Below are 288,358 nucleotides of genomic sequence, written 5' to 3'. Positions count from 1 at the left end.
TTATTAAGTTTCACAACAAGACCTGCCACCCTCTCGTTAATGCTATAGAATTCCTGTATGTTTCCAGCTATGTTCTTATTAATCAGGAATCCGACTCCTAGTTCTCGTCTCTCCGCTAAGCCCCGGTAGCACAGGACGTGCCCGCTTTTTAGCACTGTATATGCTTCTTTTGGCCTCCTAACTTCACTGAGCCCTATCAAATCCCATTTACTGCCCTCTAATTCCTCCAATAGCACTGCTAGACTCGCCTCCCTAGATAACGTTCTAGCGTTAAACGTTGCCAGGTTCATATTCCAAACACTCCCCATACGTGGGCCGATCTCGAAGGTAGTACAATGCTGGGCCGACCCACGGCGGAGGTGAAGTAGGTGTTAAGTACTCCTCAGACGTGGCCCGTTCCCAAAGTTAGAGCAATACCGGACCGACCCGCGGCGGGGGTGAAGCAGGCATTAAGCTCTCCCCGTACGTGGCCCGATATCGAAGCTGGCGCAATACTGGGCCGACCCGTGGCGAAGGTGAAGCAGGAGTTGAGCACTCCCCATACTTGGGCTGATCCCGAAGATAGTGCAATGCTGGGCCGACCAGCCGCGGAGGCGAAGCAGGTGTTAAGCACTCCCCATACGTGGGCCGAACCCTAGGATAGTGCAATGCTGGGCCGACCAGCGGCGGAGGTGAAGCAGGCGTTAAGCACTCCCCATACGTGGGCCGATCACGAAGATAGTGCAATGCTGAGCCGACCCGCGGTGGAGTTGAAGCGGGCGGTAAGAACATTCCATGCGTGGGCCGATCCCGAAGATAGTGCAATACCGGACCGATCTTCGGCGGAGGTGAAGCAGGTGTTAAGCACTCCCCTACGTGGGCCGGTACCTAAGATAGTGCAATGATGCGCTGACCCGCGGCGGAGGTGAAGCAGGTGTTAAGTACTTCCCATACGTGGGCCGAACCCGAAGATAGTGCAATGCTTAGCCGACCAGCGGCGGAAGTGAAGCAGGCGTTAAACACTCCCCATACGTGGGCCGATCTCGAAGATCGTGCTATTCTGGACCAACCCGCGGTGGAGTTGAAGCGGGTGTTAAGAACATTCCATACGTGGGCCGATCCCGAAGATAGTGCAATACCGGACCGATCTTCGGCGGAGGTGAAGCAGGTGTTAAGCACTCCTCATATGTGGGCCGATCCCCAAGATAGTACAATGCTGGGCCGACCCGCGGCGGGGCGAAGCAGGTGTTAAAGGGACACTAAAGGTTAATATTAAGTCAACGTGAAGTGTTGAAATACCATCCCAGAAACCTCGAAACGCTTGTTTCGTGCGAAGAAGAGACTTATTTTAAGAGAAAATGCGTTCTGAAGCGTGCGCGTACCTCTAGCGCAGTTCAAATCACCCGCCCTCCGATCGAGGAGTATTGATGTCATGGTCTCATAGTAACGTTGCGCCTTCGGTGAGTAAAACGGTCCCGCAGACGGCGCTACGGCTTTTCTGCACAAAACGCAAACGCGCGGCCAGAAACAGAGCCAAGACAGAGCCGACAGCAGCGCGAAAGCGGAACTATGGTGGCTAGCGGAATGGAAAGTGCACGACGATAAGCTGGTTCTTTATTTTATGACGCCAACTTCGATGCTCGTTGCAATGGATGACCCTGACAACGACACATTAGCTCTCGATGCTGGGCTCGAGTTTAGCGATTTAAGCACTGATGAAGGTGACCTGCTGTTGAGGGCTCGCGCTGCCGGTGTCGTTGCGTACTACTAAGACGACGGCCTGCTTTGAAAGGCAGTTCACGCGACTTCAATAAGTTGGCGTTGAACTCGTAATCCTCTGGACGAAAGTGCAGCGAGCACACTACGTGATTTTTCGGCTCTTTGCCAGCGCGCTGTGGCAGAGGTACGGCACTTAACCGCTTCGAACGGAGAGGTTCACTCGTTCGCACACAGTGATAAGTAACGTTGGATTCGCCGCTGCATCTGCCCTTGGCCAAGTTCCGCGGACCGTTCGCGCATCCCACGGCATCGTATGGACGTGGCATTCTCGCTGCTTGTTCCAAATGCAAGTTTCGCGAGCCAGCAGGACCACCGCGGCACGACGCGCTAAAGAAACAACTGAAACTCCAAAGCGCGCGCGGCGCAAAGTCGAGCGCGCAGAGTCGAGCGAAAACGAAACCTTCCGATCACCCATACTACTCAAGGGTAACGTCAAAATGTTATTTTTTTCTTAGAATCGAATAGAAGTAGTCAAGTAGCATTTTCTATCGTCTTATAATCTAATGAAATAATCTTTTTAATTCGAGTAGTTGAGCACTAGTGACATAAATTATGATGAGTGCTTTCGTCATCGGGCTAGTACCGGAATGTCACTGGGGGGTCTCAAATCGTGTCACGTATTTACCTCAATTTCTCGGTTACTAAAGCTGTGTTCGCGATTATATTGACGCCTTAGACGTTCTAGAACATTGCTTTATCACCTTAACTTGACTTTCTGGTAACCTTTAGTGTCCCTTTAAAGCACTCCCCTACGTGGACCGATCCCTAAGATAGTGCAATGCTGCGCTTAGCCGCCGCGGAGGTGGAGCAGGTGTCAAGCACTCCCCATACGTGGGCTGATCCCGAGGATAGTGCAATGCTGTGCTGACCCGCGGCGGAGGTGAAACAAGTGGTAAAGGTACACTAAAGTGAAAAATGATTTCTTCTGCATCAGTAAATTACCGTTCTACAACACCAAAAACACCACTCTTACAACGATAAGACGTTTCGTAAGCCAGAAAAAGCGCAAGAACAAAATACGGGTGGCGACGCCTACTTGTGTTCCCGCACCTGGGGGCTGTGACGTCTTGAATTTTGATGGCATCTTCTAGGGCCTGCTAATTATATATAGTGGTACAGATTGACTACAATGTGTTCTAAAGGAACGAAATAGTAAACATGGCAAGTTTCGGGAACCTTTATTCAGCCAACGCGGCCCAAACGCGAAAACATACTTTGGAATCCCTGGCGTCACGCTGACGTACCGGCGCTGGGGTTTCGGCGCGAAATTCAAGTACTGATACTTAGACCTTCATTTTCTCATCTAATAATCAAACTATTTTTTAATGACTGCCTGCAGGGTTCTCAAACAATGCTTTATTAGTCTAAACTGATTTATTGTTTCGCTTTAGTGTCCCTTTAAGCACTCCCCATACGTGGTCCGATCCCGAAGGTAGTGCAATGCTGAGCCGAACCGCGGCGGGGGTGAAGCAGGCGTTAAGTACTCCCCATACGTGGGCCGACCCCTAGGATAGTGCATTGCTGGGCCGACCAGCGACGGAGGTGAAGCAGGTGTTAAGCACTCCTCATACGTGGGTTGATCCCTAAGATAGTGCAATGCTGGGTCGACCCGCGCCGGGGCGAAGCAGATGTTAAGCACTCCTCATACGTGGGCCGAACCCGAAGTTAGTGCAATATCGGACCGACTTGCTGCGGAGGCGAACCAGGTGTTAATCACTCCCCTACGTGGGCCGATCCCTAAGATAGTGCAATGCTGGGCCGAGCCGCCGCGGAGGTGGAGCAGGTGTTAAGCACTCCCCATACGTGGGCCAATCCCAAAGATAGAGCAATACTGGACTGACCGGCGGCGGAGGTGAAGCAGGCGTTAAGCATTACCCATACGTGGGCCGATTTCGAAGATAGTGCAATGCTGGGCCGAGCCGCCGCGGAGGCGAACCAGGTGTTAATCACTCCCCTACGTGGGCCAATCCCAAAGATAGAGCAATGCTGAGCCGACCCGCGGCGAGGGTGAAGCAGGCGTTAAGCGCTCCCCATACGTGGACAGATCGCGAAGATAGTGCAATGCTGAGCCGACCCGCGGCGGAGGTGAAGCAGGCGTTAAGAACACTCCATACGTGGGCCGAGCCCGAGGATAGTGCAATGTTGCGCTGACCCGCGGTGGAGGTCAAGCAGGTGTTAAGCACTCCGCATACGTGGGCCGATCCCTAGGATAGTGCAATGCTGGGCCGACCCGCGGCGGGGCGAAGCAGGTGTTAAGCACTCCCCTACGTGGGCCGATCCTTAAGATAGCGCAATGCTGGGCCGAGCCACCGCGGAGGTGAAGCAGGTGTTAAGCACTCCCCATGCGTGGGCCGATCCCGAAGGAAGTACAATGCTGGGCCGACCCGCGGCTGAGGTGAAGTAGGTGTTAAGTACTTTCCATACGTGGGCCGAATCCGAAGCTGGTGCAATGCTGAGCCGACCCGCGGCGGAAGTGAAGCAGGCGTTAAACACTCCCCATACGTGGGCCGATCTCGAAGATCGTGCTATGCTGGACCAACCCGCGGCTGAGGTGAAGCAGGTGTTATGCACTCATACGTGGGCCGATACCCAAGGTATGGCAATGCTGGGCTGACCCGCGGCGGCGGGGAACCAGGCGTTAGGCACTCCTCATACGTGGCCTGATCCCTAAGATAGTGCAATGCTGGGCCGAGTCGCCGCGGAGGTGGAGCAGGTGTTAAGCACTCCCCATACGTGGGCCGATACCGAAGATAGTGCTATACTGAGCCGACCCGCGGCGGAGGTGAAGCAGGCGTTAAGTACTTCCCATACGTGGGCTGATCCCCAAGATAGTGGAATGCTGGGCCGACCAGCGGCGGAGGCGAATCAGGTGTTAAGCACTCCCCATACGTGGGCCGATCTCGAAGGAAGTACAATGCTGGGCCGACCCGCGGCTGAGGTGAAGTAGGTGTTAAGCGCTCCCCATCCTTGGGCCGATCCCGAAGATCGTGCTTTTCTGGACCAACCCGCGGCGGAGGTGAAGCAGGCGTTAAGCACTCCCCATATGTGGGCCGATCGCCAAGATAGTACAATTTTGGGACGAGCAGCGGCGGAGGCGAAGCAGGTTTTAAGCACTCCCCATACGTGGGCCGATCTCGAAGGTAGTAGAATGCTGGGCCGACCCGCGGCGGAGGTGAAGTAGGTGTTAAGCGCTCCCCATCCTTGGGCCGATCCCGAAGATAGTGCAATGCTGGACCGAGCCGCGGCGGAGGCGAAGCAGGAGTTGAGCACTCCACATACGTGGGCCGATCCCGAAGATAGTGCAATGCTTAGCCTACCAGCGGCGGAAGTGAAGCAGGCGTTAAGCACTCCCCATACGTGGGCCGATCCCTAAGATAGTGCAATGCTGGGCCGAGCCGCCGCGGAGGTGGAGCAGGTGTTATGCACTCCGCATACGTGGGCTGATACCGAAGATAGTGCAATGCTGCGCTGACCCGCGGCGGAGGTGAAGCAAGTGGTAAAGGTACACTAAAGTGAAAAATGATTTCTTCTGCATCAGTAAAAACCGTTCTACAACACCAAAAACACCACTCTTGCAACGATAAGGCGTTTCGTAAGCCAGAAAAAGCACAAGAACGAAATACGGGTGGCGACGCCTACTTGTGTTCCCGCACCTGGAGGCTGTGACGTCTTGGATTTTGATGGCATCTTCTAGGGCCTGCTACTTATATATATATAGCGGTACAGATTGATTACAATGTGTTCTAAAGGAACGAAATATTAAACATGGCAAGTTTCGGGAACCTTTATTCAGCCAACGCGGCCCAAGTGCGAAAACATACTTTGGAATCCCTGGCGTCACGCTGACGTACCGGCGCTGGGGTTTCGGCGCGAAATTCAAATACTGATACTTGGACCTTCATTTTCTCATCTAATAATCAAACTATTTTTTTAAATGACTGCCTGCAGGGTTGTCAAACAATGCTTCATTAGTCTAAACTGATTTATTGTTTCCCTTTAGTGTCCCTTTAAGCACTGTCCATACGTGGGCCGATACCGAAGATAGTGCAATGCTCAGCCGACCCGCGGCGGGGGTGAAGCAGGCGTTAAGTACTCCCCATACGTGGGCCGCTCCCCAAGATTGTGCAATGCTGGGCCGACCAGCGGCGGAGGCGAAGCAGGCGTTAAACACTCCCCATGCGGGGGCCGATCCCTAGGATAGTGCATTTCTGGGCCGACCAGCGACGGAGGTGAAGCAGCCGTCAAGCACTTCTCATACGTGGGCCGATCCCCAAGATAGGGCAATGCTGGGCCGACCCGCGGCGGCGGTGAAGCAGCCGTCATGCACTCCTTATCAGCACTCCCATATGAGCGCACATTCCCGCCGCGGAAGTGCAGTGAACTCATTCTTCTAGCCCTTCCGTTAAGAACAGGTGGCATATTGATCTAGCTCATGTCTTCAAAGCAAACTGCGTCAGAAAATTCGCTTAGTACGATGTACGTATGAGCTGCAGGTATGACAGCTTAGGACGTTATTTCGAACATATCATAAAACATTATTCATGTAACGAGGAAAGCGAAATACAAAGCATCTAGGAGGGCAATTCATATGTGGGCCAAAAAAAGGTTCATATGTCATATCCCTCGGACATCCTTGGACGTCCGGCGAATGTTCTATTTGTCTCCAATACAGTCCACGGATAATGAGACACGATTTGGATGCCTCGGTAGTCGAAGCGTTTTAAATAGAAGTTGCAGTTTCGCACTAAAGCCGTACCATTGATTGCGACACCAAATTATAAGGCAGCTATACAAAGTAATGTTAGTGATTTTATCAGTTGAATAAGCTGCTATAAACATTCTCTTATTAACTAAATGAACAAGCACACTGGCACGCGCGCATAGGCAAACACGAACACATCTCGCTCGATGATCGCGGACACTCGCTGTCAGAACGCTGGCGTAATGAAGAGCGGCAGCAGCGGCGAGCGAATTCGCCTTCATGCTCCTTCTCGCTCTTATGCGAACCGTGCGCACGAGAACACAGCGCACACGAAGCCATAAGCTATCTCAGGTCGCCTAGACTTCAAACCCATCTCATGTTGATAGAAAGATAGAATGATATTGAATGATAGAATTATATAGAATGATATTGATGAAAGATAGAAGAGGAGATGGTGAAGGTGTCACCAAGGCAGGGACAACGCAAACTGGCAGGCAAGAGCCCAGTGGGACCGACTGGGATGTCAAGCCTAGTCCGCGGGTGTCATGTCAGCCAGACAGCCCGGCAAAGGCCGAATTGTTGAGGCAGGGCTGGGAAGACGTCTCCGAATCAAATCACCAACCTTCTCTGCTCACCCTCGCACCTGCAGCATACGGCGCGGCTGCGATTTTATCACACTTGCACTTTAAACATGACGTCACGGAGACGCCCACGGCGGAAATTCGCCTTGAGTGTCCGTATAGTTACTGTCGCAATGTAAAATAATCACAAATTTGCATTCAAATGCTATTCACTGCATTCTTAGAAGAAGTATTCAAGCTGTTAGACTGGGAAGAAATAGGTGTGAGGATTGACATTGAACATTTGAGCAACAAGCTGCGGTTTGCAGATGACTTTGTCTTATTCCGCAACACTTGCTATGACTTGCAACAAATGATTGATTGAGGACTTTAGTAGGCGAAGTGTAAGAGTAGGTCTGAAGATTATTATGCGGAAGACTAAGGTAATGTTGAATAGCCTAGCAGGAGAACGAGGATTCTTGATTGGCAGTTAGCCTCTAGAATCGGTGCAACAATATGTTTCTCTAGGCCAATTGCTCGTAGAGGACATTAATTATGAGAAGGAAATTTACAAAAGAAAGAAAAGAAATAGGTTCGAGAGTATATGGCAGGCATTACCCTGTAATGACTGGCAGTTTTACCGCTATCCTTTAAAAGAAGAGTGTACAATCATTGTATTCTATCGTTGCCAGCATATGATACAGAAACTTGGAGGTTAACTAAAAGCTTGACAAGAAGCTGAGGACCGCGCAATGAGATAGGGAACGAAAAAGGATAGGCGGAACTTTAAGAGAACCTTAAGAGATAGCAGTGTGGATTTGAGAGCGAACGGGGTTAGGGGATATATTCTAGTTGACAAGAGGAAGAGATGGAGCTGGGCAGGCCATGTGACGCGTAATTAAGGCATATAACCGGAGGTCTATCAGAGTTACAGAATGGGTGCCAAGAGAAGGGAAGCACAGTCGAGAGCGGCATATAACTATAGGCTGTGGAGTGAAGTTAGGAAGCTTGCAGGGCATAAGATAGGTCACCTAGCGTAAGACTGGGTCAAATGAGATCGCTGGGAGAGGCACGGTGAACGCGCGTTTTCGCATTTATCCGCGGCCGGGATCAAACCCGCGACCTCGTGCTCAGCAGCGTAAGCCACTAAGCTACCGTGGCGAGTAGAGCTTTCACTGCGTTATTTATTAGCCTGTTGTAAGTCGGCGTTGTGTGCTGTCTATTGCTGTCCGTTTTGTCTTCCTCGCACTGTGCCTATAGTCGTGAACCACCAACAAGCCAAACCTTCCACCCCGTCGACCGACAGCTTACCACTTCCAGGAGGTTTCCGAGTCGGCCAGTGAGCGGAGATAGTTTCAAATCGCGTTCCGCACCGCTGGTGTCGCGACGCGTGGGCGCGTAGCCATGCGGCAAAAAACGACTGAATGAGCTTTCCCATCGGAAGGCGCGCTCGTTGTTAAAAAATCAAAAACTTGTTTGATGAACCTGCTCTTATTAGCCAGGTAATTAGTACACTAAAGTTATCCCGGTGACGGAAGAGGACTGATGACCGAACACCTAAGTCACATACTCGTATATTGTACTTTGTTTTGGTTAGCGTTAGCTGAGACACCCTGTAGATTCGTGAATTCAACAAGATGCTGTAGGTGTTCGTGGAGTTGTGCTGATTGCGACCACTCACTTTTGCAAAATATTACGTGTTCCCTTAAAACCAGGTGCCTCTTTTCATTTTTGCAAATGTGAACACATAGTTAAGCGCTAGATGAAATGCCTTACTTCCTACTGTATTGACAACAAGCGAGCGGCTAAGAATGCAAGAGTGGATATATTTTTTTTTTTATTTTTAGTTTCTTTAGGTACAGAGTGGGTTAACACGGTGGATAGCTGCGCAGGACGCCACTATAGCCCAGTGGATGTACAAATTCGGATGCATGTGTGTTTGTGTGCTTCAAGTTAATGCGCGGGTAAAAGAAAACGGTTCGCAGTACTTCTACAACAAGACCCAAGCGAACTAGTGTATGTACAGTCAACAACAAAAGTTTACGGGGTGTGGTTTCCCCTTCAAATGTGAATTCCTGAACTGTTAAGGCATGACACTTCGTATTTCATGAATCACTGTGTAGGTGGCGAAGGCTACTACATGCTGGAACATTTAATTCGAGGCTGTGTGACCACACTTCGCGAGAATTCAGCTTCTTGGCGATCCTGAGTCCTGTAAACTTTTGCGCTTGACTATACATCGCGTTTTCCCAGAAACCGGAGGCATGCGAATGTTTTTCTTTTCTTCATCTCTTTTTTTTTTTTTTTTCGCACCTGCTTGAATCCGTGTGAACCGGCTCCGAAAGCTCCGAAATGGTTCGAACTGTCATGGTTTTTTTCTCTAGAGCAGAAGCTCTGAACACAAACCGAACCCGAAAAATATATTCGTGCAGCGTGTACGAGCCATTCCGCGTGGCCAAATTTCCGTGCGGCGTATAGCTGCATAGAGCACCCATCGGAAACGAGGCGTATACGCGCAACCAAGTGCAGGCCAAAAGTCGTTACATCGATTGGTTAGCGAAAGGTAACGTTGTAATCAATGTCAACAACCGGCCTTTCATCGTTTACCCTCTATGTTTTAGCCAATTTCAGCTATTTTCCATGAAGTGTGGGAAATGTAACCTATTACAAATTGCATTTTTTATTAGAACAACATATTTACGATATAGTTCTTTTACGGAATACTCCGCTTGCTTTGGGCTATATTAGAACAACCCGTGTTGCTTATTGGGACTCGTTTTCAGAAAGCTGTCCGACTACGTGCACCCGAATTCATCTGGTCACACTACTGTCATTTGTCGCGCTTAATCTTAAACCCACTGGGGTTTTCTTTTGTGCTGTTATGAAACAAAAATATCATAGTTTTCAAACATTTCTGGAGCAGTTGGTGCCACATGGGCACGCAGTACGTAGGAATTATAGCCAGTCATGTTGCTCGGGAAAAAAAAATAGCAGACTTCACCGATTCGTTCCATGCTCTTAAATCTTAAACCTCCTGAGTTGGCATGGTGAAATGAAGTCGTCATCAACGCTGACCGTTCGTCTTCCTTTTGTAATCCGGGCATTTCTTCTTGGCGGAGCGTTTGCGAGTTCTAATGGCCTACCTCAGCCTCTTCTATGCCTGGATCCCGCCTCGTCATGATATCCTTTCCCGGCCCGTTTTGCTGGTTCTTCTGTTCATCTGCCCGTCCGTATCAACGTGGCGCAGTGATCTGAGACGTCGCAACTTCTAGAAGCTATAAAGCCATAGTTTCAACGCTTCCGTCTCAGTGGGCATGGTGAAATGAAGTCGACATCAACGCTGACCGATCGCCTTCCTTTTGTAATCTAGGTTAGCTACTCATATTGTTCCGTAAAATCTAGTAAAATATTTCTTGTCGTTGTGCCACGCACACACACTCTCCTGTGTATCACGAACGAATGTTTTCTTCTGTGCAAGCTCCTTGTTTGCGGAGATGTTGAGTCAAATATTGGCCCTGCCATCGAAAACACGTTAAATGATATCGCAACAGGCCAGAATGCAATAATTCATGCTATTGTAGAGCTGAAATCTCAGTTGACGGCATCGCAGGCTGCTTTAATCGCAGTCAGTGCAAGGGTATAGTGGAACTCGACAAACTTCTGCAAGACATCAAACACTTCTACAGGCCAAATTGGCGATATTAATACTGCTCTAGAATCGCTTCGCTGTTCTGTCACTCAGCAATCCGATATGATGGTTGAACTTGAAGACCGCAGCTGTCGCTCTAACTTGGTTGTTCGCGGTGTACCTGAAGCGCCCGATGAAACTCCAGTTACCCGCCGTGGTTGCTTAGTGATTATATGGTGTTGAGCTGCTAAGCACGAGGTCGCGAGGTCGAATCCCAGCCATGGCGGCCGCATTTCGACTGAAGCGAATAGCGAAAACACCCGTGTACTTAGATTTAGGTGCAAGTTAAAGAACTCCAGGTGGTGCAAATTTTCGGAGTCCCCCTCTACGGCGTGCCTTATAGTCATATCGTGGTTTTAGCACGTAAAACCCCATAATTTAATTTAATTAATTTAAACTCCAGTTCAACTAAAAATACAACCGTAAATGAGATATTCGAACAGAAACTTGGAGTGAAATCTTCGTCCGTCGGTAGAATTCATAGGTTCGGTCGCAGTAGTAGGAAAAATTGTCCGGCTGTATTTTATCATGGAGGATTACAATGAAAAGCAGTCCATTCTAAAAAAAAAAACGCTAAGTAACTGAAAGGCACACGCATTTCCATTGAGAATGATTAACCTTTGCGAACACTGCGCAGGCGGAGGCTGCTGTATAAGATCGCAAGTGGAAATAGGGCAAACGGAAAAAAGTTTATCTTTTCAATTATAAACTACGCATTGACGGCGACACGTTAAAGCGCACGCTGTTGCATCTGGGTCGCAAGCCCCAAGGGTAGCGTTGGCCTGGCGGCCTGGGGCACAACTGGAAGCATTAGAAGGTCCTGGCAAAGGATGAGTCGATTGCTAACAGAACAACTGGTTTATTATAGCATCGCAAAAGAGCGGCCGGTCAGGTCGACCGAAGTGGAGAGACGGGAGAGCACGTTACTCGACGGAAGAAATCGGAGCCTCCCTCGGCGTCCGTGGGCTGCTGCTTTTATACTCTTGGAGTCGAGGGCAAGAAGGAACGGCTCGGGATGAGGAGCACGTGACGGCGCCGCACGGACACGTTGAGAGGAGAAGTGACGCATCCGCCGGGCCGGCGCCGGTCAGACCTCCTCGCTTCACAGTTGGGGAGCTCCTCTCAACGGCTGCCGCGCTTTGACAAGCGTGGGCACCAACATGTACACACACACACACACACACACACACACACACACGCACACGAAGACACGTGGCATTGAAACATGCCTGGACGCGCTTGGGAGGAAGCGTTGCGGCAGCGCTGGAAGGGCCAAAATGTCCGCCGCTTTGAACGAAGCCCCGGCGTCCGTTGCATCCGCGCCGGCTATACCGCGCGTCGGAGGCGAAACGTAACAGACCGCCCCGCCGGGAGAAGGAGATCCCGATGGTCAGGGGACTGCATCCGCTGTCCGGAGGGATGTCGCTCGATGATGCTCATAACCGAAGTCGGTCGTCCCTCGGCGTTTCTTGAGCGCAGCGCACAGAGAAGGCCTCGTTCTCACGTTCAGGTTCACACAGGACACTGCAAAGTGACTTCGGGAGAGTTGCCATTTTTGTTCTCGTTCCCAGCAAGCGTTAGAACTACGCCGAAACTCAACCGCTCAGTCAGCAAGCACGACACAACCCTCACTAAGCCATACCAGGCTCTTTCCCCTTTTATACTACTGCCTAGTTCCTTACAGTAGTCTAGCAGCACTCAGAACGCGTCCACAAATTGGAAAATTGCACTAGAAAGCACGTCATGACTTTGAAACACTAAACAAAAGTAATATGTTAAAAATCCTGCCTCAGGAAGAAAAGCATCAGTAACAAATAACTTTGAGGCTGATTCCTACGTTAGGGGCCTCGACGTAAGCCATCGGCGTTACCGTTGAGACTCCCCTTTTTGTAACGCACCTCAAAGGAATATTGTTGCAAAGCGAGGCTCCAGCGCAGGAGGCGGCCATTTTTGGAAGAGATGGTCTGCAGCCATTGGAGAGGGCCGTGATCCGTCTCGAAGCATGCGAAGCGGAGACCACAGCGAGCGACCGTACACCAGCTCAGCTGGCGAAAACCCCGTAGCCACATGCGGCGCGGTCCTTAATGCAAACATCACCCCAGGCAGACACAGCTCCCAGTCAGTTTGTTGTTCAAACCACAATGCTCTCAACACGCGCTTCATGACGGAGTGGAGCTTCTCAACGGAATTCGACTGTGGGTGGTACACTGAGCTATGTAACAGCTTTACCCCACACCTTTCGAGAGAGGCTGTCGTCAAAGCGCTAGTAAACACTGTGCCCTGATCTGACTGCATTTCCGCAGGAAAACCAACTCGCGCAAATATGGACAGTAGTGCATTGACTATCTCAACTGAACTCAGTTCTTTAAGCGGCACTGCTTCAGGGAACTTTGTCGCTGGGCAAATCACAGTCAAAATGTGTCTGTACCCCGTGGTTGTTACCGGCAGAGGTCCCACTGTATCAATAACGAGCCGTCTAAAATGCTCCGTAATGATAGGTACCAACTTCAACGGCGCCCTAGATTTGTCCCCTGGTTTGCCCACCCGCTGACAGGTGTCACATGTCCTCACAAAGTGTTCTGCGTCACGAAAACACCCTGGCCAATAGTACTCTTGCAAGAGACGGTCCTTAGTCTTCTTAACTCCTAGGTGTCCGGACCACGAACCTCCATGCGACAAGCGCAACAGATCCTGACGGTAGCGCTGAGGCACGATCAGCTGATCGAACTCCACTCCCCTGCGGTCTAGATACTTCCGGTACAGGACCCCACCTCTTTCCACAAAACGAGCATTTTTCTTGGCGATACCTTCCTTGACATTGCAGCGCATGTTTTCTAGGCTGCCATCCTTTTTATGCTCGGCTATCAAAGCCGATCGGCTGACCTTTAGCAACTTACTGAGTCCATCTTACGTAGGCGCGATGAGCAAATCTGCAGATAGCTCTTCTAACTTTCCCGTGTCGAGCATGTCCTCTCCAGTATCTGGTGCCTTCAACGCTACAGGCTCAATTTTATTCAGTTCGGACGTGCTCTGAATATCAGCTTGCTGCGCCTCCGACCCTTTCTCATTGTTCGACAACGTCGGCCCCGCAACTACCGCCTTTGCAGCGAGCTCCCGAACTCTCGATCTGGTTAAGGCCTGAACGCTAGCCTCACCAAACAAAAGCCCCTTCTCGCGCAGGAGGTGATCGGACCTGTTCGAAAATAGGTACGGGTACTGGGGGGCAGCATAGATGACACTGCGGCCTCCGTCTCAAGTGCTCCGAAAAGTCCTTCAATAAGCACTTTTGCTACGGGCAGACACACGCTATGAGCTTCCACGGCTTGCTTGATCCATGCGCACTCGCCCGTGAACATATCGGGTTCTACGTAAGAGGGGTGAACTACATCCATTGTAGCTGCGGAATCACGAAGCACTCGGCACTCTTTCCCGTTCACGAGGAGGTCTCGCATGTAAGGCTCGAGAAGCTTCATGTTCTCGTCAGTGCTGCATAATGACAAAAACACGACTTTTGTTTTTGTTTCTGGACACTGCGCCGAAAAGTGACCCGGCTTCTGGCACGTATAACACACGCGCGCTTGCCTCGTCTCGAACCGCTTTCTGCGTTCGGCTTCGGCTGCCGCCGTCTCCTTACGTTCGGTCGGACACTGCGCCGAAAAGTGACCCGGCTTCTGGCACGTATAACACACGCGCGCTTGCCTCGTCTCGAACCGCTTTCTGCGTTCGGCTTCGGCTGCCGCCGTCTCCTTACGTTCGGTCGGACACTGCGCCGAAAAGTGAGCCGGCTTCTGGCACGTATAACACACGCGCGCTTGCCTCGTCTCGAACCGCTTTCTGCGTTCGGCTTCGGCTGCCGCCGTCTCCTTACGTTCGGTCGGACTGCTTTGACTCGCATCCGCACTACGTGTGTCCCCCCTTGCTCTGATGGGTGTGAACTTCGGCCTCTCAAACTTGGAGCCAAATTCATTCTTTTGACCGTCCTTAGCTCCGCGAGCCCGACGCGTCACAAACTCCTCGGCTAGCTCGGCGGCTTTAGCCGCCGTACTAACGTCTGGCCTATCCAAGACCCAGTACCGCACGTTCTCAGGTAACCGACTATAAAACTGTTCCAGCCCGAAACACTGCAGAACTTTCTCGTGGTCACCAAACGCTTTCTCTTCTTTGAGCCACTCCTGCATGTTTGACATAAGCCTGTAGGCAAACTCTGTATATGACTCACTTCTGCCTTTCTCATTTTCACGAAACTTCCAACGGAACGCCTCCGCTGACAGCCTGTACTTTTTTAGCAGACTCGATTTCACTTGGTCGAAATCCTCTGCCTCCTCTCTCTTCAAGCGAGCGACTACGTCGGCCGCCTCGCCGGGTAACCAAGTGAGCAAGCGCTGTGGCCACGTTTCCCGAGAGAACCCCTGCTTCTCGCACGTTCGCTCAAAGTTAACCAGGAACAAACCAATGTCCTCTCCAAGCTTAAACGGCCGCATCAGGTCAGTCATTTTGAACAATACTCGTTCTCCTGCACCGTGTGCCTGACTTCCATTACGAGCGCGTTCCATCTCTATCTCGAGACGCTTCATTTCCAAAGCGTGTTGACGGTCGCGCTCTTCTTTACGCTCGCGCTCGTCTTTCTCTTTTTGCTCTTTACGTTCGCGCTCCTGTCTTTTTGCCGTCTCCCTCTCCTCAATGGTCTCAAGGCATTCCGACAGCTCGTCATCCTCAGCTTCTAACTCAGGAATAGCCCTTAGCAGTTCTGGTTTTCTGAGTTTGTCTGAGACATCCAGACCCAACTCTCTTGCAAGCTTCAGCAATTTCGGTTTGCGCAACGACTTCCAATCCATGGCTGCTCTGTATGCTACTTTCGCTACTGCCTACTATTGTCTTGCCGCAAACTAACCCGGCAGCAACGACAACCACAATTACCAGCTCTGTTTCTGACACTAACAAAAGCCTGGCAAAACTCAGAAGAAGAAAGTCCCGCACTCACCAAACCTCGCAGCCAAGAATTCAGCGCAGTCGTTCCGCTGCAGGCAACCAGTCATCACACAGGGCTCGTTGCACTGCTCCCGGATGGTCATTGTGCTGCTCAGCATACAGTCGACCGCATATCTTCGCTGCTGGCCTCCGTTGTCGCGATCTCACCGCTGGCAGCCAGTTGTTGCATCTGGGTCGCAAGCCCCAAGGGTAGCGTTGGCCTGGCGGCCTGGGGCACAGCTGGAAGCATCCGAAGGTCCTGGCAAAGGATGAGTCGATTGCTAACAGAACAACTGGTTTATTATAGCATCGCAAAAGAGCGGCCGGTCAGGTCGACCGAAGTGGAGAGACGGGAGAGCACGTTACTCGACGGAAGAAATCGGAGCCTCTGTCGGCGTCCGTGGGCTGCTGCTTTTATACTCTCGGAGTCGAGGGCAAGAAGGAACGGCTCGTGATGAGGAGCACGTGACGGCGCCGCACGGACACGTTGAGAGGAGAAGTGACGCATCCGCCGGGCCGGCGCCGGTCAGACCTCCTAGCTTCACAGTTGGGGAGCTCCTCTTCCCGGCTGCCGCGCTTTGACAAGCGTGGGCACCAACATGTACACACACACACACGAAGACACGTGGCATTGAAACATGCCTGGACGCGCTTGGGAGGAAGCGTTGCGGCAGCGCTGAACGGGCCAAAATGTCCGCCGCTTTGAACGAAGCCCCGGCGTCCGTTGCATCCGCGCCGGCTATACCGCGCGTCGGAGGCGAAACGTAACAACGCGTTAAACTTCCTGCTAGACGCGACAGTGCCAGGTAGCGATTGACAACCACGTATTTCTTCGCCACAGCATCTGAGCCAAGCTTAAACGTGAACGTACGGAGTATAATTAACAAAACTGCAGAGCTAGAAACTCCACTCCTCTGTCATGACCTCATATAGCAGCATTAACAGAAAATGGTTCCATGAAGAAATTAAAGACGATGACTTGGTTCCTTAATCCTACAGTATATACAGAAGGGACCGACCTTCTCGTAGCGGTGGTGTAGCCGTTATTGTGAGCAAGAACGTGTCTGTTTCGTTATTAGAACAACATTGATAATCATGAAAGTTTGTTTCTACGAGTCAACTTGGATGGATTCTTGTTTAACGTTGCAGCAGTATACCACCCGCCACGTGTCACGTCGGATTTCTTTTCCAAGCTTCGTGAACATAAATATTCGAGGACGACCGTAATAATAGCTGGCGATTTTAACCTACCCAATATTAACTGAGAAAAAAAGTGTCATCTTCTACTCTCGCGGACCGAGTAATCTTCGATACAATGTTAGCTTGCGACCTCGACCAAGCAGTTCACGTTCCAGCGCGGGTGCAGGAATATTCGTCCTCTATTTTAGATATAGTCTTCCGCAGCAGATCTCTTCGGTACATGGACATAAGCGTTGAAGAGGGGATATCTGATCATCAACTTGTGTGTTTCACATGTCGAACAGATCGTTCAAAGGGCTCGCTTGAAGAATGTAAATCTTTCAAAAAATTATTCTAAAGCAAGCGGCGAGTCCGTTCCCTATTACCTTGAACTAGCGCTGGATGACTTCTCTGGTGATGACGTTAACTATCTCTGGGCAAGTTCAAATCAATTTGCCACTTCTGCATTGATAATTTCATTTCAAACAAAAGCAAGAAAGTTCACCGAAAAAATCATTGGATCAATCGGGTTACAATTCATTTCGTTTGAAAAGTAAAAATATTACTAAAGCATACAACATTTGGTCGAATATTCGAAGAGCTAAAACAAACACTCACGGAGAAAAATTAGAGCAGGTAGGCAGTTTTATTGCTCCCACACCCTCACTAAAGTTCTTAAAACTGACCCTGAAAAAATTTTGGCGCCACTTGAACTCTAAGAAGAGCCAAGCTATTGACCACTTAAAGATTGATGGACTAGTAATTCAGGATACGCAACAGGCATCCAAATTTAATTATTACTTTCATTCTATCTTTTCCCAGTCTAATCAGTGCTCTCAGGTTGTTCCTGACCATGTGGAAAATGTGAGTTATGAATTTATAACACACGAGGATTTATTTTATATGCTCTTAAATCTAAAACAAAAACAAAAAGGCATGCGGTACTGACGGCATTCCTAATGCTTCTCTTCGTCGCTATGCCGAGTGGCTTTCACATTTTGTAAATTTCTGCTCTTCTTTATCTTCTGGCATTGCTCCATCAGACTGGCAGGCTGCTCGTGTTGTGCCCGTATATTTAATAAAGGTGTCCCGGTATTACTATCAAACTTTCGTCCCATATCACTGACGGTTACATCATGCAAGCTTCTAGAGCATATTATCTCAAACTTTATGGTGAAATTTCGTGAAAAACGTGGCATTCTGTCCTCTTCCCAACACGGCTTTAGCAAGGGGCTGTCTACTACTACTCAGCTTCTCTCCATTGTTCACACTCTAGCCTCCGTTCTTGGTAAAGCCGCCCAGGTTGATGTTATATTCCTCGATTTCAGCGAAGCATTTGCTCTAAGTTTTCCTTTTTTCCAAGAACAATCAATGAATTAAACTCCCTGCCAGCCGATGTATTCCTGTTTAAGAATTTACCATATACCATAGAAAAAACTGAATTCGTAATAAACGTGCTTGCGTATGCGTGCTTTAATGCCTGTTAGCTTGCGCGTAGAAAGAGAGAGAGAGAGAGAGAAGGAAAGGCAGGGAGGTTAACCAGACTGAGTCCAGTTTGCTACCCTACACGTGAGGAGGGGAATGGGGAGTGAAAGAGAGAGAGAGAAAAAAAACATGAGTCTAACCGCACTTTCACATGCACTAAGTTAGGTGTAGGATGTCTGTAGTCGGGCACTCAAGTCTCTTGCCTTTCAGGTAGCGAAAAAGCGCTCGAACTGCTTTCTGAGCGTAAAAAAAAAGATGTGGTGTCTATACACACTGCGTTAAGCCTGATAAGACTGGATTACTCGTATCGCAAATCTTTCTTCACACTTCTTTCCACAAAAAATTATCATTGCTTTGAGTGCACCTTACACAATCTCTTGCATTGTACATCATTCTCTTTTTTATTGTGACGCTTTTTCTTTGTTTTTTTTTCGTTCTTCTCCTTCGAATGTTTGTATTTCGTATCAATACCATATAAACAAAGCCACTGCCTGGGCCACTTGTTGGCCTGCAGTATTCTATATATAAAAAAAATAAACAACTCATTTATTTCTCAGCGCGCTCTCTCACTGAACATGTACCGCCACCTTCTGTTCTATTATAGATATGTTGCTGTGGGGAGATAGAAGTAAAGAGTACTCCGACTACTCCATTTATCTATGTTATGCTGCAAAGAGAAAATAAATAAATAATTGTTAGTACTAAAATAAACAAAATAGTGAAAGAACAATTAATTACCTTTACAATGCACACAATGTCGTCGTCAATCTCTACATTACTGCCTGCTGTGCTCTCTGAAATGGATGTACAGACACCACGTCAAGAATGAGTGGCGAACAAAACCCCGCACAAAGTGCTATGGGTGATATTTACAATAAATGTCATCTAATAAAAAAAAAGTTATGCAGGGTGTGCGCGGTGTAAGAATCTGTGCATGCGCGAAGCTTTCATGAGCCACCAAGGCAAAGTGGCGCATTACAAGAGAGGCGCTGTAGATGGTGGCTGAGTGACGAACGCGTCCCTCAGCAACCATGGTGGACCCTTCAGAGAAAACGTAACATTTATTCCGCAGTAAAACGCGTTGAATCACTAGACTCGACATGCTCGACCTTGTAGAAACGCGCCCTGGTACAACTAGAGACGCGCAGTGAATTTCGGCGATGAACGCGTCCAGTATAACTATTTCGACATAGGTTTACTATGTGATAACAGTCGCCGGGACACCTCTGATGTATTTCTGTACTCTCTACTGGCTGCTCGAACGCATTTAAAGAGCCTCCTCGCGTCACTTCGCAGTTAGACACATTGATAGATATCTAAACAACAAATATTGACACATAGCTAATCAGGGCGGGTGTAGTTTGCTGTGACATTAGCGATCACTCGGAAATAAATTTTTTGCTTGCGCAAGTATCCCGTAGCGCGATCAGCAACTCGAAGCTTTTACTATCAATAACATACGAAAACTTACAGCACTTCCGCGCTCTATAGAAATCGATACATGGGAAGACGTGTGCTCCGTGCTTGACGCAACCGCTGCATGTGACAATTTTGTCAGAAAGGTTACCGTGATATACAGACAAGAGAGAGAGAGAGAGAAAGAAAGGCAAAGGAAAGACAGAGAGGTCAACCATAGATTATCTCCGGTTGGCTACCCTGTACTGGGGGAGGGGCAAAGGGATGCGATAGGTGAGAGAGAGAGATAGAAAAGGATAAAAAAATGAAAAAGAAAGAATAAAAAAACACACACACGTACAAACGATACTGCTGTGGGAACTGTCACGCAGCCTGCTAAGGCATTCCGAACTAGTGTTACGCAGTGTCACCATACAATCGTACGTTACACAGTGTACTGTCACAATTTGTAATAAAGTCCCGTGTCTTTTAAGTACCGCAACAGCGCCTTCATAGCGGATCGTGCTGATGTTCGCGTAGGCCAGTTTCCAAGAGTGTTGTTTTCTGTCATTGGGCGCTTGTGCAGTTTGTGTAGAGTGGCTGAGAAGACTGCTTTTTGCGGGTTGAAACGAGGGCACTCACAAAGAAGGTGCGCGATTGTTTCATTGCACCTGCAGAAGTCCCAAAGTGAGCTGTTGGCCATTCCGATAAGAAAGGAGTATACGCATTTGAAAATGCTACTCCTAGCCATAGACGGACTAGAAGGGTGCAGTTACGTCGTGGAAGGTCGGGCGCAATACGGAGCTGTAAATTAGGGTCGAGGGTATGAAGGCGTGCACTTGTGAACTCGAATGAATTCCACTGAGCTAATGTTAGGTCACGCGCAAGTGCGGAAATTTTGCGCTGCGTCGGCTCTCGAAAGAGGAATGGCAACGCAGTTGACGCCGTCATGGGCAGATCGGGCAGCTGCGTCTACTCGATCATTGCCATGTATGCCACAGTGACTAGGCAACCACTGATATATTATATAGCGTCCTTCGTCAAATATGCGATGGTGGAGTTCTCTAATCTCTGCGACGAGCTGCTCGTGTGATCCATGACGCAGTGCTGAGAGTACACTTTGTAGGGCTGCCTTCGAATCACAGAAGGTTTACCATGCATGGGGTGGTTCCTCCTGAATGAAATGAAGAGCCGAACACAGGGCTACCAGTTCAGCAGCTGTTGTTGATGATACATGTGACGTTCTTAGCTGTATTTTGACGGATCTTGTTGATATCACCACAGCGGCAGCTGAACTTGCAAGTGTGACTGAGCCATCGATGTAAACGAATACGCAGCCACTGTGCACCTAATGTAAAAGTCCTACTGTAGCCTGCTTCAGGGCAAATGACGGCGTGTTACGTTTCTTCGTGATTCCTGGGATGTTGAGGCGTATATCAGGTCTGTGCAGGCACCATAAAGGTGAGGATGGTCTTGCTAAAGGCGTGAAGTTCGACGGCAACGAGATACAATTGGCAACAATTATACGACTGAAAGTTGTGTGTGGCCTTTCTGCGGGTAAAGCGGCAAGATGGTGAGGAGGTAGTCGGGCAACGTGCCGAATATGCGCCCTGAGAGCGTCGGTTGCCAAGTACGTTGATATTGGGTGATCTCGAGCTATGACAATCGTAACCGCTGTAGACGCACACCTCGGGAGACCGAGACACGTCCTTAGGGCTTGAGCTTGTAGCCCCTGGAGTACATGCAGGTGTGTTTTGCAGGTGTTACCAAGCACAGGGAGGCTGTCTCTAAAGAAGAGAATAGTCACAATGATACAACTCCTCAAATTTCTCGGTGGAAAGTCATGGGGCACATCGGTCCGGTCAATGCTGCAGCTTTATAACGCCTTGTTCCTCGGTTTTGCAAAATATACAGACAAACTTTTTTCCGCACATAAGGCGGACAACGTGGAAAAGATTTAGAAAGCCGTGGATTTCGCCATCACCCTTTCGTCGTATTCATGTAAAGAACAAATGTGCAGGTATTTTATACAAACGAACGATGCCAATTTATGAATGCAGTACAAGGCGTACCGTAACAAACTACCCGCCACGGTAGCTTAGTGGCTATACTCTGTCGCGCTGCTGAGCGCGAGGTGGTGGGTTCGGAGTCGGCCGCAGCGGCCGCATTCTGATGGGGGCGAAATGAAAATGCAGCAACTCTCGTGAGCTTAGATTTAGGCAGATGTTAAAGAACCCCAGATGGCCAAAATTAAACCGGAGTCCTCCACTACGGCGAGCCTCATAATCATGTCGTGGTTTTGCCTCGTAAAACCCCAGAATCTAATTTTAATTCTAACCGCAATAAACTGAATGCCGACATCAGAGCGGCTGAGGACAGCTATTACTTTCACATTTTTGAGCGCTGCAATGGTTGCAATGTGGAAGCAGCTCTCCGGTGTTTCGAATTCTGCGACTGTCGCTGCAATGCCTGATGATTTTGCCGATGCCTTAATGGCATCGACAAAAGATGGCAACGATTTGTCTAATGAATTTAACGACCTTTCTTTTCCTCGAAAACACCCTGTCGAAAACATCCTTCACAATATCCGTCTTTCGCTTCGCTACAAGCATAAACTCCGACACAACATTTCGATTATTTTGAATATACCCGAATTTTCCCTCCGCATACCATCCTACCTATTATGCGGTGTAAGGTATTTTTGCACTAGCGCACTACGTACTAACTACGGATAACAAATGTTGAAACATTTACCTAAGCTGCTCAACAACATAATCTTTGCGGGCTTTGATATAAGCACATATAGGGATGCTGAACTCCGTTGTCATCTCGCAAAATGACTGCTATTCTGCAATATTTACTCGCTTCTCGTGAATGCAAATATGTGGTTTGCTGGTTTTCATTTGACTATTTTATTACGTGTTTCCTTTGTCTTAGTAAGTTGGAAATACGTTCTGTATTTTGCCACATTATGCAAGTTTTTAGTCTTTTCTTTAGAAACAAGTTGTCTTGGTGCTAAGTGATTTCATTATGCATAAAGTTGTTGCAAACCTGTATGTAATTTTAATTGTTGTCAGTTTTCGTGTCTCTCGTGCCTTGATCACACCACTGCAAAGCTCGTCAAGCTACAGCTTTTTCTCCTGTAGCCCTCCACTGATCGTAGTGTAAATATACCGGGTGTTTCAGCGAACACTTTCAAAAATTTGTAACAGTTGCCTGTGGCAGATAGCACAATTATAGGTCATGAGCGGGTCTACTCGAAGAGGCGGACATTACTTGCGCAAAAAATGGAAACGCATAATTGACTAATTACCAAAATTCACTGATTAAGTTTTTAACTAATTACCTTATGGCCGATACTGCGATTTACAAATTGTAACAGTGGAGTTCGCAAGGCGGATCCACTTGAAACGAATTCCCAGGATGACACCAGTTTCGATATTAATTCCCGAATTTTGCGGAGAAATGCATTGGCATTCCAGTTACTTTCTTAACAAAACGTCGTTTTCTGCACTGAAGCACAAAAGCCTGGGTCCCCTTGTACCACCAAGACATTGGCTTCTTTCGGATGAGTCATGCGACAAGTGGATTCAATTAAACACGTTAGGGAGATATATTTACTTTGTGCGTATTAAGTCACACAAATGTACGTACATCAATGAAAAAAGCCATGCAGTGCGTTGTGAAACCTTTACTACACAAAGATGGAATCAAGAAATATTTTCCTCGCACCGAATGCGATTGCTTCTCGGTTGTATTTTTCTTAATATTGGCTGTCAAATTGGGGGTGCGGCCCTTACACAGGTGCGGTCTTTACACGGATTTATACGGTAAGAATCTGCCTTTGCGTAACTGTCTGTACTTCGCTATCACTATAACCCGGCTTCGCCTTTCCGGCGAAACTGCAGTCCTTCTCTCTCTCTCTCTCTCTCTCGCTCTCTTCTTTTTTTGTTTTTTACTGTGAGTTTGAGTATAAGCGTTGCTGCGCATGACAGCTATTCATTCTGATTTCGAGTGAGTCCGCCTTGGACTCATTTCGGTCACCGGTTGAATGATATATCTTTATAACCTCTGCAAGCAAGTGGCGATGTTTCCATCCCTAATAAATGTTATAAATTATTAAAAGAGTTTTCTTTTTCATGAGTCCTTAGCAGTGCCTACTGGAAACAGAAACAACACTGAGACACATATTATTCACATGTATTTCACGCGCCGTTGATAAATTCAATCGTGCTTATGCCGCCGTTGTCACGCCATCGTTGTGATGGCGTCGTCTTCAGACAGTCGCTATCATGCATCCGTTCATGGAGGAAGGAAAAATATAGGAGGAAGAATTACGTCACGCAGCCAGCCTTGACAAGGGAATGCTCTGTGAAGCCACAGTGGTGGCCCAACACGTGACCTCCTTCGTCGAGATCACAGCAAGAATCGAGATTTGCTGAGACGTTTGGTTCCCAGTAGCTATGCCAGTAGTTTTTATTCGGTGCGCATTTGTTCGGCTGCCCTGCCGTGGCTCTGCCTGCAGAGCGGGAACACTAAAATCAACCGCGCACTTTGACGTGCGATCATGTGTTTGGCCACAAGGTTGGCTTCAATCGCGTTGCGGTATGCTCCCTCCTTTTTCTTCCTCCATGCATCCGTTGTCATTTCGCCATCGCCACGATGTCCTTGTGATGCCATCGTCGTCATTCCAGCTTCGTCATCCGGTTGTTGTCATACCGTCGTCGTTCCGCGATCGTCGTCACACACTTATCGTCATTCAATTGTCCTCATTTTTGAGTCATCACGCTGTCGTTGTTATACCAACGTCATAATCTAAGAATCGCCATATAATTACCATCATCCCGTTGTCGACATACCACCTTTGTAATCCCATTGAAGTAGCCATAGCCAGTGAACTAACGCGGCGAGTTCTTTTCAAATATATCGGTAAGTTTCCGGTCATGACCTGGCAGCGCCTGTTTTCACCTGTTTTCATTTGTCTAGAATATTCATTCTCATGATCCGGGTACCTATATGGCTTCTTGGCTTAGATAAGCATATTCGTGCGCACCTTGAAGAGGTTGACTGCCAATCACGAGCTCTTTTGTCCCCTTGTCAGGCTATTGAACATTACCTTAGTATTTGCGAATGATTCAAACCTATCTGTAGCATTTGCTGGTTCGATCTCTCACTCATTGGTTGCAAGCCACCTCCAGCGTTGTTGAACTACACTGGAGGCTTGCAAACCGCAGGTTACTCAGAAATCCCCCATTGATCCTCACACCTAATCCTTCCTCATCAAACATTTTGAATATTTTTTTTTCTGGAGAGATTGTGTTTTGGAGAGATTGCTCCTTCTTGCCTAACATCCTGCGCAATATGAAGGAGAAGAAAGAGAACCGAGAGGCCCGATTTTTATTAATCATACCATACGAAGCCAACAAACAGACACCAAGGACAACATAGGCGAGATTACTTGCAATTAATGACTGAATTAAAGAAATGATAATCAATGGAAATGAAAATGGATGAAAAATAATTGGCAGTGGCTTAGCTCGGCTATGCCAGGATATACATAGCGAAAGCTAAGACACAGCATGGTTAGCCTTAGTTAATCTTGATTGCAAGTCCAGGTTAGTCTGGTTGTCTAGCTATGTTGCGGCGTTTAGCCAGTCGTTCGGCGCGCTGTTCGTCTGTTTCCTGGGCGATTCGTTTCCTCTTCATCTCGTTCCGATGTCGATTCCAGGCCTCTTCCTGCTTATCAGAATTGTCGCCGTCCATACTGCCGCCTCAACTGTGGTTGCGGCGCACGCGAGCTCTCCTTTTCAATCCTCCAACATTTTATCAGGCATGCGACGCAGCTGGCGAAGCGAGCGGAGGCGAGCGCAACGACGAGAAACGCGGCGTGACGTCATACCAATTGGCGGCGGCAGCAAGGCGCGGCGCTGCGCAGCGGCGGAACACCTGTGGCTCGGTGCTACTAGTGGCGCATGCGCAGTAGTGACTAGGGAGCGAGAGAGACAGAGAGAGAAATATCCGCGGTGAGGCGCGCGTTGTGATGTCATGTGCCTCCTCGGAGCACCGCCACGGCGAAATCGCAAGTTCGCGGCCAGTAAAGCTTTCGCTTTAAAATCATGAGCCATTCCACTCTGTGAAGATGGTTGACCAGCGAAGCTGTTTAGCACACGATACGGAGGTGACATAATTTTGAACGAAGGTAAGAACTCATTTATTGTCTTGATGCTTGGTTATCGTCACGAAAGGCACGCACACTCATTTATTGCCTTGATCGGTGGTCATTGTTTCCCTCGCAACTGCAATCACATTCTTTGATATTGTCAAATTGATGCATGTACCACGTTGGGTGGTGCCACGCCGGATTGGTGCGGCATCGCAAGGGATATGTCTGCAACACGGAACGCGTAAGCCGCTCCCTTTTCGATATCGACACATCCACATTGAAATCACCGACAACAACAGGGGTAGTTTCATCGCAGCTAATTCACGCAAAGTGAGTAGCCATGAACCTTACGGGACTATGAGTCATTGCATTTTTTGCTTGCTTACGGGGGTATGAGCCATTGATGATAATTTTGGACATGCTGTTCTGTATGTTGTATGCATGATTAGAAAGAATTTAAGCACTATTCGCTTCACTTTGCTGAGTGCTTGTAGCCTCTGCCTTACGGCGCTATGAGCCATTGCATTTTTTGCTTGTTTATAGGGGTATGTGCCATTGATGATGATAGTTTTTGTTCACGGAGAACAAAACACACGGAACCCTAGCCATATACAGCTCCGCTGTAAAAACAACTTGCCGCAGGTGGGGAAGGATCCCACGTCTTCCCATTAAGCGTGCGATGCTCTTACCAATTGAGCTACTGCGGCCAAGAGTCGGATTCTTGGCCAATCCCCCAGATTGGGTACCTGTCAGTAGATCACAAGGATCTACGTCTACATCTACCGCGGCACTCTTTTCACATCCACTTTCTGGGGTACTTATGTCGGGAAGACGACGATGTGTGTCTCTAGTTGAGCGGTGCTTTCCCGTCTCCTGCTGATTTTCGATTTTTCGGACGTTTATCTGCGGGACATCGGTCCCCCGCCGGCAGTGATGGAAGTGGATACTGCCCGGCTTTCTCCAGACCTGGCTTCGCGTTCCGCGGTGCCATCGCGGAAGCGTAACAGTGAACTGAACGATACCGCGAGCGACAGCATGGAACTCTGCTCGGCCAGCGGAGAAGGCTCCGAAGACGGCTTCGAATCCGTGCGAAGCCGCAAGGTGAAGCGTAGGAGCATCAGGACACCTTCGCCTTCAAGTACGTCTACAGTACAGAACACGAGCCGTCCTCGAGCACCCGCCATACTCTTCATGCCGGTGGTTCCCTCGGACAATCTACGGCATCTGAATAGGCAAACTGTCTCCACCTTCTTTGAAAGATTAGTGCCAAATGAGTTAACCGATATAAGAACACTTGCATGAACATTCTCGCCGTATATGTCGTGCATTCAACCGCTTTTGACATCTTGCGTACAGTAACCGTTTTGAACGGGATCAGAGTGCGCTCCCACATTCCAGTCGACAAGGATACAGCAACAGGCGTCATCTATGACGTAGATATTGCAATACCGTGTTATATACAGGTTATATACAGCAGCAGCTAGCGCCCTCTATCTAACGAAGTCATGGATGTGACTAGCCTGGCTACACCTGGGGGGGGGGGAGCTTTTGAACCTAGTAGAAAAAAAACATGTCTGCCTGTAGTGCGTTCTGTATGTGTGTTCATCAGTGGTAATGCCATCCAACGCGTCCCGGAGTGCGTATCACGGTGGTAATTCGGATTGGCAATTCACGGTGTGTCAAGATAGTCTTCAAGGGCGACACCATACCATCTAAGGTCAAAGTGGGCCATTTTCGCTACCCCGTAAAACCGTTCATTCCGAAACCTCTGAGGTGCTACAAGTGCCTTCGGTTAGATCACATCAGAGGTGTTCGTAATAACGCGGCAGTATGAGCACACTGCGCTGAGTCCCACACCACGGAATCCTGCCCAAGCAACTGCATTTAAGTGCAGAAACTGCAAAGGATCGCATGAAGCCATGTTGAGAAATTGCTCCTGAATCAAGGAGTGGAGTATACTTAAGGAGATGGCAAGGAGAGGCTCTGCGCACCTGGAAGGAGCCGATACTGTGAAAAAACGACGCTCCAGCCGCCACCGCCGACGTTCCCCAATGGGTTGTACGGTAGCGCGATTAAAAGGCCGGACAAAAGAAGACACACAGGGACACACACAGCGCTAACTTCCAACAATGTTTATTATCGAAAATCAGGTCGTACTTATACACTCAGCCAACATGAGTCACAGCCACGTGAACAGATAAACATTCAGAGCGAAACATTTTTATAAGTGATATGTTAAGCCATGCGCAAAAATTTCAGTTCTTTTTCAAAGAGAGCCAATGACGGTTTGCTGATACAGGAATCTCCTAGGGCATCAATCTGCTCGGCTTCTATTATAAGCCTAGTCAGTTCGCACTTATTTCTACCAGTAATGGTTGTTGATTCGAAGAGAGGGGAGCACTTATGTTGCTTACAATGAAGGGAGAGAAACCCATCTGATGCAACTTTGTCGACTTTATTTTTGTGTTCGCGCAGTCTATCATTAATGCATCTGCCCGACTGTCCGATGTAATACTTTCCACACGATAAGGGTATACGATATATAACTGATGTCTCACAATCTCTAAATTCTTCCTGTGTTTAACTTGGCAGCTAGGAGCACTTTCCTTTCTGGTCTTGTTTTCCTGCACAAGCTTAGTTAGTTCGTTAGGTGCAGAAAAAACCACACCAGTGTTACCTCGGTGGGCAATTTTCTTTAGGTTGTGCGACAACCGGTGGATATAAGGTATCACTGTTAGACTTTTTTTCTCACGGTTAATATTTCCTTTCGCACGTTCAGAAGTCCAGATTGCTGCACTTGCCTGCGCACCCCTTGAAGATGCATTACCAACAAGCCCACATTGCAACCCTCGTGTTCCGCAAAGAACACGACGTGGCCGTTCGTCGGCCGACAACGTCATTGATCTTGTGTCTTCAATTCAACAACAAAAATCATCCAAACGTCTCTCTGTAGCGCTATTTTTAGATGTGAGGGGTGCTTACGATAATGTTTCCCACTAAGCCATTCTTGACACGCTCGTGGCTGCTTCAGTCGGCGGCCACACTTTTCGGTGGATTCGCAGATACCTGACCAAAAGGAGCTTCTTTGTATTCGCCGAGGATGGTCAAACTACCGACCACTACGCCAGCCGCGAGGTTCCACAAGGTGGCGTTTTGAGCCCGGTTTTGTTCAACCTGGCGCTGACTGGGCTGGAGAAATTGCTGCCACAGTCGGTCAGTATATCAATTTACGCAGATGACATCTGTATCTGGGCTTCAGGAGTAACTCGCCCGCAGGTTCGCGCAAGGTTACAAAAGGCTGCAACAATGACGTCTACTTATCTTCAGAGACAAGGCCTCGGAGTTTCAACAGAAAAATGCGCATTAGTTGCCTACACGCGAAAATCGATGAATGGATACTCGGTGTCTAATATTGGCCAGCCTATCTTGTACAACAATTTTTAGGAATCATAGTCGACCGCGACCTCTCCTGGAGCCCCCATGTATCCTACCTATGGAAGAAACTCCACTCTATAAGTCCCCTTTTCAAATCCATATATCGTTGGAAAAGCATGGGGACAGTCGGTGCGTTCTATGCTTCAACTGTACAAAGCGCTCTTCATGGGTTTCTTGCGTTACAGCACTCCAGTGCTGTCAAGCACCCGGAGGACAATTCTCAAGAGTGCTTGAGAGCATGCAAGCTCAAGCGCTTAGAACCTGTCTGAGTCTACCGCAATGCGCTTCAATAGCCGCAACAATTGCCATCGCCAGGGAACATCCCACCAGTACCTATATCGCTACATACACCCTTAGAAATAACCTTCGTCACCTTTCCCGACTTCAGTCTCAACGCCTTGCTTCTCTCTCGTAAAGTACACCAGCGGCAACTTTTTCGGGCATCGTAGCCTCGTACTGATCCTCTCTTCCATGCGATTTCACGTCTGCAGCAAGATCACCTTGCCCTTTGTGGTGTCTCCGGCAGCTACGAGTGTGGCTTTCCATTCCAGGTGTTGGAAAGAAGTCCGGCTTGTCAACTTGTGCCCTGAATCAACCCATTCTACATTTACCGCATGATTCATACTCCAATCGAATTCACATTTATACAGATGGCTCTTCGACTATAACCGGCTCTACTAGTGCGGTTGTCATTCCGTCGATGACAATCTACAAGAAGTTCAAGATCAGCCACGTCACAACATCGAAAGGGACCGAACTTTCCGCCCTCCGTAGCGCAGTGTTTTTGTGCCGCAACAGTCACCAAATTTCTTCCTCTCTACGTCACACTTGTTATCCGTCTCTCAAGGCCGACTGATCCCATTGACAACAAAAACCTATGGATAACGCGGCCGAAGCGCCACTCTGACCAAGCGGGAAACGCGAAAAGCAATGTAACAGGCATAGCATGTTTCAAAATCCCGGATTTGCTCGTGCACACCGCATCGACAAAGTGCGCGCGCAGCTATATTTCGCGCCAGAAATTTGCTTCGGACCAAGGCCAAATTAAAGTTACGGTTTTATTTTTCATGAGAGTGTATACCTGCTTCAAGAACAAGGTCATGGGAAAGAATGAAAGCGAAATAAACACACTCGGGGAGCGACCCACGTATAGGGAAAAGGCAAAATCGACGCGTTCAAGAAAGTAAATAAAGCATTTCTTAATGAGCCGAATTGGCAAAAGGAACACCTGCACAAAATCAAACAAGCAAAAATACATCAGATTTCAGGGTGCCCTTATTATCTATAAATACGTAAATGCCGTTGAACACCAGCTGCTGCCTAGAGGACATGTTAGAATAGGTCTCATTCAACAGCTACGCAGTTTTGAGTTCACTTTATCACGTCTTCAGTGGCTTTCTCGATGACCGACGCTGGAATTCAACAGCAGACATCCATTATCTTTGCCTTGAAGTAACCTGACGTCCGTCTCGATCATGTAAGCACGATCTTTCACATAACATCAAAGAAATAAATCGAGTGGAGAGGGGTCAGGTGACCTAGCTATCCGGCCAAATTACAGGCCCGTGCCTTCCGACCTGTTGCGCATGAAAAGTCGCATCGTGCCAGTTTCGTGCTCGGATGCTGCTGTGTGCTGGTGCCCCACCTTGCCGATGCCACGGAAGTGGAAGACGTGATAGTGCGACTTCGCTGAGAAACTCATCCACCACTCCAAGTATTTCGTCCATCCAATGCTGTCCGGTCAGTGTGTGATCGGAGATGGGACCGATCATAGCACCGGCGTAAATTTAAAGAAAGACATGGTGACTGGGACGAAACAAAACGCACCTTTTAACATTTGCACTGACGTTGTCAATTCGCTTTGTGGTGATAGGTTTTGTGGCAAAAAAAGAAAATAACCAACCGTGCACTCTATCTACGCTAAGACAACAGCTACTACAGGTTGTTTCCAACTAACACCCAACGCGACGTGTTACTTCGGCCGAGGCGCGGCAGATAAGGTCACGATGTCGCGAGGCTCGATCACGATGTTTTACAGCTAAGCTCTATATGGCTAGCTGATTCGTCTATCCGTCCGTCTGTCGCCTGCACGCCGAAAACTCTTCCGGTACAACCCCATTAGAATGCACGAAAAAAAAACGAAAGAGAGGCACGCAATTGACTGCGCCAGTAGTGACGTCGTTGCTCTCCGTGGCAGCCGAGAGTTTCTCTCCGGCTCCGACACGGGTAGGCGACGCGTCATACGTACTCCTGAGGAGCAGGCAGCTATCGATCAGCAACGCCGCGAGCAGAACCGGGAACTATAACTCATCTACGCCGTCCCGATGCTGCAGCCAGGCACAAGAACAGGCTCGTGCAGGCGAGCGCAAGCAGCAACTGCCTACCGAGGATCCCGCCGCCTACCAAGCCGTCGTTTAATGAACCGTCGGGAATAACCCAGTGATAAACACCGGGGCCGCACGTTTCAGCTTCGCTGGTTAACCATCTGTACGGAGTGCTTGGGCGGTGATTTTTTTCGTTCTTTCCTTCATTTCGTTCTACCTAACTCAGAAAGCGCTTGTTCGAGGGCGCTGCTTTTGATGCGGGTTAGAGCGCAGTCACGTGGTGTTCGCCATGTTTCGTAGGGTTTATTTATCAGTAAAGAAAATAGTAGGCAATCAGTATGTCGCTGAATCTACCGCAGTTAGATGTCCCTTGACTGTGCCTACAAATGCCTCATTGGCACTTTGATAATTATGATAGTACGTCTTGACTTAGATGATTAATTACACTTACCTAATTAAACCTCAGTAACGAAAAAATTACTGGCCGCTCTCCAGTGTACTGGAAACAATATGGACTTGGTTTTCTTCGAGTAACGCATTACTTTTTTTAATATTGGTGCATGATAGTTACTTGGAACACCCTGTATATATTTGAGCTCTGCATGCAAGTGACAATGTTTCCATCCCTAATAAACGTTGTAAATTATTAGAAGTGTTTTTTGTAATGAGTCGTTAGCTTTGCTTACTGGAAAGAGAAGCGAGACTGGGACACATATGATTCCCGTGCATTTCACACGCCGTTGATAAAACACTCTACCGAAAGGGTCACTAAACTCTACAGGTTTTTTCAGAGTCAGAAAAGCACGCAAAGCATTTTGAAGCGAGGTGAAAATGCAGCAACATATTCATTCTTTAGGCATAAGCTATCCATACCTTTAGAAATAATTGTTAATTCGCTACCTCCTTCTCTTCAAAAATATAAACTTTATCGTGTGTACATATTTAAATATATTGTATATGTGCATGGCGTTTACAGTGGAAACTTAAAACACTGTTGAAGTGAGAAAATAAGGACGAGGCAACCGCCGATGGAAGTTCTAATGCGCTTGTTCTATTTTCAAGATTTGCAGAAATAAAGCAAAGTATGAATTAAAATATGTGTACGTCCGCGCCAACAATGATTCGTTAAGGTATTATTAGCCACAATAAACTTTCAAGTGAAAAGGTCGAGGCAAGTCAAGAGAAACCTCACATGATGTGTTGACAAAACTGTGGCAATGACACGTTAGGTAGAGGGGAGGGGGGTAGGCTTCGGCATCGCCGGAGTGGGCTCAGCCTCCCCGCCCCCGAAAAAATCCGGAGGGGGCTCGAGCCCCGGAGTGCCCCCTGTAGTCGGCGCCTATGGTACGAACCAATGGAAAATGAAAACAATCCGCTACGAAACACGTCCCCAGGAGACCATCAAGCACCTTGCTGTGCATCTGTCCCATGACGCCCAACGCTTCTCTCTACAGAGCGCCTTAAACCTGCTGGACTCCAAAACGTTTAAAGAGGCGAAGATTCGAAACCTTGTCCACATCCGGTCGCTGGCGCAAAAAAAAAAAAGAACAATACGCGCTAATGCGCACGCTACTGCAGCTTTTCATGTGCACCTGCCCGAGTGACCGTCACTCAGGCAGGCGTCACTCAAAATAGTTATGCATCCTTCTGTCAGCGCAATGTTCACTCTCTCCGTATTTTCCTCTTTCTATTCCCTTAGCACTCAGTGACTGCAACAAACATAAATGTTTCAACGGGAGCTCTCGAATCTATTCGGCATTCTAGTGACAAGAATATACACCGGACGTTCGTCTGGTTGACTTTCCTATAACTCTCCTTTTTTTTTTTTTTTTTTGCTTATTCCCTCTCTCTCCCGCGTGCCAATACAGAAATGCATTGGAATAAGGTAAATATTTCTTGGCGCTGCTATCCTATTCCTTTCAGTTACAGAATGAGCCTACTTACCATTACAATTTTCTGATTACCGGCCTTGCGTACATGTGTTTACCATAAGGAGAAGGTCATGCACCAGATCACGCGGACCACGCAACACTGCGCGCATAAACGTCTTCTTACCTTGATTATGCAGAAACACGATGCGCCTATCGGGAAAAGGTCACACCATCCATACGACGGGCATCGAGCATCCATGTCGACTGCAGCGCAACCGCAGCAGCGTAGTACATGCCCCGTATCTGCCTTCCTAGCCGTGGTTGCTGTATAACTTACTCCAAAGCGATCAACAGTGGTCGAACAAGAGAGCGACGCTGCAGCCAACGTTTCGGCAAGGAGACTTGTCTTCGTCAGGGCAACGACTGCTTTTCCTGACAACGTTTATAGTTGTAGCTAGTCTGTAGTAAAACATTTGTTCTCTCAGGAACAGAAAAAATTACTTGTCCACAAATTCAACGCGCTGCAACCGAGAGTCTTCGATGTTTCAGAGGGAGCTCTCGCAAGAATATAAATACCAGCGCTTTTGCGATCGTACGTCAGGTCAGGACAGAGCTAACCAAATTCCCCAGCCCAATTAGTATTTTTTTTCACTCCTACTTGTTGTAAGCACCAGCAGCGTACCTGACGCCACCCCCTCCCCGCCCCCGGTTCCCGACTAAATGACCAAAACATTGTTTGTTTGTTTGTTTGTTTGTTTGTTTGTTTGTTTGTTTGTTTGTTTGCTTGTTTGCTTACTTACGTTTCGAGCCCCCCACCCTTCTCTACGCGTCCCCTTATTCTCCTCTGCCCGTGGGAGTGGAGGAGAGGGGCTATATAAACGCTAGCAAGGAAAGCAGTTGTTGGCCTGGCAAAGACATGTAGGTCTCCTTGTCGAAACGGTGGCTCCAGCAAAATCTTTTGTTTGGCCACTGTTGTTCATTTCAAGGCTCCATCTTCCGGGGAATTTTTCTCTTGTTTGTAACTTGCTCCAGAAACACTACAAATTTTATCATGAAATTTCACGTATACAGACCTCGCCTCCTATGACAACAGTCAATTCGTGGTCAACTAGTGCACAGGTATACTCAGCCTCCAGAGTGTTGAAGCGCCCAGAGTATCACTGGAGCCTCGCTAAACGGTCTAGAAGCATCCCTCGTCTTATACAGTCCCCCACAAGAGTTCGCGAGACACACGTCCCACAACGAATATGATTTCATGCTCTGTTAAGGCATGGCGTTCCTAATTTAGTAAATTACCGCGTACATCACAAAAACTTCTACATAACTTTTAATTCGATCCTATGTGTCCAGGATCCGAGGGAATTCAGTTTCTTTCGGAAATCCTGTGTCCCGTAACCCTTTTGAGACCGACTGTACATTGCTCTGTATTCTTGTTATACTGCAGGCGTATGCATCGTCAGCTTAAACAAACCGCAAACAGGAAACGGTAAACTAGCACACGTCTGACGCAGAATTACATGAACGTCCTTGTTTTCATGTCCTTTCGCTCAAGGTTCTACGGACCCTTAACTACATTCTAGTGAATAAATCGGTGTCAGCTCCCGGACGCAGAAATGAAAAAAAACGCGGTTCAGTCTGTTCAGACATGTTCGGGTTTGAATCCGATTTGATAACACATGGTGATGGTGATATCCCTTAGCAGGGAGGTGAAAAATCTGTAAGTATAAATGCCTGTTAGCCAGCCGCTACATGTCATTTGAGAAGGACTTGTGTGAACAATGAAGATGGACATCGGGAACGGATGATCAGTGAGTGATGGGCATGAGGGTATACGTGACAGCGAAGACGAAGAATCAATAATAGCAAGAGAGAAAAAAACGAATAAAAAAACGACCTGAAAGCAGAAAACTCGAAAATATCTGTTAGATTTCCAGCGGCTCTTCAAATAAATTTAAAATGAGTTTTACGAGCTGACCCACTTAACTGATAGCGGAGATAATTATTCCGTTGTAACTAAGGTTACGTCCGTCGTCACTCAGGGGCGGATGCTCGGCCCTCTAGTCCTTCTAATTTTCATGGATGACCTGTCATCCGGGATATTACCATCGGCTTGTCTATCACTGACCTCCCCAGTGGCATCCTCTAACAAAGAATATCTTACAATGACGACCACGAAATACTGAAGAGTGTCCGCTTTTTAATTGGTGCTCGCGCAGTGTGGTAGAGAAAAAATGTTACGAAATGCCAAGTTATGTCTCGCAGGTGCACTAACTCTACCTATCACTACAACTAGGCGGATTTAACATATGTTGACAAATACCGTTATCTCGCCATCCTGATTTCTAGCAGTCCGATTTGCTTCCGAACATATGGTATACTATAAAAATTGCGGTAGATGCCTCGAAGAAAGCCGATTACATCATGAAAACTTTGTGCTTGTCTCCCCTTGAATTCCGGAAAACGTAACCTTCGTTCGCACTGAACTTGCGCGTCAATTTCGTGCCCTCTCAAGAACTACTTAATCAAATGTTTGACTGCTCAAAATTAGGGCTTCCCGACTCAACACATCCAGTTTGACAGCATATCCAGCATTAGTAGCATTATGGTGTCTCTCGATCTCCAGACACTAGCTGACAGACGTGAACTATCACAACTCATTATGGCACATTTCCATTCACAAACGCGTTAATTTCACGTCATGGTCTCCAGTACAAATGTATAATTTCATTTTTCTATTCTTCTCCTTTATCGTAATTTGCAGCTATTCCTCGTAACGCGGTTCTATATTGTGTTTATAACATAATTTGAGGTCGTGTGTGGCTTCTTCTCGTGAAAATATTGTCACATTATTCTTGATTTATCAAGTGACAATTTCTTTATTTTTTATGCTTCCTTCTTACTGACCTGGGCTCATATTCACAAAATGTTCTTGCGTTAGAACTGTTCTTAAGATCAAGCGCCAGGCAATCGCGATATTGGCGGTTGGCCGATGGCAAACAGCACTTGTGAACGAAACGCTGAGTGAATTCGTCTCCTGATACTTATGTAATGGCAGGGCCCCTAAATGGTGGAAAATTTAGCTCAGGCGCGGCATTCACAAATTTTAGCCGCACTTAAGCAAACCTTGCCGCTGCTACAGCTCTCGCCGACATTTAGTTCGTCATCAGGAGTTGACCGGCTCTTGGAACAGTTCTTGCGGACGAACGGTTTTGCGAAGCCGAGACCAGTTAACTGCGCAATCAGCATCGTTAATACAATTGGCGGAGGGGCTGGTGTATCCCCCGGCAACTTCGGTAAGCAGCCTGGACTTGACCGAGAGATTGATTGCAGAGCGCACGAGTGTACCTCCTAATTGTTGACAAACTTTCCTCCTTCACAGACAGCGCACAACGAAAGCATCGTGTTTGCCCACCGAGGAGCCGGTGCGTCCGGGCGTTCCCGCAACCAGCGAGGCGCGCTCGCGAGTGGTTGCGCAAGCGCCGCGACGCCTGCCGCACATGCGTCGTCGGCCCCGCCGTGCGCGGCCCGTCGCGGCGGCGACGCCGCTGACCTCGGCGGCGGCAGGCGGGGGGCGACCCCCGTTCCCAGCTCCTCGGGCAGCGGCGCGCCGCTGTCTCCGGGCGAAACTCGTCCGTCCACTTATTTCCGGCTACGCCGGACAGGATTAGTGGTGTACAGGCAGCAGCGGGGCTCCTCTCTCGGGGCCCGCTTGCGAAAGCCCGCCGGGCACAGCGATGGCGCGCACAATGCACCTGAATAGCGGGCCCTTGCGCAACGTTTAAAGGGCGCGGGGACCTGGCGAACCCCTTCGCCGCTTCCTTATGGACCCAGTTCGGGTGTGCCTCGCGCTTTCACACGGGCCAGCCGCGCGCGCACGCTGCCCAGTGCCTTTCTCTCTCCCGCTACGCCTTTTCTTTTCCCGGATCCTATAGAAAGTTTTATTGGAGGGTATCAGTAACATAATATCGGCGCTCCCCATACTGCGATGCTAATTTCGAGGAGATCATTTTGGATCGGCCTCTTTCATCATGTTCTCTTTTCCCATCCCATCGCGCTTTTTGCTGCCGCGGCACTATGGTGTTTCCTGTCGCCTGAATGGCGACAAGACCCAGTGCTTCGCCGTGGCCCGCCCGAGCAAGCAGCGCTCGTCCATTACGGAGGTGAGCGCATGACCTGTCGGTGCAATGACCTTCCTGACCTACAAAGGAAATGGTAATTAGGACCAAACTCTACTGTCGTTCAAGTGCGTCGCACCGGAATTGGGCATGCACCGTCAGCCGGTCGTTATCGGCTTGAACCAGTTGTGACAGGCCGGCCTATACGGCGCCACGGACAGTGCGCGACGCGATGCAATAAAAATATACCAGACAGGAGATTTACGAATCTCCCTGTATTCGTGAAAAGCTGTTTATTTTGTAAGCTGCAGGTAATTAAAAAAATACAATCGAGCAGCCATACATCACTCACACCGCAGATCACGTATATACTCTTTGCAACATTGAGAAACGTAAGTAGTGCACGGCAAATGCATACAGTGCCTGTACAAGTATAGACTCAAGAAAGAAAGAAATACAAAAGAAAAAAAGTGGCAGAAACAGTCGCTGCGTGTGTGGTATGTGTAAAGAAAATAACACAATAGAGGCGTAACCACCAGACAAGAGTCTATGTACAGCATATGAATATGTGTGTATATATATACAGTGATATTTCACGCTTTTCAAACTCGGGGACAAAATAAAATGAACACCAGTGATAGAAAAAATGACACTGTACCGCTTGTATACAGGCTGTTTCAATGTAAATGGAAGAAAATATTTTCCTTCAATATGGAAAATATTCTGTAGACACTTTACTATATTTACTGACTGCCTCCTTTTAAGAAATAAAGAAATAAAAGAACACATGCATTTTATAAGTATATCCAAAATAACTATAGGGGCGCTATGCAGGAAGGCCCAAGACAAGTCCACTCCTGAGTTCGCATTACTGTCGTTCGCGAAAATAGTGCGGACAACAAGAAACCAGCCCTACCCTTAAAATGGTAGCGCGGCACTAAACCACAGCGCTCCCTGCCCACTGAAGCAGGGCAAACAGTCATGAATATAGTAAACTAGCACGTCACGAAGGATTTGGCGCTGCCAGTGTCGTTCAGATTACCTGTTACGCGCGCACCGCAATTCACCCCCCCCCTCCCGCCCCACCCTTCTCAATGGTGACTCGTGAACGATATGGGTTCGATTCTGTCGACCGCCCACGAGGTGACGTACCATCGGTGTTTAGCCAATGAAACTAAAGCCGCGCTGGGAGTCGGGTTCATACCATCAATTCATTCGTTCATCTAAGAGCGTTCTCAAAGCTCCGGAGATCCGGAGATACGCCTTCCAGCATAGCGCCCCTGCTTTCTTTTTTTGTTTTACTTTCTTTTTTTGCGGATGAAGGAAAAAAAAAGAGAAAGAGCTTAGCAGCTGCATTGAAACATTCTGTATAGACTAACGCAAGCAGTGTGTGAGATCGCCAAAACGGAACACTTCGGCATAGTTCAATTGCACTACTTCATTAAAGGGTACAGCGACGTACACAGCTATGTGTGCACATTTCGCATACTCAAAGATGCCCAAGTTGTGTTTTAAAAAAAATTGAAAACATCGAATGCGTAAACCTCGACTTTTGCATACATGAGGCTGATAACTAAAACAAATGATTGTGGTTGACGAAAGACTCGTAGCTCATTTCCAGAACACTCCTAAGCACCACGGCTTATTGCTAAAGCTGGTGTATTTAGCAACATACAGCACAAATATCACAGCTACCCGGCTGCCAAGAGGGCAGAATAAAAGCGTGTAAAAAAAAGAATGAGAAAAAAATCCGTATGATGAGCTCAACATTCGTGTAAAAGGTCGCAACGATTCAATGGAATCTTAAAACATAAGCGGTATATATGGTGCTTGGTTCAATACTATAATTGGTGGCCTTAGTACAGTTCTGGAAACTAGCATCGTTTAGCAGATAGGCGGATAGATGGAAGGGCGCGAAAACAACCTGTACAATTACTGTTCCCCATGTACCGCGCGTAGTGCATGCAGATTTATCTCTTAACTACGTGAGCGCCTTCGGGCGTTTAATAGCGTACGAGTCTTCTCATTTGTTTCCTAGCAGCTTCTGCAAGCGACACTTGACTTTGCGTCAGTTCAGTCTTTCTCGAGATCTGCGACAAAAGTATGTACTTCCGTATCGAACAGCGGAGCAAAGAAGAAATGTCGTATTGGCCTCAGTTTCCTTGAAGCTTCCGTTCGGCGTTAACTGACGCCTATTGTGTATGCTTTACATGTGCACAGGGGTTCGAGAGCTCGAATGAACCTTTGCTGCACGGGTTGACTGCAAGGGTCGAGCAGTAAAAGCTAGGTTGATAAAGTTAAGTTGTACCATTTAGCTTAAACGAAGTTTGGCAGACGCTGCACCGGACATGTTCAAGCATCCCGGGCTTTGCCCGGACACATGTAGGTGTAGAAAACCGTTGGCACATTGCATTCGTCTGGCTCGACCTGCATCAAGCCTTATACTTGCATAGCACAAATCATGGCCTTTCTCTCTCTCTCTCTCTCTCTCTCTCTCGCAACAAGAGCAATCCATGAGCAACGTGTGGCCAAGGCGGCCGAAGAGGCGCTGCAGCCGCAAGCATGCCATCAAAGTACGCACCGATTTGCCTCATCGAAATTAATTGTGGTCAAAGGTGCGAGCGCAATCATTGGTTTTGCCCCTTCGCTCTTACAGTTTCTACATATTCGCAAGAAGGATATAGTGACCGCGCTTCGCATGCAAAAATGATAAGAGAAGACGAATGGCCCTTCGTTTACATGGCTCCTTAAGTATGTGCTTGAGATCGAGCCACGTCAGGCACGTGGTTAGGTACTCGTCGTTCAAATGCGTTAGTTAAGATTACGGTTGATGCTGTATCGTAAGAATGCGCTTTGGCAGTGTTACAAGATATGAGTAGAAGCCTGCTGACTCCACCCAGGGCAGGCAAAGCATTCCGCCTTTTGACAACCGCGAAGAGTTAGTCAACAAAGTTTTGTGGCGTTCGTCTGGTGCACGGCACATGACAAGAATGGGAGGGGAAATGAAAATGAGGAGTATTATAGCCGTTTTGCCAGCACTCAGAAGGGCGATTTCGTGCTTTCGTAATAACTCTTGCCATTTTTCTTTTCGTTTCTTTGGTGCTCGAGATAATGCTTCACAGAAGAGAATGCCAACTTTCGAGATCGTTTCAAGGCGCGAACACACACGACACCTATATCCAGCGCCCACTGGAAAGGTTCATCTGGCCAGATAGTCGACGACAACGGTGAACACCCTATTTAAGATGTGCCTCGCGTAGTCGGTTCCTCGGCGAATGCTGGCCGGTCCAACGAGTCTCGTGGTCAGTGAGAAGAGCCAGTCAGAGGCACGGACCACGGCCCATCTTGTCCTTTGTTGTCGCTTCTGCGCAGGGAAGCGTCAAAGGGCCACCGTCAGTGCTCGACTAACTTCATTACACTGCGATACATATGCGTCACAAGGCTGCCTCTTGGCGACCACCACTCGCGCACAGCGGTGGCCCCCACGCGGACAGGTGACCTCACCTGGCCAGTCGCCCTCCAGTACGTCTCGAAGGCGTCCGACATCTTTCGTAGGTCCTTGCCAGTTTTTGACCAGGAGCGGTCCCGATGCGTCAGAGCCGTGCTGCGAAAAGAGAAAGAGAGAGACCAGTGCTGAGTCAGACCACCTGAGAGGCGTGGGGGCAGATGCGATGCCGCTACCTGGCGCGTTCCGCCCGAGCGCTACACATCGTGGGGGTCGAGTTGGCATCGGGGAGACCCGGGGCGTCGGAAGTGCATGACGGGTGCGGAGAAGGTGTAGAAGAGGGAAGGGGGGCGATGGTAACTTGTCCGGCTCTAAACTGCCTCGTCGAAATATTGGCAGGGGCATTCACCCTGCCGCAAACAAGTGGGGAAGGGAGCGGCGACCGCTTTCTCTGTCCTACTTCCGACGCCACTGCGGGAACACGAACTTTGCATACGAACATACTTTCAGGGGAGTGCGGTCTGCAGTGCGCACGTGTTCAGGGTCGTCTAATGAACCGATGATGTCTCGACCTCCACAGACGAGAGCGCATAGATACAGCTTTTGCCACAGAAAATAAGGGCCCGGACTGTGCATGTTGAGGAAGCTAGCCGAATGAATAAGCGACGATAGTTCGCGGCCAATTTCTAAATTTGAGGACTCAAATGGCTAGTTGTCGATTAGAAACATATTTCTGCACAGTTCGCTTCGCAGAACTGTGAAATACGATCTTCAGATGAAAAATACATACGCTTTAAAGTATAGTGCATACTTTAAGTGCAAGATGTGAGTGCGAGTTAAGGCCTGTTCTCGCTGATTAATGTTACACGCAGTGAGTTCCTATATATATAAAAAATAAAAATAAATTTCAGCAAGAACAAACATGTTGCGTGATGGTTACTGTATATATTGATATACAATGACTCTAGGCTTCACAAAATTCAGAAACATTTGGCGAAAGATATGAATATATGTGTGTAATATATAGCGTCCTCGACAGTCTAGCTCCAACATGTGGCATTGGAGCTAGACTGTCGAGGATAACGAAGCGAGGACATGGGTAGCACCCACTGTTCTTCGGAATACGAGTCGACGCCCCAGCTCCCAAATTATACAATTGGTCTTTGTCGCACCGAGGTTCTGTCTCCTGTTTTATCGCGTTGCGACAATATGTTAACAGCATTTTGCAAATACTTTTCACTTAGATTTTTTATTTATCTGGGTGGCGCGAATTTTCGATTTTAATACACATCAATTGGTAGCACAATAATATCAATTAATAGCATAAGCATCAGGAAATGGCTCAATATGAGGCGAACAATTTCGAAAATGGTGCATGCCTGCAGAAAGGATCTACACCCATGTGTACGTGGTAGCTGTCTACAGACGTCGCTTAAAATTTTAGCTAAGTCAACAGATGCCAACCTTACTTTTTTTACGAAAACGATTATTCCTGTCTTGGCAGGCTGACTTGGCATGTGAAAACTTTTTTCAGTATAAATAGCAAGGACCCACCCTTCCCCCCCCTCCCCCCCCCCCAAAAAAAATAACGCTTAGTTTTCGACCCCATTCGACATTTTACCTTCACGAAAGCTTACTCAGCACTAATTGCAATAGCTGATAGTCCTGCATAGGATGTTTGCGGATGCGAGGAAAACATTGACCACTTATTGTGCCACTGTCCTAAATTTCAAGCACAAAGACAATCTCTGTCCAACGCATTCAGGAAACTAGATGATCGTCCTCTGAGTGAACAGACGGTACTAGAGCACTGTCCCCACCGCTCATCGTCTCAGAAGGCAGTGAAGGGACTTTTGTGCTTTCTGAGAACGTCTGGTTTGCACGAGTGGCTTTGACTCAATGCCTGTCTGTGCACGTCTCTATACCCCCTCTCTCTCCTTCTCTCTGTCTCCCCTTCTCCCTTCCCCCAGCGTAGGGTAGCCAACCACACTCTTGACTGGTTAACATCCCTGCCTTCCATATATATATATATCGAATGATGCGAAGCTTGCCTTTCATGCAAGTCACCATGCTTGCATAGCTAAACGTGATGTACGGTGTTGAAGTCACTTTCGATCTTACAATCACGTAATATTCCTTTTTTCTATCGCCGGCTATAATGGCGATCAGACAAACTGTTGTGATCGACCTTTCCGTTTTTGCTCGCTTACACAAGCTCCTGAGTTAGACAGACTACAGTTACTGTACAATCTCCTATACAGTAACTCTAAAACGGTCTTTCCAGGAGCATCGCGTGTGTTGAAAGACAAATGCCAAAGGGCCGAATTCGCGGAGTTTTTCGTTCCTGTAAACTGCGTATCATCGGCAGGCCACCTTCACTAATAATATGCTCACGATTAATACGATTAATTGGCTCCTGTTCCTAAGGACCGCTTTCTGTACGAACTATTTTGTCAATACCGGCGCAGGGGGAGACAATTCAAAAACAGTTAATACGCTAAAGCGACTCATTAAAATAACATGATCTGGTCAGTCATGAAAGCCAACATATTATTAGTAGAAGTAGCTGGCCAATGACACGCATTTCAAACGAACGAAAGACTGTGAATGGCGGCCCCGACCAATTTTGTTTAATCCTTCTTTACTCTCCCCCCTTATTTTAAGAAAATGTTACAATTAGAACGCGATTGTCAGGACCGATATTCAAGCATGGTAACCTGGACAACCCAAAGCTACAAAGTTTGCCAAACTGCTCACGCTTCACCACGAATAATTATAAAATAGTCGGTCTCCGAGAATAAAAGGCGTAAATGAGACTAAAGTTTTCTCAGAACTGGCTCCCAGGTGGAGAGAAATATGAAGCCAACGAATAGTCAGAGCGTATAAGTTTCCTCACAGTCAACAAAAATAGCAAAAAGCGATCTTGAAGGGCTTCTGCAGACATGGTAAGGAGGCTGTTTCTGTGCTCCTAAACCTTCATAAAGTTTACTTCTTTTTTCCTCTCTCTCTCTCTCTTTCCTGAAAAGCCACCATATTAGGTCTCCCGTACACTTACATACAAATAGTGATGACAACAGGTATATTCTCAGCTCGCGGGCACGGCATGCACTTATTGAGTCTAAAGCGAGCGCGCCTTATGGTCTTCGGGCAGCAAAGTGCCTTGGCGATGTTACTAAGCGTTGAGACGCACTTTCCGCGCGCAACGACCATATTCGAGTGGAGCAGGCGGCAGTGCAGCGATCCGCAAAGTGTTATATGTCGTGCCCCAATCCTCCTCGGCGCCAGCTTCCTCCTTCCTTCCCGGTGAACACACTGTCATCAGTGGCGGCTGTAGCGATCGTCTCGCGGCCCCCGCCGCCGCGTGGCAGAATAAACACGACGAGCGGACCGACGGCAGCGAAGGGCGCGCGCGCCATTAGCGGCCGTGAAGCGGCGGCGACGACCCGATAGTTGTTGCCCCTGCATCGATGGAGGCGGCCGTCGTCCATTACGCAACGCGTTTCTTCCTCGAGAGGGAAGAAGCGGGGCCACGGTCAGGCCTCGTGCGGAGCCCCCGTGAACCGAAAGGGGCAGGTCTGCGGGCCGCGTAATCGCCGCCGCGCTGCTAGTCACCCCTCGCCGTGTCACTGGCCGTCCGCTCGAAGGAGGGGGGCGGCCTCACCCCGCAAACACCATCGCCGGGGGGCGCGGGGCACACAATGCAAGGTGCATCGACACCACCGCACGCGGTAGCCCAGCGGGGTTGCGATAACGGTGGCGGTCCGCGGCGCCCGCTCTTCGTCTGCCGCCACGCGGGTCGTGGCGCACTCGCTGTTCCCCTCCCAACCACGGGCTCGCTACACACGTTCGGACCGATCCAACAGGTTCTACGCCCCCTCCCACTTGGCGCGTCGGACGCGCGACGAAATCTGCGCTGTCGCGCAGAGAACGTTCGCGCGCTCATTTGCAATGTTTTCTTACCGTGCGCGCGAATTACCCTAAGTGCGGTTTGCGTAAGCCGACCTTGACACATAGATCCGATGCTGCTATATTTGGCCAAGTCACTACTAAGCGCGTTAGGCAACGTCTCCTCTGATGTTTTCTTCTCTCTTCATTTGAAAAAAAAATGTATATAAGAAGGGGCGGGGGAATAGGGATATGCATTCGTTGTTATGGCTGACTGTCCCTAATTTGCCCTAATTTCGATCCTATTTTGTACAAGCAAATTTAACGATTTTGGCACTGTATAGAGCACGGATCTCAAAAAGATGGCCCGCGCCGCTTTTGGCCGCTCGTGCGGCACTATAGCCTTTCAAGTGCCGTCCTGCTAGTAGCCTTAAACGCGGCTGGTGCCAGCCGCTTCTGAACTGAACACAAGGCGTCCGAATTCGGACAGAACTATTTCGCTGTATCAGTTGATTTTGCAAGTCCCAAACAAAAACATTCGGAATACCCGCGTTCAATGTATACGCTGTTATATTTAGTCGAACCACGAAGAACACGAACAGTTTTCTCTAAATATACCGCCAAAACTTCTCGATCGGCAGTATCCTTGTCGATAGCCTGCGCTCTTCCTCGCTTCATCGGTCTCTTCTTTTGCCTGCTGGCATGATGAAGTCATGGCTATTACAGGGCACCTTTTCACACGAGTAGACGGTTTATTGAGCGACGTAAGAAGAGCTGCCTTAAATCTGCACCTTGGCTCTGGATAATGACAGCAGTGGCATGCTCCAGAGTGATCTTGGTACGTTTGGTTCTTGAATACGTGGGTGTTTTTTGGGTTATTGCCCCATAGCTTAGGACTTTCCAGACTGTATTCACGGCGTCGCCGTTGACCACCGCCACTATCTCGTTACCAGAAGAAGGCGGTTTTCCTTTTTCTTGCTTTTTTTTTCCTTATAATTTTTCTTTTGCGCCGTGCGTCCATGGGCTCCGCGCTTGCTTCAAAGAGTAACCTGCATCAACCGACTGGGGGAATCATCAATTTACCGATCTCCAGTGGCTGTGGAGTTGCGGTCGCTGGCATTTTTGCAGCACTATAATAGTTTAATATTGCATGCTCATTCTCTTTGCGCGCTAGCGTCATCCCACTTGTTCTTTTCTCGTTCTTTGTTCCTACGCATTATGCAGCGCTAGTTATCGCCGTCAATGTTTCGCACACCGGAACGAAACGGAAAATTTCCTTTAAAGCTTGTTTTTGAAGAGAGCGAGATCGCGTTATAACGGGGTCCGCTACGGCGTCGCTTCGTACTGGCAGGATTTATATTAAAAAGAAGAAGAAGAAAAAGTGAAGTGAAGCGACGTTCTAACCGGAGTACATTTGCCAAAAACATGTCCTTCGGGCACTTTTTCTTTGCTGCTCTCCCTCTCTCCCAAAGGTATACGACGGCTTCTAACATGCTTGTTTTGAAAAAGCTGCGAAGCACGTTCTTCTCCATTGGCGGCGCTTTTAGCGGTATTCAGCACGGTGTCTTTCCCCGAGATCAAAAGTGTCTGGCGCGTGTACTCCCGCGATGATGGCGTTGCACTTCAACATGCCGCGGCATCTCTTGGCGTGCGAGGGATGCCGCTCGCTCCTCGAGAGCCACTTGAAATGCGCCGCTACTTTTCCTTTCCGCACCTTTCGGAAATGCTCGCACCAACTTTTTGTCCGCGCGAAGCGCTTTCCTTTGGGGCGCAATAACAACCTCGCAACAGACGATATATGTTGTGGCGGCGCACGCGCAGACGCGCATCGAAAGAAACGTGAGGTGCGGCGGTGTTTGTGCCGGGCACGCTGCCAAAGCATGCCTAATGGACGTCCCGGCCGCATGGTTCGCGGCCTCAAGGAAGGCGGAGAGGAACGAAACGGGCTGTGCGCCCGCAAGGGTAAACGAAAAAGCAAAGCTGAGCACGATGCACATGAAGAGTATCGTGCCCAGCGCTGTCGCCACCAAACATTTGCACGCGCATGGCTTTTCGAATTATGGCAGTCCTTATGTTTAACAAGGTTTGGCTGGTTAAGTTAGCGATACTAAGGAGTGAACTGCGTTGTTAGTACAGAAGGAGATATTTCTGGCTTAGTTTTGTCCTTCAGACTTAGCATGAGCATTCACAAGGCGTTGAGCGATGGAGAGGTTTGCGCAGGAATGAGGGACCAATTTCGGCCCATGAACAGTACCCATTCTCAGCTATACACTGCTGCTATTTGGTGAACGCGCATGTGTTCGGACCCGTAAATCTTCGTAGCATCGCATCCTCAAATAAGTAAAGAAGGCCAAGCTTAATGCACAACAGTCTACAGCCAGATAACTGCAAACTTCTACGTTTCATTAAAACAAATAATAAGTAATTGTGGCAGCGAAGCAGCTGCACGACAGTAAAGATGCTTTAAACACTCGCGGTAGCACTTGATTCTCTTGAGTGTCTTAAACGTTGAACGTGCAAGGTAAATAAAGCTTGTAGTTTCTGGCGAGATAAATTTTGTCAAACCGAAAAACTAAGACAAGGATAGTTGCTTATGGCAAGAAATAACTGGTGACAAACCTTGCGAGCGCTAACAAACAAAACAAAAAGGCGCTGGTTCAGTTTCATCATTAAAGAGACGGCGCGAGCAGGTGCCGCGGCAGTGGAAAGGACCGCGCGGACGCTTGTACCTACATGGCTTGAAATCGGATCGTCGTACCAACTCGTCCCGTTGCCAATATAGTTTGTTCTGCTAAGCAACTGAGTCCCCTGTCCAACTATCTCTCAAGGAAGGACATATATACTATGCGAGCTATAAAAATATGCATCCACAATGCGAAGAGCGGAAAGGCATACAACGCAATCCGCGATATAATACCGTTTGTGATCCTAACATTGTCATTTCACAAGTGCAGTACTATGTACTTGCGTATTAAGAAGCGATCCGCTATTTCCTAACTTAAGCATCTAGTTCTCCAAATTTTTTACACCTCTCAAAATACTGTTCGATCGCAATTACAAATGCAAATTACATTACATTTATACTCTTGCAGAACTACAGGGTGTCAAAAGGTACGCAAGGGCATGTATGGTGTTTCACAAAGTGTCATGTGTTTACTCGGACTTCAGCAGAACTGATGCGACTGAGCACCTTGTCAGGGGACTGTATTTCTCTTCCTCTGTAAGCGTACAAGCGGTTTAATCTGCTTCAGTAATCTCCTCCTCTACGATGCAAACGGGTGATACGCAAAGGACAACCGCTCAGCAGCGCAATGCAATTCAGCGCACGCAACCGATCATTTATGCAATGCGCTGCGCGGCTTGCCACGCAGATTCCCATCTTTTATAGCAGACATGCCGTAAACAAGCTATCGTTGCGAACTAATGAGCAAATGTACTCTTGCTAACGACATATCGCACATCATGACAACTCCAAGTGCATCGGCTATGACAGACACTGCGTACAAACGATCGAGCTCACATAAATATGCCTGCAGTAGTAGATTCGCAACATTCACTATTAAAGGCACGGAGTGCTAGGGAACCACATATGGCGCCGAACTGTCAATGACGCGTCATAGAATATTCAGTTGTGGCACTGATTTCTTATTCGTTTGTAACGAGGCATGTGTGGTTCTGTTGCTAAGCGAAGGGCAAGATATCATCAGTCTTTTGTCGCCACCTGATGAATCCAGTGTACCGAACCTCCCCATGCACGGGATTCGTAACAGATGTAACGACACTCACATGCATAATGATCGGAATGGAAGCACTTTTCTTTCTGCAGATAAGAGAAGTTCAGAAGAAAGTGCACGCCGTCTGCAGTAATGCATCTTCTAGCTAATATATGAACATGCAGCACTTGATACGCAACCGTATACTCTTTTCTATAGGGCCACGTCGATGATGCAAAGGTCGCGTCGGGTAGCTGTCAGCGCTAATAAACAAAACAATGCGAACAGCGCGCACTACAAACCCTGTTTGCTTCATAAATCAACTTTACTTGTGTATCGTTCATCAGCTGTGTATGTCGCTCGTTTTGAGAGTGCGGTGTACGAACCCAACAGAAAAGGCAGACATCTCTGTTTTCGTTGACAAAACTGAAATTTCGGTGGAAGATACAATTGGCAGTACTGATGCAAAATACCGTATTGTACACATTCGTCACAATTATTGTACCGTTCAATCTGCACAGGTGGGTTTTCGCCACTTCAAGATCTTCGTAACTAGCTGCAGCAATAACAAACCAGTACTGATGCAATTACGAAGCTCTTGGAACTTGGTTGTTGTATGCATTAGGACTCAGACATGTATACATTATGACAGCCGTGCACTCGCTATCAAACGCAACGAAGAAAAAGCGCCCCCGACAAGTGCACGAACGACGCGGCCAATAATGCACGCTAAAACAAAACGACACAACAGTGGCAGGCATGGCAACAGAGCTCGACGACCGGAGAAACGCCTCCACTGCACCTGCAAGCGCAGGGGTGCAAAACGGCCGCGTTCAAGCGGGCCCGTCCGAAGGCACACGTGTGCCCGAAGGCACGCGCGACCAGGGCGCTGGCACTTTGCTGCGTGCGCACGCAAGCCGCGGGCGCGCGAGCAAACGCCCGGGCGCCGGCACGGATAATTGGACACCGCCGCGACGCAGCCGCTTCAAGGAAGAAGTCGCCCGGGGGCGCGCGCGCAAGGGCGGGGGCCTCACCTGGCGAAGGAGCAGGGCTCACGGCGGCACATGGCAACAGCGGGCTTGGGGCGCGCTCCTCGGCCTGCGGTGGCGCGCGCGCTCGTGGGCCGGCGTGGAACTCGGGCCCGTGGCTTAGGCGACTTGACTGCTGCCGCGGCTGCTCGAGTCCGCTAGCGTGCTCTCGGGGCTCCCCTGTCGACAGATGACACCATTGTGTTGCATCACAAAGCGAGGGCGAGCGCAGGACTGCGGCGGCGAGGGAGCGCGCTCCTCTCCACGGCTTCCTCCTCCTCCTCGGCCAGACACGTGCGCGCGGCTGCGAGGAGGACGAGCGGGACTTTCTTCCCCCGCGGGCGTGCGAGGCTCGCTTTTGGCGATGATGCGCGCTCGCGCTATCTCGCGGCGGCGAGGGGCTGCGGCGAAGCGCGCTCTTTGGCTCCTCCTAATCCCACCCACCGAAGGAAGGAGCCGCTTGGGGTGCCACTTTTGGGGAACCCCGGCAGGCCTGCTGTTTGGAAAAGTGGCATCCGAATGCGCCCTTCTGTTTGCCACTGGACCCGGCCAGTGGCTCGCTCGGGTCGCGCGATACACGTTAAACATTTTGCACTAATTGATGCGGCTGGGCCCGAGCTAGAAAAATGGTTTTTTGCGACTACGAGCGCGAAGCAAACGAACAGATAGGCGCGCGCGCGTATAAACAGACGGAGAAAAGGAAAAACAGAGCGGACGGGGCACTTATCCGGCGGAAGATCAATCTCTGTCAGCAGGGGACGCATCCCGCGACTCTGCTGTTTGGCCCGTTCTGCGTCCAACACATTTCTATAAAGCACTAGGGCATGCTCCCTCGTCCCGCGCCTGCTGAACGGATCGTCAGGGCGGCGACACCAGCTTGAAAGGAAACGTCGGCGCGGATTTCCATAGACCCCTCGCTGGTGCGTGTGTATACGCGCGCGGAGGCAGCGATGCACAAATTTATGCGCCACTCTGTGGGCTTGAAGGATCGATTGCGGCCGCATATTTGCACTTCCAAAATGCACCAAGCGTCGATCGCAAGTGCGACTCGGGTGCACATACACTCCTGCAGAACCAATAGACGAGGGTGCGTTATGTACATTCCTGTCTAATTCAAGTTATTACTTCGAGCCCCTTTCATGTGTTTGTTCGGAATGCAGTGGTGTTGATGTTGTTTCCTTGAACGCTATAATCAATTATCGTCGCTTTCCATGGTCAGAAGATACGACAGAATTTACTGTTGGAATTTTTCTGTGCGGGATGTGAACATAAAAAGCTGGTAGAATACACACAGCGAAAGCTACTGCTCTTGTAGGCGGTAAGTGCTCCGTTTGAGCCTGCGTTACAGAGACCTTCAAGGCACACTAAAAAGAAAGAGAGAGAAAACCAGAGACCGTATTGACTAAGATTTTCATTAGTAAGCGTTGCTCATAAATTCTGACCGCTCGCTAATGATACGTCTGACATCGCAATTAACAGGCATCTGCTCTTACGAACAGTTCTCAAGAAAGAACTTTTTTGGGGAATACGGGCACAGATACTATGCAGATAATCTTAAGGTTTATCTTAGAATTTTCGAAGTGGAGACTGAACTTTCTTTCTCTCACACAGTAAACGGGGCGAGGATACCCCGGACAAAAAAGCTGATTAATGCAGCTAATGATATGTCTAACTTAATCGAATTAATATCTAAATTACATTATATAAATCCGCGACCACTCTCCAGCGGACTGACCGATCCACGCGCAGCGGCTTCTGATAAAATGTGACCGCGACTTCCCATTTCGGTGATAACGAGGAAGCCTGCTCAAAATTTAATTAAATTATGGGCTTTTACGTGCCAGAACCACGATCTGATTCTGAGGCACGTCGTAGTGGGGGACTTCGGAAATTTTTACCACCTGGGACTCTTTACCGTGCACCTAAATCTAAGTACACGGGTGTTTTCTAATTTCGCCCCCATCGAAACGCGGCCGCCGTGGCCGGGATTCGACCCCGCGACCTCGTACTTAGCAGCCCAAAAACCATAACTAAGCAACCACGGCGGGTTAAAAGCCTGCTCAACATGTTTTAAGCCGCGCTCCACTTTGCAGTTTGCACGTGCCTTGAACTTGGTTGCATTAAAGAAGAAAAAAAAGATAATTAGTTCTTCGTTGCGCGTTCGACGAAATGAAGCCCCATGACGCAAATACGAAGTATGCAGCTATCTTATAAAGCAAAGTGAGAGAGCAAGACAACAATTCTGGGTGAGTGCTGCTTTACTGCTTTAATTAACGAGCGACGATATTAGATCACGCGAGCATTTCGCGTTCCGCCGCAACCAGAATACAGCCGTCGCGTACGGGACTCGTTTCCACGACCTCGTGTTCACCAGGAGAACGCGCGACGGGGGGTCAGGATGTTTTTTCCTTCTCTCTTTTTTTTTTTTTTTTTGAATGCAGCTACTGAACGGTGCTGCGTTTCGTATAACTTCATTTATCCCTTGGCGCTTTTCTTCAATAAGTGTGCGCGGAAGATATTGTACTGTGGCCGTATTTTGTGAGGATTCTTCCGATTCTACATCATCCGTCCCACCGAGTGGTCGATCTGGCCGATAATGGGGAAGCTGATTCGAGTGGGCCTATAAACAATGGCAGAAATAATGAAAAACGGGGGAGTGTGTGGGGGTAGGCGCAACTTTGGAGCCGCAAGCGTACCTGGAGTTGCGCATGCAGTTTAACGCTGTAGAACGATCACAACGTCAGGTAATTAATAACCACCACTTTACGATCACGACAGCCCCAGCAAGGCAACTGTGTACCTGATAACTTCGACCACCGCGGCCTCGGCGCTGTACGTCGTTTCTCAAATAATGATGGCGTGAACAAAAATTCTCATTGATGACTGAACCCCGTATTCTGCCTGCAGCCGCATTAACCTACCTCGCCAGTTTAATGTGAAGACAAAACGAAGAGAAGAAGACTAGTGAAAGCAAAAATTAATATTGATTATAAAAAAAAGAAAGAAGAACATGGTAGTTTCATGGTCATCTCGTACAGCCGAGTACACATACTATTATATCCAAACTAGACAAAGGTGTCAAAGGAAGAGGGTGACGATGAATTGATCGGCAGTTGGCGAGAAAGCTAGGAAAGCCTCTGCCCAAAGTGACGCTTAGGTTTCACGGCCTGGGGCTTACGTCGATTGTTCACCCGCTGTTAATGATGGTGTTTTAGCGAACGCTTTCAAAATTAAAAAAAAAAAAACATTCCTGTGGCAGATAGCACAATTCTAGTCCATGTGCTGGTTACTCGAAGAGGCGGACATTACTTGCTCAAAAAATTGAAATGCATAATCGACTAATGAATAAAAAACACTAATAAAGTTTTACAGTATAAAAAAACAGCGGCCATGAATTGTTTTTTTTTTCCTAATAACAATCGGTAAGGACCCTTTAACAAATTTGTTGGGTCCCAAAAGTGTGTACATTGCAAATGTATAAGTTATTTATGTTAAATAAACTTTCAAACTTTCAAACAAATTGCCTTATGGCACATATCGCAATTCACGAATTCTCGCCGGGGAGTTCGCAAGGCGGATCCACTTGGAACGAATTCTCAGGATGACACCAGTTTCGAGATATGAATTCCCGAGGTTTGCGGAAAAATGCATTGGCGTTCTGGTTACGTTCGTGCTTCAATGCAAAAAAACTACGTTTTGTTAAGAATGTAAGTGGAACGACAGTTCATTTTCACCGCCAGTTTGACGGCGAATGGTGTCATCCACATAATTCCTTTCAAGTGGATATGTCTTGAAGTCTCACCCGCTAGGATTTTTACAAATTCTAGCGGCCACGGCGGCCGCATTTCGATGGGGGCGAAATGCGAAAACACCCGTGTACTTAGATTTAGGTGCACGTTAAAGAACCCCAGGTGGTCGAAATTTTCGGAGTGCCTCATAATTAGACCGTGGTTTTGGAACGTAAAACCCCATAATTTATTTTTTGTTAATTAGTCGATTATGCATTTCAATTTTCTGTGCAAGTAAAGTCCGCCTCTTCGAGTATAGACCAACCAGCTCATGGACTAAAATTGTGCGATCCGCTACAGGCAATTTAAAGAAGCTTTTGAAATTGTTCTCTGAAACACCTTGCTTGTCCTTTATTTTTTTTTTCTTTCAATAAATGTTTTTCCTCCTCCCCCTCCATGTATACTGCAGTACATCTCATCAACTCTGGCAACAAACGGTACACTTGAAGTGAGTGGGAGTACCTGTTCTGGGGGGGGGGGGGCAAAAGCGTGCTAGCGTTTGACACCTATCTCTGCATGAACCTCTGTTTATCTAACGATAATCTGGCGCCCAATTTGGGCTTTAGAAACCCTGTTTCTTCCTTCCCTCTACGGCCTGACGTCATCGATCGTGCGGCAGTTCAAAGGCTGCGAAAATTTGCGACGTTAATTAGTGCGATGACAAAGAGCTTGCACTATCGTTTACTGACCAAGCTTTTCGCTTGTCTCTGGTGGTTCACTAGCGCTCTCCCGCGGCTGACAACATGAACTCTATTGAGTTGCTCTTATTCTATCCTTTGACGCCCGTGATTCTAAATCAAGAGCGGATAATCTGCAAAGTATCGGTGTTTCTTGGTAGGATCTGCCCGTTTCTCTCCTGACGGCATGTTAATGAATAATAGAAGCAGCATTCGTGCTTGCGTTACACAATCGTAATTTAAAGCTGGCCGATGTAACGCGCATTATATCACTTTATGCCACGCGGTAGCTTGCATCGATGAGATGTCTCCATGAGTTATTTCTGCGTTGCACCCTGTCTCAGAATAAAAACATTGCGCTGGGAAAGCCTTGCTATGACAGAGGCAGTGAAGCTGGACAAAGCAAGCTAAGAGGTAACAAAACGTTTTCATTATTAAAACCTACTCACATGTGATGGACATAAGAGTTGGAGTACACATAGATATGTTTATGTGTACACCGCCTATAGGTACTGCATCGCTTTTGTCGTTCCGCAGTGGACCACGAAGTAAAACAAAACCTTTTAATAGTATACGTAAGCATAACTGCTTCCTGACTGCGGCTCACGTCGACCAATTGGCCCTGGTCCGCATAGCGGAGGAGCACCTTTAAGGCTCTAATCTGACTTTTAATATAAAGTAATTTCTCTCTTTCATGGCAAAAAAGAACATAAATAATGGTAATGTAGAGGCAGTGATGAAATGGCTAGGAAACCAAACACTGTTACATAAACATCGCACATGTGATGTCTCATGAATCATGATAAAACGCGTACAGGTGCGTGTCCTGAATGTAAAAGAAAAAAGAAGTCGTAAATGATAAGAGATTTCTGGCAGCTAATACGCTTATTACGTGATTCACCGGATTACTACGTGACGAGGGTGATTCTATTTAGTACAACTGATCGGACTCCTGCGAGAATCTTGAGTTCCCGAAAACTTTTCTCTCAAATAATGTAAAGTGCCCTGTTTTGGTGAAAAGAAAACCAAAAGAGAAGTTGCGGAATAGGTGATACGGCGAGAACAACTTTGTCTCCACTGCATCAGATTCAACGCGGCCAACACGAACCGCTTTTAAATGCAATAGTTAATGGAAAGATTCGCCAGTGTGCGCGTGTGTAACGTACCTGAGAATTTACAAAATATTCTACGTGAATGCTGTCCTTACTTTTCAGAGCAGCAATCTCTGAACGGCCGTATTGCACTTGCAGCGCGACTCGAGCTTAGCTGCCGGACATTCTTGGCCCGCAGGGAAGCAGCACTCACGCGCTGCGCGCTACGAAAGCGCTGAGGGTTCTTCTAAGGTCTTCTAAGGTCTTCTACAGCATCAGCATATCATCCTTAAAAGCAAATTCCGGTTTACCAACTCTTGCGTATCGTCATCGTATTAGCACTTTATCATTATTTCACCAATTATTTTACAGCCTTCTCGACCACGCCCCTTACATTTCACCACCGGCACGGATATCACTTCGCACAGGTCATTCATTAAGTGTCACTCGCTCCAAAGCACGTATTGTCACATCTTCGTCGTCTTTTTCCCTAGCGTAGTTGTAGACTGGAGCGGCCTTACCTATAATATCGCTTCCATCATCATGTTCATCTGCATTCGCGGAACAAATATCTGCGTGTCATGCACCTTAACTAATATTGATTCGTTAAACAAATGTTGTAATATACCACCTCTTGTGCAATAGTCCCGTGTGGGGTCTGTAACAACAAAAAAAAAAGAATGAAAGTGAAAGCATATGTTGAAGCTCTCTCAAGTATTCTGGTGAATGCTTTGGCAGTTTTGCTTATGATGGCGATTTTTTTCTTTGTTAGGATCTGAGGCAGTCAGATTCAGAGCCGGTCTCTTAATGACGCTATCATTCGTGTCAGTTGTACGTTTTCTTTGATCGATCTAACTTGCTGACTGCTTTCGGGGAGAGTGGAGCTCTTACGTCGAATTCTTACTTTGTTCGTTGTGCCATGATGACACGCGTCATGAGTTCAACAGTGTCTGGCTACTCTAAGCCAGCTTTTAGAGCGTGGACGCTGTCTTTTTTGCATAAAGTGCGCAGCGTGCCGGTTTCCGCGAAAAGGAAAGTGACCCAGAAGGTTTATATAACTTGTTTATTACAAGTGTACTGAACTAGGCAAGGAAGCAGCCTGATTATTCGTCGATAATATCGTTTTGTCGTACCTTGCTGTCAAAGCAATGGACAGCAGAACTGAAGTGGCTACACTGAAGATTACGGTGGTTCTGCGTTACGGTTTGTCTCGGGTAATTGATTTGCGATTACTCTGACCTCGCGCGAATGAGGCCTATCTATATACGCTTGCCAAGGAGTCAGCGATTGTTCGCGACCTGTACCGACAGCATTTGGCTCGCTTCACTAGAGCTTACTTCGCCTTGTAGTTTCCCTACTCTCTCTCTCTCTCTCTCTCTCTCTCTATTCTTTTTTTTCTTTGCTCGTGTGTGTTTGTTCGTTCGAGTTTGTCGGCTGCACCCTCATCGTCATTCAGTGTACAGGACGACTGCCATATCTACGATGCCTTTTTCTTTATATTTATTCCCCCCCCCCCTCAATTTCCTTGCCCTGCGCCGTGTATGCGTCCTGTCTCGGCTGAGGCGAAACGCCGTTTCCGCGCAGAGAGGCGCGACTCTTTCCTCGAGGTGAATATTTACGCACAGCGTAAAACCAAGCGCCTGGCGAGCACATACTCGCGCAAAGTGCGGCAGAACGCCTTCCCTATTGTTAGGCGCCCGCCGACCACTCCAAGAGCTGTCCACTGCGCCGGCGGGATCTCGCGTCGACGACATGTTTGGACCCGCAATGCGTATCTATCCACACACGCGGCGCTCGGCGGGGGAGATCCACGCAGCCTCGGGGGGCCATCGGCGAGGCTGAGCTCGGGCCGCCGGTCGCTGTAAAGACGCCCGTCTGCATGACATTTTCAATATCCTGCCTGAAAATACGATCGCGCGATTTGAAAATGCCGAGAGGACGCAACATTGTATCGTACGTATATACTTGAATAGCTCGGAGCAACGGTTTTCCGGAAATGCGCGGGGCAGTCTTGACCGCGCGCGGTCGATGTGACCTGTTGTGGATCAGAGGTAGCGCGGAGATTTAGTTGCTCGTCTCTCTCCCTCCCTCTTTTACAAGCGCAGGGTATCTTCCTTTTATTTTATTTTTAGCGAGCGATGTAACCCGGTGAAAATTCGATACTAAAAGCAAAGATATCGTCGCAAAAATGCGCTTCACTGAAGCACGAGGATTCGAAATCGCCTAGCGGCCGGCATAACATGAGAAGAATATCGAGCCTTGTACTCTGCACATGCATTTCACCAGGAAGGCTGATGCGAGGGTCATCTGCTCTGTTTTCTCGATTTCTCTAAAACGTTGAAAGTTGCCTTAAATTTGGCCGTAACTGCGTGTGCCTCCGTGAAAGCCATAGCCACTGACTTTAACGAGGTCTTCTTACTTGAATATACATCATCGAGGAAAATAGCAAAGTTTACCATAAATAGATCATTTGAGAAAACTGGGAGTAATATATACGTGCCATAACAGGGCCGGGCAAGATATATTAAAGTTGTGTCTCGTATATAAATACAAGATACCCGCCAAAAAAATATTTCAGATAGCGATGCTGATTCAAGATTTGTATCCAATAAAGATGCTCGCCTTACATAAGCGCTATATCACCCAAAGTTTAATTGAAGGTTTATTTTCTTCGGCCATATCGTTGGTCACTGGGCAAGAAAATCCTATATGTAATTACCATGATCATTACTTTCGGTGTCCCTAAAAACTACTGCTGCCAAATTGGGTCTTAAGCTTATTGAAAACTGATTACCACGTGAAGCCTTACTTATTTTACAAGTAAAACAGAATTTTTTTGATGATTTAAGCAAATATTTTCCTTTTTTTAAATTTTGCCGGCATGTATCCCCTTATTTGAGAGCCAGCAAAAACTTACCACTGGAGCTCTGTCAATCATGAACTGCGGAGATCCCGGATAAATAGATTAGGCATCAAAGTTTACATTTATTTTTATTTAGCGCTACAATCAGCAGATCGAGCGAGTTCCATGATCGGTGACCGAGAACAAACACTCGGTAATGCACAAATACTCATTTTCTTAAATAGCATGCATGTTAGAGGACAAAAATTAACTTGCAGCACTCCACAACGACACTCCTCATATCCATTTAAATGTGTTAAACAGCGTCAACTACACATTTACTATAGCATATAGGGCCGTTTCAAATGTAGTCCCGATCAGCGTTGTTGTTTTTCCGTGGTGACGCAAACAGAGCGCGTAAGTACGAGATACACCGAGCATTGATATATAGGTAATACCGGCTGAAGGTTTCGTTCTGCATATGGCGAAATTACAAACTGAAGAGCGAGAGAATAAACCTACCATATAATAAAACCCGCTCTACGTAGAATTACAGGTCTGGTGTGCGTATCAAGGAGGCGGCGGCACAAGTTGTGACACGAAATGTACCAGGTTCAACGTTCTTCATCAAGGTGGCCTAAAGCACACCCGTTGATTATCCTGTGGATATATCTACTGGATACCTCCAGATACAAGATACAAAAAAAATACATTGTATGGTAGATACATAACCCAACATACCCGCCTTCTGTCTATGTTTAGATACAGAAACAAGATACCGAAATGGTGCGTTAAGATAGTATTTAGGATACCCGTAATTCGATACTGCACAGCTAAGTACCTTAAGCGAATGTTTGCCTTAGACATTACAAGTGAAGTGAAACCTCGTTTCAACGTCGTCTTTTCTTGTTCTTCTTCTTCTTTTGTTTTATACAGGGTGTCACAACTAAGACGCACCAATAATTAAAAATGTGCAAATGCCACGTAACTGGACCGAACCAAGGTAATGTGGTTTGCCGTCGCTTGGAGATACTAAGATTATTTTTTTATTTTATTTTTTTGCATTCCGCCTAGCTATACAATTAGTCTTAATAGCTCAAATTCTCAATTACTATATTAGATGAAAAGTGTCAATGAGAAAATTGTGGAGCAACATGGAAAACTCCCGATACAGCTTCCTGTTGCTCAATACGTGCTACATAAATGTGTTTTACCGAGCGTGAAAGAAGCCCGCGAATACGCGCAAGATTGCCGCGCGACTGGCCGCTCGAGGCACTTTGCGTGTATTCGCGGGCTTCTTTCACACTCGGAAAAGCACATTTATCTAGCACGTATTGAGCAGCAGAAGGCTGTAGCAAGAGTTTTACAGCGGAGCTGTATATGGCTAGGTATACCACAATGTTTTCGTGTCCGCATACAAAAAACTATCATCATCACTAGCTCATACCACCGTAAGCACTCGTACCCCCATAAGCCATCAAAATATGCAATGGCTCATAGCCCCGTAAGGCAGAGGCTACAAGCACTCAGCAAAGTGAAGCGAACAGTGCTTACATTCTTTCGTATCACACATACAACACACACAACAGCATGTCGAAAACTGTCATCATCAATGGCTCATAGCCCCGTAAGGTTCATGGCTACTCACTTTGCGTTGGTAAGTTGCGATGACACAGCCCCAGTGGTCATCGTCGGTGATTTCAATGTGGATTTGTCGGGACCGAAAAGGGGGTGGTTTACGCGTTTCGTGTTGCAGGCATATTGCTTGCGATGCCACATCGATCCGGCCCAACGGGTCACTAAGCGGCGTACACTTTCGGGCTTTCCAGCACTCGCTGCCAAATAGAGTACAGGTGCGACATACAATGAGTTATTCTTGAGAAATTACGGCTATGGCATGCATGCTTAAGCATGCATGCTTGTCAACGCGTGCATGTCTTGGCTACCGCTTAAGAGGAGGCCGGTTCGGACGTCACTCATCACTTTGAAAAATATATATAGAGAAAAAAAAATACTCACAAATCAAACTTATAGAGAATGGCTCACCTGCATAACGCTTTACTCTAGGTGTGCGCGCTCCCAGCGGATCGGGAGAGAGAGAGATGAAGCAAGGAAAGGTTAAACAGACGTACGTCAGTTGGGTAGACTGTACAGGGTAATGATGGGGGATTAAAATGTAGAAGAATGAGGCAAGAGAACATATTAAGAAGGAAGCGAATAGATAGATAGTTATTAGGCAAGTCAACTTCGCTAAGCAAGTGCAAAGTGGCGAACTTCCTGTACGCGAGACTTTGCACGCGCTAACCCGTCCGCAAAACTCGTGTAAATGCCAGGCTGCTCATTATTAAGATTTCATTTCAGACGTTTGCTTACTTTAGTGTACTATAAATTTAGGCCCCTATGTCAACTTGTTTCAAATGGGGACCTCTACTGGACGCTCTTCGAATCCAAAATTTGAGATGTTCCGCAAGTCTGAACGTAACATTTGTTGATAAAAAATTCGTCACAAGTGCCCTGTATGTTCTGAGTTCCAAGAAAACATAAATAAATAAAAACAGTGAAGCTCTACAACGACCACTGTCGCAGATGACACCAAAGCCTCCTCGCTTAATTAAAAAGGAAAGAAAGAAGAGCTAAGAGAAACACGAACTTCCAAGGAACCATAATAGCGCGATTAAACAAAGCTCATTTCGCTCCAGTATGGTGTTAAAGCAAAGAGCTACAGGTCAAGCAGCTGCTCCTCCATGGCCAGGGCCAAGAAGGCGTAAATTTTCAACGTAATGTGCCTGTCCTCTCTATTCTCCTGGCGGAGATGTGACACTCATCAGAAACAGCCGACATGCTCCGCAGTTCTCAGCGAAAAAAAGAACAAAAAAAAGAGAGACAACATCCATCGAAACCAGCGCTGTTGTCAGAGTATTTAAGCCTTTACCTAAATGGGGATATTCTCCGAATTTTTTTGTCAGTCGAGCGGGAACCAAAGAAACAAAGAAACGAAGGCGGCGTCGCGTGTGGCGTGCCCACCACATTCGCAACTCATGAGCGGGAGTGGCTGCGCGCGCAGGAGGGGGGGGGGGCTCTAAGAGAGGCTGGGGGAGGTGTGATCCCAGCACACGTGCGCTAGAATGCCAATCGGCGCAGCACTTTGGAATCGCCGTTAGATTCGAGGTGAGCGCGCTTAAAAAAACGCGTCCGCCGCGCGGCGCGGTCCATCTGCTGCCGCACCATTAGCGCGCGGAGAACCCTTCGGCGCCAGCGTAGCCACACGCAGCAGTGGCCATCCGCGGCACCATACACGAGGGGCACATTTGCATGATGTACGGGGGCCGAGCTCCTCGCGGGGCCTGCGGTTGACAAGGCGCGGATCTCCGCAGCCGGAAATGGGCCGTCGATGCGCTCGGATGATCGGCCGGTCCGGCGCGCGCCCTAATCCCGCGCCTTTCCATCAGCGTCGCGCGAGGGAGCCGGCCTAATTGATCCTCGCCGAGTGGCGCGCCCGCTGCACGCGGCATGAAACTGCGGCGCTGCCGTGACGGCTCCTCGAGGCGCCGACGGCCAAGACGCGACCTGGCAACTGCGCAGGTGTACGACGAAGCGCCTGCTCCATTAGCTCGATCGTCGTGGATCTTCAACCGTGGCTGTGCACCGCCACGGAGCGGAGTGCGCCGCTGAAAGGGCGAGACAAAGCTGCAGTGCTCTTGAAGCAGGAGCGGCAAGCGACGTTCGTTCGCTCGGTAATCCGATTTGTAGGACTGTAACGAAGAGCGCTGTGCGCACTTAGGCAGTACGGAAGAGTGTGGGTCACAAGGAGGCAGGTACGGCGGAGAAATTGCGCGCTCGCGAATGGTACAAAATTAATAGGCCCTGCGTGCGCGCGCATGCCGGCATCGGCGTACGCGCACGCCATCGATTCATTGCAATAGCGAGTTTTGTCTACATCGAGTATCATGCGTAATAACGTTATAGTGGGAAATTCGGGGATACGCAGGAGTAAGTTAACTAAATTTCTATGGCAGCAAAAAGAAATAAAAGTGGGAGGGCAACAGAATGACGTTCTCAGCTACAGTGATATTATCGAAAGAGCTTCTTGGAAAAGCACGAGTAAGCTCAGCTGAATACGTTAAAACTCGGCGCGAGTGTGGCTTGCTGGGCGATTGCTGATCGCCCAGCAAGATTGTGTTGCTGAAGAGGAATATGTTATCCTCGGCCAGTCGGTATTACATTTTGCCAGATCGTAAATAAGGTGAACGAAATAAACGAGTGCTATACCCCAAGTGAGTAAAGAAGAAAACGCACGTCTGCAAACAAAGTTCGCACATGCGCCACATTTGCACACAAGGTGAGGAGAGACAAACAAACAAGCAAAATAAGTAGCATCACTATATGAGGTCAAATTCTTGCAAAGTCCTCTCAGAAAGACAAAAAAAAAAAAAATCCAAGCCTGCATGTTTCATGATTATGGCGTTCTGCTGGTGAGGGTGAGGTCACGGGTTCGTTTCGCGGCCGCAGCGACCGTATTCCGATGGGAACGGAATCCAAAAAAAGGGTCGTGTGCTGATTGAGTGCACGTTAAAGGAAAACCCGAGTTAATGAAAGAAAACTCGACATTAATGCGGACCTTTTACTACGGCATCACACAACGCCCTGGTGTTGCTTTAGGACGTTAAAACAAATAAATCCGACAGAAGGTTGAAATCGCAGCATAAAGGAATAAGGAAAGCGGCGTTGCGCGAAGGCAATAAAAGAATCGCTCTGTGTACACATGCGCGAAACCCTGACAGACAATAAATACAGACGCGGAGCGTAGAACATAATAAAAAGAAGAGTTTTCTGCACAAAAAAATGCGTGTGTGCTGCACAAAACACAGGTCCTTGTTCCTTGTCACCAAGCTGCACAGAAGGGTATATGAGCGGCCCAATATGATCTGCTTCTATAGTGTCTCCCTGTGCAGTCTTCCACATTCACGGTGAACAAGTCTAGTTCCTTTGGAATCGGGTTCGCACCCGTGGGCCGGATAATGCATTAAAAGGCCTGCAGCATGTGCCAACAGAGCCGTACGTCAGCGTCCTTCATGTGTCGCTCGGCGGCGCGACAAATGCTGCCTTTTCATTGCATTTGTGAGCAGCCCTCTTCCCACGCAAAAACGCAGTGATTACATCCTTTTTAGTCTACTTCTGTTACTTGCACATTTTTATTGCCTCTAAACATGCAAACATTAACGGTTTTAATGTATTTAGCTTAATACGGCATTTCATTAATTTTTTTTATTGGATGTGTTTTATGAGACGCGGAGAAAAATTGTTTTTTTTAATCATTATTTTGTGCACCCCTTGTTCAAGTGCTTTTAAAAAACGTGTTTTCGTGGTCTGGTTGTTTAGTGTTAGGTTTTATAACTATTCTCTTTTCTTACCAGCGCCTTTTTTTTTCAGTTCCAGATTTCAAACACATTTTCATTTTTTTACACGCCACATTTGCCTTTCTTTACACAGTTATTCACGTGCTTAAACGTGTGTCTGTACAAAGCAGCTCCTGCCAGCAATTGCAGCATTCAGAAACTTCTTTTTTTTTTCTGCTTGGTCGTTACAAGACTTTCTCCTCAGTGACATTGCCTACCTTCTTTTTGTTTCATGCAGGTGGACCAGTAACTTTCAAAGCAGAAGAAGAAGAAGAAGAAGAACAACAACAACAACAATAACAACAACAACGACGACGACGACGATGACGACGACGACGACAACGTCAAAGTAGGTTTCATTCGACGACTTGTCCACGCAACGCCACTGTAACAAAGGCAGTACATAACACTTCTACCTCTCCTCCGCAGCGGGAACCACGACTGCCTTTCCGCCGCCTTCATTTTCCTGTTTACCCCTCGGCCACTCCAAGCCCCATCAGGAAAATCTCCGCGTGCCGAGAGGAGTGCGCACCGATGTACTACCACAGCCCCACCTGTTACCAACGCCCCTTACACGCAGGCAGCGCGCTCCGGAGGCAAAACCGCGCGCCCCCACGAAACCCGCGGAGTGTGTCTATTTTGTGGCGCACGCGTTGTTGACCTAGGCGCCTTCGCGACAACGACAGCGCGCGCGACGTTTCCACCACTGGCGCGCGCTTTCACTAGCGACGGCCTAGATAATGAAGAACCGGAGCAAGTGGAAAAAAGAGGGAGTGGGAGGGAGCCAGGGGACGAGGTGTGCGCGCACGACACTGTCGGACAGTTTCTGTTTACGCCGTCGCCAGAGCGGAAGCGCAGGCGCGTCCCCGCGGAGAGCCCTGCAGAGAACGAGTTGAGCAGCCGCGGCAATTTGCCGCACTCGGGAAGTGGAGCTCTTAACCGACGCCGCCGCCGCCTCTTCTCCCTCGGCGACGTTGTAGCGGGCGGCGCGGATTAACGCGAGCGCGGCGAACGTGATGTATTCGCCGCTCGCCGGCGCCTCGCCGAGTGATGAAGGATGCAGCGCGTCGCTCGTTCAGGCCGTGTCTCCTGCGATGCGCCCTTTAAGCAGGGTGACGCCGCCGTTTAAAGTCTTTGAGCCGTCCTTGTAAGGCGCCCCGCGGTTGCGTAAAGCCTCGAGCTTGATGGAAATTTGAGGGCAAAGAAGTAACAACGAAGTTCTTTTTTTTTTATTTTTCTATAAAAGTTTTCGTCCAAAGAACGGCCGTTTGCGCCTGCGAAACATCTGAAGCTGTGAGAAAAGCAGGAAACAGAAATGAACGAATAAAAAAGCACTCGGAGGAAAACACGAAAGAAAAGTAACAGGGGAATACGCACATACAGAGGCGCAAAGTCGGGCGTGCCAGATTGTGAAGCGCTTCCTATTTATTCATAAACATTAATTTCTTACTCGCATTCTCGCAGATGACAGAGCGAGAAGAGGTTATAACGGTGCTCCGTCGTGGTCTAAAACTAAACCTCACCGACCCGTTTCCGCCTGAAGTTATTTCTGTATGCGAATTGTTCCTTCTATTATTCTTCCAGTTTCGCGAACGAAGATGGCATAATTGTGCGATCTTCATTTGGAGTTCTTCAGAGACTGTGTACAAGCCTGAAAAGGGTCGACCGCGGACTGCGTCGCCAACGTTCTTTGTGCAGATAGCGCAAGGATGAAAGCAGTCGTGGGAGCGAGCGCCAGAACAATCGAGCTGCGGTGCAGTGAGCCGAGCCGGCCGTAATTGACCCATTAAAGCATGACCCAATCCTTGCGCGCTCATCCCCGCTCCTATCGAGACAAAACCGGACCTTTCTTCCGGATGGAGCCCAGAGCAGTGGCCACGGTGCGACCCTTCAGCGCGCCATTCCCGCGCCTTATTACGTTCTCGGATTAGGCGGCCATAACAGTTCCGCGCTCCTAATCCGTCGATACGTCAGCCTTACTGCGCCGGCGTCTCGGGGACCCCGGCGGTCTATCGGGCGCCGGCAGTTCGGGACCGCTGCTGCAAATTGTTTGCGCCGCGGCAGTCGCCAAAGGGGTGGCTCGCAGATACGCCGCGGACCCTAAATTTGGGCCCGGTGGACCGCGAGACGCAGCACACCTCGAGACTGCCACTTACTCACGCGCGCCTTATCGACGACCGGCGTCGTCTCGATGTATGGGCGCGATATGCAAAGTTGCCTCCCTGAGAGCAACAACTGAGCAGAGAGAGAGAGAGAAATAAAACAAAATGAGACAGGCTCGCATACGCGGCTTCATGCCGCGCGCGCGTGCCTTTCTTTTCGGACTGCTGCGGTGGCTCGTAAAGAGGAATTAGGAACGCGAGCCGAGAACGATTTTTATGGCGCCGAGCGCGTGCTCGAGGAACGATCGCTGGTGCATCGGTCTGCACGCGCGTACAAAATCGCCTTGCAGCCGAATATGTCCTTTTAAAGCGGTGATTTACGCTGTTTAAGCAACGTCGAGGGAGGGTTCGCACCATGAAAACCCTTCCGCGATGCGCTCTCGCAGCGCTGTATGCTCCGTAGTCGACGTGGCTGGGAACGGCCCCGGCGCGGTGTCCCTGTCCTATCGTCGGGGAGGATTCAGGTCCGCGCTGGGGTGACGAACGCCGCTTACTGCTATTTTCTTTCTCTCTCTTTCTTTTGTGCGACGATATCGCTGTACAGTATTCGCATACAATGTTTGCGATATCACCAGAACTTTCCACTGGTCCCGATGACCTTCAGCAACGGCACCAGCTTTGTGGCCAGTTATATGCTCACGATGAAGGGAGGTTTGAACGCGAGTGTGCACGCTAAGTACGTCCAGGGTCCGCCATAGCGTCAACGCAGGGGCGCGCTGCCGATTCCACGGCCTGCTGCGCTGTTTCACGAGAGTGACCATCTTATCAGGCGAGACCGCGAACGAGAAACGTGCTCGAAACTCTCATGCGGTTATCAGCTCCTGAAGTAAACAGCAGAGATAAGCGTTGCTTGTATACGGTAAGCCTGGTTGGCAAGGGCTTGTACGGCTTTTTTTTTTTTTTCGGGTGCACCAGACACGCGTTACCGCTTTGAATCAGCTCATTGAGCCTTACAGAAAGCTATGTTCGAGCCTGGCCTCATTCAATATCACAAAGGTTGAGCGCCCCGCATATTTCGCAACCGAGTGCACATGGCGGCTTACTCTCACTGTGCGTCGAAAATCTGGACGCACTGGTTTGTCATCGACATGAATTGCCCAGGCTTCAAAGAGCAGGGACTATATTCACGAAACTCACTTACGAGCAAATTTTCGCGTAAGAGAAGTTTAGCCGCATTAGAGAGTGAGAGCGAGTGCGAGAGATGCGTACTTTAAGGTCAAGCTGAAGCCTGTTTCATCGCCTAGCATGCTACTGCAGGTGCTGGGTTAGAAATATGATGCACACAGAGCTCTATGACAAACGGTACACACGTGCTCAACATACGGGGAAAAAAAGAAAAAAAAAAGAAAATAAAAATACGTCGTAAGAGCTCCTTCTGTATCACATCAGGCGCGCTGCCGTTGCCGGGCAATGCAAGAGCAATAGTGACAAAGCTATCTTTTTTTTTTTTTTCGTAGTGAGAAAGTTCGTGTAAGTTGTTTCACAACGGCAAAATGGGCGTATAGAAGCGGCGGCCTACGAGACAATTCCAATATATGCCCATATCCCTCTTACAGACAACATTTGGCTGGGCTGCGGGACGACACCATAATCGAGCCGTCAGCAGCGCATTTGATGCACGCGGCAGAATGCAGAGAGCAGACCACACAGGCCAAGCCGGCAGCTATAAGACAGCACTGAATTGCTTGACAAAGGTAGCTCTGGTCGACATCGAACACCAGCCCAGATACGTCACTCGCAGTGTCCTGATTTTCTGATCGTCGCTGTATATTTTTGATCCTCGTACGCAAGAACATTGCTAGCGCTTCGTAAATACGCCTTTCGTTGTTGTTGTTTTTTTCTTTTTCTTTCTTTACCCACTAAGCCAGTCAAGCGCGCCTATACCCTGCCACTGTTATGGCGCCGCGTGGGATCCACAGTTGCATATTCGCTTCAGATGGTTTTCAAATATTCGACAGCGGCTGCTTACAACGACTAGCAAAATTATTTAGAGTTTAGCTGAATGTATTGTTCCTTTAATGTTGGGCATTCAGCATGCTCACGCTGTGCCAAGAGTGTAATAGTTCAATTATGTTCTGTTAACGATCCAGTAGGCAGCTGCAGTTTACCTGTTCCTTAATTTGCTAGTTTTGGTTCATATTGTGGGGAATATAGCCGCTATGTTTTTATTTATGGCCGGCTAATGGTAAACAACTTTTTTACTCGCTTTTCTTTCTTCTTTTTTTTCCTCTCGTAAGGCTTGCTCGACTTTCCCCATTGATTGATTGATTGAAAACTTTATTGTTCCACCGAGCTGGGGTGCCCGCCTCTTAACCTACACGTAGGTAGGGGGGGAGGACGAAGCAGTCCCCGCGCGTTGAGGACGGTGAGTCTTCACGGCCTCAACGGCCAGGCGGATTGCTCGACGCTGGTCGTCTTCAGCCTCGCTCTGGAGCAAGGCCTCCCAGGCTTCTCTACTGTCAATGTTTTCCTTGGCCCCTGGGGAGCCAGCACACTCCCATATTATATGGTCTAGCGTACCTTTTTGCTTACAAATTTTGCAGAGGGCGTCGTTATAGTCCCTCGTCTGTGTTAAGTAGATCCAATGTGGTGATGTATAATTGTTTCCCTGGAGGCGTCGCCAAATGCGAGCGTCCTCCAGAGAGAGAGACCGATGCGGAGGCGGAAAGATTCTTCTTTCGGCTTTGTAGTGATCGACAATTTCCCTGTACGTGATCATGCTATCTTTTATCCCTGGAACTGACTGCTCTAGAGTTGCCCGGTGGTAGAGTGCTCGGGCGAGCTCGTGAGCGGCTTCGTTGCCTGGGACTTCTTCATGGGCCGGTACCCAAATAAAAGTGATGTCCCTCCTTGGAGGGTTTTTGAGTAGAATGTGGAGGGCTTCTTCCGAGATTCTCCCTTTGTTAAAATTTCGGATAGCTAATTTGTTATCGCATAATATTAGTCCCGCTTTTGTACCCGCACAAGCGAGCGCTACTGCAACCTCCTCGGCTGTACAGGCGTCCCTCGTGCACGTGAAGCACGCTATCTTAACGCACCCGTCGCCATCAACCACCGTCGATACCGCAGCCCCGTCTCTGCCGCAAGCGGCGTCCACGTACGCTACGTTATGCGCCGGTGTGTCTTTAAGTTTATTTACTAGAGCCTTAGCCCTGTGAGCTCTCCTCTCTTTGTTGTAGATAGGATGCATATTTTTAGGTAGGGGGGCGATTCGGAAGCGCTTACGCACGTCCAACGGAATGTCTTTCTTGTCAGTCGGGGCACCCCTGTCACATTGAATTCCTACCCATTCCATGATTTTTCTCCCTGTTTTAGACTGGCCTAATCTTTCCAACTGAGACACTCGTACTGCCTCAGTGAGTTCAACTAGCGTGTTGTGAACCCCCATTTTGAGGAGGAGGTCTGTCGAGGTCGAGTCTGGGAGCCCTAGGGCTCTCTTAACGCTCTTCCTAATGATGGCATCTATTTTATCCTTTTCTTCTCGTCTAAACACAAGATACGGTGTGGCATACGCTATACGGCTGGTAATGAAGGCTTGCATGAGTCTGAGGAGGCTGTTCTCTTTGAGGCCCCTGCCTTTGAGTGAAATTCTCCTAAAGATACCCGTAACCTGCGCCGCGTATCCTTCTAGCTTTTTGATTGTCGTGAGGTTGCATCCATTTCTCTGGATATACATGCCCAGAATTCTTATTTCCTCCACCTTGGGAACCTCATTTCCGTTTACGAAAACAGTGATGGGTCTGCTGCTTCCAGCGTGTCTCCTTTGATGTTTTGGCTCAATGATTAACAGCTCCGATTTCTGTGGCGAGCACGCCAAGCCTCTGCTGGCCGCATACTCTTCCACCATATTCGCCACTATCTGTAGTTTAAGTTCGATGGCTGCGTCACTCCCACTGTTAACCCAGATGTTGATATCATCCGCGTACATGCTAAATTTAATCGATTTAATCTTATTGAGTTCCGCCGGGAGACCCCTCATCGCTACGTTGAATAGGAAGGGTGAGAGCACTGACCCTTGCGGGGTTCCCTTGCTCCCAAGTGTGATGGGAGGGGATTTTACATCCAGAAATATTATATTCGCCTCCCTCTGTGACAGAAAGTCTTTGACGTATGCATATACCCTGTGTCCCACACCTACCTCTTCGAGGCCTACCAAGATAGCCTTATGGCTAACGTTGTCAAATGCTTTGGTGAGGTCGAGACCTAGGATCGCCCTGGTGTCAGTTGAGTCGTATCGGTCTAGGATATCATGCTTAAGTCTGAGCATGACATCTTGTGTACCGAGCCCTGGCCTGAATCCAACCATTTCATGCGGCCAGAGATCATTCTCCTCCATGTACCTGGTCAGTCTCGTTTGAACAACATGCTCCATCAATTTCCCTACACACGAGGTGAGGGAGATTGGTCGCATGTTGTTCAAGCCGGGTACTTTGCCTGGCTTGGGAATAAAGACTACGTCCGCCTGTTTCCATGTTTTTGGGAGTTCTCCTTTCTCCCACACCTGGTTCATGAATTTGGTTAATGCAATGATGGACTCATCGTCTAGATTCCTAAGAGCTGTGTTTGTTATCCCGTCCGGGATAACTCTTTCTGAGGTTATTAATCTCTGCTCTAACCTCTGTCGTGGTGATGGGAGCATCGAGATCTGGATTGGGAGGTCCCTCGTAGTCCCTAAACACCTCGCTCTCTGCTTTTCCAAGATACATCTCTTGGAGCTCGCTAATGAGCTCGTCATCTGTGCCAACAAAGCCATGCCTCGCTCTCACCTGGTTTGTACTAGCTTGCATTTTTGATTTACTAGGGTCGATTAGATGTCTGAGAAGGCTCCATGTTTTGGAGAGACTCATATTGGCTTCCATCTCATCGCACTTGCTGTACCAATTTTGCTCTTTGAGCTTAATCGCATATGTTTCGATTTCTTTGTTGAGTCTGGCTAGTTCGCGCCGGATATTCCTGTTCCATCTTTGTGCCTTGAATCTTTTCTCCAGATTACTCTTTCTACTCCACATGTTCAGCAGTTTGCTGTCTAGTGCTGGGGGTGCGTCCTTATCCTCTATAGTTGTAGTCGCTCCCCCTATATGCGTTTTAAGGAGGTGTGTCCACTCGTCGATATTGTAGATATCTCTGGGCGGTGGAGGAGAATTGACCATGAATTTTTCTATGCAAAGTGTTGATTGTCTCTAGCAATAGCAAAGTACATATAAGTAAATCGCTTCGATGGCATTTGAATATATCGTTGACGTATTGAATACCTAAAACGTTTGTCACGTGGCTACTTACAGTCGAGTTCTTTTATTGCATAAACCAGCAGCCGTGCACGCCACTCCATTAAGGTTCAAGACTTTCAAATTCAGGTTAATTCTTTCCACGTTGCTGATAGAACTTATGTTTGTCGGCATTCGAAGAAGTTGCTGCTTTAATTCACGTTGAACCTGCTTGAAAAAAAGGCTCATGATTGACGTTAATTTTATTAAGTTTAATTGGCCTGGTGGAAGCTGCCAGCTAGCTCTCTTTCTCCTCTCTCTAATTGTTTTATGTATGCAAACCTAATAGCAACAACAATGATTTCCAGCTTGATATAAAATTGCAGCTATATAACATGTATAAAGAATAAATAATAGCTGATTTAACCAACCTAGGACTAAGAGTAGGTAAGGCGAGATTTTGGATGCGTCCATAGGGGCATTTTTTTCTTTAACCTAGCCAATAGTAAAGAAGAAAAAAAAATGTCCAGGAAATTTTTCTGTACACGTTCGATGATCACGGCTAAAATTACTTTTGCATGTTCTGTCCCGGGCAACGGAGCTGTACTTTAGCAAATGAATGCAGACATTTATACAGTGCGTTAGAATTGTTCAGGATGCTATAAGCCTCTCGATGCCCGGCACACAGTACCGACAGTGTGAGGTGCGCTTCACGTTATGCGCTGAATGTGGGTGGCGAAACCCTGTGGGCTGTCGAAGTACGTGCTAGGGTCGTTTGTCCTTTGCACTCTTGGTAGGCGTACGCCGTCAACACTGTATGGAAAAAGAACGAGTTCAATTTTTCGTGCTTACTTGCTTTTTGACGCGTTTAAGACCAGTTTGCTCTCAACGCACAAATGCCCAAATGAGGCAACGTCGTACTGAAGAACGACAGTGACAGGCATTTCGAAACGACTTCAAATAATTTCACGTCGTCAGCATATGCAATGAAAATGACGAGAGTTACGTTGCTGATGCAGCGTCATGCATATAAAGACAAAGAAGCTCGTTCAAGACAGAACCTATAAAGGAACCCCACTCTGTGGCCTCGTAGAATCAATGTGATTGCCTATTGACTCTAACATATCAATGTTTAATACGCGAGTACCTACTTAGATGTGCCGTGACAGACTGAGAGAGAACGAAAGAACGAAAGACCTTAACGAGAGCTGTAGATCTTAGCCTAGCGAAATGCCTGACATGCTACTACAGAGTGACGTAACTCGAACTGTGACAGCTAGTAAATAAGCAGCGTATGGCACACGACGTTGAAAGTCTTGCCGAAGTTGAGCTATACGACATCTAGTTGCCACTTCCCGTGCACTGCTTTGAAGGCACGTAACACGAAATTTCAGTTTATTGGAACGTCCCGGGCAAAACAGAAACGTATTGTTGACAGATACAGATGCTTTAGTTTTGTTGTTGCTGAAACAAGATGTTGCTGAAACATGCTGTACAAAGAGAGATGGGCCTAAGTCAACAAAAACAACAACACAACAAGAGAAGTTCGCAAGAACTTCTAATCACGTTGAATGTGCGAGACATGTATCATGCATCACATATACGCACTGCATATCTTTACAAACGATTCTGTATTCGGCGTTCAAATCCTTTCACTGACCTCACATTGGCATTCCTTTCTAAAGCTGGCACACTGGTTGGGCAATCCTTTTATAAAAAATGATAAAGAAACAACAACAATAGCGCGCTAATACGCTGGATAAATTAGCAGCTTGGTAGTACTGAGTATCGCGGTAATTTAATTGAAAATGACGAATACACTGTTGCTGCAGTATTGATGTCCACAATCGCGCAATAATAAGTTCCAGCAGAAACCATTCAAGAAGGTTGTCAAAGTCAGCGATAGCTTTCCGGTTATCCTGCAGTGTTTCTCATATGTTTTTCCTTGGACCATGGCGTACCCCTTCTCCTATGTGCCGACCAATCACGCGCCTCCTTCCATCTCCACTCTTTACTTTCCCACTCCTCACTGTTGTTGCCCTCTACCATGCTTGATTGCCATCCACCAACCACGAAAACCCCGGGAAGTAGCTAAAGAAAGTTATCGCTTTAAGACATAACCAATTCAATTTTGCGAACTACTCGGTACATAGCTGCTTCCGCGGTCCATTGCCTTCTTGGTTTATGGGCTTTCTGACAGCGGACATATCCGTGCACGTCAGCGCTGTAGCAGACGCCTCGGAAGAGAAAGACGCCAAACTACAGCAAAAGGTGATTCGCTGCATGGCGTAGTTCCAGGCAAGTTCAGGCTCATCCAGACACCAGACGTGTACAGCGTGATACCACGTGACCACACTTCTTTCTTTCCTTACCGTTCTGTCCACATTTGTGTTTTCCCATCGCTAATAAACGCAGATCCTAAGCAAACGCGCACCATTGCTGCCGCACCATCCTGTTGGCATGCATGAGGAAGTGGTAGTTCAAGAGAAAGCTTCGTGAATACGATCCATGTTCTTTGTCGTCACACATTATTCTGACGAGCTGACTGCCGGAGAAAATAAAGGGCAGAACGCGTAAGGACAATTTTTACGCACTCGACTGCGGATTGATTGACCAATACTTACCTATGACTACGCTTGTCATATAAATACAAATGTGTTTTACCTTCACGGATACGCTAAGAAGTGGACGCTGATTCTTTGATGACTCAAGAAAAAATAAATAAAACGGTGCGTTCAAGCATAGAACCGCCCTGCTATCCACCGATCCCACTTAAGGACCATTTTGCTGACTCTGACGTTACACAAGCACCATATGTTTTTTTTTCTTTGTTTTTATTCCTGCTGAGAGGCCGTAGCGCGATTACTCTGTTGTTGTCCCTACTGCTCGCGTGTGCGTCGTGTAAAGTATTTTGTTTAAATTTTATAGTGCGGGTGATTGGGGCATGCATCCAAATGGGGCCTGCCGCTTTACATTACTGGTGAGCCCAAGCAACGTTGAACTGATTACACTTGGACAAGGTCGGAACCGGGAGGAAGTGGCGTCCACATTGCCCGGGCGCTGCCAGCTTCAGCCCGAACATTATACGAGGCCGGCCTCGACGACCCGCGCCGACAAGAAATTTATGACGCAGCGAGCTTCGCCTGTCTGGCCATGGCGCGCTATTTTTTGCCAGATCGTCAAGACGGCTGCCGGCGCAGGATTGTCTCCGCGACGAGGACCACCCAGACGCCCGCCGGACGTCCATCTTGCATCGGGGACACACCGCGAAAGATTATGCGCCCGCATGGACACGCGGCGCCCCGCGGAATTCGAGGCGCCATGCGCGAGGCGCGGCGACCGTAAGCCTTCCCGCGTTGTGTACGCGACTTCAACGGATGGCGACTTCAGCCATTCGGTGTCTTTATTTTCCGGTTGTTGGTTCATAAATCGCGCGTACATGGAATAAGCCACAGGTCATGCACGCTCAATTCTACGTGGACGAGAAGGTGAACCGAAACAAAACAAAATCGCGGACAAAGGAGTCACTGTCAGGACACTGTTTGAAATACGCTTTAGAAAGAAAGAAAGAAAGAAAGAAAGAAAGAAAGAAAGAAAGAAAGGAAGAAAGAAAGAAAGAAAGAAAGAAAGAAAGAAAGAAAGAAAGAAAGAAAGAAAGAAAGAAAGAAACGTCCGCTATGAGAGCCGCTGTACCCATGTTTCATGAATGCGCTGGCTCGCTTGTTGCCATCGGTCACGCGGGTCTTCAAAACTTGACTCCTGCTCCGAAGGTCCTCAGGGACACACGATCGGTGGCGATTTGCTGTGCTTTTCTCAATGCGAGAGCTTTCACTTCGCAGAAATTGATCAAGGAATGCCACCAATAAAGAGGGAGAATAAGAGAATGGAGGCTATCGCTCGGGAGCGAAGCTTCCTTACATATGTTTGCTGTCGTCGCAATTCCTCAGGGAACCATCACGCACGGGGCTCGTGGAATGGGGGCCGCGCGACGACGACATCCCGCCTTCGTGTCCTATGCTCCGTGGTGAACGTCGATGCTATTTCGGGGAGGCGCGCTCTGTGGCACAAGCAGCTCCTTTGTAAGCGATGAATTACCCAGGAATTTTCGTTTGGCGTTCTCGGATGGTCTCAAGGGTGCGCAGCCAACCCGGATCGGCGCTGAAAATTTGTTACACTGAGTTTGCACAGGCTGACGCGCTGAGAAGTGGAGCAATCCGAGCCCCGGCGGACTCCGAAGCCAGGGACCCGGCGGCCCAGCGCTCCCTGGAGATCCCAGCGCTGGAATTCCAAACAGGCGCGGTTCCAGGCTGAAACGATCGTTACGCGGGGGTCGGCCCGCCGTAATGAAAGGACTTTGTTAGCGCGCCCTGCGCGAATGCTCGCCAGCAATGTGTGACAGTGTGTGGCCGCGGCCCGGCGCACGAGGGACTCGCAGCATTCGCGTGTTAGTTAAGCTGTGGACGCCCGCTGCGTGTATTGCTTCGAACAACACGCCTGCGTGATCTTCTTCGTGCTTCCTTTTTCTTTCCCCTTTTTTCGAGAGAGTGAACACGGTGCACTGAACAGAGCCGTTAAGTGGTTCGATATTTCGGAAAGACTCGTTTTTACTTACAGCCAACTCGCCGATCACACCGTGATAATTATCGTTTCTAGGGATTAATATTAAAGCAAGCATCGCTATACAAGCCGTAGCTGCGGCTTATTCTGCTATATACCCTTCGAACCAACGGCACTTGCATCTATAGCTGCTGCACTTGTCGCGCGTTCTTACTGCACAGTTGTAATCGGCGTGAATTTCGCATCGCATTTCGACAGCCCGTTCCATTGCGTTCTTCTGTAGCGCCGCATGCGGCAGAGAAACGGAACATTTTCAGCTGCCGGCTCGGCCCAGCCATTCCCGTACTGCACCAAGAGGTATGGCAGTTATTCCTTTTCGCTAACATCGCCGTCGAATCATCCCCACGTGAAGTTCCCGAACGTTTTCGTGGCAAGCGCCTGTGCCCAAATACAAGCGCTGTTCGTTTACTTTCAGGCAGGTGGTGCCTGTCAGGTATAGTGCGCTGACGCGTCCGTCCGGCGCGCGAGCCACCTACGCGGCCGCGGCAACCAGCCATTGTGGCGAGCGCACACTCGCAAGTGCGCGGGCGCAGCGCGTTCCGCTCGGCTGCCGAGCCCAAAGTCAAACCTATTAGGTGCGCGAGGGACCCTGGGCGTCGCTCGCGGGCGCCGCGGGGGCCGCCTGCGCCGCCGACGCGTGACGCGACACGCGCAAAACCGCCCGCCGACAAAACCGCGGCCGCCGCACGTGCGTCGTTTCCACTGTCAGCCGATAATGACCGGTTCACGCCTTTGTTGCGGGCCTGCTGGACTGCTCCCGTTGAAGCATCGGCTTTGTTTACGGGCGTCCGGGCGCGCGCGCGCGGACCTTGATTGGAGCTTGCGAAATTCTGCAGGGGTGCGCCGCTGCGGTTGGGTTTGCTTGACAGGTCGCGCTCCTTGTGCCCTGCGGCGGACCGCTCTTCGAGTCGCCTCTTGGACTTTCCTCTCGCGGAAGGAAAACAGCTGAGGGAATGACGAAAAACAAAAAAAAGGAGCAACACTGCCAAGACTGTTTGGCTATAGCCCAAGGAGTACTTAATGGGACAGCGTTTTTAGACGTCGCCTTCGACTTCGCTTTTGCGAGACTGATTTTGATATCAGCTTGGACTTTTTTTTTTTGCGTGCTCCGCTCATGGCTTCGATGCAACCTTTGGCTTTGCTTTTAAAAAGCTATACGATGACAAGAATATGGTTAGATTATCAGAATGAAAATCTCTGTATAGCCACACAAACTTAACTATACGCAATGTTCCGCCGTCGCCTAGATGCTACAATCCGTTGATTCTCACGACGGTAGCTCGAATTGCGATGGAACACGTTCTTATTGTGAGGCTAAAATATGAATTTTATTTTTCTGTAGACGGCGCCGAATGACGAAATGTCTAGCACACAGGGAGACGCACTCATTTTTCGGGCGTCGCAAGGAAACTGAAGGAAGACACAGATGTAGAGCCTATAATTTAGAATGCTGCGAACACGCTCGACTCTGCCACTTGCGTATTTGCTTATTCTGCTTCCTCAAACTGAGCGCGCGGGCACACACTTGTATGGGAAGGTGTTGGGGGCGTGGATCTGGCAATGCCCGCGCTCGCTCGCACGTGTGCACGCGTTTGCATGCGCACGCAAGACTTTGCAACCGAAGCGACTAAGAGAACTTTGATTAGCCGCATAGAGCCACTGCAATAGGGATAGCCTTCTGCAAACAAGACTTTTGAATAAACATGCAGGGATCGTACGCAACAGCCGTGGTTACTTAGTGGCTACGGCGTTGCGCTGCTATCGCGAGGTCGCGGGATCAAATCCCGGCCGCGGCGGCTGCATTTCGATGGGAGCGAAATGCAAACACGCCCGTGACCGTGCATTGGGTGCGCGCTAAAGAACCCCAGGGGGTTAAAATTAATCCGGAGTCCCCCACTACGGCGTGCCTCATAACCAGAGCGCGGTTTTGGCACGTAAAACCCCAGAATTTAATTCTGAATCGCACGCCATCTCGGTGTTCCTCGCCAATTCTTTCAATAACTTAGCCATTCAGTCCTCCGCTGTAGCCATTCAGTCCTCCGCAGTTTAGGCTGTAGAGCTGGACTGGCATATGCTCCACTTGAACGACTTTGATGCGAACACACAGAGACGGTATACAAAGTGTCTAGCAAATCGGAGTCGTGAAAGAACGCGAGCAGAAGACATGCGTAGGCCTCCCGTTCGAATCTCTCGTGAATTAGCAATGTCTTGTGAAACACTCGAGACTGCCATTACAACGCGCAATATGTGATATGAAATTTAAAAGCGAAGTCTGAAAACTGTTGTGGGAAGCAAACAAAAACAAAATATGAACAGAGCTGTCTTGCACTAGAATATGTAAGAACGGAAAGACGCTCTACAGCGCATATAAGAGACATTCCTCCCTGCCTTTCTCATCTCAGTTCTTTCTTTCACACTCTTTTTATGTCACGCTATGGAAAAAACCTGGAAGCCGCAAATGAGAGCCAGAAGAGGGGAAATACGAATGCTAATAGACGGAGGAAATAAGAGCCAAAGGTCAAAGATGTATAGGGGCCACGGGTATACGACAACGATGAATAATTGGTATATTGCTACGCTCTTAAACAATATTACACCCTTTGGGTCGTATCTTGCCACGCAGCAATAATCGTCATCTGTCTTGCCCACATTTCCTTTCTTTAACGCTGCGAGCCCGGTACTTCCAATTGAGTCACGAACGGCATGCGCGTCATCAGCATGGCAGAGCATTTTCGACAGAAAAGTAACGAGCGCAGCGTTTTTAAGAAAGGAAATGCGGGCAAGACAGATGACGATTATCGTTGTGTGGGAAATATACACCCCAAAGGGCGTACATTTGTTTAAGAGCGTACACATTAAAATTTACGCCTTTATGGGTGTATAAAGGGTGTTCGGTTGTCCCATGGCTAACACGTACCTTCATGTTTAAGGGATAAGATCTAATTGTTAGTGGGAGCTAATGACGACGACTTTTCCTGGCAAGTAAAAATGATAGCTGTGACAAACGACACAAAACGTGCATTAAATGAATTTTCAACGCTATCGCGGTCGAATATTTCTGTGCGCCCAAGGCTCTCAGCATTATTACATAGTTTTCAACCACGCTTTCTTCTCATCGCACACCTAGTTAGAGGTCGTTGTCATGCTCGATAAAATTTGTTAAAACCCTAACAGTAGGGACGTTACCCTTGGGACAAGCAAACACCCTTAACGGTGCAAACAATTTTAGAGTGTGCATCTGCATGTACACTCTAAAACTGAATGACATGCATGTATAGTACAAAGTAAAAAAAAAATCTCGTTGCAATATTGTGGAGCAAGTAAAAAAAAATTATAGCCTGTTTCACCTGATTCTGTAGCTTGACTATTTTGCCTCCTTACAGATTTACCCTTTATCCGCTGAGGTTGTTCACTGCATGTTCAAGGCATTCTGCTGATCAGCGCGGTGTCGAGGGTTTGTTCCAGTGACCACAGATTGCTAAAACGGCCGTATACTGTGATGAGTGCTTAAGAACCCATGGTTAGTTGAAATTAAACCAGAACCCTTCACAGCAGCGTCTCTCAGATTTCCACGTGTACCTTTGTGATGTGTAACATGACTTGTTGCTTTATTGTCCTTTGCTTAAATGGAAACACGCACTCAATAAAAAAAAATGAAACGTAACACGGTCTATAAACAATCGATAAACACAGATCATCAGTAATTCGAGGAGGGAATGATATTCGATGAATCCCCAAAATCGTGAATTCGAGCAAAAGTAATTCAAGCCGGACCCGTTGAATCCTCTATTCACATTTCCTTGAATAGGGCAATAAAAACAATATAAGATGGTAGGAAACAATAAGAATAAGAATAACTCATATCGACGGATTATACTCGTTGAATAATAAATATCCGCAGCGCACTACAATTAACAAGAAATGACACAGTAACCAAAGACGACTGGCGACGCCGCCTTGGCGTTACCAGAGCAGTTCCCTGTGACGTCATGCGTTTTGACGCACCTTAATCCAGGCAAGCAATAAACGATTGCGTACAAAATTACGTAGACTCAACATAGCATCTTTTGAAAACTGAGCCTGCACGAAAACGGACGAAAAGCTAAAAAATGGAATCAAATTCATGACGTCAAGCCGACGTCATCGGCGCCGCGTTTGGAGCACGAAATCCAAATATGGAAGTATGGTCTTCCTGCTCCCTGCTAATGAGCAGTATTTCTGCGCCAAGGCAATATAAATATAGATTCGGAAGGATACCTTAACGGGAGAGGGGGGGGAGTTTATTGTGACGTATTGTCTCGCTGCAGTTGCCCCTTTAACATAACTAGTGCTTTGCATCGGAGTCGGAGTGCTAGTTTGACATGCGGATATTTGGCAGCTACGCAGTATTACATAACACTGCAACATTGCATTATGCAAAAAAAAAGTGGCAGGAAACGCAGAATAAAAAGACAGAACCAAAAAGCAGGAACAAAGAATAGAAGCAAAGATCCTACTATAGGCAAAAGCAAAGATTCGTTAGCGTGGGAATCACTGGAAGATTTTTACACAAGAAAAAAGAGAAACTACATTAGCGACATTAGCGATACGCCTCTTTCACTTGTCAGTAGGGAGTTCAAGTTGTTGTTGTTGTTGTTGTTGTTGTTTCATGTTTCGTATTCCGCGCAAGGTCACCAGAGAATGTAGACCTTTCCATGTTCCTGCCTGTCATCACCAACACTCAGCCGTCCACAGAATACGGATTCTTTATAACGCTTATTTTCATGACCTCGTTATTTTTCATAACTCGCTGTCATTGTTATTTTCCGAGATGTGCGTTGTTGCGTCATAGTTTTACATATATTTTTAACTGCCCTTCTCCTCCTTTTGCTTTTGTATACACCTTGCGCCTTGTTGTATGTACTCTCTCCTTTTCAAGTTTGTTCTTTTTATTAATTTTTGTACTTATATTTCCCTGCCGTATTTTTTAAATGTATGTGTGCGGCTGCACTTACACCTCATGGCTGTTTCTGGGCACAGTAGAAAATTGATTGATTGATTGATTGATTGATTGATTGATTGATTGATTGATTGATTGATTGATTGATTGATTGATTGATTGATTGATTGATTGATTGATTGATTGATTGATTGATTGATTGATTGATTGATTGATTGCTGTGGGGACTCCTTGTCAAGGCGCGTCTGCAACCTGTGCGCAGGTGCATGCACACCTATAATCTGGGCTTCGGGCAGTGGTAGTAGTAGTAGAAAACTTTATTGACAAGGAAAATAAAAGACTCTAGGAGAAATATACAATGGGTGGTGTCTTCATTTCAAGACTCCACTGGCCTTGGCCGCCGTTCTAGCCTGCGCAACGAGTGTGCGCTGCTGATCAAGCTCCGAGCGGAGCAGAGGGGTCTCCCATTGCTCCTTCGTTCTATGTGTTGTAATGTCCGGGGGTTTCGGGCCCTTACATCCCCATGTAATGTGGTATGCATCGGGCCGGACTTCGCACCACGTGCATTCGCCTTTGTAGCGCTCGGGGAAAATGATGTATTTGTAAAGATTGGGGAATGTATCGGTCTGGAGCTGCCTCCAGTCCCGAGCTTCCTGAGCGTTAAGCTTCTTATTTGGAGGGGGAAAGTGCTGTCGTTGTGTTCTCAGGAAGTGGAGTCGTGTGTTGTAGGTGACGGGAACTTCGGGAAGAAAGCTTGAGTCGGGGTTGGAGCCCGCTCGGTTGGTATGTCCTCGAGCTAGTGCGTCCGCGACCTCGTTGCCCTCTAATCCCGCGTGACCAGGCACCCACGTTATCTGATGTTTTAGGGAGGAATTGGCGCTCATAGAGTTGGTTACTATGCCCAACAGCTTTTTAGGTATTCTGCCTGCAAGTAGGAGCCGACAGGCTGCTTGGGAGTCTGTCATCACGTGTACACACTGGTTACGGGCGTCGCTGTACTAGATCGCCAGCAGGATTGCTGCCACCTCTGCTTCCGTGATCGTCGTGTGTTTCAAGGAGGCGCTGAAAACCTCGTTGTGGGAGGAGTTCACCGCAACTGCCGTTGCCCGCGTGACCTCGCTATGTGTTGCTGCGTCGACGTACACCGTGTGCGGGCTGCGTGCCGCCGTCCGCTTCAAGTAGTCTATTCTGGCCGAGCGTCTGCCCGACCCGGCTCCGCTTGACATGTTTTTGGGAATCGGGGAGACGTGCACCCGCTTGCGATATGTTGTTGGGAGGTTGGCCGTGCTTTGTATTCTCTGGACGTCTGCCGGGTAGCCTACCCGCTCCAGAGTTTGCCTACCGGTGTCCGTGCGAAGGAGGCGTGCTCGTTGCGAGAGGAGAACAGCCTCTTGGATCTCCTCGAATGAGTTCGAGAGGCCGAGGGCCTCTAGTTTGGCGTTTGAAGTGTAGTGGAGAGCGTAGCGCTCGTCCTTGTTCTTTCTATTTGATTGCTAGCGCCATTATGTTTTCCCCATACGTCAACAAGCTAGCCCAGCGAAAGGGTAGTTTTTTAAGCGATTCTCAAGCTGTCCCTATAAGATAGCATGTCGAGGCATCTCTCCTTTATGCCTCTCTCACTTTCTGTCCTTATAAGATGGTGCAGGTCGAGGCATCTCTCATTTATGCCTCTCTCACTTTTTGTCCCTATAAGAAACATCGGCTAAATCACAGCGAATGATGCTTTAGTATACGAGATACAAAAACTTACACCGTTGCAAAGGAGAACCAGCATGACATAGTACTGCAGTGTGTATACCAAGTCATTGTGGAATTGCAGGGAATGATGCTGTAGATGCTTTAGCAAGCGGGGTACATAAAAAGAATGAGATTTCGCTTCTGCCTTTGTCAAAAATGGATGCGCGTTGCGCTATTAACAAAAACCTGCGTCCGAATTACGAGAGAGACTTGATTTAATAATGGAGGCTCAATGTTCAACATTATCCAGGATAGATACACTTATGAGGTTCACCATACCGATGATGATCATTATGATGATGATTTTTTGGCATCTCTTTTGAAGCGGCGCGGTTGGCAAATGGTCACCTAGCCTAAGCAGGTATGCTATACATGCTTATCGTTTTAGCATTTCGCTTACATCTCCTTAATCTGTGTCTACCTTGTACAGTTACTATATGCCTGTAACGGATCCGGTCCTCTCAATCTCTTCCCTACTTTTGTTCCACAAATGCTCTAATTGTCTCTTGCTTATCTCGATTGCTGACCGGTTAAATTGCTTCCATCCGCTTTAAATCCCAGCGCTTCTGGAAGGTGGACGTTACCTACGGCTCTCACTGGGTGAACACCTTCGCATTATGTTAGGGTATGCTGAGTGGTCTCCGGAGTTTTGCTGCAGCATACACATGCCTCATCCTGTTGCAAATGTTTGCTCCAAAATGCTTTTGTCACTTCAAATAGCAGAGCACTGCCCTTTGTGTTATTGTACGGAGCTTGCTATTAATTTTTTTCCGGCCATTGTTATAAATCTCCATGGTCTTTTTTGTTTCCATCCTTTGCATCTAATTCGCTTTCTCTGTTCCTCTCACTTTCTTTTGGATGGCCCCCTGTTGTCTGCTTACACTTTCAATTGCCCTGTACTTTGTTGCCAACTTTCTTGATATCTTTCTTCATTTTGTGTCCACGCTTTTGAGGTACATATATTTATGCGCTTCATCCGCCCATTTATTTTCATCCATGTTCCTGAGTTTTTCTTCAAAGCAAATTTAGCTCTGCACTTCTCCGACTTCAAAGAGGCCTATCCCATGTCACCCTGCGCTGCCTCATTTATGGTTTTACCGTGGGAACACAAAGTCAACCGGTCTACCAATATTTGGCTAACTTTCAACCCCAACCATATCTTCCATTCTAAGCACAGAACGATATACTGCAATCATTAGCGCTGGTATCATTACTCCTTTCTTGATTCATGGCACCATCTGATGGTTATTGCAGGCCCAAGGTGTTTTACGTCTCATTATTGCTGCAATCCGATCAAGGCCAGCTGCGCTATATTAACTGTAACACATAGATTACGACTTGGTGCTGCCTACGCAAAATGCTTGCAGAGGATAGTTGATTACGATGAAGGCGCCAAATAAAGCGACGAATAAAGGAAGAAGACACGGGACAACTGCGTAGGCACACTAACTGAGCGTTTTATTTGTTGACACAGGAATAAATAGTGGCTGCCAAGAGTAAAAACATCAAGAAAAAACAGTGCCGTCAGCTGCATCGCGCAACGAAAACACGATACAGAACAGCTTCTTAAGCGCCGCTCCCAAGATACGCCGGTTCATTTGTCGATAGAAAAACTGAGGGTTCACTGATACAAGCATTACCACGCTTCTTGGTCTCAAGCGCTTCCAATATCTCATTTGTCAGTTGATCACCTGCTCTGTTCAAAACACAGGTTCTATCAAAATCTGGAGTGCACTTGTGAGCCTTAAAATGAGCACTAATGTGACCTGAGAGCTAGTTTTTCATCTTATATCGATGCTCACACAATCTGTTACTCTGTCAATCTGTACGTGGTTGTCCCGTGTCTTGTTCCTTCGTCCGTCGTTTTCTTTGGCGCCTTCATCGTAATCATGTATAACCAACTCGCCCACCAGCACGTGCTCAGTATAGAGGATAGGAAAAGCTCATAGCACAGTTTGTTCCCATAAACAATTTGATGAAGAAATAGAACACCTTCTCTTACACTGTAGCATTATCCTACCGACATAAGCTGCCAAGAAAGCTGCAGATTCTGGATAGACGACTGCTGTCGTTCGAGAAACTTGTGGGTGCGTGGCCAACAGAAAAATCCCAAATAAGGGCAGTGCGTGCATCTGTAGACTTTCTTGAAGAAACAACAATCTCTAATATTATATATCTTAAAGTATCTCGGAAGATGCTGCACTTTTTATGACTTCGATTGGTACTTATATAGAGATATGCGTAGACGTTTGCGACACTTGTGGCCGCTACGTAGAGCACATGATCCCAGAGACGTATCCTTGTATCTTCATTGTATATTGCATGTATTGTTTAGACTATACAGATTCTTTAAAAGCTGTAAGCGTAGTGAACGCGAAGCTTTGCAGAAAAGTTCCTAGGCGCGGTGGACATATTTTGTTGGTGATAACGTGAGCTTCAAAATACTAATCAACAATAATTCGTTAACTTTTTTATTAGAACCTTGGGGGCAGTTGTTTATACAATAAATTTGGAGGCAGTAACATTTATAGTGCGCTCCCCATCTTTAATAATCAGGAAAATCGCCCCTAATTCGAGATTCGCTCATTCCAGGCAATGTCGAAACCGAGCGCACCGCGAGCGCAGGAAAGGCTGGCCCGCTATCATATCAGACAGAAACGCTCCGTGATTAAAAGCGCGAAGAAGTTCGAAACAGAACGTCGCGGCCAGTCGCCTCAGGTACTGATACGGCAAGGTTTCCCTGGGAAGCATGTATCGTGACGTGTTGCATCACTATTTGCCGCGACATGTCATCATTCAACCGTCGTCACACACTTTGTCAAATGGCGTTTCCGTCTGGTGTAGCAGTGCGGCGCGCATGGTTTCGGTGTTGCCTGCATTTAGCTTCAAAATTCGATGACGAATATATCAAATTAGGTGCAACTTTCAGGATTAAAAAAAATGGAGGTGCATTAAAATGTGACTGCCTCCAAATTTGCCATAAAGACAAACTATCCTCAATGTTGTAAAAAAAAAGTTAATTGACCAATTTTTGTTGATTAGTCTTCTGAAACTCCGGCTATTAGAGGCAAAGTGTGTCTGCCTCGCCTAGGAGATAGAGAGAAACTTTTATTGCTTAAAAGGATTTTCGTGGAATGGTCGGAGCCCCTTTAGTCCGCTTGACCTCTCTTGTGAAGGACTGTTGTCCCGCCAGGTCTGAGCTCGTTAGCTGTGCCTCCCATTGCTCCATTGTGTGACGTGTTTTATCAAACGGGTGTTATTCACAATCCCATGCAATGTGTTGTAGCGTTGATATGCCGCCGCGCCAACAGGCGGCTTCCTCTCCACTGAGATGTGGCTGAGGGGGAGGGTATTTTTTTTTCTGGTTGTACGCTGATGAGCGAGAATCTCTCAGGCATTTGTTGGATTGGGGTTATTATGGTGGCTTCTAGGGACCGTCCCAGTCGAGTCTGCCCGCTTAATAATCCCTCGGGCTTGCGAAACGGCCGGTTCGTTCCCCTCCAGGTCCTTGTGGCCTGGACACCATGCGATCCGGTGATGATGGGTGAATTTCGCCGATATTATTGAGCGACTTGTTTTGATCACGTGGCTCCTGAGCAGGCGACATGCTTCTTCTTAGTCTGTGATTATGGTGATGCTCTTTTACGTGCGTTCCGCTGGAGCGAGGGCCATTGCCAAGGCGAAAGTTGCGGCAGCCGCCCGAACTCCTCCGCAAAAACGCCACATTCGCTGCGCTCATAGCTTTCTTTATATATATAATAAAACTGTACAGTCTAAAAAAAACACCCTGTGTTATGGTGTGTGGCATATTGCGGTGGTCTCTATGTTCTTGTTCTTGTTTTCATTCTTTCTTGCTTTCTTCTTTTTTTTTTTCTCGATTGCATTGGGCTTGTGTTCTAGCTTGTTAATTTGTATTATGAACTAGTGGCTTATGTGTCACGACTTCTGAACTATTCGCGCAAACCCGTTCTTCAGTGCCTTTGGCAACGCCACGTCTTTGTTCTTCTCAGCGTGTTCCTGTTTCAATTGCACGTAGGAGCAGAGGAGTAGCCGGCGCCTCTACGAGGCACCAAAATCTCTTTACACGCACTTATATATATATATTTTTTTTAACACGGGAGCCTCAAAAAAGCAAGTTGTCTGTGAGCGTTTTCTTTTCCGTCCGGCCACTTGTGTATGAAGCTCTCTTTAAAAGGCAGTTTAAGATGAGAATAAAAAGCGACGGCAGCCGGAAGCAGCGAGCAAGTGCGCAATATGATCCTCAACAATCCGCGTGTCATCCGGACCTGGCCATCTTTGTAGTGTTATCTGCTAGGCGCGTTCCCGGCGTAGTGTGCCTATGCTCGACCCCTTCGGGGTCAGGCGTAGGCGCACTACGTTGCACGTTCACTTTAAAACTCGCTCCTGAGCGAGCGGCACGAAACACAATCCATTGTTGTCCCAGCAGCAATACGGGCGTCAGGCGACGTTGGAGCCGAGGTTCCGCGCGCCGGTCGTCCAGCCTGTTTAAACGGGTGCCCCCACAATGTGAAAGGGGGTGGCGCTCCGAACGCTTTAATCGTTATCGCAGCGCCACTCAAGCTCATAATGGGCAGTGCTCTGCTTTCCGTGCAGCGGTGCAACAGCCATTAAAGGTACATAAGAGGCGCCATCACCCGATCACGGAACGACTATTTTTCATCTTCCTCCAGAACGGAGAGGCGAAAGGGGAAGGCGTAGAAGGGCGACGCAAAATGGCGCGCATACGCACACCACGCGCGGGGAGCGCTCCTCGAATCGCGCGGCGTCTGCAAAGTTTTCTCCTCGAATTTCGGAAGTGCAGACCCGCCGTCGACTGCGCGCGCGCGTCGTCAGCGGCTAAAAGCGCGCTCGCGGGTGAGTCCTCATCGCCAGTTTCCCGTCCAAGATGGATGACCGCGGTGGCTCGCGGTGCGCCACTCGGGGTCTCGTGCGGGGCAGTGAAGAGGGGCCGCAGGCAGCAGCTTCCGCAGCTCCCGCGGTGCGCGGGTGGGGCGGCTGGGTGGTCGCCGAGAGCGCCCGCGAGGTTCCGGTCGCGTTCCGGAGCGGCTCCGCGCCATGGAAACTTTTTTTTCGCCAGAAAGAGGGGGGCGAAGAATCTACAATGACGAGATAATTGGCTGCTTTTGTAACGGTGGCTGGTTACACTGCTGCCTTTCTGAGAACGACTATACGAGCACACTTAGATATTGCTTTTCCTTATTATAGTGCGGCATACTGACGCATGAATTGTCAAACAAAAAAAAGAAAAAAGGTCACGTTATCAGTTACACAGAGACTCGTCGATACAAGCGTTCCCGAAGAACGCTAGCTAGTTGTAAATAATAATAATAATAAATAACCTTTCTTTTTATTAGTTACGTCACTCAAATGCACTTACAAGAATAATATTTAGTGCCAGTCAGCGGCATTGTGCCGTTTTAAACGTTGATATCTTGTCCTAGAAGTAAGCTAAGGAAGTACAGCTGTGCAGAAATTCTGCATTTTCGTTCGGATGTCTCTATGTCCCCAATGATAATTTCATTCCAGAAGTCACTTTCGAAAGAAGACGAAGAAGAAGGAGGCTGCATTCGGTGGCGAGAATACCACAGACTGCACAAGCACCGTCTTAAGTCAGTCTACAGTAGGGACATATACCTATGAGTGGTGCATAAGTGTCAGAATACATTCTAAATTTTATTGATTCCTGCGATTGAAATAACCGAAATTGTATTGATTCTTCAATGACCCTTAGTGCTAACGCTTCTGTATACGTTCCCGCAGAAAGCAGAGTTGTGCAAAAATCCGCCAAAGCAGGAGTAGTTATTTTGTGGGAAAGTGATCACTCCTCGGTGCTTGCAGGAACTGTGTTAAGGAGCAGACAACCCCTATTCATTGCGCACATGAACTTAGTCACCTTGATGACAGTGTTTGACGAGCGTCTAGTGCACCAAGTGAGCTACACCGGTAAGTTTCGCAGAACCTACGGTGTCCGTTCCAGCCAACAGATTACGTGAATACCATCTGCTCAACGAGGATACCGGTGCCGTCTTTGGTCATGCCTTCCTGTTATTGAAGGCCTATCTTGAGTTATTTTGACCAAAAGATGCAATTACCGCTACTGAAGACAAACTGAATAAATTTAGCGAAAGCATGTTCACAATGACGATCTATACGAGAAATTTCATTTCATTTCATTTCATTTCATTTATTGAAGCCTTAAAGGCCCGGAGGCATTACATAAGGCGGGGGCAAACAAAGTGTGGGAAACTCTTCATCACGCAAAGGAGAGAAAAGAGGAAGAAAAGATAAACGAAGAATAGAAAAGGAAACAACGCTCAGGAGGGAACCGAGCGAGCGGTACTATCATCAAAATCACTGTAAAGAAACTATAAAATACAACAAAATACGAGGCAGTATTATAGAAAAAAAACATTTATGTACGCGTTCCCTACAGCCAGGCAACACACTGGCAGTTTTACATTGACACAGCCCATGACGGACGAAAATTGTATTCCTCGATAATGCTGCGAACACCGAGGCAAGACTATTAAAGCATGAGTGATTACGATGAATAGCAAATCAGGTGCTGGTACTGTCGGCATCGCTAAAAACAAGGCAGCAGAGACGTTGCGTCTGTTGAGTTGGGAACACTCGCTAGCGCTAGGGTGACTCAATGAGCGCGCTTAGGAAACCTAATTAGCGTTAACGTGTCTCGATAGTACCGCTGCGCTGCTATCGAGACACCATAATTAGCGCTACTTTTTCACACCACCTTGTGGCCAAAGCAGGAAATAAAAGCGACTAACACGCTAAAAGGAGCGGGGCCTATCGTACTCTCTGACCATGACAGCATCGCGAAATACGGCGTTCTTAGCGAGGAATGCGATGTCATCGCAGTGCACTCGTCACTCGCCAACTGCAGCTATTTGTGTGGTGCCACCGGCTTTGCAGGAAAGCACGGACGTCGCGCCGCACGGCTTCTCCTAGATGACAGCGCTAAATTTCAGCACCAACTAGAATGCATTGCACCGAGCACTAATCTATAGGCATAATTGCCTAAGTCATTACGAGATCACCTTATCAGGCGACTCGGCACTCTCGGCAATCTGTCTCGTTCCGCAAGTCTGCACGTATGTAGCAGGCGCCTTGAAATCTGGCTTCACCACTTCAAGACTCCTCTCGCGGAGAAGGCGACTTCTGTAATTCCCTTCGCTACAGGCCAATATGTTGGAATAAAGGCATCCGATTATCGAACTTGAGCTAATTGATGTTCATCTCGATGCTTGCCGGAAAAATAAAAACGTTTGTCATTTGCGAACTACTGAGCGTATTAAGATGAAACTTTGTAGCCTTAAAGTATACGTTGGGTGAAACATGCTTGAAGACGTTCAAGGTTTTAAGTATATTGAGGGCACCTCAGGAAATTGACAAAATGCATTTAGAGCCTTCGAAACGCTCCTTTGAGCATTGAGTTAAATGTTAGAACTGATGTTGTAAGCAAACGGGTCAATATTTATGCTTGGAACTTTGCGCACGTATACGCAAGATCCGCTGTGTTAAGAATCAACTGCGAGAATATATAGAACTGTTTGGCAAACAATCAAGACACCCATCACACTGCAGACTCATTTAACAAGTTCAATGCGAGTTCTCAAGTGCTTTAGCATTTATTGAGTTCATTTAAAGAATCGCATCTGAGCAATTTCTTCGTGATCACCTCGAGATGCCTGCGACAAATTTGCTCGAAGTCCTTCAACAAGTGGCGGGGAAACATCCTTGTAGTGCAGTGCCTCTACAGGGGACTGGTTCTGGAGTGGCACGAACCATTCGTTGCACATGTGGCCTCACTTAGAGTCATGAGAGTTAGGCCACGCAGTTAAAGCAGGGTGTATCTGCAACCTGTAGTCAAGTCACGTGGTCTTTTATCGCACATTTGGCAGAGAGTATATGTCACTTGAAATCATAGTGCCTACGTACAGGCCCAACTCAGCGTCAAGTAGGCTATGGATGTAGTAACTGTGATGATATAGCAAAAGTATAGCTGTCCGTTATGCTTCAATTTGCTCGAGTGCACACGCGAGCTGGATTCTTGCACTTCAACAGAGCATAAAACACATTTCTTATACTAAATGGGATCTAGGCTCCACACACGAGACCATAAGGATGCAAAAAAAAGTAAACGTGAGAGTGACGAAACGGCTGCGTGTTAGGTGTTTGTTTGCTTGCGATGGCTGCACACGGAGGGCGTCTCGCCGATGTACCCATCGGGTCGCTTGTGAGTACAGGGACATTCGTCGAGATAAAGTCACATATAAACAGGTAGGTCGCGGGTCTGAAAAGGTGATGTCGGATGTGGTGTTTAAAAGTGGTGTCTCTATGCGTCCCAAAAATACAGCACGTATAAGTCGCGATAAAACTGCTGCCGATATTCAAGCCAGCGTTGCGCGCAAATACACATGCTACGTACTGAAGTGTTATTTTGTTGTTACTGCTGCTATGGTCGTCGTCGTCGTTATTGTTGTTTGTTAATTTTATAGTCAAGCTTTCTCTGCCTACCTTGCAGGGTTTGGCGTGGCTCCTGTCGACGGCTGGGTCAGTCGCTATCTCGGCGGATATGTTTGTCGCTGTAAATGTGAAAGTTATACGTGCGCTGAATGCAAGTATTAGCAACGGGTCTATATATATAATCTATGTATGCTGATCGAACAAGTAGTACGCGCACCTCCTGTTCTGCTTAATAAAAAAGAATATTCTTGCACAAAACCTGAACATATAATGTCGGCTCCTAAGTGTCTCTAAAGCAGAGATGTATTATGGATCAGGGCTTTATTTTTTTTTTTCGGATTCTTTGTTTTACTGAATTTTCATTGATTTGGGCCATTCGGTACGTGTCGCTGTATGTGCACCTATTCTTGGCCTATCCTCCAGAAAAGGTACACGCCTCTGTGACAAAAGAGGTACTCAATGTTTAAATGTAGCAAGATGTGCGTCGTACTTTTCTGCGCAATTGCACGTGATTAATTAAAGGTTTGACCTTCGCGGATAATAAATATGCACCTTACATGAGATTACATGTTGCATAGGATGCCCGCGTACTTAGATTAAGATCCACGTTAAAAATCCCCAGGTGGTTCAAATTTCCGCAGTAGTTTGGCATGTAAAACCCCATAATTTATATATTGCACAGGATGAAAGTAAACATAATTGTGCGCATCGCCTTTAGTTGCAATAGTATTCAGTTAACCGCTTCACCAAAGCTTCGCTTCACATACAACATGTGTATCAAGATGGCGTCTTTTATTGCGATAGCAATTATATGGACACTCCTGGCAAATTTTCGCCGTCAAAGTCAGCTTCAGCGTGGGCGTCGATGTGGCGGTCCCTTTGAACTCTTCGCTATGCTAGGCAAATGCTGTAATATTGAAATGCCAAAGTTACTCTGACCGAGATTTGTTGTCTTGACTGATTTATTCGTCCGAATTTCGGCGATTGCAGAGAGCAAGAACAGCCATAAAACATTTCATTCGCGGTACATGCATGTTATCCTAAACCATTAAAATATGCAAGATAATATTTAGGCCCACAATCTCAAAGTGACAAAAGTTCACTGGTGCCGGCGCCAGTGCTCTTTGCGGATCTAATATTTGATTGGGCGCTGAATGTATAGTGCCGACGGTTTCCCATCGGTCTCCTCTCGGGCCGTGTAGAGGTGCGATGCCTGGAGAGCCACTGGTGACGCGTTCACGACGCTAGCGTTCTGAGACGCCTGGTAGCTGCCAGGGCACTGTTCCTGCTGCCGAACAGTAGTTACCTTGCGTGCTGCTGCGAGCGTTCGAGGAGTTCACGCGCAGCAGCGCTAAACCTTGCTATCACTGTCGATGCTTCGCCCTTCGCGCGAAACTGCCAGCTGTCTTTCGCCGTTTCGTTCCCAAAAGGCTCGCGAGGTAAGGCGCGATAATTAATGGGCGCGTGCAGGGCGTCACTAGCAGGAAACTGACAGCCGTTAGTTTATTACAGGGTGCTCGCCTGTAAGCAAAAGACAGCGAGAAAGAAAGAAAGAAAGAAGCCATCTCTATTATTCCACTAGTGGGAATCCTTGGGGAACAAAAAAGCACAGCTGGATGACATACGAGTATATATACATATATGAACGAGAAGAAGGAAAGCAGAGTGGCTCGATTTTTGTTAATCGTGACCACATGAAGCCAACAGGCAATGAAGCCAAGGAAAGCATAGGGATAACTAGCTGTGCTTGAAATTGAAATGTAGAAATTAAAGAAGAAAAGGGGGCAAATGAAAATGGACTAAAAGATAGCTTGTCCCCGGTGGGGACCGAACCCACAATCTTCACATTATGCGTGCGATTCACTATGCGTGCGTGTGTGTCTATGCATTCATGATGCGTGCGTGCGTGTGTGTGCGTGTGTGCGTGTGTGCGTGCGTGCGTGTGCGTGCGTGTGCGTGTGCGCGCGCGCGCGCGCGTGTGTGTGTGTGTGTGTGTGTGTGTGTGTGTGTGTGTGCGCGTGCGTGCGTGCATGCGTGTGTGCGTGCGTGCGTGCGTGTGTGCGTGCGTGCGTGCGTGCGTCAAACGAATTAAGCGGAAGGGCGCAAGGCATGTTATAGGCCACATAAGGCCTTCGAGCCAACCTTTAATAAAAGAGTCATCATCATCATCATCATCATCATCATCCTTGGGCAACAGACAAGAGGCCACGTTTCTCTTCTTCTTAGTCATGAAGAAAGGAAATAAACTAGGAGGATAATCACATTACGCAGCCAGCCTTCGCAAGCCAACTCTCCGTGAAGTCAGACCTATCGCTTTTTCTCCCCCAGAAAGTCGGTTTAATACGTGACACTGCGCGCGGCGGATTCGGTCCGGTGTGCTTGCTTCCGTTGGGTTTTAATCGACGCGCAATTGTTGGGATGCATTGCCAATCGCCCTGTGTCTATTTTATGCCGTCAAGAATACGCAACTTTGGTCGTTTATTGCAACGTATAAATTCATCGCCTTCATTGCAACTTGCGAGTGTGGTGGCAACACGTGTAGCTGTCGCACCCGTTGTCTGTTCAGAAGAGGGTGCGCTAAGCACGGCTATAGCGTCGGTGGAAGACACAAAAAGTTACCGCGACATGATCACGTGTTGGGTAGATTTTTCATGGCTTCAATTATGTTGCGTAATGCTCCCTCCTAGTTCTTTCCTTCCTCCAGGTTCTTGGTTCGTATCGTTCTGATGTCGTTGGTCTTCCAAATTTGTAGAGGTATGTTTGAAGTATGAGGAAGCACAAACAAATCTACAAGCTCCCCCGAGCCAGAGCAGCACAAACATTGTTTCGAAATTACCGCCAGGCGTTGCGCTACTAAGCCGCAGAGCGCGGTATCAAATCCCAACCGCGGCGGCCACATTTCGATGGGGGCCCATGAACCTGCATTGGTTGCACGTTAAATAACTCCAGGTGGTCTAAATTAATCCGGAGTTCCCCATTATATACGGCGTGCCTCATAATTATATCGTGGTTGGCACATAAAATCCTAGAATTTGACTGTTTTCTTTCGTTCTTTTTTTTTATTGCCCCATTTCCGATCTGCGTAAGCAATATACCGGTGAGAATTCAATACTTTGCGATGTCAAGAGAGGACATCCAGCAGTGCTTTTTGTTCCTGAAAGATTCCCACTAGTAGAATAATTTCTTCCTTCCTCACTTCCAGAGACGCCTGCAGGCGCCCGTTCATTTTCGCGCCACACCTTGCGAGCATATTGAGAAGAAAACGCTAAAAAGACGGCGTCTTAGCTTCAAAAGTGAGCCATACTGCGATAGCGGTGCCACGGTGCTAGCGTTGCAATCGAAAGGTTAGTCCTTCTGCAAGGCGACGTCCAAAGCACCAGGTTGCAGAAGTATACAGACATCTTCAGCAAAGTGGGGATAAATAATGGCGATATTCGTCCTGATAACGTGGCCCAAAGTACAGGCAGCCCCTACATGCTCACTGTTCGCGAAAAAAGCTGTCTGATATCGCACCGAGCTCCTCGCCCTCCCCCGCGGAACCGTTGCGGGACGTGCGGTCTGACCGGAAGCCTGCGAGAGCGGAAGCGGGTGTCGGAACACCACCAACGATCCGGAAGCTCGCCTCGTTTGGCGGCCTTCTGGGAGACTCGCGGCAGTGGTGAAGGTTGTGCACACTCCCGCCAAGCTCGTATCGGAAAAAGAGCCGCTCCCAGAAAACAAAGAAGCAAGATGTGTGATGATACTATAATTTCGGCCCACGTTGCGCGTATCCGCTTGTTTTAATAAAGAGTCCAGCAAAGTGTAAGTGGCAGTCGAAAGTGCGAGTGCTGGGTGAGTTCGCTTTACCCCTTGTTCATTTCCATTTGTTGAAGAATTTCGGACAACAAAAGCGCAATTCTAAGAGCGGTGCGTTGGCGGCCGCCTGGCCGCCTCTCTTTACTGAATCCTGTTTTTGTTTTGCTTCCTGCCGCCGCGCCGCCGGCGTCGACGCTTGTCGGTGGAAAAGATAGCGATGCGTGCCCGTCGCTCTTTTCCGTTTCTTACGGAGCTTTGACTGCGAGGTCGCGCCCCTGTCCTCGGTGTCTTGAAGAAGCTCAAATATAGCACACGGATCAAATAATTCCACGAAGTTCAGGTTTACCAAGGGCGCCACCGTATCTGTGCGCCCACCGGTGCTATCTTCTAGGAAGCGCGGTGTCCAAAACAAAGGCGCATTACGCATCATCCGCGCCACGTTCGAATTGTATCCACTGTTGCCACTTTCTGGCCGTGATACGCGTTCATTTCTTTTCTCCCTTTGATACACCAAGAGGAAAAGAGTTCGTATCCGACACGACAGAAGTCAATCTGGCCGTCGCAAGCTCGCGGCAGCCTTTCGTCATCAGCAATTAAGTAAGCAAGCGTGATCGAACACGCGCGCAAAGTTGAAAGTTGGCACGCCAGCAAGTACTACGCATTAACCAGCGTCGGCAGCATTTAACGCGGCCTCTTTATTTTTTACTCGCCGCCTTCCATGCACGCCACGCCGCACTCGGTGCCAAGCCACGGCTATGAGTTACTCCCCCTGGTACCGCTTCGGTGACGACGTGCACGGACACACAAACGCGGCGAAAAGTGGGGCGCGCACAAAGAATAACAGGAGGGTCGCGGAGAGGTATTTTGTAGGCGGCACGAAATGACGAATGGCAGCCCATCAAGGAACAGTTCAGATTTGTTTAAAGCCCCCCTCGTGTTTATCATTTCTTTATTTTGGCAGCAAGCAGGAAGCCCAGCCTCACATCGGCGGCGCGAGCGCGATGAAAAGGGGAGACGAGAATATTTCATTTTTCTTGGCCGCGCGTTGTAGCGAGGCGCCGACTTGGCTCGCTTCCAGGCAGGCACCATCGTTTTCGCTTGAGGCGCCTCTCTTCCAGCTTCGGCGAACGTGGTCCGCAAAAGGGCGTTCTCTCTCTGGGAGCGCTTTTAATCAGGTTGAGTGAAACCGCCGCGCTTCCTCACAGACCTTCTATTGCTGTCTCTCCCCCCGCTACTTTTTAGAACCGGCCATGCGCTGCAAGTACACAAGCCGACCTAGAAGCCGTGGTTGCCCGTCGCGCACCATGGGCTCAACCGCCCGAAGTGCGCGCGCAATCGCGGGCGGCGGGAATTGATGGACTTTAAAGGCGATTTCACGCTGTCCCGTTGTGGCGAGCCGTCAGAGCGAACGCGGGGCCGCCGCCAGATGGGACCGCGCAGCAACCCGTTGGCCGCGGGCCGCGCGCAGCCGAGCTCGGCTCCGGGAGCCAAGCATTCCTGGCGCGGCGAGGAGCCTCATTTATTTCGCGGAACGATTTCATCGCGCTCCCCGCCCTCCTGCGGTGGCCACTGCAGATTCCTCGTCCTGCTGCCGCTCGTTGCGGAACCCATTTGAAATTTATACCGCGCGTTTTAAAGTCATCGCCGATCTCGAATCGCCCGGACACGGCCGCGGGACCGCTTACGCAGAAGCTCGCTTTGCGCGCGCGCACATATGACGAGATTGCGCGCTTTGCCCGCGAAGATTACTTTTTTTAGGCCTTCTCTAATTTCCTATACCGAGTTACCGACCCCGAAGAGTGGGCGGGTGCGCCTTCTGGTTCATGGAGGTGCTTTGCCAGCTCTGCTGTTTAGGTTTGCTTCTATCTTCAGAACAACGCTGTGTGTGTACGTCAGCGCTCGCGCGTAACTGAGACGGTTTCACATTTGGTCGGCGGCAGCGAAACGACAGAAGGGCATCGATTTTAATGGCAACATACTCGTATATTGTCCCTCCATGACGAATGTGCTTTGGTCCTTCGCGGGGAAGAGACGTTGGCTCATTGACAGGAAAAAGAACAAATGCGCATAGTACGAGTAAATAAAATTACGAATGTAAAATGAAATTCGCAAAATAAATATTGCATACAGCCACCAACAAAAGTAGAGCTCCTTTACACGCACGCACGCACGCACGCGCAAACGCGCACGCGCAAACGCACACGCACACACACACACGTTAAGGTACACACGTTAACGCATGCACTAACGCGCGCGCACGGGACAAGTAGACTTCGTGGCATGACTTTGTATAGAGAGGAGGCCCACTACGAGAGAAACAAGGAGAGGTCGATAAACGTGTCTGATAAACGGGGAGAGAAGGTGGTAATTAGATTGTTTTTCTCTTTGAATTCGTATCTTGTGAAGTTTGCCCCGAACTTCTGTTTTGTACCGTGTGTCCCAGCTAAAGTTAGCTATAAGCTGTTCAACGAAAAAATTACCGACGATTACGTTACTTCCTAATGCGAAATTTGAGCGCAGCAAATAAGTCTCGACGGCGGCGATGAGCCTCCGCTTCGGCGGCGCGAACTGCAGGGTCTTCTCGGCGGCGGCGATGAGCTTCTGCTTCAGCCTCGCTTACTGCTGGTTGCTCTCGACGGCGGCGATGAGCCTCCGCTTCGGCGGCGCGAACGGCAGGGTCTTCTCGGCGGCGGCGCTTAGCCTCTGCTTCGGCGACGCGTACTCCTGGATCATCTCGACGGCGGCGACGGTAAGCTTCTGCTTCGGCGGCACGCACCTCTGGATTCTGACGGCGACGGCGCTGGGCCTCTGCTCTGGCAGCTCGTTTAGCAGCAGCAGCAGCAGCAGCAGACGGAGGACTTCCATCGGTCGTCTCGCTCATGGCTCAGAAAGAACTGGCAGATAATTTCGCAGTGGCGAACGGCAGCGGCAATTTCGGCTCGGGCGGTGCACATATACAGATCCGCCGCCACCGATCTGGCTCTCTGATTGCCACCGCACAGGGCGAACGGCAGCGGCAATTTCGGCTCGGGCGGTGCACATATACAGATCCGCCGCCACCGATCTGGCTCTCTGATTGCCACCGCACAGGGGTTGCATTGGAGGAGGAGCGAAGAAAGGAATTAAGTTCGAGCCGGCGCTTTGACAACCGGAGACTCGCAGGAAGAGGGGGGAGGGGGGCGGCGTGTACACCCAGCGGCAAACGATGGGGGCAGAAGCGCGCGCAGCAAGCGGACAACACGATAAAGGGAGGAGGGAAGAGATAGCAGCGACTGACTGATGCCGCTGACGCCGATAGTGAGTCAACCCCAGCTGCGGAGTTGGTTTCAGGGACAACGCCGCCGATGCCGGTACAAACAATATGATACCCTCGCTTCCGCAGCGCTAAGAACCAGGTCTAGCCGTGGGAAGGTGGTCACGTATTCGTCGACGTGCCGGGGCCTACGTGAAATAACCGGCGCGTCGGCAACTGAAGAGCACCCTATCCGCCACACAAGAACAGGGGGGGGGGGACCCTTTCCTCCTCTTTCTGCATGGCGGCGACGGTGTTCTATGCAGTCACGTTATCTTGACTCTCTAGCGGCGTCAGCGGCATCCAGCGGTATCAGTCGGTCGCTGCTAGCGCTGGGGGGATGAAAGGGGGGCGGAGCTGGTTACGAGGCCGACGACAACGCCGACGACGACGCGAAACCCAGGAACGGACGCCAAAGAGCTGCGCTCTAAAAAGGATTACAGAAACACGGTGCAAGATACAATTATAAGTCCTACAGTGTTTGATCACCAGAGGTCTGAAGACCGAACTCTGCAAGTCTTAAAATCGTATCTTGCACCGTGTATTTTAAACTTTTTTTCTTTTTTTTTTTTCGTGGGAGAGGTTGGCTAACGTTAGCTGTGACACCCTATACCGGTTGTTCCTCCTAATTTGAGCCAAACGTTAAAAATATGCAAATGCCCCGTAGCGGGACAGACCCAAGGTAATGTTGTTTGCAATAGCTTGGAGATACTGAGATTATTATTTGCATTCCGCTTAATGACACAATTAGTCTTAATTAATTAAGCAATCAACTTTCAGATATTATAACTATAGATGATAAGACTGAATGAGAAAATTGTAGAGCAACGTGAAAAGCTTCCGATACAGATTTCTGTTGCTTAATAGGTGCTAAATTAGTGTGTGTGTTTTCTTTTTTCAAGAATGAGAGAAGCCCGTGAATACACGCAAAGTGCGTTGAGCGGCCATTCTCGCGGCAATTTTTTGTGTATTCGCGGGATTCTTATCGCCGCGCTTATCGCAGGGGACGTAGAGCTCCGCATATCAGCATGGACAAACACAGTGCGTCGAGACACCATTTTCAAACTCTGTCATCAAGGCAATGTTTCTGCATATAATTGACCCCCTGCAGCAGCTGCTTTCGCCCGTGGCGAAATGCGCCTGTGGCGAAAACAGCTGCGCAAATCACGAGTGTCCCAGACAGACTCGTGGCTCGCTTTAGCAGCGTCGACCAATGTCGATCATTGTGAACACGCCGCGTAGCGTGCGCGTTGCACAGTGCAGTACACGGCACATGTGCCTGTCATTACCATTTTCATCGTACCGTGCTCCTTCGTCTTCCTATACCCTGTGTCTGCGTTCCCCCGAACCATACTTGTGCACGTTAAACAAGAAAGAAAAAGAAAGAAAGGAAAACGAGAAAGAAGAAAAAGAAAAGGAAAAGCCGATTACAATTACAATTACTTCATCCAAAAATTTAATTGAATACATTTAGCAATCACTGCCCGACGAAAGTGATTACTTCTACGTTACTCTCCTCCGGACTTTTATTAACATCGCACAGATACAGTAAACTGAAAGAGCTGACCTGGCACTTTCAGTGCGTCCTCTGCAGCACTTCATGCATTCGTCACTTTCAAAACCTTACGCGCAGGCGTAGATGACCCATCTGTGAAATCGACGAGATTATCATGTTTGAAGCCGCGAAGGAAGCGAGCGCCGGAGGAAGAAGAGGCCTGGAGGTGGGGATGAGAAGTGCCATGTTCACACTCTTTCAGTTTGTGCTTCGACGCCGTGGTGCTCACTGTGCGCGTTCGCGGCGTGCATACGCTTGCGCGCAACCCGCGTTCACGAAGTGAAACGTTACTGTAACTTTTTTTGTCGGTCATCTTGTCGGTTTCTTGTAATGACACAGGGGGGGGGGGGGTGGCAACGCCACTTAAAGGGCCCCTCACCAGGGCCCATAGAAAATTTTAGCTATATGCTGGAAGTTGTTGCGTGTCCTCTAGGGAGCGTTCTGCCGCAAATTTTTTTTTCATATCGGCTCATTAATAGCCGAGATAGAAATATTTCAGTGCCGCGCGAACCCATGATTTTAGGAGGCGAGCTCCACTGCCAAGCGAGACACTCTCTCCATTTGCCCCGTCTAGCCTCCGCAAGCGAAATTCCTTCCCTGTGCTATCCCATACCGGACCTCGAGGATCGCGTGACGCATACGTCACGGGCTCCGCCTTTATTTTAACGCGACAGCGTTAAGGAGCCCGTGTCGCAGAAAAGCCGGTGTCGTCGGTGTCAGCATCGGCGGCGTTGGCCGTGAGCGAAAAATCCCGGAAGGCAATTCATAAATAAAAACAACTTGCAAGATGGGCTCGGTGGGAATGGAACCAGGGTCTCCGGAGTGTGAGACGAAGACGCTACTACTCAGCCATGAGTTCGATGGTTCAAAGCGGGACAAAAGCAACTGTAGTGAATGCGGTGTTGCCTTAGAAACGTGCCGTAGAAAGTTATACTGCGGTATATATCGGTAATTATGAGCATGTAAATTACAGAAGTCACAGTTAAACGAGTAGCGAAGTACGTTTCCGCTACATTTCTTCTGTGCTTGGCGCACCCGCAGAGCCATCTTGCGGCAAACACAGAAGACGCCCTCCTCGCAATGTACGGCGCTGCCCCGACAGGTGGCGCGCCACTCGCCCACTTCTCCCCTTCGTCTCGTTTGAGCGCATTGAGGCCGTGCGGGGACCGGTGCGAGGATGCACCAATACCCTTGCGTTTAATAAGTTTTCTCGCTCTCTCGCCTTCCAACTTCCAGCGTGCGTCACTCGAACCCTCGTGTTTAGGCGACGCGGCTCCTCTTTCCGCTCACAGCGCGATTCCTAGGTGCAGCGTCCGATGCGGGACGCCTCTGACGTGATCGCTGCGCCGTAGCGCGTCTGGTGGGAAAGCGTCCCCTGCGATATGTGCTGTACTGTTGGCGAGGAGTCATGCGTCTGCGTGGTGCTCCTGGAACAAATAATTAGAAAGAAGTTGTGCTGTGGACTTAGAAGTGTTGTATATGAAAACTATGTCTTGGTGTGACTCAAGAGCATGCCGAGCGAATGAGTGGGTGCACCACCCACTCAGTCTTAGCATTTGTATCGCACCCCTGTTGAAGGTCACTCTGTGTTTCTCTTGTTGCTTATTTCGCTGCTTTTCGGGTGCACACGTGTGTCTGATAAATATAAGTTAGGCGTTCGTTTAATTAAATCATCAGTTTTCAGCACCGCTTCGTGCTGTCCCTTTATTCGTATCTTGTGTTTCTTGCGGTAATTTCCCAAATCATGAATCACCAATTGACCTACACCCACACTCTGCTATATTACATTCTAATGCATACTTTGGATTAGTATGGATTTAGTTGGACAATGAAATGAGGTTTTTTTTTTAGAGATACCTTCAATAAAAAGTTTCACCTGTCATCACTAAGAATTTCGGCAGTGTGAATGTTAGCTTTGATGGAAGTGATAACTAAAGGTCAATCTCTAAGAGTATTCATCAGCGAAAAAACCCATAAGAAGGATGCACCATTCAGTTCAATTGTTAATGAGCGTGCACCTGGCATGTGAAGTCAAAAAGTGGCGCTGTATGTGTCATGCTCTCTGTATGGTGTCCGATTTTCGCGCCGTCCAAAAGAGTGCTCTAATCTTCGTCTGTGACCGAATAGCACGGCCTAAGGGCGATTGTTAGATCCCAACGGATGGAAGACATATTTGTAAAAAAAAAAAAAAAAAAAACCGCGAGACCGCCGCAAGTACGTGTTGTTAATCCACCTTTACTGAAACTACTGGGAAGTGAGAAGTATCGGCTTCAGACCTAACAAGTAGAGCGACATTTTTTTTTTCTGTTCTGTCTCTCGATAGCTTGCACTTAGTTACCTATCTGTTCCAAGACGTTTCTTCCTCAGCCTCTATGCAAATTTTTTACTAAAATTTAAGACAAATCTTTCTTAGTAGACCACTATCTTCGCACAGAAGTGCTGTGTTCTTTCTTTTTAAGCAAGTATTCTGTATCTAATACGATATTCAAAGCCAAAATTTTCAGATTATTCGATCCAAAAATTTCACCAGTCGAGCATCCCTAATTATCTAATTTAATTATGTGGTTTTACGTGCCAAAACCACGATCTGATTATGAGGCATGCCGTAAAGTGAGGGACTACGGGTGAATTTTGACCACCTGGGATTCTTTAACGTGCACATAAATCTAAGTACACGGGTGCTTTCGCATTTCGCCCCCAGCGAAATGCGGCCGCCGTGGCTGCGATTTGATCCCGCGATCTAGTGCTTAGCAGCACAACACCAAAGCCACTAAGCAACCACGGCGGGTTCTTATATAGAGGCGCAGTTGCAGCATACATATACCGGGACCAGTGCAACTAGTGAAATAAAGTGCCATCGCCGCATAGACGACGCGCATTTCAGATTTTGTTTCGACGGTACACACAGATATATTAACTGGTTCACAGGATTACCTTTTCTAAACCTCATATTGATTAATTCACGGACACTTGTGTCACGAAGAGCCCTCAGTATGCGAACTGCTTACTTGATTCTGCTCCACCTGTACAGGGTGTCCCAATTATCATGCACTAAGATTTAAAAATGAGCAAACACCACGTAGCTGGACAGAACCAAGCTAATGTTCTTTGCCGTCGCTTGGAGATAGATTATTTTTTGCATTCCACCTAATTACATAATTAGTCTTCATTGAATAATAATATTCTCAAATATTGTAATTAGACGAAAAGTGTCAATGAGAAAATTGTAGAGCAACTTGAAAAACTCCTGATATACATTTCTGTTGCCCAATACATGCTACCTAAAAGTGTTCTTCCGAGCGGGAAAGAAGCCTGCGAATACACGCAATATTGCCGCGCGACTGGCCACTCGAGGCACATTGCGTGTATTCGCGGGCTTCTTTCGCGCTCGGAAGAACATTTTTAGGTAGCACGTATCGAGCAACAGAAAGCTGCATCGGGAGTTTTTCATGTTGCTGCTTCACCGTAGCCAAAGCGATCGTGCGTTGGTCGACGTCCCGCAGTGCAGTAGTGGTTGTGAAGTCACTCGAAACCCACAAGCGGTCACACACAACACAGGCCACACCAAATTGGTTCCCCACAAACTCCCTCTGAAACCTTGCCGTTGCTCCGGTGAAACGTTCCAAGTTTGCGGCATCGGGGCCACATGGACGGTTCGCATTTCTTTCCGCCTCGCGGTCCTGGCGGACAGCGCTCTTGCGGGACCGCCACCACGGGAGAGCGGAAGGAAAGGAAAGAAGATACGCAAGCGCTTGGAACGCCGACAAAGGGAGGGTGGTGCGAACGCAGACATGACCGAAGCGGGTCAAAGTGTAGTATCTGTTCTTATCAGCTTAATATCTGATACGGGTTGTATTTGGACCTAAGATATTAAACTTCTTTTTGCAAGTTGGCGGATTGCTTGATGCCTGCTTCACCTCCGCCGCGGGTCGGCCTAGTGTTGCACTATCCTCGTGATCGGCCCATGGTTTTTGGTCTACGGCAATCGATCCGCTGGAAACTAGCCATATACAGATTTGCTGTAAAAAGTAGACACACGGACACATGGGCGCTACTCACAACAATGAAGTTTAATTCCTTGACAGAGCCGAACAAAAGTGCCTTCGAACATACAAGTCACCGACCACGTGAACCACGTTGTCGCCGGAGAGCAAGGTGTCAAAATAGAGCATGCAAACAAGAATGGAAATTTAGTTACACATGCGCGAAAAATTCTGTTCTTTGTCGGACAACGCTAAAGAAGTCTTACTGATACAGGAACAACCGTGATAGTGAATCTCCTCACTCTCAATTATCAAAAGGGTGATTTCACACTTGCTGCTTCCTGCTATCTTCGTTTTAACGAAGAGGGGGCACACAAACAAGCATGGAAACGAATAGCTAGAAAACCATCTGAAGGCGTATCGTCAACTTTCTATAAATTGTGCTCCTTAAGCTGTTCATTCATGCACCATCCCGTTTGCCCTATTTCTTGAATATTGGACTATTTCTTGGCTCTGGCAGTAGTACCTCTTGCATTTTAAGGTTGGCAATCCTGGTATTTGTTACATTTTTGCTAATTTAGTAATTAGTTTTGTTTCAAATTCCGCTCTGCCAAAATGCCCATTAAGGATTGCAGTATAATAAATGGTAGGCGACCATGATCTTCGACTTAGGTGTCTCTTAGTGGCACTTGCACCTCGGCGTTGGTGTTCTTTCGGCTAACTTTAGGCTAACGCAAAGCACGAACCGAACTCGGAGGCAACTGTTTTCCAATTAGCCGGTAAAATAAGAGGCGACCTTCTTGTGTGTGACGTCAATAGTGATGTGATTACTTCCGCTTTCTACTTCCTGGTTTCCAGGACTTTCGCCAAAGTCGTGCTCACGTTGCGGGTCTCTAAAGTCTATGTGTCTGTGCTTTGGTGTGCGGTAATCAGTGATCTCTAATTAATTCTAATTATTCCAGACAATTTAGTAACTCAGCTTGTAACTAAACATATCCTGTCATATCATACCTATAATGAAACCCATAAATTTTGTACTGTACTATCTTTTCTATTTTTTCTGATTTATCTTGAATTTCGTCCCCGGTCGTCTCAGTAATTTCTAATTAATCTTAATTATTCCAGACACTTCAGTAACTCAACTTCTAACTATATACTTATGCTCTGTTATCATACATATAATGAACCCCATGAATTTTGCACTGTATTATTCTTTTCTGATTTAACTTCAACTTCCTTCCCGGTCGTTTCAGGATGGGAACTGGAAGTGCTGCACAAGAAACAATAGTGTCACTCGATGCTCGTCCCACTAATAAGTAAATAGATCATGAGCCATTACACTCTGTAAAAGTGGATGACCAGCGAAGCTGTGTAGCACACAACAAAGAGGTGGCAGAGAATTTTGAACAAAGGAACGAACGCAATTATTAACGCGAATGAGTTAAGGGCCCCGTGTTGCAGAAAATCCGGCGTCGGTGTCCCGCATCCAGCGTCAGTCCGTACCACGCAGGCCCTCCGTGTAGCGCGAAAAATTTACTAAACTAATTTAATTCCTCAAAGTAAAACGCGTGAGAAAAATCGGAAAGTACAACTTACACGCAACCTACAGACATGATAGCGTCGGGCTGTAATTTGAATATACGAAAAAACATAATTCTGTCACGCAGAAACTGAAGCACAAACCCCCTTTTCAGCGTTTCTACCATTCATACAGCGGCACGCCCGGTTCCCTGCAACACCTCCAGATGGCACTCGCCTCCGCACATCGCGGCCCAAGCAGGAGACCGCTGTTAAAGCTGCTACCAGTTGTTACGGGGACGGAGTTTCGGCGACCTTCAACAGCGTCTGCTTGGAGCTCGAACCAGGTTGACCATCAGAGAGGGTCCGGCAGGGAAGACGAGGTGATGTAAAAACAATAACAGAAGTTCAATACACCATTACAGGTGAGCAGTGCGCTCCAAGAAAAAAAAATAGGCAAACGTTCGGCGTGCGTGCTCCTGCATGCAAGGGCAAAGATGTGACTCCACGTGGCGTCTCGCTGGCCTTCTTATATCCCGCACCATCCGGGCAACCTGATAGTCTCTTGTTCCCTGGTATCGTGCCTTGTCAGGACATGTCGGGTCAACCCACACAGAGGAACTCGGAGAGAAACCACTCTTTTGCGCAGAAAGGTTGAACGTAGGTCCCGTCGGGCCAATCCACACAAATAACCACGGAGGGAAACCACTCTTTGGCGAAGAAAACCACTCTTCGGCGTAGAAAGGTTGAACGTAGGTCACGTCGGGTCAACCCACACAAAGGAACACGGAGAGAAACCACTCTTTGGAGTAGAAAGGTTGAACGTATGTCCCGTCGGGTCAACCCACACTGAGGAATACGGAAAGAAACTGTTCTTTGGCGTAGAAAGGTTGAACGTATAGGACAAAGGAGAGTAGGATTTGCACTGGTACATAATCACGTCGCACACCCCCGACGTACAAGTCTTTTCATGTTGATGAGCGTGACGATTAGGCGCGTCGTGTCTCAGGCGTTTGGAATCCGTTCCATTCATTGCCGCACAACGTTAACACCACGTCTCTACCAGAAAGATCGCCTTCGTGCATAGCGTTCGCTGCCAGCTTTTCCCGGTAAACATTACGGTTACATAAGCTGCAGTTGCCGGTAAGCGTGAGAAGCAGTCAGGGATCTTTGAATGCTGTCGCGTTCCACTCTTAGCCCTTGAACTGGCAGCTCAACAATATTGTTGGCCTTACAAAAACATCTAGAAACACTATACGAAACCAAATATTAGTATGTGCCTTTCAATTTACCTTAATTTATGTACCTGCTCAACAGTGGTATTCACAAAAATGTGGACCATGACCACAAGCAGTTTTGGTGACAAAACTCGAAGACCTCGTCATTGTCTTCTTAGCGAACGTGATGGTCATATCGCTAATGCGAATTTTTTCCCTTTGTTTAATGAAGCTATTATTTTTTTCTCCACAGATGTGTATCTCAAGAACACACATCTATACCTTGTCAAAGCAAGTACCGAACACAAGTTTTCGACCGTACCTTTGCCTTTAACCTGCTGGTCAACAATATTTTCGACCCGCTGTATCTCACTTAGTTTTCAGAGAAACCCTTCAATATTTCATTTGGTGCTTATTTGAACAATATAAAGAAGAAATAAAGCAATAAATATCACTGCTCAATCAAGCCGCACAGATGGTTAACCAGCGAAGCTGAAACGTGCGGCTTCGGTGTTTATCACTGGATTAATACCAACGGTTCATTAAACGACGGCTTGGTAGGCCGCCGGATCCTCGGTAGGCAGTTGCTGCTTGCGCTCGGCCGCACCAGTCTGTTCTTGTGCCCGGGCTGCAGCATCGGGACGGCGTAGACGAGCTCGTTTCCGGTTCTGCTCGCGGCGTTGCTGATCGAAAGCTGCCTGCTCCTAAGGAGTACGTATGACGCATGGCCTACCCATTCCGAAGCCGGGAAAATGCTGCGCGCGCGCTCGGCTGCGACGGAGAGCAACGACGTCACTAATGGCGCAGCTAATCAAACACCACCTAGATAGCACAAGGCCTTTTCACTCCGATCCATAACGTCATGTTACCTGGCCCGACTGCCACAGAATCTAATATGAATGCACCCGAGTTAGCAACAGTTATTTTGACGTCACCGCTTTCATCACGCCAGTCTTGTAAGTGGAAATTTCGGGCCAGGTAGCGTGACGTCATGGATCGGAGTAAACAGGCCTTGAGTTATATAGGTGGTGTTGCTAATCACGTGCCTCTCTTTCTCTCGCTCTCTTTTCTTTTTCGCGAATGCGTATGGGGTTGCGCAGGAGGAGTTTTCGTCGTGCAGGCAACCGACAGGCCGACGAACGGACGAATCGGCTAGCCATATACAGCTTCGCTGTAAAACATTCTGGGTCAGGTCTTTCTTGCCAGTTAAAGGGCCCCTCATTAGTCCCCATAGCAAATTTTGGTTATACGCTGCAAGTTGTTACAAGTCCTCTAGGGAGCGTTCTGCCGCAAAAATTTGTCAAATCGGCTCATTAATAGCCGAGATAGAAATATTTCCGTGCCGCGAACCCATGATTTCAGCAGGCGGGCTCCACTGCCAAGCAAGACACTCTCTCCACTCGCCCCGTCTAGCATCCGCAAGCGAAATTCCTACCCTGCGTTCTCCCATAGCGGACCTCGAGGATCGCGTGACACATACGTCACAGGGCCCGCCTTCATTTTTTTTTTTTCGGTGCTACGGACTTCCGGTGACAGCGTCGCGCGCGAGCTGTTGTCTCGTTCGCGCAGCGCACGATTTTGCGCGCTGTGCACAAGGACACATGACTAGGGGTATAATTCAGTGCTACACGAATACTGAGGCAGAACAAGCGGATCGCAGAGCATGATCACGCGCTGCAACACGGTAGAAAATGGCATAGTTTCGGTACCTGCGCACGTGACTGCACGACCGTGGGAACAAGCAGACGAAGCGGAAGTACATCCCTCTTGCTTCGGTGCGAAGTAAAACAAAAAGCACGCAGACATTCCGCTTGTGTTTTATTATTGGTCTAAACTTCAATTCGTCAATTCAAGCAACAGATCACACAAATAACAGATGGTGCCATGAATAATTCTCGAAGTCATGTGTCACCACGAGCGACGTCAACTGCGGACCCGAGTACGTAGGCGCAGGGACGCGAGTACGTCACCGTCCGGCTTGGAGCGCAGCGGTCGCGAGGAGAAGGGAAAACGGCGTTCGCATTAATATTTCAGACATTTCTACGGCGCGTGGCGATGTGATTCTTTGCAAACACGACCATTGGCGCGCATTGTAGGCTCTGCGCTTGTCAGCTCAAAATGACCACATCTGGTGAGGCGCCTTTTAAAAGGTTAGAGGCGAAGCTTAAGCGTCCTCCAAATTTTATCTTGATCGGTGGTAATCGTGACGAAAGGTACGCACACACATTTATTTTTATACATGCGCGTTTATTCGTGTTATGCATCCGTTATATACATTCGTGTTGTCATTTCGCAATATACTGAAGCAAAGAATTTGAGACCAGGACCAGTGCCGTCAGCGCCTTCGCAGAGGGAGGGGCAGTATGAGAACACTTGCACGATGAGCGGCAACGGAGCCAGCTGTGGAAGAAGACGACGACGACGAATGCGCGAGCAGTGGCACGAGCCAATGCTGATGATGATAGCTTTTGCTCACAGATTTGTAGACGGATGCGAAAAATGCACAAAACCCTAGCCATAAACATCTTCGCTGTAAAACGTAAAGGTCATGTACACTCTGTTGGTATATTCACTTTTTATCAGTCACATGCATGGACATTACACAAACCTGAAACGTCTAGGTAACTTATTTACTTCACGTAAATAAAACGCGTGCATTATTTCAAGTTCAATGAAATTCACTAAAGTTCACGAAAACTTAGTGGAAATTTTAACGACCTTTTTGTCTCACTTCAGCGACATGCTTCAAAAAGTTTTTGCAAGACTGGATTGCAATGGCTCATTACGTGTGACTGATAATCCGGTCTGTCAATAACAAAGGTAACTTTCACTAACGCATTTTCCAGCAACAGTGATATATATATATATATATATATATATATATATATATATATATATATATATATATATATATATATATGTGTGTGTGTGTGTGTGTGCGTGCGCGCATGCATGTGTGTGTGTGTGTGTGTGTGTGAGCGTGTGTGAGCGAGAAGAAAGGGCGTTAACCGAGGGGCCCGATTTTTATTAATCATATAAGAAGCCAACAAACAAAGACACCAAGGACAACACAGGGGACAACACAGGCAACGACGGCACCGCGGTAGCTCAATTGATGAGAGCATCGCACGCGTAATGCGAAGACGTGGGATCGTTCCCCACCTGTGGCAAGTTGTGTTTTCATCCACTTTCAGTTCTTTTAATTTATAGTTTCTTTATTTCAGTTAGTAAGTACAAGTAATTTCCCCTGTGTTGTCCTTCTTGGTGTCTGTTGGCTTCTTATGATATATATATATATATATATATATATATATATATATATATATATATATATATATATATATATAGAGAGAGAGAGAGAGAGAGAGAGAGAGAGAGAGAGAGAGAGGAGAAGCGGATGCCTGCCTCCCCCCCCTCGAAAGATTGTTGGTACGGCACCGAACCACAAACTGCACCTCTAACACACGAGGCAATTTGGCAACGTTCACGACGTGTAACGGAAAGCATCATGGAAGAACTCCTCGCACTATCTGCCGGATTTAGTAAAACAGAGGGACAACCGCGTGCGGCTGCGGTCCCTCCGGACAGCGGCTGCCACCCATCGTGATCTCCCTCGTCCGGCGGGGCAGTCTGTTACGGGTCGCCTTCGGGGCGAACATTCTTGTCACGCAGAAAAAAAAAAGAAAGAAAGAAAAAAGAACGAAAGGAAACAAGAAAACGACGCCAAGTGCTTTAAACTATCGCTCGCAAGAACGAAGACATTTCGAACGCTTCAAGATAGCACCGTGTTTCCGGCGACGAACACGAACGAGCGTGTCTGCGCGCAGGCATCCCAGTGCGAAACCTTCTCCCTTTCTCTCTACCGCGCTTTGCGTGTGGGAGTGAGAGCGAGGTTCGACGCTGCAAGACACCAGCATGGCGGATAGGCCCCGGCAAGCCCAAACATGAAGACCGAGCGTTGGCCGCGCCTGCTGCGGCCGACGGTTTCCTGCCTCTCATGGGAGAGAATATTACTAAGAGGCATCCGCCTTTCGTTCACGAGCAGATTTTGAGTTGAGCGCTTTTGTCGTAACGACGTAATTAAACGTCTTATTTTTCGTTCTACGTCGACTTGTCACTGCCCAGGCCCTCACCGCTGACCTACCTGGTCACGCTCCAGGCCATCGGGCCAACGCTACCCCTGGTACTGAGGAGCCCTATGCAACACAGGCTAGAACAGACGTCTCAAACTCGTATCCTACACCGCGGGCCACGAATATATCCACCAAGGTCCTCGCAAGCCGCAGTGAGAGACGTTAACGCAGGGGGAAGTTGATTTTGCAAATGTGACCGCAAGAGCAGCAGGCCCCGAAACACGGCATAACGACCTGTAAAATTTAAAGAAAAGCATATTTAAAAGCTTTTTATTACAACTGATCGACAATCTGGTGCCTTTGCAGGCGCTGGCTTGATGCCTGACAACGCTTCGACCAAGGCTGGAAGGTCCGCCGCTAAATTTTGCGCTGATACAGTCCTTATGGTGAACCGGAGATGTGCGTCCGCCATTCTTGAACGAAACGACGACGTGTTCACGTTCATCAAAGAAAATGGCTGCTTACGCAAATACATGCTGCCAAACATCAAATCAAATCTTTATTTTCCACCATGTACATTACAGATGGAGGACAACGGAAAAAAAGCTGCCAGTAGGCGGCTTGACGAGTCCGCAGCCCCACGTAATGAGCGGCGTTGAAAAACAGTCAATAAACAAATGTAAACACTTGATCAGTGCAGAACAAAAGTAAAACACAATGATTCGAAAACAATAAAATAAATAAATAAATGCCAGGATAAGTAAATCAGTTTTCTTATTCTGCAAACATAGATATAAGTTTAGCAGTGGGACACATAAATAAGTCAAAATTAGTAGACTGATAATAGTTTAACAGTGATGGCAAAGAATAACATAGGCGTTCCATGCCAGAGGTCAAGCGGGGTGCCAGAACGTTCCAATATTCTCCATGTCTGGTAGCATAATAGTGCTCATGCTTTTCTAATTGTGCCAGTTTACCTAAGTTAGGTATGTTATATCTCACTTCATATTTAACTCTAGTACTCAAACGATAGTGGTATAATTTATGAGCCGTGATAATATGCGCTCTGCGGAAAAACCCTGCAGTTGTTGAATTAAAATCAGCATTGTACACATGACGTATGTATCGGTTCTGCATAACGTAAATTTTTTGTAGGCTCGAAAATGTAGTTGTACCCCAGACAAGTTGGCAGTAGTTAACATGTGAATAAAAAAGAGAATTATAAATGAGTATTTTAAGTTTTGCGGAAAGAATGTATCTGATACTACCAATTATCCCAGTTATTCGAGCAAGATTTGTTACTAGTAAGTTCGCATGGGATTCCCAGGACATGTGTGCAGTAAATGTCACACCGAGGCATTTAAAATGGTCAACAATATCTACAGGATGAGAGTTTAAAATTATATCGGCATGAGGAGGGACTCGCTTATTTTTGGCCCGAACGATGATTGCTTTTGTTTTATTTTCGTTAATCTTCATAGAGTTATGTGAGGACCAATGTTGTAGCTGAACTATAGTATCATTGCAATTAGAGACAAGGTGATCGATGTTTCCACCAGAAAAAAATATGGTAGTGTCGTCTGCATATATAATAAATTTCGCATTCTGAATAATATTAACAATGTCATTTATATATAGGTTAAATAGTAAGCACCCCAATATGCTTGCTGCCTTGTGGGACACCACAATGCAGTGGAAGAACTTGTGATCGTGAGTTATTGATTTGGGCAACTTGTCGCTGATGGGATAAATATGACCGCAATAAATGTAACCCACACCCACGTATACCATAAATATACAACTTATCCAGCAAAACTTCATGATTCACCAAGTCAAAAGCCTTAGAGAAGTCGACAAATAAGCCAATCACTATTTTCTTGCATTCAAATTGTGTTAAAATATATTCCTTTTGTTGAAGCAAGGCTAATTCTGTTGACATGTTCTTCCGGAACCGAAATTGGTGAGGTGTTAATACATTACAGCTTTCAACGAAGTTCAAGACCCTACAATGACTTATTTTCTCGAGAGCATTTGAAAAAATTGGCAAGATAGATATTGGTCGGTAATTACCCAAGTCATTTCGATTCCCCTTTTTAAAGAGCACTACTACATTGGCAATTTGCATTTTTATTGAGAATCTTGATGTAGTCAGACAGATATTAAATATATTCGCAAGAACTGGGGCAATTACGTCTACGGCATATTTCACAGGTTTTATTTTAATTTCGTCGATATCTCTACTGCTGCTGTTGTTAAAATTTGTGATTATTGAAATCACTTTGTGTACTGTGACTGGCTGCAGAAATAATGATTTATCATTCCTCATGTTCACATATTGACATGCATCTGGGGAACTACCCGATGTACTCACGTTTGTAAAGAAAGCATTAAAATCATCAGCCAGATCCGCTCCATGCAAATCACCCTTAATGGTAAGTTTGGATATGCAGCTACGACCACTACCGCGACGTAGTAGTGTATTTAATTTGTCCCAAAGTAGCTCGCTCGGCACATTCTTGACATCCATGAAAGAGGAGAAGTACTCTTTAAATGCAATACGCAGTTTCTTGGTTAGCTTGTACCGATATTGTTTGAAAATGGTCAAGTCATCAGGATTACGAGTGTTGAGAAATTGTCTGTAGAGCCTATCTTTTGTTCTCATTTGTTGATACAGGTCGCGTGTTATCCATGGTTTCCGAATTTTTCTATTTCTTTGGCGTCTTTTAACAGGAAAGTGAACTTGGTAAAAACCTTTAAAGATATCTAAAAATGCATTGTAGGCGTTGTCAGCATCGCCTGAATTGAGTACCTTGCACCAGTCTACTTGAAGCAGCTCATTTCTAAACGCGTTAAGAGCTGCGTCACTTATTGGCTGGTGAAAGCTTTCAGCAGGCGAGTGTTTAGGAATGCCGGCATCATTTAGGAAAAAAAAAAACAGGAAGATGGTCACTAATAAAGCATGATAAGGCACCGGCTTTTATATCTAGCAACGAAAAATTTGTTATAAATAAGTCCAATACTGACTGGTATTCAGTTATTCTTGTTGGTTCATTAATAACATTATCAAACCCATTTGACAGTAGAGTATTTTTAAAATTTGTACTAACAGGAGTATTGATCAGTGGCGTAGCCAGAAATTTCGTTCGGGGGGGGGGGGGGGGGGGGGGGCTAACGTTGCAGCTCGGCCTCCTCCTAAGAGGAAACATTAGGTCGGGTGCTCTTATCTAAATACATGTAGAAGGAAAATTGGTTTTTCTCGGCAACCACTGCACCAAATTTGATGAGGTTTGTTGCATTTAAAAGAAAAACTTAAATTGTAGTGACTGTTTGTTTCGAATTTTCGATTTAGGTAGTCAATATTTTATTGGAAAGTGGCAAAATCGAAAATTTTCAGGAAACGAAACAATGCAGTTTACAACTCTGTATATCAGCAATGAAAATTGATATCACAATTCTGTGATTTGCACATAACAGAACATCTACAGCGGACAAAGTTGATATGTTACACATGAGTCTAAAAAAATGAAGTCTTATGGAAATACGGCTTTTGCAGAACCCTTGTACATAACATAACCAATTCACGTAAGATACAAATAGACATATCGAATTTGTCCGCTTTGAATGGTGCAATGGATGCTGTTTACAGAAGCGGGATATCTGTCCTTGATGCAGAGCTATTACTTTGTAAACTTCGTGTTTCTATTTTTTTGGAGTTTCGAATTTTTCAAAATATTTTAAACAATGTTCAGGCCCTAAATCGAAATTCCGCTTCCAACAGCCACTAGAATTTAACTTACTCTCTGAAATGCGACAAATTTCATTAAAAGCGATTCAGGAGTTATCTCAGAAAAGCGTTTCTACGTTTTACGTGTATCTGAATAGGCCACGTCGGAGTTCGGCCCGAGCTAAAGCTTCCTCTTAAACAATTCGCCTATGGATCAAATACATGAATAATAACTGCATTATCATTGCCAAAGATGCTGCAAACGAATTCTTGAATGCTACGCACTGTCAATACACGTAAAATATGTATTCTTTTCATAAAATATTATACTCGTATGTGCCAAAAATTGTGCCCAACATAACTGGTGTCAATGCTTCCATGTTTTTCGTCTATTTAATAAGTAAAGAAAATATCACACGAACTTTAGAACTACATCAGTTCGAAACCACCAAAGCATTCCATGCCGCTGATATGAAAAATGTAAAGGCCATGAAATGAACAAGTTGAGGACAAATATGTTAATGAAACTTTGTCATTCAAGATCCTTGTTTACATTCTTGTACATATGCAACGGCCAGTGAAAAATCTCAATGACGCTGTCATTTGTTCCGATGTATTACGCAGGAGCAGCTGTCACCGGTCGTGTATCGTGAGTAATTGCACCGAAATTATAGTCGCAACAGAGAGCACGTATAAAAAGCAGGAGTTTTGCAGAATATACGAGGGTGAGTCAAATGAAAGTGAGCCAGTGCGAATATATGAAAAATGGGGTACTTTGTTTAAATGTAGCCTTCATTTGCATTGTCCCATTGACAAACGAGTCACGTAATTCCCGTCTCATAGAGTTGCTTGGGTTGCTGCTTCAAAACGTCTGCAACTGACATTCACGTCATCGTCCGAGACGAATCTGGTTCCCTTGAGCTGTTTTTTCGGTTGCGCAAAAATGGGGAAGTAGCAAGGCGACAGGTCTGAGCTGTCTGGCGGATGTTGCAGCGTTCCCCGCTTGAACTTTGCCAGTTTTGTATTAACCACATCAGCGACGTAGGGACGGGCATTGTCGTGGAACAAGATGACCCCATTCGTCAATTTGTCACGTAGTTTGTTCTTGATTGCGACACGCAGCCGATCCGGCGTTCAGCAATATCGGAAACAATTGATAGTCTCTCAAGATTTAGCAAATTCTATCAGTAATGGCCCCTGACAATCGAAAAATAAAAGTCAACAATACCTGTCCGGCGGAAATGACGGCCTTTGCTTTCTTTTGGGGTGGTGAATTCAAATGTTTCCATTATAAGATTTGCTGTCGTGATTCAGGCTCGTAGTAGTGGCATGATGGTTCGTCTCCGATCACGATTGCAGACAAGAAATCGTCACCCTTATTGTCATACCGGATCAGATGAGTGAAGGCAGCGCCGAATATCTCTGTATTCTGGCGGTGGTCCAAAATCTTGGGCATCCATTGCGCATACAAGAGCCGATAGCCGAAACGTTCATGAATTACGGCGTGAACGGTGACGGTGAACCGAACCATGAGCGATGTTCACACGCTCTGGCAGTTCATCGACGCTTATCCTCCGTTCTTGTGTCATCAGCTCATCAACCTTTGCAATTTTGTTAGGTGTGATTGCACGATGGCTTTGGCCCGGTCTGGGATCGTCTTTGCAACTTTCACGTCCTTCTTTGAACCGTTTGTTCTAACGCTTCACAGTGGCCAATGAAATGCAATTTTCGACGTACACGGCAGCCATACGGTGACTTAATTTCTTTTTGGGAAACACCTTCAGCTGTCAAAAACCTCACGGCACTACGCTGCTCCACTTCTGGAGCGTCCATTACGTCACGCAACCATGTTCATCCCAGTGTATGAGAGCGTTAAAGAACATTTATCCTCAAACCTGCGTGTCACTTTTGTAAATCACAGATGCCATGTGTGCTACGCGCAGGCCTTGCAGATAATGAACAGAACCATAATTGCGCGGGGTGGGTAAGCTCACTTTCATTTGATTGCCCTCGTACATTAGAAATGCGAAGATACAATGGAATATACAAATGCGAAGACACAGCTTGATAACGGGCAAAAAAGTGCCACTGGAAACATAGTTCACTGCACGTATACAAAAAACATACGTATAAGTCTCCAATAAATCTACGTATCTAAGAAAGAGTCACGCTATATAATGGGTCAAACAAGGCAAATAAACATGTTACGCAATCACAGATTCACAGAATCCTAGATCCCGTCCCCATTCCATCCACTCCCCCCGATGTATTGTGCGCGACCGAAGGCGGCGCGCTTGCTCCTCACTTTTCTCCCTTGCGCACGCAAGACTGAGCCACCATCGTCGGCTCACCCATTCCCTCTCACCCCCCACATGCTTTCACTCGCACATACAGCATGCGGTGCACGGTCACGATGTTATCGCCCTTAGAATTTATGCGGAACATGAGGGCGACGGCGACGGCAGGAATGCGCCTAGAGTCTCCATATAATTGCTATTGCAATAATATAATAAGAGTATCCGCAGCTGAAGCGTGCCATGGCCCAATACTTTCCGCAAAATAAGTAACAAGATAGAACTTTCACCACGCGACAATTCGCTGCGCCTCAACGTTCTTTTTTTTTCCTTTTGTGGGGCGGGGGCACCATAATGAAAAAAAAAACGCAAAGGAAAGTATGTTGGTCACAATCGAATGCCTACGTTGGGCAACTAATGTGGCTGTTAAAGGAATATCGAAGAAAACACGAGACGCTTGGTCCACCAAGAACCATGCGCATACTGCTCGGTATCCTACACCGGCGAGGCAAGACATTCTGGAGAGGTTGCGCTCAAGCGAACGCGGTGCAATCCGTCGTCCCCACAGTGATGGCGGCGAGCGACCATTGCTTCTTTTTCTCGTCTGCTAGCCAGAAAGCGTCCAAAACTGCCAGACGAAAATGCACTCGGCCAGAGAAAACCGAATGTGCACCGAAGTGCGCCGCGCGGTGGTCGGGGCAACACGAGAAAAACGCATGCGCTCTGGCTGGCTCTCGCAGCCCGCGGGCAGGGGAGCGAGAACAAAAAAATTGAAGGGGATCAATGTGTCCTCGCGATTAAAAGTCAAAGTAGAAAAAATAAATAAGAACGTAGTTAACTTGGCTGGCTTTAGTGTCTTCACTGGATGCTTTGGCGCAGGTGAAAAATATGTTGATATTTTTTTATGTGACATGACGGCAGGAATGAACCACCACAACGCTTCGTCCCATCGGGCCTCGCTGCGGGCTTTGTACAACTTGTCGGATAGTGTGTTGATTTGGCTTGTCTCGTTGTATGGCCCGATGTGTTACTTTGGAAAAGTTAATGCACCTTTGGCGCCAAATATTTATGGGAACATTAAACTTACAAAGTTCCGCAATTGAAAATCTAAAGCACATGTTTTGAAATATCAATGTACCTTTCACATCAAAAGTTTATGAGAACTTTATACCCATAAAGTTTCGGAATTGACATCCACGCGCTCCGTCGATTCCATGATAGAGTGTAGATTCCGCGGCCTCCGCGAGATGCCGCGCCAGCCCGTTCGCCATCAAAAGGTCCTTGAAATTTTGTGCTCGGATGGGGCTGCTAGCGTTATGTGACTCCCGGTGCATGGGCGTTGCCGCGAAATCCAGCCCGAGTTGGCAATTTTCGCGGTGAAATGGCTTTTTGAGCGTGAAAAAGACGTTCTAGACAAAATCCAGAATGATTTCCGGCGCCGGGGCTTGCTTTGGTCGGCGGTGAATGGACAGCACGAAAAAATTTCGGGGGGGGGGGGGGGGGGCTGAAGCCCCATAAGCCCCCCCCCCCCCCCTGGCTACGCCCCTGGTATTGATTCCCATATCAATGTCATAATCGCCTGCGGCAACCAACATGCACCTGCTCTCTACAACAAACGAAATAAATATTTCATAAAATTCAAGAAATATTTGGATATGCTCACTCGGCGGTCGATAACAGACAGAATATAATACTTTATCTACACATAAAGATAGCACTTCGTAATCGGGCGTCACAATACTGAAAGCATCTACTAGTTCCCAGTTCATTTGTTCTAAAGTTAGAAGTGCAACACCACCTCCACGACCGCAAGGTCGATTGAGATAATGTGTATTATAACCTTCCATTCTGAAGACGTCACTCTCGTTTTTGCTCCATGTTTAACTGAGCATGATAACTGAGAAATTGAAAGAAAATTGACTAAAGAATTCTTCTATAAGAAATGCTTTATTCCGAACAGATCTGGCGTTTAGACGCACACATTTCAGTGCATGATATCTAATTTTAGATACTATGCTGTTCAATTCATCTGGGGAGTAGAAATCGTGGTCATTCATCCTTGCATTTATTTGCTCAAGAATAGCACTGGCTGGGCATATCATCTGGGCTGAAGGCGGTCAAGGTCCTCGCGGCATCTAACGTGAATCGCGTTGGCCCCATCAGACATTCGCAATAGAACAACCTTTCCATACCCATACCAAACATATTTAAACCCAGCTTCTTCGGCCCAGTTCTTTGTTGCTTGTAGCAGATCTCTGTCGTGACGGGTCAAGTTTTCCTGAATGAAGATGCGCGGATGGCTATCTTTTAGTTTGCTCTTCTTGTTCAACCACGATTCCCTGATCGCCTGCCTTGTGAAACGCACGATTATTCCAGGTATCTTATCTTTCTATGCGGGCAGCCTGTGTACTGAGGCAATGTCATGCTCAACCAAACGAGGCGTTTCTAGCTGGTCTGCAACTTTGTCTATCACATTGTGCAAGTTTTCAACTTGCACGAAAGGCACTCCATGAATTTCCAAATTTAGCGGCCTATTTCGACATTCCAGCTCGTTCACTTCTCGCCGAAGTTGAGCCTGAACTGATCGGCTCCCATCTTCCTTTTTCTCTAGTTCCTGCACCTGCTTTCCAAGTACTTTAATTTCATTTCCTTGCACACGGATTGTATTTCTTAGTTCTTCAATAATAGACATGTGCGTGACAGACTCTTCCATAGCTTCCACTCGAGCTACGAGGGGAGGTAGGCTTTCAAGCTTTAGATTAGTAGATTCAAGGATAGGTTTTATTTTCATGTCTGTCTTGTTTTCAGAAGTGCAGCTAACACTTGGTACTGAGCTCCGGCAATTTTGGCATCACCATGTTTTCTTTGCAGCTTCGGGCTTCCCTTTGTACGACTTCTCTACTATTCCCGCACAGTTTCCAAAATGGTATTCGATCGCGCACTCGGAACAAGTTACATGCCCTTCATTTTCATGAAATGCCTCATCAAAAGTGGAGCAGACATGAGACATTCTTTTCACCGGAGCAAACAAACAAAAAAACCCACAAACCCAGCAATACGGTAAGATATACAATCCTTTGGCAGTGACAGCAGCAGCAGGGTGAATCTGCGCATGGCTGCCATTGGCTGTTTTCGAGCAGACGCTCTTTCCACGCTAGCGCCAAGGTCCCCTTCAGTTACGGCCCTAACCGCCGGGCGACGCAGAAGCAAATAGGCGGCGCACACGATTGTTTACGTTGTCATGGCAACAGGAACAGCAGCCGCGAGGCGCCACCTCTCTTTTCTTTTTGTTTTATTATGCCGACCCGCACCGCTTCCTTTCCCCCATGCCACGCGCGCCGCTTACTTTTTTTTTTTTTTTTTTACCTGTACGCGGCGCGTTTTTGTTTTCTATCGCGCGCGCGCGTGCTACGGCGCACCACGCGCCAGCTCGCAAGCAATGCACGCGCTACGCCGCGCATTGGCATTGCTTGCGAGCTGGCGCGTGGTGCGCCGTGGGCTATGCGTTGGCACGCACGCAGTCTTGCCCATACTTATATTATACCAGCATGTGCCGGGACATAAAAAAAATTCCGCTTCCAACACAACAGATCTTTGGTCTCGCTTTATTGACTGCGTTTCCGAAAACAGATTTTTCTTGGAACGACAGAAAGCTGAGCTAGTTGGTAAGGATTCATAATGCAAAGAAGAAGTGAGGCGTGCAGACAGGACACAAGAGTAGAGAAGTGGACAACACGAACGCCGTGTTGTCGACGTTCGTGTTGTCCACTTCTCTACTCTTGTGTCCTGTCTGCACGCCTCACTTCTTTTTTGCATTAAGATTTTTCTTATAACGTGGTGTGATACATGCTCAAAAAAATGAGCAAAAGTGAAAGGTGCATGACATATACAAGAGTACTAAACACAAAAGTTCACAGACGGTGAAATAAAAAAAAGCGCTAGAAAACGCGAAGGCCGTTTCATGAACACACATATAAAAAAAAGATCTTTATACGCCCTCAAGACCGAAATGTAGACGCGCTTCTGATATATGCACTAAGATATTGCACGAAACTGGACATGTATGACATAGTCATGACAACTATAGAAAAGGAAAACTCACTGGTAATGGCAAAAACAATGACACGCAAAATACCTAAAAAATAGAATAAAATGCTAACATTGTTTGGTTTACAGCCATACCAAAAAAAAAAAAAAAAAAGAGCTTACTTATAAACCTGCACGAAAGTACATGAAATGCGTGCCATGTTCATAACTACTGAACAAATTGAAAAAGACATGGCAGAACAAAAATAACATTGTACTAAAAACTGAAATACACATTATCACATTATTTTGCACTTGGCCACAACTTGAGTAACGGTGGCAATGGGAACAGAAGGTAGTCGGCTTTTGCAGCAGCACATAGAAAACATTCGCAGAAAGGCCTATTCCTCAATCAAAGACCAGGTAAAATAAGCCAAAAACACGACTTTTCTTTCGCCCCGAATCCAATGCTTAGCAATAAAATTCGTACCTACTGGGCACTCCTTTGTATAATAAACACAAACTGCAAAAATCTACATGTAGGACACTTGCAATACTCATGCTTTCCAGAAGAAAAAGCGTATCATGTCTACACATGGAAGTTGTACGCGCGGTTTTCCCATCGGCGATTACTGAGATAATACACAAACACGAACAGTAATTTTTCAGTTGTTAGTACGTTTGTAGAACGTGACATACAGAAAAAGCACTCAGGGTGGTATGGAAAGCTGGGAAAGTTACTGAAGTTACAGAATGAGACTTGGCACAGAAAAACACAAGTCATAGACCAGGTGACAATGAGGAGGAACATCTATTTGTCAGCTTTCTCTACCGGTAAGAGGGAAGTGTAGCACAATCAAGGCGCAACGACGTCCGGAGGCTCATGGAGCACACACATGGACAGGACTGTGTTCGTGTACACGCGCCTTCTGATGTCCTTGGGTCAGCGCGCTCACCTGTTGTCTTTAGGCACCCGGAACAACCTTGCAGGGCTTGTTTTTGAGGTATCTGTGCACCACTGCACGATGCACGAGCGGTACGAGTCGTGAAACGGGTGAAACATCACGGAACACTAGCACACAGCTACCGAGGACCCTGAAACTGACGAAACTACCCAGGCCGGTCAACGCACAGCAGCGCACGCTTTCCGATAACAGCAGATAACGAAACATGAAACGTCATGCAGTGGGCTAAGCTGGCGCCGGGCCTGCGGGACCGAACGGCACGCGCGCGAGAACAGTCGAAGGTGAGGGAGTTACGAGGGAGGGCGAGGGGAGACGAGTTGAGGGGGGAAGGGCTCGGCCACCTGGATCGGCACCCGTGTGCGCGACGATCTACGAGGCAATGCAAGGGAAACAGATTTTTGGGTTCGCCCTCTTCATAGATGGCGCCAATTACCTCTGCCATCGAAACAGGGGAGTTTCCCCCCGCTGACAGCAGCGCGAGCACCCTTACACTACAGAATAGGGGAGCAAACTAACCTGCACAATTGCAATAGCAAGGTAAGCGATGCTCACTGGATGCTGCCGCCGCTGCCAAATGACCGCCCCTTCAGGTGCTCGTGATTTACAGGCAGTCGATTCCCTAGTCAGGTGCGCAGACGCAGTTGGTGCTAGGTGATTCCGTGCGCAGCTGATTGAGGCGGTGATTGCGTGCGCCGCTAGGCACCAGGTCGACACAGCCCTCGGAAGTGCTGTGCAGCACGACGGTTCCAGTGGTAGGAAAAGCCAGCAACCCGCAACGTCCGATGGCTCATTCACCGGGCAGCGTTTCACGATCCGGGATAGAGTGCAAGCCGCTGTATCTGCACAATTGTAATGGCAGGGTAAGCGATGCTCGCTGGATGCTGCCGCCGCTGCCATATGGGGAGCTTACTTACACAATGCAGGGAATGTGCATTCCTCAAAGAATTTATAAAATTCTGGCACCCACGTCTTTAAACGTCTGCTTGATCATCGTGCTGGCGAAAGACACCCCTTTTGCTTGCACAGAGAATGGCAGCAAGAAAAGCTTCAACTCCTTAGATAGGCCGACCATGTAGTAGAATCGGTCTTCAAATTATTTTTGGAGGTCATAGAGCAGCGCACAAAGAATATCCCGACAACCTTGATCTAAATTTTTCCAGCGACTTCATCGCCGGAAAATGGTGGAACGTTTCCTGTCTTACCTGACGCTCCCGTAGTTGCCGTTTTGCCTTGAATGCGGGGAGTCATATAGGAGGCCACAATTAGCACATGACCGGGGTAGTTGGAGAAGTATGGGAAAGGCCTTTGCCCTGCAGTTGGCGTAGCCAGGATGATGATGATGATGATGATGATGATGATGATGATGATGATGAAGGGAGTCGTCAAACATTGCAGTGATGAATTTGTTCCTGCCTTGAAGCTTAACGTTAAGGCCGCTCAGGTGCCAAGTTATGTCGTACAGAAATGCAAGGGCACTGATTCAGGCACTTCGCATCTGACGGATCGGTGACTTCTTTGCCTTTGGCCTTTATAAGTTAGTCAATATCATTCAGGAGAAGGGAAACAGAGGATACCGATTTTTGTTATTAATCATGACCATATAAAAGCCAGCAGGCAATGAAGCCAAGGAAAGCATAGGGGTAATTAGCTGTGGTTGAAACTGAAATGTAGAAAATAATGAAGAAAGGGGGAAATGAAAGTGGACGAAAAGATAACTTGACACCGGTGGGTACCGAACCCGCAACCTTAGCATTACCCATGCATTGCACTACCATTTTTGCTACGGCGACGGCTATCAATCCGTCCACTAACTTAAATAATTATGTTTACTAGCTCTATAGTCGGATACAACTTAAGTCTGCAGTGAAGCCCCGCCCACGCCCTCATAACTGCTTAGGAGTGTTAGCCGGTGCCACTCAGAGCCATGGAGGGCGGATGTGGAACACCCTTTTTTGCCCGATGGCGTCATGTAACACGTGAACTTAGGAGAGCAGTCACGTGGCTAATGAACCCTCGTATGCTACCTAATGGCATAAATGCTTCCAGATTCGAGACCCTCACTATGAATGAACGAGGAGAAGGGCAGCAGATGGGCTCAATTTTTGTTAATAACGACCATATAAAGCCAGCAAGCAATGTAGTCAAGAAAAACATAGGGGTGATTAGCTGTGGTTGGAATTGAAATGTAGAAAATAATGACGAAAAGAGGAACTGAAAGTGGACACAAAGATAACTTGTCGCCGGTGGGGACCAAACCCACAACCTAGGTAGCATACGAGCATTTATTAGCCACGTGCCCGATCTCCTAAGCTCTTGTGTTACGTACATGACGCCATCAGGCAAAAAAAAAAAAAAGTGTTCCACATCCGCCCGCCATGGCTATGAGTGGCACTGGCTAACACTCCCAGGGCTATAGGTATAGTACCACGGCAAATGGATAAAAAAAAATGCAGCCTGCCGCATCAGGTGGGCTGCGATGGGAGCAAACGGGACAACCGTACTTGTATTCTCGGTCACTTGGCTGGGCCGAACGGCACTGACTGTCGAGGATGGGACGCGTAGGCGACGGCGTTTCAAGCGAGTTCCTAACGCATTTTCTATGCCGATTCCAGACAACAGTCCCTGACTGGTGGAGCCGTGGCGGCATTTTCGATGCACGCGGCAGGCCGCACTTTTTATATACCAAGGGCCGTGACAGTACACATAAATACCGAAGTTGGAGGACGAATTTATGGCCGTCGGTGTAACACAATTGGTAGTTCATCGCACACCTAATGCGAAGGTTGTGGGCTCGGTCCCCACCGGCGAAAGTTATCTTTTCGTCCACGTGCCTTCATTTCCATTTTTCTTCATTTCAATTTACACCACAGCTAATTACATTATGCTTTCCTGGGCTTCATTGCCTGCTGGCTTTATATGGTTAATATCATTAAGAAACTCAAGAAATAACTTCAGCACTTTTGCCAGACTCGGCAATCGCACTTCAGTGTGGCACGCAATGGAATTATGTCCGTTATCGTCTGCCTCTAAGAAAGACACGTACTGACGATGGCTCAGTGCTCTCGACCGAATGAAGTTCACGGCGCTAAACACAGTGCTCATCACGTTCTCGCACCAAAGTGCTTGCACCAAAGTGCCTCTTGATGCGGAATGCAATGAACTGCAACAGAATGTATACGTTTAGTGCTGCAAGCTTCGCCCCCACGTGCCTGACGAGCTCGTTCTTGCGTCCAACCATTGATGAGGCGTCGTCAGTTGCGAGGAAGACACGCTTCTCTCACACCCCTTTTTCAAGCATTGAGAAAATGTCGGCCGCAGTGGTTCGTTTCATCGACACCAGGTCAACCAACTCATCTATTACGTTAAGACTTCAATTAACGCCTTTGATGAATGAACATGGCACACTGAGTGCTGTCGCTAATGTCGGTTCTCTCGTCCACAGCAACTGAAAACGCGACTAGCCCGCGGCACAACTTCTAGATGTCTTTTTTGATGTCCGCGTTGATCGCATTAACACGGTAAATCGGCAGTATTTGCGAAAGGTTGATCTTCTCAAAAGTTCCCTTTATGCTGCGACAAACAGCATCACATATTCCTAGCAGGCACATTTTTTTTTTTTTTTTTTTTTTTTATGAAGCACCCTTCGTAAATAGTTTGGAAGATTTGGCTATGAGCTGCGAAACAGCAAAACTAGCTCTCCCCGTGTCGTCGCTCTTCTTTACTGTTTTCTGGAAGAACATTTGCTGTTATTCAAGGGCTGATTTCAAGCCCTGCTGAGCCCTGCATTGAGAAGGTCTACGCGGGTCTCACCCGTAAGATCCACGGGCCACAAGTTTGAGACCCCTGGCCTAGAAGATCAGTCCACCCAGGCGGCATGCTAAAGCATTACATTTTGCGTAGCACTACGTGTAGACAAAAAATTACATTCGGGGATTTTACGTGCCAAAACCGCGATATGATTATGAGGCACACCGTAGTAGGGGACTCCGGATTAATTTTGACCGCCAGCTGGGGTTGTTTAACGTGCACCCAATGCACAGTACACGGGCGTTCTTGCATTTCTCCCTCCCCCCCTCCCCTCCATCAAAATACGGCCGCCGCGGCCGGAATGCGCGTAGAAACCAGTATGAAGAGAAAGCACAGTGGAGGAAAAGGAAGAGGTTGCCGAGGGGCACGTTCTGTTCTTGTTTTTTTTTTTCTTGTTGTTGTTCCAAAAAAGTCACAGCTTCTCCCGACATGCGAAACATTAATTGCGATAGCAAATTATTAGACAGCTATACGAAGTAAGGTTAGTCGTTTTATCAGCTGCATAAACAGCTGTAAACATTCGCTTACTAACTAATCTAAGAAGCACGTTATCACGCGCGCCCGGGTAAACCCGAATACATCTCACTCCATGACCGCGGTCACTCGCTGTCAGAACGCTGGCGTGAGGAACAGCGGCAGCAGCAGCAAGCGAATTGCCCCTCATGCGGTCTCTCGCTTAATGCGAACTAAGCTGCGAGAAAACAGCGCATATGAAGTAATGCATATGAAGATCGCGTTCAAGATAGGGCTCGCGCAGCCGCGCTCGCCCACGGCTGGAGTAACCCCCCCCCCCCCCCCACCCCTCCTTTATACGGAATATCACGAAGACGGCGACGCCGACGACGGAAATGCGCTTGAAGTGTTCATATAATTCGCAATAATAAAACGAGGATGCATCGTGACTATGGTCACTCTTTTACTAGGACACTCAATATGGCAAAATACTTCTGATTTGCAATATTCTGAGTACCTGTGCTTTGAGTTGCCGATTAATTCACCCTCGCGGCAACTATCTGTTAGCCTTCTGGTTAGCTGAGATGGTAGAGCAATCGTGCCGGAAATTAGTTGGTCCCGGGTTCGATTACCGAACTAGGACCAATTTTTCTTCAACTGCGAAGCTGTGTTTCTGAGAAACTCGTATGAGTTTCCTGTCTATAGCTTTGCGCAACAGTTGGGCTGATGACAATTTTTCCTTTCAAGACGTTTAGGCAAAACGTGACCATTTATAAGTGATATTGATAACGAGCTCGCAGAAGACGTCGAGATCGAGAGCGCAATTAAGGACGCTTCTCAACCAGACGAAGAGCGTGTACGTCCCAGACATTAAATCAGGTCAACACACAAATAGAATTTCTCACCGTACCAGAAAACATGTAAACATAATTTGAAAGAATTTTGCACTATAGTATGAGATGAATATTGTCCCCGCAACAACGAAGTTAGAAGAATGAATCAGAGTTAGAGCAAGGTGTTACAAATAAGAACAGGAGTAGCGACAAGCCAAGTCAATTCAGTGCAAGTATACACCATGTCTAGGAACTGCAAGAGCTAGTCAAATTGTCACGGCTTGAGATGATCAAGTTTGATATATAAAGAACACAGTGGCCGAGATTTTGGCATCAGCTCGAGATGTCCGTGCACAACGGAATAAACATGCCGAAGAGTTAGAAAGTTATTTACCTTCTGGCATCACTGCCAGTCCAAATGGCACATTCTTCCTTTTGTTGGCTGAATTAAGCTTCAGCTCCTACCCTCGAAGGCTGCTGCAGGGACTGCCACTCCAGTAGTTTTTCAATAACTTACTTGCGCATACTCCATTCACTTCGCCTTATTGCGCATGCGCCGCTGACTCCTCTTCTGAGCTTTACAAGAATCCTAAGCTTTGCACCGCCACTGGATCGTCTATAGTGGTGCCTTGCGAATACTGTGTGGCGTCTTCGCGCCAATTTTGAGCACAGAGAGTGAGTGAGTGAGTGAGTGAGTGAGTGAGTGAGTGAGTGAGTGAGTGAGTGAGTGAGTGAGTGAGTGAGTGAGTGAAAACTTTATTAAGCTCTAGCACAGAGAAAACCAGAGACTAAAGACTATATGCAAGACATTCATCGTGGTTACGCTGCGTATTTCTCGCGCGCAACTTTGGACGCGTATAGAGAAGTCTCTTGCTGGTTTCCACAAGTGAGTATACCTCGCGTTCAGGCACTCTGGCAACAACTCTCTCGTCTCGCCTGTGCAACTCGGCAAGTGTCCACTTACAACTGGCCGATTGCATACTGAGAACTGGCGTACGAAACCAGAGCGGTCAGACCTGACAAGAGGATGAAGTCTTGTAGTTATTAGAATGTATAGCTCTAACGGTCACAATAAGCGCCGTTAGCAACAACTTAATCTCGCGTGTATTGTCACGGTACCTTATTTTACTTCGAAATATAATTATACGCGCGCAATACACAGGATTATGATATAGACAGCCTGGATCGCCCCTGTCGCGTAACTAGCGACTGATTGGGAAGATTGCTCGCTCTCTTTCTAAGCCAGTGTTGCGCCTCCATTAACGTTGTGTGGCTACAAGTCTTCAGCAGAAGAAAAAGTGGCGAGCTATCGCATAGCTCTGTCCCGATCCGCACCTGAACGCCCGTTTACCGAAGAGAGCACTCTCTACAAATAAGTTAGAAATGAAATATTCGGTTCATAAAAAAAGTTATCAGGCACTTATGCGAGTAGGGGTAAGGAAAGCTTTAGAGTATACAAGGAAACATTGAACACGCGGCGTTTTTGGTATGCAAGAGGCAAGTAAGACTACTATATACATTTAAATACCAGTCGTGTGAGCATGCAACGCTTGAACAAAAAGAAGAACAATACCCATCAGAATGGGACACTGGAAAGCTATAGTTCTCTCTTGTTTAGCCTTTTTTAGGGACAATATTTTTCGCAAAATTCGTCCGCAAGGGCAGATTTTTTTTTTTGCAGTTAAATATCTTTAGTGAGTTGTCCTTAAGAAATAATTTGCAACAAGTTTTTGTCAAAATACAGTTACAAAATATTTGTGCGCAGCATATATGATTTATTCTTGCATACAACGCCGAACTGCACTGCGTATTTCATCAATCATTAGCCTATTTATGTCTACTGCAGGACGAAGCCCAGCGATCTTCAACTTCCCCTGTCTTGCGCAATCCGAGTTCATCTTATGCCTGCGAATTTCCTAATTTCATCATCCTTGTAATTTTCTGACGTCCTTGACTGCGCTTCCTTTCTCTGGGCACTTATTATGTAACTCTAATTAGCCCACCTGTTATCACTGCTCTACAGATTATATGGAATTCTCAGCTCTATTTTTCCCCACATAATGCAACTAGAATATCGGCTATCTGGCTATCCGCTACCTACTGAGCGTCTTCATTGTTACGTCTCGCCCTAATTAGACGATTACCACGAGGCAACCTCACCCATTCATCAATGCCTATACCGAAGTAAACCCAGCGTTGACACCGACGGTTGAGGGGTCCACAAAAGACCCCTCTACCTGTACCTGACAGCCTTAACTAATGATCAAACGGGCCACCGTCGAATGTTACCGAAGAATGGTGCCGACCTTAGATTCTCAGGTAGCTACGGTCACACGGTCACATATTTACGGTCACATATTTACGGTCACATATTTCATACCATCGGAGGCGGAGTTTGGCGGTACGGCGTGAAATATTGGGCGGGATATTGCGAACGATTTGGCGATTGTGATTGGCCGCGATACAGTCATCAGATTCCCTAGTCTAGTCGCCTAGGGAAGACGACGGATAAAAAGCGGAGACCTTTCGTGCGGAAGGGCTGACGTGTCCTGATGTGAACTCGGACGTTTAGTATGCTCCTGCATGGAGTGGGCCTCCGTATCTAGAGCCTGTGTAACTAATGTAAAATATACCCTTTTTCATTCATTCCTACTACCGGACGTACTCGTCGATGGACTTGGTGTATTCCTGGCCCAAACGCCACCTCGAGCCACACCATCATATTTCCTAATGTTACGCCGGACATTTTTTTTTCTTTGCATCGATCGTTGCACGGTCCTTAACTCCTTCTCAAGCGTTTTTGTCAACATTGAAGTTCCTGTCCCATACGAGTACCGATAGAATGCAGTGCTTTACAGTTCCTTTTTTTTTTCTTTTTTTTTTTTTGACAGCTGCCGGTAATTATTTGGTAGTGCCTGCCGAATGCCCTACAACCTATTTTTACTCTTCTGTAAATTTCCTCATGATCAGGGTCCCTCGTGAGTAATTGACTTAGATAAACGTACTTTTGCACAGATTGTAGAGGCTGACTACCAATCATGACTGCCCGTTCTCTTGCCAGGCTGCGGAACATTAACTTTGCCTTCTACATAATAATCGACAATCCTCCTATTGCACTTTGTCAGCTAAGCTTCTCAATCATTTGCTGCATATCATCTCCATCACTCCTGAGCAGGTAGATGCCATCTGCAAACCGCAGGTTGCTGACATTCGCCGGTGATTCTCCCTCCTAATGCTCTCAAAGCTTGGAGAGATTGCACCTCCTTGGCTGATCACGTTATTGATCTGTACTTTGCCTGCTTTGCTTGTGAAGAATTAAGGTGGCGGTGGAGTCTTTATTCATTAATTGATTTTCGATACCCTAATCGCCGAGGCATTGAAGAGGGAAGTGGGTGACATTATATAAACAAAGAAAGGAACAGAATTAAACGTGCAGCCTTATACAGTATTAGCGACAAATTGTGAATCTGAAATAAAATATAACAGAATGAAACTAAAACAGAAAGAACTGAACGGAACAGAAAAAAGCACATCATGTTATACAATATTAGCGGCAAAATATAAAGGTAAAAAAAATATTGAGACGGGATAAAAAAAGAAAGAAAAAAAAACGTGACAAAAAAAGCAAAAGAAACTTCAGGCATCCCGACAGACATGTAAAAAGAAAAAGAAAGGGGTGGGGAGGAGAGATACATGAAATGATTAAGCAGGGTTATCACAATGTAGGTGCCCAGATAAAGAATGGCGACAAAGAGAATGATCAGAAATGGAAACAAAGCCGTCAGGTAGGCGGTTCCAATCATTAGAAGTGTGCGATATGAAGGAAAAATAAAACGCGTGTTGCAAAAAATGCCTTTATGTTTCTGGTCAGTGCGTGATGAACGATAAGTGAATGGCGTGATAAGCTCGGTGATGAATGATGGAAGACCTTATGAAAGAGGCAAAGGCGGAAATACTTACGACGCAGTGAAAGAAATGAGAGTGATAGAGCATGTTTCATTGTTGTTATACTTAATGTACGACGGTAATTAGAAAGAATAAAATGTGCGGTGTTATTCTGCATTGGTTCTAGAGAACTAATTAAATTTGCGTGATGATGGTTCCAGATTGCAGCGGCGTATTCCAACTTCAAGCGTACAAGTTTTCAATAGAAGCATTTTGAGGGAAGGTGAGGCTTCATTGAAGTTACGTCGAAGGATCCCAATGTGCGATTAGCACTGTTACTGATCATATTAATATGGGTATTCCATCTTAGGTCACAGGTTAATAGTAACCCCCAAATACTGGTACGATGAGACATGGTCGAGTGCGATGTCACGTAGTTTGTACATTGAGTAGCTATCGTACTGCCGAGAAAGAGTCATTAGTTTGCATTTGTTGGGGTTTAAATTCATGAGCCAATTGTCACACCAACTTGTAAAGTTATTTAAGTCTGTCTGCAAGATATTTTTATCGTCATCGTTATGTATTTCTCTGCAGAGTACACAGTCCTCGGCATACAAATGCACAGAAGAAGAAACACATTAGGCAAATCATTAATATATATTAAAATAAAAAGTAGGCCTAAAACTGAACCCTGTGGTACTCCCGATGTTACGTTTATTTCAGGTGAGTTATGACAGTTAATTGTGACGTACTGGAGGCAGTTTGTTAGGAAATATTCGAGCCAAGACAGTATGTTAGAGTCGAGATTAAGTGAGGAGAGTTTGAACATTAGTAAGGCGTGATTAATTTTTTCAAAGGCCTTCACGAAGTAAAAAAAATGCAGTCAATTGTAGAGTGTTTGTCAAGTATAGCCTTCAGATGATGAGTGAACAGAAGTAACTGGGTTTCACTGGAAAATATACGCCTAAAACCATGTTGGGCCGATGTGGAATATGAATTTGATTTTAAAAATTCAGCTTTATGCGAGTGCAATATATGTTCCATAAGTTTACACGGAATATTTGTTAATGAAATGCGCCAGTAGTTGAGAGCGGAGTGTTTATTACCAGAGTTATGTATTTGAACCACCTTACCGATTTCCAATCCAGCGGCAAGATTCCTTGATCAAGAGATTGCTAAAAGATGATGTGCAAAAAGAGAGAAGAATATGCGCGTCTGTCTGAGATACTTTGAGTTAAAGTTGTCAATACCACATGATGGGGATGTTTTTAGGTAGTTAAATTCCCAATTCCGGCACATTCAAAAATAACAGGAAGCATTGGGTAATATTCATGGCACAACTGCGTCAACAGGCACAGCGGTGTCTCCTGAGAAATTGGCGGAAAAAATATTGCGAAATAACACTGCACATTCAGATACTGGTAGCGGCTCACCAGACTCATCATTGATTGAAAGTTCGGTACTTTCGTGAGAATTTGTTACGTTCCAAAATCGCTTTGGGCTCCTTGATAAAAGCTTACACAATGTATGGTTATGAAAATGATTGTTAACAGCATATACAGCTTCCGCATACTCTGCTTGTGCATTGTGATACGCTTCCCAGCGATCTGAAGTGTTTTGAAACTTGGCCACGCAGAAAAGACGTTTCTTTTTATTATACAAACGTTTTAGAATCGTATTATACCATGACATTATTTTGTTGCTTCGCACACGCCAAAGAGGCACATGCGCATTTGTGAGATCAGAGACTAGGTTTTGTTGTAATCTCAGCGCTGACACCCGTTGTTGCAAATGGGTCGCAAGCCCCAAGGGTAGCGTTGGCCTGGCGGCCTGGGGCACAACTGGAAGCATCCGAAGGTCCCGGCAAAGCATGAGTCGACTGGTAACAGAACAACTTGTTTATTCTAGCATCGCAAAAGAGCGGGCGGTCAGGTCGACCGAAGTGGAGAGACGGGAGAGCACGCTACTCAACGGAAGAAATCGGAGCCCCTCTCTTGGCGTCCGGGGGCAGCTGCTCTTATACTCTCGGAGTCGAGGGCAAGAGGAAGGCCTCGTGACGAGACCACGTGACGGCGGGGCACGGACAGGCTGAGAGACACGTTGAGACGAGTGTAGTGACGCATCCGCCAAACCGGCGCCGGTCAGACCTCCTCGCTTCACACTTGGGGAGCTCCTCTCCCCGGCTGCCGCGCTTTGACAAGCGTGGGCACACACGCACACACGCACACACGAAGACACGTGGCACTGAAACACGCCTGGACGCGCTTGGCGGGTAGGCTTTGCAGCAGCTCCGAACGGGCCAAAATGTCCGCCGCTTTGAACAAAGCCCCGGCGTCCGTTGCATCCGCGCTGGCTATACCGCGCGTCGTAGGCGAAACGTAACAGTTTCCGCGGAAATCCCAGTTTTCTTGCACACTGCGCGTATCAAAATTGGAGCAAAAAGTATCTAAGCACTCACACATTTCTTGGTTAATAGCGGCGACAAAATATGCCTTGCTATAATCGCGGATCTATTTGTCTTCTTTAGTTCCACGCGAAAATGACATAGTAATGTCGAAATGTAGCAACAAACGGTCATTCAGGCCAGGAAGATAGGTAATTGGCGATATGAGGTCAGGGTGTGTTGTCAAAACCAAGTCTAAAGTATTAGCTGATTCATTAGTTATTCTCGTAGGTCTGGTTGCCACCTGCGTGAAGTTAAAACAATCACACAACTCCAAGAAATGTTGAGATTGTGTTGAAAAGGGTTGGAGCAAAGGAATACGAGTGTGCCAGCTAATGGTAGGAAAATAGTTCGTCAAAAAGAAAAAATAGGTGACGGAGGGTGCCGTGTTACGACAGAGCCGAGAAGGTCATGCAATTCATCGACGAATGACGACACATAGTCTGAAGGGCGATAGCACACGCCTAGTATAATCTTTGCATGTTTACTTGTTATTCCTACCCATACAGTTTCTAGAACTTCGCTAAGATATATTCACGTAGGCTTCCTGTACTTCTTGACTACGCGATGTCTCCATGACTGCTGGTATTTCCATTGAATCAAATGGCTTTCAGTAATCTTTGGAAGCCATAAGGAGAGGTTGGTTGTATTCTGCAGATTGCTTAATTACCTTATTAATGACGTGTATTAGATCCATTGTGTAATGCTCTTTGTTAAAGCGAACCTGTTCTCTGGGGTGACTGATGTCGAGTGTCGCCCTGTCTCTATAGGAAATTACATTCGTGAATATTTTGCACAGTACCGAAAGTAAGCCGGCTAATGAGCCCATAATTATTCAATCCTGTAGCGTCTTTCTTTACCTGAATTAGCATGATGTTGGCATTCTTCACTTGATTGCGAATAAAGGGTCGCTAGCTTTTTGAGTGTAGTGATCCACTCCATCTTTGATCAAATGGGGTGGTATTCCATCTTCTCCTGCCGTTTATCTCCGGGGCACGTCTTGCGAAGCCCTTCTAACTTCATCGCAATTACACATGCAACTTCTGTATGCTGTTCGCCATCACTTCCAATCGCATAATTTGCAAATATAAACTCAAATTCACATAACTTATTTCTGTCTTGGAAATAGTCGTGATCTGCTTCTTCGAAATAGTTCTGTAACGTGTGATGGCCTTATTCTGCACCCTTGCACAGCGCCTGCTCCCAAGCAGTCGTTCCTCTGCCAAATACTGAGGCCGACGCTGGCCGAACCACGGCTGAAACGTCGGAAAATAAAGACGTTTGCGTACGTTGTAAGAGTTGGGGTCGGGCATGAAATAGATGGTAGCTGGCCCATGCCGTCGCCCAACTCATCCACGCTGAGGACGTTGTTGAAGGGAGAGACTTGTTCTCATCGAGAACGAGGAATATGGTATTTATTTACAGTATCTACATGAAGGGTAAAAAACGTTACAGTTCATCAGTCTAGCATGACTGAAAGAGAATGCATACCACGCAGCCGTCAACGGCTGCTTAAAAACACTCTGTCCTCCTCAGATCCCTAGATGAGGGAAAACGGCCGTTCAACCTTCGATTAATAGAAGCGTCCAAAGTCATTCAAATTCTGAAAGGCGCCAAAGACGGCAACACCTCCATACACGATCCTTTGGTTCCCTGCACACGTCGGGGCGATTGAGGGGGTTCCTCTGAACATCAACGAGTCTGCCCACGAGGCTGCGCGTGGCTTTACCGACCGCGCTGCCCTCGGATCGGGCGACTCTCTCCCCGGACACAGAGACGCTCCTATCACGCACAACGAAATCACTAAATTATTTTACTTAGAGAGAAGGGTTTTCCCGCCGCCTCACTCCAAGCTAAGCAGGCCGCGGGCGGTCACACTCAGACTCCTGCAAACGAACTCCTACCCAAATCCGGCGTCCCTTAACAGCATATATCCCGAGATTTATCCGAATTGTTCTTGCGTGGCCTGTGGTGAGGTTGCTACTTTGCCTCATATGCTCTGGGAGTGCGGGTCGCTGGGCCCGAAGTTCACCAAGGGAGAGTGGGACGCGCTCCTACGAAGTCCCGTCTTTGAGGACCGAATCCTGGCCATCCAGCACGCCCGCAATCGGGCTGGCAGACTAGATCTGTCAGTCCCGTCGCGGGATTAGCCGGGTGCGCGTTTTATCGCGTTTTGCTGGACCAAATAAAAGTTTATTCACTCACTCACTCACTCACTCACTCACTCACTCACTCACTCACTCACTCATCATCGTCGACCCGCCTTTGAGGGGGAGGGTTCACACACTCACTTCCGCACAGATTTCACTGAACACCCCGAGGTGAGAGGGTTCTCGAAGACAGGGGTCTTGACCCAAGCAGGCGCCTCTTGATCCCAGAGCTAACGCCGCAGTCAGTGGCCGCCGCGTCTGTCCATTGACTGTGATGACTTCTGGGGCCCGTGAGATCGCACCGTAAAACACTGTTCCAGGAGCTCTCTTGCTTCAAACAAACCGTGAAGGCGACGACGAATCAACTAACAATTTTCGGGCCGCCGACCTTCACTAGACATGCCGGCGCCATCGAGCTGTTGACGAGGCGCATTGTTGTCTTTACAAAGCGAGTTGTCGCAGCGGGCTGGGAGGGTTCGGAAGTTGCTTCCCCGAAGATCGCCAGGCCCCACAGGCCGATCGTAACAACGTACGTCCTCTCCAACTCTCTCGAATATGAAATAATAAGAAACCAACAAACAATGACACGAAGGACAGCATAGTGGAAATTACTTGTAGTTCTTAATTATTGAAATAAATAAATGATAAATAAATTGAAATGAAAAAAGCAACTGGCCGCAGGTGGGATCCGAATCCACGTCTTCGCATTATGCATGCGATGCCCTTGCTAACTGGACTACCACGGCGCCATGTTCCCATCCACTTTATGGGATGTTTTATGTTCGTCTACTCGAACTAACCCTGGGAGCGTTAGCCAGTGCCACCACTCAAGGCCATGGCAGTGGATGTAGAGCATCCCACCTAGCGCAGGCGTCACGTAGTACATGAACTTTTTGGGTGAATGCAACTGGTCAGTAAACCCACACAGGCTACCTGAAGGCATCAAAGCTGCCGAATTCGTAACCCTCGCTACGTAATTAACGAGAGGAAAGGAAACCAAGGGGCCCGATTTTTATTAGTGAGATCTTAAGAACGCAACAAACAATGATAGAGGAAATACAATGATAGGGGAAATTACTAGTAGATCTTAATTGGAATAAAGAAATGATAAATAAATTGAAAATGAAAGTGGATGAATAAAAACAATTGGCCGCAGGTGGGATACGAACCCACGTCTTCGTGTCACTTACGTGCGATTCTCTTACCAATTGAGCTTCTGCGGAGCCGTTTTCCCATCCACTTCATGGGATATTTATGCTTGTTTACTAGAACTAACCCTGAGAGTGTTTGCCAATGGCCCACTCACGGCCATGGCAGTGGATGTATAACATCTTATGTACCACAGGCGTTACGGAGTACGTGAACTTTCTGGTTGAAGGCAACTGGTCAATAAACCCACATATGCGACTAACATACAGGGTGATCATTTTTAAGTTTTATGGAATTTTTAAAAATCACCTGTGGCAGTGGCATAATTCTCCTCCTTGAGCTGGATTATTAATTAAATTATGGGGTTTTACGTCCCAAAACCACTTTCTGATTATGAGGCACGCCGTAGTGGAGAACTCCGGAAATTTCGACCACCTGGGGTTCTTTAACGTGCACCTAAATCTAAGTACACGGGTGTTTTCCCATTTCGCCCCGTCGAAATGCAGCCGCCGTGGCAGAGATTCGATCCCGCTACCTCGTGCTCAGCAGCCCAACACAATAGCTACTGAGCAACGACGGCGGGGAGCTGTATTATTCCAAGAGGCGAAAATTACTAGCACGAGCAATAGAAACACATATTCAACAAATTAACAAAAGTTAACTAATTAACTTTTTAATTAATCACTTTACGGCACATTTTGAAGTTTATAAATTGTAGCCGGTGAGCTTACAAGACGTATCCACTTGAAATGAATTTCCAAGATGACAGCAGTTTCGAGATATTATCTCCCAAAGTGTGGAACGAAATACATGGGCGCGCCAGTTTTGTGCTTCGATGCATAAAAGAGCGTTTTGTTAAAAAAGTAAGTGGAACAGTCAATCTTTACGACAAGTTTGATGGCACATATCTCCAAACTGGCGTCATTCTGGAAATTCATTCCAACTGGATACGCCTTGCAATCTCATCCGTTGCAATTTTGATTCGTAAATTTTCGGCACAATTTGATTCGTAAATTGAAATATGTGCCGAAATGTTATTAAATCAAAATATAATTAGTGGGTTTTTGTTGATTAGTTGAATATGTGTTTCGATTTCTCGTGCAAGTAATGTCCGTTCCTCTGAATAATCGAGCTCAAGGACTAGGATTATATGGTACCAGCCACAGGCTATTTTTTAAAATTCCATAAAACTTCAGAAATCAACTCTCTGTATATATATATATATATATATATAGCGAGTTGGAAAAACTCATCGCCTACACCCTCCCCCCCCCCCCCCCCCCCCCCGTTTTCCCTGGACATGATTGGACATTACACAAGAGATTGCAGAAGAAGCATAACTTTGGAGCACAAAAAGCAGCTTTGCAGCGGAAGCGACGCTGTGTTAGATGCACGAGGCCGAATCCCACAGAAAGGTTATGCCGCGCCAACGTGCGTTGTATGGTATGCAAAGGAAGACACGCAACATCGATGTGTCGACCACGCGCATCCAGGCCATCGACTCAACAGCCAAGCGGAGGAGGTGAACGCCTACATACGAGCGCTCACGTTGAGCTATTAGACGTCAGCAAGTCCTGGAACACACATGCGCAGCACTTTGGAGATTACAAGTGTATGTTGCTGCAGACAGCTTTTTTCATGCACAGAAGGAGAAGACAGCGGATGTTGCGCACGGATTACGCTGGACAATGGGTGCCAGAGGACATTTATCCTTAAGAGCATACCTGCCATCCTGTGAAATTCAATATTTGTAAAAATCTCGCCCATATGACAGAGAGAGGGGGAGCGGGCGGGCTAGTAGCATGCATTCTATTAACGTTTACACGATATTGAGGGTACAATCGGTGGGTTTCGCTGCCCGTGATGCGCAGTGTCCCTGCGTGCCTATCATCCGAGGCAACGGGCGCTCCCCCCCCCCCCCCCCCCCCTCGTTTTTGTTGAAATGGTTGCCTTTGTGCTGGGCTTCAAACATGCACTGACGACCTTCAATGTCCCAAGAAACTGCTGATCACTTTCCGTGGGTCGAACTGAGGAATCGGGAGACGCAGAGCTCCACGACGAATCCACTTACAGCCTTCAAAATTCCACACAACTGCTATCCCCTAGCCGCAGAGACCGGTGGTATGCAGCTTGGACATCTCCCGCGACGAAAGGGGAAGACCACGCAGTTGACGTCAGCACCCGCCTCGCCAAAGAGGTTTTAGGCAGAACCGGCCCGTTGCCGGGAGAGAGTCGCCACCAGCCGCCCCGTCGGTCTGGTAAACGGCACCGCTACTTGCATGCTATTACCTGCTACGTGTATGTACATATTGTATAAAGCTTTTCATCTCCTCTTCGTCTGCTATACAAGAGTCTGTCTCTCGTCTTCGACTCCGAGTCGCAATAATATGCTCTCAAAGGAATGCTCCCTTTGGGAGAAAAGTAATGCCTGGAGGGCAATAACATGTTCACGCGGTGTCGCGTGCGCCTCACATTGGGAAGCATCTTCTGGCGCCTCTCTCGTTGCGGAAACCCCATGGGCCCGATTTTGTGCGCGACAGCGACGAGCGACGGCTTCGAGCGACGGATCAGGCCGTCGCTTGAACAGATCGCTCGGTTCTGAAATCTAGAATTTGTCGCTCGTCGTCCGGAAGTGCTATGAGCGACTAGCCAATAGCGCGAAGCCGGAACTGGATGTACATAACTCAAGTACTTACGATTGTCGCACGGAACGAGCAAACAATTGAATTTTTATACATGCTAAGATAAGAACCTACTGGAAGACCTTCAGAAATATTCTATGCTACTTTTTACAGTAAAACACATCAACTTAAGTTAATAAAGCACGCGTCACGCTAGTTTCGGTGCCTATATTGCTGCCCTCATACCGGAACCACTGGGGAGACGTCGCTCGAAGTCGTCGCTCGCATGGGGTATTCTTTATTCTATGTGGGGTACGACTTGGGCGACGAGCGAACGCGACAGCCATCTCCATCGCGTCGCTTGTCGCTGTCGCGCGCAAGATCGCTTGCATGGGGTTTATACTTAAGTCGAGCAATCGCCGAGGACATATGAACAGGTGGTCGTAACTTGTAACGATCCAGTTAATTTTGCATTCTATCTGCCCGATCATAGCAACAACGGTGCCGCGGCTTTGTCAAAACCAATTTGGATGAGCGAGAAGAACGGAAAATTAAATGTATCGTTACGATACGGTCCCTTGGCTGCACAGATAATCGCGGCCGTCGTCAGATGGCGCACCACGCACCCCATGTAACTCATGCACCTCAATCGCAGCGGTGGCCTCGCATGCGGGAGTTGTATGAATCCCGGTATCACGGGAAACCTACCTGTTTTGAAAGCGAAGCTTTCTAGGCGAACCCTCCCGGACTTTTCTGACTGTGGCTGCTGCCTTGCCGAATAGCTCTCACTCCGGACACAGGTCGCTTGCTTTTGCGTGCTTTTTGAGCGTTTCATACAATAAATATCTACTCCACAAATTTTTGCCTAATAATGAATTGGCTATGTGTAGCCTTATCTGTACTGCCCCAACAGATGTACCGGTGGCCGGCTCTGTTCTCTGCATGCGGAATTACGCAATGAAACAACTTTACCTAAACATCCTCAGTGCATCAAACGTACGCCTTTTAATTCCTTTATTAAAGAGTAACTTTCTATGCCTTCTTTCCAGTGGTTTGGCGCGCATGCTCGGTCGGCTTCTAGTCGAGTAAGGTGGTCCGGTCCTGGAGATAGTGAAACAGTAAACTGGGCCGACCCGAAGATATTGGCGTAGTGAAAAGTGGCCCAATCCAGGAGACAATATATAGTCTCCGGGATCGGGATCCGCGGTCGCGTAGGGGGCGTTTCCGCGTCTTGCTGAGCTGCCACGCAGGCACGTAATCGCTATGATGCAAAATGAGTTGCAGAAGATGAAGTCTCATAGCATTAACCGCTTCACTTCATGTAGATAACAAAATGTGCGTTGGATCTATAAAAGTCTGATGGGTAGCGATGTCTCCTCGGCCTAGTACTCGGCTGTGTGAAAGTGGGACCAATAGCGGCTCTGGCAGACGTTCTGAACTTTTTCCAGGTCTCCGGGCGCACATATCCTTCCCACAACCGACGGCTACACTGCAGGGCGCCATGGCCGTGGGAGGCAGAACACCACTGACGCCGGGTACCTACCGAAATGGGTATGTACGCACTCCTGACCACGTGGCCACCCTTCACGGACCTCAACGCGCGGGGCCGACCTCTCCCGAGAGCCTCACCTTCCCTGTACACAACTGGCCTTGGAATTTAGTACCTGCCTTACGTGTGGCAGGCTACGGCCGGGCGGACACCCAACCCTAATGGGTACAGATGTCAAGCCTGGTGTTCGGCTGCAAAAAGGAGGTCGCATCTGGAAGGGGCCTTTGTTTGGGTGACACTCCTTTTGATAGGCATGGGCCATGGTTTCCAGTCCAACCACCTACAGCTTTGGATAGAGCGTGGGAGATGCTCAGAGACACAGCCGTTGTTGGGCACCTACCGGTTCAAGCGCGCTCCCTGGCCTAGTGTTTCGCCTCTTCAAGGGTCCCTGAACGCTTGGGAAGAACACCCCCTTCTGGGAAATAGCCGGCATGGGAGCCATCAGCACCCGGCCGCTGTTGAGCATTCATTTCATATTCGAAGTTTACTGGGTTCAAACCTCCGTACCTCTGGAAACCCACCGGTTCTTCTAATGGGTAGAGATGTTCTAGGCCTAGTGCTTGGCTGCGCGAGGGGGTCTCATATCGAAAGGGGACTATGTAAAGATTTCTAGGTGAGGTCTCTGGGCACTGCTGGATACGGACCCTTTCCCTGGCATCGCCGTCGCATTCCAATTATGGTGCGTGGGGGCGCGTCTACCATGTTTCCGGACCCGTCAGCCAGGTTGGCGACCCCCACCTCATGCGCCGCACGTCGAGCTATTGTCTCCCCCCCTGCTTGGCTCTTCCCGAAAGAGCAACGGGAGGCTGGCACGGTTCGACGTAGTTGATCTTGGCCCCGAGCAAAGCTGTTTTGAGGCTCTGGAGGGTCGTTCGAGAACAACCAGTCTCCTCCAGCTGAGCGCTTACAGGCGAGGAGCCGACGCCGGAGGTAAGTCAACCCCTCGGACAATGGAGCCTTTGAAGCGTCCCCAGTGGCCGAAAGTGACGGCACTTTTTTATTATTATTGGGTTTTACGTGCCAAAACCACTTTCCGATCATGAGGCACGCCGTAGTGAAGGACTCCGGAAATTTCGACCATCTGAGGTTCTTTAACGTGCACCTAAATCTAAGTACACGGGTGTTTTCGCATTTCGCGCCCATCGAAATGCGGCCGCCGTGGCCGGGATTCGATCCCGCGACCTCGTGCTCAGCAGCCCAACACCATAGCCACTGAGCAACCACGGCGGGTGACGGCACTCGCACGGACGGCTACCATTGCAGGAAAATGACGTGACCCCGAGAGACCGAAGGGGTTAAAAGCGAGAGACGAAGTTTTTTTTTTCATTCTTGCCACGGGCCGCAGCGTCCGATTTTCTGCCGGCCATCGATGACTTTATGACCTCATTACTTTGTGTTACTGTAAATAAACCTTCAATTCTCAAAATCCTCCTCAACGGAAAGATCTAACAGCACCCCTTAAGGTACGGACACACTAGCGTCAAAACGCGCGCGGCACGCCGCCGGCGGCGCGCCGCGTGCCGCGAAACCTGCCACGGAACCGGTTTGGTCTGCCGCGCAGAGGATGGGTCAAGGAGCCATTTTCGGCGGCTTGCCGCGTGCCGCGAACCAATGAGAGACGTCCGGGCTTTCTCCTAAGCGCCACCTCGTGGCCACTGCCCAAGTTAACTTCCAGCGGCGGCGGCGGAACCACCATCGACGACCGAGCGCTCCGAGCCAGCCGCGACAAACAGCGCTAGTGCTTCGTCTGCGTGCCTTTTGCGCGCGCCGCCGTCGCAACAGCAGAGAACACACAATGACCAAAACGCTCATCGTCGTCAGAACATCGTCGTCTGCATCTGCCATTGCAGGAATCAACGCGATCAGCGCGGTATCTGCTAACCGAGCCAGGAAAAAGCGCGCGTCAACCGCGATATCGCGCCTATGCTCGCGCAGTTCGAGACAAGGCGAGATCAGCGCTGTCACGTGACTCCGCGGCGGCCGCCGCGCGCACAACCGATGTGGCCTCTCTGCCGCGCGGCGTTCTTGCCACCGGCGGCGTGCCGCGCGCGTCTTGCCGCCAGTGTGTCCGTACCTTTACCCAACCACAGACGGCTTTATTGTAAGCATCCGCCGCGGGATCCCCAATGGTAAAACAGGTACACGCGCTCCCGGTAAGGTGCTCAGTCATTATGAGCACTCAAAGCTTGGAAAGCGGCTTAATGGGAAATTAGCGCCATGAGAGCGTGCAGGACCCCATTTTACAGGGTTTTCTTGTACCCATAGGATTCAACGATGTTTGCATAGCGCAGGTTTTTTTTATTCAGGTCAGTTCACCAGTAAAGTTGATTGTCGAGCCAGTGCCCATTAGGGTAACCGGCGGCATTGTGGTTTTGATCACGCAGCTACGCGCTCATGTGCTGCCTCTGTTGCAGGGAACAGGCTGATAGGGAGGCGCCAGCGGCAAAGTGCGTGCGTAACTGTCGACTCGGCAACGCAGCTGGTTTTAGCTCGTTGCCAGACAGCTCGCGGGAGCTTTTGAACTGCTGATTCGTGCGAGCTAAAAGCAGCGCAGGACGTGACGCGCTTTCGGCCTAACTGGGGCAAAACGATAAGTAAATCTTCATTCTGAACTAAAGGGGCCGCTATATTCATTCAAAGCATATTTTTGCTTCGTGAAATGAGATTTTAAATGCACGTGTTTCTGTGGGAATTAAGATTACTTTGTTATATCTATAACTTCGATATAACCCGTTTCGTTATAACGAGGTGCGACTAGTTCAAACAATTATCTTTGTTTTTCGTGGACTATGACACAACGAGGCGAGACCAATTTAAAAAAAAAAAAAGTGCTTGAAGGTCGGGAGCCGCTTCGAGTGCAACTGCAGGGTCCCTGCTGTGTATAGGAATAATGTTTGGCTGATACGTTAATCACAGCCTTGTGTAGTGATTGGGCAGGTTCATTACGCTTTTAGTGTGTTCAAGGGCAGTCAGAAATATTGTACAAGAGGCCCAAATGTTTATTTCTATCACACTGTCACGATGAGGAAGCCCGATGCACAAACGTATTTACAACTATTTACATGGGGTTAATTTAACTGCGCAGGCTGGTACAAAGGTCACAGCCGCAGGATAGTCTACCGCTTCCTCTCCCTCTTGCGCGCACGCTCTTGTCCAAATGCACCGTAACATAATCCCCGGGCTGGAGCGCCGTCCCGGTGCTCTTGAGAATGATAGCGAACTAGATGAACAGTATGGCTCAGCGGGACATGTGGAAGACGTCAGTTCGTAGCTGGGATGACGATGGCGTGTTTTCAACAGGGGCGACTTCGTAGTTTGTCACTTAATCGCCGCAATACCCGGTAGGGCCCTGTATAGCGTGACAGCAGTTTTTCCGACAGGCTGACATGGCGACTTGGAGTCCACAGCAGAACGAGATTTCCGGGAAAGAACTGAAGGTTCCGGTGGCAACTGTCGTAGAGAGCCTTTTGTGACGCCTGAGCCGCTGTAAGTCGATCAGACAATCTGGCGAGCCATACGAGCCCGACCAACGGCGTCATGGACGTATTCCGTGGTATGTGTCAAAAGGCACAGTGGGATGGCGACCAAACAAGAGGTAGAAAGGCGACAAACCCGTGGTATCACGACATGAATTGTACGCAAATGTCACGTGGGGCAAAGTGCTATCCTAATCGCGATGGTCTGCTGAAACGTACATAAACAATCTATGTAAGGGTGCGATTCAGTCGTTCAGTCAGTCCGTTCGTTTGTGGGTGATATGCGGTTGCGAGCTTGTGCTCGGTGGAGCAGGAACTAAGTATATCTTCGACAACTTGGGACAGGAAGTAGCGGCCACCATCTGTCAGCAGCTGCCTTGGCGCGCCATGGTGAAGAATCACGTCTTGAAGTAAAAAGTCTGCGACATCTGTAGCACAGCTGGTGGGCAGGGCACGTGCAATGGCTTAGCGCGTCGAATAGGCTGTCGCAACGGCTATCCATTTGTTTTCTTTTATGGATGTGGAGAAGGGGCCAAGAAGGTCCATGCCGGCACGGAAGAAAGGCTCCGTTGGAGCATCGATTGGATGAAGGTAGCCAGCAGGTTACGCACATGGCATCTTTTGACGCTGGCAGGGTCGCAAGCGGCAACGTAACGTCGCACAGAGCAGTAGAGGCCTGGCCAAAAGAAGCGACGTCGAACTAGTCGAACTCTAAGTGCGAGAGGTGCCAAGGTGTCCGGCAGTGGGTGCGTCGTGGAGCTCAGCAAGAGCAATAGAAGGGAGATGACGAAGGACAACTAGCAGTAAATCTGGTCTATTAGAGCTGATGTTGCGTCGATAAAGAATGCTGTCATGGGGAACAAACATTCTGGTTGATCGATCTGATTGTCCTGAAGTCAAGCGCTCAATGATGGACCGGAGAGAGTCGTCCTTTCGCTGTTCAGTAACGACGTCACGAAAGTCAGAAATGGCCAGAAGGCAAGTGTCGGCATCCTATTCGTCATTGTCAGGAGGATCGACGGGATGACGAGACAAGCAGTTGGCGTCAGGTTGTAAGCGGCCGGACTCGTATACGACTTAAACGGCCACTGACTTGTCAGTCAGTGGCCCGGCGATATGTGCGACATATTTAACAAACCGACGAAAACAGAAACATAAGCCCACGAAGCTGCGCACATTTTTTGCTGAGCAGGGTACAGGAATGTTCTTGACTGTGTGAATCTTATCAGGATCAGGATGTATACCGGCAGCGCTGACACGGTGGCCAAGGACTTCGCAGTGTCCAAAATGGCACTTAGAAGAGTTAAGTTGAAGGCCAGCCTCCCTAAAGACTTCAATAGCGGCCAAGCGACTGAGGCGGCTGTCAAACGTAGGGTAAAATACGATGACATCGACCAGATAGCATAAGCAGGAGAGTCTATCATACGTTGGAAAGCTGCTGGGGCATTGCAAAGTCCGAAAGGCATAACCTTAAATTGTTAACAAAAGCGGTCTTCTCACGGTCGGGTTCATCAACCGGAATATGCCAATAACCGGATCGGAGGTCGACTGAAGTATTTCGATCCGTAAAGGAACATCTAAAACAGAGATGGCAGAACCGTTGATGGGAGAAGCCTTGCCGAGCGACATGCCTTTCGGAATAACTTGCGTACTTAAACCAAAATTTAAAACAGGAAGAAATACGCGGTTGTCAGCGATAGTCACAATGGTATGAGGAACGGCAACCGTGCGTAGCAGGAGAACATTGACATTAGGAGTCAGCACATAGTCACCGTCATGAACAAATGCGAATAACGTCAAAGGCATACACATGGAGGCTTCAGGCGGCAACCGTACGAAGTCTACAGAACATAAACGAGGTTCAGCTGATTTTGGAGCACAGCAGTGAATAGGCAGCTCGAGTTGGAGGAGGCCAGCAGCGCATTCAATCAGTACTGAATGGTCCGATAAAAAGTCGAGGCCGAAGATCAAGTCATGCGAACATCGTTCCAGAACAGCAAATAAAACGGAAATGTTGAAACCAGCAACATTTATTCAGGCAGTGCACACGCCAAGGATAATGGGCGTTGCTCCATCAGCGGCCCGGATAGCGCAAGATGCGGCAGGTGTAAGGACTTTCTTCAAGCGGCAATGAAGACGGTTGCTCATCACCGAGATATGGGCTCCGGTATCAACAAGCGCTGCGACAAATACACTACATTGCGTCTGGTCGGCAGGGTGAGAGGCTTTGGCGGAGACGTCGACACGGGACTAGGGCGACCTCGACAACGGGCGACTACCTTGCGGCGAACTGACTGCTCGGCGACGGTGATCGACGGCGCCATGTGGTCGTACCGTCAGTGGCGTGCAGGTTCGGCTCGGCTTGATATAGCGAAAACCGCCGTCTGGAAGAGGGCTGAACGACATTGAGGACCAGCGGTTACGACAGTATCAGGCGACGTGACCAACGCGACGACAACTGAAACAAATAGGTCGGTCATCCAGTGTTCGCCACTCCGTCATGTTGCGATAACCTCGAGGGATTTACTGATTTTGACAATGCACGAGCGAAGGAGGCTCGGTTGGCCGGGAACTGGTCACAGCGCAGACTCACTGCAAGCTGACATCGGCGAGTTCTTGGCACACAACAGCCTGAACAATGGGAACCATAGGAGCGCATGTACCGTTGACAGGTGGATACAGAGCCGCGGGACACATGGCTTCCAGCTCACGGCGCACTATCTTCGTCAGCTGCTCTGAAGGCTGCTGCTGCCGCGAAGGAGAGTCCTGTCGGTCTTCACAGGACGATGTTGCAGCCGTATTCGGCAGTCGTGCAAATGACTGATAAATACGACGGCTTTTCACCAGGTCGAAACGCTTGCACTCCACGATCATGTCATTAACCGAAGTACAGTTCTTACAAATTAATAAATTGAAATCGTTATCGGCGATACGTTTTAAGACATGCCCGACTTTTTCAGACTCGCGGCAGAGTGCCAGCACGTCTTGCATATAGGCGACGTAGCCTTCAGTGGACGTCTGAACACGGGATGCCAACTCTTTCTTGGCGACGACCTTCCGACCCAGTTGTTTTCCGAAGAGATCTCGCAACTTTTGGTTGCAAGTGTCCCAATTACGGAGTGCTTCTTTGTGGTTTTGAAACCACACTCGCGCAGTTTCCGCCAAGTAAAAAATTACGTTCGTCAGCATCACTGTGGGATCCCATTTGTTGTGGCTGCTCACCCGCTCACACATATCCAGCCAGTTGTCGACGACGGCACCATCGGTGCAGCAGAAGGTTCCTGGATCACGCGGATGCGCGAGAACGTAAGTCGATGCAGGCGTTGCCGAACTATGCACCATCTCCTGCGACATCAGTGAAGAACCGAAGCGGCGGCCACTGCGAAGCTCCGTTCCGAGTCGTTACCCCGCACCTCCACCAAATCTTATGAAGAGGAAGCCCGATGCACAAATGTACTTACAACTATTTACATGGGGAAAGTTAGTGTTAATCGCGCACGCTGGTACAAAGGTCACAGCTCCCGGAGACAGCCTACCACTTCCTCTTCGTCTCCCCCTTGCGCGCACGGTCCTGTCCAAATGCACCGTAACAATACTTTGATCACAATATCCTAATTCAATAAACTGTCGCAGTTTATTGCTACTACTAACCCAAAATATATTAAAAGTTTTTCCTTAACACTTATGTAAGTTACAGTTCCTTAAGCACAAGACAATGAAAAGGAATGCACAGTGCTAAATAAAATACACAAGCACCAAAAAACAACATGCTCCGATATGCATGTGGTGCAAAGCAATAAAAGTAACTGTAGCCTGGATGCTTAGAATTCGTCTTTGGAGATCCTAGTGCAAACTGGTAGGACATGTTCAACTTCGGAATATGAGTTAAAGGGTTGAAGTGTAAGAAAACAAAGAGCAGCACATTAACTTCATCAAATGTACAATGTAAAAGTATTCCAGTGATGAACTTTTCAATCCAGAAAGTGTCCAATCACCAACAAGCAAGAGCAGACAACAGTGTGTAGAAAAGAATAATTTGTATTGTACAAATTATTTACAAGAACCCAATTTTACAAAAGGAAGTGAAAGCTTGCACTTGCAAACAATGTCTAAATGCAGTGATTTAGAACATAGTGCAGATGCAGGCACTAAGAAACAATTATACAACAAAATTAACAATAAGGTATGTATATTTACTCTGAATACTGCAAAAACAGTAGAACTCTGCACAATAAAAATATTTTTAATAGTGAAGATGAGTTGAATGAAGGTGTCCCACATTGACATGATGTGTGAACGAGCACAGGAGCTCTTCTGCTGGTAATTGTTTCACTTATATCATGTACAAGATGTTGCAACATTTCTGTCACCACCACACAAATGAGGCATGCATACACAAACAGAAAGCACTTGATAAATACAAAAGATAAATATAATTCATCTGTACATTTCATGACATGACCCAACTACTCTGAAAAAAAAAAAAAGAAACGACATGCATGCACACGTACAATTAAAAAAATATATCAATACACACAGTTCTTTCAGACATGATCTAGCCCACACATTTAAAGGGACACTAAAGGCAAATATTAAGTCAAGCTAAAGTGATAGATTAGTGCTGGAGAACATCTTAGGCATCAAACTATTGCTAACATAGCTTTAGTAATATTGAGGTAAATGAAGGACATGATTAGGGACTCCCCCGGGACATTAAAGGACTAGCCCAATGATGAAGGCACTCATTATAATTCTCACTAGTACTGAATTTCTCCTAATAAAAAGATCATTGTATCGCATTATAAGACAAAAGGAAATGCTACTTGTCCAGTTCTATTTGATTTCTTTTTAAAAAGAACTCAATGACGTTACCCTTGACAACAAGGCGGCAGGCGGTCGAAAAGTTTAATTTCCTTCACTCTGCAGTGCCTGCGCTCTCACCTTTCAGGAGTTTCGTTATGACATATTGCTGTGTTGGTTTTTCTGGCTTGCAAAACTCAGATAAGCTGCAAGTAGCAGAGAATGCCACGTCCATGTGATGTCACGGGATTCCTGAACAGTCCACACTGATTGACCAAGAGCAGCTGCAGCGGTGAATCCAATGCTCTGTCTTGGTTCGGTTTGTCCATGGCCACACATTTTGCGTTTTGCGCAGAAAACTGTACCACCACCTGTTGGGTGCCGTTTTACTCACCAATGGCAGTAAAGGTTGGTGATGGTGTGTGCAACATCACCACTCCCTGATTTGGGGCGGGTGATTTGAATGGCGCTATAGGTATACGGACCCTTCACACGCAATTGTCGTAAACTAAGTCGTTTCTTGGCAGGAAACAAGCACTGCGAGGTTCCTGGAATGGTATTTTAACAGCTGACGTCGACTTAGTATTTGCCTTTAGTGTCCATTTAAGTATAACGCTTTTATGCCACACAAAGCATGCAAAATGTTTCAGTCGAACAGAAATGATGAGACTTGTAGCTGTAATTAAACACTGCTTCACACACAAGACCCAGACGCATGCAAAACCTTCAAAGTGAAAAAGCAGAAGAGCAGCTGCGACGCATAAATTAAGGCACACACAATCAGTTCTGAACCCACACTGCACAAAATCATGTAAAGCTGCAAGATGTTTATTTACAGAAATGATGCAGTGTATTGCTCAATATTTCCTTATTCTGAAGGCAAAAAATGTTTGCATGGTTGTTAAAATCTCATACACAAGGTATAAACATAATTAACCTAGTAGATTAAATTTTTTTACAAAGATTAATAAGAATTGTAAGAAATTTCATGTATATTTTCAATTGAACCCAATAAAAGAAGGAAAGATGCATACAAACTGTGCCTATGCAAGTTCAAAGGAATAGAGCACAGCAATAAGAAGTAATTAGTGTAAACTGCTAACGCGTATGTAAGCAGTTAAAATTCAAGAATTTGTTAGATGCAAGTAGCGATATAGTACAATTGTTTAGTGCATAGTGCTTTGGCATGACTAGCAACATTGTTAACTACTGAGTAGTCATTTACTGTAGACAAACATTAGTGTCATACTAGCGAAGTTGTTGAGAAATAAGTAAAGACGTAAAGAATTGCTCTAATATTCAGCTCTCCAAATCAACTTTTTACAATTTTAGGCCACCAAAATTAGTTTTCAGAGCTGTAATGAACACATGCAAATCAACACACCAAAAGAATCATGCAATTAAAAAAAAGCATGAAGTAGTTGACACGCCCATATCCCTTTCTATTCGAGGCATTCAGTGACTGTTCCACACAAGTGAACAGACTTCGGATGCGTGCTTTGAAGCTTCATAAAAAAAATAGAATGAACACAAATATGTTACAGAGGTGCCTTTATGAACTGTACCAAATGAAATTTCTTATGCCACTCTTAGGTCTCTTAACGAAAATATTTTGCCTTTCCAAGAGTAAAAATTCCGTTCATAATTGCATGAAACAAAACTGGTTATGCAAGAAATAGCAGAAAAAATATATAGGTACATTTCTGTGAAAAGTTACACTGTGCTAGTTGCATGTGTTGTGTTTTCACTCTATACAGCGACAGTGTCTCAACATGACAACCTTCTGTGCTCATTACTGAGCTGCGGCTCAATGCCTCCAGAAATGCAAGTTGCCATTAAGCATGCCCACAGAGTTTTATTCTGTCCATGGCCCTTCTTTTGTTTTAAAAAAGAGCCAAGAAAGCATTCCTACTCAATTAAGCCTATCCCTCCATTGCCTTTTCCCTGCAGGATTAGAATTTCTAGGAAGCTTGAAAAGGCAGGCACACTTTACAATACACTATTGATGGTACTCTACACACAGCAATTGTTCCAAATTACTCATATGCATAACATAGTTCAAACATCAACTTGCCATAGTGTGGGTGGTTTTAATTGCAAACGTTGATTACCCAATAGCTTATAAGGATGTCATTAAAATACATGGCTTTCAGTACACGTTCTTTGGAGAGTGACATCTTTGGTTTGTGCTTAGAACAGGAATGTGCAGCAAAGGAAAGCCATGAAGTCTTCTGCAATTATCCAACAAACTCTGCTACTGCACTAATCTGCAAAGCATAACTTTCCAGCCCTTGATGAGTTTACAAACTGAATGTCAGCACCGGCAAATCCACAGCAGTATCAGCTCACAGCCACAGCACACAGTATAATTAAAGCAATATAGTCGCCTGTTATGCTCACACACCACCTACTCTGGCCACCAGTGTATCAGCTTAGGAGCTTTCGAGATAGATGGTACATCCACAAACAAATGAAGACCTGCATGTCTTCAGGCAGACAATTTTATCATGTTGTTGCAGTTCCCCCTAAATGTTAGCAATTAAAATATGCTAGATCCTCCTCTAATTAAAATAGTTCGAAATAAAACAGCACAACAATTCCAGTGCAATGTCCTGTCACACAAGAGCATGCTTTACACAATAACAGTGACAAAACACACAGCCAATTTGGCAGATATAGAGATGCACAGATTATGGCCTGTAAATTCCATTTAGGCTTGCATTACCTCTCTTGAGAGTAGAATAATTAATAACAGTAGAATCTAGAGCATACGATCATGGCAGGCACAAATTTAGGGATGATATGGATTTGTAGAATTCTCTGGCCAAATCACATTGTGCACAATTTGCAAGATTTTGGATGAGGTCCACATTCTTCATGGCCACTGTGGGTGATGTAAATACATGACAGTGCTTGACAGCAGTAATTTGGTGAGAAAATCTTAAACTCTCTTTCTTTTTCTGCTTTGATGAGAATGTAAACTTTTTATGTGGGTGATGTTATACATGACTGAGTTTGACAGCAGTAATGTGGTCTGAAGGCCACTACACTCTCTTCTTTTGTTGTTATTGCTGCTACGATGAGAATAACTTTTTATGTGGAGAAGGTCAGACTTTTGCTGTCGCAAAGACTCTTCCTGCTAATGAACTGTGGAACCTCTCACTAGTGCTCTCGCCATGCAGCTCGACTGATTATCCAGCCTGGCAAGCTAGGTGCAATGATTTTTCTCATTCACCTTCTCCACCCTTCCCACACCATGCTGTCTGCCTTTTGTAGGCATCGAGCCATGCCATTATGGCCATTGTTGCGCCAGCGAACATGGATACCATGGATACAGCTCGGCAAGCATTGAGCCTTGAAAGCCATTGAGCCTTGAAAGCCATACAGCAGCTAGAAAGGGCAACATGCAATAGCTGAAATGCTACACCCTCTCATCAGTTTGAGGCAGGCCATCGCACCGATGAGTTACTGGTAGGGCAAACCAGGTCAATTTTTAGAGCTTCCAGAAATATGTGCTAATTGAGCAAGAACTAAAATTCAGGTGCTACTCGTCACCCGAGTAAATTTTTCGGACATGAGTAGCGTTACGTCCCAAATACCACGGCCATGAACGGTGTTGCTGCCATTCATTTTACAACCTGTATCCTCAGTTCTGATGGCTACCAAGTAAAGAGATTGCAGCCAACTCAGCCCCATTTTCACAACTTTCAGTCACTCGCATGACATCTAGAGCAGCAAAGTCCCAGGTGCGGCCATGAAGAAGGTTGAAAGTGACCCGTTTTACAACAAAGGCACGGAGGTATTAACGTATCAGAGACGTGGATATAATTTTGTACTGCAGTTTCTAGATGTTGCATTCAAGCTTTCTTTCGTGGGGAAAACACTGCCTCTTCGTGCACTGCACTTTCAATGCTGTAGTAGCAATCAAGCCAGCGATGAGGTGCATGCAAATGACTGGTGGACCTGCTTTCTACTGGGTTCATCCATGCACTTATTACTGAGTGAAACGGAGAAAGCTACATGTGGGCACAAGTTGCCAAACTGGATCCCCACAGAGTGACTTAAACTGCCAAGTGAAATACAATCAGCAACATGCTACACATATCTGATTTAGATCTGATATCACATCAGATTATGAAATGTCCACCTACAACAAAGTGCAAAATAGACATCAATGCACTGAAACAGGACAGAGCAAAAGCCCGGTAAAGAACCTTCTGTGCTGACACGAAGGAAATCGACGAATTTTCCCCCCTTAAATTCCCTTCTTAGATATGCCTAATTATTCAAATATTTGCAATTCACCTTGTGTCCAAGAAATAGCAAGAAATTATGTGGAACATTTTCAGCTGTGAATTTCAAATGAATGCATATACTTTTTTCTTGTTTTGATGATACTAATATTTCATGTGATCCCATGAGATATGCATTTTCGAGATTCTACTGAGACATGCCGGAGACAACTTCTATTTATAATAGCGAGAAAAATAATGCAATGTCTTGCAAGAGTGTTATGTTATGTATCATAAAAAATATTAAGTGGAAAGCAGTACACTTCAGAAACTCTAATGAAAATGGGAAATATCACACAACTTTGTAGGTTTATTCTGCAATATGACGGATGCGATGAAAACGAGTGGCCAGCGTGCCATGAGAGCAACTACAAGCACCACCCTTGCAGCATTCATGCAGCACAATTGGGAGCTTTAGCATACCAGTACCACCTCTACCATCTGCCAGTTTTGTGTGTGCTAGCTAAGTCACGCAAGATCATCAAAGAGGCAGCTGTAATGGTGCAGTGGTAGTGTTCTGCTAAAGCTCTAATGTTCCAGCAAATTGTAAGTTGACACATACCCACACTTCGTGAGAGAAGAATCACTTCAATTCACAAAACAGCAACGTCATATCAACACTGCCAGCCATGAAAAAAAAGAAAAAAGAAACGCAGCATGAAAAAGACACGGTCACCATGTCACACGGGGAGGATGTCGAAGAGGTCGCAGATGCCTTCACTTTCATCCAGGTGAAAGAAGTAGTCCCGCTCACTAAGTGGTGGACTGAGGCACAAGAATGATGTAATTGGAGACACTAAAGGAAAAATCAAAAATTACATATGATAACCCAGCATTTACAGTGAATCACATGCAGAATTTCTACAACAATGCTTAGCTAAAAAGTGTGCATAGTAATTAATATCACTTATCCCAATTTTCTCATGAGGCAGTGCTCTTGATGCGTTCGATTTGGGTTTTTCACTGAAAATTAGCCGGAACTTTTTGGGCCAATGTTCAAAGGCTTCTGGTTCATTTTAAAGGCTGATCTGTTATAAGATCAACCATTAGCTACAAACATCCGATTGGCATTGGCAGCCAAACGCTGATAATTAAAAAGTTGATTGGCAAATCATAGTAATTTCCAAAAATTTTGGATGCTGTTATGCATTGGTTTTTTAAAGGTAGTCTCGCGGGAAAGTCCGACTAATTCGAAAAAGTTGGCATTTGAAAAATTGGTCACCGACAGTGCTCGACATGTTTGCCACCAGAGTACTACACATTTTAGGCTATGTGCAAGCAAACATTTACTTCGCCATAACTGATACTGTGTCAGATCCCAAATTTTTTGTTTCGTTATGCTAACCGAAGAATACTCTGTTGAAATAAACATGACCAACCAAACATTATATTTACTTCATTATATCTGGTAATTGGTCACATAGATGTTCGATTGTACTACATGCAAACTGTATGTTGCAGATAAAACTTTTTTCTTAGTATTCCTCAAGCACCTGAATCTCTGTGTTGAAACATCATTCTGATTTATGTTTCAGAAAAGTAGAGGTTGAGGTTCCTCTATTTGCACAGAAACACTGAAAGGAAAAATCTCCCTGTGCTTCAAGTAAATCAATTCGGCCTGTTAGCCTCCTGGTTAGCTTAGATGGCAGAGTGACTGTCATGGAAAGGTGTTTGTCCAGAGTTCGATCACCAGACCAGGATGAATTTTTCTTGCACTGCAAAGCTTTTGTTCTGAGAAACCCATATGGGTTTTCTTTGTAGCTTCATGCTACAGTCAGGTGTCTTACAATTTTACTTTCACGAACATTCCTCCCAGAGCTGGTTTGCCAAATGAGCTCAAATTGTGGGGTTTAACGTTCCAAAACTGCACAGTGTGTTATGGCTAGGGTTCAGTGCTTTTGGATGAAACAGGAAAAGACGAACTGAAAAAGGTCAGTGAAAGCAAATTTAGAAGAAAGTGATGATGGCAATTGGTGCAATGCTGTGACCCTGATGCAAGGAGCCTGGCAAGGTCCAAGTCGCGAGTCAGCTCTACCATCCAAGCTGAGCTTTCTTTTTCTTATTAAATGCGAAGCTTTTCTTTGTGAACCTTGCCAGGTCTCGTGACTGTGGCTGCGGCCTGGCTATTCTCTTGCCGACTAGGCCATCCAATCATAGACGAACACGCACGCTGCTGGGTTCCTTGCACCTCCACCAGATGGCGCTCGCCTTCGCGCATCCACGAGTTAGTGGGTGCGCAAGTTAGTTTCATGCAGCAAGGTTTCATGCGAAACCTTGCTGCATGAAAAACGTCATGTCGTTACCGTACGACTACGAGCCTGGATGACCAGAGCTCTTTTCCGAGTGGCTCATCAAACTTGATGACCAAATGAGGAGGGATGACCGAATAGGGGCTCAGAAAGTTTGGCGATAGGAATTCTTGGTAGAGTTTTTTTTACCCCTTGTTTTTTTTTTTCCTTTGAAGGAGCCAGGATTATTTTATTATACACTTTAGCCTCAATACAACGAAATGGGATAAACGCAGTAACGGATACAACAAAGTAAATGCAATTCTCCTTGAAATTCCCATAGAAATCGATATATTTTAAAGCTTGTTATTGCAAAGTCAAATTGTTCTGCCAATGCTATATTCAACAAAGTATATTTGTCTCCAAAAGCAAAAACACCGACCGTTAGGCACTGCACAAATTGCTTTTTACTGAATTCTGCACTCATTCTGTTCAATATACCACATAGAATATTCTGTCGAGCAATAGTGGTCTTTCTCACCGCCGCGCGTAGCTGCGCGCATGGTGGCTGCACACAAGCTGCACTTCTTTCTAATTTTATCCCACCTCTCTTTCCCTGTGGCACATAGCAAGTGAAGCTAGGCGCAACCTCCGAGGCCCCACTTAGCTGCGCCACACCACATGTCGATGATGATGGTGCTTGTGCGCGGCGTGCTAAAAACCGGTGCCTCTCTCTCTCACTGCAGCACACTGCGCTGTGCTGACGCAGCTAGGCATGACCTCTGAGATTGTGTGAAACCAGCAGGAGCCATCCAAGCCTAGCCAGCGCAGTCACACAGTGAAGCCACAGGGCCATGAGAAAGTGTTGGATCAGACAGTTTCGCTTTCAATGGTAGAATGCGCCTACGTATACGCTTGCGTTTCTGGCGCTGTGCCAAGCTCTGTCAGCTGCATATTTAGACAGGTTTCACAAAAATATGAGTGAGCCAAGTGGAACACTGAAGCGAACTATCACATCGGAATAAAAGGGCACTACTGTAACGGCTGTCACGTCAGGTGCTAAACAGTCGCATTTTACCCATGCCGGATAGTCCTTTGCTGTTGTTTTATTAAATTTTCATCACATACGCGGCTATGCAGCAGTACGGCGTGCCGCAGAGCTGTAGTCTTTGCACATTTAAAGTTGTGCACACCAGTGGGCATATACTGCAGTAAATGGCACTGGTCGGTATAACGAAGTAATTTCAGCTTTCCCTTCAACTTCGTTATAACGAGGTTAGAGTGTATCTATTACTAGAATGCACAGTCCTGTGTATCACAGTGCACAGCAGTTTTGTCATCACTCGCGTAGCTTCGTCTGGTGACAGCGACCACATTATTGCCATCGGACAGTTCCTATACTGTCATTGTATCGGCATAGCGCTGACACAATTGCAGAACGATTCATTACCTGCAACAATGCTGGAGTCTCTGAGTGCCTTCCATGACGCTTCAATTTCCTGAACCACATTATTTCCTTCTACAGCAACAGCGTCATCAGACTAGGCACTGGCAGCCTCATGCATAGCCACTTCAACACATGGCATGCCGCAATCCTGGCTGCAGTGACCGCATTTCGATAAGGGCGAAATGCGAAAATGCCCATGTCCCGTGCATTGGGAACGGATTATCTCTTAATGTAGATGGGACACGTGTGTCCCCGAATTTGAAACACATCTCAACACATGTTTTTCCCCTGCAAACCTACTGAGGGCAACTTACGGAAAGAGTTAGCTTCCCCTAGCAAAATTTTATTTCGGTTGACAACTCATGACAAAACACTGACGAAACAATGGTGGAGCCACGTAACGATGGGATACTTTGCCGTCAACAAATTAGGTAATTGTTTTGCAGACTTATGAATGAAGAAGATAATGTATAGAATATAAATTGCAGGGATCGAGGGTTCTTAACAAACCAGGATTCTTGAATTTAAACGAGCACAAAATACTTTTTTACCAAGAAAGAGGCACTGGGACATATGTGTCCCAGTGAACAATGACGGAATGCTGGTCGCCAATTGGCAGCGTATGCTTGGGGGTGGCGCTTTTATAAAAGTTAATAGCCGCTTGTAACGAATAAACCTGTATACATTGTGCCTTTGTGTGTGGCCTGGCTTATTTTAGATAAAAGCTTTTCTTTTTCAAAATTATGCCAGGAAAACAATGCAAATTTCTTGTACTGGAATAAAAGATTCTGTAAAATTTTGTTTGATGAGAACAACGAGTCTACTTTACAGCTTGACAAAGAAGGTTTTGACAATGTTGGTGCAGAAATTGACGCAATACACCCAAAGAAGCCAGAATATTCAAAGCCATCAAAAAAGTGAAAGAGAGAAGGTGGGTCAGCCGAACATCTCGCAGCTACTGCTCCCCCCAATAGCTATGTATGTAGTCAAAGAATCATCGAATGGAAGAACATGCACAGAACAGTGAATCACAACTCCTTCTCGCATGCAACACAGGGAAATAAAGTGTATTCCCTGATGCAAATAACCAGTGGATCTTATAACACTGAAAATATTTTCTGTTGTTATGAAGTTGGAGAGCTTCGTAATAATGCTTGTAAAAAGAAAGAATTTGGTATGCTGAGCAAAATGGGAACATCTTCATAAAATTGGTAGAAGAAATCAAGGCCTTTCTAGTTGTCAACCTTCTGATGAGCTAACAACTTATGAAGTGGACTGAAAGTCAAAAATAAAATATTACCTTCGAGTGTTCACTGGACAGGGTTCGTACAGGTCTCATAGACAGAAATTGAAGAATATTCAACGACTTTCAAGGCCCTGTCAAAGCTCTTTAAAGGGTGCAGAGCGGCATCCCATATAGCAAATTTATACTATAACAATGTTTTCAAAACAATATAGATAAACTTAGAGATAGCAAAGTTGTTAATATCGGCACCTTATCATATTGAAATTGGACCTTTTCTGCAAACATGTACAGTCGCTAACTAATTTTTCTTGCATGAAAGGGGCCGTAATACTTTTTGCATTATTGCGCAACTGGAAAAAAGAAACGAATTTCACAATTAAAAAGCCCCCCTTTTTAAAAAATTTGCAAGTCCGCGACCAAAGATATGCTTTTATACCATGTTGATGTCTTTGCATCGATGGTACAAAACAAAACCTGCGAAGCTTTCACATACACTCCGCCGCCGTGGCTGATAGCGTTGCTCGCCATCGGATGATTTTGCACCTGCTATAGATTAACTTCAAAAATAAAGCACGAGGGCATTGTGAAAAAAGAAAAAGTTGCAGTTTCGCCCGAAAGCCGAAGCATTGTTTGCGATACCAAATTAGTAGACAGCTATACAAAGTAAGGATGGTAGTTTTATCGGCAGTATAAACTTGGAAACATTCGCTTACTAACTCAATTAACAAGCATGGTGTCACCGTGCGCAAGCAAGCATGAACAAAACACACTTGATGAGCGCGGACACTCGCTGTCAAAACATTGCTGTGAGCAAGTGTAGCGGCAGCAATGAGTGAAGTGACCTTCGTGCTGTCTATTGCTTTAATGCGAGCGGCGAGAACACAGTGCATAAAAAGATATGAGCCATCTGCAGAAGCCTTTCAAGACATGGCGCGCATGCCACCATGTGCAACCATGCAAGGTATGTACTTGTTGACGGAGTTGAAGCCCGCCTCCCCTCCCCACTTTCCTCCCTATCGCAGCACACAAGATTGAGCAGCAATTGTCAGTTTGCCTTGCACCCGGTCGCGAAATATGCTGTTGCTGCCCGAGTACAATGCCGCTGCACCTCTACCCCCTGATGGCCTTTGACGCGACAGAAGGTAGCATGTTTGCTCTTCGCTTTTCTCCTTCACGAGCGCCAGACTGAGCCACAATTGTCGGCTTCCCTCGCGGGCTTTCAGTTGCACATACTGCATACGACATGCGGTGACAGTGTTATCACCCGTGCACTTTGTACGGAGCATGGCGACACTGCCGCCAACAAAAATGCGCTTGGAGTGTCAATTTAATTGCTATCGCAATAAAAAGTGAGCCGCCGCATCTGGTGCATGGCACAAAAGCCAGCCTCACGTGCCTTCTTCCCTTAAACACAAGTCTGACAGTGCCAATGGAGAAGGGGGAGGAGGAGGGCAGAAAGCACGAGAGAGTGTGACTGCGACAAAGTCATGCTGTGCCGGGTGAAGAAATTCAAGGATTTCAAGGGAAAAAAGAATTCCAAGATTTTCAAGGGCCTTGAAAACATACTTTTCAATTTCAAAGGTTTTCAAGGGTTGCAAGGGCCTGTGCGTACACTGCTGGAGTAAACATTGTCTACAACATGTACTATCAGCGTCAAATGAAACGCGAACAGCGGAGCGCATGGCCCAAGTGTAAGTGAAGCTATAGTGCACTCTGTCTAGTCATCACCATTGACAGGCGCGCACGTCTGATTTGGCCTCACATCTTCCACACGTCTTTCCTTGTCATTTTTAGGGTACACGACATTACAGTAGCTAGTGAAGCATCGCATCTTCACCGTTGGCTAAGGTTTGTCCAAAACACAGTGCATGGTACTGAGAGATTTTGTTCGAAATAACAGTTGCATGGTCTTTGGGCATGCATAATGGGCATTTTAGCACTCACAGTACTAAGCATGCAGTTTACCAATCACTAAGCATGCAGACTGCCAAGAAACAAGCAATGCATCTACTTCAAAGATAACTTTAAATTGAAATAACTTGCAACAGTTCATTTGCATAAATGAGATCGGCTTACCATTTTCCAAGAAACCATCGTCAGCAAGGTTCATATCTGGAAAATAAAAATGAGAAAACCACCACAGGTGTGATCTCTACCATTTCAACATAAACTTAAAAAGTAAATCCTACAGATTACTTGGCAGACTTGTGTCCTGTGTCTTATTGAGACTATAGGCCTATTGTGCATCCCATGCAGTGCTGTGAGAGCACTGCCCAACAGCACTCTCCATGTTGTGTTTGTTTTTGCATAGTACAAAAACAGAATATCTGCTAATGAATGCATGCAACTACAGCATATTTGTCTGCCTGAGCTGTTCTGCAATGTGAATTTTAGATAATTCAGGCACGAGGTTTTATAGCATGCTATTGCACTGCACATCACAAAGGAACGAAAGCCTTGCGACAAGTGCGCACATGAGGCACAGAAAAAGTTCCAGTGGTAGCTTTACTGTGCTATGGTGCATTCAAAGTTTTGTTTTTTTGCCATTTAACTGCTTATACCAATACATAATGTGATGGCACCAAGTTTTTATCTACACTTCCCTCACTGCATGATGTAATTGGCTGTGGGTAGGAGAGGCAATTTTGTTTTGCTTGTCATCTTGGCAGTCAATTTACTCGGGACTTTTCACGCCCCTTGCATGGTACATACATCATTACAAGCCAGCTAGCCAGCAGGTTACGCTATTTGTAGGAGTTGTAGGTTGTAGGGAGGAACTTGGGGGGGACAGGACTAGGCGAGCACAATTTATTCACAGATATTTACATTCAAACGGGGGATACATTCAAATGGGGGATACATTCGACAGTCTAGCGCGACTCCCAAATGGTGCACACAAGACGAAGCATACAGCATACGAGCACGTAGCTCCAAACACACCAGCACACTGCTCACGAGCACGGTCACAGAGCACACTCTAGCAGCCGACAACAGCTGCTTATATACACTCTGTCCTCCCTAGATCCCTAGGTGAGGGAAAACAGCAGTTCACCGCCAATTCGTAGCGTCCAACATCATCGAAGTTGACCCGCCTTCTTGGAGGAGAAGGGCTCACACACACACGTACGCACTTTGGCTTCCCGGAACCCGAGTTGAGCGAGTTCTCGCTGACACGTGTCTTGCCCCGAGCAGATGCCTCTTAATCCCCGAGCGGACCTCGCACAGTGGCCGCCGCCGGTTCTCCATTGTCTTGTGTCTTGAAAGGTGTGTGGGACGGTGCCCCCAAATACATTCCCTCGGGAACTCCCTCACTCCCGAAAGACTGGGTCGGTGGTGGCGAGTTCACTAACAAAGTCTGGTTCGTCGACCTCGTCTTGGCATTCCGGCAACGAAGAGTTGCTGACTCGGCACATTGTCCTCCTCACACAGTCGGTCACCGTTCAGCTGGAGAATGACGGTGGCTTCCCAGAAAGTGCCAATCCTGCTGCTGCAGCTGGCTGAGAAACTTTGCATGTCGGTACCTCAGCAGGCCATTCCCAACATATTGTGCCTTTGTGCCCAGGAGCAGTTGCGGATAATAAGATTCTAGAAACTTGCTGGGCGCCCACTTTCATTCATGGGTAACTGTGGAAGCATTTTTGAAGTACACACTCAACTTGCCCTTGTCTCTCCTAGGTCCCAGACTCGTACACCAATATCTGGAAATTGCAGATCTGGCTATGACTCATGCTTCGTCAGAAGAGAGACAAAATGCTTTATTGTACTGAGTGGTTCAGTTCCACAACCTTTTTTTCTGCAATCAGACGCAAGCTGGCACAGTGGCCACATGTACACGCAGCTCCTGTTATTGCATGGTGGTTTCCTCCACAGTTCTGTGGTTTTCTTCGTCATTTGAAAAGAAATCATGGGCTAGAGAACTTTTCTTGATGCATGAAAAAAAAAAAAGGGTAATTTGGCTTTTATGCCGTCAATGGGGAATATTTGGGGTTCAGCCATGAACATGGTTTCATCGACAGCGGCATGCATGCAAATGCGGATATTGTCCTGTGGCCTTCACAAATAAGTTGGCTGCAGCACGAGTAGAACTTATGTTTGCTTACCCCCCCCCCCCCTTTTTTTTTCTTGAAAACTAATCAGGAATTGTGATGCCTGTCATTGCCCTTCTTAATTCTAGTCAATGGGAAGAATTTTTCCTATATAATTTTTAAAAGAATTGTACAGGTGGGTCTGCTGATGATGTGAAGCAGTTTCCAAGGCAGTCAATGTTTCAGTATGTGGCAAACTGTTTATTCTACCAACTGAGCATTCTTGACTATGGTAGTAGTCCTACTACCTGGCTAAAGGAAGGCTAAAGGAAAGCGATTTAAGAGCTTTCCGTGATATCATGTGGTGGATATTCAACTTGTAACCGTATTTAGTACAAGCGGAGCTCATGAGAAAGCACTGACAGGAGTGCGGGAATCTCTATGTGATGCACTATTTCCCATAAGCAGCTCACTCTGGATGTCAGGGTATTAGTAAGCACATAAAGGAAACGTAGTTCAAATTTGCAGCTGCAGTAATTTAGTGCTTCCTTACACTGTTTTGTGCGCACAGAAGTGCATGCTTGTGCTTGCAAAGGTTATACACAGGTGCCCTGTATAGGCACTCTGCAAATGCTGTTCAAAGCTGGTCTGCATCATTTCTTAGCAATAACTTTGCAATCCACTTTTACAGGAATGCTCAACAGTATGAATGGCGAAAGTTTCACTGTTCAAACTGTTGAACACTTCTGCTAGAGTGGAGGGCAAAGTTATAACTAATAAATTTTGCTACTGGTTTAGTCAATGCCCATGTGTGAGAAAGGTACATGTATTGAGACAAAAATACTTTCAACCACAGACTAGCAGAATGAAGCATTGTTCCCATTCAATATAGCTTCACCTTTACTATAGCCAGACTTTGCATGTCCCCGTACTCTGCAAGGGTTGGGCGGTGGTAAAGGCGGTTGAATGGCAACGATACATTACTTCTTTGTGGCTAGGTGTTGGGTGTAGGGGCACTGTGACGACAGGAACGTTTTCTGAGTGAATCTTGGAAAGCCACTGTGCTTCCCTTCTTTCCAGATTGTGGAGTAACATGAGGAAGAAAAAGTGTAGACAGGAATTTTTCCTTGGAAAACAGCCCTGTACGGTAACCAACTTAAATTTTAGCAAATAGATTTTCTTCGGTATGCGGCACTGTGAAAAGTCAACTGTGACGAAGACTAAACTTTTTTCAACCATCGACAAAAAAAAATCATGCAACTGCAGCAAGCGAGCACTCTCGAACGCTTTCGAATCATGTGGTGAGGGGTGATGTGCATGGCAGAGTACTATGTTGGGCGAGTTGGTGCAAACCTAACCTGATGTACTGTGGTGCAAAGAAAGAAACTATAGAAAGGAGGAGGTGGAAAAAGCGCCAAATGGTCAATAAAAATAACAGTCTTTCTTATTATTACAAAGAGTGCTGTGCTCCAAGCCCTTCTCCGTACCCACTAGCTGCGGAGGCCAATAATGAAATTACCCCCAAAATTTTGTGTAAAACTAAGAGAAGGTATGTTAAATACTGACACATGAAAAGTGATCATTGTAATTGCAATGCTGTTTGCATATTTCCCGTGTTATAAGTTGTCTTTTTAGTACTAAAGCACAATAGCTGTTGTATGGAATACTAATCTAGAAATAAACGAGAAGAAAGGGGGTTAATCGAGAGGCCAGATTTTTATTAGTCATATCATAAGAAGCCAACACTGACACCAAGGACAACATAGGAGAAATTACTTGTGCTTAATAAATGAAATAAAGAAACGATAAATTAATGGAAATGAAAGTGGATGAAAAAACTTGTCGCAGGTGGGGAACGCTCCCACAACCTTCACATTTCGCGTGCGATGCTTCACCAATTGAGCTACCGTGGTGGCGTTTCCCCGGCCACTTTATTGGGTATTTATGCTTCCTTGTAAAACCCTGGGAGTGTTAGCCAACGCCACCACGCACAGACTTTGGCGGCGGACGTGGAACATCCTTTCTGCCGCAGACGTCACGAGAATGCGATCTTTTTGGGTGAAGGGAATCGGTCAATAAACGCACACATGCTACCTGAAGGTGTCAATGTTGCCGAATGTTGTTTTTTCACCCACTTTCCTTTCGATTAATTTATCGTTTCTGTATTTCATTTATTAAGCACAAGTAATTTCCCCTATGTTGTGCTTGGTGTCAGTGTTTGTTGGCTTCTTATGATATAATCTAGAAATAGTAAGGCTGAGGCAGTTTCATCATGAAGTGTACGCACTTGTTATACGTATGAGCATACAGCACAAAAAATCGCCACATAAAGATGAAGACCTCGGTCCAGAAAGAAAGGGACCACCTCACATAACGTTTCAGATTAATGGCGAAGCGACCTGTGGAATTGCGTTCGATGTGCACTGTTATGCAAGAAAATGCGACTGCCAAAACATGATAGCAAATCAAGGTTCTTCGCTGCTTGAGGCTTGTTTTCCCCAATCTACTTGCGATTCCTTTTTTTTTAATTCACCGACTTTCCATCAAGAGAAGTCCCTAACGTGTCTATCATATTTGCTTCGAAAGCCTGCTTGCATTACTTCCCTCCAGGCTCCAGGCCATAAGCCAAACATGAATGAGAACCACGGCATGTGTCGGCATGTGTTCGCTGCTTGCCCTATCCTGCACAAAGCCGGTTGAACATATGAATCACGATAGGATCAGCAGCACACAGTGAGTGAGTGAGCCGTTATTTCCCCAACTGCAGCGAAAAGTGTGGATGGCTATGTGACCTGTAGCTTTCCCAGCATGCACAACAAACCAAGTGTCACATGTTTCGATGCCAAGTGCAAATGCACATTACCACTGAGTCTTGAAACACACGATTTCCAGTACGTGGTCTTCTCGTTCGAAAGATCTATCGCATTTACTTGCCTAATACTCATACTAGCAAAATGCTCACACCCCCACGATGGCCATTTTTTTTTATTCAAGTGACCGCCATACCCTAAAAAATTACTGCAGAGAGTGCTGTCATGCTTGTTGCGACTGATGATGATTGTGTATGGCAGCTGAGCCAAGTTTACCGCCATTTCTTTTTCCAAAGCTTTTCCGCCATTGCATGTGCAGCAACGCGCATGCGTTCGACAGTCTTCGATGTCAGCAGCAAAAACGGGGGAAAAAAGAGGAAAATACGGACTGTGCGAACAAGGCAGACAACATGTGCACAATTACACTAAGTAGGCTGATGACATTTAGAAAAGGTTACTTTTAGCAAATAATCTGTTTCTGCAGTTCATGCTTCTGTAGAGCCTGTGCTTTTATTCCAAAGGCCAGTGCGAGCTCTTGACATTGGACACCTGCGTCATGGGGAGGTAGACACACTGTCTTTCACGAAAGCAATGACAAGGGCTGTCGGCAAAACTTGGAAAACATCTGAGGGCTGTGCAAGTGCTTGCCATGATCATTCTGATCATAACGCTGGCACGATGAATGCTAGTAGCGGTGAGCATGTGAAAGCGAAGTACGCATGTGATAAAGTGCTACTACTCATTTACCATTTCACTGTAGTGTGGCTCTGAAACTCGAATGACGTGAACTCCAATACCATGCGCGCAAGGCTGCGTGCGCTCTCCAGTGCGTGCGCATCGGAGGAGGCGGTGGTGTCCCTGTCGTCACCTCATTCAAACTGGAGAGGTACCATCTCAAGCAGGAGCATACTAATATCCAGGCACACCCTTACAATGAAGACGACACAAGCAGACCATATTTCGTCTTTATTTTACTTAATCGTTCGGTCATTATTAGTTCTTTTTTATTGTATCCTCTCTGATATCTTGTCTTTTTGTCCTTTTACCAACCCTCCACCGCCGTTGCTGACCGCTCTTTAGGCATCAGCCGACTGAACTAGACAGTTACTGCAGTCAACAGTAATTTCCTTCCCTTCTTGTTTCTTTGCCTATCTATTTACATGAATAAACACCATTACTGCAGGCACAAAGGTATATACACCATTTCAAGCCTAACTATGAAGCATTGCCATTCAAACTTTTGTTTAGCAGGTTCGTACTTTCCAGAGTGCTAAAAAAGTAAACACAAGAAAAGAAAAACAGAAAAACCTAGCTGACTGTCAACAATACTCAAGCTTCTGATACTCAAGCTTCTGTCCCTTCTAGTCTCCGTCTGTCTCATTATTGAAGGTGTATTGAGGTAGTGAGCATTGCATTATTATTGCATTATTGCATTACTGCATTATTATTATTGCATTATTATTGCGTTATTATCGCATTATTGAGGTAGTGAGCATTGCAGTCTGCAGGCCATCTACCAAGATGGTTTTTCAAGAACCAGTGGCCTGCAGTCAGAGACAGCAACGTCAAAAGCGGCAGTGACGAACCAGTGGCCCTAAATCTTTTAGATAGACAATGGTTCAGCCGAGCCATTGCTGAAAGTATCAGCAGTGCAAAGGCCAGCACGTGCAGCAACAAAACGACAATGGTACCAGGCACCAGTTGTTCTGAAAAGAAGGCGAGGGGAAGCATTTTTCTCAACTACAGCAGATCACCAGTTGCAACGGAACAGACCGGAGCATGCTGTGAGGGTGAAGAGCAGTTTTCCTTTTTGTAAACGTGACTGAGTGGCGTCGCCTGGTGGAAGAATCTGAACTGCACGCAAGATGGTGGCCTTGATACCTTCACCTTAATGACAATGTTTCACCAGGGAAGGTCACCCTGTGTCACTTTACATGAGTTCCTGTGCCAATTTATTTCCTCATTTAAAGGATAAACTTATGCTTGTTTCTATCATTGCAGGCATGGTCTTTCCATTGGCACTACAATCTCATGGCACGTTACGAACCTTTGTCAGTCTCTCTAAAACCAAAGAAAGCCGAAAATGTTTTGTCAGTACTTAATGCTTAAAGGGACACTAAAGACAAATAGTAAGTCAAGCTAATGTGATTCATTAGTCCTCGAAAATCTCTAAGGCCTCAATATTATCGTGAACAGGGCCTTAATAATCAAGTTGAGGTAAATGCAGGACATGATCAGAGACTCCCCTGGGACATTCAAGCACTTGTCCGATGACGAAAACACTCCTCAGTTAAATTCTGTCACTCGTACTTAATCATACGTTGCACAAAACATCCTTGTATTGTATTATAAGACAAAATAAAATGCTACTTGTCCAGTTCTATTTCACTTTTAGAAAAAAGAACTCACTGAAATAACCCTGACAACGATGTGGGCGGTTGAAAGGTTTCGTTTTCGCTCGACTTCATGCCGCCCATACTTTCACATTTTAATAGTTAACGCATAGTGCTGCGCTGATTTTGCTGGCTCGCGAAACTCGCACAAACTGCAAGTAGCAGAGAATTCAACTTCCATGTGATGTTGCGGGATGCCCGAACAGTCTACGCCACTTGACCAAAAAGCAGCTGCAGTGGCGAATCCACCACTGTCTTGGCTTGGTACCACCGTCTGTCGAGCACCGTTTTACTCACCGACGGCAACAAAGGGTGGTGATGACACATGCAACGTCATCACTACCCCGGTTGGGTGGCGGGAGATCTGAATTGCGAAAAAGGTATTCAGACCCTTCAGATGCAATTTTGTTGTAAACTAAGTCTATTCTTGGCACGAAACAAGCATTGCGAGGTTTCTGAAATGGTGTTTAAACGGTCCATGTCGACTTAGTATTTGCCTTCAGTGTCCCTTTAATCCTGCACACCTGATGAAGTGAAGCCTTCAAAATCTATTAGAAAAATACTCATATACGCAAATAGCAAATATTTAATTTCAAGTACCCTTTGCACACCCCTGCTCAGAAGCAGTTCTTTAGCAGGAAACCACTGTTTATAAAAAAGTGGGCGAGGGGATGGAGAAAACCCTGTATGCCTGGCAACAACACAAAATGGAGAGGCACTTCGAACTAGTCGCTTAAATAAAATGAAAATGCAAGATGATGGCAAGGGATGGGAAACGCACCTTTCAAGTCAAAGAGCTCTTCTGATGCCAAGTCCTTCTGCGTGTCATTTTTTTCTGTAGCTGCTGTAACTCCTTCTGCATTTCCTGTAACTAGAATTACATATTTTTATGATGTGAAAGCAAATGAAAACCAACATAATTCAAGCTGGAGGGAAATATGCACAAAGCAAAGTGTTGACTACTAAAGCAGCTCCACAGTGTCGATTTATAACTCTCATTCACTTCGATGTATATAATGTCACAACTTACGGGGGGAGATGGCTTTCAAAAGCAACTTCCTTACTTCTTCATGCATATTTATTAAAATTGGCAGAGGTAATGGTAATGTTCCTGTGATGTTATCATAGAAATTTCAAAGTTATATCTCAGCAATTTCTTTATTAACCCTTTGAGGGTCAACTATGTAAATATACGGCGCCGTAAACAAGTCCAAAAATGGTCAATGCCGTATATCTATGGCGCCATCTGTACGTTTAAAAAGCACACCAACTTCCTAACTTTTTCTTTTCTGTCATGTGCTGCCACTATTTGGGAATACAGGGAATTTTTTTCGCACGCCTCCTCTCTCGGTTTTCCTTGCATGGTTTGCTTTAGCGCTAGTTCGCTCCCGCGCGTCTATATAGTACCGCTCGTGCATTGGTGCGTGCACGGGCAGGTAGCAGTTTGGGTTTTGTTTTCACTGGCGGTTTCAGCTTCTTGCGCTTTCAAAACTGATGACTATCTTGTTACTAATCGCTCAAAGGGTGACCGCCTGTCTCTCGCTCGTTTAGTGCTCACAGGGGTGCGCATAGGAAGGACGCCGCCGTGCGTGCGTTTCCGTAGCTTTTTTTTTTTTTGACACTTGCCATAACTAATTGCCTCTGGTTGGCGATAAGATGAAGATTAGCGGAAGTCTGTCACATGTTCTGCTTTTTTGATGGGCACACAACCACAGTTTTCTTGAGTGCGTGCACCTACGCAGTTCTATTACGCTATGGATGTACATATTAGTGCAAGAGCAAGAACATTTGAGTTTTGCGAAATATTCTCGTGTGCGCATTTTCAAAGCCTTGAACTATGTGCATAAGAATGCACCAAATTTTTATTTCTGATAAGTTTATTTCCTTTTTTATTGTTGTTATTCGTGAATGAAGAGTGCATATATACCAACTCAAAATATGTTATTCTCACTTTACGGTCACCCTAGAAAAATTACGGCAAATTTTTTTTTTCGAAATAAGTCCCTAAGTTGAATTGGAATCTGCAATAAATAAAATTTACCCTGGGCGGTCACATATGGCGAAAAAAATCTACCCTCAAAGGGTTAATACTAAATTTTTTCTCCTTTTGGGCTTGTCCCAAGCCTGAACAACTTAAAAAATGTGATAGAAGACTTGTTCATAGTACTGTGCCTTCCAAAATGAATGGTTGAGGGCGTGACATTCTTAGATTTTTTTAATTACACCATGATCTTTTTTCAGTTCGCATTTTTTATGAGGTGACTGTACAACAGGCCAGGCCATTCATTTTAAACAGTGCCAAAAAAAAAAAAAAAAAGACACGGACAAGGAAGAGCACAGGACCAGTATTGGTCCAGTGCTCTTCCTTGTCTGTGCATATTTTGGTGCTGTTTAAAATGAATGATCTGTACCAACTAGCTCGCACCCAAACGCTTCCAAGTACAACAGGCATCCAGAATGTGAACTATTTGAATCCTTAATTCAGAAATAGTTGTACTGGCAAAGCAAGAATGTTGTGCCCCGAACTCTATTTCAAACACTATAGTAAAAAAAAAATAAACGAAATTGAAACAGACCTAGTAGTGGCAAAGAAATCAGCGGGACACGCTGAACGAAAGGCGAGAGAAACAAGTTTGAGAAAATGGCTTTCAAAGTTGTGTTTCAGATTGCAAGTTATCAAAAGGCACCAGGGCTGTAGTCATTGATGTCCTATCGAATGCAGGGCTTATGGAGTGTTTTGCCTTTAGTCTGAAGGACTTTGCTTGCCTTATTCCCCCCCGAAAAATCCTTCTCCACTGCTCTGTGGAGAGCATGTTGGCCAAGATGCAGACCAAATGTTGCACAATATCCCACAAAAGCACAGCGGGTCCCAGAATTGTATTTGCATACTGCCTTGTTGATGGCTGTCTGGGAGTGGCACAGGGAGGCTTACCCTTTATCATCACTCACATAAAGTCTCTATCACAATCAATGCCACATTTTTGTCTTATTGTAGCAATGACCAGATGGCTGAACGAAGGCTTTTAGCAGCATTTTGAATTTTGCTTCCTAGATAACAGTTCAGGAACTAGCTGCACATTAGGAAGGCACTGGTACATGGGCAGCAATGCAGCTGAAACATTCATGCTTTGCAAGCCAGTACTTATGGGGAGGTTTACCCCATGTCTTTGCAGCCTGATGTTTGCACCAACTACTATTTTGAGAACATTGTATTGTAAAAACGTTTTCTCCTTTGAAAATTGTGAGGATAGTTAAATCTGACATTCTTGGCACCTTCACATCATCAAAAAAGCGAGAAAGCCCCGACCTGCACTGTAGCTAAGAAACCGTGACCAAAATAAATAAATAAATAAACTACAAGTCACTTTAGTAGGTATTTGAATGTAAAAGCATGATGACTTCTCCAAGTTATCCCTTTAAATTAAACCTCTAATCCACTTTGCTCTAATTTGTACTAACCATAATCCACCTGAGTTCAATTTATTACCCCTGTCAAGCGGGCAAGTTAAGTGCACTTAGGGAGAGTGTCACTCGGTTTAAGCGCACTATGCCAAACCTAAACCTGGCAAGTAAAGCGTCACTTGCAGAAGAGTGCACTCTGGTCAGAGTGAGTTCACGAAACGCACTTTGCTGACCGAGTGCGTAGCCTCACTGCCAGCAGCTTAAATGGTACAAAATGTAATGCATATAAAAAGGACACATTAGTTCATTATAGTCATTGAACAACTTTTAACAAAATATTCAGAAGAGAACTTGCTCATATTCTGTTCTAGCAGGATCAAATGCCACATTGTTGCATGCCACCATGTTGTTATGGATTGGCTAGGCATTAGTCTTGGCTAGCATTGACTTACAACACTCCTATAATAAATATTTTTTGTTTTTGTAGAGAAAATATAGACTTAGGTTGTTTTTATTTATAATACACTGCAAAACAATCACTTTTTTGAAGATTTGTTCTTTTTACTCTACAACGTCAAAAAACAAGCTCTTCGTCTGTCGGCATTTTTGTTTACTGCAAGTGCACTCTGTTTTCTTGTTTAGCAGTGCGTAGCCTTAAATGTCACTCAAGGTCCCGAAGTGTACATGCACTGAACTTGCCCGCTTGACAAGGGTATAATTCACCTTAATCCACGCTGATGATGATCTTTCCTGCCACTCGTTGCGGACAACACCGGCTTTTCTGGCTCACGGGACATACGATACAATGCTTTCTCAATAATAAAATAAAAGTCCGACTTAGGTGCGCAATATGCTTGGTCGCAGGGAGGTGCCAATTTGCAAAATGCTTAGCTGTGGGGTTGAGGAGTTTGTGCGAGGTGTGTTTGATCACCGAATCCAAAGGCTGATTTGCAAAATGCTTAACTGTGGGCCTGAGGAGTCTGCACACGATGTGCTCAATCGCAGGATCAGTGGGGCCGCTGTGCCAAAAGTGTAACCGCGGGTCTGAGGAGTCTGCACAGGATGTGCTCAATCGCAGAGTCCAATGCGCCGATGTACGAAATGCCTAGCCACAGGTATAAAGAGTACGCGCCCGATGTGCATAGTTGCAGCACCGATGCTCGAAAGCCTTAACCACGGGTCCGAGGATTGCTTGAGTGATGTGCTTGGAAGTAAACTTTGCAGTGCAGTCCCAAGCACAGATGCTTGGAAAGCTTATCCCTGTGTCCGAGGATTCCGCTCGCTATGTGCTTGGCTAAGTGCCCCTTAATTTTGTCGTCAAAATTCGCTCTTTTTTATTTCCCATGCATGTAATGATCGCACCCCAAACTTGCCGCAGCGATATGTCGTACGCCAAGTCTAGCTATTAATAATCGCGCTATCTGTCGAATGCTATGCGAACGACTCTTCAAGACAAACCAAGCGGTCTGCACGCACCAACCATTCTCAAGCAGATGCCCCATTTCATTCCTTTCATCACTTTCCGCACTTCCATGACAACAACAACAACAACAACAAAAAAAAAAGGCTACAACCAAACTTGCCTTTATTATGTAGGCTTTATGATGGCTGGGGTCAACAACAACAAAAAAGGAGCCTTTCGATTCTTCTCCTCTGCACTCGTGGGCCACAACAAATCGCGAGCAGCAACGATAGCAGGCACGTTTACACTGATATGTTAGAAGTGTACCCTATTCATACACCGACGCTTGTAACACGGCTAAGATATTCACCCACCCTTAGCAGAAACGTGCCGTATTAGGAAAGTAGTGAAGACAAATGCCGCAATTTCCGCAGCATGCCCGCCATGTGTTCCTATGTCACTGGCAGCTAAGCACGCCCATCTGTTTCTGTCCCCTCAAAGTAGACATGGCTATGTTATTGCTGCAAAATTGCCGATATTAACGATATTATTCATTACTAATACGGAAGAAACTGTTTCAATGCACGTAATGTACTCACGAGAAGAATAAAAATCGAGTTTGGCACATTCGGCTTGCTCCGCCGGGCGCCATCTTTTTTTGGTTCCCGCACTACATACAGGGGCAGCCGTCTATCTGTTGACCTGTTGTCATCCCGCAGCAAATGTGAGATGAAAAAAAAAATCTTCTTTTATTTTTTGTGGGAAATTTAACCAGCGTAATGATCGCACCCCTGAATTTGCGTCAATTTATTTGACAAAAAAGTGTGATCATTATGCAAGTAAATACAGTATATAGACACACGGGAGCGAACTAGCGCTAAAACAAACCATGCAACGAAAACTGAGAGAGGGAGGCATGAAAAAAATTCCCTGTATTCCCATATAGTGGCAGCACATGACAGAAAAGAAAAAGTTAGGAAATTAGTGCGCTCTTTAAATGTACGGACGGCATCGTAAATATACGGCATCAACCAATTTTGGATTTGTTCGCGATGCCGTATATTTACGTCACTGACCCTCAAAGGGTTAAGGGTTGGATTCTGATGCAGACTGCAAACTTACTCGGTGAAAGGCGTGCTCGGTCTGATGCCTCAGTCACCTTGCCTACAGAGGCAGCCGCTGCCCTCTGGCTCCGTGTCACCAATGGGCTTGACTGTGGACTGGCACATAGCACACTCTTGCGAGGTGAACTACGAGGAGAGTTGCGAGTTGTCATGCGAGTCACTGGTGCCTCCACAACAGATTCCTTCACTTTCTTGGCTGCACCCTGCAGACATGTATCAAGAAATGTTGTAAGGCAAAACAACAGTGGTCTTCACCCCCAACTCACAGAGAAAAAAGCATGTACAAACAGTAAAACGTCTGTACAAATAGTAAAGGCCACATTCATACGTACCACAACAACCAATACTCCAAATCATAACTTAGGCGGAAACTACAAATTTTTTACACACACACACACACACACACACACACACACACACACACACACACACACACACACACACACACAAAAAAAAAGCACCCATGGCATATTTACATATTTCGGTACAATTATCAACGACACCATTAAGAGCAAAGTTTAGGGTCTGCTGACCAAGTGCAGTAATGGATGTTTGTTGAACACTCATAATATAATGAATTCATAATGTGGATCATTCATGATACTTGCTTAGGAGCAAGGATCGACGGCAAATACCTCAGCAACTTTATGTTTGCCGATGACGTACTTCTATTCAGCAACACTGCAGCTGAGTTACAACAAATGATTGAGGACCTTAACAGAGAGAGTGTAAGAGTGGGATTGGAAGATTAATATGCAGAAGACAAAGATAATGATGAATAGTCGGGCAAGGGAACAAGAGTTCAGGACCGCCAGTCAGCCTCTAGAGTCTGTAAAGGAGTATGCTTACCTAGGTCAAGTAATCACAGGGAATCATGATCATGAGAAGGAAATTCATAGAAGAATAAAAATGAGTTGGATTGCATATGGCAGTCATTGTCAGCTCGTGACTGGAAGCTTACCATTATCATTGAAAAGGAAGGTGTACAATCAGTGCATTTTACCAGTGCTGACATATGAGGCAGAGACTGGGAGACTGACAAAGAAGCTTGAGAACAAGTTAAGGAGCGTGCAAAGAGCGATGGAACGAAGGATTCTAGGCATAACTTTAAAAGACAGAAAGAGAGCGGTTTGGATCAGACAGCAAATGGGTATAAACGATATTCTAACTGACATTAAGAGGAAAAAAAGAAATGGAGCTGGGCAGGTCATGTAATGCACAGGTTAGATAACCGTTGGACCATTAGGGTTACAGAATGGGTGCCAAGAGAAGGGAAGCGCAGTCGAGGACGGCAGAAGACTAGGTGGGGCGATGAAATTAGGAAATCCGTGGGCACTAGTTGGAATCGGTTGGTGCAGGACAGGGGTAATTGGAGATCGCAGGGAGAGGCCTTTGTATTGCAGTGTACATAAATTGGGCTGATGATGATGATGATGATGTAAGAAAACTCTGCCGATCTGTCGTAGAGGCTGCTGTGAACATGCGAGCTAAATATTCCTGCACTGCATGTAGCAGGGAATTGTAAGTTCCCTGCTGCATGCAGTGCACCCCACCACGGGGTGCCGTGACGAGCCCTTTTGCCGTTGTGACACTTCACTTTTGGCAGGGGCTCTGCCCCTCTTGGCTGCTCCACTGTGCAGCTTCCATTGTGCTAGCGGAGATGAAAAGAGAGAGAAAGCCGGATATTGGTCCAACTGAACTGCTCCACTTATAATTGAAGGATGCAGAACATTTTTGAAGCATAAGATTCACAAGACGGCGTCCTTTACAGTGAGGCCATTCTACGATTAGTTAAAAAGGTGTTCAAGGGCCCCTTTAAGAGTATATGTGACAGGAGCACCAACACAATGGCTGTCAATGACCCACAAAAATGCAGGTTGTTGGCCTAGTGTGACCAAATTACGATCAAATGCAAAGCAGTTAGCCGTAGCGACTTGAATTGTGATTTCCTCGTTTGGACTCAACTTTGTCGGTGACACCCCTTGCCCTCATTTAACTCCATGAAGGCAAGGAAAGATGAGTGCGAGGACACCCTTGTGAGGGCATGCCCTCATCAAGGGGCCCCTGTTAGGTCTTAACACAGTCACAAAAGCTTTATAAGTAAAAATCAAGCAGCAACTGACAAAGCAAACACTGACAACTTACATTTGGGGCTTTGCTGTCACTCAGCTTTCGCTTGATTGGTGTCTGCTGTTGGCGAGATTTGCGACGAGTCATTGGCATCGTATTTGAAGGGTTTTCATCATCTGCAGAATCCCGCTCCGAAGAGGCAGCTTCAGCCTGCTCTGACTCAGCTGAGACCACTTCCTCGCCTTGGATATCTTCGGTCTCCATAGGGACTGCTTTTTCTGTCTCTTGCTTTAAAGCAGTTGTAACTGGAGCAGAAGCTTCAGCAGGGGCCTCAGCCAAATCAGGAGCTTTTTCTTCATGAGGAACCTGCAACTAAGTAGAAACAGCTATGAATCACACCATCCTTTGACCATTATCATGGCCACAGCTATATATTTTTTTTTCTGACTAAATGATAAAAAATAATCATGGGAACATTAAAATTGAACAGTTTCTGTCAACGCTCCCCCAATAATAGACACTTAAGTTCATGAAAGCCTGTTAATGCCATCACATGGAGTCAAAAGTATCTCAGGCCCAAGTAAAACAACTGCACTCACAAGAACACTGTATCGCTGGATGTTGCTTTGCCATGCTAACACGTTTTTGCTCACAAGGTCGTGACTAAACATTACGGTAAAAGCTCGTTAATTCACAACTTGTTATTTCGAAATTTCAGATAATTTGAAGTAGCCACCGCATTCCGTCGAACAATGTATTGAAAGCAATATGTAACACATCCCACTAATTCACCCTGAAATCCGCAACACCATCGATAATTCGAACTCCGCGCCATCGTGGCCGGGGAGAGTGCTAGTGTGCGGGAGTATGTTGGCGATGATCGTTGCTGTGCAGCTTTGCTCTTTCCAACTACAGCTGTCTATTGCAGGTCGGTTCTCTTCCTCTCGGGACCTTCAAGGTAAGAGTTTTAGAATAGGGGCCCCAAATGTTTGGGGCCCCAAAGAAATTGTGTCGAAGCCACTGCGCATGCACGAGGCGCAAACTGTGTTTGGGGTTTGCGTCAGGCACGCTATTTCACTGGTTTAGTGAGTGCACCAAAAGATTTGCGTCAACAAAATGGCGGCACCCATCGAAGTGACGGCTCTAACCTAGAACCAAAGTGGGTTCGATTCGTGGTAACGTGTGAAGTTTGCAAGCTAGGAGAAGTGACTGCAGTTATCGCTTTCTCTCAACTAGCGTGTTTATGAAGGTTGATTCATCAGACGCCACTGATTCAGAATTCGATTGTTGATTTCATGGCTCATAGGCCTAATACGGCGTAGCTTGGATGGTGAAGGCACGTAAAGTTGGTTATTCAAAACTAAGTGCAACTAATTGCTTGCTGCTAATAGAATAACCTTTATATTGTAACTAAATGCAAAAACACAAAAGTCAAAATTACTCTTACCATAAAAGGGTATATTTTATTTAATTGTTTCTAGTGGCGCTGTCAGCGCAAAACGCTATCTGCAAAAGCAAAGCCCTATTCTAAAGCTCTTCACTCCTGTGTACCCCAATGCTAACACCCGCAAAGCTCTTTGGGGCCCCTATTTTAAAACTCTCCAAAAACGTGGACATGGTGCTGTGTGTTCTTTATTTATTTATTTGTTGCAATAGCAATTATATGGACACGCACATTCCTGCTGTAGGCATGGGCATCGGCGTTACCGCCAGGTTCCGTATCAAGTCCAAGGGCAATAACACCATCACCGCGCACCATGCGTATGTGCGAGTGAAAGCATGCGCTGTATGTGCAAGTGAAAGCATGCGAGGGGAGGCAATGATTGCGGCTCAATCTTGCCCACGAGAAAGGGACAAATGCGAAGGGGAAGCGTGCCGTCTTCTCTCGCGCGCAAGGCACCCAATGTTGCAAGGTGCCAGGGGGTGGAGGAGGGGGGCGAGCATTTTCTCTGGCTGCAACTGCGCATGTGGTGGCTGCGCGCGGCTGCATCTTGAGAGCGACCTGCGTTGGGGGCAGAGTCTAGTTGCATTGGCAACTCGTAGCTTTGTGCGTGCTGTATGTTCTCGGCGCTCACTTTGCTCTAAAGCGATAGCCAGCACGAATGTCACTTCGCTTGCTACTGTTGCCGCATTTCCTCATGCCAGCATTTTGATGGCGAGTGTCCGTGGTGTGATGCGTTCGTGTTTGCTGTGCGCGCTGACACCATACTTAGTATTTTAGTTAGCAGGCGAATGTTTACAAGTGGATACAGCCGATAAAAGTTCTAGCCTTACTTGGTATGGCTGCCTGCTAATTTGCTATCGCAATCGATGTTCACTTTTCAGACGAAACTGTCTTTTTTTCTTTTTTTTCATGTTACATCTTGGAGGCTATGCTCTTTACCCGGTGTTCTGCCGAGAAGCGGCACCAGGTAATGTCTATAACAAAGCGGCCGTGTCGTTTATCAGCACTCGCAGTACCAAAAATAGCCTTTGAGATTCGTCGCTATTACTCAAAGGAAAGCATCGCTGGGATACGTGTTTGGATGACACCTATGCGTATAGTGGAACTCAGCAGCATGCAGCCGGTGCATCTACGAAAGTACAACGGAGACCAGCATTGCAGCATAATGCCATGCACTTCGAGAGTGCACTTTAGAGCGCAGTTCTTGTTCCTGCGGCGAGCGTTGGATACGCCGGACAAACTGAAGTTCAAGGTACGGTACGGTGCGTTTCTGCTATTTCTGAAAAATAAAGCCATGCAAATATGTATAGCGGACAACTTACACAGGGCGTGCAGAAGCAGAGCCGCAAGAATTAAAGCGCACCACAGCGTCTAGGCGACACAACGGAAGCGGTCACGATCAAATCAACACTTCTCTGCCTGCTGCAATAGCTTTAAGGCTATGGCATTGCTCGAGGTCGCAAATTTGACCGAGGCAGCTGCATTTTGGCGGAGCGAAATAAAAAACGCTCGCATACCTTGCTTTAAGGACATGTTAAGGGGGGAGGTACCCTCGGACACCAACTTTTTTGTTTATTGAGATATCTTAATGAAGTTTTCAGGATAGACTCATAGCAAAATCATCAGTAGAACTACAAAATTTCATGCAGTTATGTCTACTGGTTCTCAAGTTACAGCAATATGTCACAATAGTGCACATGGTTTTCTCATTCCAGGCCTGGAGAATTTTCAAAAGGTGCTGCAACTGTGAAATTCACTATGATGATTCCCAGATGGATACCTCCTGTACCACCTCAAGTGTGTACACCTGTCATGTCTGTAAATGAATGATCAACTATGTAGTTAAATAAGAAAAAAAAAAGAAAGATACAGAAGCACCAACACTCAAACAATATATAAAGTGCCAACACACAATAAATTGCCAGCAAACTTAAACCTACTGCTACTACTTTCATAAGAAATCAAACTTACTGGTGGTGAACCTTCATCGTCAAGTTCCTTGTCCATAAGCAGAACATTGATGGATCCTTGTTCAGACTTTGCATAAACCCAGTACTGTTTCTCTGCAACCTGCACAAGAGCAAAGCCTTCTTTAGCAATGCATTGTTACAGAGCAACTCCAGTGATAATTAAAGATACTACATATATCTCAACAAAATTCGCATCACATGCTCTACTGGGCACTATGGTCATGCATACCGAACAACATGACTGACAGACGTTCAACAAATGAATGTTACAGAGTGGTGTATGTCCTCCAAAAATGTGCCCTTGAATAGATGATACAATAACTACCTTGTGCTAGTCATTTGTGATGCCAGCATAGAAACAGCAGTGCCATGAGCAACAACGAGAAACTACTGGCATGAAGGTTTTGAAGCAAAGTAACCTTCATTGTGCAATCTCTCTTCTTTTCAGTAGGAATGTGTGAACAGCACTCAAAATTTCAAATACGAATTTAACAGTAATAGCTACTCAATTTGTACTGATTCAAGAATTTACTATTTGAAATTGTCAAATATTTGTTCCTGTATACCACTTAGTTGAGTCTACAGTGACATAAACTGAGAGTGGAAACTGTTCCGCATGATTCTGCTGCAGAGGAGTTGCAGTTTTGTGCAAAGGCATCAGTGGCTAAGGGAATGCATGATGCACATAACTCCTGCTCAATAATTTCAGAGGTGCACAGGAGCACAATAACAGATCTTAACAGAAAGTTGAAGACATAAAATGATAAACAGTGGTGGAACAAGAGACATCTCGCCTTTCACAACTGTTGGTCATTTCAATCATTTCCAGTCATACAATAATGATGCCTCACCTTTGAACAGCTTACACATTTGTAATCTGGACTTAGGCAAACAAATTATATGGCCAATCTCACCATGTATGCATCCCTTTAAACTGATGTGTGGGGCTGCAGTATTACACTTAGCTCATACAATGAACACAACACTCTATATGCACCTGGTGATGCACTGTTCCTTTGCTTTACTGCTGCTATTTGTGCACCAGATACAATCACCTGTCAGTTGTTTCTCACAAGTTGCTCAGTTAACTGCACGTCCATTAGTGAATGAAATTACATAAACCTAAGGTTCAGTGTTTTCAGTTTTTATTTACACCCGACCATTTGTTGTTTTGTGTTCAGTGTACAATTATTTGCATCAAGCTTACAACATTCTTTTTCTTTTTTTAATGAATATCTGGATCACTAATTTTGTTGATGCTGAAATATGCTGTATGACTGCAGATCCCGCTCTTGAACGCTGTAGTTGTACCCAATACACAGAATAACAAAGTTTTTAAGAAGCAGTCCAGCGAAGGCACATCATATGGCAATGGAACTATGCAAGAACAACGAGTGCATTTGATTTTAGAACACAAATAGAATGAGACATTATTTGTAACATTGAGAGGATACCGAGTTCCAACGAATAATACAGAAAACATTACTAGGTAGATACGACCCCACATTAGCATCAGTAAATTTGCCCAGTTCAGTCTGCACGGCAGCTGCAGTGCAACAACTGTAAGGACTCAAGTCAGGGCAGGGCTACTCTGTCCCTGGTGTGAAAAAAAAAAAACAAAAAAAAAAAAGCAGAAATTGCCCTTTTAGAGCTGCTAACTGACAAGAACAAGCAAAAAATGCAGTCTTGATATCATGATGCTTTTGGATGTTCTTGTGTACTATGATAGCTGTGTTTTTAATTTCTTGGAGATTTTCACAAAAGGTAAAGGGTTTATGCGTGCTGAAACCTGCCTGTCTAAGAATCCAAATTTCCCAGCTTTAGGGTTTTTACAAAAGGCCACCTCTTATAGAAGTATTGACACAAAAACTTTGCATCTGACATTTTTTACGTTATCAGATCGGACGGTACGATTGCAGAATTCCTAGAAGGAGTAACAAATCATTAACAATATCAGTATTTCACCTTTTCAGGGTGACCAGCATACATGTACAGTGGTGGAAACAAGTCCCAAATGGTCACGTATGTACATGTATGGCAGCAACCAAACGTATAAAGAAAAATCCTTTTTGGAGTGAAGCAGTGCCTAGCATTGCTCTGCAGGTGCTGCAACCTCCCGTCTAAAGAAGTTTTTCCTTGTGTTGCCGCCCCTCAACCTCAGCCAGGACTGATTTTTCGCTTTAGCCTATGGTGGCTGCCACCATGGTGGTTTAGTATTCCTGCTTTGCTTTGTGTACTGCTGCATGCTCATGACCGCGCTTGTGCACATTATACTGGGCATCCTCACACATGTCATTTCAAGTTATGGGAGTAGGAAAAAGTGAGTTCCATCTTGTTTCTTATCACTCAAAGTGTTATCACAAGATGCTGATCCGTATGGCTCTCCCATAGGTGTGTGATTACTTTGCACGTAGCCTCTTGCAAACCAATAATACTGTAGCGCATGGGTCTCTTGTTTTGAGACACGTGAGACCTGACAGAACCTCATCTAGTAGTCCCACAACTACATAATTACTGTAGGTTTCTCACTTGCTTTGTTTTTCTGATAGGTGCGCACCATTGAATTTGCTTACAAGCGGTCACATGACATACCTTGCTTTCGCTATGGTCGCACGTTTCTGGAGCCGTATTTTCTAACAATTCACTTCATTTACATTCTGATGATCCTTTGTCATTGGTTTGAACGTAGCTCGGAGGCTGCCAACTTTGGCGCGACACAATAAATATGAAAAGTGAAATGGAATGTTACAAAATGTGGGCCCTAGTTGTGCCATACCTATCTAAACATAAAAATGTTTTGTTAATTTTATTACATTTATAAAAGGATATGCCAGTTTATCTATGTAGGTAGGTAGGTCTAAATGGGGTTTAACTGAAAAGGTTGGAAGCAGTGTGCCTCCGGCTACTTTATTTCATTAATATAAAGAAAAAAAATTGGCTTAATAAATTATTGAAAAAAAGTCTTTCCACGCCAACTGTCCCAAGTGTGGCACTCAAATGTCCATTTCTATTAAAAAATATTTTAAAAAATATACATATTTAAGCATTACCTGCACAGTATTTCCCAAAACACCTTGAGCGGAAAATTTTTTTTCTGCCCATGAAGGCCATTTGAATTTCTCAAAATGGTGGAAAACAAGGTGCAAAACAAAAATTTCCTAAAAATCGACTGTTTCACATGTTCTTTCAACCTTTGCATTCTTGCGTTGTCTGAAAATTGTGTTTTCATTATAATACAGTTTCACAAAATACTTTTATGTTTGTGAACCTTTAAAGGGCCCTTCACCAGGTCTGGCCATTTTGAGCTGACAAGTGCAGAGCATACATTGTGCGATAACGATCGTGTCTGCAAGGTATTACATCGCTACACGCCATGGAAAGATCTAATATTTCAAACCGAACGTCGTTTTTCCTTCTCCTTGCGACCGCAGCGCTCCAAGCCGGAAGGCACTCGTGTGCCTGCGCCTACGTACTGGTGTCGGCAGTGTGACATCGCTCATGGTGACACGTGACTTGGAGAATTATTCAAGACAACACGTTATCTGTGCGATCTGTTGCTTGAATTGATGAATTGAGGTTTAGAGAAATAATAAAACCCACAAACGGAATGTCTGCATGTTTTCTGTTTTACTTCGTACCGAAGTAAGAGAGATGTACTTCCACTTCGTCTGCTTGTTCCCACGGTCGTGTGGTCACGTGCGCAGGTACCATAACTATGCCATTTTCTACCGTGTTCCAGCTCATGAACATGCTCTGCGATCCGCTTGTTCTGCCTCAGTATTTGTGTAGCACTTAATTATACCGCTAGTCATGTTTTCTTGCGCACAGCATGCAAAATCGTGCGCTGCGCGAACAAGACAACAGCTCGCGTGCGATGCCGTCAGGAGTGCATAGCGCCGAAAAAAAAAAGCGAGGAGAAAAACAAAGCGAAGGCTGTGACGTATGCGTCACGCGATCCTCAAGGTCCGGTATGAGAGAATGCAGGGAATGAATTTCGCTTGCGGAGGCTAGACGGGGCCAGCGGAGAGAGCGTCTTGCTTGGCAGTGGAGCCCACCTGCTGAAATCATGGGTTCGCGGCACTGAAATATTTCTATCTCGACTATTAACGAGCAGATTTTTACAAATTTTGCGGCAGAACGCTCCCTAGAGGACACGTAACAACTTCCAGCGTATAACAAAAATTTGCTATGGGGCCTGGTGAGGGGCCCTTTAACACCAAAGTAAAAATGCTCAAAGCATAGCGTTTTTGTTAAATTTTTTACAAAAATGGTCACGGAAGAAAACCAGAAATTATTTTCATAGAACTGTCACAAAAACGCACTATCTTCTAAAATATTTCTTCGCCTCTGTGCTGTGCACAGGATCTACAATAAAAGCTTCAATTTGGCTGAGACCGATAACACACTAAGGTGGTCCATGAAAAAATATGCAGGAAAGCAGATATAACAGAAGCATAACAACTTAATAGCCACGGAAATTTTAATGTAAGTAATTTTCGTTTTCACTGAGAACAAAATTTGAATTTGAGTTCCACTACTACAATATTTTGGTTCGTGCTTTGACTTTGTTTCCTAGCATCTTGGCAGCACACAAAAAGCAACTGAACTTGCTGTGTTAAAAAAAAAAAAAAAAAAAAAATGGTGTATTCGCAGCATTTGGTTTTCGCTTTTTGTTTTCTTTGTATATGCGGTGATTATTTTAAGGTATTACGTTCTTTTGAAAAATTACCTGTGGCAGATAGCATAATTCTTGTTTTTGAGCTGGATGACTTAAAGAGGTGGCCATTACTAGCATAAGAAATTGAAATGCTTCTTAAGCTAATTGCCAAAAATTCACTAATTAACTTCTTAATTATTTAGTTACAGCACATATTGCAATTTACAAATCGTAGCCAATGAGCCTGCAATACGTATCCACTTGAAATGAATTTCCAGGATGACACCAGTTTAATATATTATTTCCCGAAATGTAGGATGAAATACATGGGCATTCCAGTTACTCTTGTGCTTCAATGCAGAAAAGAGCATTTTATTTAAAAAAGTAAGCGCAACAACAGTGCATTATTACGGCTAACTTGATGGCACATATCTCGAAACTAATGTTATTCTGGAAATTCATTCCAAGTGGATACACCTTGTGAACTCTGCAAGTTGGCTACAATCGTAAATTGCAATATGTGCTGTAAAGTAATTAAGAAGCGACCCGCCACGGTGGTCTAGCGGCTATGGTGTTGCACTGCTAAGCACAAGGTCACAAGATAGAATCCCAGCCGTGGTGGTCGCATTTCAATGGATGCGAAATGCAAGAACGCCTGTGTCCCATGCATTGGGGGCATGTCAAAATTAATCTAAGTGCCCCACTATGGCATGCCTCATAATCAAATCGTGGTTTTGGCAAGGAAAACCCCAGAATTCATTTATAATTAGGCAGCTAATTAGTGAAATATCATAAGTTAGTTGAATGTGTGTTTTGATTTCTCGTGCGAGTAATGTCCGCCTCTCTGACTAATCCTGCTCAAGGAATAGAATTACGTTATCTTCAATAGCCTATTTTTCAAAATTCGAAAGAGCTTAAAAATGATCACCCCATATATAAACGTGATAACAAACACAGCCAAAGATCTAACAATACCATTGACTTAAGTACCACAATGCCCCCAATAATAAACAGCTGCACTTATTGCTTTCTTCAGGCTTGACATCCCAAAGACTCTGTGCTGCATTTCCCAATAGAAACCTTGTGGAATGCTGCGTATCTGGGTACAAGTAGCTAGAATAGTAGAGACATATCACGAAACTAGTGAAATATGCTCAATAAAGCTGCCTATCAACAATATTCACCGAATATATTTGTCTTCTTTCGCTGGCTTCACAGTGACTGAACATGCATTGTGCAAGTGGTGCTCCCAGTTCGCGCTCATGAAAGAGATTTATGGCCCACTCCACCACTTCACGTGTAGATGGCCACTTATGTACACTTCCAGTAACATGGAAGTGCGCAATGTCGATCTACCTTAACCCTTTATTGATGAGTGTTGCCTACATGCCACATACCAGAAGAAAAAAAAAAATATTCTTGCAGAGTTTCAGTATTGAGTACAAAGTTTGAATTATGGGGTTTTACGTACCAAAACCACTTTCTGATTATGAGGCACGACGTAGTTGAGGACTCCGGAAATTTCGGCCACCCGGGGTTCTTTAACATGCACCTAAATCTAAGTGCACGGGTGTTTTCACATTTCACCCCCATCAAAATGCGGCCGCCGTTGCCGGGATTCGATCCCGCGACCTCGTGCTCAGCAGCCCAACACCATAGCCACTGAGCAACCACGGCGGGCGAGTACGAAGTTTCTGGCTAAGTGCATTCGGCCAACATTGAATGACAGGCAGTAAGCGTCATTTGTTGGTTTGGAGCAGAAACACGGGACGAAGTTTGGCATGTGATTCTTTTGAAAGAACTGTCAGAGGAGACAGACCAATGTCAGATCTCCAGCTGCAGTGGTCTTACACGTGATGTAAAGCAAATGAAACGTACACCTATGGTTCACATATGATGAGAGTTGGCCGTACAAACTTCAAATGAAGCCTTAGGCAGCTTGGGGTGAAGCCCACTTCCAGTTTCCCACCCTGCCTAGAGTTTTCCCCCTATTCACGAAAAAAATTCTGCGAAATATTTGTTTTTTGTTGATTATGCTTATTCTTCATTTGTTTTACACATTTAGATGGAAAATAAAAATTTTTCCTGGGTACTTATATTTCTCTTCCTTAAAGGGTTAAGTAGGCACACCTTCAGGATTTTAAATTCTTACGAACTTCTGGCGGTCATGGCTTTTAGTCCTCTATGCATACACCACCATCTGCCACCGCCCTGGTTTGTACTTCCCACCAATATGTTATGGGGTGAAGTTGAAGCACAAACCAAAATATTGCAATGGTGAAACTCGCATTCGAAAAAGCTTTTCTCGGTTAAAATGCAAATTACCAGAGCACATGGTCATATGTGCTCGGTAGTTTTTATGTGCTTCAATGCATGAAACAGTGCTTTCCTAAAAGAAGTAACTGGAACGCCAATGTATTTCATTGGATACTCTGAAAATTAATGTCTCAAAACTGGTGCAGTCCTGAGAATTCGTTCCAAGTGGATATGCCTTACGAACTCACCATCTATAATTTGAAGGTTTAAATATAAGCCATAAAGTAATTAATTAAAAAGTTAATTGGTGTGATTATGGTAATTTTAATTGAAGCATTTTTATTTTTCATAGGACTAATGGCTGCCTCATTGAGTAATTTAGATCAAGGGTTAGAATTGCGATTTCTGCCACAGGCAATTTTTATTTATTTATTTCATACTGCAGAACAAGAATTGGTCCAAAATATGTTGGACCTTTAAAAAAAGAACGCCCAGTATATAAACTCTTAATCTATACAGCGGCTGAGTAACAAACCATTTTCTCACTCAAGGCATCAGTTTTAATGCAAAGGGGGCACTTATATCAAAATCACATACCTGCCTCAGGTCAGGTACACGAATGAATGTGTCACGTGGTCCTCGAAGGCTGAGCAAGGTGCACTCTGGAAAGCAACTTCGCAATGCCCGTGTGCTGATATGGGCATGAGCTGCATTTGAGGCATCCTCGGTGATATTCAGCAGGCTCTGCTGAGCCCAGACCTTATGCTCGTCCAGAGTTGCCTCAGCTTGCTCAAGTTCCTCTAATTCACCCTGTAGCGCTGCCAGCCGTTCGCTTAACTCTAGAGTATTGCAGCCAGGTCCTGCACCTCTGCCAACAAAGAAGCACCATGTGAACATCTGCTCAATGCAATGCACAAAAGTTCAAACAGTTGATAAGCACTAGTCATGCCAGCTATACACACACAAGTCGAGATAGGAACTCTAGCTGATTTAATCTAGGTTGATACCATTTATATTTCTTGTCTGCGTATTCATGTGCACTGAGGAGAGGTGGACACGAAAATGTCGCAGGCTTTCCCTCAAATCACAGAGGAAGCTTGCACTACAATATGTAAAGCTAGTATTTGCCCATCACTTTATGTATGAATGACAGCTGCAGTCTCCTGTGGTAAAATGGTACATGATACCGAGCTATTCGCACGGCTGCACAAGGTAACCCAACAGCGGCTACCCGAGCTCGGTCATAGGGGCGGTGTCAAAAACATTGCTCCAGAAGGTGAAGGGAAAAAGGCATATGCCTAGCCCTGACCAAAAAGGATGCCAACCCGCAGTGGTGCCATACGTCCACAAACTTTCCCACAACTTGAAGAAAGTCGCTACTAGGTTTGGTGTGCCAGCTGTTTTCTCGGCGCCATGCAAGTTGGCTGGACTTTGTCCGCACATAAGCCGTGTTGATAAAACGTCAGGATGCCAGAAAAACCGCACTAGACTGCATGTGAAATGTGTGACGGGCGTTATATGAGATACCGCTGAAATGTGGGAAGTCCTACATGAGACAAATGGGGAGACGTGTCAATGACCGGGCCCGGGAACATGAATTGTCTATCATTAACAAAGGTAATGCACATTTACCGGTGCATAGCATAGTTCGCTTGGCAGGCAGATGCCAGCCACTACTGCGCGAGATTAGGATACTTGGCAGGAGTGGTAAACGAGAAGAAAGGGGGTTAACCAAGGGGCCCGATTTTTATTAGTCATATCATAAAAAGCCAACAAACACTGACACCAACGACAACATAGGGGAAATTACTTGTGCTTAATAAATGAAATAAAGAAACGATCAATTAATGAAAATGAAAGTAGATGAAAAATCAACTTGCCGCAGTTGGGGAACGATCCCAAAACCTTCACACACAACCTTGGAAAGAGTGGTGATACATTAGCAAGAGAACTTTTGGAGGTATATCACATAAAAGAGAGAGGCACAAGTTGTATTCGTGATATGTCTGTTTTTCTGTTTGACAATGAGATGCAGCTGTTAAGGACATCACCGTAATCACTCTAGACAACAATGATGTACGCATGCGCATTTGTTGATTCTCCCTGCTCTGCTGTAAGAATAAAATCAGTTGAAGTTCAGTGCTCGACATGTCGTTTCTTACTTGCCCTCCCAAGTCTTTATTTTCCTTCTGGCGCAAAAACATATTCATTAGACCTCAACCAACTTGCCCAGCAACAAGTTCTACTCAATGCTAAGCTCCCCTCTAATTTACATGTGTCGCTGTAGGCCTGTTTTAGGGTGCTCTTCAGGCAACTTCTTTTAGTTAGTGTTGCCCTTAGATTATTTAAATGGTAAACATAATCACCATCGTCACTACAGATGTTTCTTATGCATTGTGCCTGTCCAACAAATATTCCTCACTTACAGTGTCGCTGGGTGACAACTAGTATAATCTAAATATTGCTCATTATCTATGGGTTTTCTCTAAAGCATTGCTTCTAGTTCTCCATTTTCAATGCGAACTGTCTTTGAAAGGGAAAAAAGGAATTCCAGGGCTTTCAAGAGCCTTAAAGGGATAGTGAATAAAAAATTTGTCGCCGAGATTTCTGTCTCCAGTGATAGCTGTCGCACCGAGAGCGACCAAAACAACACTCTTTCTGAGGAGAAGTGAGCGAAAAGTAATTATTTTAGTGAATATTTCTCAAATCACAGCACCTACCGGCCTCCTCCGAAAGCTCTGGCAAAACCGGATATCACGTCACGCTTACCCACCTCGAGGCCCATTGCGAGCGATCGTCCAAACTGAGCGCGCGAAGGGGCGAGTTGACGTTTGCAGCAACGCGCTTTCCTTGTACGACCGTCCTATTCGTACCGCTTCCTCGTGTGAGCTGTTCGAAAACCTCGTCTTTCATCTCGTGGATTTGTAGTTTGATGTGTGGAGCAGCCGTGTCAACGCCGCAAAATGCCGAGGGTCTGCTGTGCGCATGTGAAAACGGCAGGCAGCGGTAGTCTTTTTCTCGCGTACTTGTTCACGCTGTAGTTTTGCGCACAGGTGCCATTTGACCATAATTTGTCATTTGTACGACGTTCTGAGCCAGATGTTTGGCCAATTCTGCCAGAATGAATCGAAATCCGCATCGTCGGAAGCGACGGCTGACGAAAAAAAAAAATCGGCGACATGAGACTGGTGGCGCCATCTCGTGTGCACCAAGGGAAGGAGTGCTCGGCTGCGATGAAACAACAGGATGCTGAAACCGCTGCGCATGTACTCGTTCACTCCGTGAATAACAAGACGTTCCCTGCTTACAGAGGCGCATTTCAGTCACTGCACATGCCTGGCTTCAATCCTCACCCGTTGCTTCATCGCATCCATTCTCAAAGCAGCTACTTGCGAGCATTAAGCACCTGCTGCGCGAGAATCGGCAGCGACTGTTATGCTCACGCCGCCGGCCACACCTGCTCCGATGGCGTAGGTACAGGGAGGTCTACACGCGTCAATATCTAACGATTTCTACATTTTTTTTTTGTACAGTGTGTATTCACGACACCTGTATTGTGCATTGGTGGCTTTCATGTTTTACGCGCTAGCAGCTACCCATCCAAGCGGGCGGAGCAAGCCACTTTGCGCAGAACGCAGAGTAATTTCCTTATGTCGCCTGACATTGCATAGCCTGAGGCACAAGCGTCCTCGCTCTGTTGAAGCCAAACATGGCAAAGCGTTTGCGTGAGTGAATCACGCTGGGCGCACCGCCACGGATGCAACACTGTCAATGAGGCGTGCGCCTTTCGTCTCGCTAACTCATTCGTGACAGGTGCGAGCTTGCTATCCGAGCCACAGGAACCGCGTTTATATCTGGTTTCCACCTATGATGCCACCCCTGATCTCTCGAGGCCAACGCGTGTACATGGAATGCACAGTGTAAACACCACTTTGCTGGTCCAGACTCTCTCAGCACCGCGGAGGGGGACTGCTGCGGCGGGTCGTCGTAAATTTCGCTTGACGACGCGGACGGATCATAGGCATATGCATTTATCGTTTGTGGTCGTTCAGTAGGCCGCTAATCCAAGTCGGAGTCATAAGTTCCGTTCATGCTGTCGCTCTCACTAGAACTTTGCATTTTGCACTGCGCAGCGCGAGGAATACAAAACTGCGCAGCCGGCCAGCTCGCTCCGCGGCTGCTGAGGGTAGGTGTGATGTCAGATCCACCGGCTTGTTGGGAGCGCTTTGCGAGTGACGCGGTGGCCGCTCATAGAGAGTCAAAAATAAAGCCATCCGCTCAGAAATAACCCGAATAATGACTATATACTATAGCAATCGTGTTTTAGGAATGCAATTGTGGGGCTTTCTCTATATTCTTCGATTTTTATTCTGTATCCCTTTAAAAACATACTTTGCAATTTCATGAGTTTTTAAAAGGGTTTCAAGGGTTTTCAAGAGCCTTAAAACATACTTTGCAATTTCAAGAGTTTAAAAGGGTGTTACAACTGACGTTTGGCATTGCTTACTTGGCATCCCTTCTAGACAATTAATGCTTCACCAGCGAGCGTGCAGTTATGAAAAGCCCTTCACGCTGCATCATCACTTTCTCAGGACCAGGGAGCTGGTAACTAAATCAGCATAACCAAAGTTGACGAGCGAGACGAGTGCACGCCTGGAGACTGGACATGACACAGACAGTGACACGAAAACAAAGGTGTTCACGTAGAGGTGACCACCACCGCCGTCCTTCGTGGAAGCAACCACTACTGTGGATACCACTCTACCGGAGCCTGACCCTGACAAGCGGACTGTCACAAATGGCCCGCTAATTGACCAAAGGGGCCAACGTTAAGGACTTCAGTGGGAACGACTTCACATCAAGTTCCCAGCTTGCCACGTCATTGCCTCGTATGCAGGGGCAAACGTGCAACATTTGAGGATGAGCCCGGCGGGACGATGCGACGTCATGGGATATTGCGAATGGGTCAGCGATAGTGGTTGGCCAACAAGAACAGTGAATTTCCACGACAAGCGAAAGGGGCAAAATAAGTGCATAAAGAGTGGACATTGAGTGCTGCGGGCGTGTGCCTCATGCCTGTACTAGAACTCGTACTAGTACATGTGAACTCTCATCATGTAAATTTGTAAATAAACGCACTTTCTCATCTCTTGGACGTCGCCCTGGACCTCTCGATTGCCCGGCACCTGGCATATCATCAGCTACGGAACCGTAACAGCCGCTCGGATGCAGAATCACAACTGTATAACAGTGAGGGCATACACTACCTTAAGTCTCAATAGTGCACCATGCCAAGGGGTGACACCATCGTGGGACAGTAACAACAGGAAGTAATGATGGCTGCAGAGATTCTAAAGCTGGCTCCTGATGTGCAAGTGCACTTTTTCTGTTTCTTTTTTTTTTTTTAATAATATGTGTCAGTCAATGGTCAACAGACTAGTTTCTGCTTACAAAGCCTGGAGCAGCTGTTGTAAATATGCAGCAGTATTCATGTCCAATGAGACGACAGTTGTAAAGATAAGCAACCAACTGCACATTATGTAATCCGCACTGTCTTGAAAGTGCAGGCAAATATGGAATAGATGAAACGGTGGCGCAACGCTTGGATTTGCATGCAAGAAAGCAGAGTTTTACATGCACACCTTAGTATCATGTAGCTCAAATGAAAACCAATCAAAGCCTCAACTCAAGAACTCTGCTGGAGGTGTGCGGGACACAGTGGGTGGTACATGATTGACACACAGTTGGCATTAATGCCTCAAGGCATAGGTTCGGAGAGGAGGGCCCTGGACTAAGTCCGACCACTTCATAGGTTTCGTTGTGGCATTTTGTAGGAGAGGGAGTATTAATGCCTATATGGCCACTGCTAATGCAGAATGCAGGTAAGCCTTTTGCCCAAAAACTGTAGTACACCTGCCTTTTATCCTTCCACACTTCAAAAAATATTTCCCTTACAAATGCCACGGCCACAAAGGGGAGGTACCTTTTATTTTCAACAACGAGCATACCGCAGTTGCATGCCACATGCAACAACACGAAAAGTAATTCATGTCCCTACATGTTTTCCACAAAAATATTGAAACAGAGTGTTGTTTAGTCATTCCTGCATGTAGAGAATGTTTTAAGGTAGAGTTGAAGCTAAGGGAACGCCTTTTGACAACTTCAGATTCTTCAGTCTGCTTACCGCTATCACAAACTGCCATGTCGGTTGCCTTCGACAGCACAAGCAAGACCAATCATCAGCATGAATTTTGCAGCTGATGACTGTGCTGTTGCTCTATCATTATCTCAACAGAGGCAAGTTAGGTAAAAGGACCTGTTTGTTTATGCACAGCAAATTTAAAAACACTGAAATTGCAGCATGCAAGCATGTAGTCATGTGTGCTCATGCCGCCTTTTTGAAACCTTTTGCAAGCATTCTTTATGACAGAAAAGACTAAGGTTGGAAATTAAGAAGTCCTGAATTGTATGTTTCCTAGGGCACTTCAGATATGTCTAATTCGTTTTTTTTTCTTAACTTAAGGCTTGCAAAAATCTTGAATGAATCTTGAGTATTCATGATTAGACAGGATATTAAAAACAGTGTGCATTGCTCCATGAGTGGCCAACATGCCTTTATTTGAGTCTTCTTGTAGCATACCACCATATTTAGAAAGTTAGCTGGGACACCCTATACAAATAGAGAGATCTCAATAACAGCAGAATGGTGCTTCAGTAACCCACACGACATGGCCAAAATTAAAATTTATTTTATTGCCCCTTCAAGCGCTGTGCCCACTATCGTATGCAGCCCCCTATCTATGCAGTGCCGCTTGTTTGTCCTGCCAATTCTGGTGCTCTTGGCAGCATAGCAATGACTCATAAGTTCTTTGAAATATCCTGGGCAATAAGTTTTCTAATTTCATGAAATAACAATTTCTTGCTGGAACATGGCTACTAAACATAACTCATAATTAAAAGTAGTATATGTAGTAGCTGTGTTCTCAGCAAGAAATAGTTATATCATAAGGTTAAAACACACATCCTGTGTACAAGATTGCCCTTTCAATCACTTGCATACACAATAAAGAATGGTGTAATAACAATGAAAAGTAATGCAACAGTTGCTTACTTCCACTGAATGCTGTTTTTGGACTTTTTTTCAATGAGCCCAATTCCTTCCAGGACATTTGTGATGTCATATATCCTTCTTTTCTGCCTGACCGCTAGAATATCGGCAGCCTGCAAAGGAAGGCACATAGAGAACTTGAAACACCTATCATCTACATATCATTTCCATTCCTCTGAAATCACCGACAGCTGACCTTTCCAAAGAAGGGGAAGTGATACACATAATAAAGAAGGAATACAATGTGTAGAATAAATCCATTCAATGTAAATACTTTTTTTTAGCTTAATGGTACACAAAAGGTTTGTGTGATTCACATTGTGCAGTTCATACCAATAAAGTGTCAGCTTTGTGTTCATGCAGAGCAAACCTGGCACCTCTTAAATCTTCCACAATTTGAGGGAATGCTATGAACTGTGTCTGCACAAAGCCTGTCCTTACATCGGATGCATGGCAACGTGTACATGTTGAAATGGTGCACTTTTGAAAACAGAAGCAAAGAATACAATGTATTCTGCATGACTTCATTAAGTGCAAATGAACTGAGTGGACCTAAAGGTGCACATGCTATTGAAATCTGTACACCCTCCTAAACTTGTAGCACGATTTTGGCATGCAAATAAGAATGAACCTCGCCCAACAACACATGGCGCTCCACTGCACCACTTCTCTAGATTCGTTGGTACAAAAGTGTGTCCTCACCACCACTGTCCTCAATTGGGGTGTTATGATCCCTAGAACCTCTACTCTACCTCTACTCTTTATATTCTAGTTACCATAGCAATGTTATGCCATAAACCTGTTTGATTGATGGTGAGGTGTCTTGCGGATAGGCATTCGCAGAAGCACATGCCAATGCAGCTGCGCTTTAATAATGTGTGAACATGCGCCTAATCTTAATCGCAGAGTTGTGTGCGCTACTTACAAATTTGTACATAGTGACATTTTTCGTAGTGTGCAAGACGATTATTCACACTGTCAGACATTGCTGGTGGCATACATGGTGCAGCACTAGATTACTCTTATACGGATATCACACGATGCACATCCGATCGGGGTAGAATTTACTGACCGCGATTGGCTTTCTTACGCAGCTTGAGCAAATGAACCAATCGCGGTCGAGAAATTTTATCCCGATCGAACATGCATCGTGCAACAACCGTACACACACACACACACACTGAAAACGCTGACAGAAAACTGGTACTGCAGGGGAAAAGTGGCCGGGCGTGCCTAGACTACTGTGTACTGTGTGATTAGTCCAAGCAGACGACACAGCGCGTGTAAAGTGCTGCGCCAGCACCTTCGGCACCGCTTCTGTGCTGCACCGATGCCATTAACCACGGGTGAATAGAACGTACTTCATGATAACGAACATTCACACAAATTACTGGAGCTAACAGAATCGTTCAGTGCAGCAGTTGAATGGGTACACAACACGGCCGCAGTTCTTTTTACAGCTAATACAAGACTAGCGCACGTATATATATATATATATATATATATATATAAAGGCTGGGCACGCGGAAAGTGCAGAAACCAAAATTTACAATAAACATCAGTTCTGGGGCTATGCTGATCGCGCACGTAATCTAGTCGGCGCCAACACGTCCACAGTTTTGTTTAAAATAAAGTTAACGACCAACATATGACTACACGTGTTCATGAGCGTTGTAATCCTGTGTGCATTATCGAAACTTACATCATAAACCGGGTGCACGGGAGGAAAGCTTGCCTTCGAACAATTACAGGGAAATGCGACATTCGAACTGACAGAATCAGATAACAAGTGAAGTTGTGGCATTCGTTGATGCAAAGATGCGATTTAGAGACGCATGCACCATTTACTGGCTATGCAAAAACTAGAACGCGCACTCAAAAATTTTAGGCACGTAACAATGCAACACGTCACTTCAAAGTCGGCGCATTCAGAATGTTCCTTTCAATTCGTGGAAACTTCGCCCACAATAAAATGAACGATCAGCATGCATATGCAGCCTCTTTCGGGCATTTAAAATTGCCTGGCGTTGCACACAACAAACCCGGCACTCTAATTATGAACGTAGGTGACATAAGGATACGTAAAGGGGAGAATGTAAGTTAATCACACATCTTACCACTTTCAAATCTAATACTCCATCAGGTGCTTCTTGCAGTAACGTCACGAATTTTGTAGTTAACAAACCTAAGCTTTTCTCGTGACGACTTGGTGCACCTGTGTCCGCCATGTTTACAGCGTGCGAGGCCGTTAAGAATCTCGCCTGCGTCGGTTTTCAGCGAGATGAGAGGGAGGGCAATGGGAGGGGGACGAGCGAGGGTGACCATGCGAGAGGCTGAGAGCATAGACCATGCATAGACTATCCACCTTGGCATGGACGTGTTGTTGGTGTGGTCATGTGTGGTCACAGAACATGTGGTCGGCGTAGCCGGCAGTGGGGCACGAGTGAACGTGATAGCAACGGGTTCTTTTCCATGAACACGTAATTTTCTTAGACGATATGAGTTGTGGCCAAGATTGCCAGCGAACTAACCGTCGCGTTGTAGACCGGCATAAATGTGCTTAAAACACAAGATAAGCGATTTGTTGGGTTTTAATAACACTGTTGAGTACCTGCGTGTTTCAGGGAATTAGGTAATTTGGCGATTTTCAACAAGGCTTCGTTTGAAGGGTGCGATTAGGGGTGGGACCCGGTGCAGCCCGGGCCACTGGGCTGTGGCACATGTTTTCTGTGCCAGAAATGCGCCGCTTCAAAAACGGCCGCGTCTACACGCAGTGTCCTGCCACTCGCGTAGTGCCTGTGCGCGCGATTGTGCATACTTGAACGCATAGAGCGGTGGGGCCCTGGAAGAGGAGCTTCACCTGCAGTGAACAAGCAGTCTATTTCAATAAAGTTTTTTTTTAATTTTTTTTTTTCTGGTGAACGCCTGGTGTGGAATGCAATTTGTGCCGATGTCGCGCGGTCGCATTTGAAGTGTTCGATGGGCAACTCTTCATACGAGTACGACGGCATGCTATGACAAAAAAAAAAAAAAAAATGTGACGTACATGATGGCAGCTCATGTGGTACACTAATTTAACGAGTCAAATAAGTGCAACTTGTTTCTTAGAAACATAAGCCCGCACGCTTACGTTGTAACGTAATGGGCGACCAGATATTGCAGCAAATTCCAGGCTAAATTATAAGAGCCATGTGTCCAATATTTTTAGCTTCGAAGTATCGGTTGTCAGCACAGTGCCAACAGGTCAAGCACATTGTTTAACTGTTCAATATGCAAATAGTATGAATTATAGGAGGTTCCTGCCAAATTTTCACAGGTTCATGGGTTGGTGTGCCAAAATTCAAAGATGCTGCCAAAGGCTCCACTACCTTGGCTAGCAAAGCCTTCTAACAGTTTTGTTGCAATGGTCACCAGGAGATAAACAGCAACATGGCTTCATACAGTGCTGCTTGCAGAATAGAAGCACCAAGACTCTCAATACAGCCACCTGAAAGATACGAGCTATATTTATAGAGAAAAGGACACAAAGTACACGCATCTGAAGAACATTACATGCATGCACTCCACCACTTGCAACCGACAGAGAATATTCTACTATTCTGAGCCTAAAAGTGTCACTATCTACACAAGCACCATACATATAACTCTTACCAGCAACAAGCAAGGACATTATCCAGACAAGCACTCACTGTGAAATTGCCTGAGCAAGTAGGAGTATCTAAAGAAAAAAAAAAAAATCCTTGACACCATTTGCGAACCTCCATTGCAATAGGATGAATAGGTGGGCTAGTTGGCATTTCATTGTCAAATGAAACTTGAAAGATGAATGTTGTGTGTCATTTTCATTGCCTCTAATTTTTTCTGTGTTCCAAGTTACTTACGAGAACCTCCATCCTTGGAAGTGGGAGGGCTAAGTCAAGCCACAAAGGATGAAAGCAACTCTTCGTCAAACATTGCAAATGTGTTGGCCAAGCAGTAGTGGGTCCCAGGCAAAGGGCTTTGAATATCCTTTTCTTTGTGTATAGGGCCCCACATCATTAAATGTATAAAATTTTCACTATGTAAATTCTGCAGTTAACCAAACCTGCATAAGATAAAAAGCACACCGCAATTTTGATCATATTCAAGTCATGATCTGCCATGGTGGCTCAGTGGCTGCTGACCATGTCACAGGTTCGATTCCTGGCTGCATAACGATGGGGGAGGAATGCAAGAACACATGTGTACCATAGTTTTGGTGCATGCCAGAGAGCTCCAGGTGGTTGAAATCAATCTGGAGCCCCCTACTACAGCATCTCTCATGGCCCGTGCGTAGCTTTGGGACATTAAACCCACTAGTACAGCATTTTTAATTCATGAACAATCTGAAAGCTGAAAGAAGGAAGGAAGGAAAACTTTATTTGGTCCTGCAAGTAGTGATAATTAATCACTAAGCGGGCCGCTCCCACGTCGGGACCAGAAGGCCAAGCCTCAGGGCCACGTCGTGAGCCTGCTGGACAGCCCAGAATTGTACATCCAGGTCCGGGCTGCGAAGTGCAGCCTCCCACCTGGACGCATCCTTGATCGCCGAGTCTTCAATTCTTTCGCAAGACCAGAGCATGTGTTCGAGCGTGGCTAAAGCTCCACAATCTTGGCAATAAGGCTCTGTATACGTCTCTGGATAAAACATGTTCAGTCTTCGTGGGCAAGGATAAGTACCAGTCTGTAGTAAGCGTAATGTAAGTGCCTGAGCCCTGTTTAGTTTAGGATGCGGCAAACTGTAAACCTCTAATTGCTCTAACTGAAACGTGGCTCAGAAGCAAAATACTAAACTCTGAATTGTTTCACTGTGATAAAATGTATGCCGTCTACCGTGGTGACCACACTGATAAAATAGGGGGTGGTGTATACGTACTCGCAATCAACGAGTGTTTGGATTGCTACTGCATACCAATCATTTTGAATATTGAATCTGTGGTGTTGCCTTAACGTGAATTTCAAGAAAGTGATTGTTGGTGTCTACTACTGCTCCCCTTCCAGTGATATATCTTTCTGCGATAGCTTGCATGACTGCTTACATTGAATCATGGTTCACTATCCCAATGCGCAAGTCATACTTATGGGGGACTTCAATTATCCTAACACTGTTTGGTCACACAAGTGCCCTTTTTCTAACCTACAGACTACTGAAGCCAACCATTTTATCACCAGCTGCATGAATTTTGGTTTAACACAAATCGTTACTTCACCCACACGTGTTACTCTGACTTCTGCCCTTCTAGATCTAGTACTAACATCATCAGGAGATACCACATCATCCGTAATACATATGCCTGGCTTAAGCAAGCACAATATCTTGCATTTAACATTTGATTTGTCACATGCATCATCATCATCAAAACACTCCAAGAACATCAGAGACTATCGGTTATTGGTTAGTTATAGGTTATCTTGAGCGCTCAGTGGAAAGAAACTGGTGTACGTTCCGAAATAAAGTGTCCAAACTGATCAATCGTCATATCCCCCTTCGGCGTGTGTACTCCAATAATCAAGCTCCATGGTATAACAAATACCTAAACTGGCTTTCTAACAAAACGAGATTTTTTTCAAACTGCAAAGCATTCAATAAAACCTGCCTACTGGACAGCATACAAGATAGCTGCTTCAGCATATTCACAAGCACTAAAGTCTACTAAATTCTCCTTCTTTACTGCAACCCTCCAAAACATTCTCAATACTAATCCAAAACGTTTCTGGAGGATAATTAAACCTGGCAACACCAATAAAGTGTCATAACTTGCACACACCGGCGATTCTGTTCCTGACCATCTTTGTGCTACTGTACAAAACGATGCTTTTGTCAAGTCATTTTCTTCTTCATCCAATGACACCCAATGTCCCGAGCTTCAAATATGCAATCATTTTGCTATGGATCCCGTAGTGTTTGACTTGCATGGCGTTATACCGATTATTGACAATTTGAAAGTAACATCTTCTAGCATTGATGGCATTAATAGCAAATTCTTACGGAATACAAAAGAATATAGTTCTATCATCCTTAAATGCATTTTCTCACAGTCGTATCAGGATGGCGTACTACCTGAAGACTGGAGGATTGCAGTGGTTTTACCAGCACATAAAGCCGGATATAAAGAGAATCCATCTATCGACCCATATCTCCCACATCAATACCATGCAAAATAATGGAACATATAATATTTACTCATCGTGTTAATTTTCTGGAGGATAACAGCTACTTATCTTTAACTCAGCATGGCTTCCGAAAGTTTTTCTCTTGCGATACTCGTCTACTTTCCTTCACTAATGACTTGCACTTCTATTTGGACTGCACTTTTTCAAATGACTGCATATTTCTCGACTTTGCTAAAGCATTCAATAAAGTTAACCACTCACTACTTTTATATAAGTGTTCTAAAAATTGACCCAGCAGTTCCTAAATGAATTTGTGCATTTCTTTCTTCTCATGTTCAATTCATTAGCGCTAATGACGCTAATTCCTCTACTACCCAGTTGGCTCTGGGGTTCAAGTATCTGTACTTAACTCCCTGCTATTCCTAATTTATATAAATGACTTACCTACTGCTATTACCTTCCTAATTTGTTTATTTGCTGATGACTGCGTGATTTACCGTAAAATAACTAATGATTCTGATATTCACTCACTCCAGTTCAATCTCAATAGCATACTCGACTGGTGTCATATTTGGAAAATGGAACTAAACATTAAGCATCGAAAGCAAACTCTGGGTCACCTTTGGAGAAACTTTTTTCTTGCTCCATCATCACTAAAATCATTATTATGCACCACCCATGTGTGACCACACATGGAATATGCTTCATCTGTATGGGACTCTGGACAGGTCACACTAGCGCTCGTATTGGAAACTGCAGAATTGTGCAACTAATTTTATCTTGGCTAACTATGATCGTTCAGCTAGTGTCAGCCAAATGAAAACATCTTTAAAGCTCATCCCACTAGCTACCCACCAAAAGTACACCCGCATTTGTCTGTTCCATAAGATTTGCTACCATAACTATAATCTTCACTCTCGATGGACTAAACCAGCACCCTTCATTTCTCATCGCCGTAATCACCAACAAAAAGTCAGTGCCCCATTGCAACACAGTAAAATGTGCACAATCATATTTTCCAAGAACTTGTAAAGAATGCAATTCCCTACCCGCATCATTGACAAGCATCACTGTCAAATTGTCCTTACAATGCTGATTACCTAATTACTGTTCTTGCGTTTTATCCATTCATTGATTTTAGCATCCTGTTTTGGTTTTCCACCTCATATTATTGTTCATCAATTGTTTTATTATGTTGTAAGAAAACTGTTAGCATTTTAAATCTTTTTCATCTGTTGCTCTATATTCTTGTATAAAATGTACTTTGTATTCTTTTTATTGTTGCGAATTGCCCTTCCCCTCTGAAATGTACTTTGCACCCTGAGGGTGGCAAAAATAAATAAACATTCAACTCTACTGAAACAAGATCTAAAAATGATTTTATTATCGGGAAACTTTGGCACAAAATGTAAATGAACACATCAAATGATTATATCACAGGCATATTCCTAGCTGGCACTTTGTGAAAACAGCAGAGAGCCACAGTTGTCTTGATACCACTTCAGTTCCAAGCTCAGCTTCGACAATTCACTTTTCAAGAGAGACAACTGATTTGCCATGCAGGATATCTGTCTGTCTTTTTCTTTCAGCTCATCTCTTAAGTCCTTGATGATCTGAAAAAAAAAAAAAAAAGCATGAGGAAGGTGTGTAAGGGGGGGGGAGTCAAGTTATCAGAATGATTAAAAAAAAAGTAATACTAACGTTTGAAGTTTATTTCAGGGTGCAGTGCTGTGAAGCTTGTTTCATGTGTAATGTACGGCAATGTACAGAGGCTTGCAAAACAAGTGCTACTTTTTAATTGTGCCAAACAAGAGGAAAATGCGTGTCCTGCAGACTGTCATTTTTTTATATACAGGGTCTTCAAAGTTAAACTAATGCTAATTTTAATTAAAAATGCTATGCTAACTATGCAAAATATGCTTGCACAGGCAGTTTCCACAAACAAGTAGAGTCATCAAATGCATAATTAACACACACTTAATTTTTTTACATCACAAGTATGGTATACATTTATGTTTCAAACGTTAAGCAAATCATATTTGAAGACTTTGCTTCATTTGATTGTCCTGGAGTAGGTAGCTCTGTTCTGAGATATACATTATCAAATTTAACACTCTGTCAGCTAATTTTTCATTCAGAGGCGTAGATTTCAACATGTCAAACCTGACGATTACACTACTGCGTACATGAGGGAAGGGAAAAAAGTCTGTTGTTTCCTGCACAGCCATAATGTGAGTAAAGGTCATGCGGTTAAACCTTCTCCCATGTGTTATGCTCTACACTGATATACATGGAAAGCATATGAGCCAGTGTTCTGTTCAGTAGCTGAAAGACAGCTTGCACCAAATCGGCTGTCAGTGCAACAGCCGACTCAGTGACCAGAACAATGGGTGCACCATGTTGCAGAACTATGCAATGGTTGATGAACTAGGTAACGCCTAGAAATCTATGTCGAGTAACCAGTGGCAACAATTATCCATCTCCTGTGCAAAGATTTCTTTGTGAATGGACCAAAGATTTGTGCTCCACCTGTGCAGTGTCGGTTTTTTATGTTCATCCTTGTCTGAGTTGTTTCCTTACGCTAGTGCAATAAGATAGAACTTCAGCTAGCCCAATTTCAAGCTTTTAAAGAGCTACGTTTTAACTTGTTGAAATCGCACTGGAGGAGAGTCTGGAGGCCAGCCAGTTTAATGTGTGGTGTCTTGTGGGACTGACAATCACAGCATATATCTCACATATTGTTGGGTGAAGGAAAACAGCTGGGGCAACAAATAATTCTGATGCACACTGACTAACATTCTAGTGACCTATAAGTACCTGGCACATGGCTCATCATGGCAAGCTTGCAAAATCTGTTGGCACAACACCAATGATACAAGCAGACACATTTTCTTGTAGATGACATTGTTGCACATTCAGTACAATGGCAAATGGCTTAAAGGCATGCAAGATATACCAACATCAATGCTGTGATGTTGCTTGATGAGTGATAAAACCCTCAGTTTGCATGATGGTGCTCAGCTGTCCTGATGGTGCTGACAAAAATAAACAGCAAGTTGTGCTCAGGGTCCAATCTTGTTGGAAGTGGTGCACATGACCATTAGCATTATTGTGCTTCCTTCTGGGCCGGCAGACAACAGTAATGTTGTACTTCTGTAAGCACAGTCTGCATCAAGGTAGTCTTGCCCAAAGTATTCTTGAGTAGCAAGCCAACACAGGGGATGGAGATTGCTGACAGCCCAAAACTTCCTGCTGTTAACTGCTGTTAAGGCAGGGCTGAAATGCGCTAATTGCCCAAACAACTCTTTTTTTGCCATGGGCTTGTTGGTCTCAGCCATGGCGAGACTGCGGCTCACATAAACCTTTCATGCTGTCTAGCCACTTCACAACAATGGTGCTGCGGCCTACGTTATTAGTGCACATTTCTGTTTCTGTGGCGGCGTTTAAATGAGCCAAGTGAGCACTGCAGCAGCTTGTAGGTGATGGTGCAATTTGTTGAATGAGTGCTGTTGCTTGTCTACCCACAGAAAAGGTACATTGTCATGCGTAAGCCACATCAAAGGTCCAGCGATCTTATACAGATGCTTCGTCAAGGAGTTGTCTATGTGCACAGACCAAGGAGGCACTGGACAGGACAGCCTTGTCTGTGGTTGTTTGGAAATTGTAGATGAAAACCAATTTGTCAGGGGCCAGTTAAATGCCAGGCTCTTGGAAAGGAGCACTTTTCAGGCTTGATAGAGAGCGCGTGTTTGTAAGATGTGTATAAAACATGATGTATCGTGAACTCCCAAGCAAGTGCCCGCTACCTGCGCAAGCCCTCCCCTTTCACCCTGTTCACCGCTTCACACCTTCACTACACTGTTGAGGTTTTTATTAAGTGTCACCTATAAAATTTAAGAAAACATTAGAATTTAGTGAGGACAAGTGATTGATTGTTTAGCCGCACTTCTGCTGAGGCCCTGTAGTGGTGCCACCATAGCCGGGTATCTCTCTGTGCCTATGCTTTTGCAACCTCCAGATGCCATCCCACAGGACGTCCTGTGCTTTGTCGTGGAGGCATGGGCGGCTGTTTGTAATGTTCTGGGACTAAGAAAGTTTGCCAGATTTTTTCACAAACCGTTTCATAATAAAGTTGTGGTACCAAGGCTGGAGTTACTTGGAGCATTTGGAGATCTTTCCAACTGGCAAGCCTTATGAGTCTCTGCAAGCAATTCATGCCCTCCAAAGGCACAGCAAGAGAGTCATGGCAGAAGGCAGCAAAAAGCTCCTGCTTAACTCCAACTGTCAAGAGCCCCAACATTTTATCCTCCAACAAAGAGGGACCTGTGCATTGGAAGAGGCAAGACATATTTTCCACAAATGTTGCTACACTTCCGTTTTGCTGCTGTATCTTTACCTGAAGCAATAAGGTGTACACTGTACTTCCACCAGAAAATGTTACGTAGGCAAAGTATAGAGGCTAATTATGTAAATGTTGTATTTATAGTGGACAAGAGGAGAACATGCAGCTTGCCTACTTTGACTTTTATAGTATATAGGTTGGAGTGCTTGCCACCCTGTGGTGTGGGAGCCCATTGTGCCATTCAAGATAGCATGCTGACACAGACAACTGTCGAGCTTGAGGTGACGAGTGTGGCCATGTTCAGTCATGTTCAGTCGTTCAGTCACACACATGTGTCGTTCAGTCAGATCTATCTCTATCAATAGATTACTGCCACACCTACAAGACTTCCATTTCTATCTGTTCTTTTTACTTTTACTGCCAAGCAATAAATGGGCACAATGCATTACGCTGGAAGCTACTCATTTTGTACCACAGCTATTGAACTCATTGTGTGAAGTATATAACAAGTTTTTACACCAAAGAGCAAGCAGACCTGATGCAATGCAATTCATGTGTACTCTGATGTGGTGCCGATACCAGTTGTGACTTGGGAAACATGGGATGTTGCTATGTATATGGATAATGGAGGCCACACTGGCAGCAATATAGCTTGGACATGATGCCATGGATGTCATAGTGGAGTCCCACTTGAAGCTTCTATAATGCAGGCAGAAATTAACTGCAGGTACTGGATTGAATTTTTTGTTCCGTTAGAAGGACTCAAACATGGTGGCTACAACAGCATTAATTCAAGCTATCTATTCAGCCATTTACCGTATTTACTCGAATCTAATGCACACTTTTTTTCCTATAAGACGGGTACAAAAATTGCGTGCGCGTTAGAATCGAGTACGACCCTAAATCTATGGTACCATATCGCCATCGGCATTTCAAAATGGCTGCCTCGTACGCGATTTGAGCCTAGCTGCCGTAGCTTCCTCCATGTGCTGCAGTATGTGTGCTTAGGCAATGCTTCCTTTAGCTTAGGTTAATGCACCGTCTGTCTTCCTGTTTTCTGCGTTTGCTCTATCAGCATGGAAGTGTCGACTGCAAAGACATGCCGAGTTCATCACAATGGCGCAATTAAAAGGAAAGCGATCACGTGTGCGGAGACAGACAGTAATCGGACCGCATCATGGGCGTTCGGTGTCCTTGAAACTTGTGTGCGGGACTGGTGCAAACAGGAGAGATGTTCTACACCGGCGGCTGCTACTTATTGCACGGCCGCGCAGCCCCTATCTTGAAAGCGATCTGCGATGAAGACAAGAGCTTACACATCTAGGCGCACCGTGCTGTGTTCTTGTTGCTTAGTTCGCAGTGAAGCGAGAGGCCACACAAAGGTCAATTCCCTCGCTCCTGCTACCCGCACTTCTTCGCTCGAACGTTTTGATAAAGAGTTTCCACGGTCATTGAGTGAGACGTGTTCATGTTTGCTTGTGCGCACGTGACATCATGCTTGTTAATTTAGCTAGTAAGCGAATGTTTAAAAGATTATATGGCCGATAATACTACCATCCTTACTTTTCATATAGCTGTCTACTAATCTGCTATCGTAATCGACGCTTCGCCTTTCGGGCGAAACTGTGACTTTTTTTTTATTTATTGAAACTTTAGTGCATTGGGAGTAACTCGATTAATAGTTTTTTCCAATTGAGAGAAAGTTGTATTTCTGCATGAAAGAATGAGGTGCGTGGTACTGTAAAGGACTTCTTTTTCTTTTTTTAGGTCATGGCAAACCGGTGCACATTACAATCGAGAGCGTTTTTTTCTCGTTTTTTTTTTGGGGTCACAAAAAATGGGTGCGCATTACAATTGAGGGCACGTTAGAATTGAGTAAATACGGCATGTTATCTGCAATACAAACACTATGCATTTGAAAGTCATATCTAATTACATGAGCAATCAGTATTCAATTTAAATTAATATGTAGAATATTCAAACAGCCCTAAATGTACAGTTCCAATCTGTGGCTCACCTTGTCTTTAGCAATGAAAAGTGGTGAAATCAAGAGTTCTTTTGCACTTGGTCTTTCTTTAGGATCACTGTGGCACATTGCCGAAATGGCTATCGCCTGCAACACAATGACAGAAGGGTAACACAAAGCTTACACACTTTTTTTATAGACACGTTATGCAACTGTACACAATGCTCTTTCTTTTAAATATTACTTTTAAAGGGGCCCCAAAAAACTATTTGTTGAAGTCGAGAAATGAATTTGAAGTTAAACTAGACCATTTCAGAAATACTTTGCAGCAAAAACTACTTCAACGTGTTCAGGAGAAGCGGAGCTATTGACCATCAAAGATCACCTTTGATCCCCCTTACGGTTCTTCCGCTCCATTCTTCAATGCCTTGCAATTCAAGAGCTATGGCGGAGCAGGGTGTGCCCACACTCTACTTACTGAACGTCACAGTGGCGCGCAATTCGAATTTGATTTTGAATGTTCATGTGGACACCACTACTACCGATTTTGGTGCCTACAACGTGCCAAATGCAGTTGTCCTCAGCAAACCACAGTGCGCTCAGCGAGCAGACTCGGCCCGGCACCCTGTGGCGGCCATGGTATCAATGCTATGTTGCAGGCCCTAGCTACATGCAACTGTACAACATTTGCTTTGTGCAAGACCGGGCTGGAGTGCACTCTCGCACTTATGTGCTTCAGTCTGGCCATGCTACATGCTGCCGACTGGCTTTGTCCTGCACCAGCTTGACCGACAGATAGTAGCCACACCCAACTTGCACATTTTGAAGCACCGTCAATAGCTCAATATGAAACAATGTCTGCCAACGCATCTAGCCAGGAGCGGCCAGGAGTGTACACTTAGTCCGACTTAAAAAGAAAGTTTTAGGTTGGTTTGAGGCTAGCTGAGTGTTCAAACTAATATAAGTTAGTGAGGCCCAACGGCTATGACACCAATAAGAAGGGTGGCGTAAGTTTAATTCCTGCGCCGGCGGCCGAGCATCAGCAGACGATAGTCGGCTTCTTTCATAAATATGTAATTCTTATTGAAATTCAAAAGCAGATTTTCGATTACTTTAGCATGTTTATTAAACTGCATCAATAAATACACACAGTAACAGCAGGAAGAACTGGACTGATTCAAACACCCTTCTTGACTGATGTCAGCTATGAGCTGATAGCAGCTATCTATCGGAACCTTGCATATGATGACATATGCAAGCTGCTGGCAGCTTCGAAGTGGGCGAGGAGAAGTTCTCGTTTGAAAACAAAGTGTTTGAGAAATATGTGACTTTGCACTCTGCTTGTGAGCTCCCCACCCACGCATGATTGCAAAATTTGGCTGATAAGTTCACAGAAGCGTATGCTATCCGAGGGCTGCATTTTTTCACCAAGCCTGAGGGGTGGTTCAGGACCCCTTTAATTACAACTTCATTTTCTTTCTGCTTGGTGCCATTGCCATAAAAATCAACAGGGTATGTTTCACTGTTAAGCATTTGGATTTGAAGTTATTATTCCAATTCCAAAATTTGCTAAACCTTTCATTGTCAGTGAACAATAATGAAGAAATGTTTTAAAGGTTTTAGTAGTACTAATGCTTCATCACAGGGATCCATCTTTACCAAGGCCTTGTCACCTTTTGCAAGCAAAACAGCAAGGGGAAGGGTGACATTATAATATACATGTAGTAATGAGGAGTAGCCGTCATGAACAGGCACTGGATAGGGCTGCAAGGGGAGTCTGAACAATTAAATAATGCTTCTTTGGACAGGTCAGAATGACCGGAAAGAATGCACATATCCACAGTAGGAGCTCCATTGAAGAGAGTGGTAATCTGACCGTGCGTGCCCACATTGAGCCGCAAAAGAACTGTTGTACATGACAAGCACTTCTAGTTTCATTCTTAATTTGCATGTCACATTAAAACAAAACAAAAATTCAAGAGCCTTACGAGCCAAAATCACCTTTTGAGCCAAAATAAATTTATGACATTAACCCTTTCAGGGTCAATGACGTAAACTTACGAAGCCGGGAACGAGTCCAAAATGGTCGATGACTTATATTTACGCCGCCGTCTGTAGGTTTAAAAGCATGCCACCATTTTCCTAACCTTTTCTTTCCTGGCATGTGCTGCCACTGAGTGGGAATACACGGAATTCTTTTCTCGTGCCTCCCTCTCTGGGTTTTTGTTGCATGGTTTGTTTTAGAGCTATTTGCTCCGGCGCATCTATATACTACCACTCACACATTGGCGATCGTGGGCGGGCAGCGCGGCGATTAGTTTGGGTTTGGTTCCACAGGCGGTTTCAGCCTTTTGCACTTGCAAAATTAATAGCTATCTCGTTATTGATTTCTCAGAGGGCCACTGCCTGTTACTCGCTCATTTATTGCTCACAGGGGTGCACATACGAAGGATGCCACCGTGCATGCGTTTCCCTTTCTTTTTTGGAGACTCTCTAAAACTAATTGTCTATGGTTGGCGATAAGATGAAGATTAGCAGGAGTTTGTCACACATTTTGCTTTTTTGACGGGAGCACAACCATACAGTTTTCTTGAGTGCGCTCACCTACGCAGTTTGATTATACTATGGACGTAAATATTAGTGTAAGAGCAAGAACATTTGAGACCTACGAAATATTTTCGTGTGCGCATTTTCTAAGCCTTCAACTATGTGTATAACAATGCATCAAATTTTTAATTCTTATAAGTTTATTTCCTTTTTTATTGTTGTTATTCATAAATTATCAATACATATATAGCAACGCAAAATATTTTTTTCTCGCTTTATGGTCACCCTAGAAGAATTATGGTAAATTTTTTTCAATATAGGTCCCTCTGAAGAATTTAAATCTGCAATAAAAAAAAATCGACCCTGGGCAGTCGCATATGGCAAAAAAAAAAGAAAGAAAAAAAAATCGACCCTGAAAGAGCTAAAGATCCTTATAATACCATTAAATTGAATGTATTTTTGTTTAAAGAAGTAAAAATCATTCAGTATTCTACAGTCACTAAGTGCAAGTACCGGCTATGCCATTATAAGAAATTCAATTGTGGTGGAAATACCCACATCTAATTATGGATATGTGTAATGGCTGTCTCGATATATCATTCTTGTAGCCAAAGCACTAAATGTTTGCAGTTTCAAGTGTGATGCACATAACTTTTCTTTTTCTTACTAAGCTTCTCCTTGTATGCACAATAAATTTTAAATATTGCTAAACAATACATAAATTCCTTGAATTAGCAGAAATGGCAGTGCTTTCTGTGCTAAACCTTTCCCTCCCAATGAGTTTGCAGGTGCATCACATTTTATATTTTCCTATCTTTGAAAATGCATTCTATTTCTGACATGTACATAATTGTGTTTGAATGATATCTTATATTAGTCTGTGTAGACTGTTGTTTATGTCTGTATAAAGTAATCTTGTTTAATTGGTGTAAAACGAGACAAAAGACGGCAAAAAAGCTGGGACGAAGACAGTGTTTGTCTTCGTACCACCTTGTTGCTGTCCTTTGTGTAGCTGGTTCTCATACCTTACTGTATTAGGCAAGCCTTGATGCTTACACTTCCGCTGCCATTGTGCTGTCTTCAGTTTTCACCATATGTTCATTCTTACTTGAGAGTTTTTTTCTTTATTCTAAAGTATGCACCTATAATAGAGAGTTTTAGAATAGAGGCCCCAAACGTTTGAGGCCCCAAAGAAATAGTGTCGAAGTCAATGCGCGTGCACGAGATGCAAACTGTGTTTGGGTTTTGCGTCGGCCACACTATTTCGCCGATTTAGTGGGAGCCCCAATAGCTGCCCCAAAAGCTTTGTGTCAACAAACATGGTGGCACCCATCGAAGCGATGGTTCTAACCTAGCACCAAACTAGGCTCGATTCATGGTAACGCGTGAAGTTCGCAAACTAGGAGAAATGACGGTGGTTATCGCTTTGTCTCAACTAGCAGGCATTATGAAGATGGATTCATTAGATGTTGCCGATTACAAATTCGATTGCCGATTTTATGGCTCATAGGCCTAACACGGCTTAACTTGGCTGGTGAAGGCTTGTAAAGTTGGCTACTCAAGACTAAGTGCAACTAATTACTTGCTGCTAATAGAATAACCCTCTAAATTGTAATTAAATGTGGAAACACGAATGTCAAAAATTACTCTTATCATAAAATGGTATATCTTATTTAATTATTTATAATAGTTTTTCTTCGACACCATAGTGGCACAGCAAGCACAAGACACTATCCACAAACGCAAAGGCCTATTCTAAAGCTCTTCACTCCTGCATGCCCCAACGCTAACAGCCGCAAATCTCTTTGGGGCTCCTATTCCAACACTCTCTAATGTATCCTGGTAAGGATTGATAGTACGAAAAAGTAAAATAAGTAAAATAAGTATAATAATCACATGAGACCTCATTTAGTTGTTTTTACCACATTAGTTAGACTCTATCATGCTGAAAGGAGTTTTTATTTTTGTTTGTCTTCGTGCTGTTCTAACTTCGGTCATATCTAGATCTGCAAATTTTCTTTTTATCAGCACGTATATTTGTTGCTATGAACAGTATTCATGTGCGCTTTGTAGACTTCCCAACATAAGGTGGCAGTAAAATATTTATCGTATATTGAAGCTGGTGTGCCCCCCCCCCCCCCCCCTTCTGTTTATTTGCAGCAGAGCGGCGACAGTGAAATGCATTGAAGCACCCGACCGATTGTTATATAACATTGGTTGGGTGCTTGAATACATTGCACTATAGCTGCTTCACGAAGTCTACCTCTTACGTAAATGACGTCAGAGGTACACTTCGTGAATTGATTTTCGCGATTTGTGGTGCATTCCTGGCATTTCCAATTTTTCATACCATTTCTAATTTCAATAGTTTACAGGGAGCGGAAAACAATAGTTTATTTGGTGCCCATTGGCCACTTTCTTTACATTATGGGATACCTTGTGAACATATGCTATTACATGAAAATATCTTTTTTCTTTTTCCTGGTTTTCGATTTTTCTTTCAGAGCGCTTTATTTTTTACAGGAGTGTTTTACACACGGCTGTGATGACAGAAGATGGGTACCCGGCTGTTTTTAGGTGTTCTGTCTGCAGTAGGAGGCTATCTTTCATTTGGTGCTCCCAGGATTTGTTCATTGCAGCTTGAATACAGGAGATGGCTATTCCCCTTTTCACGAGTTTCAAATGAGCACTGTCCTAGGGAAGCATGCCTTTCTTAGACCTAGGTTGATAAGCCCAGCAAACATGGTGATTTGAAGCAAATGAAAGATTAATATTGTTATGGTGAAGGGAAAGAAGAAGGTGACATGAACTAGAGGAAGACGAAGACTGGCCGTTGCCTGAACGCCATATACACCAGTTCTAAATATACATTATTTTACACTCGTGGGCCTGCTTTCTTCCTGCAACATTTTGGTGGAAGGTGCGGGATACAATCACAGAACTTCGCAGTGGACGTCATCTACCTGCCGCCACAATGGCAAATCAACCGACACAAGCGACAACGCCTCAGCAGCCCGTGCCAACGGTCATCCTCACTCATCCGTGGGACCCGGGGACATTTTGTAGCACGGACCCCGCCGAAGTCGAGGACTGGCTTACGTTGTATGACAACAACAGGTGGGATCCAACAATAATGCTAGCAAACCTGATATTTTATCTGAGAGGAACTGCGAAGCAATAGTACGATACATATGAAGCTGACCTATGAGCTGGGATGTCTGCAAAGAAAAAAATGCGAGACCTGTTGGGCAGACCTGTCGGTCGTCAGCTAACAGCAAAAAAAGAACTTGCGTGCCGCGCTCAGACGTCCACAGAATCCTTTGTCGTATACATACAGGATGTGCTGGCCCTCTGTCACAAGGCTGATAACAACATGACCGAGGCAGACAAGATTGGTCACATACTAAAAGGTAATGCAGACAATGCCTTCAATCTCCTGATGTGTAAGGATTGTGCCACTGTGGATGCAATTATAAAGGAGTGCCGGCGCTTCGAACAAGCAAAGGGCCACCACGTCGCTCAAACTTTCGACAGATTGCCCAATACCGCCGCGACATCTTTTTGTGAAGACCTGCCGTGGCTCGTTCAGCCGACAGGACTGGAAGATATGACGCGCATCGTTCGCCGTGAGCTTGAGGCCATGACTCCAGCTCCAGTTCGTTCCGACTGTCGAGAAAGCGTGCCCGCTATCTCCCTTATACAAGCGGTCGTTCGGGAGGAAACAGCAAGTTTGGGCGTTCCATCTCTCTGCTCGGTCCACTATAGAAACACCTACCAGATTTCTCCGGCCGCTCGCTCCCAGACGCAAAGCTTTCTGCCACTCCGTCGCAACCCAGCTGACTGGCACACAGCAGATGATAGACCCATCTGTTTTAATTGTTCCGGTATTGGACACATCATCCGTCATTGCCTCAACGACTGGTCGTCACCTCCTTGGTGGTCGTCTCCAAGTCACTACCGCCACGTGCCAGACAATCATACTTTCTTGCCCTATACGCTGACTAGGAACATCAACGCCGACAGTGTTCCACCAAGATCTAGCCGCTCCCCGTCTCCGCAAGGTCGTAGGTCCCGTTCTCCTCTCGTTCACCGCTCTTCGTCCCCTTCTGCAACTGGTCGCTTCGCTTCGGGAAACTAGGCGGTGCAGCTCCCGGAGGTGAAGCTACAACTACGACCCGGCCCACAAATCCTCTGTTGACCCTGCCTACACGTGGAAACCTACTGGACATTGAAGTTGATGGCGTTCCTGTTACATCTCTTGTTGACACAGGAGCACAGCTTTCAGTTATGAGCGCTGCTCTCCGCTGAAGGCTCAAAAAGGTTGATGCCCACGGTACCATGCACTGTGCGAGTCACCGATGGGAGTACTTCACCTGTTCTTGGAATGTGCACAGCAAGTATGACCATTGGGGGCCATTATACCGTTGTTTTATTTATCGTCCTTGAGCACTGTCCGCACGACCTAATGCTTGGCCTCGACTTCTTTTTTAAACACTCTGCCCAAATTGACTGCTCCACAGAAGTTGTACAGTTGGATGTGCCGCTTCCTGCCAACGCAACAACTTGGGCTTCACACCGCTTATGTTCTGCTGAGTTTGCAAGGCTGTCTCCACAGGCAGCTACAAATGTCCTCCTGACGCCCTGTCCTCCCATATCTGATGGCGAGTACGTCCTGTCGCTGCTTACTGACGTGGTTTGGTCGCACAACATTGCTTTACCGAGCACCTTAATATGGATCCACGAAAACTGTGCTCGCGTGCCCATCCTCAATTTTGGATTTTCATCGCATGTGCTGCCACACGGTATCGCCATAGGGCATATCACTCCTTTGGAAGAATTTGAGATTTCTTCTTTGACCTCTGAATCGTTCCTCCATACCAACGGTCCTTTGTCACCCACTCCTTCGTACTCGACGCCTGCGGACGATGTTTGTGAAATGATTGCCCCTGACCTTTCTCCCGAGCAAACAACAGCTCTTCGTCACCTCCTGTCATCTTATTGGGAGATCTTTGATTTAGACGATAGTCCACTGGGCCAGACGTCAGTCGTCGCGCATCGCATCAACACCGGTGACGCCAGCCCCATTCATAGGCGGCCATATCGTGTGTCCGCAACAGAAAGGGCCATCATACAGACAGAGATAGACAGGATGATGGACAAGGACATCATTGAAACTGCCATTAGTCCGTGGGCATCACCGGTTGTCTTAGTAAAGAAAAAAGACAACTCGTGCCGCTTCTGCGTTGACTACCGTCACCTCAACAGGATGACAAAGAATGATATTTATCCCCTGCCTCGCACTGATGACGCTCTTGACTGCCTTCACAGATCCCAATACTTTTCATAAATTGACCTCCGCTCCGGCTATTGGCAGATTAGCGTCAATGAGATGGACCGCGAGAAAACTGCCTTCGTCACACCGGATGGTCTGTACCAATTTAAAGTCATGCCCTTTGGATTATGCAATGCACCAGCTACATTCGAGCACATGATGGACTCTCTCTTATGCGGTGTTACGTTTCGCCTACGACGCGCGGTATAGCCGGCGCGGATGCAACGGACGCCGGGGCTTCATTCAAAGCGGCGGACATTTTGGCCCGTTCAGCGCTGCCATAACGCCTCCCCGCCAAGCGCGTCCAGGCATGTTTCAATGCCACATGTCTTCGTGTGCGCGCGCGTGTGTGTGTGTGCATGTTGGTGCCCACGCTTGTCAAAGCGCGGCAGCCGGGGAGAGGAGCTCCCCCAACTGTGAAGCGAGGAGGTCTGACCGGCGCCGGCCCGGCGGGTGCGTCACCTACTCGTCCCAACGTGCCCGAGCGGCGCCGTCACGTGCGCCTCTATCGAGGCGTTCCCTCTTGCCCTCAACTCCGAGAGTATAAAAGCAGCTGCCCCCCGGACGCCGAGAGAGGCTCCGAATTCTTCCGTCGAGTAGCGTGCTCTCCCGTCTCTCCACTTCGGTTGACATGACCGGCCGCTCTTTTGCGATGCTAGAATAAACAAGTTGTTCTGTTAGCAGTCGACTCATGCTTTGCCAGGACCTTCGGATGCTTCCAATTGTGCCCCAGGCCGCCAGGCCAACGCTACCCTTGGGGCTTGCAACCCAGTTGCAACAGCGGCTTGAAGTGGTCTACATGCCTCTGTTACCTCGACGATATGATTGTGTTTTATCCGAACTTTGACAGCATCCTGCGGCGCCTCACGACCATACTCTCCGTGTTTCACAGGGCTGGCCTTCAGCTAACTCCTCTAAGTGCCATTTTGGTCGCAGTGAAATTAACATGCTTGACCATCTCGTAAACCCCGCCGGAATCCAACCTGATCCACAGAAAGTTCACGCCGTGCAAAATTTTCCTGTACCTTGTTCAACAAATGATGTCCGTAGTTTTCTGGGCTTATGCTCTTATTTCCGGCGATTTGTGAAAAAATTTGCCGACATCACTTACCCTCTCAATGACCTTCTTAAGAAACATGTCTCTTTCTCTTGGGGACCACTGCAGGAGAAAGCCTTCTCTACCCTGATTGAATGGCTTACCACATCCCCGATTCTGTCACACTTTGACCCTTCTGCGCCCACTGAAGTATGAACTGATGCGAGTGGTCATGGCATCGGCGCTGTCCTCGCTCAGCGTCAACAGGGCCAAGACTGTGTCATCGCTTACGCCAGCCGCCTTCTTACCATGCCTGAGCAAAATTACTCCATTACTGAGAGGGAGTGTCTCGTGCTCGTATGGGCAGTTGCGAAATTTCAGCCGTAGCTTTTCAGTCGGAGCTTCTGCGTCGTAACCGATCGTCATGCACTCTGCTGGCTCTCCTCTTTGAAGGACCCAACTGGACAACTTGCACATTGGGCATTGTGTCTACAAGAATATACATTTTCTATTATGTATAAGTCAGGGCGCCTGCATAAAGACGCTGACTGCCTGTCCCATAATCCCGTGGATAGACCGGACAATACCGATACAGACTCGGACATCAGTATTCTATCCCTCTCCAGCTTCCTCCATATTGGCGATGAGCAACGCCAAGATCCTGTTCTTCGAACACTTACGGAACGCCTAAGCTCCTCGCCCAATGACCTGTCCCTCCGGATGTTCACCTTGCGTGATGGAACTTTATACCGTCGTAGCGTTCATCCTGATGGCCCGGAGCTCCTCCTATTCGTTCCCAAGCGCCTTCAACTGGCCATGCTCCAGCAACTTCACGACGCTCCTACTGCTGCACATCTGGGCATCACTCGTACTTACGACCGCCTGCAGCGCCGCTTCTTCAGGCCTGGCATTTATCGCTCTGTGCACCGTTATGTTGCTTCTTGCAACCTGTGTCAGCGCCGGAAGACTCCTGCTATGCCTCCTGCTGGTTTGCTTCAACCAATTGATATCCCTACAGAGCCCTTCTTCCAAGTGGGCCTCGACCTCCTTGGCCCCCTTCCAATTTCCATTAAAGGAAACAAATGGATTGCTGTAGCAACAGATTATGCCACGAGATATACCATCACACGAGCGATGCCAACCAGCTGCGCTACAGATGTTGCCGGCTTCTTACTATACGACGTCATCGTGCACCACGGCGCCCCTCGCCGCCAGTTACTCATGGATCGTGGCCACTACTTTCTATTGAAGGTCGTTAATGATCTGCTCCGCTCCTGTTTTACAGAACACCAGCTTGCTACCGCGTACCACCCTCAAGCGAACGGCCTCACCGAGCGACTCAACTGCACACTAACTGAAAAGTTGGCCATGTACATTTCCGACGATGACCGCGACTGAGACATCGCTTTACCATACCATACATTACTTTCGCATACAACTCGTCCCGTCACGACACTGCCGGATTTTCACCATTTTACCTTTTGTATGGCTGCGACCCCACCTTGCTTTTCGACACGTTGCTACCTTCCACAGTGAAATCACCCAGCCCTGGTTACGCTGGCGATGCTATTGCCTTCGCCACCCAGGCCCGAGAGGTTGCCCGTCATCGCCTCACAGTCTCGCAAGCTTCTCAAAAGCAACGCTACAACCTTTGGCACCTGGAACACCATTTTTCCCCTGGTTCCCTTGTCCTTCTCTGGATGCCTTCATGTTACGTCGGCTTGTCGGAAAAACTACTTTCCCATTATTCTGGTCCGTACCAGATCTTACGTCAACTGTCCGATGTGACATATGGGATCGCCCCAGTCGGTCAGCCTTCAGTGCCTCCCAACGTCACCAGCGATGTTGTTCACGCTGCCAGGCTCAAGCCCTATGTCCCTCCATTAAGTGAGGCTCTATAACTTGCACCGGGACGGAGCTAACCCAGCCAGAAGGGTGATGTTATGGTGAAGGGAAAGAAGGTGACATGAACTAGAGGAAGACAAAGACTGGCAACTGGCGTATATGGCCTGAACGCCATATACACCAGTTGTAAATATACATTATTTTACACTCCTGGGCCTGCTTTCTTCCTGCAACAATATCTAAGAATTGAATGTTAGTTTTACTCGGCAGTTGAAAGGTGAATTTTAGTCGCCCACCATGCATACTAAAAATTCTCAGAATATTTTTCACTTCTTGGTCAAAGCAATAACCAGGCCGCTGCTTTAGAAGAACCAGGTAGTTATCCACGTAGCGATAAATGCGCATAACTGGCAAGCCAACAAAAGCATCGCAAGTGAGTTGGTCAATACTCGATAAAAATATATTGCTAAGCAAGGGTGTGATGGATGAACCGATACAAATACCCCCAGTGCGTTGTATATAAAAATTTCCATCATGATTGATGACTGTTGACTGAAGATAAAATTTTAAGAGCGTTATGAAATTGTCAGCATTTATACCTACTGAGTTTTGAAATTATTGCTTAACTGTTTCACTGATTACTTCACGTACAGCAACGAGGAAACTGTTACAACGAAGTGAATAAAACAGATCTTCCACATTGGCAAAAGACCCATTGGTACCATTAAAATTTGCAGCACAAGGTCCCCTTAGTTCGCTCACAAATTCTTTGGAACTTCACACTCGGTAGGGGTCATTCACCGGCAGCTTCTTTAGATGGCTTTGCAAAAAATGTCCGACATGCAATTGCCATAAAGTCTTTTTGGATACAAAAACCCTTAACGGGTGGTTCGGCTTATGTGTTTTGCATGTAAAGAACACTTCCAGAAACCCAGATTCTGCTTTGCTAGTCATCTTCTTTAGAGGTTCCAGATTGAGACCTGCAAGTAGCTTGAGAGAAGCTTTTCTTTGCTTTTTCGGATCGAATTGGACTGCTTTGAAATTCTTTGCAATTGCTTTGGCAGCTTTCTCTCTTAGGAGGGATTCTGGTAGGACGACGAACCCTCCTTCCTTGTCGGACTGCAGGACATTCATGCTGTTGTCCTTCATCCAGGACACCACTTGTTTAAATGGTAGTTTAGGTGCCATCCTGTGTTGCACATTCTTTACAACACTGTCAACACTGTCAATGCTGTCACATCTCTGGCCATGGCCAGAAACTGAAGAGCAGACAAGTGCAGTTCGTAGCTCAATTTTGGCCCTTTGCAGAGAACAACCTTCATGCTATCAGGAACACTCACTCCACCCAGAGTGGCCACGTTATTAGAAGGCCTCGGTTTCGGATTTGGTTTGCCCAAGGAAAGCCTTACATGCTGCCACAAGAATTCAGTTGACTGCCCTGAAAGCTTCCTGTATTCTTACAGAGAACTGCAGTCCTTGCAGGGGTCTTTGCCTTCCTGAACCAATACTTGAAGCCAGTTTTCTATAGTTGTCTTTGTCTTGAACCAACTTGCCCAAATCAAGTTGTTTCTACGTCTGTTGGAGATTTGCGAACGTTCATCTGATGTATGTTATATCAGAAACGGATATCCATAGGACATTGGACGGATACCTGTGGTTGCTTGGGATTGTCTGAGCTGCCCAAACAGCCACTCAACCCAGCTCTTAATGCTGAAAGTGTGCTCCATCATGGCAACAAATGCAGCAATCATTTCAATAGCACATTACACACAACTGCTCAATGATGCTGTAGAAATAGAAGCGCTGCTTACACAGTAAAAAAAAGCAAAATGGCTGATAGCCAGGCTTGTTGGTATGACACCAACCACTGCAAACACTGCGAACATTGGACAAAGGCTAGAAATGGACAAGGGATAAAAATCAGGGTGAATTCTGTAAGTGCCCACCTAGTGGACATGTCCATTTTGTCTGCTGCTGAAGTTCTGATTGGCTGGGCTAGGGCATGCGTCAGAAGGAAACAGGTGACCCCAGCCAATCAGCACTTCAGCAGAAGATGAAAAGGACATGTTCACTAGGTGGACACTTACGGAATACCTCCCCTGCTGTCCCCCAGAACAAGCCGACTCAAACTAAGTGCAAATGGAAATAAACACCACACAGAACAGTGGAAAGCAAATTCTTTACCACTGAAAAAGAGGCTACCTGCTCTAAATAAGCCAGTAAACTTCACTATGACTTATGTGCAAATTCCATACCATGTCCTGTGAATATTCCTTTAGTGCTGATGGCAGACTGCCATTACGGAGTTTTGTGAGCTCTGTGAGGCGCTCATGGACTGTGAAGAAGGGGCACAGTAGCTCAGTCAGCACTACACCCAAGCTGTATATGTCCACCTAAAAAATAAAATATAGTGTTAGCAATGTTACTCATTCCAGACACATTACAACAAGCAAATCATTATGCTGTTACACATGATACTCAACAAAAACCTATACAGTCGAACCTCATTATTACGAAGTTGCATCAGACACAAAAATATGTTGTGTCCAATACTTATTAGAAGCATACATGCAGACATCGGGAGGGGGGGGGGGGGGGGACGAATCCAATCAGGTTTATACAAAAGAAACATAAGCAGAATGCTTCCGACGGGCCAGCAAAGGGCCGCCTGCAGATTTTGACAAACCGTCAACATCTTGTTGTGCCATTACGAGGTACGGGGACAATATATTACATACACATGCTATTGATTGCCACTTATACGCAACCATGTGATCAGTGTTATTGTGCAGGATCAGTATGTTGGCTTGTCATAGGCCAAAACATCTGCGCGCTACCAACACTTTTAGGCGCCGAGGCAACTGCACGTGGATCCGTACTTTGCTACTACAGCTGTTAGTCTAGCCTGTGCATCTTACCTCACGCTCGATCACCGATGAAGTATACGAGCACCAGCATATTGGCAACAAGCTTCCCACAATGGCTTGTGCCCAGCCACTCCACAAGCCACACTGCTTATGCCGCTAGGCTTAACCAATGCTGCTTAGTATGGACTCAGCAACCAAAGGTTTAATAACATGCCAGTCGACATGGTGGCAATTTTGTTCATGAGCGCCTTTAGCACGCACAGTGTGCATGCCGGGAACACTGTGCGGTGTTAGGAATTTTGGTTATTGCTGTTATACATTGGTGCTAGGGGTAAGTGGTGGTACCGCAGGAATCGTGCAGCTACAAAAAATAAGCTGTCTCAGAAATCGGTTGGCAACAGCACTTCAGATTTTTGCTACCAGAATATATGTTATGAGGAGCGTGCAAACAAATTTCCTCCGTGATAACAATACTGGGTCGAATATTGCATTTTTGGTCTTGCTATATAGACCCTTTTCCCGGAGTAGTTTGTTCAAGAGGAACGAGATGGCGCCTTTTGGTGACGCGTTGCACATTGCCTCAGTGAAAGCATACAAATGCGAAACCATTACCGCTCCTGCCCTGCAGCTGTGCTATCAACTGTTGGAAATGCAACTGGGTGATCACTAATGCGCTGTACCCCTTTCATGCTGCAAAATGTGTAACGGTAGAAGGAATACGTGTGCAGTAGTTGGCAGCAAAAATAGTGACTGGAATTTAAAGAATGAAATGAATCTGCATGACCAAGTTCATGGACCGCTGCTACACAAGGACTCCCTGTGTTGCCAGTCGTTTGCACAGCTTTCCTCGAGGATGAAAACATTCACTCATCTCAGGTTACCTCAACATTCCGAATGAATGAAAACTGTATTGTATTGTATCTGCCAGCATTTCTATCGTCTACTTCCAAATCAAGGACTTCAACTCCGGAATGCCAGCAAGAGTGAGTATTGCTCTTTACACAGTGGCAAAGAGAGTAGTGCCGCTTCCTGGCATAGTAAGTTTCTTGCACATTACCTACACACATACACTCCAGCTCACACTCAAACTTACAACCACTCTTTCCCAACGTAACAAAAACAAGTGAGTTGGTGCCCTCTTGCATCAATGTGCTAAAGCATGGGTGGCAACGACGACGACACCGACAGCACACGAAAGTTCAAAGCTGAACGTTTCGCGATGGTCCACAGAGTAAGCAAGTGACTAGTGACACGGAGCAATACTTTTTTCTCTGTAACTAGCAATAGTATGTCTTTTCTTCGAGCCCCTCTAGTATGCAGCCAGAACAAATCTATCACCACTGAGCACACCTGTGAGCGATTAGGCAGAAAATAAACAATCAGATAGTGACCGCATCGAGGAATGTTACCGAGTCAGAAACATGACAAGGCGCTGCTTCAAAATAATTGTCAAATGTAGAACGAAGAGCAAAAGACACTCATCCTGATTTAATTCAGAAGTGAAAAGTCTGGCCAGCTTGGAATACATTTCTAGCCCCACTTCCAGTACAAGCACCGTAACAGTGCTCGTACAGTTTGTACAATACATAATGAGCTCTGAAGGCATTTACATGTCCTCTGAAGCTGTGGCTAAAGCTTTGTGTAGTTCACTCAGTCACTGTCTACGACATCTGCCGAAACAGTGGTTTGCTGAGCAACACCAGTGACATGTACAGGCGTGGCCACTGCTAGCGGGAACACAGGAACCCGTGCCTCGTAAAGTCTCGGCAGACGACTCACCGGGCTTTTCACAATCAATTTGACTGCAGCTGTGTCACAAGACTTTAAGAGGCTAGGGTGGTGGCACGCTCCGAGTAGCATGCCACGGGCTCCCATGTTCCTGCTAGTAGTGGCCACGCCTGTACATTCATAGTAAACATGGAGACTACTGCGCAGGCAATAGATGCGTCTCCACATGATCAAACATGGCGGCGATCTTGGGATCACTGTGAAAAAGGTCTATAGGAGGAGAATACACCACTGAAATAAAGCATGATCAACTAAACTTTATATTTATTTCATTGTGTCCGTGTTCTTTATATTTTGGTTTAACTGTATCATATAAAAACGAAGACTGCCAAGACTTGTCTAAGGTTGGTTAAATCTTTACTTTAATAAAAAAAATAAGCATGAACTACTTGGGTAATATGCTGCCCCAAAGTGTGTTTCTAACAGGAAAGTAGGCAGGTTTATTTTTCTGCATTTGCATTTCTACACACAGTTAGCACCTAACAGTGCTTAAGGGGGGACATGGGTTGTGGAGATTATTTCCTGCATCTTATGGCCAAATCTGATGAAAATAAACAAGCTTAGTTAGTTTTTTGTGCTGATTTCAAATATGCAATAATTTTTCTTGTAGGTCCATTAGTTCAGGAGATTGACAGTGCTGCTACTCAATTGTTTCCGGAGACAATGGAAAAAAAACTGCTCAGCAGAAAGTGAATATTATTGCATAGCTAGACACTATAATGTGCAATAACTGCAATGCTGCAAAAAGTTTTCAAATGAGATTCTAATTAGCCATTCTGCAGGTGATCAAAATTCTTTCCTTGACCTAAAGCTACCACATCAAAAGAAAATTAATAAAATGGAAATATACATGTGCACAAATTTGAAATTCTGCTCTCAGCACATTGTAATATGCAGATTAGGCTTTCTGCTAAAGAAAGAATTAGTGCTCTAGCTGTTCTAGATCATGAGATATCACTCCCGACAGTTTAGTGAAGTGACCCAAAAACATGTTTTGAGAAAAGGGAGAAAACGTGCAAAACCCTATTTTATTTACAAATTTACAGCTGGAACAGCTCAGTAGGAACCAGGCATGTAGTCCTGCTGACTCCCAGCTCCTGTGTGCCGCTTTTTGAGGGACTGGCGCAAATCTTCTGATGCTTTGCGCTTCTTGGCTGATGCTGCCATTCAACGCCTATCTTTCTCGGCCATGCGGGTGCGACTTTGCTCGCTTGGATTTAGACATCGTTCTTTCATTATGTCCTTTGAGGCCCTTGCATTGACTGCATTGAACTTTAATACTGCCTCTGCCACAGCAGCCTCCACCATGAATAAAGAAGCGTGCCTGTCTTTTGGCGCCAGTGCCCAGATCATCGAATGCAGGCTTTCATTGTTATTTTGCGTTTTACCACGCTGGCAACATTGCAGCAGTTTCTTGTCTGAAAGACGTTCATATATGGGACGTAAAGCCTGACAAACATGAGGAGGAAGCTTTCGAGGATGTTTTGGAACTGGCTCACCCTTGGCCGCTGCAGCATTTTGCTTGCACCAGGAGTTTGGGCCTGATGGACAATGAGTGTGATTAGCCACATCATCGTTTGATGTGATGTGATGATATGTGGCCATCACTGCATTTTGAGTGGCATATACGTCTCCTTTGTGGGTCTTCAGAGCCCATCCATAGTATGAGGTTAACTTGGAGATCAAGTCTGCTGTCAAGCGGCCCTTTCCACCAAGACTTATGTCCAGGGCCCCTGTGTTTTGCCACCAAGTTGCGCAAAACCGTCCCCATGCGCTTTTGCACATGATTCACGCAGTCCTCTATTTCAATCGGGATATACCCATACACTTCATCATCTTGTAAAGCGAGATAACTGCGGCTGTCCCCGTCACAAAGCACCATTGTATACCGCAGATTGTGCCGCTCCAATGATCGCCTGAAAAGGATGAGGGCAGCTTCCACCTCCATCTCCCCAGCTTTCTTATTAGTGTTCTTCTGACACTTGCGGCCATTCTTCCAGGCTCCATAGGAAGGGTCACTCTCCTTAGGCCCCGACTCGCACCCAGCACAGAAATTGCTCAATACCACAAAGTCGAGCACAAGTCCGCTGAACAACTCGATCACAGTGCCGATGCCGATATGGGACGTATGACCGCGGGTCATGCATGACCCGTCGTACGACACTGCGATGTTCCCAGTATGACCTACGTTCAGTTCGGCGTAAAGTTCGCAAACCGACCGCGCGCAGGCGCTCGTCAGATTACGCGCCGCGCGATCGGCCGCTGGCGTCAACTTCGTCTTCCCGTAGCTCTGCCACGTTTTGGTGTGAAGTGCCCGACGGCTGATGCCTATCAACGAGAAAATGTCATTGAACGTAGTCTGTCGGTTCCCCGTTGCCTGCATGGCACGCGTAGCCAAAACGTTCACAGCAAAGGGTTTCATTCGTTCAGCACTGTGAACGCGCGGCGAGCTCCACACTGACGCAATCTCTCCAAAGTTCGCGCACATAAAACGCAGCTTCACAGTGAGTCCGTATTCCCGCTCGTCTCGGACGATTTCTAAAGCACCATTGCAGATGTTGCAGTTCGCAAACGTTAATAAAGTGTTCACGGCACTCAAATCCACAATTCTAAACGTAGTCCCATCAGGCGGGCGAAGTGCATCGTCGGTACTGTCACCCACGAACTCGCGTTTCCTCTCCGTCGCTGGAGCGGAAGACAATTCCGATAGCTTTGCTTTGGCTTTCACTTCTTCCTCCTCCAGCTCGGAAGGTTGCCGGTAGATCGTATCTTGCCGTACGCGAGCGCTGGTCGAAGGGTCCGCGGCAGATGGACTTGTCGCAGTATCCGCAGCAGCGGATGCGGTCGTTAGGCCTGTCGTTGCTGCATCGACGATTTCGGCATCGGACGCTGAAGTTGAGGCGTCCTGGGCGTTTTGCAGTGTTGAGCAGCGTTTTTTGAAGTTTTCGATGAGCGTCTGTCGCACTTTTTTCGCACCAAACTTGTGTCGCATTCGAAATTTGCGCTCCGTTTCAGACATCATGTTGACACTGGGGCAAGATGGTGCACCTCAATGCACGGCTCCAAGCGTGGAGTAGACGATGGCCATGCAGTTCCGCCAATCGGGAGGCAAGCTCAAGTCACGTGCACCGAGTGATGAATAGGATGGCGTTCTAGTACCTTTTTTTTGCCGCGCATTTTCTAAGTGGCCAATGGTCGAATGGGGCCCGTTCTGGCGGGAATTTGAAAGGAAAAGTCATCTCTTTCAGATGAGACCAAGATGTCCGCGCTAGCACACGTGGAAGAGCAGGCGCGCGTTTCGGAAAATGTGCCGTTTCAGCGCAAGTTCCGCCTGAAATTCAGCTAGTACATGTCGTATAAGGCGTCACTGCGGCTAAAATACTGATGTTATCGGTATGAAATTAACAATGTAGATGCAATAATAGCTGTACACTCCAAAAAGCTCATTCAAAAAATAAGTTATTTTATGTGCTAATCTAACATAACTGTTGTGTCATGTTTATCGCACTATGGAGGCCTCTACAAAAAGTTTACATCTACAGTCGCCGACCGTTTATTCGGACCTCACGGGGACTGCGGAAATGTCCGAATAAACAGGTGTCCGAAAAAGCAGATTAAGAAAAAGAAAATTGAAATCCTTTATTTCCACGCACTTATTCGGGCTCGGCATTAGGCTTGAAGAAATCGTGAGTGCGCCGTTGCACGCTGTTCCGTTTACGCGCAATCAGATAAGCCTGAATCTCGGAGAGGGTCGCACGGTCACTATTAGCGGCGAGAATTAGGAGTGGCGCCCTCTCGCGAGTGACGTCACGGCGAGGACGCCGCTCGCTCCGGCTGCCGCGCGCCCTCGTTCCCTTAGTGTTCGTGTATCTTGGGGTATGGGTGGCTCGAGCCGTACCTATTGAAGGATACGTCGGCTTCTTTCAGCTGCCATGGCTTAACCACAGTTTCTTCTTCAAAAGCGCGTGAGTCGAGAAACTTTGTGGCTTGGATATCGCAAGCTATGTAGCGTTAAAGGGGTCTACTGGTTTTGCAATGCACATATGCGCCGCGTCTATCCGTAAATTTTACGTAAAAAGAATGTCTGCAAATTCAACATGCGAAGTTGCCTATGATGCCTCGCTAAACATTTAACATTCCCTTAGTATTTAGCTATGAGAGACATTGTATTTTACATGGAAGAAAAATACTGGTAATTGGCATCAGCATGTTATCCGATGTTAGAAAAACACTGCCCAGCGAAGCTGTCATCATGATTCTTCTTACTCTGGTGTGTTGTTCTATTCAAATATGGCCATTCATTAATGAGCAAAAAATAGGCACGCATTTCTTATGAAAAAGTTTGCTGCTACTTTCATCCTCCTCTGAAACAGGCCTCCAAAAAACGAATTGCTCATGGCTGCTAACACGACGGCGCGTCATGTAGAGTATTTACATAGTTATTTCACAAACACCATAGTAGCAATCACCTGAGAGAAAAGTTTTGTTGTTAAAATCGAGAGCGAATCAATTGAAGGTGATGACATGTTTCATAGTGGCCCTCAGTAGCCTTTATAGACAATATGGCACACCACTGATCACGTAACGGTAGCAATCGACTGTCGGTATGGCAAGGCACGCAATGTTCGCGAAACCCATCAGTTCACTACTACATCGAATTTGAAGCCATAAAGCATTGTTTTACAGCGCCAACTGAAATGGCTAAAGTATTCTGGAGCTACTACAGCGCAGCTTAGATTGCCTAGAAAAGGAAAATTCAAGCACCTTCTGTCTCACCATGTCTCGATCCAGCGTTCTTTAATTATACAAACGGATAACTATTCGCTTCGTCGGTACATAAAAGAGAACCTTGCCCAACTGCAGGCTAAATAAAGCTTGCTCCAATCCAATCGCGAACATTCATAAAGAAAGCACCACAAGCCTTGCATATACTTTCACTTGATTTCTGACCCTCCACCGGGGAATTTCGATATCTTCAATATGTCCCACACTACTAATGATTGACGCTTCGACTTCTTTCTGGCTGCAGCCATGCGGTCCAACAGGCATATTTCACTAAAAAAATTGGGCTGAGCAGCCTGTGTCAGTTCGGCAAACAGATTCGTCATGTATATTCCGCAAGCAACACGCACCAGTAAATTTCTCAAGTGAGTTGAACGTGTATCACGGTAAAGGAAATATATATTGGTACATTCCTATTTATAGTCTGTAAATAGCTGTAAGCCTTCATTAACTTTACTTCAAATTTCCGTCGCTTAAAGTAAACACGGGAAGAACCGCCTAATGTTGACAATCAGTTAAAGCAGCAAGTGGTGCTTGTAGAATCTAAACTCCAGTATTAGTTAGGTCCCCGTGTTACTGCCACGCGTTTCTGTGAACAAATGCAAAAATTCGATATTATACCATGAACTACTCGTCGGGAGCAAACCTGCTTTAGCGGATTAAAATCAACGTAACTGTTGTAGAAGTCATATATAGCCAGCGTTTGGGACATACTTGTTGCACCGTGGCAGGTATGGTATGCTATGTTTTTTTGCGATTGTCCATCCGCGCATGAAAAACGCGCAATGGGCTTTTTTGCGCTTCTTCGGCTGGCACTGCAGTGTTGCCTTTGAGAGCTGCATTGTTGTATAAGAAATTAGCTCTTTGAATAAATGTTCGCAAAGGAAGACGTCGTAAAAATATATTTGAGACGACCACCATAACTATACAAGCAGAGAGAACGAGGGTGAACAAACGAAAACACGGCAGAGAGCGCCCGCACAACGCCCGAACTGTAGCAGACGACAGGCGCGAGTCCTTGCCCTGACGTCACGCGAGCGGAGGTCGCAGCGCCCCTGTAGTTCGTTCTCGGGGCTAATAGGCGGCTGAAAGCACAGTCACTGCTTGTGCACGCTCCGCATGCGACGGCAGCGTAGCACATGGTGCGTCATCTTCTGACTCAGAGTCATCGTCCGGCGGTGCAGCATAGAGAATGGGTGCAGCAGAAACCTGACGAATGATCTCGCCGTCGTCGAGTTCTGCGCATGTCAGTACAGCAGTGTCAGCACCTGTGAAACTGTCAAATGAGACGGTGTCCGGAATCGCAATGCAACCACTGCGCAGGCCTCGGCAGAACATTTTCCGCGTCAGTAGGGAGCACATCGGAAGGCGACAAATCGTAGGCCTCCCGGCACCCGCTTGCCGGCATTCCCCAGCGCAGTCTGCGCGGGCACTGTCGGTGCCATTAGACACTCGACGCGATGTTTCTGTACGCCGCGTTGGAACACCGAAACCTCGACACAGCACACAAAGCAAACACCACCGTGCCGACACCAGTTGCACAAACGAAAAACGTGGCCTGCTCGCAGCGTCGTGCGTGAAAGAAACAAATCAGGTGCTGGATTGTCTTGACATGGCTTACTAAGCTGAAACCGGAACTGCTGTACGGCCACTCTATCGAACCAGGCAGAAACGATGATGATGAGCGGGGATTTCCAGATTTCCACCTCATGGGGCAGCAAGGAGGCTCCGTTCAAAACAAAAATGGTGTTCAGCAAGTCGAACTATGCGCCGGTCAGAGTCGGTGCATGATGCCCTCGATCGAGTTGGCTCAAGGAGCGTCCGAAAAATCAGACGAGAGGTTGCAAGGTGTCCGAACTTTTGGCAGTTGTTATACATTATGGTCTATGGGGAGAACGGCAGTGCCGCGAAGCTGACCGAATAATCGGGCATGTCCGAATTTTTGGAGTCCAGAAAATCGGTCGGCGACTGTACAGTCAAACCCGGCTATATCGAACTCGCAAAAAAACGCCTATCAGTTCGATATAGAGCATAATTCGATATAAGCCTGCTAAATAATTGGATGTCATAAAAGCACATACCATTTATAAAATCACTTTATTGAAGAAACTAGCTTAGTTTGGCATAAATTAGTCCTGCATTTTCTTCTGCTTGGGCAATTTCGCTGCCTGCGTAAGCGTAATTTTTGCTATATATACTCATTGTAACTATACCGTGACCAGAAATTGTTTGATATATAGAATAATTCGATGTAAACGGGTTCGATATAGTCGGGTTCGACTGTATTTGGGTGTGTATCTTGTCCCCAAACAATAATCATCTGTCTTGCTGGCATTTCCTTTCTCGAAAACTGTGTGCTTGCTAGCTTCCTGTCAAGAATGATATGCCACGCTGTAACTTGAATGCTGTTCGGGACCTGGAAAAAAAAAAAAAAAAAAAAGGTGCAGCCAGCCGCGTGCATCGAAAACGCTGTGATCTGCCCCGGCGCCACCAGTCGTGGACTGTTCTTTGGGATCGGCATAGAAAATGCATGAGGAACGCGCTTCGAATGCCGTCGCCCATGGAAATCGACGTTTCTCGTCCCCGAGAGCTTGCACCATTCAGCCCAACCAACGGCCGAGAATACAACTATGGCTGAGACATTCACTCCCATTGCGGCCTGCCTAATGTGGCAGGCCGCATTTTTTTTTTTTTTAATCCAGCGGCTGTGGTCCAGGTGTAGTAAAATCCTGTTTGCGATTCTAGAAGAGTGGTTTGAGAAATTCTGTTTCTTGGTCCGGTTTGGCTGTTTTCATCAGATCATCAGTGTCCTATGTTTGACGTTATAATCTTGCTTTTCAGGACTTGTTATGCGAATCTATCTGGCTAGAGTTTGACCACAATTCCCTACCGGTCAATAATAGCTGTACAATAGTAGGTGCTATATTGTCAACCTCATATGTGGAATTCTGTTTTCAGCTTAAATATATATTACATGCGTTCATTAATGAAAATAAATATATAATAATTTGCGGAGACATACACATTAACATTCTCAATTTCAACTGCCAGTCTTGCTCTGACTATGTAACTTGTCTACTCAGCTATGGCTTTTTCTCCTCAATTCAGATTTCAGCTAGGATCTTTCAGACTCTTCTATGCTGACTGATCACATCTTTTCTTCATTTGATTCTGATTGCTCTTTTGGAGTAATCGATTATTAAATCACTGATCACTACCCTTTGTTTTTTTGCCTAGGTTCAGAAACAGTAAGCAATTCTAAAAAAAAGATGTTAACTCTTCATGCAATAAAACAGTTTAGTTATCAGGTTGAGACCATGAACTGAGATTACGTATATATGGAAAGTTGTCCCGAGAAGGCATTTTCAATGTTCTGTTCCAGAATTACTAAATGCATTGATCAGTGTACTACTTATTCACGAGTCGCACATTGGTATTCTACTACAAGAAATCCTTAGATCACAGATGCCATGTTGCATTTCATAACAAGAAAAAATAACCTTCACCAAAAGGTAAGATCACAGCCCTTTAACTTAAATTTGAAAAATTGTTTCCTTTCATACTTGAACATTCTTTCCACCATTTTCGGGCATGCAAAACGAGACTACTAGTACGAAAACAAAATACTTGTAAAAAGAAGCAATACCAAGTGAAACTGGAAACTGTTTCTTAATATGAAAAGAGTCTGAACCAGGGATCAAAAATTGTCCTCAATGATCATGAATCCACCATAGATAGTGATGTTGCTAATGAATTTAGTGACCACTTTGTTGCTTCTCATAACAGACTTCCACCTAGCGCAGTGCCAAATATTTCATGTAGTTCACGTTCATTATATCTTCATCCTGCTTCACCACGAGAAGTCTATAATGTCACTTCTTCCCTAATATCAACTGGACAAGGCCTTGATTCTATCATACCAGCTCATATGAAGCTTGTTTCTACTAATATCTCACCTGTCCTTGCTGATATTATTCACAAAATGTTCTGTGCAGGGGTATTTCCCAACTCACTTAAAGTTGGTAAAGTAATACCCGTCTTCAAAAAAGGTGGTCGTGAAAATATTAACAATTACTGTCCCATTTGTATCTTGGCATTTTTTTTAGCAAGGTTATCGAAAAATTTATCTATACTCGCCTCATGAACTACCTAAATAAGTTTAGTCTTATCAGTCCCCTCCAGTTTGGGTTCAGACATGGCTATTCAACTGAATTAGTGCTAGTTCCCTCAATTGACAAAATTAAACAAGTCATCGATTGGGGACTAAATGTAGGGGTTATATTTATTAATCTGAGAAAAGTATTAGACACACTAAATCATTGCATTTTATTACATAAGCTAAAGCAATTTGGTGTTACTGGTCCACCTCTTGAACTTTTCTGATGCTATTTGTCTAATCGCTCCATAGTTGTCTGTGTAAATGATCATTACCAATAAATTAACCCTTTGACGGTCGATGACGTAAACATGCGACGCCGTGAACAAGTCCGAAAATGGTCGATGCCGTATATTTACAGTGCCGTCTGTACGTTTAAAAAGCGCACCCATTTCCTAACTTTTTCTTTTCTGTGATGTGCTGCCCCTATTTGGGGATACAGGGAATTTTTTTCGCATGCCTCCCTCTCTCGGTTTTTGTTGCATGGTTTGTTTTAGTGCTAGTTTGCTCCGGCGCGTCTATATACTGCCGCTCGCGCATTGGCGTGCGTGCGGGCGGGCGAACGTTTGGATTTTGTTTCGCGGGTGGTTTCGCCTTTTTGCGCTTGCGAAACTGATGGCTATCTCGTTCCTAATCACTCAAAGGGCGACCGCTTGTATTTCGCTCGTTTAGTGCTCACAGGGGTGCGAACAGGAAGGATGCCGCCGTGCATACGTTTCTATTTCTTTTCTTTCTTTTAAGACTCGCGAAAACTAATTGCCCTAGCTGGTTGGTGATAAGATGAAGGTTAGCGGAAGTTTGTCACACGTGTTGCTTTTTGTTGATGAACACACAACCAAACAGTTTTCTTGAGTGCGCGCACCTACGCAGTTCGATTATGCTATGGACATGTGTATTAGTGTAAGAGCAGGAACATTTGAGGCTTGCGAAATATTCTCATGCGCGGATTTGCAAAGCCTTGAACTATGTGCATAAACATGCACCAAATTTTTAATTCTGATAAGTTTATTTCCTTTTTTGTTGTTGTTATTCATGAATGAAGAGTGCATATATACCAATGCAAAATATCTCTCACTTTACGGTCACCCTAGAAAAATTACAGCAAATTTTTTTCAAATAAGTTCCTAAGAAGAATCGGAATCTGCAATAAAAAAAATAGACCCTGGGCGGTCACATATGTCGAAAAAAATCGACCTTCAAAGGGTTAATTACCTGTGGCGTTCCTCAAGGTTCCATCTTAGGTACGTTGCTTTTCTTATTATTTATAAATGTCTTACTCAATGTACTGACCAATTCAGAGTGCCTAATATATGCCAACAATACCACATTATACTAATCTCAGAACACACTAACCGCTCGACAAGTTGCACTCAATACTGACCTCTCTAACATCCACACGTGGTGCACCTTAAACCAACTGCATATAAATCCAGTTAAAACAATGTTTGTCCTGTTTTATAGCCCACCAAAAGTAAAAGTAAGTCCCATAACAAGTTCTTTGAATTATAGACTACCAATATCTGAAAAAGTGAAATTCTTCGTGTTACCCTTGACTAACACCTAAAATACCACTGTCGTGTCAGTTCATTACTGCACAAAATGTAATTTGGAATCCATGTTGTCATCAAAACACATGCACACCTTGTGCCACATATTCTTACTTCGTTATATCATGCTTATATAGGTAGCCATATGCCATGCCGTTTGCCTACGTGGGGAAACACATATCCTACTCACCTAAAGTGTTTAGAATGCCTTCAAAACCAAGCAATGGTACTCGTGACATTTAGAGCACTGCGCTGCTATTCCCTGCCTATTTACCAACTTCTTCGCATTCTACCCATCCAGTATTTATTTCAATGTAACTTGTTACTTCTCATGTGTCGCTTCATTCATCTTGACATACCTACGGATGTCCTTTCTTAGTGCAACATCGTTAATTCATACACAACACTAGGTAGTTTGAACGGAGTAACTTCCTTTTACCCAAAATCACATCACAGTTTACATTCAGATTCCGTGGTGTAACTGTTTGGAATGCAATTACTAAAGACATTAAGATTTTCTCTTCTTTGTACTCCATTAAATGAAAATTATAAATATAATCGTTAGAAGAGCAGCTTTCTCTGTTACTTCTTTTTTTTTTCCCTTTTTCATTTTCTTGCAGGTTTCCTTTCTATTTTTGTTTTCTTTTTCTGTGGTTGTGTTTTTTAATATTTTCGTAGCAATTTCTACAATGTAAAATTTCTTCATGTTTGGTGTTTATATTGATTTTAAACAAACACTTTTGCATTGTACTGTTATAAATTTGCGAGTTATACGATCTTGATATTGTGTGCTTATGCCTCTATTAGCTTATCATATTGAAATAACCTTTTTTATGAGCACAGTTCTTCCATTTTATTGTTTTATCTTGCAATTTCGCATGTAGTATACAACAGTCTGCAGTGTGTAATCACTTGTTGGATGCAGCCTGCAGCTGTTATCATTATCTTTTATGCATTGTGAAACAGAAGGTTCCCCGGACAGTTCTACTTTGGGACCTTCTAATGTACTGCTGAATATGTATGCTTGTTTTATTTGTGCTACAAATAAATTTCAACCTTCAAATGTGGAATATTATATGCAACATGCCACAAGGAAAGTGACGCATTGTGGTTCATAGACAGCGATAAAACAGTGCAGAACTGAAGACAATGGACATTACGTGTAAATAAATTTCTATTCCATGAAGATAAGCTCTCTATGATTCATCTTATTTTTGATTGCCAGAAGCAGAGGCATGCAAAAAATTTTTATAAATGTGGGTGCACATTATATTTGGCTCCTCCAAAAACTCCAAAAACCCCCCAAAACCATGTGCACATTATATTACAGGGTATGTTAGAATTGGGTTAATATTGCCAAATGAGGCAGTGGTATAATCAGACATTTTTTTTCTGGCTCTTTCTTTAACCCCTTCCGTGCCATGGACGAGCTGGGTTCGTCCATGCCTTTCTGGTAAAATCAGCCAAGGACAAGCTGGGCTTGTCAAGGCTATTTTTCATTTTTTTGCCGTTCTTACTTTCTCACTGATTATACTTTTAAGTTTCTTGTATAGTGCTTGTAAGTGTTGCTGTTGCAAAAAAAATTCAAGATTTGATATATATGCTTAAAATATTGTCCACACTGCTTCTTGAAAAAAAATGCTACAGTAAAAAGATTGGCCTATTTTGGTCAGAATTCAGGATAATAGCGTGGCACAGAAGGAATTAATTGGACTCGCTGGATAATTTTTATCTTCGGTCAATCCCATCAAGTTCGAATTAATGGAAGATGAATGCATTACATCATCTCCTTTTATGATACTTTCTGTCACTTCCCTAAAAATTTAATATTTGCACTCAAATTAAATTAATATTTTGTTTGTGTATGGAAAGTGAAAGCCAGAGCTTCTGACCAAATTAAAACATACCATAAATCTAGTTCATTTAGGCATGTGGCACCCTCTTGATTGATGGACACTCTACCATAATTGCTAGATACAATTGCCACACAGAACTGCTTGCTTTAATTTCAGTCATCATTTAATGTCACCACCTGCATCAGGAGTGATGTTGAAATTTGTCCCATTGTAGACTCTTAATGTCTGCCATGTAGGCATGTTGCTGCTCATTTCAGGTCCTCATACTACAGAAAACTGGAGAGAGAGATTAATTAGTAATGAGAGAGTTTTATGCGCAGCAAATTAAAAATTTATTTGGTCAAAAGGCCTTGGACGAATGCTAGGTGGTTGTGTAACAGTGGTGTACACCCTGCCACGAAATATTAGACCATGAAATTTGAGAAAAAGCTGGATACCTCCGCAACCTCACAACACAGCCTGGTATTCACATTTTGGGCCTAGACTAGAATATGCTAACAGCATTGTCGTATACAATTTTCTGGCTACTGCTACAGGCTGCCCGGGAATTGAAAGTTTTCCGAGATCCCGTGGCCCGTAAAAATTTGTGGCCGGATGTACATTTACTAAGAGAAGAGTTATCAAGAAAAGCTTGTGTGAGGCATATATGCAAGAATCAATAACCTCATGCAGTGTGACACTGAACAAAGGGCACATAACATGTGAAGCAAGGCACACCTTGCTGTCATAAGAGGCTTGTTCACACTGCTCCGGTGCAGCATACAGGCTGGTGCCTACACCTTGTGTATGACCCGTGTGAGGTGCCCATGGAAACTGACGAGATAACGGCTCCTGCTGGTTACTGCGAGTGGCAAGGCCAAAGTCTCCGAGCTTCACCGACGTACCTTCCAAATTAAACAGGATGTTTTGGGGCTGCAAAAAAAAAAAGTCATCCACCAACTTTTTCTTCCAGCAGGTGAAAGACAATTAAAAACAATTGCTAAAAACATTCTCATTCAGGATATCATTGAATCCATGTTACATTACAATGACTAAGTCCTCACAATTCCAACACTTCACCATTATTCACTGCCAATATCAGAAAAATGTACCATATACCTTACCTTAATAGCAACAATAAAATTTGCACAACTGGCAGTCCGACAGACAGCACTGGCCTTGTTTCATTTTTTCACACGCTACTGCAGGAATTAACTTAAAATGGCCCTAAACTCATTTGGGAGCTTTTGAGTTTCTGGCCTGTGCTTGGTGCCTAATCACACTGCGCGTCATCATTACTACAGCACCATTATCTCTACTTCTAACAATAAATTCTGATTCTGTGCTAGTGGTTCCGGTGATCACTCTGTATGAAGGAGAACAAATGGCCGCAGCAGCAACAATGAAAAGCAAAAAGCACTGCTGTGATGGACGGCTCTGACACACATGGGTCTACATATTGGTATGTGGAATCGCATAGAGGAAGATAAATGCTGAAAAAGGCAAACATGCGACAGTATGCTTGCCTGTCAACTGCATGTGGTACAAGCATGCATAGAGCCTACCTGCACCCCTAGTACACAATTTCATTGCAATATAGCAACTATATGGACATTCCAGGCGTATTTTTGCCATCACTGTTATGTTCCATATAAACTGTAAGTACAATAAAAAAAAAAAAAAAACAGCCTGAGTACAGTGTACTGGAATAGGGCAGTGGAATGACTGTACTCCTTCGGCGACTATTGCAGCGGCACTGTGATTGACAACTACAGGAAGCGCATATGGAAGCCTGCGCGGCATGTGCGCACTAAATGCTACTTCCACAACTTCTTTCATTCAGCCACACTCGGGACGCGCCCTTTAAGTCAAACTAACTTTTCTAGCATCTGAAATTTAATTTTTCTCAATTTTAGCCAAAACCGTGATAAATCGATGCTTTCTTGAACTGATTAGAAAGGGTGGTGCATGCTGTGCGCACTGCAGCAGCTAACGCTTACTGGTATGTTATTAAAATTTTGTACAATGGCCCCTAGAGATGAAAAAAAAAAAAAAAAAAAACACTGCAACAGATAATTATTACCTTTGAACTTTTATTGCATACTTCTATGGTATGAGGATACCAACAATTTATGTACTATTACAAAGCACAACAAACAAACAGAATGTTCAAGATCAAGACAATACAGAAGTTAACATACAGAAATATACAATGATATTAGAGACACCTTAAAATGTTTGCCATGGTATGACAAAATTAGGAACGTAATACAGAAATGCACAATAGAAGTATACGTAAGTACCAGTCAAATTAATGGTTTAACATGAGTTCAATTCAGCCTGTTTAACTTCAAGTGCTTAGTTGACTTCCGCTTGGAGGTTTGGCTTTGTTCAGCCCCTTTACTAAAAAGTGCTTAAAAAAGCCAAAAAACATGGGGTGTCAAGCATTATGCACGTGCTTTGAAACCAACACTTAAGAGCCTAGCAGAATGAATCATCTCCAAGATATCCATTACACTCTCACTGTGCACCTTATTAGTAGAAAAACAACTTGTGAAACTATCCTCTAACATGTAATAAATGTAAAAAATTCAACTGAAGGGTACAACAAACCACCCTGACCTTTCAACTGCACAAATGTAGAAGCAGCCAACAAGCAGCCCTTGCTCAGTTGAGAGCAAGAGGCGGGCAATGTAATCAAGACATTTGGTCGGCAGCATGCACCTTCTTGCCACATAGCCTGAAACATAGTATATTAATCTTGACTTGCTTCTCTTCACATGTTACACGTGTTGATGAGTTTCTGCTAGCAAAGATGTAGTCAGAACGTGTGTATTTTCCTTTGCGTACAACTTCTGTCTCCAAAATCTTTCCCTTAGTGGTATCCTTTTCTCTGTCGGTTGCCTCAGGAAGACAGTTATGGTTGTTGGCACGGCATCTGACAAAAGCGTAGGCTTTCCTCGCGGAAGACGAACTTCTTTGCTGTTGATTACATGCACATAGCCCCTCACAACTAAGTGCGGTTCTAAGTGTAGTTCAAAAACTGCACAATCCTCCTTAAGTGGTTTATCCACTCTGTGCAAGTTTCGCTGCCATAGGCTACGTCATTCAGGGTTCGCAGGTGCCTTAAGAAGCGAGGACTTCCTTGTAGCATCCACTCGAGTGTATCCAGTGCTACATCCAGGGGTACAGCAAAGGCTCAAGCATGGCTTACCCAGTGCTGAAGCAAGGCGTCACCGTTTATACACAAACTGTGTCACAAAACATGCACAAAGTAAAGGTTTGGCTACGCCAAATCTGGCGCTACATTCGCCACCTACCGTGACAGCTCTGTCAAGGCACAGCCCCTGACGGTCGCTTCCCTGCCCTATTCAAGTACAGTCGAATCTCGTTAATTCGAACACGCTTAATTCAAACATTCGGTTTATTCGAACTGACACCACGGTCCCATTAAACTTACGTGCATTCCAATGGGTGAAAATGCCCGGTAACTGAAATGCGCAAGCATTTGCGACAGTTAATTCAAACATACTGCACTCCGACAATGCTCTCAGCAGCGTTCCCAATCGTGCGACGGCACCTCCGACCAACATTCCTCTGACCTCACCATAGAGGAAGAGCTTAGGAGAGACTCCTCAACGTCGTGCGTGAAGAAAAAAAAAAAGAAGACGTGGCGGAAATTTGTGCACAGGCGCTTGCAGGCATGCATCACCGATTAGTTCTGTTAGTGACGGGTTAGCAACTTCTGTCAGTGTTGCGGCACCACCATGTATCCCACAGAGTCAATGTATAAGAACGGCTGAAATTTCAGACGCAAAAAAACTTTCACTGTACGATTTTCCGAACTTTCTGCCATTACCGCAGGTCTGAAACAGCATTAACCGAAGCCACCACCACCGCCACCATTTTGATTATTGCGCCGTCTCGAGCCGGCGATCTTGCACGCAGATCCGCTGGTAGCCTTAGCCACACCGCAGCAACGCTAGGCCTAGCTGCTTCAACGTTTGCTACCAAGCTTTTTGCTGTTCGGCGCGTGTTTCTCATTGAAACAATTCGCTGCTGTTAGTAATGGCACCGACTCTGCCTTTGTAATCCTCTCCAATGCTTTGAAGCGTGGAAAGCATGACACTTTGCACAATGTCGCTTCCCGAAAGTCAACTTCGCCCCAATACAACAGTTGTACGCGGTCAAGCACACCAGAAGTTCGAAGGGGGCAATTGTCACGGGACATGGTGTGTTTCCTTTAATTATACATGCATGCACGCGCCGTCTCCTATCACAGTACGAGCATCGATCCACCTAATAACTGACTGTAATTTGTAAATACATGTGAATAAATCTTCTGCAAAATCCCACTTATGTTAGCTCAGTGCACATGCGCCACTACACGTAAGTCCTCCATTCAATTATTGTTTGTTTGTTTGTTTGTTTATTGGTTTCTTTCCAATACAAGGAAAAAGCGAAGGGAGAGCTAAAGGCTACTAGCCTGACGAGGCCCTCCCTCCGCATACAGTTTCGACAATATTACAAAAGAGATTTGAGAAAAACAGCACACACATTTGTAGTTACACTCTACACAGTTCTATGTCATAGAGGATCTAGTTCATATCACTGCACACAAATATATAAAACAGATTTCTTGTCATAGATGTGACAGAACGGGAAAAAAAAAAAAAAAAAACATATGAACGCAAATGCAAAATGTCAATCATCGTAGCGAACATATGAAAAAAGAGAAAAAAGGCGACATCCAACACACAGTAAAAGAGCACTGTTTTACAGACAAACGCTACATATGGTTTTAAATGAGATGTCACTGGTAGCGAATTTCTTTCTCGATAACCATTGTTTTGAATGTTTTTTTCTTAATCGATTTGTTGAGGTCGACATCATCTGGAAGTTTATTTAGAAGCACCGGAATTTGGTAATTTAAATGTTGTTTTCCATAATTCGTGCGTGTTCGAGGCTTTCTGCGCTCTTGCCTTCGAAGGGCGAGCGTGTGTGTTTCAGCGGGATTGCTAAATGCGTGTAGTTTATGTTTTTGTACATACTGCAATAACTTGAAGCAATAAATTTCATCAGCTCTTAGCAGAGAATACTTTACAAACAGTGGACCTGTTGGCAAGTCTTGTGGGTGTCCTGCATATCTTTCGAGTAGGCGAAGTACACGCTTCTGAAACTTTAGTATTCGGAGGTAGTTTCTACTAGAGGTTGTACCCCAAACCAAAATACAGTAGGAAAGTCTGGAATAAAAGAGAGTATAATAAAGAGAAACTTTAAGCCACAAAGGTATAAGTGAGCTTATTCTATACAAGCAGCCGAGCGATCTACTGAGCTCCAAAGCAAGATTATCAATGTGGGTGTTCCAAGACAAATTTTCTTGGAACCATACTCCCAGAAATTTTTGCTTCACCTCTTGTTTTAACGGAGTGCCCCGAAAGGTAATATAAATATCATTCTTCATTGGTTTGTTAATCGGAGCGAATATAATATATTTGGTTTTATTAGTATTCAACTGTAACCTGTTGGCATGTAACCAGTCAGAAAGTGACTCCATATACTTATTAACAATCTCCTGAAGCTCTGTAAGGGTACGTGCAGTGAAGAAAATATTCGTGTCATCTGCGTACATTATTAGTTTAGGGGAATTATAGATGCTACAGAGATCATTAATATAGACTAAGAATAATAGCGGTCCAAGAATAGAGCCTTGAGGAACACCTTGTTTAATTACTATTTTTGTAGTCGTTCCTTGGTGGACACTTACATATTGAAGCCTATTGCTTAAGTAACTCTCTATCAGTTTAAGGACGACGCCGCGAACACCGTATCTTTTTAGTTTAATTAATAGCACATCATGACACACTGAGTCAAAAGCTTTTCGTAGATCTACAAACAGTCCTAGCGTGTAAAGCCTGTGCTCAAAGTTATGTATAATATCATGCTTGATACTGAGAAGTGCGTCCTCGGTAGATTTTCCTTTTTGAAATCCGAACTGCATGTCACTTATTACCCCATATTTCGCAAAGAATTTTTCTAGTCTTATATTTATGGCCCCTTCAAATACTTTCGATAGAACAGGCAGGACCGAGATTGGCCTATAGTTGCTTATGTCTCCTTCAGCACCACCCTTGTGAATAGGACAGATGCGGGCTATCTTGAGCGAGTCAGGGAAGATTCCAGTCTCAAACATTTTATTTATTATGTCTGCTAGGATGGGGGATAGGATTTCAGACACATGTTTAATTGGCATTGCTTTAATTTCATCAGAACCAGAAGCAACATCATTTCTAATCCCATTGATAAGTTTGTTGATTTCGTGAGGAGTTACTGGTGCGAGAACCATAGAGTTCACTATCGTAACGCTGTTATCAACCAAGTTATGCTCTTCATCATTTTCCTGCTCGTACACTGCGCTCGTGGCAAAATAGGCGTTAAGGGCGGTGGCCGCTTCAAGACCGGTTAGTGTGCCTGTAGGTGTGACTATTTTTAGTACGGTACGTTGTTCTTTCTTCCCAGTTAGATTTTTTACTTCATTCCATATTTTCCTAGGATCCTTACCTATTTTGGCATTATTTTACCTATTTTTTTTTTTTACCTATTTTAGCTTCCTTTAATTTGAATTTCTTTTAATTTGAACAAATTTTCGGGCCCCTTCGAGTTCGAAATATCAAGATTCGACTGTACACTGTAGCCTGAGCGTCATATGATGCGGGTGCAAAGGTAAGGGTGCGAGAGTGAGCCGAGAAGCATAGTAGTTTGGTTGCGCCATCTTCCTGCCTGCCCTATATTGGAGGTCACGTGATCAAGCATGCACTAAAGAAGGAGAGTGCGCGTCTTCTCCTCTAGTGCGGCCATGGCTGCACATATTCAACTTGTGCGCCGTACCTTAGAGGTGATCTGCAGTAGGTGCAAAGGTAAGGATGAGCCGAGATTGCTCATGGCTTCACATGTGCTGTCTTCCCACGCACCTAGCGTTGGATGTCACATTATCAAAGCTTCAGAGACGTGGTGAAGTGAGCAGCAAAATGAAGTGTTTGTTGCTCACTGCCGGCGCTCTTCATCATGCCAGCAAGGTGACACCAAGCGCTCGCAGTCATCAAGTGAGATCTGTTCATGTTTATCTGCCCACGCATGACTGCATGCTTGTTAGCTTAATTAACAAGCAGATCTTTAGTGCAATTTATACAGCTGGCAAAACTATTAACCTTACTTTGTGTAATTGTCTAATACTTTGCGATCGCTACCAATGCTTTGCCTCCAGGTTAAACTGCCACATTATTTTGTGTGTGATCCAAATATTAGAAGCAACTTAGAGTGGACCATGCAACTAAGCTTTTAAATTAAATTATGGAGGAGAAAAATGTTCTGCCCTGGGGTGATTGTTCATCCAGGAACTATAACACTACAAAACACCCTTTACACAGTTCAACAGTATTTTACTTTCATGCCTCCATACCTTAGGATAATGAAAACAATAATTCTAATTACACAAAAATCTGGAAATGTTTGTCACAATATCACTCTAGGAAACATTATCTTTGTCACATTTGCTCTAGCTTAAGATTCGAGAAATAATAGCCAACTAGCTCACACTCGATATACATACTACTATAAAATATGTCACTGACATCAACCAATTATGTTTAGCTAATTTAATTCCACAGAATAACTAACATTCCAAAGCTCTTGAAGCCTACACCACATGACATACATGAAGCTTTATCACCATTAAGTGCCATAATGGAGACTAGGTCTCCACACCACACCAAGGTGACCATTTGATTATTTTTTTAAACTATACAAAAGGTTGATGAAGAGTGAATTTATTTCAGAGATACCTTGAGACAAAAAATAGTTGCCTGAGAGTTTAAAATAATGCCTTGTTTGAAGTAGCAATCACCTATCTCTACATTTTATGCCTAAAACCAACTAACACAGAAATTTTATGTGACAAAGCAATTATCCCTGACAAGTTTGAGCGGCGTCCACTTGTGTGTTGCACCAACTTAACCCTTTTACGGTCAATGACGTAAATATACGGCGCCGTTTGTTCGTTTAAAATGCGCGCAAATTTCCTAACTTTTCCTTTTCTGTCATGTGCTGCCGCTATGTGGGGATACACGGAATTTTTTTCGCGCGCCTCTCTTTCTTGGTTTTCGTTGCATAGTTTGTTTTAGCGCTAGCTTGCTCCCGCACATCTATATACTACCGCACGCGCATTAGCATGCGCGCGGGCGGGCGGCCGTTTGGATTTTGTTTCGCGGGCGGTTTCGGTTTCTTGCGCTTGCAAAACTGATGGCTATCTCGTACCTAATCGCTCAAAGGGCGACCGCTTGTTTTTCGCTCGTTTAGTGCTCACAGGGGTGCGGATAGGAAGGATGCCGCTGTGCATGCGTTTCTATTTCTTTTCTGTCTTTTAAGACTCGCGAAAACTAATTGCCCTAGCTGGTTGGCGATAAGATGAAGATTAGCGGAAGTTTGTCACATGTGTTGCTTTTTTTGATGGGCACACAACCAAACAGTTTTCTTGAGTGCGCGCACCTACGCAGTTCGATTACGCTATGGATGTACCTATTTGTGTAAGAGCAGGAACATTTGAGGCTTGCGAAATATTCTCATGTGCGTATTTTCAAAGCCTCGAACTATGTGCATAAAAATGCATCAAATTTTTAATTCTGATAAGTTTATTTCCTTTCTTTATTGTTGTTATTCATGAATGAAGAGTGCACATATACCAACGCAAAATATTTTTTTCTCACTTTACGATCACCCTAGAAAAATTGTGGTAATCTTTTTTAAAAATAAGTCCCTAAGAAGAATCAGAATCTGCAATAAAAAAGGAATCGACCCTGGGCGGTCGCATATGGCGAAAAAAATCGACCCTCACACAAAGGGTTAAGGATTCTGCTGCTGCTGTGATGCGCATGCGCACTGCGTGTAGCTTGCTTGACACGGCAAGTCGATCTGCCCTCCTCAAGTTCAAAATATCTTGACAGTGTGCAATCCTGTATTAAAGTGTGCGGAATATTCTAGAACACTACTCGCCACGAGGTGTGCGAAGTTGCCGCCTGACGGGCCTTCGGAATTATGCTCAGTGTCGATCACCCCTCGAGTCGTCTGCTACATCCAGTGCACACATGTGCGTGTATGGCATAGATTCTGTGAGAAGTGTTGGGTAAATAAACCAAAGATAACCACAAAGTTGTGCTTCCCATCTTTCTAAATACGTTTGGCCCATTAATCCAGTTACTACTACTGCTACTACTACACACATGTGCGCACGCACGCACAGACACATTGCTCCTCTTTCCAGTGAGCAATGCTAAGGACTCATGAAAGAAAAAAAAAAAACACTCTTCTAATAATTTACATTTATTAGGAATGGAAACATCTTCACTTGCATGCAGAGGTCATAAATACATATTAGTCACTCAGTAACCGAAATGAGGCCACATGCACGCACACACAGACACACACACATGTGGAGTTAGGAAAACGACCTCTATTAGTTGGCCGGATAAAAATAGTAAGCAAAACAAAGTTATTCATGAGTGGCAGTGCTGACCTTGTGTACAGTGTTGTTCATAAACATTACATGAAAAATAAAGTTATGGCTTGCGCAGGGCATAAACATTGGATTGCATTACACGTTGCATAACATGAAAATAAACACAACTAGATGCAATGCAACTTGTAAAGGATTTATTACCTGCTTCAGTAAAGCTTCACTTCACATAGATTCTAACATGTGCCTTGGATCTGCATAGCTTTTTAATTTTTTTTCTCTGTGTGTCATACATAAAACAAATGGCCACACAGCTACTCTAGCTGGAGCATAGCAGACAACAAGGGCGAGTTCCCCTGCTGAAGTAATTGCAGCGCCGTTCGCAGCGCTGGCATTGGCCACGGACGAGGCCAATCAAGAAATTAATGCCAGCTTACATCAAACTGTCATGACATGTTCTGCCACAATTATTTTGACTAAGCTTTCAATTACAGCAATTTGTGACGAAACAGAAACAAAAAGAGAAAAGAAAAACATTCAGCTATAAGTACACTACTCATTTGAGGACTTTGTACCCAGAGTGTTGTTAACCAGAGGCACTTTTTTTTTGCTCCAATTTTCGTTCCAGCTAAGTGAAAATGGTTCAGTTTTGATTCCACTCCATAACAAAAAAATAATGACTCAAACTGGTTTATGTTCCTTTGGACAAACTAAGAATACAATTACAGGAAAACAGCATAAATTTATTTTGGAAAAGCTTATGGTGCTTCTGAGCTGCAAGGAAAGAAAGAAAAGTGAGGGGGGGTATCGATACAGTTCTTTGGATGTCTTATTAAGTAAGTTAAAGATTACCTAATTAGATATTATTAATAAATTTTTCAAGGTAAAAAATACTTATGACTAGCATAAGCAACACCCAACAATATAAAATGATCACTGGTCATATACAGCCCTCTGTTATTTTTTTTATTCTTGGTGATAGTATTTAGTAAACAGAGCCAATATAAAGGTCTCCCACCACTGGAGAACTATTTCACGGTCACTAATTTCAAATGCTCATGAATGTATTACTAACATGCCTGCCTTTCAACACAACAGGTTAAAAGCCACAATAACGGTGCTGCCACTTGTAAAATTAATTAAATTATGGGGTTTTACATGCCAAAACCACAATCTAATTATGAGGCACGCCGTAGTGGAGGGCTTCGGAAATTTGGACCACCTGGGGTTCTTTAACGTGCACCTAAATCTAAGTACACGGGTGTTTTCACATCTTGCCCCCATCGAGATGCGGCCGCCATTGCCGGGATTCTATTCTGCGACCTCGTGCTTAGCAGCCCAGCAAATTGTAGAATGACATCAAGCTTGTATGCATATACAAATGATGTAGCATGGCAGAGCCACAACTGCAAGCAATGCATGGATAAACTGCTCCAGAGCAGGTGGCCAACCATAACTAATATCAGTTTTCAGTTTGTTTCCACAGTAAACAAAGTTATAATGTTCCGATTCAGTTCTGGTTTATGGTTCAGTTCCATTTCAATACCCTGTTTGTACCTTGTCTTTGCTCTCTATCCCCCTGTTAGCCCTAGGGTTGTTTCAACCCATCACAACAGCATTATAGATATTTAAACATACTAAAGAGAACAAGATAACATATAAGAACATGACGAAAAGTGTGTGCGGGAATGCCTTAGTTAAATGCACTATTTTCTAGACAGCTTATGGCAAAGCTTACTACAGCAGTTTTGTGCACCATAAAAGCTCTGCTACTGGAGGGAGCAAACATTGTTGAGCTTACACAAGTTTGTACAAAGAATATACAAAGATTATACAAAGAATATAGCAAAAAGTAGGAGCAGCAACAACTCACAGAATACCAGTGGCCATATGCACATGAGTGATACTCATAAGTAGAGGCACTGACCCATAATTCCACCTACCTTAATATCTCTATGGATGAATCCTTTGGAATGCATATACTCCACCCCTTTCAATATTTGCTTGAAGGTGCGCATTGCTGGTGGAATGATGCTGATGCTACTCTTAGCTGCAAGTTAAAAATCACAGGAAGGGTCAAATTTCTGCTTAACCCTCCAAGCACCAGGGAAGTTTGTTACACAGAGAATGAGTGACAGCAGGTGTATCTTAGAAAAATTTTTTTTGAAAAGCTAATGCATTTTGGAACAGCTCAGTTATAGGTGTAGCGAATGCTAAGCTAGAGTTAAGAGGAAGCCTCCCATCCAAATACATGGGAAAGGAAAAATAGTTTTCTTTGGCAACCACTGCACCAAATTTGATGAGGTTTCATTTCTTAGAACAATTTTTTGTGAAAAGCTAATGCATTTTGGAACAGCTCAGTTATAGGTGTAGCGAATGCTAAGCTAGAGTTAAGAAGAAGCCTCCCATCCAAATACATGGGAAAGGAAAAATAGTTTTCTTTGGCAACCACTGAACCAAATTTGATGAGGTTTCATTTAAAAAGAAAAACTTCAAGGCCTAGTGAATGTTGGTAATGAATTTTTGATTTAGGCCATCAATTTTTAAATAAAGATGGTTGAATATAGCAAATTTTCAGAAAATGAAACTATCAAGTTTACAACTCTCTAACTCAGCAATGAAAAACAATATCTCACTTCTGTAAATTGCATCTCATAGTACATCTAAAGCAGACAAAATTGATGTATTACACGATTCTCAAATATGCCATTAATATGTGAATACGACTTTTGCAAAACCCTTCAAAACAATGCAAGAAATTAATGTAAGATATTAATTGACATATCAAATCTGCCCGCTTTGGATGCTCTAATGGATGCACTTTATGAAGCTGTGCTATCTGTTCTTGGTGCAGAGCTACGAATTTTTAAACTTCTTGCATTTATGTTCTTCAAACTTGCCAATTTTTGAAAATTCCTTTAAGAAATTCAGGCCTTAACCCTTTCAGGGTCAATGACGTAAATATATGACGCAGCGAACAAGTCCAAAATGGTCGATGCTATATATTTACGGCGCCATCTGTATGTTTAAAAAGCACACCAATTTTCCTTCTTTTTTCTTTCCAGGCATGTGCTGCCACTACGTGGGAATACAGGGAATTTTTTTTCTCGCGTCCATCTCTCTCGGTTTTCGTTGCATGGTTTGTTTTAGAGCTAGTATGTTTGCTCCGGCGCGTCTATATACTACCGCTCATGCACTGGCGCACATGCGGGTGGGCGGTGGTTAGTTTGTGTTTTGTTCTGCGGGCGGTTTCGGCTTCTTGCACTAGCAAAACTGATGGCTATCTCGTTACTAATCGCTCAAAGGGTGGCCACCTGTTATTCGCTCATTTATTGCTCATACGGGTGCGCATACGAAGGATGCCACCATGCATGCGTTTCCTTTTTTTTGGAGACTCCCGAAAACTAATCGCCTCTGGTTGGCGATAAGATGAAGATTAGCGGAAGTTTGTCACACAGTTTTCATGAGTGTGCTCACCTACGTAGTTCGATTACGCTATGGACGTAAACATTAGTGTAAGAGCAGGAACATTTGAGACTTGCAAAATATTCTCGTGCGCACATTTTCTAAGCCTTGAACTATGCGTATAACAATGCATCAAATTTTTAATTCTTATAAGTTTTTCTTTTTTTTATTGTTGTTATTTATGAATAACCAGTACACATATACAAACACAAAATATATATTTTTTTTCAAACAGGTCCCTCTGGAGAATTTAAATCTGCAATAAAAAAAATCAACCCTGGGCGGTCGCATACGGCAAAACAAATTGACCCTGAAAGGGTAAATTGAACTTTTGCATCCAACAGTCACTAGAATTTAGCTTTTGCTCTCAAATGCAACAAACTTCATTAAAATCAGCCCAGTGGTTACTTTTAGAAAGCATTTCTGCGTTCGATATGTATGGCAGCATCGAATTTCGGCTCGAGCTATAGCTTCCTCTTCCGTCAACTGCTTGTTTAAAACTTGCATTGAGAGGCAAGTCTGACAATTAAGTTCTTAAACAGCGTTAGAATATGAGTAATTTCACTAAGAAGAACTAATGGGCCAGTTTTCCACACAAGACAGTGGTTCACAGGAAGATGGAGGCATGAAGTGATCAACAGGAGCCAATGTTTCGACAAGGGGATTGACAAAGTCTGCTTGCGGAAATGTTGGCTCCGACATCTCGTTCGATAAGCTCACATAAGCTGCATAGCAATTTTATGCTACACCCTCTAGTTCTCCTTTCAAGTTGGTTATTTATTTAAGTACTTCCCTCTGTAATGCCCAAGGACTTGACAGCACAGCCACACAAATTAAGACTGAAGAGGCAGACAGGAAAGAAAGGCAAGCCATGCCCAAGTAATGTGCTCTACTGGTACTTCTTTGGTGTAGAGCTCTCTCTGTTAAGCTTAGGCAAATCCACTGTTAAAGATAAACTGAAAAAATAGTGATAAGTGATCATTAGGGCTTCTTACCTGACTCTTCTTCAGCTAGCCGCTGATTACGTGCGGCCAACCAGTCAGCGAGGTTTTTGGAGCATAGCTCCATTTGAATGTACAGCATGCCTCCAACATCCTTTAATAAGAAGATACCCATACATGCCACATGAAAAGAGAGAAAGAGAGAGAGAAAAAAAAGACTATTTGCATAAATGAAAACAACAGGGACTGTAATAAGCAGTGTTTGTCTTGAAGAAAGCCATGCACTGCAAAGATAAATGTGTATACACAAAAAGATCCTTATTTTTTATAATCCCTGTACTTTTTGCATGAGAAGTAATTTACCTTGGACTTACCCTTAGCCTCCACTAAAGCAAACATCTCTTGGCCTGCTTTCAACATCTTTCAGCTATCTTGCTCTTTCCACACTGGTACTTGTGCCCAATCATAGTAAATATACATAAAAATATAACATCCAGACCTGCCAACCTTAAAATTTTGAAAAAGCTACAGTCAGAGGCAAAAATACAAAAATTTGGTGAAAATACTAAAGAGTGTTTTACTGTTCAAAATGCTGAAGAAAAAAAATACATACACCACAGTCTACTCTGTAGAGATGCTGCAAGCAGGTACTCTGCTCTACAGTTTCAAAAGACTGAAATGTTTACGATAGAGGTTGCGACTATTTGAAATTTCGTATACAACTTGAACAGTCTCTGTTATTTTATCCTAATTTAATTCAAAATTCACTATACGGGATAATACGGATAATATACGGGATAATAACTCTTAATTGGAGTCACGAGGGAGAGATACCGATGCATGCGAGAACTGTACTGAAATGATTCAGCCACAGGAGAGCCACGGTTGTGCAGAGGCAGGCACCAGTTCCTGAGCTAACGCATTAGGCAGATAACTTCTGCTCAGTAGTTTCCAGTTGTTCAATAAGGATGCCTCACTTTTAGACAGCCTATATATGAATTTGTTGTCTCCATTTAAGTGAAGCAATTTATTATGTATTTGTGCAGTGCTGTAGTATCACACTTCTTTTTTTCATGATGGTGACATGCCATTTCTGTTTCATTATCATCACTGTCATAGCACACAAGGTAACTAAATGAAGTTTTAATGTTCCTTAGCTGACTAAGAGTCCAGTTGCTAAAGGAATTACATGCATGTGTCAAATAATGTAAATAAACCCTTTTTTTAAATATAAAATGCACATCACGCAAAATTCATATTTCACTTCTTCATAAATGAAAAACCATTTCATATTTGGCTTGATTTGGAAATATCGCTATTTAAACATCTCCAGTTTATGAGGCTTATAAAATGTTCCTGTAGCAGCTGCCAAATTTTTTGTCAGTTCAACAAGAGCGCAGCACTCCCACAAGCAAGTATGAATATGTCAGCAAACCCACAAAAGTTAGGCCTAGAAAAATTGGCTGGTGACGTGTTTTTGTACTTTTTCGAAATCAGTTTTGCACTAAACAATGCAAATGAAAAATAATAAAATTATTGCTGTCAATACGACATTTGTAAACAATTTCTAAAAATCGAGCATTTTACATTAAACTTGTAAAAGTTGACAGGTAAGTACATCTATTCTAACAATCAATTTTTGAAATATAGCTGCCAGTGTCTTTCAAGTATTTTTCATAAGTTTGTTAACTGCCAATAAGATAGCCATTGGTAGCATTAGGTGCCATGGCAAATGATTTTCCATCAAGCATTAATATGACAAAATCTAAGCAACCAAGTTCACTTAAATATTACTTGTTAACACATACAGCAGCACATGAAAAACTTCAATTCCTTATCACCTCCTGCGCTCCCAAACTTGACACCAAACACAGCCATGATATTGTTTGTCATCTTTTAATCTATTTTGAGTCCTCCTTTAGATTAAAACCTACATACGCTGCCAGATCGTTTTTGCTTTCATTTTTAAATGACACAAAACTTTTCGAACATTAAAAACAATTAGCATTACCAGCTACTATCACCACTATATGTGATGTTACGGTGAGCTGCTGAGCATTTTGAAGTTCTGCTACTACTCACCTTTTAGGTTTTTGTCCGGCCAATTGGTTAAACATTCATAAATGGATGAAGGGCACAGAAAAACAAACAGAAAGAAGGTCAGACAAGGCAAGCTAGACCTTGTGTGCCCTTCTTTCTGTATTTGTCCATTCATCCATCCTTCACTTCTGCATTGTTTCAGTAAAAATACTATTTCAGAAGTGTAGTCCATCAATAAGTATTGTCTGGCTTAATCTTTCCTTTCATTATGCCTCTGAACTTGATCTCCCTCCTACAATGCACAGCAATGATAGGAATCAGTTCTTTCACCATTCCTCACACTCTGTAGGAGTATCTGGCTGTGCAATCAACTTGGTTGCATTAATTTAACCTAAAATATCATGTGTGTAAAAAACAATCAGAACATTTTTGCTTAATATTTCTACAAGTCACCGTTTTACATCTTTAGCCTGCACAGGTTTATGGATAATCATTAGGCTGCTTACAGTAAAAAAATAGCAGAACAACAAAAAGAGACATTACCAACTTACAGAAGAATTAAGAAGTCTGAAAATATGCTCTCGGGGAGTGGCCACGACTGGGGAGGTCGCAACATCACTTGAAGTCTTTCTTCCATTTATGTTTTGTCCATCGGCATCTTTTCTGAGCTCGCTATCACTCTTTGAGCTCTGGCGTGAACACTTCCATCCCTCTGCAGAAGCCCTACCACAAACGAAGTCCAGCGTCGCTTTGCTTGGCTCTTCCAGTGAAACGCAGTGCCCAGTTTCCCAGTGATCCAACTTTTCAACGTCGTTTGTCTCAACAACAGTGCTATAAGAAAGCTGCTTCAAATGTGCTGCTGGCACTGTGTCGAGAGATGTGGACGACTCAACAACATATGGCAGTGAGCTTGTGTTGTCGCCAGCACCAGAAGAGATAAGAACTGTACTGTGAAGAAAAATAATGACATCAAGGTGAATTACACGACAGGCTTATTGCGGCAACCTTTTCACAAAGAATGTCATGGTCACAAGGAGGTACGTGTTGTGGCCTCCTTGACAAATTACACTGCGCGCACTGTGGCGAGTTGTCGAGGATGCCATTAGTCAACAAGTAAGAGTATATAGCCTAATGTGTTCCACGAATGTATTTCCACCTGAATTGTAACTTTCAGCCCCTTGAGGACTACTCTTTGGCACACAGCATTGATGGAGTGCAGCAGTGAAAGCAGACATGTTATTTTTAGCAAGAGAATAGGACAAAGACAAAAGTAATACTTATCTTTGTCCCTTTCTGTTTGCCAAGATAATATACAATCAAAATGTGGCACCAACTCACCTAAACTGCCACTAAACGTGCAAGATATGTGCAGGTGATTCTGCTGCCTGATAAATATCTTCCTACATATAAGCACAATATAATAGTGTGCCACCTTCTTGGGGAACATGTTATAACCACGAAGGCAATGCCACTTCATTTGAACGCACAAAGGCAATGTTTTGTTGCCCTCACAAGGCCGTAGCAGCTGAGGAAGGGTTACGTCTATGGCCAGTTGTTCCAGCATAGCTTGGTTTAGCTGAAAAGCAACAGCAATATCGAAACAGTATAACATCCTTCAGTTACTTGAGTGAGGGAGGATTCAAAAGTAATAACTTTTTTAACAGAGGCAGAAGTAGAAATGTGTTGCACTAGGTGCACATATTAAACTAGCGTCAGCATCAGTTGGCCAAGCATCATGTTTGCTCATTACGTTGCTTCCTTTTGACTTTCTGTCGTCATCTATCTGTTCTGTGATGGCCGAGACATGAAAAGATGTGTTTAAGCATCACATTGTTTCCTCTTGGAGAAAGTAGTCACAGAAACTGTCAAAATGCTTTGATAGGCTTTGAAAGAAAAAGCTTTGAGCCAGGTAAGGGTCTATGAATGGTTCTTGCAGTTCAAATATTGTAATATAGTTAATGAACCCTCAGGCACTATTGTATAATTAGCACATAATATGTATATCTCAAATTTTATTTCCCCCCTTCTTTCTCTTGTAACCCGCTCCCCTCTCTAATACAGAAATGCCGAGAGTAAAACAAACTAAATAAATAAATAAATAAATATCTCGCTTGGAGACAAAGCATAACCTCGGCATCCTTTGACAACTAGAACTGAAGAAAACATTCAAGAATTCACAATGCAATAATGTTCAGTTTTCATCGAACAGTAGATGAGTTGAAAGTTTGGACATGCATTCCTCAGAGTTCAAGCGAAAAGCACCGGGACAAATGTGTTGCATGTCTGAGAGAGTACCTTGAAGGTTTAGATTAATCCTTTAAGCACGAAGGATAACTGCCTTCTCTGCAGCAATCTTTGTAAAAACTGCCAGTGATGAAGCTGTCTTGTCTGCTTTTTTTTGCCCTTAAATAAACACCAGGAATGCGAAAGACACGTCAGATGTGAACAGTTTTTTCTTCTGCTGTCAGGATGACAATGGCACGAAAAATTTTCTAAATAAGGTGGACTTCTGTTAAGTCCGGCAACAAGAGTTTTAAAATGGTGTCTGCCTGCACACTGCTGCTGCACTCGTTTCAGAAGAGTATTTTTTCTGCCGAAAGATTTATCAACCTCTGATGAGGACTTTGCTGCTGATGAAGCTAAGATTTTCGAATAAATAAGACCTGGACAGCTTTATACCCCTGACACATGGGCGAACTAAAGTCCTTAGAAGTAAACCCTCTTACTTTGCACTCTAACAAAAAGGAGTTTTGCCGGTGATACACGATACGGCACGGCTTTCTTTATACGTTTTCAGTAAGCACCGCTGCAAAACTGAAACTGCCAAAATGCTAAAAAATTTTGCATCTAGTAAACGCATAGCAAAAGAAGAAGGGATTAAGCACAGAAGACTTGTCGCAGCATTAGAATTCAATTCACATATTCGTTATTATCAGTGTTATTTAGCAGTGCATCCAAATTATCTTCCCATAAGGTGATGAGCGGCTATGTTGCATTCTCTGGCCACTGGAGACGCGGCTCCATGTAGATGCCCATTGCTGGGGCCAGATTTGATGGGTCCATGTTATATGCCGTAGAGTGAGCATGCTGTGCCAATGAAGCTGTATGGCTGGGCAACCATGCGGACAAAGCTGCCCAAAGTGAATACAGTGACCCGACGGTGGTGACATCTATGACGGCCAGTTGCATGCGTTTGAAAGTATGTCTGCAATAAGTGTTCACTGCGAGACAAATTGGGGGTTTGCTAACTCTAAGAAAGAATTTTAGAAGCAATAAAATGATCAGCAAGACTACGAAGTGTTTTTACAACTTTTCTGCTGTTGATGGGCTGTGCATGAGGCTATGCCTTTACAGCCATAATGTACATCGAAAATCTCCCTCTCCGCAAGGGACCCTTACCAGGGTTATCGGCGTTAAATGAAATGCGAAAAGCAGAGCACATGGCTGAAGCATAACTGAAGGTACAAGGTGCACTGTCCAGTCAACATCATTGACAAGCACACACATCTGGTTTGACCTCACTGCGCGACGATCCTCCCCCTATACTGCGATATTGTCGTTTCTGTTCTAGTTCTCTTTTATTTAAAAACGAGAAAAGATGGCTGCGCAGTAATGATGACGGGGCAAACTGTATTACACTGTTTGCATTTTATTTTATTTATTTATTTATTCAAAAGAACCTTACGGGGCCCTATGGCAGGGCATAAAGCAAGGGGGGCAGTTCAAACGGTAAAGACATAAAAAGTACAAATTTCCAACAGGAACAGTGCTATAGAAAGATTGCCGTATTATACAATATTCAAGGCACAGGGAATACAAAGCAATATCTGAAGGCACACGAACACTTGCTACCATTAACAGAGCAAAAGGAACACTGTTTATGAAAATAATATACAACCTTGCAAAAATGTGCGATAAAAAACACTAGACTGGGCATTTGTGAACGGTATTAAATGGGTAAAGCGTGAGTAACTGACAGCAGAATGTGTCGGGTTTAGATATGGAGGTAATGTTATCAGGGAGGCCATTCCAGAGACGAATGGCACGAGGTAGTGCAAATGAATTAAATGCATTTGTTTTACTGTATATGTACATAAAACTGAACTGATTATGAAATCTGCGTGAAAAAGAGTGCGGTATTTGTAGTTGTAACTGGGTTCGTTTATTAGTGTAAATATACTAGTGGAATAAGCACAGAAGAGCAATGTTGTGGCGGCTATCTAATGGCGGCAGTAGAAGGTCTAGCTTAATTTTTGTAAGGCTTGAGTTTATACGATAGTTACGCGATATGATTTGGCGCCTATACCACATACCGTTCGGCCGCACTGTGCGATAACACTCGCCCTATACTGCGATATTTTCGCTTCTATTATCTTTGATTTTTCTTTTCTTGCTTTCAACTAAAATAGAATCAGAACAGAAACAAAAGAATATTGCAGTATTGGCAAGTACAATGTTAGGGGTTGTGAACAACAAAGTGAATATAAATACAGTACATAATTACATGAGTGTTACTGCAAAATTTTTAGGCTACAACAACAGAATTAAATATGTCATCACAGATTCATGGTATGGAATGCTTCAGCCCTGCACTTTGCTGTGCACATTTCATTTGACACCGATAGTACTCCCTTGCCATGTGTTGCCTTTCAGGCAAATGTTCCTTAGTTCAAAGAATTTTGAAGTGCCCCTGTGCCAAGGGTATTACAGGGCTGGCTGTCAGCGACAAGGTATTCTTTAGTATCCGGCAATGGGCCAGGATTGCACATAATATCTTCAAAAATGAGGATAGTGCCACAGGTAAATATCACATCCATCGCACAAAGTGCACGAAATTACCACATAGCGATGACGCTATCGGTGCTGCCAACAAGCTTCCACGGGAGCATTGCAGGGCCTATTTAAGTAAACATCCTTTTATGAACATGTTCAATTTTAGAACCTGCAAATATAAGGCTATTTTATAATTTTAGCTAAGTTAATGGAAACCTCTGTTGCTGTGTCATTTAGTCCCTATTTCAGCACTTACATATGTAAGTACACCTTCACTACCTGAAATTATGGTTATTAAGAGTATTTTAGCATAGTGCTATCATACTACCATTAATGATATTGGCTACCATAGACAACACATTAGAGTTTGCCAAGATGGCTTCAACCAGTTAGCTACATTGTCTAACATGTTGGCAGCACCCACGCTGCATACCCACTTCAGGGTTGGGACTACCCAGTCATTTTGGAGCAATTTTCAGAGCAAGTAAAATTGCATTTTGAACCATTTTGGAGCAGATAAAATTACATATTGAAGCAGTTTGGAGCAGGCCAATCTGAATTTTGGTGGAATAATGGAATATGGCAGCGGCACTTCGAAACCACGACCAAACAGAATAAACTAACCCAAACGCTGTACTGCAACTGTCTTAAGCAATGTCTTAAGCTCAATTTTGAAGCAGATTACTCATACTGAAACCTTCTAGAGCATGCAAATTTTGGCAATAGTGCCTCTAGATTTTTAATTAATGATAGCAATCACAAAAACATGCATTATGCAATAGTGAGTCTGAAATTTAGAACTGTAGCCCAAGGAATTTTTTTCTTTAATGTCTCATCAGTGTGGGTGAAGTGCCTGGAAATGCACTTCACCAACAGACCATACTGAGAAGCCAGAGTTATGAACTACTGCGGTTTATCATTGCGATAGCAATTATATGTACATTCCAGGTGCATTTATGCCAGCATCGTGCTGTTCCATATAAGGTCCAAGGGTGATAACATCGTTGCTATGCGCCATATGCTGCATGTGCGAGTGAAAATGTGTGAGGGTGAGCCGGCAATGGGTCGCTGAATTTCTTGCGCGCAAGGCACCAAGGGGAGAGTTTACTCTTTTTTGGAGAACGAATCCGCTCGCTGTTCGTGGCCACTGCCAGAGCACACATGCCAAATCCGTTCTGGCACAGCGTGGCACAATTTCAGTCAATTATTTGTGTTTGGTACAGTTTGGCGCAGGAATTTGCGTTTGTACCAAGGTGGCGCAATTGGCATAGGAGTCCCACCCCTGCCACTTCTATCTTAATTCATCCTTGCTTCTTGCTCTTCTCCGTCATGACAGCAAAAAAAAAAAAGGGTAATATCAGCATTCAGTTAGTCTAATCTCAAGCTGAGCATAAACTATCAATTCTTTTCCCTCATTAAGACAGGTGTTTGTTCTAATGCAGTTAGGCCTAAGAAAAGGGACCACCAAGTCACAAAAGTGTTTTGATTTTAACCTATCAGATGGTGCCTCAGCATTTAGCATTGAATTATCAATCAGCTGTTTCATCCCGGCTGGAGTTGAGCTTGATTTACTCTTCATGTTGTCCAGTTTTGTACATGCTGTCCCGGTAAACTTGCTGAATGGAAGTGGCGAATAAACTCCACACATACGTAGGCTGTGGCAGTCAGTATCCAAGACAACAACAGCGTGATGGCAGCTTATGCTAAAGTAGTCAGTCAGTTATACTTGCCAGCACATGCTACTGCAAAATATATTCTAAACAATTTTTACGACACCTAAGTGCAGGTCACGAACCTGTACCACTGAGCACTTAATCACAACGTGCTTGTGACAGCTCATATATGGATAAGCAGTTTTAATTCTTACAAATATTGCACCTTATGTTAGAAATAATGTGGCATAAGAATGACATTAGTATTTGACAATAGTATCTGCATCTGTTGCTGAATCATGCAGCAAACTAATCACTGAGATCATTAATTATATCTCTTCAAATGGTGATGCAACCCGAAAGTCCAGCGGACGCTCGCCGATTCCGGTGCCTCCTGGGCCTCGACCTGAAGAAGGCCTTCGACAATGTCGCCCACGCAGCGGTGCTCGAGGGCCTGACCCAACTGGGTGTCGGAAACCGAGCATACCAATACGTCCGAAACTTTCTCACCGACCGCAAGTGCCGGATCAAAGTCGGCGAACATGAAACTGAAATTATAGAGCTGGGGAGCCGAGGCACGCCGCAGGGATCAGTCATCTCCCCTTTTCTCTTTAACGCGGCGATGCGCAGGCTCCCGGAACTGCTGTGCTCTATCCCTGGGCTTCACCACAGCCTCTACGCTGACGACGTGACGTTATGGGCAGCGGCGGATGATCCACAAACTCTTCAAGAGATCATGCAACGCGGCATCGACGTCGTACAAGCTTATGCGGAGTCGAGGGGCCTGACGTGCTCACCGGAAAAATCCGAATACCTCCTGATCAAGCCCGGCAGAAGTAGATGTCCCAGGGGATTACCACGGAGAAGGTGCTTCCTTGAACTTAAGGTCGGAAAACTTACCATCCCGGAGCGCCCCAGTATCAAAATATTGGGGCTAGACTTTCAGAACACGCTGCGCTGCGGGCTCATGTTAAAGAAACTCCAGAGGGCGACCAACTACACACTACAGCTCATTCGCCGGGTGGCTAATCGGCACCACGGCATGGGCGAGGACGATCTGCTTCGGCTTGTGCAGGCATACATAACCAGCAGAACCATGTACTCGACACCATATGTCGAACTCGCAGCAACGGACTTAGCCAAATTAAACACCATAATCCGACGAAGCACAAAGGCAGCCTTGGGCCTTCCGGACCACGCGGCCACCGCAAGGCTAGAGGCCTTAGGCATGCATAACACGATCGAGGAGCTCTTAGACACTCGCCACACAGCCCAAGTCCGTCGTCTCTCGCTAACCCCAGCTGGCCGCACAGTCCTCCGAAGCTTAGTCTCGCGGCTATCCCCGAGGGGATAGAGTACATTACGATTCCGCGAAAGGTCAGGGGGCATATTTATGCCCCACCTCTACCCCGCAACATGGACCCCGAGTTCCACCAGGGCCGTCGGCAGGCCCGTAGTGAAGCCATTTGGTGACGCTACGGCTCGCAAGATGGAGTGCTCTACACAGACGCAGCCAGACACCCTCGGGGCGACCTCATGACCGCGGTGGTAGCGGATCACAACGGAGGACTGATAGAACATACAACAATCACGGCTGGCCGAGTGGTGGAAGCGGAGGAAACCGCGATTGCCATGGCCATGCATGCGGAAGCGAATACCGTCATCAGCGACAGCAAGCAGGCCATCGGCAATTTCGTCCGTGGTAGAATTTGCAAACAGGCATACCATGTCCTCACACGACGCCCCCTAAGCAGCTTGAAAACCCTCGTGTGGAGACCCCCGCTCACGCGGCTGTGCCCGGCAACGCGTCGGCTCACAGTTTGGCTCGAGATCTCGCACGCCGAGCCTCGTCCGCGGATGCGGACGGCGTGAATGAGGAGGAGAGACACGAGGAACCCTGCGAGACTTATTATGAAATAGCTCATCGGTATCGCTTGAGGCGTCACGCGCTGCCACCACCGGCCAAGCAACTCGACAAAACGCAAGCGGTCGCGTTTCGGCGACTTCAGACAAATACATACCCACACCCAAAATACATTAACAAAATCACACGGGGCAGGGAAAGCCACAAATGTAGGCTCTGTTCAGAAACAGGAACACTAACACACATAACGTGGGAATGCACCTCGCTCCCATTCTCTCATCCCCCCGTCAGCAGCGAGACTGACTGGACAGCCTGGCTCAGTTCCGGGGACGTCGACCGACAACTTGAACTGGTGGACTGGGCGGAAAAGGCCAAGCAGGCCCAGGGCCTTACTTGAGCCCTAACCCTCAGCCACGTCCCTCTTTACCCTTCCCCCTTTCAATAAAGTTTATCACCACCATCAAATGGTATCACTACTACCCCTTCGTGGTTTTTGCAGCACTTTCTGGAAATTATATAACACTGCCTCATTTGCTTTACGACACAGAACTAGAATTTGCATTAATTTTTTTCTATTAAAGTTCTTACCAGAATGGCAGTCCAGAATGGCAGTCAATGCACAGCAGTCTGTCGCTTCATGGTAGTATTGGTGAGATGGGCAGCAATTCCTAATTTTGGGAAGTTACCACAAATAAAACACGAGACTTGAAGAAAGGGGCAACTTGAACACGAACCGCTTCGTGTTGTCCCTTTCTTCAAGTCTCGTGTTTTGCTCGCGGTAACTTCCCAAAATCATGAATAAGCAACTGGCTTACACCCACACTCTGCTATGTTAGCAATTCCTAGTTTCCTGCGTTAGGATCCGGGCTATGTTACCATACTAAAATAACTATAGTACAATCATATACTGGTACAGAAAAAGTGTGTTAGTACCGATAATACAGAAACCCTACAACGTAAGTTAAATTAGCTGCTAACTTACGTTGACAACTTCCATAGGCCTGCTCAAGTCAAACTTACAGATGCTAGCAGAGAAATGCATGTTCCAAATGTACTGGATATTAAAAACGCACCAGTTAAATTTCTCCCTAGGCTACATAAACTAGCCTAAATTTTTTTGCTGTTAGCATTCTAAAGTAACATAAAAAAATGATAGTAAGAGCACTGTGGAACCAGCAATACACGTAAGACAACTTTACAAACCTTTGAGAGCTGTCAACAGTGGCTGCACATGACTTCGTCCTAAAATCTGTCATGTTTTCAATCCATGCTGACTTGTAGGCCACAATATTAGAGTGAGAAAGCTGAGCCAAAAGCTCCACTTCTCTTAATACCTAACAAAATAGAAAAGAAATAATCACAACTGTAGCACTTTGCAGAAAAAGAGATAGCCCATGAGAACATATGGCACCTTACAAATGCATGCCTTATACAAGTGCTGCTCTAACGAAGGATTCCCACTAAGCAATGCTCCTTTTCCCCCTCCCTCCCTGCTTGAAATGACAGCTTTAACAGTTAGCATTTCAACTGGACGCTCGATTCCCCCCCCCCCCCCCCCCCACCTCAGCCACCCTTTTTTTTAATGCGAGAGCATTACTTGGCTCATTGTGTGACCTCGTTGTCATCAGAAAGTTGTGGCAGAAAAAGGGTCACACAAGTTACGTCATGTTTATTTATCTAAAACGAATAATGGCCATAGTGCGGATTCGATCCTCTGCCCCACCGCCACAGTTACTGCTCCACAGCTGAGTGAGCTAGCCAATGCACTATCATTGCAACAGGCGACAGTAATGAATATTTTCAAGCCTGTGCACATGATTGGGCTTTGCTTGGCAGGCGGGTGGGTTAATAGATGGCAGAGAGAGGGCCTGCAGAGCAAAGCATGGCGACTTTTGCATTCTCGGGGATCCGCAGATGCCGTCGCCGGAGCCCATGGGCGATGGATAAGATGCAACGCACGTCAGATTCATTAGACGACAACTACGACATCCCCCCAGAGTATGAGGTGGAGCTCGCCTACGAACCCAATGAAGAATTGTAGTGTCAACACCATGGTGCCACTCAGAATAGTACAGTAATGGCATGGCAAAGTGGTGCCATTGTGCTGAAAAGTGGTGCCATCGAGAAAGAACATTTACCACAAGGTGAGTGAAACACTACTTTAATGAGAACTCCGCAAATAAGAATCAGCTGAGAGATTGCCATATGGCCGGTTTGTTGTTTTGCATTGTTGTGACATCATAAGCAGCAACATTACACTCAGAAACATAATGCAGCAGCACTAAACTCGCGAACTTTTTGCCACAACAATAAACTCAGCGACATACTCAGTGACATGTACAGTAATGCTCTCGCATTTACACATCATAAGAATTGCTTAGGTGCCCCCAGCTTTTTTTTTTTGTTGTTGTTGTTACAGAGACAAAGCAGTCATGCAACAGGAACTTAAAATCAGAAGAAAGCAACTGCAGAAAAGTTTGAGTCGGCCTTAAAACAAAAGTTACCTGCTTTAGGAACTTCAGATTGACATACTTGAAGGGGATCTTCTTCACAGCATAAATCTGGCGGTCTGTTCTTCTTACTGCCTAAAGATTTATATACGAAAATAATCAATGAACAGATCTACTTCCCTAAAATGCTCTTGCAAGAGAACTATGCAACTTAAATAAGAAAACCACTGTGCTGCCTACCTTACACACAATTCCAAATCCTCCTTGAGCGATTTCTTCAATTTCTTCAAAGTCATATTCGTAACGTTTTTGGTGACATACAACTTCATCATCACGGTGAAGTGCGAGGTCAAGCTGTGGCCTGCACACAGAAATCGGAAAAAATAAAGGTGGATCAATTAACCTTGTTGCCCCAGCAACTTTGTTATTTCCCACCTTCCGGTACCTTACCACTGGCATCGCACGGAACTTGCTCAGCAATGTGCCTGTATTTACATTACATCTGATGGATACTACATTGCTATACATAACACAAGACTTCAAGAACTTCAACTATTCGATTACACATACAGTCCACCAACAATTATCACGAAAAATTTGAAAAATTTGATTGCAATATATACAGTAGAACCTCGTTGATGCATTCACGATTCGTACGTTTTGCCTGTGCCAATATTGGCAATCGAGAACACAAAAAAATTACCCAATAGAGTTATGCTTATTTTTTACCGGTTCACATGTTCCCGGAAAACAAAATTTTTTGGCACTAACATTCAGTATGTTGCCAAACTGTGATTGTATAGTACATTTTCCGGCTGCTAGATCTCATGTAGACAAGAAAATGTGCGAAGCACACGCGATTCAGAACATATATAGCTGCCCACTGCAGCAGCTTCATCGCAATACTTGGCCACCCGTCTCACATTAAAATGCCGGTGCGCACAGTTTCTCATTCCGATACCAGCAAATCTTCGCCTGGGTCCTTGCACACCGCATTCACGGCTATCGTCGCCAAACCTATTGCGATAAGGATCTTCACCTATCTGTTTTACAGCACGCGGTGCGTAGTGCCATTGGTAGCGTTCTGCACGGTTTTAGTAGGCAATAATCCAAATGTGCTGCTGTTCCCTGCTGCAGGTGGCGCGATGTGGGCATCACGTTTTGCTTTGGCGGCATCCGGCGTTGCCCACCAGCTTCATTTCGTTTCGGTTTCCCATCGCCCTCTTAAAACACCACGGGATAGGAAAACAACAAAATGTGTCTCGGGCCGCCAGAGCACCACTAGCTCAACACGCGTCGGTGCCTCGTGCCACAACAATATGCACGACGCTTCACATTGCACAAATGTCAACGATAGTTGTCTGTCAAATTTTTTTAGTTACTTCAGACTGTACATTTTCCCGATTAGTACACTTCTTTCGCGTTTTTTCCAAAATGTACGAATGAGGCTCTACTGTCCATCAATGTCCTTCCTCCTGCGAAGAATATGTGTCCCGCATTCTGCGTTGTCGCCAGCTCGCCCGCATCAACACCGAAGCACGGCAACAGGACCGCAAGCAGCATTACGACGCCTCTCATCGCGTCGTGTGCTTCCGCCCTGGCGAGGAAGTGCTACTCCGGACACCAGTTCGTACTCCTGGCTTGTGTGACAAGTTTCAGCTTCGCTTCATCGGCCCCTACAAAGTCTTGGAGCAGACTTCTCCAGTGAACTATCGCGTGGAACCAGTTATTGTTCCAAATGACCGCCGCTGCCGCGCCGCTGAGATTGTCCACGTTTCCCGTATGAAGCCTTTCACGAGACGTTCACCGCCCCTTTGAATTGCGGCCAGGATGGCCGCTCTCGCGCGAGGGGACATTAGTGTGGGAATTTATAAGCTATTCTTTGTCATCTGTACACGATCATCATCATATGGGGTTTATATGGGGTTCTTCTTCATCATCGCTTGTGGGGCTGGCTCTCGAGTGTGCTCCGTGCTGTGGGCGTGGTCGGTTCGCCTAATCTTGTGACGCGGAATAAAAGCCGTGATTACTGCTGCGTCACAATATCATTATACCAGTGTGATTAATCTACCTGCAATACACAATGTTATAGACATTGTGCTAAGTTGTAACTGGTAATCATCATAATATATATATATATTACTTATGATTATCTATTAGCTCAACTGCAGTCTTTTTAAGCATCACATGAAAAGGAGAGAAAAAGAAGAAAGTAGGAATTTAGCGGTAAACGTGAGAGAAGTGTGTTAACATTACATCGCACCTCTTTAGCTTCACAGATCATTTTATCTAACTCGAGACATGTCATACCTCTTCGAGGAGCAAAGTGCAACTAATGGTGGTCCGGAGCAGACTGAGGCAACGGCACTTCAGCGCCACTGCCCTTTCCCTCTCTTGAGTGCCCATTCGCCAGTTGCGTTGCTCTCTCTCTCCATCCTCCCCAGCTTCGACTAGCTTCTAGACCCCTCACGCTCATCTAAGCTCTCCCATCCCCTTCCTACCTCTACCATGTGACTGGCTCCACACACTTGACACGCATGCACTTTTTTCCACTTTGACACTCCTAATACTAATGCATTAAGGCCGACTTTACAAACCTGACGAGTTGTTCACAATAACTGAACTGACCAGCATTTACAAAACTCGATGTCAATGGCACAACACTCATGTAAGGACTACAATGTATAAAGTAGTAAACAGGCGTTTTGTAAGAGACTTTGCAAAAATCTTGCAAGCCAGTAGATGTCGCATAACATTACACATGCTACTGCAGCTTTAATGGAAAACTAAATGAGAATGACAGCATAGGGAAAAAAAGAAAAAGAAAAGATGGCGTCTTACCCAGGCAAGCAAACCAAGCTGTCACTGAGCTGCAAGAAAACAGTGGCTTGAGTTGAAAGAACACTTGTAATGTACATTAAATAAAACACAAATGAACAGGTCTGAAGAAAGTATAGTATATGTTTATGTGCTGCAACATGGCAAAAACAGCTTGCCAAAGAACAATATATTGAATGGCCCAATAGAAATGTTTTTGTGACCACTGTTTATTTACTTATTTATGATACATTACAGGCTCTTGTCAAGGCACAGAGTGATAGGGGAATACAACAACAAAATACTTGAGCATGAACAAGAACAAAGAGAAGCAATCATAAGTAGCAAAAAATGGCATCACTGAACGGTAATGAAATATCGTATTTGTGCTGAGGATCAGCTTACAATTAGCTCTCTTGACAAACCTATCCTTCATCAACGCTTCAAATTTTTTCACTTCAAGCTGAACATTGAACATCCCACTCTTAGTAACCAGTAGCTCTGGCAGTTCTAGTGCATGCCATGGTCTTTATTATGAGGCTTGTTCACTTAACAAAGAAGTCACATAGTACCAGCAATAAGAAAAAAAAAAAGACACTGGTGAAAGACTTCTAACTGACATAATAAAAGAAGTCACCTATCTAGCCTTTCCATAAACATCCTAAGATTTCAAGTGCAGCATCATCTACATCTATAACAGGCAAACAGGCATTTTTTACAAGCACTAATAAACCACCACAACTTTCACAACACTCTTCTCTTCCCTCATGTAAGAGATTTGATAGCACAGAGACTAGCTAACATGCTATCACACGACAAGTGGCTTGTTACAACATCATATATGCTAGTGGATAAGGTAATGATTAAAATCAGCAGGCCTAGGAAGCCTAGCATGCTCAAAGAAAAAAAATATACATGATAATATGCTGGAATGATCTGTGAAATGTCAAGGCATTGAGAAAAACCTGAGAGGTTGTCACTTTCTGTGCAGACTTCTTGAAAAATGTGAAGAATGGAAAACCATATGAAGGCACTAGCATGCCATGTGGCCAACACAATGCCTCTGGTGTCAGTACACTAGGTCTACCAAAAATGTTTCCCATTTCAACCAAACGTTTCTATCAATGGTATCACGACAGTGCAAGTTTTTGCTAAAAAAAGTTACATATTAGATGCTGCTTTATTGGTACAAGTGTTAAATAAAGCTAAAATGTGAGATTAAAGTAGCAAAATCTGCAAAACATCACATTACTGAGGCCAGAGCCTCTGTAAAAAAAAAAATGACGTAAATGTAAAAAAAAAAAATTAATTATGGGATTTTATGTGCCAAAACCACTTTCTGATTATGAGGCACGCCGTAGTGGGGGACTCCAGAAATATGGACTACCTGGGGTTCTTTAACGTGCACCTAAGTCTAAGAACACGGGTGTTTTCGCATTTCGCCTCCATCAAAATGTGGCCGCCGTGACAGGGAATAAAAGCATTGGTGCAGCTGCGGTGGAAGTACACAAACTCTCATGCAAAACATGTTCTGCTTATATAATTGGCAAAACCCGCTGTGGGTGCTTAGTGCAGGATGTCTACAAAGCTGACATTTCCAAGTTTCCCAAGTTTTCCAGGTTTTCCCCGAGTGCTTTTGCGAAATTCTGTGAGTGACACAGAACTCTGTTTTATGTAAAGACGGGCTGGATGTCGTCCGATGCTGAATGAATGAATGAATGTTTGATGTTTCATGGCGCAAGGGCCAAGTATGGCCAAAGAGCGCCATGTCCGTGTTAATGAGTTTGCAGTGAAATCATGAGTTCTATGAAGTTGGTGTGACGTGGCTGTAGAGGGGCCTTAAAAATGGTCGCGCTAAAGTGCGTAAAATCTGTACAATAAGATTATGGCGATGACTTATGACGTGTTCTATGAACAATAAGACGCATTTAAAAAAAAAATGATATGATGTCTCAAAATATATCAGGTTATATAAGATATGTTAGAGCACTAGTGCCTCCTTAGAGCCTTTGAAACACAAGGGCCTGGAGGCATGTGCTATTCAAAACAATTATCGCAGAGGCAATCTCTGGATCGAGGATGCTCTACGAATTTAATGGGCTTATAACGTGTAGAACTACATCCTTTAAGAAGTCGAGGACTGCCTTGGTGTTAAAAAGCGGTTCCTTACCAAGAAACATAGCCGGGTGTAGAGGGATGTAATAAAGGTATGCAAGCGGAAAATGTTTCTTTCTTTCAGGTTCGGCTTTCCGATACTCCAAGAGGACATGGAGGATGGTCAGCCTCTCACCGCATCTGCCACAGGTTGGAGGTTCACTTCCAGTAAGCAGATAACTATGGGTGCCAAATGTGTGTCCTATTCTGAGGCGACAGAATAGGACATCTGTTCGCCGAGATTTTGTTGGGGAGGGCCAAAAACCTAATTGGGGCTTTATAACGTGCAGTTTGTTATTTGTTTTCGCGTCCCACGTGCACTGCCAGTGATTTCGCAGTTTATTTCGTAAGAAAGGCCTCAGATCTGTGACAGGCACATCAGCGGTAGGGTTAACAGCTTGCGATGTGATTGACGTGGCCATCTCGTCCGCGAGAATGTTACCTTCGATTCCCCTATGGCCAGGGACCCAGCATATTATGATATTCTGGTTAGATGAGTACGCTTTACACAATACCGAATACAGTTCATTGAATACAGGATTTTTATGTTTGTAGAGTGACATTAAGGCCTTCACGACGCTTAGAGAGTCTGTATAGATCGCTGCTTTTGGAAGTTTTGATCTTCTTATATGCTTCACAGCAGAGAGTAATGCGTAGGCCTCGGCCATAAAGATGCTTGTTTCCGGATGCAGTACATCGGATTCCGAGAAGGATGGGCCGACGGCTGCATAGGATACCCCGGCATTTGACTTCGAAGCATCTGTGTAGAACTCTGCGCAGGAGTGTTTGTACTGAAGTTCTAGGAAATGCATTCTGATTTCGGCCTCAGCAGCGTGCTTTGTAACTTTTATAAAGGATATGTCACATTGTATCACCTGCCACTCCCAAGGAGGTAAGAGCTTGGTTAGGTGCATTAAGCGATGCTTGGGGAGTGGGACATGCATTTCATTGCTAAGCTCCTTCACACACAGCGAGAAAGGCTGTCTTATGAAGGGACGATTGCTGAAAAGTGTAGCGCACGTCATATCGGTAACAGTATCAAAACATGGATGTTCAGGATTAGAGCGTACTTTAAGGAAATATGTAAAGCTGATGTATGATCTCTGTAGGTGGAGTGACCATTCATTCGATTCAACATATAAGCTGTCAATCGGGCTTGTTCTGAAAGCGCCCGTGGCTAAGCGGATACCTAGGTGGTGAACAGGGTCTAGCCTCTTTAGCGCGCTCGGGGCGGCAGAGTTATATACCACGGCACCATAATCTAATCGTGACCAGATGAGGCTCTTATAGAGATTCATTAGGCATTTCCTGTCACTACCCCACGTAGTCTGGGATAGAAGTTTTATTCGGTTCATTGTTTTCAGACACTTTTCTTTAAGATGTTTAATGTGTGGGACGAAAGTGAGTCTATTGTCAAGTATAACACCTAGAAATTTGTGCTCTTTGTTTAGAGGTATCTGTTGTCCACACAGTTCTAAGCAAGGATCCGGAACCAGGCCTCTCTTTCTTGTAAACAAAACACAAGAACTCTTATGAGGATTGATTTTAAATCCATTTTTCTCTGCCCACCCTGACACCTTGTTCAAACCATGCTGTACCTGTCTCTCGCCCACTGCGAGGTTACAGGATTTGAAACCTATTTGAATGTCTTCCACATAGACGGAATACAAAATGGCCGGTGGTAAGGAAGCACGAAGTGTTGTCATCTTAACAATAAAGAGTGTGCAACTGAGCACGCCACCCTGGGGTACACCAGTTTCTTGTGTAAAAGGACGTGACAGCACATTGCCAACTTTTACCCGGAAGGTGCGATTGGACAAGTAGCTTTTTATTACGTTTAGCATATTACCATGAATGCCCATTTCCGATAAGTCTTGCAAGATCCCGTATCGCCACGTTGTGTCATACGCCTTTTCCATATCGAGAAATATCGATAAGAAGAACTGTTTATGTATAAATGCGTCCCGCATATTTCCTTCAATACGTACAAGATGGTCAGTTGTGGAGTGCCCTTCTCGGAAACCACACTGATAGGGATTAAGCATTTTGTTCTGTTCAAGGAAATGGATGAGTCGCCGATTTATCATTTTTTCAAATACCTTACACATGCAACTTGTGAGGGCTATTGGGCGGTAGCTTGCCACTGAGGAAGGATCTTTGCCTTGTTTTAAAACAGGGACCACAACGGCTTCTTTCCATGCGGTCGGAAGGTACCCTGCATCCCAGATAGTGTTGAAAAGTGTAAGTAGTGTAACTTGCATGTCATTGTGTAAGTTTTTCAGCATTTCATACATGATTCTGTCAGATCCCGGTGCAGAGCTCTTGCATGCGCTCAAGGCAGCTCTCAACTCTGCAATACTAAAGGGACGGTTGAACGGTTCATTCTGCCGACACTTTCTTATGAGTGGCTTGCATTCTTCTATTTGTTTATATTTGAGAAAGGGTTTTGAATAATTGTTGGAACTTGACACGCTCTGAAAGTGCTCCCCAAGTGAGTCTGCTTGTTCAAGCAGACTTGTGTGTTTACCAGGGGGAGTGAATAAGTTTGTCGTCCTTTTATCCTGTTAACCCTGTTCCAGACTTTCCCCTCCTCTGTATAAGAGTTGATACCCGATAAAAACTTCTGCCAACTCTCTCTTCTGGCCTGTCGGCACGTTCTCCTGGCTTGAGACTTTGCTTTTTTGAAGTAAATAAGATTCTCTGCAGTGGGAGAGGTGCGTAACGATCCCCACGCTTTGTTCTGTTTCCTACGGGCGATTGTACATTCGTTGTTCCACCACGGTACAAGTCGTTTGCATGCCAAACCACTTACTTCGGATATGCATTTTGATGCGGCATCTATTATAAACGCTGTAAAATACTCCACAGCAGCATCAATTTCTAAAGAAGACATGTCATTCCGTGAGATACTAGTGAGAGTTCGGAATTTCTCCCAGTTGGCTGTATCGATCTTCCACCTAGGAGCCTGTGGTAGATATTCGTTTTCTTTATATGTTCTCAGCAGTATGGGGAAGTGGTCGCTCCCGTAAGGATTGTTTATAACTTCCCATTCGAGTTCAGGCAGTATAGACGGGGAGACTATGCTGAGATCAATTGAGGAAAAAGTTCTGTTTGCAAGACAGTAATATGTGGGTTACTTCTTATTTAGAAGGCATGCACCAGAAGAAAAAAGGAACTGTTCAAGAAGACGACCTTGCGCATCTATACGAGAGTCGCCCCACAGGGAGCTGTGCGCATTGAAATCGCCAAGAACAACATAAGGTTCTGGTAATTGATCTATATAGGATTGAAATTCATGTTTCGTTAATTTGTAATGTGGGGGTATGTAAAGAGAGCTAATGGTGATGAGTTTGTTTAGGAGAACAGCTCGAACCGCCACTGCTTCGAGAGGCGTTTGTAGCTGTAAAAGTTGACACGCAATGCTCTTATGGATAACAATGGCGACACCGCCCGATGATGCGACAGCATCATTGCGATCTTTGCGAAAAGTTATATACTGTCGGAGAAAGTTCGTGTGTTTGTATTTTAAGTGTGTTTCCTGTAAACACAGCACTTTTGGATTGTGTTTTTGGATGAGTTCCTGCACATCATCAAGGTTTCTAAGAAGACCTCTGACGTTCCATTGTATGATTTGTGTAACCATATTTAAAGTAAATTGGTGCTGTGTATACGGAAACAGAAATGATGCATTAGATTACAGAGCTCTTGCGAGGCCCTGTAACCGGGGTTTTGCCTTTTTTGGAGCGTTCGAGGGAGCCTCGCCACTCCTTAGGCGCTTGGTGCGCCGTGGGGATAGGTGTTGTGTCCATTGCCTCTTGTGAGGAGCCGGACACGCGCTCTTGAGAGCGAGAAGTTTTTCGAGACAGTCTCACCTCGGAAGGAGAGACCCCTGCGCCCACCAGCCCGGAGGTGGATGGGGCTCCCCGAGGGATTTGGCTGCGCCGGCTGTGGCCAGCGCTGGAAGGGGCCGGGGAGGTTGAGGCAGCCTCGGCTGCGCCTACCTTCATGGCCGCTATCGGTCCTGCGGGATCGCTGCGTGTCGCGCAGGATGCCACAGATAACTCTTGTGGGGCCGGCAACCCAAGGGTAGCCTGGCCGGTTTGCTGGTTGGATCGAGTAGGCTTACCTACTTCCACCCTGGGGGCAGGAGCCAAAGGTACCTGCTCGCTGCACGCGGGCTGGGCACATGGCAATAGCCGCTGCGGCGCTGCCCCCCGACACGCCGCATCAGCATAAGGTGTGCTGTGGAAAAGTGAGCACCTCTTACGGGCTTCCTTAAACGAATGTTTTCTTTGACTTTGAGGGTAATTATTTCTTTTTCTTTCTTCCAGTTCGGACAGGAGCGTGAGTAGGCTGTATGGTCACCACTGCAGTTCACACAATGAGGTGTGCCACTGCAGTTGTCTGAGGGGTGGCCCTGGACTCCACACTTTGCACAAGTTATTTGACCACGGCAGCTCTGCGAGCCATGGCCGAACCTCTGACGTTTGAAACACAGTCTAGGGTTGGGGATATATGGTCGAACATTTAACCTGATGTATCCTGTTTCGATGGTTTCGGGCAGTACACTGGATGAAAATGTTAGGATAAGATGCTTCGTGGGGATTTCCTTGTTGTCTCGTCTAAGTATAATACGTTTTACGTCAGTGACATTTTGTTCTTTCCACCCTTCCAGGAGTTCAGCTTCTGTCAAGTCTAGGAGGTCTGCCTCTGACACGACTCCCCATGAGCTATTCATTGTTCGGTGTTGTGTAACAGAAATTGGTATGTTACCAAATGTCACAAGACTGCCAAGCTTCTCATACTGATGTTTCTGAGGGATCTCAAGAAGAAGGTCCCCGCAAGCCATTTTCGTTACCTTATAACCTGACCCTAAGGCTTCGGTCAAAGATTTTGCTACTGTGAATGGCGAAATGAATCTGGCTTGCTTTTCAGGATTTTCACTATGTACAACATGGTATTTCGGGTAGTTCACTTTTGTGCGGGTCAAACATGTGCTGAAGTCTTCGGTGCGCCCCCTCTTCCGAGGGTGACAATCAAGTAGGTGGGGAAATGCGGGTGTTCCCATGGTATTTTGGTTCGTTTTCGGCAGCAATGGCAGCCACCCACCACGGAGCCGAACATGGGGACGCTGCAGGCCTTAATGCGTAAGACTGCAGGCGCCAACCGTACATTGCCACTACTATAACCTAATATAGTATACCCAAGGGAGGGCACATACACAAGGTTAACCCTTGCCGCCGTGGAGAAATGAAGTAAATGGAAAAGAGAAGAAGACAGGAAAAATCAAAAAGTGAGAGATAAAGACGAAGGTTTGAGGAGAAAGAGACAGGAAGAGGCGAGTGCCGATTTCCCCCGGGTGGATCAGTCCGGGGGTGCCGTCTACGTGAAGCAGAGGCCAAAGAGATGTGTTGCTTCCGCCGGGAGGCCTTAAAGATCCGAACACCCAGCATTGGCTCAACCTCCAGGATCCCCCTTTCCCCGGACACGGCTAAGCTGCGCACGGCTACACACGGGAGAGTCCAACCCTCGTGTGCTCGGGTCCGTGGTGTCGCAACGCACCAAACGCCTGCTGACGCAGACGCCCCTGCGGGAAGCGTCCGATGCTGTCACACTCTAGTAGCCATGTTAAAAAGTAAAAAATGACTTAATCCAGTTTGAATAGTGAGGAGTAGTGTTTATTTTATTCAAAAAGAAAATAGAAGGTAGGCGTTAATAAAATCCACAGCAAATAAAATATCTTCAACAAAATTTGTAAAGCCCATTACAAATCGAGTTGAACATTTTCAAATACAAATAAAAAGAGATGCATACAGATGCAAATATTTTTAAATATGAGCTATTTTTATCAACTGATAGCAAGCTCATTGGTATGAGGCCTGAACTTTGTCACAAGTGAGATTCTCTCTCAGCAGCTGGAAAGTCAACCTCAACTGTCCTGACATACCCTCAGCCCACACACATCTCAATATTGCATTTCACTGCTTTGAAGAGTTTATTTTGGTCTGGATGAGGGACACCTGCATTTCGGTGTCAGCCAACACTTTTGTTTTTTCAGCTCAAGCTCCTTCAAAGAAGGGCCATTAGTCAAGTCAGTGCCATTAATGATAGCGGCGAATTCTTTCAATGAAAAACACGGCACTGGACGGCAAGAAGCTTAATAGCCAAGGCCGAAGCAGCTCGGTCTAGCGCTGCTGCGGTGGTGGCTACGACTGCCAGCGGATCTGCATGCGAAAGCGCCCGTTCGAGGCAGCGAAGTAATTAAAATGGCGGCGGTGGTGGTTTTGATTAATGCCGTTTCGGACCTGCGGTCACAGCAAAAAGTCCGGAAAATCAGACGGCAAAAGATTCTTGCATCCAAAATTTCAGACATTCTTGTACATTGACTCTATGGTGTACGTGGTGGTGCCGCGAAGCCGTCCGATTTGTCGGGCATGTCCCCAAAAATCGGGTGTCCGGAAAATCGGTCATTGATGGTACACTGGCAAGTCCTCCAGCCAACAACACGGCCTCAAAGACGATTCATTATGATTCCTCTCTGTTTCTCAAGCCAGCATTAGCGCGACTTGCGTTCCCTTTCAATACAGTTACAGCTAATTTTCTCCTATATAAGCCCAAATTCCCCAAGTTTTCTCCGAGTATTTCCAGACAATGCAAAATCTCTGAGAGTTCCTGGTTTTACCGGTTGGTAGACATCCTGGTAGTGACTATGGTGTTACGCTGCTAAGCAGGTGCACATTAAAGAACCCCAAGTGGTCAAAATTAATCCGGAGTCCCCCACTACGGCGTGCCTCATAATCAGGTTGTGGTTTTGGCACGTAAAACCCCATAATTTAATTTTTAAATATTTATAATTGGTAACAGTAGTCAACCACTGATAAATACAGGAAATATAGTTTCACCACTTTATCACATTCCCTTAACTGGTGCTACCTCTTCACACCACTCTGTTGGCATTATGAGCAGGAGTGTGACACCCACCCTGTGTGGGCTTGTCTCAAACAGGCACCCAACACAGTATGGTGTCTGAAATGAGCGGCATAGCAATGCAAGAGAGCCTGTTTGTTAAAAGCGACTGAAGATGCAAAATTCGCAAGCCTGTTCAAATTAGATTTTTTTTTGCAGCTACCTAATCTCCCTGCATTAAAAAAAAATGTTGCAAGATTTCTGGAAAAGTAATCTAACAGACTAGATTGCTTCAATGTTTGCTTTTATCGCTTTAATGGTCCACAAAAGATGCTCACCCAAAATGACTTGGTTCACGGGTTACTACATTAAAAAGTATGAAGTTATGAGAGTGACAAGAAAGTGCTCTATGAAGCTGAGTCACGCTCTCTGCGACTGCAGGCTTCCCAGGCTCTCATGATCCAGCTACTACGATTGAGTGAGTCTACGCCCGGCAAAGGCCTGTTATATATAATGTATAGATGACAGGCCACGCTCACATTTTTATGCAGCACTGAACACGCTTCGCGTCTTAGGATTGCGCTGCTCAAGACAGAGGGAAAGGATAGAACCACCCTGGACATTCGAGGACATCACATGCAACTTAAGTGTACCACGATTGCAGTCAAAGAGCTGCATTCCACCTGCAGAAGCCAAGTCACTAGTCCAGGAACATTTGAACACGACTTACCCGAATCACCTACAAGTATACACAGATGGCTCTGTCAAAGCAGACGAAGACCACTGCGCAGCTGCATTCTATATCCCCTCTCTAAGATATACATGGTCTGGCCGTCTGCACTGTATAGCCTCGTCGACAGTTGTGGAAGGCGTAACAATAGCTTCTGCTCTGCGCAAACTAAAGACTTTGCCTCCGCAGAATGTGGTTGTCCTTACGGACTCAAAGGCCGTGTTACAACTATATCATGGTCTGCCATCCCTCAAGTTCCCACACAAATCACTAGCCATCGCGAAAGAACTCAACAACAAAGGCTTTACAGTAAAGTTTCAGTGGATTCCCTGGCAACGTGGTATTTCTGGCAACGAAAAAGCTGATGTGCTTGCACACGCAGCGCTCTATCATCCTCCCAAAGTCAAGGCTCCAAAGAGTAACCAGGTGAAAAAATACGACATTCGAAATCACTGTGGGTCGCTTTGGGTTCCACTGCATATGCCCTGTGTAACCAAGAGATTTCACCGAGAGGAAGCCTCACTTCTATATCGAATAAGGACAGGATCTGCTAGTATTTTTTTATTGTGGGGTTTTACGTGCCAAAACCACTTTCTGATTATGAGGCACGCCGTAGTGGAGGACTCCGTAAATTTTGACCACCTGGGGTTCTTTAATGTGCACCTAAATCTAAGTACACGGGTGTTTTCGCATTTCGCCCCCATCGAAATGCGGCTGCCATGGCCGGGATTTGATGCCGCGACCTCGTGCTCAGCAGCCCAACACTATAGCCACTGAGCAACCACGGCGGGTGGGGATCTGCTAGTACACCGGCCTGGTTATTTAAAGGGACACTAAAGCGAAACAATAAATCAGTTTAGACTAATGCAGCATTGTTTGAGAACCCTGCAGGCAGTCATTTCAAAAAGATAGTTTGATTATTAGATGAGAAAATGAAGTTCCAAGTATCAGTATTCGAATTTCGCGCCAGTACGTCAGCGTGACGTCAGGGATTCCAAAGTATGTTATCGCATTTGGGCCGCGTTGGCTGAATAAAAGTTCCCGAAACTTGCCATGTTTAATATTTGGTTCTTTTAGAACACAATGTAGTCAATCTGTACCGCTATATATAATTAGTAGGCCCTAGAAGATGCCATCAAAATCCAAGATGTCACAGCACCCTGGTGCGGGAACTTAAGTAGGCGTCGCCACCCGTATTTCGTTTTTTCGCTTTTTCTGGCTTACCAAATGTCTTATCATTGTACGAGCGGTGTTTTTGGTGTTGTAGAACGGTAATTTACTGATGCAGAAGAAATCATTTTTCACTTTAGTGTCCCTTTAAGACAGGGCGAATCATTTATCCGAACTGTACGGTATGCAACGCGACAGGAGACATTGAGCACTTTTTGTGGTCCTGCCAAAAATTCCAAGATGAAAGGGACGCTCTCCTGAAGAATCTGCAAAAAAAGGACCTTCCGCATGCGTGCCTGCACCACCTTATATTTCCCGACGGATCAGTTATAGCCCGCAAAGAAACTTCACGTCTCCTTATCGAATTCCTAAGAGAGACTGGTTTGATGGACATATGGTGAAACCCTTCAGCAGTATTGCAAGAGACACTCGGACAGAGCAATTGTCGGCCTTGATCACCAGGCTGTATCCGCCTGTTGCTACAATTCACTACCACCACCACCACATGCGGAAATGCTCACCTGCCCACGAAGGTCTCTTCTGACATTCTGAATCAAATAACTGAATGAACGCCGAAATTTCACCCTAAGGGAGCACAACTCCTGCAGGTCTGGAGTGGGATCTAAGAACTGCAAAACATGGAATGAGATTGAAAACAAAATAAATTTATCTCTGATACAATAATCGGGGTCTTTCTAGCATTAACAATTGCAGGCAGCGCAAGGGTGCTTCACCACCAAACACTTACAGAGCATCTTATTGAAGACAAAAGTACTGTGACGTAGGCAGACATTTAATCCAGGAAAGAATGACCAAGTGCAAGAAGCTTTTTTTAAAAGATTAAACAAAGATTGTGACAACATAAGGGCACTGAAGGAGGAAGGACGGAGATGAAACAGCATGCCGTGAAAATGATTTTCCTGCAGACAGTCTCGCTAAAGATGCAGTGGCAACATAATGAACACTCCACTTCACCATCCTGCTCCCATTATCCACCAACCACTTCCTTTTTTCAAAAAAAAAAACATGGAGCTCAGGCAGCAGCAAAAGACATACCAACGCAGCTTTCAAACATAGCCACACAAGGAAAAGAGAATACAACTGAATACTATTGATAGCTAATTGAAACATTTTTGAATGTGGCCTTAAGTCAGCCTCAATTGTTATTTTAATGATTATATTTGTTCACCAAGAAGATACCTTTATCTTGTAGTACTTAATGACCTACTTGTTGGCATGCAAGTAAAATTTAACTTACTTGAAGTGAACTGTATGCAGGAGAGACAAAAGTCAGTTTAATATACCTAGTAATTCGGTATACATATAATGAGCCATCTTTTAGTTGTTCATCACACACAGGTTCATATTAAGAAAGAAGAAAGATAAAAGGAAAAACCATTCCTGGCCTGATATTTTTGAAATTATGAAAACAACAAATAAAAAGAACTTCCCACTCATTGGCTCGCTCTCACAATAAATTCAGAAGACTGAAAACACTACACGCAGATACAATTTTAATTAATTAGAGAAAAATGGCTGAGAAAACACTTTCAATTAGCAACAATACTGATAAATATATTAAGCAACCCTGCTCCCTCAATGAAGGCTCCCATGCATGTCCCTCTGCACTGCAGCTCATTATACGATTCTGAATTCACTTTGTAGCCGAAATCAAGATGCCATCTAGGGTTCCAGTTGTATAGCACAAGAAACCATGCTAGAGCTCAGGCCCTATTTCGCATGAAGCCTTTATCAGCATGCTACTTGAAAGAAGGTGTGCCAACAAGTTGCCACATCTTCTCATTTATTATCACTGGCCCAATGTGGTTTGAGACTACGTGACTTGTGGCTCACTGCAGTTCACACCAGTGCCAATGAAGTAAGCCAGTCGACTCCTCTCTTTCTCCTTTTTATAAATAAGTGAGAGCTCTGGACTCCAGAATAAAGGTGCACTAGTGGCCCATGCTATGTGACCTAGAACATGCACTTAAAATTGAAATTCATTTTAGTGCTTAGACACAGTTTACGATTACTTCTAATTTAATATTTCTAGCTTCGTGGTTTGGTTTCTAACTTGCACTACTGACCTTCAGTGCAGCCACTGCTGCAAACTTTCTAAACATTTTGCTCACATGAGAACATAACTGCATGCCACATGTAAAATTATCATAGACCACAATGAATTATTTTCAAGTTATGTATTCTCTGCAATGAAGACACATTTAAAAGTGGTTCATATGGAAAGCCTACCTTAAGTTGATGAAGTCGCCTTCGTACTCCTGCACCAAAAAAGAAGGGCAACAGTCAGGCACAAGACATGTGTACAGCCTATATATGATGCGCTTGCCTTCAAATAATTCTTTGCGAAGAGAATCATCACTTTCATAAAAACTGCAGAGCTGCTCCAAGACAGACTCTAACAAAAGGTAGTACGGAATCTGTCCACGTGGAACCAGGCCAAATGAGTCCTGCCTCACCAGCTGATGTGGTCGACCTGCAGGTAATCATGAAAGCAATACTGTCAATCCATTTTAAAGTACAATATTAGTACCAAAAGCACTGTCCATGAACAAGATTCACTGAGCATCAAGCCCCAGTATTCATCGATCAGGAAGATCTGTTTTGTTCATGCCATCGACAGCCTGCAATACAGTCCAGCTGTGTACTGAGGAGGGTAAGGGCCCGTTTCCTATTTCTCACCTGAACACCTACTCACCTTCTCAATGTTTAAAGATGCCTTGGTTCTACAATCATACCACACACTGATTCTCCAAGTATAGAAAATATGCACATTGTTTACATTTATGGTTTACTACTGTGGCAATGTAAGTCTGCACTTGTTGAGCCTCAGCTGATTCTCAAACATCTTTGGCAATTTGTCTCCTTTCACATATGCATATGCTGTGCCAAGGATGCTAAGTCCTCAGACAAAAATAATTTAAGGTATCACCAAAATTATCTAAAAAAGATTTCAAACAGATTTTCATTGGCAAAAAAGCAGAACATATAGTAGTACACCTCAAATATTATCAGTTAGTGCCTATGCAGAGAAAAAAAAAACAAGACACTTAAATATGATAAAAGTGCACGTGTGCCACATTGTGTGTAAGCTGATTTGATGAAACAGCAGCAGGTTGGGAGCCAGGGCAGGTGGACTTGGGTGCTTTAAAGTGTGCGCTGTCAGGAAGTCATGCAAATGCTGCAGGCCCAATCCCAAGCCTACACTGGCAGCGGCATCTTCAAAGGGGCAGTATTAAATCTTTGAAGGTGTGGAAGTTCTTGGGTATAACGTAGTGTGAATGTCTTAATGCTAAAATCATAGCACAACAGAACCTCATTGTAACAAAGTTGCATCTCGCATAAAAATACCTTTGTTATATCCAATATTTGTTATAAGCGTAGACAATGGCAATGAAAAAAAAATATGATTGGGTATATGCAAAAGAAACTTGAGCATAATGAGTCTTACAAGCTAGCAAAGAGCCTCCTGTCGCTCCCGACAGCCTGTAGGCAGCTTGTCCTGTTGATATGTAGCATGTGAACAAGGCCAAATTACAGACAAGCACTTTGGACTGTTAATACATAACTGTGCGATTCGCCAGATCACACAGAGGATTAACACATTGGCTTGCTAGCTGCAGGACAGCCAAGCCAAGATCAAAATGTACGCACACACCTACAATGTGCCATTTCAAATAGCACTCGCTGAGTATTTGATATTTTCCCTACCAAAATACATATTTTGAGCTGTGAGTGAACAAATATTCACTTCAGTGTAATGAATATTGCCTCAGATCTTGGATTTTTAGTTTCACTACAACTGTAGAATAACAGAATACCAATTGTAGAAGTACATGGCTGAATAAAGTTTATACGCTATCTGTGTTATATCAAGGTTAGAGTCTATAGCATGCATCGTGTGGGATTCAGCATAACGATATTCACAGATATGCCTGGAAAAAGGGACTCTGTTTCTGGAATGCTATAATGAGACAGCAAGAGAGAGAGAAAATCAAACACGTATGTGCATTGGTGAATGCAACGCCCAAGTGTAAGCAGCACAGCATTGTTTCTTTACTTCGTGGAAGCCCAGCTAACATCCGCAGCAGTCGTATAGACAGGTCGAGAGAATGCAAACAATGCTGGGTGAATTCAGGTATGTGCCACTTCTCCAATGTCATACGGCGCGCTAGCCTGCGAAGTGTTGGGCTGCGTCAGTCCTCGATAAAGGTACAGAAACAAGGTTTGATCTTTGTGTGCTTTCCTAGCAGCTTCGTCGGTGAGGTATTTGCCAGAGATGCTGCAATGACCTGGCTGCCACTGAAGCACGATGTGTCTTTTTGCAATCATATGATGGTGCTTTTCTCGTATCTCCGACACGAGTTGTTCACAGGACCCGCGACGAAGTGCTGACAAAAGACATTGTAGGGCCGCCTTCGAGTCACAGAATATTGTCCACCGATTAGCCGGTTGGTTGTTAATATGATCAACGGCACCTCGGAGGGCAACAAGCACCGAACCGGTTGATATTGTGACATGCGAAATCTTGCAGAATGAGGTAAATGTCAAAGCTGCCAAAGAGGTGCACATGTTTACCTTACATGCACTGTACCAGTGGGACAGCCGCGTGATGTTCCAGAGCTTTTCATTACCTTGTGGTCAAGATGTCAGCGCTGAACTGATGAGGCAATGCCTATACGCATAGTTTGGTAAGAAGGTCCAAACTGGCTCAACTTTATCTTGCATGTTAAAAATATTCAAAGCAGATATGCTGTATAACACCCTTATACTCAAGTACGCTGGCCTTGACTTGGGGCACAAAGAACCAATGGATGCACAAGAATACCGGCAATAATGTGGGATTTCATTGCTGACGACTTATTTTGTACCAGGGAAAACTGGAGAGATAGTATGATGCAGTGCTTGTCATGTCTCATTGCTCTTTGTTGTCCTGCTGTCTACACTGTTTCAGGATTACGACTTTAAGCCAATTAACCTGAATCAATACTCCCCCAAAAATAGCATAATCTCAATAGGACACGTGCCTTGATTAGGGAATTGCATGATGGCGTTGTTCCCAAGGTGGAAGAATAGTAATATTTACACAATATACTAATGAGACAATTAAGCAAAAGCATGCAACTGTAAAGCGTTTTGATGATCTAAATGTCAAAAGTCGTAAACGAGTAAGCAGGCTGTACTAAAAGCTGTCACCATTTCAAATGCATGCATTTTTCTTTTTTCTGGGCATAACGGCTGTGACCTTTCCGCTACAGTTGAAGTTTTCTACCCTTACCCGCATTTTGACAACTGCGCTAAGCACATTCTTTTTGCTTAGATGCGATACGGTGTAGCACTTACGAGTACACCTAGCAACGGAGTACTGATGCAGATGGACAGACCACTTAGACCACTTACCGATGTCTGGGACGTCCAGAGCTGTCAAAGTGCATAGTGATAGTTTCGGAATAGAAGGATCCATGGTTCAACTGTAATTCAAGTAACAAAATAGAGGAATCAGTTCGGATTTTCAGCTGATTATGCCCACGTGCCACCAATTGACGTAAATAACAAACGGATTTGGCAATGAACTGACATAGAAATCTTGACGCAAGAGCGTATCCTTTACCCCTGAATGCTGCTAGTCAAATGAAAATGTTATGCGCAAAGTAGCACGGTAAGAGAGAGAGAGAGAGAGCGAGAGAACAAACAAACTACAAGTACCTACCATGGAACGATCACGAATCGCTGTCTTGTCGTCTGAAGAACGACGAATGTGTGATGTGATGGGCGCCAAGCTTGAAACAGGCCACAATAACCGCCTGCTCTTCAGTTGGCTGAGGCACACGCAGTGACATCCGTGACATCACATGAACCACAGTACGGCACATCGGAACATTGTTTGTGCAATGAATGGTATGATCCGCCGAAGCTGACGAGACGTTCATTTGAGGGATCGCCAGCCATTTGTGCGCAGGCGCGAGTAAGAGCGGGCGTGAGAGAAAATCTCGGGGCTGCCTAGGCACTACGGAGCAGGTTTCTTAGCACGTGTTGTAGGTGTTTGTCCCTAGACTTGCCGGCATTGCGGAGTGCGGTCGAGTTTGTTGACGCTCCGCCGCTGGCTGCCCGCGCGGTGAGCCAGCGGGCACGGCTGATCGCTGGTGGTGATCGGTGATCGCTGGCTGAAGGGGCAAGGTTCTGACGGGTGTTGTATAAGTCATGGGTCGCTTTTTTCGTCGCGACGATTGGTTGGATTTTTTACAAGCACCACTCTAGGAGGGCACATGCAACCGCCAAACGGAGGCCTCAGAACACCTGAGGTTATAATCAAATTGGTTATAATAAAGCAGGCGGCGCAGGATCTCCAGGACCCCCAAGGGGTAGCGGGGGGATCAAAGCTGGAAGCAGGGCGGCCCGTGGGTTGGGGCCGTGGAGGCCAAAGTCTACCAGGGGATCTTCGCATAAAAAATCGGCTGTCACCGATCGCGCAGGCCTCGACGAGCCCGAATCCGCGGACTAGTCCGGGTTATAGCTTTGATGTCATTGAGGCGCTGCCAATAATGCGAAATAATTACACGTTGTTACAATTAGTAAAAAGCACAATTTAATAAATATAGTTACGTCCATGCAGCCGCCAACTTGTAACGCTAAGTTTAGCACTACCGCGTCCCGCGACTTCTGCAGCGCCAGTCAGAACTTTGCCTCTGAAGGTAACTACGTCGGACAGACTTTCTCGCGCCTGCCGCGCTGGTGCTGAGTCAGTCATCGTCACCGGCGGCCTTTCAGCCGCTTGCGTTCAACCGTGGTTGCTAAGGCGCTCTGCCTTCCAGATTTTCAATATATGCAGCCCGGGCTCTACTACGGTCACTACTGTTTCCACAGAAACATCTGTGATGTTATTTACAGGGTACATTGCCGCAAGGCGCGAGAAAGCTATGATACGCCACGACCGACTTATCACGAGCGCCGCAGTTGCAGACAGTCTTTCCGATACAGCGGCCGCCACATCGGGCGTCAGTGCCCGCTGCTTCACACATTTTACCGCGCCGGCAGCCAGCGTCCGAGCGTAAACAAACTCAACCCCACTCCGCAACGCCGGCACTCCTAGGGACAAACGCCTACAACACGCGCCTCTGTAGTGCCTAGACAGAGTCATATGTTCAAGGAGTAAAAGCCCCCAGATTTTCACTCTCGCGCCCGCTCTTACTCGCGCTTGCGCACAAATGGCTGGCAATCCCTCAGATGAACGTCTCATCCGAAGCAGCACACGCTTTCGCGCAAATGGTTGATTGATTGATTGAAACTTTTATTGAAACTAAGATAGGGGTGGGGGTCAGGTGAAAGCAAATGGCGGCCGACAAATATCCTGTTTCACAGATAGCTTCACAGATGGCAGTAGTAGGCTTTCCCTCGCCACCAGTCCATCAACTCCGAACAGGGTGGGGACAATCGCGTCGTCTGCTACCTATAGGTGTTCTGTGATACTACTACGTCCGCCATTACATATTTCAATCCCTACGTAGCAGAGCGCACTGCTGGCGCACGCGTATAGCATGAGTTTTTTGCAACCAAAGGCATTTCGTTTTGGGTCAGAATATGCATGTCTGCGCTCATAGACTGTTTGCAGGCTCAAATTAGATTAATATATAGCTGTCGCACGCTGTTTCCTGTCACCGCAATCTCTCCTCGGTGCACTCCTCGGTGGCCATGCGGCCTGGCAGCCGCTCGGTATAGGTTTTTTTTTTTTTTACATCTAACAGTGGTGTGCCTGACTTCGACCTCCTTCAGTGCACTACATCTGCAGGCTTGGAGTGACGCCTGGCACCGGCAAAAGATGCCGAAAGCGAGGGGGGCTACACTAATCCAGGTACAACCAAATTAGGAAGGCCTACTAAGCTTCAACAAAGACATTTCCTCACCAGAACAGGAGCTGGCCTACCTGGTGCAGAATTCGGCCACCCCCTCCCTCATGATTCCTACAATTAACCAATGGCCCTCAGTCCCCAGCAGCTGCGGGGCACCTGACCAAGGCGGTGGTCAGACCTGTAACGCCGCAGAGGGTGCTAAGAATCTCTGAACCAGGACAGGCCGCCAATGGAAACTGGCCCTGGCAACCTTTAACAGCCGAACTCTGTCGAGTGAGGCTAGCTTAGCAGGATTCTTTGAGGAACTATCAGATATTGTTTGGGATATCACTGGCCTTAGCGAGATTAGAAGAACTGGTGAGGCTTATACAGTGCTGACTAACGGCCATGTCTTCTGCTATAGAGCTCTCCCAGAGAGAAGCAATACGGGGTAGAATTCTTAATTCATAAGGACATTGAGGACAACACTGACGAATTCTACAGCATTAATGAGAGGGTAGCAGTAGTCCTAATCAAACTTAATAAGAGATATAGATTAAAGGTAGTACAAGTCTATGCTCTAACATCCAGTCACGATGATGCTGAAGTAGATCAGTTTTATGAAGATGTTGAATTAGCAATGAGAAAAGTTCAAACCCAGTATACTGTAGTGATGGGCGACTTCAATGCAAAAGTGGGGGAAAAAGCAATTGGCAACTATGGCGTCGATTCTAGGAACACTTGAGGAGAGATGCTGGTAGAATTCGCAGAAAAAAATAAGCTGCGAATAATAAACACTTTTTTCAGGAAGCCTAGCAACAGAAAGTGGACCTGGAAAAGCCCTAATGGTGAAACAAGAAATGAAACTGATTTCATACTTCCTGCCGATCCCAGCATAGTACAGGATGTAGAAGCGATAAGTAGGGTAAAGTGCAGTGATCATAGGTTAGTGAGGACCAGGATTCACCTCGGTTTGAAGAGAGAAAGAGTAAAATTAGTCAAGAAGAAACAGGTTAACCTAGAGGCAGTAAGAGTAAAAGCAGACAAATTCAGGCTGGTGCTTGATAACAAGTATGCAGCCTTAGAACAGAGAGATGAAGATGACATAGAGGTAATGAATAGAGACTGAAGAAGCCGTAAGAAATGGACGCAGTGTGAAATCAGTGAGAAGGAAACTTGGCATAGGGCAAACCAAGACGTACGCACTGAAGGATAAGCACGGTAATATCATGAGCAATCTCGAAGATATAGTAAAAGCAGCAATAGAACTCTATACTGACCTGTGCAGTACCCAGAGGACTTAGGATAACTCCATTCGGAGCAGTAATGAACAGGATACAGAAACTCCTCCTATAACTAGTGATGAGGTCAGAAGGCTCGATCTTGCAAGACATGAACGGGAAGAGCAGCAGAAGAAGATGGAATAACAGTAGATTTAATCAAAGATGGAGGAGACATAATGCTTGGAAAACTGGCGGTTCTCTATACGAAGTGTCTATCAACTGCAAGGGTCCCAGAAAACTGGAAGAATGCAAAAATTATACTCCACAAAAAGATGAGACGTTAAAGAATTAAAAAATTATAGGCCCATCAGCTTACTCCTAGTATTATGTAAAATATGCACCAAGATAATCTCCAATAAAATAAGGGCAACACTGGACTTTAGTCAACCAAGAGAACAGGCAGGTTTCAGGAAGGGATACACTATAATGGACCACATCCATGTCATCAATCAGGTAATCGAGAAATCCACAGAATACAATCAGCCTCTATATATGACTTTCGTAGATTACGATAAGGCATTTGATTCAGTAGAGATACCAGCAGTCATAGAGGCATTACGTAATCAAGGAGTACAGAGATTCTACAGCTACCTTAATTCTCCACAAGTAGGAAGATACCTATAAAGAAAGGGGTGAGACAAGGGGATACAATCCCTCCAATGCTATTCACTGCGTGCCTGTAAGAAATATTCAGGCTATTAAACTGGGAAGGCTTAGGAGCGAGGATCGACGGCGAATACCTCAGCAACCTTATCTTTGCCGATGACGTTGTTCTATTCAGCAACACTGCAGACGAGTTACAACAAATGATTGAATACCTTAACAGACAGAGTGTGGGAGTGGGGTTGAAGAATAATATGCAGAAGAACAAAGGTAATGGTGAATAACAGGGCAAGGGAACAAGAGTTCAGGATTGCCAGTCAGCCTCTAGAGTCAGTGAAGGAGTATGTTTACCTAGGTCAATTAATCACAGGGAACCCTGATCATGAGAAGAAAATTCATAGAAGAATAAAAATGGCTTGGATCGCATATGGCAGACATTGTCAGCTCCTGACTGGAAGTTTACCATTATCATTGAAGAGGAAGATGTATAATCAGTGCATTTTACTGGTGCTGACATATGGAGCAGAGACTTAGAGACTGACAACAAAGCTTGAGAACAAGTTAAGGAGCGCACAAAGAGCGATGGAATGAAGAATGCTAGGCATAACCTTGAGAGACAGAAAGAGAGCGGCTTGGATCAGAGAGCAAACAGGTATAGCCGATATTGTAAGTGACATTAAGAGAAAAAAATGCCACCTGGCAGGTCATGTAATGTGCAGCTTAGATAACCGTTGGACCGTTAGGGTTACAGAATGGGTACCAAGAGAAGGGAAGCGCAGTGGAGGACGGCAGATGACTAGGTGGTACGACGAAGTTAGGAAATTGGCGGGTGCTAGTTGGAATCGGTTGGCGCAGGACAGGGGTAATTTGACATCGCAGGGCCTCTGCCTTCTTTCTGCAGTGGACATAAAATATGCTGCTGCTGATGCTGCTGCTGATGCTGATGATGATGATAGTTTTTCTCATTGTGCCCTTGGGACACGTCTTACACGGTTTAAACCTGCTTTCCTTTACCATCTATGATGCGTACCCTCGTAGCTCTGACATATCTTGACGGAGGGAGCGTCAAAGTGTATCAGATGGCTCTTTTTCTCTTTAAGCTGACGGAGAGTGTGAAACAGCGTTCACCTAAATGAATCTTGTGTATTGCTTTTTTTTTTTACGAGGCCATTGATAGGAAATAATACTTCTTACAGATCTCTAAGAGGGTAGAAAGTGAAATTCAGTAATAACCATATTGTTACTGTCATAGACCTTTTGCATTTTTGAACTTTCTTTATATGTAAAAGCACCCCATCGAATCAGCAATGAAGTATCACTGACGCATACCGCCTCACTTACGCTGTGTCTTATATCGCTACGACAATAATCATTTTCACTGAGAACAACTCCCTTGCAAGGATTAGAACCTTAAAGGTACACTAAAGCGAAACAATAAATCAGTTTAGACTAATAAAGCATTGTTTGAGCACTCTGCAGGCAGTCATTTCAAAATAATACTTTGATTATTAGATGAGAAAATGAAGATCGAAGAATCAGTATTTGAATTTCGCGCCGAAACCCCGACGCCGTTATGTCACTGTGACGTCAGGGATTGCAAAGTATGTTTTCGCATTTGAGCCGCGTTGGCTGAGTATAGGTTGGCGAAACTTGCCATGTTTAATATTTGGTTCCTTTAGAATACAATGTAGTCAATCTGTATCAATATCCATGACGTGACAGCGACCAGGTTTGGGAGCTTCGAGGAGGCGTCGCCACCCGTCTTTCGTTCTTGCGCTTTTTCTGGCTTACCAAGCGTCTTATCGTGGTAAGAGTCGTGTCTCTGGTATCGTAGAAAGGTAATTTACTGATGCAGAAGAAATCATTTTTGTCTTTAGTATCCCTTTAATCAGCTCAAAGATCGCAATGCCTCTTTTATTAAGGCGAAAGCCTTGATACCTCGATGCCCCTGAAAAAAAGAAAGAAAACGTGTCGTCCGGTCCAATGGTACAAAAACTATCATCATCAGCAATGGCTATTACCCCCCTAAGCAAGCAAAAAATATCATCTTTCTCATAACGCAAAGCCTACAAGCACTCATCAAAGTCAAGCGTACAATGCATACATTCATTGGAATCACGCACACAACGTACAGGAACGCGGCGTCTAGTCGAGTGGTACAGAAAAAAACCACGTGACCTTCCCAATGGCTCATACCCCCGTAAGCCCTGACTCATGCCCCCATAAGCAAGCAGAAAATACAATGGCTCATAGGCCTGTAAGGCTGAGGCTACAAGTGCTCAGCAAAGTAAAGCAAATAGTGCATACATTCATTGAAATCACCCATGCAACACACAGAACAGCATACGTTTCAATCCCCTGCTGAGAGGACGAAACGTAATGTCGAAGAACAACGCCGTTGGCGCGAGTCTGACCTCGCTATACGAGCGCGCGAAACTGCAGCTAAGCGTCGAAAACGAGCCGAGAAAGCCGAACTATGAAAGCAGCAACGCGACGATGCAAGACGGCGCATTAAGAAGTGTGTAGCAGGCTTTCGCCTTCACGTGTTACAGGACTGTAACATGCTGTCGCTCTTTTTGTTTTGTTTTTTTCGCATGTGGTATTTTATTATGAATAAGGGCAATCTTTATTTCCACAAAATGATATAATTAAACAATAAAATGTCCTGAAAGAAAAAAGAACTACCAGTGCACACAGTGAAAAACCAGTCCAGTTTTCTTCGGTCACTGGAGGCCCCCGGCACATGTTTGGCTTCAATGTTCGTTGACGCCGTTAGCCCCAACGTGGCGCAAAAGTATGCGAAGCTGAGGCTTCGCATAACTCGAGATTAGTAGCTTCTCTACAGACTCGCTGTGCTCGTGGCAGGTCTTGGCGCAAGGGCGCCACCATTTTCCTCAAGTACTCAGTCACAGCCTCACAGTCTTCAAAGGGGACCTCAAGCGAAGCAAACTCTCAGTTCAACCTATGATGTCCCTGAGATACTCTTCGCATGATTTCAGCGTCAGCAAAACATTCTCACTTCGATACGTAAGGTTGCCACCTTCGCGTCTGTATTCTTTAAGAGTTACATGCGCGAGCTCGCTGACACCTGAGCCTATCAAGGCAGTGTTGCACTGCTCACATCCTGCAACAGCTGGCAGCATTCATTTTAAAAGAAAACTGCTGATGTAGAATACGATGTTGCATTCACTTGTTTCACTTTCTTCGGTGAATAAAATTTCAGTCATCGATGACATCGGCCTCCACTTCGCGGTCTTGTTTACCTTTTGAAAGCATGAGGTACCGCCTAATCTTTACGATCCACTGCAGCTTTCTCTTGGACTTTGTCGGAAAACGGTAAAGTTTCTAACCATTTCTGGAACTGTTCGTGCACGTGTGCACGTGCACTTTTTCCGAGAGGGGAGCAACCACTTAGGGGCACGTGCTCGGCGTGCCTCCCGTGGCTCCGCCATTGCTCTGCTCTGATGCTGCCGGATGTTGCGCACAAACGGGTACAAACGACCTCACAAAGCTTGTCCTTTTTGATTTCACGCAACTGACGCCACGAGATCGAGGTGCTTTCAGGAGACCTCAACTCAACTTTCAGTGGCCGCTAGCGACCTCGCATCAACCTCAACTCAGGAAGTGTTCTAACACCGGCCCTCGCTTGGGAAACATTCACGTGCTTATAACTACGTAAACACATTAAAAAGCAAAAGAACGAAAATGTGGGTCAATGCTGACAGCGTGCACTAAACAGTGACTTCGACAAGCGAAATCATTTTTCTAGTTTCCCGTGTCCGTGCGTGCTGTGCCTCCTAAGCAATCACAAACATAACGTGCACCAGGGGCTCCGAAGTGTATGTGCATAAACTATACCGTTTTTTTTTACAATGAATCTGTATATGCCTAGCCGATTCATCCATCCATCTGTCGCCTGTACGCCAAAAACTCCTCCGGCGCAACCCCATGCGCATGCGCGAAAAAGAAAAGAATGAAAGAGAGGCGCGCGAATGGCTGCGCCAGTAGTCACGTCGTTGCTCCGTCGCAGCCGAGCGCGCGCGAAGCAGTTTCTCTGGCCAACCCGAAATGGATTGGCCAAGTGTCATATGTACTCCTTAGGAGCAGGCAGCTTTCAGTCAGCAACGCCGCGAGCAGAACCAGGAACGAGCTCGTCTACGCCGTGCTGATGCTGCAGCTCGGGCACAAGAACAAGCTCGTGCAGCCGAGCGCAAGCAACAACTATGTACCGAGGATCCGGCAGCCTGCCAAGCCGTCGTCTAATGAACCGTCGGGATTAACCCAGTGGTAAACACCGGGGCCGAACGTTTCAGCTTCGCTGGTTCATCGCCTGTGCGGAGTGCTTGTGCGGTGATGTTTTTTAATATATAACCACGACCATATAAAGCCAGCAGGCGATGAATATATACAAGGTGCTTTTTTTGGCTGCATAAAAATTTTAAAATTGCCTGTAGCAGGTAGCACAGTTGTAACCCTTGATCTAAAATACTCAATGAGGCAGCCATTACTTCTACGAGAAATCAAAAGGATTAATTGAGTGATTAAATCAATTACGCTAATTGATATTTTAATTAATTATTTAATGACCGATACATATTTCAATCTTCGGATTGTACCTAGTGAGTATGAAAGACCTAAAACGAATTCCCAGGAAAATGCCAGTTTCGAGATATCAGTTTTGCGTGTCCGACGAGATGCATTGGTATGCCAGTTACTTCTGGGCTTCAATGCACAAAACAGCATTTTCTTTTAAAAATTCAGTGCCCTTCCACTCTGAAGGAGGATGACCAGCGAAGCTGTGTATGTGGGCTCCTTAATCGCGAACTGCACCTCCGCCGCGGGTCGGCCCCCCAGTATTGAACTATCTTTGGAATCGGCCCACGTATTGGGAGTGCTTAACGCCTGCTTCACCTCCGCCGCGGGTCGGCCCGCTATTGTACTATCTTCGCCGTTATTGCAGGGGAATACTTTGCTGTGGAATAGTTTAGGTGGCCACGCTGAGCCAGGCAGTTATGGTGTAATAAGGGCAAGCGGAACGCCTGTTTTATGCAAGCCTCATGTGACAGTTGCATCGGCACTGACGCGGACATTTCTCGAACAAAGACTCACACTTGCACTCACGGTAAATTCCATCGGTCGTTTTGGAGGAGCTACCTGAATCATCGAGCGAGCGCTCGTCCCACGCTCGTATTTCGAAAGCATTCTAGAAACCAAATCTTCTAGCGAAAAACAATATACCCCGCGCTGAATCATAGCGGAAGTTGTCACGCGTGGCCGGCAGGATGAGACGCGCTCTACTATGGCTTCCGGATGAATCTGTCATGAGGGTGATTAAAGAGGGGGATCTGTCGCTGAGTTGGTACGAAACGATCGGTGGAACAGGCAAATTTATACTGAAGAAGAGTAAGGGAAAGAAGAGAAAAGAAATAAATAAATAAATAAATAAATAAATAAATAAATAAATAAATAAATAAATAAATAAAAACTGCTGGGTCTCCCGTAATTGACAGTAGATGTAAGCATGAAATGGCAACCGGCAAAACAGATTGATTGGAGATGATACTAGCCACAATCTTAAAATGAGTGTAATGCATGTTCGCAACGGCAGAACCCACCACACCACATCGCACAACACCACACTACGCCATACTGTGCATTGGTCCATATGGACGCTGCTCAGCTGTAGAAGAAAACCGACTGAAGGCGGCATGGCAGGCAGCAAAAGACACCAGTGAAACAGAGCGCACTACCCAGCTAAAAGAAAAAAATCGCCTGAAGGAGGCGCCATACAGTGTGGCGCCATCTCTCGAGGCGACGCAAAACCCGCGT

The 288,358-nt window shown here is 45.6% G+C and overlaps 2 protein-coding genes and 1 pseudogene across 8 annotated transcripts; 1 reads left to right on the top strand and 2 right to left on the bottom strand.

Moving 5' to 3' along the window:
• The first annotated feature begins 103,105 nt into the window (after positions 1-103,105).
• On the top strand, positions 103,106-103,285 carry LOC126546476 (U2 spliceosomal RNA; annotated as a pseudogene).
• Positions 103,286-147,500: 44,215 nt separating this feature from the next.
• On the bottom strand, positions 147,501-194,414 carry LOC126544995 (uncharacterized). 3 transcript variants are annotated; one of them, XM_050192582.3, is made up of 9 exons: positions 194,272-194,414; positions 192,158-192,267; positions 185,644-185,914; positions 178,135-178,233; positions 174,795-175,091; positions 172,648-172,852; positions 167,503-167,592; positions 159,570-159,605; positions 147,501-153,368 (listed from the first exon to the last, which is right to left on the bottom strand). In XM_050192582.3, the coding sequence occupies exons 1-9, from the start codon at positions 194,380-194,382 to the stop codon at positions 153,253-153,255; spliced, it is 1,335 nt and encodes a 444-aa protein (XP_050048539.1). In that variant the 5' UTR covers positions 194,383-194,414; the 3' UTR covers positions 147,501-153,252. The 3 variants fall into 3 exon arrangements, with proteins under 3 accessions (XP_050048539.1, XP_054917588.1, XP_054917589.1); XM_055061613.2 differs by lacking the exons at positions 147,501-153,368; positions 159,570-159,605 and adding an exon at positions 161,299-161,415; XM_055061614.2 differs by lacking the exons at positions 147,501-153,368; positions 159,570-159,605 and adding an exon at positions 161,300-161,410.
• Positions 194,415-199,643: 5,229 nt separating this feature from the next.
• Positions 199,644-278,752, bottom strand: LOC126544994 (eukaryotic translation initiation factor 2-alpha kinase 1-like). 5 transcript variants are annotated; one of them, XR_008608585.2, is made up of 17 exons: positions 278,528-278,752; positions 278,218-278,288; positions 275,147-275,293; positions 275,050-275,078; positions 273,321-273,428; positions 261,864-261,892; positions 259,263-259,383; positions 259,077-259,157; positions 257,776-257,906; positions 248,835-249,231; positions 246,298-246,397; positions 243,781-243,887; positions 233,068-233,262; positions 217,610-217,747; positions 204,646-204,741; positions 202,404-202,609; positions 199,812-199,899 (listed from the first exon to the last, which is right to left on the bottom strand). XR_008608585.2 is itself a non-coding variant. In XM_050192581.3 (16 exons), exons 2-16 carry the CDS (start codon positions 278,279-278,281, stop codon positions 199,735-199,737), a joined length of 1,908 nt encoding a protein of 635 aa, XP_050048538.2. In that variant the 5' UTR covers positions 278,282-278,288; positions 278,528-278,751; the 3' UTR covers positions 199,644-199,734. The 5 variants fall into 5 exon arrangements, 4 of the variants coding, with proteins under 4 accessions (XP_050048538.2, XP_054917585.2, XP_054917586.2 ...); XM_050192581.3 differs by lacking the exon at positions 202,404-202,609 and having other exon boundaries at positions 199,644-199,899; positions 278,528-278,751; XM_055061610.2 differs by lacking the exons at positions 202,404-202,609; positions 278,528-278,752 and adding an exon at positions 278,396-278,426 and having other exon boundaries at positions 199,644-199,899.
• Positions 278,753-288,358: the final 9,606 nt, after the last annotated feature.

The sequence above is a fragment of the Dermacentor andersoni genome, chromosome 1, assembly GCF_023375885.2.
Source record: "Dermacentor andersoni chromosome 1, qqDerAnde1_hic_scaffold, whole genome shotgun sequence".
Classification (NCBI taxonomy): domain Eukaryota; kingdom Metazoa; phylum Arthropoda; class Arachnida; order Ixodida; family Ixodidae; genus Dermacentor; species Dermacentor andersoni.
This window is presented reverse-complemented; position numbering and strand designations above follow the sequence as displayed.

What these genes read in the sequence shown, in the direction of transcription:
- LOC126544995 (XM_050192582.3), bottom strand. Translation starts at nt 194,382, where the DNA reads ATGGCGGACACAGGTGCACCAAGTCGTCACGAGAAAAGCTTAGGTTTG. An exon ending in GAGTATTAGATTTGAAAGTG is followed by an intron (nt 192,268 to 194,271) that starts GTAAGATGTGTG and finishes CTTCCTTTGCAG; the next exon opens with GCTGCCGATATTCTAGCGGT. An exon ending in AAAAACAGCATTCAGTGGAA is followed by an intron (nt 185,915 to 192,157) that starts GTAAGCAACTGT and finishes CTTTGTTGGCAG; the next exon opens with AGGTGCAGGACCTGGCTGCA.
- LOC126544994 (XM_050192581.3), bottom strand. Translation starts at nt 278,281, where the DNA reads ATGGATCCTTCTATTCCGAAACTATCACTATGCACTTTGACAGCTCTG. An exon ending in TCATCCATAGAGATATTAAG is followed by an intron (nt 233,263 to 243,780) that starts GTAGGTGGAATT and finishes TTTTTTTTGCAG; the next exon opens with CCCCAAAACATCCTGTTTAA. An exon ending in TTTTCATTGCTAAAGACAAG is followed by an intron (nt 199,900 to 204,645) that starts GTGAGCCACAGA and finishes TTTTTTTTTCAG; the next exon opens with ATCATCAAGGACTTAAGAGA.